The following is a 272,102-nucleotide window of genomic DNA, read 5'->3' on the forward strand; positions in this document are numbered from 1 at the left end:
GAATTAAAAATCTTAAAGAATTTAATATAGGTAGTAATAAAAATATATTAAAGTTAATTTAAATTAATTAATATTAAATAGTAAATTAAAATAGCTTTATTTAAATAAAATAGTTTTTAAAAATATTCTTTTTTAATTAAATTAAAGATTTAATTATAATTAAAACTATTATATTATTTATATATCTTTTATTCTTAATTATTTTATTCTTAATTTATTAAATTATTTATATAATAAAGGCTTTTTTTATATATTATTATATTATTTATTTTATTAAATATAAAAAGTTTAATAGAAATTGGCTTTATTTCTTTTTAAAGGATTATAATAAAATAAATTAAATTAATAGGGAATAAAATCGTTTATATTTAATTTATTATTATTTAATTAATAAAAAGTAATTAATTAAAAAAGTAAAAATAAATAATATATATATTAAATATAAAGATAATAATAAATTAAATATTATTTAATTTATAAATAAAGGTAGGTATTAATAATTATATTAATATAATATGAAAGGTTAACGATATAAATATTATAATTAAAGGGCTTTTATAATATATATTAAAAACGAGAAAGAATTCCTATTAAAAATACCGCCGGGGTTAAAAGGTTGTGATTAAATTAATAAATTATAAAAAATAATAAAAGATATAAACGTTAAAGCGTTTTAAATATTTAAAGAATTCCTATAAATACATCCTTAATTATAATAAGGATAAAAATATAAAAGGAAATATAAATTATTAAAAGGCTTTAAATAAATTTATAGTTTAATATATTTAAAATATAACCTTTAAAATAAACGATTTAAAACTTATAAAGAAATGAATTATATAATAATATATTTAAATAAATTATAAATTTTAAGGTTAATATTTAATAAAAAAAGAATAAGGATATAATAAATATAAATATATTTATGAAAAGGTTAATCGATTTAAATATTAAATAAATATTAAATTTAATAAAAATAAAAAGAAACTTTAATTAAAGTTTTTATTTATATATCTTTTTAAAAATTAAAAGTATTATAATTAATGGGATTAATAAAGAATATATTAATTATAAAATTAAATTAAATAATATTATTACTATTATAAAAAAGTTAAAGGGTAATATTATAATTGGCCGAGTTAATTAATAATATACAGGTAAAATTAAAAATAATTTATAAAATAATATAAATAAGATTTATATAATATATTTTATTTTTTTTATATTTTATTTTTTAATTTTAAAATATATACTTTATAAAGTTAATTTATTTAAATAGAATTAAACGGTTATTATAAAATATTTCTTTTTTAAATTTTTTATAAATATCGTTAATTATATATTAATTTTAAATATAAAATATAAAAATAATAAATTAAAACGTTTTTTATTATTAAAATTAAGAAGTTATAAATATAAATTATTAATAAAGAATAATAGATTAAAGGGGAATAAAATATTAATATTTAAATTCCCGGTATTTATATAATAAGCGTTAAATAAAAGGATTTTATATTAAGTTGAATTTAAATAATAAATAATAATAAGATTAAAGTTTATAAACCTTTAATTATATTTTTTTAATAAAAGAAATATAAATAAAGTAATAATAATAATTAAATTAATAATTATTATGATAAATATAATATAAAAATAAATATAAATATATAATAATTTATTATAATTTATTATTAAAAATTTTTAATTAAAGGGTTAATTAATATTATATAAAAGAAGAAAATAAAAAAGATAAATAAATTAATTAAAATAATTAATAAAAGCGAAAGTAAAAAGGTTAAATAATAATTAAAAAAATATTAATATATAAAAATAAAGTAAAAATAATATTAAAATAAATTAATAAAAATAATTATAAATTAAATTATAAATTAAATTAAATTAAAATTAATATAATAATTAATTTATAATAGAGATTAAAAATAAATATATTTTATTAAATAATATAATAAATAAATATTATTAATTAATAATAATTATTATCGACTATTAATAAAATAAAATATTAATAATATAATATTAATATAATAATAAGGAATTAAAATTAACATTAATATTAATAAATTATTAACTTTAATAATATTAAAATAATATATAATAATCGTTTAATAAGATTTTTATTATATTTTTCTTTAATGATTTTTATTAATTTTATTTAATAAAATAAATGAATTTATTTTTATTATAATTATAAAAATATAAAAATATATCGAATTTAAATAATTTAATTAAATATTTAAAAATATATAAATTATTTCTTTAATTTTAAAATATTATAATATTATATAAATAAATATATATAATTAATTATTTAAAGTTATAATATAAAGAATAAATAGAATTTAATTTTAAATAATTATAATATTATATATATAATAAATTAATATAATTAACCTTTATAAATAAGTTATAAATTATTATATATTTTAATTAAAAATAATAAAGTTTAAATATAATGGTAATTAATATATCTTTATCTTTATAATATAATATTATATTAAAATAAATCGATAATTTTATATTATAAAATTATAGGGATTTCTATATTATAAAGGCGATTTATAATTATTAACGCCGGGCTTTTTCTTTTATATATAAATAATATCGATTATAATAATATAAAACTTATATATTAATTTAAAATTAAATAATAAAGCGCCCTTTATAAAGTTATTATTATTTAATAAAAAACAAGAAATTAAATTATAATATTCTTTTAATTATTTTTTTTAAATTATATAAATACTTTAATTAATTTTAAAACTTCTTTTAAATAATAACGTTTATTCTTTTCTTTAATTTTTTTAAAACCTTTTTAATTATATTAATAAATATTTAATTATAATTAAAGTTAATAATCCTTTAATTAATATTTTAAATAACTTATATTTTATAAAGGGAATAGGAATTTATAAAGTTTAAAAGAATTATTTAAATTATTATTAAATATATAATATTACGTTATTTATTCTTAATATTAAAATATATATTATAAATTATTAAATATTATTTATATTAATTATTTTATTTAAATTATTTTTAATATATATTATATATAATTAATATAAATAATATAAAATAAATAAATAATAATATAAATTAATAATAATTTTATATTAAAATAAATAAATATTTTAAATAATAAAATTAAAAAAAAATTAAACTTTTAATAATAATAAATAATAAATATTAAACCCTTTTTTTTATTATAACTTTTAATTATAATTATTTATTATTCTTTATAATATAAAAATTAAAATAAATTCGAAGTTTATAATAATATTATATTTAATTATTAAAAAAGGCTTTTAGCTTATATAATTTAGTAAATAAGTAATTAGATGTAAGGGTATATATCGGGTTAAGGGTTTAAATTTTTTTAAAGGCGCCGTTTTTTTAACCTCTGCTATAATAAAAAGTAGGGTTTCTTATTATACCACGCCGGACCGGTAAGAGTTGGCGAACCGTTACGGTCCGTAGTTATAGTTAATACGTATCGATAAAACGTTTTAATATTTATATAATTAATTTATAAAAAATTAATTTATTTATATAATACTAGGCTTAAACTTAAAACTTAATATATAACATAATACACCTTAATAAAGAGCCCTATTTAATTTCTTATCGATATCTTTATCGATATATTAAGACTTTATTTAAAATAATTTAAATATAACCCCTCTAGCCTCTTATTATAAATAAATAATCTTCTCCTACCCTTATTTTACTACCCTATACCAAATCTATTAAATAATAACATTTTTTAAAAATATTTACTTATTTTCTCCCCTTAATTCTTAGAAATTTCCTCCGATTATTAAGCCGAAATTCCGATATACTTTTTAATTATTAAAAAAGCGCGATAATTAAGCTTTTAATTTTAACGTAGTTAAAATTTTAATACGTTATTATAAATACTTTTTCTTAAAAGCAATAAAATTTCGATATTCGTTATTAAAATAATTAATTTCCGTTTCGTACCTATTTTTAATATAAAATCGTAATTACTAATCATTATAAAATCCTTTTAATTAAATTAATTTTATTTATTTTTTTATTTACTTTTAAAACCGATACCGTTTAAATTATCGGCCGTGTGCGACCGAAATTTTAATATATCGCGTTTAATTAAACGCTCCTTCGAATCGATTTTATATTTCTATTACGACACCGAAATTTTAATATATATTATAATATATCCCCTTGAAAAAGTTAATTTTTTTACTTAAAATTTTACCTTTTCGAATCCTTTTATCCGATACGACGTTAAAATTCCGATACGTATCGTACCTCTATTACAACGCCGAAATTCTAATACGCGTTATAATATTTTCTTTTTAAAAAAGCCGATTTTCCCACTTAAAACCCTCCCTTCTCGAAATTTTTTTATCTATCTAAAGCCGCGCGTTAAACGTTAACCACCTATGTATAACTCCTTTATATTTATTTTATAATATCGGTATTAATTATAAGCTAACTACTTATAAACTACGTTAACTACTTATAAGCTATTAGCATATAATACGAACCGAAAAGAACTAAAATACACTACTAGTTTTAATTTTTTATTAAGCTTTAAATCGCACTTAAATCGACCGATTTTAAAAATAAAACTAATTTTTACATTACTTTTAACTATTTAATATATTTATTATACATTACCTTAAAATAAAATACTAAAATTATATCGATAATATTAAATATTATACCGATAACGTTAAAATGTATCGATTACGTCGATATATTTCTATATTAATTATATCGTATTAAAAGAATAAGAAATAAAATAAAATTAAAAAAAATAAAAGAAATTAAATTAATTTAATTTAAAATAAAACTCTTTAACCCTTTTCGGCTAAACTAATAAAGTTAATAAGGATATTAACCTTTTTTCTATCTATTAATATTTAATACACTTTAACGAAAAGCCCTACTTAATTCTTTATCGATATTTTTATTAATACGTTAAAACCCTATTTAGGATAGTTTAAATATAGCCCCTTCGGCCCCCTACTATAAATAAATAATCTTTTCCTACCCTTATTTTACCACCCTATATTAGGTCTATTATAACGCTTAAATTAAAATTCGGCAATTTAACCGATCGATTAAAGGCTTATTATAATTATTAAAATTTTATTTAATATTATTATTTATATATTTATAATAAATTTAATATAATTTTTTTAATATAGTTTTTAATTAATTAATAAAGTATTTACCTTTTTAAACCTACATTTATCCTATAAGACCTATTTATTATATCGACCTAATTAATTAAATTATATAGCGGCCCCGCCGTAAAATAAAGTCTATTAGTATCCGAGTAAAACCAAAAAATAAAAAAAATAAAAAAAAATAAAAAAAAATTATTAAAAAAGGAATTATTATATTTTTATTTATATTATATAAATTTAAAATTTATTAAAAATTATTTATATTAAATAATAAAGTTTTTAAAATTAATATATATAAATATCGATTTTATATAAATTTTAAAAAAAAACGTTTAAAAATAAATATAAATTTTTATAATATATACTTTTTAAAATTTATAATTTATTTCTTTATTTTATTATATATATATATATATATATATTATTATTTTTTATTTTAATCTTTTTTATATTATTATATATTTATAATATTATTTATATTTTAATATTTATTTATATATATTATAATAATTATTAATAATAATAATAATATTATATCGTATATATTTTTAAAAAACGTTTTTAATAATTTCGATAAAATCGATATTATTATATTAATAATTAAATTTAATTTTTTAAAAAACTTTATTTTTATAATTATTATATTATTTTTAATAAATTTAATTTTAAAATATTTAAAACTATATTTAATAATATATCTTTTAAATTATTATAATATATAACTTTTTATATATATAATTTATATATTATATATAAAATATATAGCGACGAAAATTAGTATTAAAATTATTAAATAATAAAAAATATATTTATATATATATAAAATAGAAATAAAGTTTTAAAAATTATAAAATTTTTAAATAAATTCGATAAAGGTCGATATAATAAAATTATAAATTAATTTAATTAATTAAAGGGAAAAAGTTATTATTAATAAATAAAAAATAAATTAAAATTAATAAATAATCTTTTAATAAATATATTATTATCGATTTATTATTAATTAATTATTATATAATTAATTAATTTATATATTTATTTAATTTAATTTATTATATAAAAAGTAATAAATTTTATATAAATTTTCTTTTTAATATAAATAATAAATTAACGTTTTTTATAAAATAAGATATATATATTATATTTAATTTATTTAATAATATATATAAAAAATAATTTCTAATAATAATAAAAGGTTATTAAAAAAAAGGAAATTAATTTAAAAATAAAAGATATAAATATAAAGATAATTTTAAAAAGCGTTTATTTAAAACGTAGATTATTATTGTAAATTTTATTTATATACCTTATAATTTTATAAATTAATTATAAAGTTATTTTAAAAGTAAATTAAATAAAATAAACTAAGTAAACTTTTAAGGATTAAAATCTTTTAAATTAATAACTAATTTAATTTTATTAAATATATTACTCCCTTTTATTTTATCTTTTATTTTAAAAGTAATAATTATAATTATAACTAACTTATTATTAATAATAGGGAGCCAATTAAGATTATTTCTTTTAATATTTAAATAACGTAATTACTTTTTAATTATTATATTATATTAAGATATTAATGTTTTAAAATAATATATATTATAAAAAGATTTATTAATCTTATAGAATTTTTTAAATATTTTTATTTTTATTATAAAAATCGTAAATTCTAAGTTAATAAAGCGGATTCTTTTTTAAAGATTAAATTATTAATTTAAAAGTATTAAGAACTTTAAAATAAAATAGATAAATTTATAAAAACTTTAACGATTAATATTTAATTTATAATTAAAATAATAACCCGTTATATATTTATTATATTAAGTTCGTTATTAATAATAATATCGATTTAATATATTTATTATAATAATAATAATTAATATTAATTTTAAAAGTTTTAAAATATAATAAAGCGAGAGTTCTATATATTTATAATTAAAGCGTATATATAGTTATAATAAATAATATAAGAGGTTAGATTTTTAAAAATCTTTATAATATAGAAATAATTTAATTAAAATAATATAACTTTTATTATAATTTTATTATATATATTTAATACTTTATTTCCTTTATTATTTTTATTTTATTAAATTAATAATTATAAATATATATTTTAATATTTCTATTCTTATTTTATTTAATTTTATTCTATAAACTTATAAAAATATTTAATATATCCTTATATTCTATTAATTCGAATATTATTTATAATTATAAAATAAATATCTTTCGATTCATTTTTTATTTAATCTCTTTATAATAAAGCCTAGGTAATAACGTTAATATATTATTAAGGTTAAAATATTCTTTTTAATCCTTATTATATTTTTTTTTAATAGTTTTTTTTTAATTTTATTCGCGATTTTATTAATTAATTTATTATTACTTTTTAATTAGATTTAATTATAAATAATAAGGTATTAAATATAAAAAATAAGTTTTATTAAATATAGAATATTTAAATCGTTAAATTTTATTATAATAATTTTATAAAGCTTTAATTCGAAATTATAAAAAGTAGGTTATTTTAATAAAAATATTAATTATAAGTTATTAAAATAATAAAGCTTCTTTATATTTTAAATACTTTTTATAAAATAATAATATACTTACGATTATATCGCTTTAAATTAATATAATTAAATATTTAATTAAATAAATAAATAAATTTTATATTAATTAATTATTTAATAATAAAAGTAAATTTATTAAAATTCTACTTTAATTTTTAAATATATAGGAAACGTAAATAATTTTATAATTTAAGGTTTAATTATAAATAAAATAATATTTTTTTATCTTTTATAATAAGTTAAAAATAATTTTTAAATTCTCGATTTATTATTTTTAATATTATATTATATTAAATAAAGATTTCTTTTTTAAAGGATTAAGAAGTATTTAAAGCTTTAAATATATTTAAATAAATAATATTACTTTTTAATATAAATCGATTAATAATACGTTAAATCGTAATAAATAATTTCTTAAAATAATAAAAAGATATCGTTTAAATTAATAATTATATTTCCCCCCCCCCCCTTTTAATTTTATATACCATTAAATATATTTTAATTATAATATTAATATATTTTTAATAAATACCTATATTTATTAATAATAATACGTTATTAAATAACGATATATATAATATCGATCGATTTAATAAAAATAGAAAATAATAATAAATTGTTAATTTTATACTTTTAAAGAAATTATAATATAAAATATATAAATTATTTATATATTATATAATATAAGAAAAAAGGTTAAAAAAAAATAAATTAGATTTTAATAATATAGTACGCTGGTCTGTACTTATTAACGCCGAATTAATAAAGTTAGCCTCGTTTTCATACTTATTTAAGTTTTATTAATTAACTTAATTTTAATTAATCTTTTCTTTTTTCCTTTTCGTCGTAAATTCTACCTATTTCTAGAATTTAAATATAACTTTACTTTATTAAATTTTAAATATATAACTATTTATAATCGCTTTATATATCGTTTAATAATATATAATTTTATTTTTAATTCCGAATCGAACGATACTTTTTACGCTTTAATACGATAAAAATAAACTTTAATCGCGTTTTTAAATATATACGAATAAATAAATAAACGTGCGTTATAATCCGTAATAAAAACGATCGTACTATCTTAATTAAAATAAAAAAGTATATATAATTTAATTTCGAAAATTAAACGAAATTAATTAATAAAAGTGTTTATTAAAATATTATTAAATTCGATCGTTAATCCTTTAATTATTATAGTTTTTTTTATAACGCCGGAAATAACCCGACCGTTATTTTTTAAAGTAATAACGATTCCGATTTAATTAAATTTACTTTAATTTAAACTTTTATTAATTTAGAAAAAGTTTAAATAAAAGTTTAAACTTTATAATATATTATTATAATTAACGAATTAAATAATAAAAATTTATAAACTCGATTTAATTCTTATTTTATAAAATATATTCGCGATAATTATTACTTTACTTTTCTTTTTTATTTTTAAATTAAATTCGGTTACGTTAAATAGTTTAATAAAAATAAACTTATTATATTTAATAAGTTTAAAAAAATATATTAAAATCCTGAAAAATTATGTTAAGAAATACGATTTATTATTACGGTCGTTAACGTCCGGATTGCGTAAATATTAAACTTTTATTAATAAATAAAATCGTTTAATTTTTAATAAAAGGTTATTATTATTTAAATTAAGTATTTCGTCGATTTCGTCGATAAAGATTTATATAAATTAATTACCGATAATTATTTAACCGATAATTAACAGAAAATTAGTTATTTAAATTTTAAAGTTTCTTTTTTAAACGAGTATATTAAAAAAATTAGGTAAAAACTGGGTAATTTTTAAACCTTTATTATAAAAAAAACTTAAATAATTAATAACTTTATTTTTAATATTATTAAAATTAATTTAAACGCTATTAATTTTTAAAAATAACTTTATAACGTTAACGTAGCTATTACTTTGCTTATTTAAAATTATTATACTAATACCCTTTTAATTATTATTAATATCGGAAATATTTATTATAAAAAAAGCTATAAAGTAAAAATTAACGATTTTTATAAAAATAAAAATAAAAATAAATTTTTTTTTAAAATTTAATATAATTAAGTTAAAAATATACGTTCTAAAAACGCCGATTATTTTATTGCTAAATCTTAAGTCTTTAATACTATTTATAATTATATTAAAAATTAATAGCTTTAAAACTTTTATCCTTTTTTTGCGATAACTATTTAAATTAAGTAAAAATACCTAATAAACTTTTAAACTATTTATAAAACCGCCATTTCGATTATACTTTTTAAGAAAAAGCGAAAAGAAAATACGATTAACTTAAAATAACTTCGTTAACCGAATTTTAAAAATTTATATTAAACTTTATTTATTTAACCAAAAAAAAGAAATTTTTTTAAACTTTATAAAAAAAAGCTTTTTATAATAAATTTATATCGCGAATTATATTATAAATATTAACGAAATATTTTAACGAAACTATTAATTTTAATATATATATTAAATATTATTAATAAATAATTTAAAACTATATTAATATTAATAAAAAAAAAAGCGTAATAATAAAATAAACTTTATTATTAAAACTAAAAACGATAAAAACGATAAAATTAATACGAATAATAATTTTAAAAAAGGCGGTAATTCTTTATTTAAACAGCCTTTTTTTATAAACATAACGTTAATTAAAACCTACCCCCCTTTTATTATTATAAAAAAATTTAAAAATTAATTTAAAAAGGCCGATATTTTAATTATTATTAAACTAGATATCGAAAAAATAAATATCCCTTTAATTAATATAATATAAAAAAAAAAAAACCTATAAATATTAATAAAATTTACCGCTATTACGGAAATTTATCGTTTAACTTTTTATTTAATAGTTAAAAATTTAATTAAGCCTTTATAAAAGTAAAATCAATAAAAAGTTAATCTTAAAAAATAAGGATTCTTTTTTAAAAAAAGTATTAATTAATATTAAAAATAATTTAATAATAATAGTATTTAACTTTCTATAACGATTAATTAAAAAGTTTTTATTAACTTTTAAATATATTATAAATAATAATAAATTATTATTATTTATAATTATAACGTTAATCGATATAAAAACGATTAAATATTTATTTATTAATATAAAATTTATAAATAAATTAATTAAACGCTTAAAAACTCGGCGAAAAACCGAATTTAAACCTTATAAAATTAAAAGCTTTAATAATAACGTTTCCTAAATAATTAATATTATATTAATCGTTAATATATATATATATTATTAGAATATAAATTTAATCCTTTTAATAATAATCGACATAAATTATAATATAATAATTAATAAAAAATAATTCGAAAAATATAATATAATTATTTATTTAAAAACTTAATATTTAAATTACTTAAATAATTAAAATCTTACCTAAAATATTAATATCTTTATAAACGATATTAATAAATTATTACGCTACTTAAGTTATTAAAAAAATATAAACGCTTAAAATAAAGTCTTTAAAGTTTAAATTAAAAAAGATAAATAAAAAAAAATAATTATCTTTTATAAACGAAAACTCGCTTAAATAAAGGGGAAAAAATAAATTTAGGCTTCGAAATAACCTTAATAATAATACCAACCCTTAAAAAAATTAAAATCCTCTTTTATATTATTTATCGATTAAACGAAAAATTAATTAAAATATAATATAATTTAAATAATAAACTAAAAAATTTTTCGTTAATAAATATTCGGAAGTAATTCTCGCCCCCGAAATTATACTTTAATTAAAAAAATAAATATAATTATTATCGCTTCGCTTAAAACGCTATAAAATAATATTAATAATAAATATTTAATATCGCCGTATTTAAAATAAAAAACTTTTATCGAAACGTTAAAAAAAACAACTTTTATTAAATTATTATAATAACTTTATACGAAATCGATAAATTTATATAAAAAAAAAAAACTTTTAAAGACAACTTATTACCGAAAAACGAGAAAACATTATACCGTAAAATAAAAAAAATAATCTTTAAAATATATAAAAATTATTATTATATTTTTAATAAAGCTTAATTTAATAAATTAATTAAATATCGCGGTTTAATAAATTATAAAATCGAATTAAAAAAAAATAAAAAGTTTAAAAACTTAAAATATAGCCCGCTTTATAAAATATCTTTAAAAAAGTTAACCGTAACTTAAAAATATATTATTAAAAATTTATAAAAAAAATTTATCGTATTAAACAACATCCTTTAAACCGTATCGATATTAATAACCTTTAAAAGTAATAACGGCCTTCGTTTTTATATAAATTTCCGAAAATTAAACGTTATTATAAAAAAAAACCGTTATCTTTTCCCCTTTATTAAAAAAACTTTCGACCGAATCTCTTAAATAAAAATTTATATAAAAATTAATATACAATAAACGTTTTATAAAATAAGCTATAAGAAAAAAATAAAAACTTTATAACGTTTAAAATTAAATATAAAATATATAAATATAAAATATTTCCGTTCGAATTTATTAATAAATTATTAACGTTCTAACGTTTTATTAATAACTTTTTAAAGAAATACTTCAACGATTTTTATTATACTTATATCGATAATATTCTTATTTATTTCGAAAATTCCTTAAAATATAAAATATACATTTAAAAAGTATTTAAAAAATTATTCGAAACTAATATTTAAACCGACTTTAAAAAGTATAAATTTAATATTATAAAAATTAAATATTTTAACTTTATTATTTAAATCGATAGTATAATCGTTAATCCCGGAAAGATTTCCGTCGTAAAAAATTAAACCCTATTAATAAACGTTAAAACGATTTAATTTTTTTTAAAATTTTATAATTTTTATAAAAAATTTATTAAAAATTATAATAATATCGTTAAATCGTTAATAATATTAACTCGTATTAATTAACTTTAAATTTAAAGAATTAAATAATAAACAATATTCGACGGGCTAAAAGAAATTTTTTTATAAATATTCGTTTTAACTTATTTCGATTATAAAAAAAAAATAAAAATAAAAATTAACGTTTTTAATTTCGTAATTATTAATATACTTTTTTAAAAATAAAGTAATAGCGAATAATATTTAATAAAATATTATTCGAAATCTTTTTAAAAATTAAAATTAAATTATCTAATATATAATAAAAAAATATTCGTAATTATATATAACTTATAATATTAATAAATAAAATTTATCGGCCTTTAATATAAAAAATTATTTATTATTATTATTAATTATTAAATATTTAAATATTTTAAAATAAAATAATACTTAAATTTATATTAAATATAATAAATTAAAATTTTAACGTAATACGATTTCGTTATTATTTATAAGTTTAAAAAAAATAATACGATCGTTAATATATTATTTCGAAAAACGAAAAAATTAAAAACTTTAAAATTAAAAAAAAAAAAATAAAGAGTATTAAATAATTTTTAAACCCTTAAATATTATATTAATATTTAACTTTAAAATCGAGATTATATTATTAAGTAACGACGTATCGCCTCCGAACTTATTAAGAATTATTTTTATAAATATAATATTAAAAACGAATAAACGAATTATTAATTTAAATATTTTTCGTAAAAAAGTATATTTAAATTATAAAAATTTTATTATAATTAACAAGCTTTTTTTATATAAAAGGAGGTTAATTATATTATTTATAAACGATTTTCGGATAAAAACAATTAAAAATATATATTATTAAATAATAACAGTGTACTCGAATATAAATAAAATTAAGAAATTAATATTATAAGGTTATTAATAATCGGGATTAACTAACGATTATAACGTATTCGTAACTAATTATATATATAAATTATTAAAAGTTTTTTAAATAAAAACGCTTAATAAACTTTAATTATTTCTAATCCCTAATTAATTTTAATAAAATATCGTAATAAATTTTAAAGTTATAATCCTTTTAAACAAAAATACTAAATATAATATAATAATAACTATAATCGACCGATTAATAAATAAAAATTAAACCGCCTTTTATAATAAAAACGTAAATATAAAAAAAGTAATATAATTATACTATTAAAGCTCCTTTAAAATTTATAATTTCCCCCGTATAATTATAAACGATAAAGGTATTTAATTTATTTTATCCTTTACCGACGAAATTTATAAAATATTAGGTATTAAATAAACGTTTACATTAATAGCTTACTACGATATTACGGGATAAATCGAAATTATAAATAAATATATAAATTAAAAATTTCGCTTTTTCTTAATTTATTATTAAAATAATTAAATAAACGTACTATTAATTTTAAATTATATTTAAATAATTTTCCTTTATAAATTATTAAAAAGAATAATATTTTTCGAAATAAAATAAAGTTTTAAATTATAAATTTATTTTAATTAAAAAAAAAAAAATCGATAATTTTAAAAGTTTACCCTTTAACGAAAAATTAAATCGGGAATAAATTTAATAAAATATCGATATAATTAAAAATTATATCGAAATTACGAAAATCGTATTAATTTCCTCTTAAAAGTAAATATATAAATAAGTAAACCGCTATTAAAAAGAATTTAATTTTAACGTAAATAATAAGGTTTTTATAAAACGAATTGCTAATTTAAAAACCGATTAGTCCGGAAATAAACTAATATTCCTATATATATAATAATTAATATAAATCCTTTTTTAAAAAAAATATATTTATAAATTTAAAATCCTTAATTTATAATTAAACGATATTTATTACGTCGACCGTTTATTAAAAAACCCGGATAACCCTTTTTTAAAATAAATCCCGAAACGGCTAATTAATAAAATAATAAATTCCGAAAAATTAAATTAATCCAAATATCGAATATTTTAAATTAAAACTTTACGAACTTATTATAAAAAGCTATAATATAAAATCGATTAAGTTAATTAAAAAAATAATAACGTATAATACTTTATTTTCGATTTTAAAAATTTAACGAAAAAATTAAAAAAATATTATCGATAAAATTTTAACGAAGCCGGGCTACTAATAAAATTAATTAAATAAAAACGCGCCGTTAATGAAAACCGTTTCGATAATAACTACTTAAATAACGAAATACCCGAGTTGAAAATAACGCGACGTTTAATTAAAAAAAAAAAATAAATAATATAAAAAATTATATAATAAATCGTTAAAAAAAGAAATATAACGTTAATTATTCGATAAAAACTATAATTAAAAAATTTTTTATAATAAAATATAAAAAAATTTAATTATAACGTTATAAAAATTAAAACTTTATAATTAAATAATTAAGTAAATACTTAAAACTATCCTTATTTTAGTTAAAAAATATTAAATTTAAATCCCTATTAAGCCGTTAAAGCGCCGCTTTTTTACGAAAAAAAAGTAATAATATAATACGCTAATCTATACTTATTAACGCTAAATTAATAAGATTAACTCCACTTTTATACCTATTTAAGTTTTATTAATTAATTTAGTTTTAATTAATCTTTTCTTTTTTCCTCCTCGTTATAAATTCCATTTATTTTTAGAATTTAAATATAACCTTACCTTATTAAATCCTAAACGCGTAACTATTTTAAATAAAAATAATACTTTAATTTAAAAAAATAATAATTAATTTATTAATTTTATATTATATATATATATAAATATATATATTAGATTTAAATTTTAATAACAATATATTAATTAGAAATTATTTTTAATTTTAAAAAGTATAAAATAATTACGTTTTTTAAATATAAATAAATAGGATTAATTTATTTCCTTTTCCCCTCCCCCCCGGGTATTTTAATGATATAATAATATTATAAAATAAAGTTTTCCCTTTTATAATTATATTTTATAAAGTTTATAATATTTAATTATTAAATATAATCTATTATAAATTAAAGTATTTATTAAAGTTCCTCGCTTTATATAAATATTAAATTTAAAAATAAGTTATTATTTAAACGTTATAATTATTATAATAATAATATTATTAATCGTTATATAATAATATAATATAAAATAATATATTAATATATTAATATATTTATTTATTTTATAAAAAGCCCTTTTATAATATAATTTCTTAATATAAAAATTATAATTTACTTTTTAATTAAATAATATATATAAATTTATTTTATATATATATATATTAATAATATATTTTTATTCTTATTATTTCTATAACGACGTTAAATATTAGAATAAATTATTAGCCTTTATTATATATATATAAACCATTAATTAAATTTATATTATTTATAAAACCTATTTAATTTTAATTTATAACTCTTTAAATTATATTTTTATTATTTTTAATATTTATATTCTAATTAAATTATAATAATAAAATATTATTACTTTATATATTTTATTTTATAAATATCGTTTATAATATTAAAATTTACCTTTTAATAATTTAAATTTAATATAACAGTCTTTAAATATATTAATCTTATTTAATCTATTATAATTATTAATTATTTAAATTAAAACATAAGCTTTAAGATTATAATTTATTAAATTTAAACGTTATTAATATTAATAATAAAGTTATAAATTTAATATAAACACTTTATTTTATATTTAATCGACTGCTTTAATAAACGAGATTTATATTATTTATTAAATATATATTTCTATTATAATAAAATATACCTTTATATATTAAAAATTAAGTTTATAAATAATAACGATTAATTAAATAATATTTTAATATATTAATAAAATTATTTAAAATTCGATTTATATAATTAAAAAGCTACTTTAATTAAAGTTATAAAAAGTATAAAATAATATAAATAATAAATAAATTAATATTTAACGTTATATAATATTATAAAGAATTTATGAAATTATTATATTATTATTTAAATAAAATAAATCGATTAAACGTTTATTAATATAAAAAAAAAATAATTAAAAATAACATTAAAAATAATTAATAATATTTAAATGTATATAAATTAATTATTTAAAAAGCGAATGATTTATAAATAATAAATAATAATATATAGCTTTATTTTAACGATTATATTATAAACCTTTTATAAAGGATCGATAAAATCGAGGCGATATTAAATTATTAAAGTAATTATAATTAATAGAATTATTACTTTAAAAAACGTAACCTATTAATATTATTAAAAATAAAATAGGTTATTATTTATTTAAAATAAATAAAAAGCTTTTAAAATTATAAAATAAAATAAATATAAAATAATAAAGTAAATAAAATAAATCCATCCGCTATTTAATAATATAAATACTTTTTTAATCGATAATTTATTATTAATTTATAAAGTATTTAAATTTAAATTAATAAATTAAACAAGATTTTAAACCTTTTAATTAAAGGTTTTTTATTAAGAAAATATTATATTTTAATTTAATTAATTATTAAAATAAGTTACTATTTATAAATCGATTAATTATAATAATAATTAATCGTTATTTTAATTATAAAAAGTATTTTATAAAGCGATAAGAAATATAACTATTTTATAAAGGTATTAAAATAAAAGGTTATTTATTAAGGAATTCATTTTTAAAAGAACTTTATTATAACGGTTTAATAATTAAATAATTATAACGTTATTTACTATATAAAATAAAGTATTTATATAATATAAATAATAATATAAAGGATAACTTTATTAAATAAATAAGTGTTAAATTATTTAATTTATTAATTTTATTTATATTATAATTAAAATAATTCTCTTTAATAATTAAATTACTAACCTTATTTTTATCCTTATTAATATTTATAGAGTTTATTATTATTCGTTTTATATATTATTAAAATAATAAATAATAATATATTATTAAAAAAATCCTTTTAATTATAAGGTTAATTATTAAATATAAATTATAGTAAAGTATTTGAATAATTATAATATTTATATTACTTTTATTATTATAAATTATAAATTAAACTATAATATTAATAATTTAAAGGTTAATTTAAATTTAATAAGTTTTATAATATTAAAATTTCTATTATTTCTCTTAAATTATATTTAATATATTAAAACCTCTTATTAAAAGCTCGCTTCGTTATCGATTTCCTTTTTTATTTTAATATAATATTTAATTTAAAAGAATTTAAAATCTTTATCCTTTACTTAATTAATCTTAACGTTTTAAAAATTAATAACTTTTATTAATATTTATTAAAGAAAGCGTATATTTACGATTATATTCCTTTATTTTATCGATTTATTCTTAATATAAATCTTTTTATAATTATATATAATAAAGTTATTTATTTCTTTATTAATATTATTTTTAAAGTTTTAAAAGTTGATTTTATAATATAAATTAAAATCCCGTCCTTTTTTATTAATATTTAATTCTAATTAAAAAATAATATAAAAAAAGTTAACGTTAAATAAAACGATATTAAAATTATATTATATAAACTTCTTAATAATATAATTATATTTAATTAATTTAATAAAATTATTTTAATTTTTTAATTAAAAGTTAAATAATTTAACTTAATCCTTATTAAAAATACTATCGTTATTATAACGGAATAATAAAGTTAACTTTAAAATATTAATTATATTAATTTAAAATATGATAGTTAAAATCCTATTTTATCCTTTAAAAATATTATTAATTTTAAAATTATATATATTATAAAAATAAAAGAAATATGAAAAATAATATATAATATCTTTTATAAAGATATCCGTTAATAAAATCCGAATAATATAATCGAATTCTTTTTATTAAATTTATATAAAGATTTTCTTAAAGACCTTATCGTATTATAATATAATTAAATCGTTATAATAATTAATAAAGTAATTAAATATTACTTTTATTCTAATTAATTATTTAAAGAATTAATTTATTTAAAAATTAAACGTAATTATATAATAAAAAAGATAAATAACGATAATAATATTTAAAAAAAGGATAATATAAAAAATAACAATAAAAAATAAAAGGATTTATTTTATTATAATAATAATCTTATTATTATATAGTTAACGTTTTTACATTATTTCCTTCGCCTATTAATTAAAAAATCGAATATAAATTAAAAAAAATAATTATAAATAATAAAAAAGGGGAAAATTATTAATAATTAATAAAATCCTTTAAAAAAGATTATATATATATATAGTTTATAAATAAAGGTTTATAATATTAATTATTATATAATAATTAATATTTTATTATTATAAATAGTTATAAATTAATTATTAAAATAAAGTTTTTATTATTTTATTATTATTTATTACATTTAAAGATATTAATATAAATTTATTATACCTTTAATATTAATAATTATAAATATAATATAATATTATTAAATATTTATAAAATATAAATATATATACGGATATCGGTTATAGTTACTAGCTCCTGGAAGGCGAGGAAGGCCTTTTACGAACTTTCTGGCGTATTCCCTGTAAGACCCTGAATGACCGACGTATTATCGAGGCAGATATGGATTATCGTGCCTGGGTCCGTTTAATAGGCTCGGAGTAGACCCTGCCATGCCCCGACAGCTTCTCCGTCAAAGACCTCCGCCAGCCCTAGTCGGCCCTTTCCCTGCGCTACTTTCCGCCCTTTCCTGTATAGGGCGAAACCCCAGCCCACTGACTCATCAGGTCCTTTCGACCCATCCGAGAAAACGATGAGGTGGGTGTCGGGAAGCGTTGACTGCCACGCTGCGAACTCCTTCGCCGCTGTCTTCTTGTCTTTCTGCGGCTCCTGCTTCAGCGCATATCTTTTCGGAAGGTACTGCGGTCTCGGGAAGCTGGGCAGGAGTCTGGCCGCTCTCTGGAGCCTGGTCCGCGCGGGCTGTAGAGAGCCGTAGCCGCGGCCCGGTGGATAGGGCCGCAGCGCCGTCCGCGCGGTCAGCATGTGGTCCTTGTCCGTCGACTGGAGCCGCTGTCCGAAGCGATAGTACGCTGTCTCTAGTGCAATTCGTGCCGTTGGGACACCCGCATCCCTGTATAGTGTGGCTGTAGGTGTTGTCTTCCATACAGGCAGCACAGCCCGGATCGCCTCTCGCAGGACCCTGTCTACTTCGTCCATGTGCGCCTCTTGTCGGGTCGACACCTCCAAGCTCAGCTGCCGGCTCGCTGTTCTCCGGGGCTTCGTGCGCCCCTCGTACCATGCCTCGGCCAGGATGGGGAGGACGCAGGTGAAGATGACCTTCCGGAGGGCTCTTGGCGGAGGACCTCACCGGGTATTTGCTAGGCTCCGAATGTGCTGTACGACGATCCGTGCCTGTGCCGCTCGTTTCTTCACGTGCTCCGTGAACCGGAGCTTCGAGTCAAACCAGACGCCGAGCCATTGTACGGGCTGCTCTGCGGCGCGCACAGTAATCCCATGATCCCGTACCGTGACGCTAGGCAGATTCTCCGGGTTCTTTGCGCGTGTGAAGTGGAGGAGCTCGCTCTTCTCCGGGTCGATCGCGACTTTTTTTCTTTGCCCCAGTCGAAGACGTCGTTTAGGTCGGTCTCCAGCTGTCGTGCGTTATCTTGGAAGGACTTGCTTGCTCGGTAAAAGCAGACATCGTCCGCGTATTCAAACCGGTGTCTTGTGTCCTCGAGCAGAATGTCTGCGATGTAGAGAAGAAAGAGAACGGGGGAGGCGGGCGATCCTTGCGGCAGGCCGCATTGAATCGTCTGTGGTGCTGTTGTGACGTCCTCGAGTCGGATCCGCGCTTGCCTTTCTTCCATGAAGGAGCCCACAAACTTCACCAGCTGGGTGGCCCAGCCCTGCTGCCTCATCCGGAGCATAAGCCGTTTCTTGAGGGTTGCGTCGAATGCGCCCTTCACGTCCACGGTAAGAATCGAGGCCGTGCCCCTGTTCTCTAGGGAATGCTCGATCTCATGTGTCAAGCAGGCGAGGAGGTCCGAGGCAGCTCGTGTTGGCAGGGCGCCCGCCTGTTGTGGGCTGACCACCTTTTATACGAGCGTTATGTTTGCTATCCTTCTCGCGACGAGCCTTTCGAGGCCTTTCCCGAGGCAGGAGAGAAGGGCGATCGGTCGCCAGGAGCGAGGGTTTGAGAGGTCTTTCTTGTTCGGCTTCCGCAGCATCACAACCTCGGCTGTGCGGAACGGACGTGGGTGGTGTCCTATCCTCAGGCAGGCCTGGAAGAGAGATCGTACCGGTTCTTCGATGGAATGCCAGCACGATTTCAGTAGCCGCACCGAGATGCCATCGGCCCCTGGCAACGTGCTCTTGACCGCGATCGTGGCGGCTGTGAGTTCTTCTCTGGAGATGTAGGTGTCCCAGGGGAGGACGCGCCGCGGTACTGTTGGGGTCTCTAGAGGGTCGTCCTCGAGGTCTTCGGCGTCCGTGAATCGCTCCAGGAGAGTCTTGCGCAGGGCGTGCGCCTTCTCTTCCGTGTCCTCAATCGTCCTACCGTCGATGACAAGAGGGGGCGCTTGCAGGACGGGTTGTAGCTTGTGCCATCGAACCACCTCGTGTAGGTCTTTGTCGGACTGGATCGAGCCGATTCGCTGTCGCCAGTATTCCCGCTTTTCCTTCCGGACTACCGCGAGGAAGCGTTTTCGTTCTTCTAGGTGCCTCCAGTCCCCTTGGTGGTGTCGTCTTGCTCGTCGGAACGCATCCCGGGCTTCCCGGCAGGCGTCAGTCCACCACGGCGCGTCGTGACCATCTTTCGCTGGCTATCTCCCGACCGTTTCCAGTACTCTTCGTAAGAGGCTCAGGATCTCCGTTGTCTGTTGGTCTAACTGGTCCGTCGTCGGTATCGGCGGGAGTGGCGTGAGGTTTTGCACACCCAGTTCGACCGTGCCGGCAAAGGCTGTGAGTTTATGTTCTGGTACCGAGTACCGAAACTGCGTTCCTGATGTTTGGTCATGCCAGGGGATCAAAATTCGGATTGTTTCGTGATCTGCTCCTGTTTGTAATCTCGGGTCCACTTCCGCCGCGGCGAAGGGGATGTTCGAGAAGGCTAAGTCGATGGTTCGTCCCGCTGCGTGTGTCGGGATCCCAATCTCCCCGATGTAGCTGAGTCCGTTATCAACAGCCCAGTCGTGGATCTCGATGCCCGCGTTTCGGGTTTGGGGCACGTCTGGGTCCCAGGCGCTGCACCATGCGTTGAAGTCCCCTGCGACTATGCCGTGGGGCGGTGGTCGCAGGCCTAAGAGGAGTCGTGTCGCCCGGCTTAGTGGTTCATGTGGGGGTTTGTATACGTTGATGAAGGTCCAGTGATCGATTTCAAGCCATAGGAGGTCTCTGGTCTTCCATGGTCGCTTTTATCTTGTTTTGAGTCTGCTGTCTTTCCTAACGTAGGTCATTACTCGGGGTTGGGAGGTGATGCCGTCCCAATTGTCCACCGGGACGTAAGCATTGTGGCCCGGGTGCGAGTTGAATCTGTTCCAGCCGTCGTTCGTGACGGATGGTTCCTGTACGAGGATCACGTCTATGTGGTCCTCCCAGCATTGTTGTAGTAAGGTCGTGTGTGCTGGCGGCGATTTGCCAACGTTGGCCTGCGCCACCTGCAAGACTTGCCGTCCTGGCCTGTTGCACGTCGAGGATCTCCGGTGGTTTGTTCTATTCATGGTCCATATCAGCTATGTGGTCGTCCACGCTATAGTTGATACGTGGGATGTTCCGTCGGCTGCGCTTTGGTCTGCTCTCGTGGGTGGGCTGAGGCAGTCTTTCTACGGCTTCCATGGGCACGTGAGTCGGGTCCTCTGTGGCCATTTCGGCGTTGTTCCTGACGGCAGTTGGCGTATCTGATCTCGGGCTGGTATCCTTTTGTGTGGTGCCGCTCTGGTTTGTTCCTTGGGGTTGGGCTGCCTTGACGAGCAGGCTTCCCGTCTGGCGGATCTTGGCCAGCTCACTTCGCGTTAGGTGTACTAGCTTGCCATGTCTCACGACCGGCTTTGCTGGACAGTTTTTGGGACTAGCTGGGGCCGGCCCATAGCAGTTCGCACATCGCGGGCGGTCTTGGCACGGTTGCGGGTGGCTATGACCCACTGGGAGCCGGGTGCTACAGTTCTCGCACCTATCCGTTCGCGTACAGACTCGGCTTGGGTGGTATCCTTGACAACCTGGGTTGTGTCGGCTAGGTGGCGTCCGCTTCTCTATCAGCCGGGCGGGCCCGCTCGCGCCGAAGAGCCGGAACGGACGGACTTTCGGCAAGAACGAGATGACGCACGACCTCTTGTTCATTCCCGGGGGCGATTCCTGACGCGCCCAGCGCACGCTTACTGGTTCGACACCGGTTTGCGCACAAACTACTCATAAAAATTAACTTAAAAGGAGCTATCATAACCCCATGCTTTCAAGGCTCGCAAAAAGGGTTCCAAGAATCGAGACTCTGTACCAACATATGGGGACCAGCTTACCGTGGTAACAAGTGACATGGGTGAACGACTACCCAATTTTCAATAGATGATTAGTGAATACTGGCCAGGTGAACATTCACTGTAAAAAGAACGAAGAGACGAAGAGATTTAGACCATCATCATAAGTTCAATATGTACATTGGCTATCTACTACTCCCGGCGAACAGCCCGCCCCCTACTGTAATGGATTCGAGAAATACCTCTCAAAACACCACCACCTCCTCGTCTCTTCGTTGCTTGTCGCTCAGGCGAGGCCTCCCGAAACCTCGGGAGCCCAACCCAAGGCTTGGCGATTCCGAATCGGCCAGGGAATTTAGACGACGGCAGTGCCGGTGTTCGTGCACTGCGCATGGTCGTTATCGCACTTGGCATTGCGCTCGGCGTCGAAGCCGGCCTGGGCCTTGCACACGGAGTAGGTCTTGGCGCAGTCATCATCACGGCGAGCGACACCAGTCATGGGCTTGGAAGCCTCCTCCTTGGTCGTACCGGTACAGGCGGTAAGCTCGGCGCCGGCGCTCTCGACATTGCACTTGTTGATGCATTGGGCGCGGTCGTTGTTGCACTTCTGGTTGCGCTCAGCATCGAAACCGGCCTGGGCCATGCACACGGAGAAAGTCTTGGTGCAGTCGTCGCCACGGCGGGCGATGGCGCTCTGGGGGGCCTTGGACGTCTCGAGGTCGGTGCCGGTGCAGGTCAGCAGCTCGTTGTCGTTGCTGGTGGTGGCCTGGCACTGGCCGATGCACTGGGCGCGATTGGCGTCGCAGGCGCCGTTGCGCTCGGCGTCGAAGCCGGACTGGGCCTTGCAGACCGAGAAGCTCTTGGTGCACGAGTCTGCGGCAGGGGCGGCCTGGGCGACGTAGGCCAGGATGGCAGTAGCGATAGCCAAGTTGAACTGCATCTTGTTGGTTGGTGTTGGACGGTTGTGGAGATTCAAAAGAATGGCTTGAGTCGATTGATTAAGAAGTTTGTATTTAATGCGTAGGCGTTAAAATTGAAGAAGTAGTAGTGAATGTTGGTGAGCCAAAAAAGAAAAAAAGAGAGAGCTCTATTCGGAGGAACGACGTCTCTTTCTTATAACCTGGACCTCTCTCCCTCTTCCTTGTCTCTTGGAAGCTCCACGTTGTGGGCTAAACCATTACAGCGTGGTTACAAATATTGAGGCATTGCGAGTCTTGAGCCTGACACTTTGCGATCGACACGTCACGGTCCCTGATAGCTGGTTGAGCGGTCAAAAGCAGGGGCGTCTTGCTCGTATTGAGAGAGTATGTAGGTAAATTGATGGGATTGTTTACATACCCCACAGAGTCAATACGGGCAGCTGTAGGGACTGCCGGGACAAGATCGGCGGTAGTCTAATGCCAACGGGCGGCTCTCGCTGGCAGGGCTGGGGAGATAGTCTCGGGGCAAGGCAGGCGGTGTGTTGTGTACGAGTCAACGAGGCACAAGGGGTGACGAGGGCTGAGGTTTGGTACTGGAGCCCTATGGAGCTAATTGAAGATTAAGATCGGCCGTCCGCCAAGCCCGTTGATGCCGGGGCCCGTATTACGTAAGTATAGAATTGTATACGAGCTGATGGTGGGTAGTTGGTGGAGATGATCGTGATCAATGAAGCTGTGCTGGCTCTAATAATAGCAACGGCCGAGTCCAAGTGCCCCGATTTAAGGCAGTAACTAGAGTGCCACGTTAATTGAGCCTTATAATACCTGCCGGCATCAGCTCGGCATATCCGTGGCATGATGATGGCAGATGGGGGTGGTCAGACTAGAAGCCTACAGGTGCGGACCCGTCGAAGCCGAGGGCATCGGCACCGCGACCACTAACAACTGCATCGTGATGCGCTAGAACTTACGATTAGACCTGGAAACAACAGCGTGTGCCTCCAATGACCGCCATACAACCCCAGTCTAATGAATACCCAAAAAGGAGTTATTGAACGATATCAAACAGGCCTTGCAATTTATTATCTTCAACTTCCACAGGTACCCCTGGCTCGTACACCGCCTCACCTACAAACGGCCCGGTAACGCCAACATCCATGTCCGGAGGAACTAGGAGAAAGGTAACATCAATACGCCGCTCGAGCTGGCTATCCAAAACAAGACGAACCGCTTCAGCCTCGCTATAAACGCCATCGACCGCATGTCGTAGCTCGGCAACCGCGGATACACGGCGCGCGAGCGGCTACATACCGCGCAGCTATTAGTCGCGACCGAGGCGCTTAAGTAGGGTGTCGATCCCGACTTCCTAACCAACTGGACCTGGCCGCAGGACCTAATAGAGAAGAATGGCAAGTCGCCGGGGCCCTTAAAGCTGTAGCAACCTCACCACTCATCTATTTAATTTGGCTGCTCGGTGCATGGTACGTGACGATACTTGCTAAGAATACGATTCATATTCTTTTCATTCGATTCTACAGTTATACGTATATAAGTTTTAGTAAATCGTTTCGGGATGAGGTTAGATGAATGTCAGAGCTCCGTAGTGTGAAACGAACAGTAAAAAAACTCACATTATTCCAAATTTGCTTTGATAGCGACTGTAGTCTTTGGATCAATTGATCGCTAACACGTTACGGTAAAACAGTTTCCCTTACTGTCCACAGCCTAATGTAAAGCATCAGCAGTCATTTCAATTAAAGTAAGCCAGCCGGTACCTCCCGTAATGAAGATGATGTCGACTTGCCACAGCCGGCGAGGTCTAGGGACATATTGTAACTTGTACAACAGCACCATACTCTGGCTGCTAGTAACATTGGAACTTATCATAGTATCTATATGCAGATTCGTTGTAGCTCCGTATACGAGGGCGGAAAGCCTTCCAAAACCGCTCCTAGTATCTTGCACGCCGAACATGGACGCGAGAACGCGGAAGGGGTTGCACCGTGTGCCGTCACTCCCAAAAGGCCAACCATCACCGACCAATCTTCAGCAGATATATCTGCACAAGCTGACAGAACCAGAGCAGGATATAACAACGTATAAAGGCTCAACTTAAACCATCCGATCGATTAAATAAGCATCCCCGGTCCCGCTTTGCATATATAACAGAAGTAAGACAAGGTCGAGACTATTAATTCATCCACATCTGCCATGATCCTTACGCTTTATGTAGGCGCCGGCGTGATTTGGATAACATATGTTGATGTGCTAGGTTGCCAGTAGCATTCGGGCAAGACCGCGGCCTAACACTAACATTAAATGATGATTTACCTAGTGGGCAAATATCGGGAATGGGAGCATTATACCGAGTCCCACTTCGAAAGACGTATCCAGGTTCTCGGATAGCGCTTAGGGTATTGCTGTTTTTGAAACTAAAACTATTACATGGGTTGAGGATTGTCTTGGAATGATACGGAGCTTCATCGTTAGACATGAGACCATAAGAGCCAATACCGAAAAGCATGGCCAGAGACCTATGAACCATGGTTGGGTGTTGAAACCATCCAAGGGATCGCGTGAGCCTAGCCCACACCCTCAATACGAAACGGAAGTATCAAAGCGATTGTCGACTGCATGAGATGCAGCTGTACGTTAATCGTTGTCAGCTGCACCTTCAGCGGTGAACACATTATCTTTTTTTTATTCATACCAGCCATCTTGTCGGTCAAAAGAGTTGCATAGAGCAGATTATCCTTGCAAATATTATTATGTTATGTGTGTATCAGTATCTGCTACCTAAGGAGGCAGATCACTAAACTCTTGAAAGGCCTTGGGGCCGTACCCGGGAATTGAACTTAAAAAGAAGGTATTATTCAACGGTGAACACCCGCCTTTGCTCGACGTGAGAAGGACTGGCAACAGCCACCATCGCTATCTGTAACGGCTGCACGGTCGATCGGGCGCGATGGAGCTCATACGAGGCGAATTGTGGAAGGTAGCCAACACTGTAGCATCGCGCCAAGAACCGAAGGGTGGTTATACTACGTGGCGGGAAGGGAATCGGTTAATGGGTGCTGGCGATGCAGGGATCACCCCATCCCCCCCCACAACGAAATGCTGAATATGAGGTGTCCGGTTCCGTCGGCCTAGCATGATTGGATAACAGTGGCTACGATATTGGACTAGCGTCTTGACAACCTGCGGGCAGAAGGGGCAAAGAGACTCGATCTACTAGGATAAAGATAACCGTTTCGATGCCTTGGTTAGAGGAAAAGAAACCACACTGCATTACTTCATTATTACATCAACCAGTAACACCTTCATACTACTTCTACAGTCCTCTAAGACAAATCAATCTGCAACCCACTACCAATCCCTCAAAATGAAGTTCTCTGCTGTCGCCATCTTCATCGCTGCCGCCTCGGCCTCCACCGTCTACGAGGTGTCCGACTTCAGCGCCACCTGCATCGAGCACAGCGTCCAGTGCTTGTAAGTTTTCACCAACCCTCGCCCGCCTTCTCCTTGCACTTTACGAGAATCGTTCCTTCCTGACACCTTTACGCGGTAATCAGCTACGAATTCGGCGTCCTCCAGCCTGGTACTATGCAGAGCTCGCCCCAGTCCTGCAAGGCCACGGTCACGAGCGGCGTCGACGGAAAGCTGGCCGAGGTCGGCCCCTGGGAGGGCAAGTGCGACCAGACGTCCAAGACCTTCTCGGTTGCCCAGACCGCCGACGGCGGACTCAAGCTGACCGTCTCGGCGCCCGTCTCCCCTGCCAGCAACACCACCGGCGTCTACACCATTCCCGCCTCCGACCTCGCCATAAAGGGCGCTCCCCCCTCCATCCGCCAGGTTTACACCGGCCCTAAGGCCTTCAAGCTGGAGTACGCTTAAATAGAACGTCGCAGATAGTAGCTGTAATAGAGAGGCCGGCATAGCATAATAAGTTAATTACTGCATGTTTTATATTTAGAATAATAAACGGTTTCTACCATCGAATAGAACTCCAGTTCGTTTCTAAAAGGCGATAATTTAATGGGGAACATGCGAGACTGTAATAGCTAAAGCGTTACAATGAGTTTTATCACTTAGACAAGCGCACGGTCGCCGCTGCGAGGGCGTCGATAGTCTGCGCTTACACTCGGAAAGCTTCAGCTTCTCAACCACAGATGCTAGAGAGCTGTTGCAAAGGTAATCTTTATTCGTAAGGTCCCAGCTGCGGTTTAAGTCCGTCGCCTGTACCGGTAGGTATCGCAGCTACTTCCGCGCTATTTAGGCCCGCATAAGGGCGTCGCCGTAGATGGCGAGGCGGCTACTTACGTGCGTCACGCACCGGTGCCCACTACCAAGGAAGTAGACCTCACCGTCATCCGAGGTCAAGGCCTCGGCGAGAAGAGGCTTGTACTTAAAGGTGAAACCCAAGATCCCCTATAATTCGGTTCTCACGGGCCTAGTCTTAGCAATAGTAAGGTCGGACCCCAAGCTACCGCCACCCTCTAGAGTCGCCACCCATTTTACACCATAATCGTGATTTTTTATATAACTATTATTAAATAAATAATTTACTAAAAAATAGAGTTTAAACGATAATAGATAGTTTTTATATAATAATTTTAATAATTATTAATTAAAAAAATAAAATAAAATATTTAACGTTATTAAATACATTTTAAAATTAATAGGTTTTTTAATAAGAATATTTTCCTTAATAATTAAATAATATACATTTAAAATAAATTATTTTATAAATAATATAAAATAAAATAAAAATAAAGAATATTTTATTAATTTTTTAAATAACATTTTATATAAACATTAAACTAGTTATATTTAAATTTAAATTTATATATATATTAACTGTTTTTTATTTAAAATTAATAAATTAATATTATATTTATATAAAAATAATACTTTTAAATAAATATTTTTATAATTTAAATTTTTATTTTTATTTTTAATAATAAAGAGTTTTATATAAGATTTTAATACGAAAATTTAAGCTATATTTATAAGGGTTTATAACGTAGTCTAAATATTAAATCTATTATTAAGTTAGTATTTTTTAAATAAAGCTTATACTTATCCTTCCTTAATTACAAGGAGTTAGCTATCGATATTATATACCTTTAAAAGTAGCTTAAACGCCCCTTAATTCCAGGTTTAATTTAATATTATAATAATTTTTAACTTTTATTTATTTTAAAATAAATATATAAAATATAAAATTATAATTTTAAAATTTTAATATAATGATTATTTAATAAACTTTATATATAAAGATTTTATTAAATATATTTATTTATTATTTTTAATTACTTTATAATAATAATATATATTCTATTATTTAATTATTATTTTTAAAATAGAAATAGAATTATATTTAAAATAAATAAACTTTATTAAATTAATAGTTAATAAATAAAATAAGTTTTTAAGAAAAATAATTTCGTTTAATAAATTTATTAAAAAGAATTATATATATTTATATTTATATTTTATACGTTAAAAAAAGAAAGCGATATTTTAAAGCTTTAATTTAATAGGCGTGGGATTCCATTTTATAATAATATAATAGCGAGGTAATAAATAATTAATAATTATTCCTATATATTAAGTATATAACCCTACTTTATAAAGCTTAAGTTAATTAAATAAGTATAGTCGTTTAATTTATATCTTATTTACCTTATTAATAAATTTAAATAATCCCTTTCTTATTACTTATTATCCTTTAATTAAATTATAAAAACGAGCCGGGAATATATATTTTAAATTATTAAACTTAAACTAGCTATTTATTAATAAATTATTACGTTTAAAGATAACGTTAATTCATTTTTAATTTATTTTATAAAGCTTTTATTAAAGTTTTATAAATAAATTTATTTATTAAAAATAATAGAATTAAGTTTCGAAAGGCTTAAAGCCTTTAACGGCGATATAATATATAATACTTTAAAAGTAATTATAAGAAGTCTATTTTTTAAAGCCGGTATAAATTAATAAAACTATAATTAATATAATAAGAATTTTATAAAAATAAAAAATATAAGATTTATCCCTTTTTATAATTAATTATATAATATTAATTAATAAAATAGCTTTTATTATAATATTATAAATAAGTTATAAAAAACCATTTTTAAATAAGTTAATTTAATAATTATAATAAACTTTTTATTATATATATATAAAACTTATTAAATTAAGTTATAAAATATATTTTAAAAATATTATTATTAATATATATAATTTTATATTAATATTAATAACCGTTATATTAATATAAATAATAATAAAGAGAATTTTAAAATATATAAATTATAAATAAATATTTTTAATTATTTATTTAAAAAATTTTTTTTTTTAATATATATTATATATAATTAATATAAATAATATAAAATAAATAAATAATAATATAAATTAATAATAATTCTATATTAAAATAAATAAATATTTTAAATAATAAAGTTAAAAAAATTAAACTTTTAATAATAATAAATAATAAATATTAAACCTTTTTTTTATTATAACTTTCGATTATAGTTATTTATTATTCCTTATAATATAAAATTTAAAATAAACTCGAGGTTTATAATAATATTATATTTAATTATCGAAAAAAAAATTATTATATTTATTTATACTATATAAATTTAAAATTTATTAGAAATTATTTATATTAAATAATAAAGTTTTTAAAATTAATATATATAAATATCGATTTTATATAAGTTTTTAAAGAAAACTTTTAAAAATAAATATAAATTTTCGCGATAAATATTCTTTAAAATTTATAATTTATTTCTCCTTTTTATTATATATATATATATATATATATTATTATTTATTATTTTAATTCTTTATATATTATTAAATATATATATAATTATTAAGTTTTAATATTTATTTATATATATTATAATAAATATTAATATTAATAATAATATTATATTATATATATTTATAAAAAATGCTTTTAATAATTTTAAAGAAATTATTTTATTAATTATATATTATAATATTTTAAAATCGAAATATTTCGTTAAATTTATTAATTTATTAAAATTAAAGTATTTTAATATTATTAAAGCCGTTAATAATATAATATTCCGAAAATTAAAATAAAAAATAATTTTATATTTATATTCTTTTTTTATCGTTTAATAAAAAATAAAGGCGAAAAAAGAAATTAAAAGAGATAATAATCGATTTTTTTACGATTTTAATAACGAATATCGTATTTTTATAAAGTTAAAAAAGGTTATATAAATATAGAGGAGGAAGCTATATTAATTTTTAATCGTTATTCGGAGATTCGTTATAACGAAATAGTTAAATAGATAATATTAAAACGTTAATAGGTAAAAAATAAAGGAATTAAAATTAATAAATAATTATTTAATAAATATATTATTATTAATTTATTATTAATTAATTATTATATAATTAATTAATTTATATATTTACTTCATTTAATTTATTATATAAAAGGTAATAAATTTTATATAAATTTTTTTTTAATATAAATAATAAATTAACGTCCTTTATAAAATAATTTAAATTATTATTAAAAATATACTTTTTTAAAAGTTTAACGATTTAAAAATCGTTTATTATATATATATTATAAAAGAATAGAATAAAAAATATAAATTATAATTATAAAAGAATTAATATATAATTAAAAATATATTATAAATATATAATTTTAAAGGGAATATTAAAATATAAAATATCGATTTATATATTTTACGATAGATAGATATATAAAGTTAAATTTCTTCCTATATATATATAGCAATAATCTTCTTATTAATCTATTCAATCCTTTTACCTCTTTATAACACCAGGTGGCCGCAGGACCCGCGGAACTACTTGCAGTAGCAGTTGGCGCTCGGGATCCAGCTCATCCCTGGGGGCTTTTTGTTCATTTTGATATGGTGTAGGTGCTCGTTCCCGGAATCTCTACTATGAAACCTAAACATATTGGCAGTCGTCATCGAAACCCCACGCGCTCTGATATCAAAGGGAAAGCGTGAGCTGGGACTCCGAAACCTTTGCAAACTCCGAGGCCTGCCTGAGAGCCATCCCTACGTCAGGGGCGAATACCTGGAGATCTGTGCGCAAGCCGATGCCGAACAAGAGAAGGTCAAAGGTGAGTTCTTTTCTTTTCGCTTGTCTCAACCATTTTCGACCACGCCCTGATTTCTTACCCTCAGGCCAATCATACTGGGTCATCCTCAAAGAGATCCTCTTCGTCGCCAGCAACCGCCGCCGGCTCTTCCTAGCCGTCACTCTCTTCGTCTTTCACAAGCTAACGGGCACCGATAGCCTCAACTACTTCGCGCCGCAGATCTTCTCCATGGTAGGCGTCCCCAAGGGCTCCGGGTCGCTATTGACGACGGGCGTCTACGGCATCGTCAAGGTCGTCACGACGCTCGCCTACGTGACCGTCATCGTGGACCGCATCGGGCGGCGGCTCCCGCTCATCGTCGGCGCCCTTATCCAGGGCACTGCTATGCTGTACCTCACCCTGTTCATCAAGTTTGCAAAGCCCGAGGAAGGGGGCGGCACCTCGGCGGGTGGGATTGTTGGTGTTGTATGGTATGCTTGCTCCAAGCCCTTGCCCCTATTTCTCTGTTTTGGGAGGTCGTTCTGTTAACGCACGGGCCGCCCCCTATCTCAGGATATACGCCTACGCTTTCGGCTGGTCATTTGGCCACTGTGTGGCACCCTACGTGGTGGCGGCGGAAATATTCCCGGCTCGCATACGATCTGTGTGCATGGCCATCTGCCTCTTCAGCAATTGGATCGTCAACTACGGCATCACCTCGGCCACGCCTCATATGATCAGAAGTGTAAGCATACACAGCTACCCATAACTACCCAGTCCCAAGATGGGAAACTGACATGTGATGATGCGCACTAGATGGGATGGGGTACGTTCCTATTCTTCGCCATCTCGACGTACATCGGCGTCGGCTTCGTCTACCTCTGCCTCCCGGAGCTCAAGGGCCGCAGCCTCGAGTCCATGGACGACTTGTTCGACCGGTCAATCTGGACCATGTGGAAGCACGCGTACCCGACCGAAGAGGAGAAGGTTCGGCACGGCGTCCAGGACATGTTGGATCAGGATGCGAAGCTGCAGGGGCTGGAAGACGAAGGGGCCAAGTCATCAGTTGCACACAAAGAGAATAGAGTGTAAAGGCGGACCAAGAGCACAAGTCAACGTTAAGAATTTCTTACTAGAACAGATTAGCTTGAATGGATCTGCTTGAGGAATAATGGCTAAATTTGTGGTTTGGTATTAAGGAAAAAAATGGGAATCATGTAAGGTCAGGACAAACGAAAGAAGCTTACACCGGAAACACTGTTTGAAGACCTCGATACGCAAGTAACGTCGTAAACAATTAGAAATACCCTCCTCAATCTGGAAAACCCATCGGAAAGGACGAATGAAAAATCCATGAAGTTGCCATGTCTTTGGCCTGCCTCCACACACGCAGCATCTAACCCCGAAGAATGTGAATCAACTTGTTGAGCGTATTGATGCGAGGCGGATTCGACTCCAGGTTGCAATTCTTGCGCTCCGAGAAGTGAATGCAGAAGAGGCCCAGATCCATCGCCGGCTCCATGTCCCGCTCTTCACTATCGCCGATGTAGGCCATATCCGAACCCAGGATGCCGTGGTGCTCCAGCGCCGCTTGGAACAGACCGTCAGTCTTGCTCACCCTGAGCTCATTTGAATTAGCCACAAAGTCGATCATACGAGTCAGTCCCAGTATCTCGAGCGTCCGTACTTGCATATCATGCGGGCCTTCCGTGATGACGGCGATCTTCTTCCCAAAACGCCGGAGAGTGTAAAGGAGCTCCAGCGCGCCACTCTTCAATGCCAGGTTCTTCATGAAGGTATTCCTGTGCAGTTTTAGAACGTGGATTAATCCCTCACGGTCGAGACTACGCTGAAAACGGGTAGAAGTCAAGGCGCGGAAACATTCCTCTCTGTATTCCGACGAGGTCCGTCCATCCGTAAAACCTTTGGATATGCTGTCTCGGATGATATCGCTATACGCGGATCTCAAATCCGGTATCGGCACATTGGTCTGTTCATGTATATATCGCAAAGCTAGATCAGTTGCTTTGGATGACGCTCGGCGAAACTCGTGCAAGGTATCGTCGAGGTTGAATGCAATCCATGGTTTCTCCAAGAGAGTATTGCGGATAACCCGAACGCAGTCGCCCCAATAAGACATGTAAAGGGGCCCGAGTTCTACTTCGATGATTTCCTTCTCCATTGTGGTGAGCAGGTCGTGATAGGGTTCGTCCAGAACGAGGCGGTAATCATCCTTGATGTCAGATAAGTCGTACGGGGAATCGTTTCTGCGGCAAAGGCCTGTATCTTTCACGCCCCCACGCAGGAATGGGTAGCCAAAGTTTGTGGGTCTCATCATAGGGCACTGAAATGGGGCATCCCAGTGGCGACAGACTTCCGAGATCACCTTGAGTGGGTTCTCCGTCAGCTTCTCATAGAGAAGAGGGAACCCGAGGCACGATTCCCACATGCGACTGAGTCTTTCGAAGCAATGAATCAGACCCTGACTTTCATTTCGGTCGTCTTTCTTCCAGAGGTCGAAGACGCGGATAGGGTCACGTATGCAGAAGATAGGTGACCCCAGCTCCCGCGGCGACAGTTTCATATAATCCTCTGAGATTGGGTTGCATTCATTGGTGTTGTCCCATGTGCCGTGGTGAAGACTGCAGGGTTCTATTGCCTCAACCACGAGCTCTTTTGTGTCCACACAAACGGTTTCGGGTAGATAACGACGAGGTCGGATTCCATTTACCAGGTCACCTGAAATGAACTCGACCTCGGAAATAGAGGAATCATTCGGCATCAGGCGACATGGGACAATACATCGCGTCGATTCGGCCATGATCTTCATTAGAAGCGTGGATCCGCTTCCAGGCACGCCAACGACATGGCGAGTCTTGAGTAAACCATCGTAGTCGTCGTCTTCCATGATGGGTCCATAACGGGCGCGTCTGAATGGGTCATTGTGGAGAACGTCACGGGCACGCCGCTTGCCAGACATTGTTGAACAAAATTGTCACAATGAGTTTTCCAGAATAGCTGGGAGAAACCACAGTGACCACAAATCAGAATGAGAAAAGACAGGGCTGCTCTTTCTACAGTTCAGGAACACACAATTGCTTTCCCGCCACGTTTAGGTTTCTGTATCAGCAGGATGCATAACGCACCTTGAGGCTTTTGGGTTACCCCATGTGTGTGGAAATCGTTTCACGAGACATCGTACTAAGGTCTCCAGCCAGCGCGTGCTTCCAGCCACCTGCAGACTCGCGGTCAGCAAACTCTACTGTCTGCGGAGTCAGATCATTCATAGCAACATGAAATACTCACTAGCACACTCCTATACACCGAAAAAAAGAGTCAAGACGAAAGACCGCTAGAGCTAACATGATCCTAAGCAATTTCTATTTATTAGGTATCTCTGCCTTACCGGGATGATTCAATATGCGTACCCTATATGTGGTTCAAGTAGGGTAGAGCTGAGGTTGAAAGCAGCACCTCGGACATTTAAAGTTTCGTTGCTCAAACGGCGTAATTGTAAGGTTGGCTGGATATGAAAAGCTCGGTGCCTGACACCAGTACCCGAATGCAGGGGAGGCCAAAACAGCAAAAGTCGAACGGTTCTGTGTAATCAAAGTCCCAGTAGCAGCCTTTAATGCAACACCAGTTAGTACCATGGTAATAAAGTTTGACACATGCCAAAGCCAACGATCACTCGGCAACGCCTCTGGCTTGGACCATTTTCCAACGCATCGCGGGTTTCCATTTTACGCATGTGCATTGCACATGTGCATTCACCTCGGTGCCGTCCACCACAGATGCAGCCTCGATAACCTAAGGCCCCTCGAAGAGCCGCGAAACCTCCTCGAGCTGCAACCCCTTAGTCTCAGAGAAAGTAAAGTAGACGACAGCGCCAAAGAAGATGTCCCAAGCGGCGTTGATTAAGTAAAACCCCCCAGCCGAGGTCCTCCATGGCGTAGCTCATGGCAAAGGAGCACAGGAGCCCGAACCCGCTGTCGAATAAGCGGAAGACGGCGATGCCTGCGGCCCGCAGCTTGTACTGCGAGATGTCGGGCGGGTAAAGACTCGTCATGGGCGCGATGGCGAAGGAGGAGAAGCCCTGGAACGGGAAATTGACGGCGATGGTGCTGTATATGCCGGCTGTGTTATCGCTCTGTCTGTAGGCTTTTGGTGGGGTAAAATTCATGTTAGTGACATGCGGGTGGGATTGAGAAAGCATCATGGTTATGCTAGCATACCTTTAATCAGTCCACCAAAGACCAGAAGGCAACCATCCCCGCCATAGAAATGAGCGCTTGCTGCCTCCTGCCGATGACATCCAACATAAAGCTGCCCACCACGGCCACCAAAAAGCACCAGCAGTTCAGTCCGACATTAATCTGCAGTTGTGTATTGGTGTCGGTGACGCCGGCTTGGTACAAGATGCGCGTGAGGTAGTAGGAGTTGATGAGCTACTGGGGAGATTTGGGGATGAATGGGAGAAGGCAGATGGCGAGAACACTGAAAAACAACTGTAAGAGCGAGGGAAGACGCCATGCCCTACGAGATATGAAAAGTGAATAAAAAGGTCTGTGGACTGCTGAGTCCGTGTGTAGGCGCTCACCAAGTGGACTGAATACCCTCACTCCCGTTGTTGGCTACAGCCGAAATCAAGCTATCGACGTAAAAGCAAAATAAGAGGAGTCCAAGAATCCTCCTCCGCGTCCGCGCAGGTAGCAGCTCCGCCAACAAGACGGGCGCCGACGCATTGCTGATGGCCGACCCGAACCCGACGACGACGCGCGCCACAACGAACATGGCGATGTGTTGAGCCGACGCCTGGAGCGCGACGCCGATGATGGTGATGATTGAGGCAATGAGGATGCCCTTCTTGCGGCCCGGGCCATCGGCGACCGGCCGCACGACCGGGGTGCCTAGCGATGGCGCCTTTCCAGGAGGCCGCGTTGTTCAGGCCCACCGGGGGATCGTCCAAGAAACCGCTCGGGGTCCCGAAACTGTACGACCCCCGACACGGGGGGTCGGCGATCTCAGATTCTCGGGGTGACCCAATGAGTTCGGCTAGGGGGGCCTGTGAGTGGACCAGGATGCGGATTGGAAGCTACCCCTCAAGGCCAGCGCACGTTCCAGGGGCAGACCACGCTCATGCGGGCGGACCCGTGCTGCTCTTGACAAATGTCCGTGCCGCTGCGGCATATATGTTATTACGAACTATATTCCAGGTCGTGGCCGAGTAACCGTATTTGGGTGTTTGGATACAAGTCCAACGTGTTGCTGCCGTCCGTGGGGCTGGTGTACGTGGGGGTAAATGCCGCTCGGGGTAAATATGGGTATCCCCACCCTTATCAGTAAAAAGGGGGTCTGGTTACGGGGACGCCAAGGCAAACCCTTGGCGTTTGTCGTATCTGTGCAGTATACTCCTGATTCGGATAAGATCGTGCAGCCGGTGTCACCTAAAACAGTTGACAGCTCACAGAACAGGATAACAGCAATGCTTGGGACGGCCGCTAGTCTTCAGTTGGTAGCTAAAAAGTTCGGACTTACGGGTTTAAGCACACTTGAGACGGGACTGAAAACACTTGACGAGTCAGGATTGGAGACGGGAGGAGCCGCGACAGTTGATGCGAGCTTAAGTCGACCCCTGCATGAGTTGTGGTTTATCAACGAGCTTAAATATATATGAGGCCTCGCAACCAACCGGCTCTGAAATGGACAATCAAGCATATCAACAACGACTTTCATTCCACCGCCATATAAACGATAACACAGACGCTAGGCATACACACCTTACATACGAGTTGCACAACTTTGGAGATCTGAAAAAGAAAGGAAGATGAGCACAAACGGATCATCCCCCCACGTCCTAATATTGGGCGCTGGCCTTGGTGGCCTTAGTCTCGCCCAAGCTCTGCGCAAGCGCGGAATGTCGTATGAGATATTCGAGCGGGACACACATGACACCGAGCGACGCCAAGGATGGACAGTTTCGGTGCACAGGTAAGAGGACAAAGTGGCGACCACCCGTGCTTCCCGATGACGCTGACGATGTCCCAAAACAAAACAGCATGATAGACGACATGAAGGAGTCGGTCTCCGACGACATGCCGCGCTTCACCACGGTGGACCACCTGGACACGGTAGCCATCCCGTGCGAGTTCGCGTACTACAAGCACGACAGCAACGAGAAGATGGGCCTGCGGGACGACGGAAGCCAGCGGTACATATGGGCGAACCGCGCGACGCTGCGCAAGTGGCTGTCCACCCATATCGACATCCAGTACGCCAAGCGGGCGGTCCGCATCGAAGAGGGCAACAAGAAGGTCACAGTCCACTTCCAGGACGGGTCCTCGGCGACGGGGGACATACTCGTCGGTGCCGAGGGCGTAGGCAGCATGAGTACGTGGATCCCTGATTACCCCTTTCCTCCTTATCCCTTTGGTGATAAGTACTGCGCAATATGCAAGGCCCCGTACTGACCCCCACAAGCCCGAAAACACATCCTAAAAGGCAAAGACCTCGTGCAATCCGAAACATCATACCTGGTCAGCGGCGACGTCCACCTCAACAAAGAAGAAATGGAAGAGCAAATGTCCCTCTCACACTCCGGCTTCATCGTCGAGTTCCCGGGCGCCGAGGACGGCAAGCCCTACCACCTCTTCATGTCCCTCGACACCATCACGCCCACCGACGGCGACGGCAGGCCCGGCCAGTCGGGCGCCGACTACTACTTCCACCTGACGTGCAACGACGAGAACGCCAACCGCGACGACTTCTGGACCTACTCGGCCACGGCCGAGCAGCTGCACGACTTCCTCCGCCGGCAGTGCCGGGACCTGCCGCCCCGGTTCCGCGGCGTCCTCGACAAGGCGACGGTGGAGCGGATGAAGTGCCCGCCGGTCCGGCTTAACACGCTCATCATGGAGTCCTTACCAGTGAGCCGGGTGACGCTGCTAGGCGACGCGGCACGTAAGTGACTGTCTGTACCCGAGTAAGTAACCTTCGACTAACATTTGACCCAGACTGCATGACCCCCTTCCGCGGCGAGGGCGGCTGCCACGCCATGAAGGATGGCCTCGACCTGGCCCGGGCCATCGCCAAGATCGACAACGGCGACGAGCAGAGCCTGCGGGCCGCCCTGGACGCCTACCAGAAGGAGATGCTCGAGCGCGGGTGCGGCGCGGCGGCGGCGTCGAGCAAGGAGTACTCGGGGGAGATCGACTTTGAGCAGCCCGAGAGCCGGTCGCTGGCCGGGCAGCCCATGGTGGCGCTGCCGCAGGAGAGGGTCGTTATATACTAGAGTGCGCGTTTGCCGGTGCATTTTGTTTGAGCTTCGAGTGGCACGGCACGTAGACTGTAGGCGAGTATTACTTAATTGACATCTATTAATCTGGCATGGACCCCACAGCTCCGCCACATCGCAGTTCCTATCGCATTGGTAAAAGGGTGTCCCAAGGTAAACGCTGGGGATGATTCCCGTGGCATCAACCCAGTTTGATCTCGGCCCACTCCTTGTTGCGGAAGGCAGCCTTGAACACCTTGCCAAGGCCACGTCTTTCCCACAGCCCTCTTTCGTGGTCCCTCTGCAGTAGCAAGACGTAGTACAGATCCCACTCCGACTCGTGGCGCTCTTTCGGGATGTAGTAATTCCAGGTCGGGCACTCTCTCAGTGTGAATGCTTTCGCATCCGAGATAGCAATGAAAGGGACCTCGTCCTCTTCCTCATCTAGGGAACGGATCGGGAAATCGTCCAAAACGGCAGACCCACACCAGTCCCCGTTGTCGTCCAGAATGTCGCATTCGCGCACGGTGGTAACGTCGGTCTTTTTCTCGATGTTGCTGTTGTCGTTCTCTGTATTAGCATCGAGATCCGCGGTAGGAGATGATAATGGTGCTGTAGCTTCGTCTCGGATGGTCACGGATAGCCATTTGCGCCATGTGAAGAATTGCAGGATAGGCATATACTGGCTGTCGGCCTCTGTCTCCCCGATTGAATCATTTCTGATAACTCCAAACGGGTTATCTGGCAGAATGGACTTAAACATGTTATCATCGGCTCTCGGAAAACCGGGAGGAATGAGTCGGCCGTATCGATCTCTATATGGCAGGCGTCTGTTGCTCAGGTCGGAGCCGTTCGCATCGCCGTCCCATGCGAGCTGAGCCGGCCCATATCTGGGTAAACCAGGATCACGAGCACCTTCATCGCTGTCGCTGGAAGACGCGGCGTTGGTCTGAACGGGTCCTTGTTTTTGGCCAAGTTCGGGATTTCGTGTCCTCGTCATTCTGTCAATTCCGATGCTAGGTGGTCGAGTAACGTATTCTTTATTCCCAACTCGAATCTTGTCATATGTCACCGAGTTGCGACGTTGTCCTTCCACGTGATCGTTGAATAAATCATTGATAGTGCCATACGAAGCATGCCGCGTCGGATCTTTTGCACTGCTACTAGTGTCAAAATCTGGGTCACTGGAAGTCCCTATATTGAGTCAGTATTCATCATACTTCATGATCGGTCGATTTCCTCTCTCAGAATCTCTTCAATGATAGAAGGCGGTTATCTTACAGATATTGTTGGGCTCAGTATTTATTGTAACGTGTCCTAGGTTTCCAGTCATTAATCTCGCTCATCGTACTGGTAGAAAGGATTTCGCGCAGGAATCTCACTTTTGCCAATGCCTCCTACTGGCCGATCATTCGGGTACAGATTGTCGGCGTGTTGTTTTTCCCGAGTGTGAAACCGGGTCGCCGCCTTCTTGGGATAGGTGTAACCGTGACTGCGTGCTTCTTGCTCGGCTGCTTGCATCTTTCCCTCAGGGCTTGGCAATTTTCGCACATCCTCTGCAGGTCGACTGACAACCTTCGCCTCGTTCGTACTCCGGGTGCTGTAGCCTTGCCACTTTTTGTTGTCCTGATAATCACCTCTGGGAATGGTTGACAACTCGGATTCGCTTGTACGCTGCATGGTCTCCCATAAAGGTCGAAGATGCCCCTTTTCATTGCGAACATACCACTGAATCCAAGTATGATGCTTGAGCCAATCGCGTATACTGGTCAAACACCCGTCGACACTGTCTAAGTGATACTCGACCTTTCCACCCTCCCAACCGGACCATGACCATGTGGGAAAAGTCCTGTCCTCCTTGGAAGAGTGACTCATCTGGCACGAACAGTTGCCATTCAAGTCTTGGGTACATCCCTTTGTGCCAGACGCGGCGACACGGTCCGGTCGTCTCAATGTAATCGGCTGGGTCGGAGACCAAAGCAAGGCGAGGTCAAAGTGCGAGATGGGCAGGTTAAATAGCAACGGCGCTCTCAGATATCGACCAAGGAGCCACGATATGCCCCGAAATGCCGCTAATATGTCGCTCGCCTTGGTTAGCCGGCGGCCAGTGTACATGGAAACATATTTCATGTAACACCAGATGGGCCGTTGTTGGATCTCTTGAAGCGGCTGAATCGATGAGTTCATTAGATCCAGTGATGCCCCACTGTTCTGTACTTTGCTGTAGGTGTCTTGAGATAGACTGTTGGCTCTGCACTGGAAGTATACTCGATTTTCCGCAAATATCAGACACCTGCGTGAAAGGATTCGTTCCTGGAAAGTCCATGCACGTGTGTTCCATGTTGAATCGTTGACCACTGCTTCTAGGGGCCTTGTGACCATGAGACAAATCTCGGGGGTGCATTGTATCCTGATCGGATCTGTGCCGGTCGTGGGGTGCCTCATTGGGTCCCCTCTATCCTGGTCGGGCTTTATGGTAGACCAGGCCGCTCTGAGGCCGGCAGAACAGTCCTCGCCTTCAGCTGCACAGATGGTGAAAAGAGCGTTGCCATAGATCAGATGCATGGCTTCGGAGTTCAGTTTCCAAGAATTGCCACTGTCCTGAACTATACAGAAAGCATCGATCCACAGATAGCGATATCCCAGGCATCTGACCAGTTCAATGCTATCATGGATTGTACTTGGAAGTCTTGGCCATACCTTTTCGAGGCCACCACGTTCGATATATTGCATGACCGTCGTTCGAGTCGAGACATAATCCGATTCTCCTCGTGTTTCCTGGCCCCAAACGTAGCTCAAAGCCACATAAGGACCAGGTTTTCCGTCTTTAACTGGAAGTTCTTTGAGCTGCATGTCAACCACATCGATGACCCCAAAGTACGTTTCGTCCACAAGCGACTTGAACTGTTCTGCGTTATGGTGTGTCTCCGTGCAACTGCCTTGATGTTCGCTGAGACATGTTCCTAACCAGGTTTTTATCAAGGCTTGGACCTCTGTATCTGTGTCAAATGTCTGGGTCGGATTGCTAATCTGGCCGGGTGGTTGCGGTCTTGAGTCTGTTTCTGGCCGTGCTGAGCTCTGTGGAGGTACAAATACGATGTAGACGTTCTGAGTTTTGCCGTTTGTTTCTGTCCAGCTAAGGCGTATGCGACGTGAGCTTTTCGCCAAGACAGCGCTCCTTGAGTCCTCCTGTCGTCTGTCAATTTCCCAGCACAGCGAGCATGCGGTCGAGCCGTTGACATTGCCCGAGCCGTACCGTTGCATAGCCAAGTACAGCAACTCGCAAAAGGCACATCGAGACATGGATGAGTGCAATTCTTCAAGCCTGGCGAGATTTCTCAAATTTCTCCCCGAATTGATACGTAATCTGGAGCCAGACTTGGGCAGATGAGTAGACGACCTCTCGCGAGATATCGCAAGTGGACGGTTCCCAAAAACGAAACGGTCAACACTCAATTCGAGCGACTCGCATCTTGTACATAGTGTTTGCCCCTGGTATCAAATTAGCTTAGGCGAGGAAAGGTGGAGAACCTGAGTGCATTACCTTGATTGCCGCTTGAGCCACGTCGCCTTCCATTATGGTTGGTGCCTTGGAGGATAGCAATCGTGGCGTCGCAACCGGGAACTAGTCGTATCATGGAATGCTTCCTCCGCAAGATAGATTGGTCCTAAAATGATTGGTAACGGGACTTTGGTGTAAAGGCCCGGACTACGTGCAAGTTTGGAAGATTAGGTGGGATGTTAGAAGCTGAGGGGTAAGCAGGCGTCGTCACGGAATCTCACTCCGCCAAGGAGATCTGCCCCCGCCCGGTCACATCATTATCGATGCATTCTAAGCCAGCAGCTCGCATACTTAGTGGGTCATCTTTATTGCATCTTGAAATGTGGCCGCACTGGATTGACAGGGTTCTCGTTTCCTGGCAGCTGTATTTTGAAGGTACATTAGAGATGCATATTGATGTTCTTGGTAAAATGGTCTATCCCTTACTCCTCCGTGACCGTTATTGTGACCTTGACCTGATCAACAATATCCGCAATATCCCGCCATCCGGCGTTCGGGTCGTGGTTTTTCCACGCGGCTTCGAATTCCCCATTGCATATGACACACAGCTGCAGCCCACCGCCGCCTTTGGACCCGGGCCTCGGGATCAGACCCACCACCGAAGGGTTCACCAGGTCGAGCCCGACGTCGCGTGCCGACTTCTCCCGCCCCGTCAAGTCCACCCGGACCAGCTTGTCGTCGTGCATGGTCACCAAAAACGCCGCCGAGCCGTCCGGCAGCACCGCGAACCCATCGCAAGCCGGCAAGCGCTCGGCCACGATCTCGACCTCGCCCACCAGGCGCGGTGCCGTCTTCTTTCCCTCTGGCATGGCGACGCGAAACCTCCCCAGCACGTTTCGGCTGCTGTTGGTGAACCAGACGAGGCCTTCGTCGGCTACGCAAAGGCGGTTAATACCGAAGAAATCCGCTTCCGTGGCGGGCTTGAAGGACGGGTGCGTCACGAGGACCTCGGCGCCGCCTGTGGCCAAGTCGATGCTCTCAACGCGACATCGGGCCGAGTCCGTCACGAGAAGTATCCGGTCGGAGATGGTGGCGATACTGAGATAGAAGCCGGTATTGTCAAGAGACGTCACCTTTTCCCACCTTGAGTGGCCGCCGCCGCCAGGGGTGCCGAGGGAGAACCTCCAGACTTGGTAATTGGAGACCCGGACCGCCTGCAGATCGACAAGACCGACCAGCACGATGAACTCTTCGTCGTTCCCGGGGATGCCACATATGTTGATAATGCCGTTGATGCCGGGGACCTCCTGAAACCTAGACAGCAGCCTGACCTCGTCCTCGCCATTTGCGCCGACGTCGACCTGGTACAGCTCCGGCTCGTCGGCCCGGGCCACCAGGAGGGAGCCGTCAGACAACACGACAAACCCCTCGTACAGGCCATTAGAAGGCAGCTGCGTCAGCAGACGGACGTTTGATTTCATGGTAAGGGAAAATATAAAATTCAAAGCGGGCGCGGCTGCTATGTCGTGCAACAGTTGGAAGGAGAGCAATTGGATGGATCGGTCATCGAGCAGGTCGTCACGAGAACCGAAAGTGGGGGAGCTTGGCGGCGGCCCGTCTTGACCCCTATCCAGCGAGGCGCTCAAGTGGGGGATGACGGATGGAGAAACTGTGTCCGATCGCCCGTCCCCAGGGCTTCCGAGATCACATCGCATCAAGGGCCCGGGGCTGTGGCGCCCGTCTGGATGCCAGGGTTGGATGGCAAGCAGCCATCGTGGACCAATCGCAGACGAAGCTCATTGACGTACCATGCCCTGTCTTCCAGCTTGTCTTATGATTGTAACCTGGACCGCCGAACTCCTTGCATGCTCAGCTGGAGCATGGCGAAAAAACCCCGCATGGCCAAGACATGGGCAGCAAACACGGGCCGTTCCCAGCCAATAGCAACACTTGGATATCCACCATAGCAAACTTGAACATGGTACCCCTGGCCCAGTAAGCTCGGGTAGCATACCTGAAAAGAACTAGCCAACATGTCGAAATTGAGAAGGTGTCATGGCTCCTACGGATATTCTACACCTACGAGGCAGTCAGACTAATGCGCCTTCTTCCAAGAAGGCTATGGCGTGATTTGAACTGCCCTAGGACGTCTAGCGACTCCATATGCAGCCTCTCCGGGCGATATTATGCATACCTGATAAGTTGTGTTATACCACGATGCAGCGGGCGGGCTGTCCACGTCAGCCAGGCGAACGGGGTGGCTTGAGCAAACCGCAGGTAGAGCAAATGCGGCCGACCGTCCCGTTTCAGTGCGAGTGTGGATGTTTCTTCTCCAACAGAGCCCTGCATTCCGTAAACAATGTCCGAAATGGGTCCCCCAGGCTGCGAGGTGAATGTCGTATTACTATCGTATTTCCCCTCTTGCCTCCCTAGCAAAGGGATTGGAATACCAGAGGATATTAAAGCAAACATCGCCGAATGTACCAACATAAGACAAGTCATCTCCTGATCTGAAACTCATCTTCATGGCGACTCGCCGGGGAATCGGAAGCCAACTGGCAGCGGTTGTCCGCTGTAGGACCGCCGTCTCCAGTATCGCCGCGAGGCCACTGTCGAAATTCATGGTCGATAGACGGCAGCTCTTGCAGCAGTCGCGGCCCCTGAGTTCCGAACGAGACCGGATCCTCTCGCAGCTCCATGGCCAGACGATCCGCATCCCGAATCTCCTGACGCGGGGCCCGGTAAAAGACTGGCCCTGCGAACTTAATCCCCACAGCTACGCCGTGAGCGGCAAAGTGACTGACATGCTTACTCGGTGAGGGCTGACACGTATATACTTACCTTCGTGCCTGGACGTGGTGCTGATTGCAGACCGCTTACTCCGGCAGATACTGCACGAACCCCATCCTTCGAGAGGCGCTCCAAAACGCGGACATTGACGGCCTTCTTGGCGGCTGGTACCCGCGCGCCAGCCTGGACCGGCTCGAGGCGCTGATTGTGTTCCAGAGCTGGATGTTCATCGTGGACGATATGCTGGACACCTTCTCCGACCACCGCAACTTTGTCAGTAGTACCAGCCGTCAGAAACACGAGAGACTCCTGATGCTAATATTCTACTTCTGTTTTCTGTTCAGAACTCCCCAGAGCTCGAGGAGCTCCACAGCCAGACCATCGGCTACGTGTACCGCAGCCTCGGGCTTCCAGAACCCGACGGATACGCGCGGGACACCTACACGGACCCAGCGGTCCTGGCCTATGCCGAGTTCGGGCGCGCCGTCGCCGAGAAATGCACCCTCTCACAAAGGCAGCGGGTAGCTACCGAGGCCAAGTTTACCTTTGACTGCTACCGCATGGTAAGCTCCTCCCCAGCAGCATAACAATGGGCTGTATATAGATTGGTTTCCCTTGCTATGATCATGCCAACTCCCTCACTTTTGAACCCTCCTAACCGACGCCGCCTCGCAGGAATGGGAGAACCGCCTAAGCGGCCGTATGCCCACCCTCCCCTACTACCGCCACTACCGCCAAGGCAGCAGCTGCATCCGCCAAGTCGTCACGAACCTCGAGTACGCCAACGCCCTCACCCTGCCCGACGCCGTCATGCGCTCGCCCGAGATGGACCGGCTCCAGCGCGCCGTCGTCGCGCGCCACTGGATCAACAACGACATCGTGAGCCTCGGCAAGGAGTTCCGCGCCGGCTTCCTCGATAACCTCGTCGTGCTGCTGGCCGGGGGCGGCGACGGCCGCGACGGCAGCGATGGCGGTGGTGGCATGGACGCCCAGCGCGGCATCGACCGCGCCGTCGCCGAGCTCGACGCCGCGACCGACGCCATGCTCGAGGCCGAGGCGCGCCTCCTGGCCAAGTACTCTGGCACCGCCTATGGCGCCCAGATCGAGACACTGACCTGGAACGCCAAAAACATGATCACCACTAACATGCGGTGGAGGTAAGGGGCTTTTCGCATCACACGATTCTCTCTCATTTCTTGACACTTGGCATTGACCCCTATCCCAGTTTTAATAATGCCAGGTACGGGTTTCTGGATCGAGAGCTCGACTCCGACGGAAATTATGTCATGATTCTGGGTCGCGAGGAAAGGGAAGCCCCGGAGTCAAATGGGCCAAGACGGTTTACAGCGGTGGAATAAGATGGAATTTGTGGGAAGCAGGAAACACCCTACACTAAAGCAATAAGCGCTGGGCAATACCAGCTCGACGTTTATCCAATCCTGATATAGAAAGCTCCGGCATCTGCATTTGCGTAGTCTTCTTGCTCGGTGGTTGGTTGACTAGATTTAAGTGAATACACCGAGATAATTTGATCCAAGGCGTCACTGGTCGTGGGGCAATTGATGATCATAGATTATATATTAGGATTTTCTTCGTTACTGCTCTCCCGGGGGTATCATACACCATAAATACAATCTAAGCTCTGAAGCCCAAGCCTGGGATCCGGCTACGCAACGCCAGACTGCTCAATACCACACTAATGCTGCTCAACGCCATTGCCAAACTAGCCCATACCGGATCCAGCTGCACATGGCCACCTCGTGTCTCGATTGCGTAGAAGCATCCGGCGGCAAACGGGATGGCCACCACATTGTACACCAGTGCCCAGGCGAAATTGAGCTTGATCCGTTGGAATACCTTTTTGCTCAGGTCTAGTAAGGTCACCACGCTGCGCAAATCGCTCTGAACCAACACAAAGTCGGCCGAGGAGATGGCAACATCAGATCCTGACCCAATGGCAATACCAATATCGGCAGTGCTCAATGCGGGTGCATCGTTGATGCCGTCACCAATCATGGCGACTGTAGCGCGACGTGTTGACTCTTCATTGGCTCCAGCCTTCAACGTGGACTGAAGATAGGTGACCTTCGCCGCCTTGTCCGCAGGTAGAACCTCGGCGATGACATTGTTCTCGGGAATGCCGATGCGCAGTGCTACTGCTCGTGCCGTCTTCACATTGTCGCCTGACAACATCCATACGTTGGTCCCACGGGTACGCAGGTCTTTGATCACGGCTGCAGCCTCATCTCGGATGCGATCTTCAATCGATAAAGCCGCCACAACCTTCCACGATGAGTTCGTCTCTGACTGCGTCGCGATGAAGGCAACCGACTTGGCTTCGGTCTGCCAGTCATGGATCTTGTTGGCGATATTGGTGGTTATCGGGGCCTTCAAGTCGTTCATGAGGGCTTCGTTGCCGACTGCCATGTTGAAAGAAGAGCACGTGGCCTTCAAGCCTCGACCCGGTATCTCCTCCACATCGGTGACTTCAGTGCGTTGATCTGTCTGGCGTGCGCAGTGCGAGACGATGGCTTTGGCAATGGGATGGCTGCTGTTCTCCTCGACGGCCCTAAGTACGGCAAAGAGTGTGCTTCGCGTGCCGTCCTCGACAGTTTCTCCCGGATAACACAAGGTGTCGACGACCTTGGGCTCTCCTCCTTCCGTCAAGGTGCCAGTCTTGTCAAACACGACACAATCGATGTTGCTCGCTTTCTCAAATGCTGCGCCGCCACCGTTGGCAAGTATGCCGTGCTTCGCCGCCAGGCCTCCACCCACAAAAAGAGCAGTAGGAGCCGCAAGGCCCAAGCCGCAGGGGCAGGCAACGACGAAGACCGAAATGGCGAACTGCAACGAAAAGGCAACCCAGCCACCTGACGACACACTCATCCAAGACTCTGGAACCACGCCACTGAGACCCAGTATCAACCAAATAAGCCATGTAAGGATGGCGATCAGTGTGATACCCGGTACGAAGTAGGATGTGAGGACGTCTGCAATCTCTTGTATCGGGGCTTTCTTCGTCTGTCCGTCTCGTACAATCTTGACGATCTTGTCGAGCATGGAAGAACCGGCTACACCAGTGATCTGAATGACAATAGGTGCGTCCTTGTTCACTGTGCCTGAGAACACTTGGTCGTCGACGCTCTTGTTGACCAGGCGGGACTCGCCCGTCAAACTGGATTCGTCGAACTTGGTCTTGCCCTCGACGACTTTGCCATCACACGGTGGAGATGCACCATGTGGAATGCGGACAAGATCGCCAAAGTCAAGCAAGTCGACTGCAACAACTTTGTCCGCGTTGCCAGTGCCACTGCGGTCGACCAGGATGGCTTCCGTTGGCCGAAGCTTGCCGAGCGCCTCGACCGCATCACCAGTCTTGGATTTGCTGTATGCCTCAATGATTCGGCCGACCAAGAGGAACAACGTTAAGAAAACCACCGAGTCGAAGTAGAAGTTCGCGTCGTCGACGCTCTTCGGCTTGGTCACAGCAGCAGCGATGAGCTGACAGCATGAGGAAACGTATGCAATAGTTGTGCCAAGGGACATGAGCATGTTCATGCTTCCGAAGTGGTAGAACCGCCGAAGTATGGGTACCTCGCTGCCAGGTCTCCAGAGGCTGTATACTTCTTTCAGGGCTTTCCGGTGGAAGACGTCAGCGGCGAAGAGGAATATGGGAGTAGCCATGATAAATAGGGCTATTTGTGCTCGATTGATTCCGGAGACCCAAGGCATCATGAGATACTTTCGAACTGGGTTCTGGGCCGGAACCAGACTCATGTAGACGATTCCAATGATGAAGGTAGGGACAGCCATGGACAGCGTAAGCCACACACGGTAGAGAAGCTGCTTTCGCTCATGTGCATGGATTTTTCTGGAAACCTCCTCCGCAGTAGGGGGGTGATATATGGAAGCCTTGAAGGCTGGATCCGCTGATTCCAGAGTGGCGAGAATTTTCCGTATCGTTACGGTTGGAGCAGATGGTATGTAAGTGATCTTGATTATTGGGAGAGACTCGGTAGGCTCGTCTTCGATGCCAAGGATGCCTTCTGTTCCAGTAAGGGCACTGACAGCTCGCAGTGGACACTGGCCGCAGTGGAAGCCTTCGAGACGGATTTGGACCGACCTTGCCCGTTCCTGCAGAGGGGTTTGGGACAGATCAACGACGCCCTCGAGTAGTTGGGCGTCGAATCCCATGCTCTCGATGGCCTCGACCACCTGATCTGCCTGATCTTTGCTGTGAAACTCGATATTTGCAATGCTGGTGGCAAGATTGACGGTGACTCGGGAGATCCAATCCTTCTTCTGGAGCTCCTGGGTAATTGAATTGGAACAACTGGCGCAAGACATGCCACCAATGGCCAGGGTGGCCTGGAAGGTTGGGGCGGTCATGGTAGTTGAAGAAGCTGATGTGGAAATAGAACGGTAACTGTTGTTGTTGGTGGAGCTGGAGGACCGAAGCAGCGGCTCCGTAGCTGGGTCGTTTTGGTCCATGTTGGCGGCTGGTGACTCAAGGCCTAATATAAATCCAAAATGTGCTGTACAGAGGACCTCCAAATGGTTGGCCTGCACGTGCCCTGGAGCAATCGGTTCCGGGGCAAGTGCGGGTGATGGGAAGGAGAGATGGCAATGGGGATGAGTGCAGGCAAGAGCGATACCTGATTGGCGGCACCTAGGGCGTGGTGATCATCCGGGGCACCAACGCAGACAGCCCCTTTCAGTCCTGTGGATGTGGGTGTAGCTGATGGTGTCACGATTGGTCATAAAAGGAGGAAGTGATGCGATGCGATATGTTACACTGGGAAGCGGACAAGGCTAAACAAATGTGATTGATCAAACGACGATGGGATATCCTTTCCTTTTCCAAAGAGGGTGTGGTGAAATTTAATCAGATGGGGGAGAGTTCTCGGGTCTAGAAGAAGAGGCAGCTGGTTTTGAAGTAGGAGCCGGGCAAATATGTTGATCATAGATTTCCTCTTTAAGCTTTGGGGACGAAGGACGAACGGGTACTGGACAATTTTCTTTCAGCCAGTGGATCATGACAGGGAAGCCGCGCTGCTAGCAGGCATGGTTTGATCTAGAGTGCCGCCCCACGCACAAAAGCCGCAGCTTCTAACTCCTTCCATCCCTACAGGCAGGTCAGGTACCCGAAAATGCACGTGTTTACGAGATCCCACTGTCGCATTTTCTTGACGCAGAAACGGCGCAAATGCAAGTGGATGGAACAATGAAGAAACATATGGAGATGGTGCATTGAGGCATGTTTCGCTTCTCGATGCACTCAAGTATGTATGATGTAGCTGGGCAGGTACGTGTAGTTGTGATAGGCACTCTGCAGTTGTCGTATCACGTACACGATATCAACTGTGTCTACATGTATCTATGTGGAAGTTGCCTTCAACGCAGATTGAAGCAATGCGAGGTGCCTCCATGGGAATTGGCAGGGACTAGGCTGGGCAGAAGGGTTGTCAGTGCCATGACTTTGGTAAACTAAAAATGGTCAAAGTCGCAGTTGAGCACGGGCATTGATCAGGAATCCACAGTCCCCAATGGCAAACTTACATGTCCATGTTGTAGTCAGATCACTACATATGTTAGCAAGTGCATAGGGGGTCTCTCTAGGCCCACTCAGGTATGGACTTGACTGTTGCCTGACGGGATCTTCGAGGGCAGAATGCATTGCTGACGGCATCATTGACAGATGCAATGGAAGTATGGAAAGGGTTAGGTGTCATTTGTTGGAATCGTTGGACGACGTTTACGCATAAAGAGCGCAACACAGGTCCCATGCTCTACGGATTTCCACTAGGTTAGCGGCTATGGCTAGGGGGTGTTGATAGGTGGGGCTCGCTGCTTGCGGCTGCTTGCGGCCACTAAAACACGCAAAAAACACTCAGCGGAGAATGGGGCCACGCCGGGGGCGGAGCAGGGGTTTGGTTCAACATGGCTGTTAGACAGACATCGCCTCAAAAATACTTGCGATTTGCCATCCATCAAATGTACTCGTGCTGAGGCTGGCCTGAGGAAAACACTTGGTAAAATGAAAGCAATATGCCATTTTCCTAGGAGAATAGCGTCCTAAAGCCGCAGCCGAAGCCTAAGGACGCCGCATCTCAGGATCAAAGGGATGACAAGTGATGCGTCGTAGAACGGGAAAGACGGAAGCTGGGCGACCGGTGCGCGTCGACTAGCACCGACCCAATGACGGGTAGTCGGTTACATAGACACCTCGACAGGTATCCGATTGCAGTGTCTCGCACGGTCGCGTGGCCGACAACCGAAGCTGTGTCTGTCCCGAAGGGTTTTGTCCCTTGCTGTCACGGGATCCCGGAATAGGACAAGAGAGCCACTTTGGTGCGGAGCCAATGGATTTATCCATATTACAAGCAACTGACACCACGGGGATCTGCAGAGACTGCATATGCAGACTGCCGCCTCGGGACCCAGATGCCGGATTTGGACCCTTGGGGAACACAAGAAAAAGGGAAAACGTGCTGGCTAGGTACCTTTTCTTGGAGGTGGGGTTACACCGTCCGACTGCCATGTAAGTGGTCTAGTGCCGAAGATGAGGCTGATCTAGTGACAGCGACTGGTATTAGGGGTTGCTAGCTCTGGATTGTCAAGATCTCCGTATCACGATCCATATTACCACAAGAGTTTGTGGTCGTTGTTCGGTATCACATCTCAATATCCCCCGTCTAACTCGCAAATAGCTCGCCCGAAGGCATGGATGCATTTCACTATGGGTACCACTGAGCTGGATACTTTGGGTAGGTCTGACTGTGGGGTGCCTGAGCTGCAAATTCTGGGCACTAATTCAACCTTGATTTGATCTGGGATAAATCCAGCGAAGAAATCCACGGCGATAACTGTCATATCCGCCGACCGTTTAGGTGAATTTAACAGGTCTAATGTGTGCCTGGCTATCATCGGCTACCGGATTACAACAACATTATCGAAGCTTTGGAATTCGAAGGCACATCGGATATCCCCGGCCGCCTTGAGACATGCCGCAAAGGTAAACACGCGAAGAGATCCATCACCTGAACACCATATCATCTTGGCCGACTTTCATGGCCTACACCTCGTGTTGTCGGCGGGGCCATGTCCGGCTCCTAGCCCCAGCGGTCTTTGTCGTCTTCTACATCAACAAACCTGTTGGGCCATGGCACAACGGCCAGATCCGGTGCACGTTGTGCCCTCAAGCGTTTTGGGTACTCTGGTTCGGTGCTAATCTACCTACGTGTACACTTTCTTGTCGAAGCTGGGTATACGCCAAGAAGGAGTGAGCAAGTTATTCACGCTCCGCTGGGTTAGGTGAGTGCCTTAGGGTGAGGTGCGTAGATAGGAGAGGCGTACAACGTCCACGCCTCTCAGAGAACGTCCTGGGCACAATGAAGTACAGTGTATTCTGGTGCGCGTGAGTCATTTTTGGTGAAGTCGATAGTCTGATGTTGCTTTTTCTAATCTGGTCACTGGAATGATATGTGTACCCTTGCTCGTGTGGCGTCAAGTTATCCTCCAGCTCAAGGTTGGGCAACCACCGTCCAGAAAAACATGAACAAAAGGACTGGATTCTCAAGCTCGGAAGACGTACGGTGAGAGACAAAGAGAAAATTCAACTGGAAGAGATATGACAGGTCAAAAAAAAAAGGAGGTCTATCAATAGTGGTGTCGGCGAAATGAACAAAAAAAGAAACATGATGAGAGTGGGATTCGAACCCACGCGGATTGCTCCACCAGGATGAAGATATTAAGGTGACCTTAACCTGACGCCATAACCAACTCGGCCATCTCACCAGTGGTGTTTGTTGACAGCAAGGTGGGTTACGACGCTATATGATGCAGGTGTCGTCACCGACCTTGGAAAGATAAGCAGGCAAGTGCCCGACGACGTCTAGGGTGCGGCACTTTGATGGCAGTACGTAAGGACTATCATTTCTATCCACAATTTGCTCGAAAAGAAAACCCAATTTCAAGTTTGGGAGCTGGGTTGCCCCTTTGTGTGGGTTTAGTTAGGTTGACTGGGAGGTGGGCAGGAAAGTTGTTGAAATAGGGGCTCGTGTAAGCCATGGTACTATCCACTTGTTTACTTGACAGGCTCATGATCTGTACTGTCACAATGGGAAATTGATGATAGGATACAGGTGTCTAGACGAATAGGCTTTCAAAGTTTGGGATAGTTCAGTCGGTAAGCAAGCAATAACCATACTCAGCCGAACCTACTAGAGAGATGTGAAGGGTCACTGATGGTAAAACAAAGACTCACTCAGATAATAGCAAACTGTGACTAGTTCATCTCATTGTTGTTCGCCACACCTATCCCATCATTCTTGCTCCGGCTCCTTGCGCCTCTCCAAAAGGGGCAAGGTATAGAGCTCACCCAGCCCAGTCACCTTTGAGAGCCCCTCATAGAACCTAAGCACATTAGGATACCCCCCCCGCATCTCCTCATCCATATAAACAAGACACAGAATAAACACAGTCCCACCAACGACCAGATCCGCCAAGCTAGGCCCCTCAGCCTCCTCGTTGACGAACCAGGCCCGACCACTCTTCTCCTTCAGGTGCCCCTCATACCGAGCTAGCCACCGCCGTACGTCGGCTGCGGCCCTCGCCTCCCTCTCCGCGCAGTAGGTCGCGTACCCGATGCGCCAGCCCGCGAGGTCCTTGGCCGCCGCCTCGAACTGCAGGTCGTTGAACTGGATCCACTGCTGGTTCAGGGCGCGCGTCGCGGCGTCGCAGCCCAGCAGCTGCTCGCGCCGGGGCCCGCTGTCGGCGACGTACTGCGCGATGGCGGTGCTCTCGGTCAGGAGGAGAGGGGCAGAGGATGCGCTCGACGCCGCGGCCTTGCCCTCGAATGCTGGGATCTGGCCCAGAGGGAACTTGGCGAGGTACTCGGGCGTCTTGCTCGACGCGCTCGTGACGAAGTCGGCGGGGACCTCTAGTTCCAGGCCATTGAGGGCAGCCGCGGCAAAGATCTGGCAGAGCACACGTGAGTATGAGCTGGTTCGAGCTGGAAAGGGGCAGAAAGGGTGGGGATGGTCCTGGGAGGATGTGTTGGATGACCACGCTGAAATTGAACCTCAGATGTGTCAGGAGGGGTAAGGAGACGAACTATGCCGGCCCTTCATCGGCGACTGACCTTTCTGGCCCTTGGGTGGAGGGTTTCCTTGGGCGTGTAGAGGGTCCCGAATGGTGCCATTGTTGCTTCGGCTAGTAGATGGATAGCTGGGGGTTGATGACGGTGAGATAACAAGTTTGGAATACGGCGTGGCGCTCTCCATGAAATCGTCTTCCTTCTTCCCGAATACATGATTTATACAAGATGCGCATTGAGCAACTCGGACTACCAAGCCGGGTCTCGGGGTAACTAGTAGACGAGCCGGCCACATTCGGAGTTGGAGATTGGTAAGCGTCCTTTGGTTTATGGCTGTATGGGGTAATCACGGCTGGGCAGGATCATCCACAAGTGGATCCTTCGGAGACATAATGGCCGTCCATACGTATGCAACTGAAGTGTGGAATGGTGCCTGTCTTCAGATTCTGCATGATCTCAAACAACTTATCATGCAAGTGACTTGCTCATCACAACGCCACACAACAGAAACACCCGTGGCATAGCAGGCTGGATAGAATCAAGCGTTGAACTGTGTGGTACTGATACCTGAGAATATCTCCCTAGGTCAACGGTTGAGAAACGTCCAATACACGCCAAGAGCAGAAGCAACGTTTACAAATGTAGCAGTGTAGTGTTACGCAAATTTGAATTGAGAAGGATTCAGTCCACCCTTTCAATACATAATTAATCGCCATGCACTTTGTGGCTGTGAGGTTACTTTTCGTATGTCCCCGTTTTCGCAGGTAATCGCTATGGCCTGAGAGCCGTTCATAGCTGGTCTTTCTTACCCGAGGTTGATTTCTCCGGCAATTTTCAAATGCATAATGGTGGACACGACCTAAATCATCAGATTGCAGATTCAATTTCACCCGACTGCTCAAACTGAAGTTCGACTTCTGTGCACTGCCGCCATCAAGCACGCCGCCATCTCCTCCCCTAGGCATTCCCCTGCAGAAACTTACGTAGATATCGCTGGCCTATTCTGCGAAACCCCCCAAAAGCCACCATGGCCACCACCTTCCATAACTTTGTGATGCTCCCGACTGAGCTTCGTCTCGCGATCTGGGAATGCTCACTCGAAGAAGAAAAGGCGGGGAGACATGTCTTAGTGAGGCTCGAGTTCAGCCAAGCAGATGAACAGACGATCATGCCTACCAGGCAGCTCACCTCGTCTCTGCTGCGAGTGAATCAAGAGGCCAGGGCGTTGTTCCTAAAGGCTTTCCCGGTCGCGGTGGACGTCTTCAAAATCGAGGTCGGCGAGCACAACGTCTGGTCCAGCTGTCTGATGGTCGAATCCACGCAGACTGGAGAGTGGTACCTAACCAGGCAATTCTACTACGACATGCCCTCGCTCCGAGAAAAGGAGCGACACGCCGGCCTGGTATACCTAAACCCCAAGACGGACATATTCGTCTTGGGCTTTGGACTGGCCACGGGCAGCGCACGCAACATGGCGCGGTACCGGAAGGTTCTCGAATGCCAGTCCAGCCCCTTACCGAGGCAGGTGGGCGGCAGTATCAAACGGGTCTTATGCTTGTCCCCGTTTGCACCATGCCACTACCGCCAGTTCGAGGCCTCATGGGACTCCATAAGCGCCGATACGTACACGGACGCCGAAACGTACCAGTACATTGGACCTAAACACATGGCCGAACGCATCTTGACTTTTGACGAAAGGCTTGAGTGGGAGCGCCTCCGATGGTCGGCGGCCCAACAAACGCCGCGGGAGTTCAAGAAGGGACTGGCGCAAACAAGGCTACCTCTTCGAGTGCCCTGGGTGGTGCATAACGGACGAAGATGCAGTGATAAGACAATCAGGATAGACTAGCGAGAACATCAGTCGGTCAAAATTGCTCTGTTTTGGCGCGGACAAAAATATACCATGCTGCCATTTTGGAAATTGAGACTTGTGGTATTTTTCTCTGGGCGTAAGCGATTTCCCATGTTTATCCGGTCGTGTTCTAGTGTTTATTCCATTGATACTTGGACAACACCGAGAGTCGTTAGGCACATGTGTTGTATCCTGGCAAGTGATGTCCGAGGTAGAAGGAGAAAAGGCTGGATCTTTCCAACTTACGTAACCAGTAGCTCAACTGCATGATGTAATAAACACTCCCTAAATCCTTGCTTTGACTACGAGGCCCTCTCCTCAGTATGTAACTGTGCCAAATGCATTTCTAATCATCACTGGTGGTTTCCAGCTTCTTCTTCGCCTTTGGTTGCTAGACTCCCTCCCATCAACCATTTTCACCTGATCCTTTCAACCATTCTGTCCGAACACATGCCTTGGTCTGCGCAATAGCCCTTTTGAACTCCCGGGGCGTCTCCGCGGCTGCCCATCGAATATCCTCCCAGTCCTCCCACCGGCAAGGGTCCTGTCGACACTGACACCCGCTGTGAATATCGATGTATCTGGCTGTGTGGAGATGGGCGACCAGGTGAGGCAGAAACCGCGATGCGCGCAACGCGAAGTATAGGCGATAGGATGACGGGCTGTAAAATGGACCCAACTCCAGGACGTGATAACCCTGTTGTGGTGGATGTTTTGGTACTCTTTTCGTATGGTACTGCTGCAGCATGCGGTATTCCGTAGACCTCTCTGCACTGCCTTGAATCGCATCCAGTCCTAATACGAAGATATCGGTTGCTGTGTTTAGCCAGACAACACCTGCATGTCGTTCTTCCAGCTTAAGTCCCGACGGCGGTGGGTTCGTTTGGACCGTCTTGAGAGTGTGGCCCTGCACTGTCTTGGCTGTGAAAATGCATCGCGGCCTCGTTTTGTAAACGTCAAAACCGCTGCGGAAATGCTTCAGGAACACCAGTCTGGCTTCGCAACTGACGCGCAACAGAGGCGAAGACAGTGGCTTCGTGGGAAATATCGTCCCGATGACGGTAATGCCCGAACCCTTCTTCACCACAACGTGTCGCCCAGCTTTATCATCCGCGAGATAGCATTCCCAAACTTTGCGGCGTAACTCGGGTGGAAGGCGCGAGAAGCCGTGGAACGTTGTAGGTGCGACCATGTTGGCTGATTGGGTGGTGGCTGGTTGAGCGTCAGTTGGTCGATCCAGTACAAGGAACAAAGAGTCTGGTAAGCAACCAGTGGTGCAAGGCTACATAGCCCGTATGTAGGTGAATTCAACTGACCTCGAGAGAATTGACGATTATACGCGTAGATGCCACGAGGATGACTTTGATCAATTGTTTTGGTGGCAGAAAGTTGAATAAACCGGCGTACGGACTGGATGTTTCTGCGGAATCAACTGAACAAGTAAAAGTGCAGCAAATCGAATAAACAAGTTGGGTGTGGAATAACAATGGTGCTCCCTGTGTACCTACCTTTGCTACTTTTTAAGCTATTACAATTACCTGCTGTGCAGTTTCTTGCTTTAAGTGCTGGGCTTTCAGGCCATGGCTGCCAACTCCTTCACTCCATGAGTAGTCTTCTGTCCATTCGAATAAAGTTGGCGATCGTCTCCCTCACCTTTCATAAGGATTAGGAGGTGAGGTATGATACTTCATTAACACAAGCTTCAGTCACACAAGACTACTTGGGTCACCAGCATGACGGAAATTGGCAAAGAGATGGCTATGATTGACTATGGTGATTTGGTAGATATGTGCTGCTTGGATATGAAGCCATAACCTACCTACCCCTAAGGTGACCCCCATATGTGCATGTATCAAGTCCAGGTCGCAAAGTGATGCCTTGGCAGCACACAAGTCTTGCCAGCGGCTCCCCAATCGCCGCAAGTTGGAGCGGCCGAATGAAATAATACCCTCCCAGATGATATAATACCGTGAGATCCCAAGATGTACTGTTGATAGCTACCGCATTGGAGCAGTAATAAAAGTTAAGCAGATGTGGTGTTCGATGTGTTCTGATGACCAGGTTCCGCGTTGATTGGTGATGTACTTGACGAGAAATACCAGGAAGGATCAAAAGACGTTACCGAACCGAGGTTGACAGAAACCATGCTGACTGAGGAAACAACAAACCCAGCGGCCTCCCCTACAAGAAGATTAGACCGAGGCATAGAAGCAGATCAGTGAAATTTAACTTACCAAGAGCGACCAGAACTAGATTTCTCACCACCGAAGGCGGCATTCCGTAGGACCCCATCACAAGTGATGCTGCAGGGCACCAGATGTACGGCCAGAGCGAAGAAACGGGAGACTTTTTAGAAAGAGCTTCTTCCACGGTCGCAGCAGAAGCTGCGGTCTCGTGCAAAGTGTCGAGAATCTCATGGGTCATGCTCTTGGCTTGGTGCAGTAGTTGAGCATGATCATCATGCTTTGAGGAAAGATCACTTGTTAGATCAGCAAGACGTTGCATTCCCTGTTCCACGAGTCAGTTGATATCTCTTAAACATGCGAAGTATTCTACTGACCTCTTCCAGAGTCATCTGCCTGTATTCCAGTTCGGCAGATTGCAAGCGTGACAATTCCTAACACCATGGTGAGCTCTCTGACAGTCTTGATAATTGGACGGCATGAGCAGACTCACAATCTGGTTTTGCAAACTAGAAGCTGACGCTACTGCGGCGGTCATCGCATCCATCACCGTGGCCATCTCAGACTCGGTTTTCCGAGAGACCAGGTCCATTGACTGCTCGTGGGCAGCTGCCGCTTCAGCGTTGGTGGTCAAGACGGTTTGCATCAAAACTTCCAGTACTCGCTGTAAGTTTGCTGCTGATCTCGTGCCGCCCTCTATTGCGTTGGCGGATTCCTATCTGGGTGTCAGTATTGGAGTAGTCAACGGACGCAGTAATGATCGACTTACCATCAAGGAAGTCGTCAAGTGGCCGGAAGCGAGGCCTTCTGCATTATGAACAGCCCTTCTCAGATACTCGATCTGTGTTGACAGACTTTCGACCTTTCCACCTGCGGCATGGAATTTCGTGTCGAGGTCACTGAGTCGCTGGTCAACCCTGAGGTCAACATCGTCTCCCATCCTGCTCATAATCTTGGTGAGTCGCTGGAAAGTATGGATACTGCGTACTAAGGAGCGTTAGTAAGAAAATGAAGACTTCTCATGGGACTGTACTCACTCTTCTCGTTATCGGCCCTGGCCGCCTCGCAGAATCGTAGTGCTTTGTGTCGGTAACTGATCCATGTGTTCCACGAAGAATCCGAAGCGCCCAGTCCCGACAGGCAGTCGTCGATCTGCCTGGAGGTAGCATGAAGCTTGATCGTGTGTTGCATCGCCAGTTGAGTCAGGGTAGACTCTCGAAACGGGTCACAAGCCGCCGGTATGTTGAATCGGCCTCTCTCTAGATCGCATATGGCCAAACTTGCGGCATAGGCGTCCACGAAATCTCGAACTTGGCGGCCGTTGTCTGTCAGCACTGTTGCTTCATCCTTGCCCTCGAGCACTTGGCAGTTGCTCACAAGCAGTCTTGCTGCTGTCTGGTGGCACAGGGGTTCAGATTCCAGCTCCTTGAGTTCCTGCAAAGCCACCTCGTATGTGGATCGTGCGCGGGTGCCTGTTTGGAGTATCTCAGATGCGCTCAAGCTGGGGTCAACAGCAAGTCTGCTCTGGACCTTAGGACTTGGAGACCTTGCCGCACTCCCCCATGAAAAGCCATACGTCTTGTCGACGCCCAAGAGTAAGATCAAGGTGGTCACCGCGATCCAGCTTGCCATTCTGACGTTCGGAGTTGCGCATCCAAGCACCAAGGTTTTCGTATGTGGGATCAGGTTAGAAAAAAAGAAGTATGGTTGAAGGTGGACAGATGAAAACAGTCAAGTGCAGGATCGCAGTGGCTTCACCAGTTCAGCTGGTTGATTGTTGGCGCAAGTCAATCAGAGTATGAACAGTCGGGATACAATAGCAGGCAGTGAGATCAATCCAAAAGCGACCACCAGAAACTCACGCTACGGTTACCTCCAGGAAGCTTTGCCACATTTGTTGGACTTACACCAGAGATTGTTCCTTCCTGAAATACTAGACTGGGCATTGGACGTGTAGTCCAGGACTTGTTTCAATTCACAGTTGCTGGTACGTACGCCATGAGCAGGATAGGACAGACTTAAAAGAAGTCGAATCTAATTGAATAGAATAATACGATATATCAGTGATCTCGAATCAGTCACAGTACTGAGTCACCGAAGGCTATTATGGAGGACGACGGTCTTGTGTGGCAGCACAAGGTCGCAGCAGTGGGATGGAAAGCGCGCATCCCCCAGCTTTTTGGTGGACCGGTTTGGCGCCATCGAGCCGCGCAGTCACATGACCCGCAACCAGCAATTTTCAGACGCCCCGAGCTCCTTCAGTGGACTGGAGCTTCAATAATCGATCCCAGCCAGGTTCGGGTCTTGGTGCGCAGCAAAAGCCAATTCAATACTTCACACCGACCAATTCGTCACCATGCTTGCGCCCAGTCGAGGCAGGGTCCTCGAGAAGGCCCTGAACTGCTCCAAACCCGCCGCCGCCCTCCCGTCCTTCCTGGTACCCGCCTTTCAATCAGCCACCGCATCGGCGCAACCGCAGACATCGTCATCACCAGCGACGACGACACCAGCATGCCGACGACCCTTCTCCTCTACCGCGGCCAAGCCCTCGAAGCTGGGCCGGACGCCCCTCTCGATACCCCCCGGCGTTGAGCTCTCGATCGGCGAGCCCTTTGTCAAGAAAGACCCGACGACGTACCTGCGCATCCCGAAGCGCAACGTGACCATCACGGGCCCGCTGGGGGCGCTCCAGCTCGAGATCCCGCCGTACCTGACCATCACGCAGGACGCCGAGACGCGCAAGGCGGTGCTGTCGATCGAGGACCGCGAGGTCAAGCAGCAGATGGAGATGTGGGGCACGACCTGGTCCTACCTGAACCGGCACATCATGGGCGTGTCCGAGGGCCACACCGCCATCCTGCGCCTGGTCGGTGTGGGCTACCGCGCCAGCGTCGAGGACCGGCCCGCCAAGGCCGCCTATCCGGGCCAGAAGTTCGTCTGCCTCAAGCTCGGCTTCACCCACCCCGTCGAGGAAGGGGTGCCCGAGGGCATGAAGGCCAGCACCCCGCAGCCGACGAGGATCCTGCTCGAGGGCATCAACCGCGAGGAGGTCATGAGCTTCGCCGCGCGGCTGCGCAAGTGGCGCCGACCGGAGCCCTACAAGGGCAAGGGTATCTTCGTCAACGACGAGACGATCAAGCTGAAGCAGAAGAAGATCAAATAGACGCAACGCACACCACATGCGGGGAACGTCAGGAGCGGTACCGGGCCCGGGTTCAAGGAGGAATTGGTTGGCATTTACATCGGGCGCCATGTATATCATCACTACATACATTTACTTCTGGACGATGCGGTATTGTCTTCGTCTGGCTGTACTCATGTGAATTGTATTCTATATTGTGTACATCACTTTTTCTATTTCTTGGAGAGGACCTCCTGCACGGCCTTGAGCACTTGAGCGTGCCCGCCGGCCGGCGCAGCCACAACACCCTTATTGTTGGCCAGTGTCCGGCCCACCTTGAAATCTAACCTGTTTCCGTTCACATCCGTAACTTGACCGCCGGCTTCGCGTACGATCAGGTCGCCCGCGGCGTGGTCCCAGATCTTCTCCTGGTAGGTAGCCTTGACCGGCAGGCGGAGGTAGATGTCGCCGGCGCCGCGGGCGATGGAGGCGTACTTGGCCTGCGAGTCCATGCGCACGCTGGGGGCAGTGATGCCGAGCTTGTTGGCGATGTCGGCCTGGTCGCCGTGGCTCGAGTGGCCGGCCTCGACGCTCTCGCAGAAGTTGGCCTTGGCGATGTCGGTAATGGGGCGCATCGAGATCTTGTGCTCGGCCGCCAGGGCCCCCGTCGTCAGGGGTCGGCTCGTGACGCCCTGGCCCAGCACGGCCGAGAAGAGGACACCGCGGCCGTCGTTGTCGTCGGCGTCGGTGCCGACATCGGCGCTCAGGGGCGCCTTGTCGTCGACGGGCAGGTTGGGACAGCCCAAGACGCCGACCACAACCTCACCATCAACCATGAGCGCCAGGCACACGGCGTACTGACCACCGCGTAGGAAGCCCTTGGTGCCGTCGATGGGGTCAATGGCCCAGATGCGGCCCTTGGCGCCGCCCTGGCTGGCGCCCTCGTCGAGGCGCTTCAGCATGTCCTCGTCCGACTGGACGGCGCCGCCCAGCGTCTCCTCGGCCTTAGCATCCTCGAGCTTGGCGGACTGCACGAGCTCCCAGACGGTCGAGCGCAGCTTCTCGTTGTTGCGCAGGTCCGCCGCCTCCTCCTCGGCCACGATCTCGTCGCTGGGGAAGTTGGCCTTGAGGGCCGCGATAATGAGCGCCTGGGCACCGAAGTCGCCAATGGTGACGGGGGAGGCGTCGTCCTTGGAAAGAGTGCCCTTGGCCTTCTCGTGGAAGACGCGCTTCGTCAAACGGGTGGCCCGCTGCACCGCCAGCTGCGCGACTTCGAGTTCCTTTTCGTAGGCCATGTTCTTCTTCTTTACGTCTGTGATCTGTGTCGGAGAGTGAGAGGTAGTTATTGTAGAGAAGGGAGATCGAGAGGTATAGGCTGATGACGACGGCGGGTGTTGTAGTATGGAGGTGGTGGGGGTCGAGGCGAGGTGGGAGAAGAGGAGATTTAGGCGGGGCACTGCGCGGATTAGAATCATGGACGCCAGCACGGGAAGCAGAATGTATAGCAGGGCCTTTTTGAAAGTGATAGGCCTCAATGGCAGGAATCGTGTCATGAGTCGTCTGGTCGCATTTGCTAAGTAAGCTGCTGTTTGAGGTGAGCTCCGCGATACAGTGATTGTTGACCAGGTCGTTGTTTTACCCGGTCAATACCTACGCCTATCGATGCTTCCTCCGATTGCATCACTGCAAGCAAGCTCAATAGCCCCGCCATCAATAGTTCCTGTCTGCAGCAGCATTAATAGTACCCCCAGTTATTTGAAGGACATTGAAGAGTTTCCCTCGCGTTGCTCAAATTACGGTGCATTTGACGCCAATTGCTACGGTTAAGAAGCAAATAATGTAGAACATCATGGTGAAAGCCTTTTTTTTCTTCTTCATTCCTATTTTGCTGGGAAACAGGCCGAACCATGCTGTGAGCGTACGACGTCGACTGAGCATCTAGGTACTCCGTCCGTACTTCGTATTGATTCTGGAAAACCCACTAACGAGACCCCGCCATTGCTCGATTGGGCCGATACTCCAGAAGGCCTGAGCTTCGACTCGGCCAGTGCATTGCGGCGGTCACTTTACCGCAAATCGCAAGGCTTTGTTGCAGGGTCACCGTCGCCCCTCCGACCAGCAGGGATCCTTCTATTTACAAGGGATCCAACCTTCTCGATAACGCAAAAGAGCTTTCTTCGTTTCTGACTATTTGGCGATCTCCCCAACCACATACGGATACAATTAATTAATTCAGCCTTGCGCTTGTTTCCATTCTCCACTGCAGCCCTTTGTCTCGATATATCAAACCGACTCGTGGCTTGCTGCTTCCATCCAACAGCAACAGGCCGTTTTCTTTTCCGGCAAGTCCAAACTAGAGTCGCACGCAACCGCAACAGGCAGGCATCGACCGCCAATCATCGAAGTACCATCCTTGGCGCATAGTGTTGGTGTCTCACCCACGAAAACCGAAATGAATGCTACCAAGCGGAAGTTCAACACCCTCCTTCAGGGCCTGGGTGGAAAAACATCCGCCACCAGCCTTCCGTCCGACAATTTCGACGACCTTGACGAATCTACCATGGTTAGACACAACGATCTGGCAACGGCCACTGCTTCCGTCCTGAACCGGACACCCACGGCTGGTTCGACAGCTAGCGCCGAGTCGACGCGAGCCCCGGTCTCGGCTTTGACGGCCGAGCTCCTATCCAAACGACGGCGCACAGGTGTGCCTGGATCGACACCAGTGAACGAACCGGGCGCGACGATAAGGACTCTCGTCTCCAACGTCACTATCCGAAAGTCGACATCCAGCCGGGTCCCGAACAACCTTCCCTCCGAACCTCCGCGATACTGTCCTAGCGATCGCGCTCAGCTCATTAAGCGGCTGGCGACTTTCTCGGAGCTGACGGAGTGGACGCCTAAGCCGGACAAGGTCAACGAGATCGAGTGGGCGAAGCGAGGTTGGATCTGCTCCGGCAAAGAAACGGTGCGCTGTTCGCTTTGCAACAAGGAGCTGGTGGTGAATACGAGCAGAAGGGGTTCTCAAGGGTCAGATGTCTCGGGGTCCGAGTTCGAGGAGGCGCTGGGCAATAAGTTTGCCGAACTTATCGTTGAAGCTCACCAGGAAGACTGTCTCTGGCGGAGGCGTGGCTGCGATGGTAAGGATTTCTATCATGTCACTGCTTGACCTTCCATGACCGATTACTAACTACTCGAAGATACCCTGCTGCGACTCAGCTTGACCAGCCCGCAAACAGCCCTGCCCGAGCTCCGGCAACGTTACGACGAGCTGTGTATGCGCCCAGCCTTCCTTCCGTACTTTTTCAACCTTCGACTTCCAGATGCGATGCAGTTGAAAATGGTCAAGTCACATTTGCCGACCACCTTCTTCACCGATCCGCCACCGCCCAAAACAAACCCCCCCGGCGTCGAGACCGAACGATGTAGCTTTGGCTCTTGCCTTAACCGGATGGCAGGGTCTCTCCAACCCACGTATTGGACAAGTCCCGAATTCTGCCTCATGTGCAACATGCATGCGCCGTTTGGGATTGTGGATGTTCAAGAGCAGAGAGGTCAACCCAGAGACAAGACAGGTCATTATCCCAGCACCGATGGACCATCTAGATCCAGTCCGCGAACACCGCTTCTTCTGCCCCTGGCGAAACGCGGCTAGCCAGAGGAACCCTGGAAGCAGCATTGCCGAGGCGGAAGACAAGATGGCATGGGAGATTCTACTACAGACTCTACGCAACTCGGCCTACCTACGCAACCAGGGTAGCCACAAGAAGTCCACGACTCCTCGCCATGGTAGGAGCAAGAGCTCCAACGCCCCCACCACACCCACGCCTCACGCCGCATCGTCCCCAGGAGAGAGGCCGGGAACCGCTGGCGGTTCCGAACTGACTGACGAACAGCTTATGATGCTGGGTAGCCCTGACACGATGGACGGCGAAGAGGACGAAGGCGCCGAGGACAAGAAGCGTTGGGCACGACTGCGGAGGGTCAAGAGCCTGTTCGAGACCAAGGCAGGGAAGCAGCTCCGTCGGCTGAGCCGGCCGGGAAGCGTGGTCAGTTCGCGGCCGGACACCGCGAAGAGTGCGACGCCGTCGCACCCGGACACGCCTACCACGGCCACCGCGGTCGGAGCAGAATGAATAAAGGAAGAAGTGAAGAGGGAAGCTTGACGTTTGTGATCCGGTTCTCGATTAATGATTGATTGGTTGGAGGGGGATGGGTAATGAGAATGTCACTGTGTATTATTCTAATATGTACTTGTAGCCTCGTATATAGCTAGCGTTGCTCGTTTTCGCGTAATTACATCCTTTTGCCATGACTTGCCGCGTTGAGAAACGAACTCCCAGAGTCCACGTTTGGTGTACCATGAAGAAAGAAGCAGACAGTTCTTCACTTTGATAAGAGCCTGAGGGCTATCACGGACCCAGAGCAAAATCTCTACTAATGCCATGGACCTTTGATGCTGGATAATGGTTTAGCCAGTGACACGTCAAGTGCGGATAAGCATAACTTGCCGGCATGACGGCATGTTCCGCGTCCAAGGTGAGATCATTTGGGTCCGTCCCTGTCCAATAGACGAGGGGGTAATCAAGGCACGAGACTGGCAACAGCAGAGCCCTACGGACCACTATATCGCGCAAGTTGGTGAAATATATTCATGGCAGCTGGAGCACAACAGCTTGGCATCGCGGCAGGTGCCTCCAAAAAGGGCAAGACCCGTTGTAAACTACGAGTCAGGTCAGGGAGCCAGCGCCGTACTGCCACCCCGGCTGCCCACCCTGTTTTGTCAGCAACTGCTCATCCCACCGGGACGATGGTGTTTGCGGTGTAGTAGTGGCCGTGATGGGCCCGACCGGCGTCGGAATTTGGCTTACGCGGATAGCGGGCCGTGGTGGGTTCTGCAATCGCCAAGATTCGAGATGGCGATGGCGATGCCAACGGTCCACCTATATCCTGGTAGAGACCCGAGGTTGTTCGGGACGACGGCCAATGAACGTGGCGGTTTTGCAATCGTGCCGAGATAAGGAGAGATGGATCTGGGGGTCGTACTCTTTGACCTTTCCAAAGTCGAAATTTTCTCTTCGAGAGTCGGGGATCGACACGACACCCCCTGGCACGGAAGGAAGCCCGTGCGATGAAAGCCGACGATGTATAAGAATGCTGTAGAAACACCCAAAGAGGCGCCTGCTCCAGCCAACCCAAGCCGATCTCCCTACGCCCAGCAGTGTTGGATCATTCGAGTACTCCTCTAGGTCAAAATGAAGTTCAGCACGCTCCTCGTCGCCGGCTCCAGCCTCCTTTCGGCCACCGTCGTCCAGGCCCATGGAGACGCCATCCTGCCCCGTTCCGAAGTCCAGCGCCGCGACCAGCTGGCCCGGCGATGTGCCGGCGCCGCCGGCGCCTTCAACGCCAAGCGCATGGCCAAGCGCAGCAGCAGCATGGTCAAGCGCCAGGCCACTACCGCCCCCGAGGCCGAGACGCACTACAAGAGCATACAGAACGAGACGTGTGTCATGACGCCCGAGGTCATCATGGGGCCTTACGTCTGGCCCATGTCCCAGTTGATCCGGACTGATGTAAGCTACTCAGAAGTTCCCCTTTCTTGCCCGTGCTTGGTGATTCTCTTGTGTGTTCTGACAATACCACGCAATAGATGTCCGAGGACCAGCCCGGTGTCCCCTTGACTCTGGATATCGGCGTCCTGGATATGGCTACCTGCGAGCCCCTCCAGAACGCCATGGTCAGGTACGTGAGCCCCTGCCCTTTTTCAATGACACCCCCCTCTTGCTTGAAGGATCGGACGCTGACAATGCCGTATTAGCCTCTGGCACTGTAACGCCACCGGAGACTACTCGTCCTTCGAGGAGCTGGACGAGAACCTCACCTTCACGGAGCTCAAGGAGAAGCTCGGCCTGACCAACGTGACCTACGGCGTCACCGACCTGCACACCGGCAACTCCACCTGGCTGCGCGGCATGTACCCCACCAACAAGGAGGGCATGATGGAGGTACGTTCTGCTGCTCTGCTCTGCTCCGTTATTGCTTGGATGAATGTCCCCATCCCCATCCCATACCCCCCATACTGACTGACGCTCGCCCCCGGAACAGATGAAGACCGTCTTCCCCGGCTTCTACGCCGGCCGCGCCATCCACATCCACAGCCAAGTCTTCACCCACTGGACCCTGGCCCCCAACGGCACGATGCGCTCGGGCGACCTGGTCAGCACGGGGCAGCTGTACTTTGGCGAGGAGCTGACACAGCAGGTCATGGCGCTCGAGCCGTACGCGCGTCACACGCAGATCCAGCGCACCGGCAACGACGTCGACAAGTTCATCGGCGGCAGCATGGCGGGCGGGTACAGCCCCTTTGTCGCCGTCGAGCCGTTGGACGGCGCCGATGTCACCAAGGGCATGGTCGGCTACATTACTCTGGGGGTCGATACCGCGAACCTGTCGCGGCCGCCCAACTATATCGAGCCGGCTGAGCCGGTTGAGAAGAAGTAGATGTCGGGGGTCCCCGGGTTTGGAGTTGCTTAGTCCGCTGCAATGATGGCTTTGGATCGTCGCGTTGCTGTTGCGAAATGAAGAGCTAGGATATACGAGATGGCGCTCAAAAGTAGAAAGTAGACACGAACAGATACGAACTGAAATGACCAAGCTGCAATCATGCGGAACGATTCAACTTCATCCATCAACTAGCTACTATCACGACATCTTTTATTCTTGATCTTTGAAACATCGTATCTAGCAACTTGTCTGGTAATAATATCGGGCGAGTCATTAGTACAACTCTGCGGAGTGTGTCGCTCTCATATCATCTTTAAACCCCCTCCACTGCTGATCCTCAGCACGCAACGCCGCCTGCGCCGAGCTCCACTCCTCGCGGACAACTAGGGCACGCTTCTCGCTCCGAGGCACGATCTTGGCCGGGAACGGCGCCGGCGCGACCGCCAGTCCACCAACGAGCGCCTCGGGGTCGGGGGTGATGTCCCCTTGACCGTCCGGGTCCGCCGCCTTGCTAATGGTGAAAGCCCACAGGATCCTGGCAATCGACAGAAACAGCGAGTTCTCGGCCAGGTCGACACCCTGGCACATCCGCCGCCCCGCGCCGAAGACGTAGTGGTCGCGCTCATCTGGGTCGGGCGACAGCATGGACTCCCTCATAGACTTGGTGTCGTGCAGGTAGCGGGAGGGGTCGAAGTCTCGCGGTCTCGGGTGCCGGGCGGGGTCCATATGGATACCCCTGATTATATAAGTACGGGATATACCGACGAGTGCTGCGTGTCCAGTTGACTCTTGAACGAGAAGAACTTACCAGACGTTGAGGAAGATCATCGCGCCCTTGGGGATATGATAGTCCATGTACTCGTCATCTTGAGTTGTGGCGTGGGGGATACCCATGACAGGCATGGGCATCCAGCGGCATGTCTCCTTGATACATGCATGAACGTACGGCAGCGATGCAGCATTATCTTTGGTGGGAAGTTTGTCGCCGCACACTCGGTCAAGCTCCTCCTGGGCCCTTTCCTGGAACCGAGGGAAAAGTACCATAGCTTGAACAAAGGCGCTCAGCTCGGCAGCTACCGTGTCACTTCCTGCAGTAAGAAGAATACCACAGATGAAAGCAGCCAGCTCATCCGACAAACCTTCTTTTTCTTGTGCTTGCAGAAGGTCGTGGGCAAAACAAGGCTGTCAGGTCTCGAGAGTTAGCCCAACCCTCAACGGGTTTCTCTGTCTACACTTACATGAGCAGTCTCGCCGACTATCCGAACTTTCGCACCACTCCAGTGCTCGAGAAATATCGCCAGCTGCTTGTTGTAAGAGGCTCGGGCGTATCGGCGCGTCGGGAACAGGATGTCGGGCAGATACTGCAGGACCGGGTAGATGTCGGCCAACGCCGTCATCGTCTGCCCCTCCAATGCAGACCACTCGGCGAAGCACTCGTGCAGCCGGACGAGGTTCGGGTCCGATGAGCGGGGCGTGCGGAAGCCGAAGACCATTTGGGAAGTAAAGGAGTAGGCGTAGCGGCTGATGTGCCCCCGGAACGCTTCTGGCGACTCCAGAAGGGAGTGGAGAAGTTGCCTGTTCTCGAGCTCCAAGTAGGGGTAATACCGTTTGGCGGCCTTGGTGTTCAAGTGGTTGGCAAAGACACGATGGCACATTTTCCAGGTATTGTTGTATTGCTATACATGCATGTTAGCTGGGCATGTGATAAGTCGCGGGGTTGACAAGACAGCTTTACCATGCCGGCAAAATGCAGCCCCCCAGTTGATATATCTGAGATGTAAGAGACTGGTCTGGACGAATAGATGTGGCCTCGCTTGTCCAGGAGGTCCTTGACTGTCTCAGGCGAGGTCAGGACGATGACCGGCTTGCTTCCCATGAACACTGTGAAAATCGGCCTGATTTACCAGTACATCGCTTGTCAGTTCGGCGTTGCCCCCGACCCCAGAGGGTCATACTTACCCATACGTTTGTGCCCATCTTTGAAATTGAAGCCATCGCTTTTGGGTCGGGATCTGGTGTAGATTGCCGATGAGAGGGAGTGCTGGGGGCCCTGGAGGGAGTCCCCTCGCCTTTTTGCTAGACCACCAGGACTTGAGCAAGGCGAAGAGAATAAAGGATGCGATGGCGATTGAGTACATGTGATAGTACATGGTGATGTCTTTCATAGGTTGCAATGCCCCAAGCTGAAGGGCATCTCACCTCGGCGATTGATAGGAAGAAGATCTGAACCGGATCTGGGTCGATTGATTCTTTTTACTCGCAGGTACACACTAGGCATACAATTTATACCAGGTATGAGGAAGGCACCTCGCGTCGTGCTTGCCTTCAGTTATCATATTTATCTGTCGATGAGGTAACACACAGGTAGGCGAATAAGAACTCGTCAACTTCCCCCGGAATGTGACCGGTCAGCTCGGGATTCTGGCCAATAGCACGGGTTCCAATCATGTCTCGTCCCGATCGCCTTGCTGAGGAAAGCGAACCTATCGCCGGTCAATGTCATTCTACGCACGTATTAACCCCGCTTCCGTTCATGTTCGTGCGTAATTATCCGAGGAAGGCCTGCGGAAAGACGTCTTGAAGGAACCACTTCGTGTATTCGATGAGCGCGGTCTTGGTCTATTGGAAGCAAGCCGTGCCCTGTAGGGTTACATCGCTCAACGCCATTGCACTTCACTCGCTCTTTTCCTACCCGAATTGGCAAGGATAGGGTTGTGAATAAGTGCCGCGCTCTCGGGTTGGTTTTCCATAACCAACAAGACTTTCCCGTGCTGGCTACATGTATGTAGTGGCTTGATCGAAACTGGTCAAGTATCGATTCCTCTTCGAATTGGCCCAGGTGGGTGTATTCATAGGTAGTCTGATGCCAGTCGCGATGGGTCAGAGCCGCGTTGTGTTCCGTTCATTGATGACGGGGAGACGGGCAGCGAGGGCGGCTCCGAATGCAAGCTCCTTCGATTGCCTCGGTGCAGCTATCAGACCCCATAATTCTCGCATCTCAAGCAGCCGTCAATCGTCAATCGGGTGGCAAGGCGTTATTAACTTGGGCACAAGAGTCGTCCTTGCAAACGCAACTTGGCAATGTTTTACTAAGGAGGCATTGGGTCAAATCGTAGGGAGAAGGCTGGCAGCGTTGGCCGGAGGGGGAGCCCGGGCCCACGCCTTTCAATCATGTAAGGCAACGATTCAATTGGACCATCCAGCCATCTATCTGCATGAGAATAGTTCAAGACGTGACAGTTCCCAATCAACCGGCTATGCCAGCTTCAAGTTTACCACAAGAGGTGCTTGATAGTTGCTATCTGTACGGATACATAGATCAGATATATGGAGTATCAATTGCAGACATTGAAATATCTAGCAAACCGAGCAACACCAAAGACGGCGTCGAAGCAGTCAAAGAAGCCAAGCGCTTGGCCTATTTGGGTGTTAGCGCGATATAAACGAAGCGCTAGCAGGGCCCCTAGGATTTTGATGCGTTCACCGTAGGTTCGTTCGCCAATGTTCGTTCAAGGGCCCAACCTGCCAGCTAAGGGATATTCCGACTTCAGGGGTTCAATTCCACGTTGCCTTGCATACGCCAGCAAACCAGAGGTCGACGAAAGGGGCGACAAGTTGGTTGAAAAGTGGTTGTTGGTTTCTCCTGTCTACTTTTTTTTTTTTTTTTTTTTTTTCGTGTTGCAAAGTCCTTACATACCTGTTAGTCAGTATCAGTGGACGTCCAACTGCGCGCCCCTCCCTGCCACCTGAAACAATTCGAAGTCAATCAACACCACCATCACCCTTGCTTGCGCCGCTCGTCCTGGGGGGCACTACTCTCGACCGGCCCGCATTTCCCCCTCTCTTGCGTTGCCTCGCTCCTGCGAGTCCCCCTTACCAACCGGGTCGAAGAAGACCAAAGCTGCACATGCCAGCTCAATTGATTTCGACCAGAAAGTCAAGGACGGGGGCATCTTCTCGACCATATCCATTCACCGCACCGATTCTTCCTCACTTGGGAAACCAGACCAGCAAGAAGTTCAGCCATCGTCAGCCAGGCATGCTTGTGGCTTCGTTTTTGCATTAGTAGCCCGGTTTTCCCTCATCTGAACTTTGTGTCACCTAGTCACAAGGTTCGACGTGACGGCCTGCCTCCTCCAAGCAAGCATCCCTAACAAGTGTCGGCTAGCTGTTCACTCTCGCCCGCCCCCCCTTAACCCCCCAACTAATTTACTGCATTATCACTACCCCGAAGAGTTGCATTCGAAATTGCCTTTCTGCAGGCAGTGATAGAAACACGCTGCGTCTCGGCCATACAAGTACTCACGGCACAGTCCAACCGCCACCATGGACCCAAACAACCGCCTCTACCTGAACATTGGGAGCAACGAGCAGCGTCTTGGCCCAACTGACAGCCGACAATATCCCACCACGCCTTCCACCTTCCCCCAGCCTGTCTTCCCCAACCAACAGGCAATGGCTGGCCAGCAGCAGCAGCAAGCTCCCAACCAGCAGTACGCTGGAGGCTACCAGCAGGCCGGCAACTACTTCATGCAGCAGAACCAATACCAACAGCAGCAGTATGCCCCTCAGCAGGGTGCCGACTACGGCCAGGGCCAGCAGCCCGGCTACCAGCAGCGCTCCAATACGCCGGGCAATGATCCCAATGTCGGTTTAGCCCACCAGTTCTCCCATCAGAACCTGGGCGGTTCTGCCCGAGGTGCCCAGTACGGCTCTCCCCGCGGACCCTCGCCCGCCCAGCGACCCCGAACCGCCGGCTCCTCGAACCAGTCTCAACCCAGCTACAGCTACCTGAATGCGCCGATGCCGAACCAGGGCCAGCGCAGCACCGAGTTCCAGCCCGCGCCCGAGCGTAACCCCGAGAAGTTCGGCACCAACGCCAACAACAACCAGAAGAAGTGCTCTCAACTGGCCGCCGATTTCTTCAAGGACAGCGTCAAGCGCGCCCGCGAGCGCAACCTCCGCCAGAGCGAGATGGAGCAGAAGCTGAGCGACCCCAACCAGACCGCGCCCAGAAGGGAGCAGATCTGGCAGAACGGCGGCAAGAAGGAAGGCCGGTACCTGCGATTCCTGCGCACCAAGGACAAGCCCGAGAACTACAGCACCATCAAGATCATCGGAAAGGGTGCTTTCGGCGAGGTCAAGCTGGTGCAGAAGAAGGCCGACGGCTTGGTGTATGCGATGAAGTCTCTGATCAAGACGGAAATGTTCAAGAAGGACCAGCTGGCGCACGTTCGTGCCGAGCGAGATATTCTGGCCGAGTCGGACAGTCCTTGGGTGGTCAAGCTCTTCACGACGTTCCAGGACGCCAACTTCTTGTACATGTTAATGGAGTTCTTGCCGGGTGGTGATTTGATGACTATGCTCATCAAGTACGAGATTTTCTCCGAGGACATTACGCGTTTCTACATTGCCGAGATAGTGCTCGCGATTGACGCCGTTCACAAGCTCGGCTTCATCCATCGGTACGTTACGAGACTAGCCACGAATGCTCTTGTGTATATTGGCTAACTTTCTCAACTCAGTGATATCAAGCCCGACAATATCCTGCTGGATCGAGGTGGTCACGTGAAGCTGACGGATTTCGGTCTGTCGACCGGCTTCCACAAGCTGCATGACAACAACTACTACCAACAGCTGCTGCAGGGCAAGTCGAACCGGCCGAGAGACAGAAACTCGGTGGCCATCGACCAGATCAACCTGACGGTCAGCAACCGTTCGCAAATCAACGACTGGAGACGGTCGCGACGACTGATGGCCTACTCTACCGTCGGTACTCCCGATTACATTGCTCCCGAGATTTTCACTGGCCACGGCTACTCGTTCGACTGCGACTGGTGGTCCCTCGGCACCATCATGTTCGAGTGTCTGGTCGGTTGGCCGCCGTTCTGTGCCGAAGACAGTCATGACACTTATAGGAAAATTGTCAACTGGAGACAGTCCCTCTACTTCCCGGATGACATTACTCTCGGTGCTGAGGCCGAGCATCTGATACGAAGGTTTGTCAATTTTCTTTCGTCTTTGCTTTGCAAGAGCAATTTGCTAACTTGACCCAGCATGGTCTGCAACACAGAGGCGCGTCTCGGTCGCCACGGAGCCCAGGACATCAAGGCACACCCCTTCTTCCGCGGAGTCGAATTCGAGAGCCTGCGCCGCATTCGTGCACCTTTCGAACCTCGCCTGACCTCGAGCATCGACACGACGTACTTCCCCACGGACGAAATCGACCAGACGGACAACGCCACGGTCCTCAAGGCCCAGGCCCTCGCGGCTGGCAAGCCGGTCGAAGAGACGCCCGAGATGAGCTTGCCGTTCATCGGCTACACATTCAAGCGTTTTGATAACAACTTCCGCTAAATGTGATGGATTGGATCGGTGGCGACACCAAAGAGCAAGGATTCTGCCTGTGCTTGGCATCATAGTGCCTACGTCAATATCCTGGATATGTGACATGTTTCGAATGAGAAACATGTTTGGATCATTTCCCGATTGCACTTTAGCGATTATATTCAAGATTTCGAAGAGCCAGCGGCCCAATTGCGCACAATCCACAATACAGAGCTTGCTTGTTAGATCCGAGGACTGCAGGGGATATGTGGCAAACCAAATGCATTCTTGGTGGAAACACACATGGCCATCATGAAGGGGGGTTACTTGAGCATTCGGCCACAGCATATGCAGTGACTGCTACTCAAGGTATGTACAAGTAGGGTACAGCATACAGTGCATGCGATCTCTTGACAGGCGGATAGGCGACTTGTCTAATGCATGTTTTAAGCCTAGTACTGCATCATGTCCCGAATATGAAATGGAACCGGGCTTCAATCTGGCAAGCGATAATGGATCAAAAGAAGGCATGATAAAAGGAACCAAATAAAAACACGATACCACAACTCTTGAACTCTCTTGCGCAGCCTGTGACTTGCTTTTTACCTATTGATGCATGCAAATGCAACTGCACGTACGTAGTAATCATGTAATGCCTAGATGCATATTCTACCTTATTATTTTACCTAGTAGGTGGATGAGCAAGCAAGCGGTTGGCAAATAAAGCTGGGCCCCACTCCGCCAGGACCTCTTATCTTATCCGACCCTGGCATCAACTTTAGCTGGTCTTGTCGGTATTTCATCAGCGCCTCTATCCCGTCCATTCAATCCAACGTTTGCATGTTTACCTAGTGCGACTTGAACCGCCGTCGTATCTCACTACAATTCCACTTCAAGACACCACACTCAGATCCGAAGACCCTTTCTCGGAAAACCCCATTACCATCGACAACAACATCACCCAAACACCAAGATGGATTACCAGAACCGCGCCGGTTCCAAGTTTGGCGGCGGTGGTGTCGCCTCGAGCAGCGCTACCACTGCTGATCGCCGCGAACGCCTGCGCAAGCTCGCGCTCGAGACCATCGACCTCGACAAAGACCCCTACTTCTTCAAGAACCACGTCGGCTCCTTCGAATGCCGCCTCTGTCTTACCGTACACCAGAACGACGGCTCCTACCTCGCCCACACCCAGGGCAAGAAGCACCAGACCAACCTCGCGCGGCGCGCCGCCAAGGAGCAGAAGGAAGGAAAGGGCCAGATCGACGAGCGGACGGGCCTGCCGGTGGGCGTGGTGGGCGCCGGGTTCGGGGCGCTGGGGCTGGGGGGCGCGAAGCGCAACGTGGTCAAGATCGGGCGGCCGGGGTACAAGATCACCAAGGTGCGGGACGCGGTGACGCGGCAGCAGGGGCTGCTGTTCCAGCTGCAGTACCCCGAGATCTCGGGCGGGGAGGTGCCCAAGGTCCGGTTCATGAGCGCGTTCGAGCAGCGCGTCGACGACCCGCCCGACAAGAACTTCCAGTACATGCTCGTGGCCGCGGAGCCGTACGAGACGTGCGGGTTCAAGCTGCAGGCGCGCGAGATCGACCGCACGGGGGAGCGGTACTGGACTTGGTGGGACAAGGACCTCAAGGAGTTTTGGGTGCAGGTCATGTTCCTCACGGAGCGCGAGGAGCGGTACGTCGGTGTGCCGGGTCTGCCGGGCAGGCGGTAGAGGAAGGGGGCAGGAAACGAGATGGCTTCACGCGAAACTGTTTCGTGTGCTTTAGATTGATTGACAAAAGTCGGAGGCGAGATGCGAGGCAGATGCTGCTATGGCATGTACGATACGCCAGGACTGGCTTGGCCGGACACACATAATGATACCACAAGATTTCACGTTCTCACCTTTTTGATAACTGATTTTACGATGGGTACCTACGCTTATGGCGATCATCCATCGCATCTGGTCCCCGCAGTGGCCGGCAAAGTGCGGTTCGGTTCAAGTCCAGGCTGACCTGGCTGTTCGGCCATGCTGATTGGGACCTGCAGGCCAACAAGCCTTGATACTTCAGCTTGACGCGGCTGCCGCTGGTTGATCACTGTGTCTTAAATGAGCTGTTCCGAGCCGCTGCACGCCATGGGTCAAGTTCGACGGGATGTAATTAGACAAGCATTCTTGTCTCAATAGTCTGACAAAAAGCAAGTAGAAAGAAGGGATGAGATCTGAGGATGGATGGACTCAGCCAAATATAGCGCGTCGCTTCTGCTCCCAGTATATTTATGGAATCTAATCAGATTCTGTTTACTTTCGTGCACGTTTGATTGTTGTGAAGTGATTACTGAAATACCTACTTTTTTACTCGTTATGCACCACCCTAAGAACACCGAAGACCTCCTGGGGGATCACTGCGTCTGCCACTACCCGGACGATAGTACTCAGACTTGGCTCATTGATGATGATGACGAGCCACAAGTACACGGAAACCATGATGCCATCTTCTCCTTTGATGATGATGAGGCCGCCGATCTCTACAACGCCACTACAACGAATAGTGTCGACAGCAGCATAGAAACAGCACATGATGCTATCGACATCCCGCTACACTACACAGCCCAAGGCGAAGCTATCCAGGCTCTGTACTGTGCCTGCTTCGTGGTCAACGAGTCGCTGGGAGAGGAAGACTTATCGTCTCCCTCCTCGATCAAAGGAGGCGCGGCCGATCCCCTATTTGCGGGCGCCGTGGTCCTGAACCATACCTCGGGAGACTACGACTATATCCACCTCCAGAGCGAGTTTGGTGGTTTGACGAAGGCCTCGGTCATGTTGACACCACAGCCACAACCGCAAGCACATGGACAGGCAGAGGGAGAGACGAGTTCGCCTTTTTCATTACATCCAGCTCCTCCCAGCGACGGGACGACGACGAAGGGTGGCAATGGTATCTTGAGGACTGCGCTTGAAAGGCAATCTGGGCTGGGTCGGTACAGTGGGGTGATGGTATTTATTCTGGCATTCCTGTCGTTGCTGGCGGTGCTGCGCTGGGTGCGGAAGACGCGAGACGTGCCAGATTGGAGGCTGGGACGAGGGGTTTCGCGGAGTCGTTACGTTTAGTGCCGTGGGAAGGGGTATTACTTGTCGCTGAGGATTCGGGTAGAGCAATGTGGGACTTGGAAACGGACTGTCATTGTCACTCGTATTACATAATTCCTGTGTATATTGACAGGTTGCTAGGGTCGTGAAAGTGTTTGGGGTGTTATTATTCACATTCAGGGTGAGATCATATAATGACCACTTGCCGTGCATTCAATTCCCGAAATCACTTAGCATCAAATTGGGCGCTGTCAATTTCAACATCAGAAATCGGATACAACCCTCTAGACGCTCGTTTAGCTTCTGGCATTCCATGGTTGGGATCTGTTAAGGTTTGACCGGTACGCACATTGAAAATTGCGCTTTCTTAAATATTTTCGAATTGTTCAACTACCTACTCTCCAGCAACAAATTGTGAGCCAGCTAGTGCTAGTACCCATCCTTACTTCACTTACCAACCACGCCACACCAACATGTCTGCTGTATATGTTAATCTGAGACGAATCATGGCCGAAGAAGGCCGGCGCCAGGGGTTTTATGGTTCTGAATCGGGCCAAGATTCAGACGAGTCTTGGGAGAAGATGTCGATGGATAGCTCCAGTCTGCCAGACAATGTCGAGGAAGAGCTACCGCTACCACCACTGGCCTCCCCCAGTGTTTCAAGCAGAGAATCGCTCACCGTGGAGGCATATCACGAGAAGGAAGCAGTGAATTGTACTTTGGAGCAAACCGATTCCGATCAACGACAACATCATTCATCAAAGGAAGTGAAGGAGCTCTGCAACAACGCCGCAGACGTCAAGGCGGGAGGCGGTGCCTTCTACGATAAGGATTACACGCCCTACTCTATCCGACTCTTGTTCACGCCCGATGGAAACACCTCTTCTTCTTCTTCCGACAACGAGGCCTCCAAACTCCTTCCCAGCAGCGGATGGTGGGCCGAGATGTTCATCAGGTGCGACGTGGTACCCCAGCTCATGAGGGAAGGCCTGCACTGGACGGACAAGAACATCATGCGGGAAGAGGGACATTTCGACTTCGGGCCCATTCCCTACCCCTGGGGACCCATCGCGCGGACGTACTACCTGCGAGACCTGGACCACGCGCCCCCGCGCTGGACCGCGAGCATGCAGGTCCACGCCCACCGTGTGGCGCCGCTGTCGCGGTTCCGGCCCGGCCGGCTGACGCCCGAACGTCACCTGACCGCCGCGCTGGCCCGGGCCCCGAACGGCGCCGCCATCTACTCGTGGTGCAGCTGGGCCCCGGACGAGGCGTACAACGCGCTCTACGACGACATGCCCTTGGAGGGCTGGTGGCCGTGGCCCAAGAAACGGCCGGAGGAGGAGGATGCTGCAACTACGAAGACATCAACTGAGAGTGGCAGCAGCAGCCGAGAGACTGGAAGTCGCGAGCGGCCCTCGGGGAACTTCTTCGAACCGGCTAATTCTGGTTATATCCGCGAAATTTACCTAGGAGTGCACACTGTCAACCCTGAGCTTGAAGGGCAGCGAGGCGGTCTGTAACTCTGCCTGAGATGACGGGGTGGAGGCTGCCTCCAACTCCTTCCCCAGCAGCACCAACGGCAACCAAGTGTTCAGAAACTGCTCTAGAAAGATCAGATTGATGACGCCGGGGACGGGCTATGTTGGTACATTGCTTGCTTTGCTTTCCAGAAAGGAAAGGATACTGACTGAAATTCAGACTTAGTTAGGAATGAATATTACAATTCACGGTTAAAAACTTATCCTCAAGATTTCTAATGCTTTTCCGGTTCCTCCACAGCTCGAAGATATCGTATTTATATTAATTGCATACAGCCATGTAGGTATGCGAGACAGAACACAACGGGGGCCAAAAGTCCATGCTCCGCAGCCTCGGAGGCCCAGGAGACCGGGATGGAAATTTCTCAAGGGGGGTACAAGTGTGACATACTCACCCACCTTTGACTCTGCAAAGCCCTGATCAGCTTAAAGACAAGGCAGGTGACCTTCAGACACATTCTGCTGCGGCGTAGTCGAGGCTGGCTCTCTGGCCCCGAACTCGAGACCGGAGGGTCCGGGTGGGGAAACTGTGTCGGGGAATTGTCTCGATTCGCTGGAAAGCGAGGGAGTCAGGCCACATGTGCTCCCAGGTACGATGCGGCATGTTACTATATTGGGCAATTTTTCCGGTGAGGGCCCAGGGGAGGCGGACTCGGGGCTGCTGCGAAAAGCAATTCTCAGTATGCACAACATTTGGCGCAGCCGCCCCGCCTCGCCGTATGACCACGCCGAAATCGAGGAAGGATCGACAATACTGGTTGTCAGCTTACCACCATTACCGTAAACTGATCTTGCGAGTGTGATGCTTGCCGTATCGTATACGATGGCCAATGTCACCCTAGGAAGGTGACGAGCACCATAAAAAAGCTTTTCTGCTCCCATGGCTTCTGACCATGGTGGTACGGTCAGTCCTGATCTCGCTTAACATAAGGCATCCCACCGAGTTGTGGATGCCTGCTGATATCAAGGCTTGGTGTAGCGATCCGATGCATTGTAAATCCTTCAGCACGGAAGCCTTGCGCCCAAGTTACCATCTTGAACTGGCGGCAGGCAACCGTGATAATTATGGACTGTTGTCACACATAGTCCTCTGTGTGAGCCGTAAGGCTGACAAGGATCGGCCGCAGCTGCTCACGCACTACTCCACACCGATAGCCCCATCTGAGTCAGACTACGATGATTAGGCGTCGTGACTTTATTAGTTGTGGCTTCTTTTTCTCTTCTCCCCTTTGCGGCTCAGTCGTCGACGGCGGGAGCTAAGTTTGTATATATTGCCAGTGTTCCAGATGTGAAGGATGGAAGTCGGCTGTTTGGGACGCGTTTTCTCACTAGACCATAATACTTTCCCTTAATACATATTGCATAATAAATCATCATAGTCACCGTGTGTGCACGTCCCCTTGCCATAATGTCCTCAACCGCCAAGGAGTCACGGCCCCCTTTGCCCTCCGTTTCGACAAACGTCGGGACATCTACCTCCGCACCGCCCCCAGCCCCAGCACATGCCGCAACCGTACCCACAAACACCAACAAACCGAAAGCCGTGCATGACTCCCTGACCCCCGCCGAGAGCCCCGAGCAGATACGCCACCAGCATCATGTCGGCCGCGCCGACACCAACATGACCTGGGGCTCCCCCGCGGGCCTGGGCATCCGCGCCTCCAACGACGAGAACCTGCTCATCTTCCGGAAAGCCGTCGGCATCAACTACCTGCCGCCCGTGCGGGGCCCGGCCTTTGACCGCTCGGCGACGGTGGTGAGCCCGCGCACGCTCGAGGAGGGGCGGCGGGCCGCCATCGGCATCTACCGCAGCGTCATCGTCGAGGCCTCCCATAAACACACGCTTTATACGGTGATGATGGTCCTGCTCTATCTTTGTTATTTTGCGCAGGTCGTCATCGGCGCGGCGCTCACCGCCCTGGGCTCAGTGGCGGCGCGTTACTCGACCACCATCACGGTGCTGGGGGCGCTCAACACGGCGCTGGCGGGGGTGCTGGCGCTGATCCGGTCGTCGGGCCAACCCCAAAAGCTCGGCAAGGACCAGGTCGGCTTCCGCAAGCTGCAGGACTGGATCGAGGAGACGGACGCGCTGCTGGCCGTGGGCATCATCGGGCGGAACCGGCGCGAGGTCGGCCTGCTGGTCGAGGTGGCGTTCCGCAAGTACAACGCCGCCAAGGAGAGCGAGGAGAACAACCGGGCCGATATGTACGTGCAGCAGCCCGAGGACGAGAATAGCGTGGGCGCGGGCCGGAATGGCGGCGGGGCGAACGGGGCGGCGAAGAATGGGGCGGAGAACGGCAGGGCGGGGCATTAATCGGGGAGGTTGATACTTTGTTGAGAGGGGGCGGCCTGGAAAGGAGCATGATGAAATATTAGACTTCTAGAGCATGTTTGAATTTAATCTAATCGATTCACTCCACAAGGTTCTCTATGTGAAATTCATGCTTTTCTACCATGCCTCTTGTACGTCTTTCAAAGTCCACAAACTCACAGCTTCTATTTTGGTTCCCAGCATTTGCGTCGCTGGTGAAACCTATGATTGAACGGTGACCCGTCTTCGGTCCGAGTTACCTTATCTCTACCTCGGGCCATTGGATAGGCGTGGAGCTCTCCAAAAAGGATGAATGTTTCAAGCCTGATTGGAGCGTTGCCAGCAGGCCAATGGTTTTTCAGTACGAAAAGGGGGATTCAACTTCGCCGGGTGTTTTCAGGGGAAGCTTGTTTACAGCAATACATAAACCAATTGCGACGTCTGACAAAGGCATCATATAGGCAGCTCGTTTTGAATGGGTGACAGGTCGGGTGTTTAGCATCGGACAAAAAAGTGTGAGCTCGCTAGATGTGACGGTATGGCAGAAGATAAGACATGGCCACTGATGGGCTCGAACGAAAGACCTCGAGAGCAGAGGCGGTAGTGGGTGCAGAACCCATGCTCATAACCTGTCGACCAAGAGTGCGAGCTCACTAGAAGTGAAAGACTTGTGGCTATTAAGGGTACATAGCGCACGGTCAGAATTCCAACATTTGGCTGTGGGCAGTAGGTACACGTACACCATTGGCATTTTCATGTAGGTATCCCTTGGAAGCTGGGATGCAGGAGGTCTGGTACCACATCCAGCTGTGGCTTGCATTAGCTTATGCCGGCCAAGGCAAACGGACTTACTGAGCTATCAACCTTTCCCATCCTTCTCTTCTCATAGCCGTGCGCTGTTTCAGATCGAGACGTCATCTGTCAAAGGCAAACAGCCAGCCTCTCGTCAGTCGTATTTGAGCTTTTAGGCTATATGTGACATGCATACCCGGACCGGAAAGTGAACACTCTGTACCACTCACTGTCGAGCAGAACGATTGCATTTTGATATGTCAAGTACCCAAACCCCTGCCCCAGCTGTTGCCCGTTCCTGATTGAGTCAATGCTACCTCCAGATCTAGATCATGCCACCACTACTTGAGCTTATTCCTAGCCGCATTGTTGAAGGAGGAAAGAACCACCGCCTCGCACACCAATTTTCAACAGTGTGGAATGCTTTTGTACTTGCAACATCAAAACTCCACATGTGGTCGGCAGAAAGCTGCTTCCCAAGTTGCGAGCGCAATAGGCAGCCACGTACCCATCAAACAAAGAACAGGTACTGTTCTTCTTGGATGAAACGACATGTCGTCGGACTCCAATAAGGAAGGAAGGAAGCGCACATGGCTGGCCCGGCGGGAACCTGCAGTGTGCAAGATTACAATGCATCAACAAAGCAAAGTAGACGGCTAGACTGACCAGGCATCTTTCCATATCATTGCACTCTTTCGTTTTGGGCCACGACTCGGCGGTTCCCATTGAGTATATTCATTTTCCTTTGCGCATCTATCCTTAGCTGCACGGGTCTATTCACCCCCGTATGTGTCTGTACGAAGTTTTGAGGCATCTTTTGGTATGTCGAGTGCTGGTGTTTCATGCGATTAGAGCCGGTGCTGATACTTACTTACCGTAGGAGGCAACTGTCCAAAGGAGCGCAGCCTGGTGCCAAGAGCAATTGGGCAGAAGCGCGGCCCCAACCTTGCGAATACGGCACTTTAGACCCGAGGAAATGATTGAAGTGTTGGTCCATCTTCTATCACATTCAGTATTGATGCTAATACTTTGCTTCAAGCAACGTCGGGATCGACTTCGGGTCTTCCCAGGCCAGGATGGCGCTCTCGTTCACGGACGACAACGGCCAGCCTGGCAACCCGGGGAGGGCGAAGTACATGACGGGGGCCATCTTCGAATGCCCTGCTCTTGCAGCGACGTATGATGGCCACCTGGTTGCGGGCAATCATTGTGACGAGCTGGACGAGACGTACGCGCTGAAGACCATCGCCATGCACAGCTGCGGCCTACTTTCGAAAACTTCGCTGCGAGAGCTCCCGGGCGGGGCTGAGGTCCTGGACGCATTCGAGAACAGGCGCCTCTTCACGTCCGAGATGGAGCTCGCGGAGTTGCTGCAACTCCTCGTCTTTCTCCGCGATCAGGTCCGCCAGCAGGTCAAAGTCATGGCAAACGGTGGTGGCACAGTGCGCATCAGGAACGTATTCGTTTCCGTCCCCAACTACATGCAAAACGGCGAGAAGAAGGAGGACTTGGACAAGCTGGAGGCCGACTATCTCGGGATTCTGTGCCCCATCTGGGCCGCGGCTCAGGTCGAGTCCATTCGGGTGTTCACCGAAGGGCAGGCGGTGGTGTCGTACCTATGTGCGGCGCCCGATGACCCGCTTGGCGCCTGGCGTAGGAAGGAGATGTGGCAGTGTTTCCGCGATTTGCGTGACGATGAATATGTGCGCCATTTCGTCGTGATCGACAGTGGAAGCAGCAGCGTGGTAAGAAGACCCAAGCCACCCCGCAGCCAGATATAGTTACTTCGGCTGATTGCCACGTCAGAACATCGAAGTGCTCAGGGCATACTTTGACGAGACGGGTGAACTCATACGCAGCGAGTCGCACTGTGAGCCGGGATGGCAGCAAGGGGTACGCGGGGGAATCGGCATCACCAACAACGCGATTCGGCCCTGGATCAGGGAACAGGTGGAGGACTTGGTTCCAGAAGGGGAGCTGGCCCATCTGACGAAGCAATGGGAAGAGGTAAAGGGGGAAATCGACTATACCGAGCCGGATGCATCCGTCACCCTCCGTGGGAAATGGTCGAACACTTCGCTCGTCGTCACACCGAGGAAAATCCACCAGGTTTACAAGAAGGCGTTCAAACCGGTTTCTGCTGCCGTCCGAAGCGTCGTCGAACGCATGCTCCAGGCGGACAAGGACTTTGGCATCATATTCAGCGGCGGCTCGTTCTGCAACCCCGGATACCGCAGGACCATGCAGGGTTACATCTCAGGTGTTCAAGCGAAAGCGTCGCAAGACGACAGGGTACGCGTAAGGTACGCGTTTCTCGCTGACCACGACCCGAAATGGTAACTATGGAACCACCCAACTTTCCCCTTTTCTGTATGCTACTTACCGCTGAGCGCTCGCAGGTCAGCCGCCGTAGCAAAAGGCCTTACCAGCATCGCGGCAGATACGCCGTCATTGGCCGAGGTATTTCAAGACTCCTGCATCGGTCTCCAGCTAGGACAGGCTCGCTCCAACACGTGGATTGGCCGACCCGAGGCGAACATCCTCTTCAGCAAGGTCAGTAACAAAGTCCTCTCGTTTCTCTCCTTTCTTTCACCTCTGGTGCTGACACGGAACAAGAAACATGGCCGTATTGTGGACTTCACCACCCATATTCTACCTCGCGAATCCACCACTCATCGATTCGAGCTAGTCTGCCACCCCGCATACGGCGGTGGCGCGAATGATGCAACGTTCGAGATGGGTCCCGAATCGGGCGTGCATCTTGGCCCACCGGGGGCGTACAGGATGGCCTTCCAGGTGCCCTGCGAAGACTTGCCACGATACGTTCCAATCCGCTGGCGGCTTCAGGGCAGTCACTTGGACTCGATCAGACATGGCGATGGGGACGACCCACCCATGGCCGGCCGGCAGCGGCTGGGGATGTTTTTAAGCTGTAGCGCCATTAACAGTAGGGGGCGTTGCATGCCCAATATATACCACAAAATGTGGCATCTGGGCGTGTCTATCCACCCCGCGACCAAGCAGCTCCGCGTCGACTTCTCTTTTAGGTTTCCGGCTAAGTGTGCGGCCTGCAAGAGACTCGTCTTATCAAAAGGCTGGCAATGCATGATCTGCCGGGACGTGCAGCTCTGCGAGCGTTGCTACGGCGGTCGTGATGCCGGGTGCGCCCGCCTGGGACATGTGCTCGTCATGTTTGAGCAGGATTGGTTTTTGACAGTATGATGGCATTCAATAGGTTCATCCGTAGCGACAATTGTTTAGGGGAGGTTGTCGGTCGTTCAGGGAGGTCTCCATCTGATTCAGGGGGGTTTCCTAGCGTAAGTAGATAGTCAAGTCACATTGAAAGTATGCAAACTATAACTTTGTGACTTTGCAAATTACGACAAAGCAACTCAAGAAGCCGAGAAAAAAGAACCCTTACTTCTTGATCCTAGCAGCCTCGCCGCCATATCGGCTCGTAGTCATCGTATAAAACGTATTCCCCGCGCAAAGAAGCAGCAACGAATCCACAAACCGCCAATGCTCCCCCGTCATACGCCCATCCGTCCTCAACCTCTCACACTCCTCCAACATCTCCCGCTCATTCAGCAGCTGCAGCACGAACGCCGCCGCCTTGGCGTCGTCGACGGAGTCCAGCCCGCAGCTGGTCTGCAGCACCCGCACCAGGTTGATGAAGACGACGGTGCGCCCGCTCGCGAACGCCGCCGCCTCCTTGTCGAAGGACCCCAGGTCGTTGACGATGGAGACGTGGTCGCCCGCCAGCCGCAGGAGGCGGGCCGTGACGGGGTCCTCGAGCGAGATAGGGGACGCGATGCTCAGCTTGCACGCCGCCGCCAGCCACCAGTCCGCCGCATCCATCCAGCGGTAGTCGAGGTACTCGCGCGGCGTGGCGAACCCCCGGGGCTCCGGCTGCGAGTGCATCACCCACTCGAGCATGCGCTCGAGGAAGTCGTGGCCCGCGTCCGTGCCCGTCCGGGCGTCGCAGGCGCGGCACAGGGCCACGATCTCGTCGATGCGCGCCTGCAGCGGCGTGGTGGCAGTACCCTCCGTGGTCTTCTGGCCGCGCATGCGCGCGACGAAGTCGTCCTGGACGTTTTTCAGGTCCTCCCCGGGCGCTTCCTCCCAGGAATCTACACGTCGGTCAGCAGGCGCCACGCATACCAAGTATCATCTTGGGGCAGGTTGGTTAAGTTGCCGGGAGGCAAACATGGAAAACGCACCATCGAACATGACGACGAACAGGATGCCCACGGCGATCAGCTTCATGCGCTCCTCGTCGGCCTTGGGGAAGAGGTTGATGGCAAAGGTGACGAAACGCTCCCCCAGCGGCGCCTTGAGCTCGCGCTCGGCGATGGTGGCCAGGTTGCCGCCGCGGGACAGCCTGGCGCTGGTGTAGCTCGTGTCCGCGGCGACGAGCTCGCACAGCTCGGCCGCGTAGTCGAGGGCGGCCTTCCAGTGCCGGTTGTGCTGGAGGCAGGTGAGGCCGGTGTGGTAGGGGAAGCCGGCGGCCTTGGGATCGAGGGGGAAGCAGTTGTCGGAAAAGGGGTCGTGGGCGGCAGACCCGTTGGCGTTGGCGTTGGCGGCGGCGGCGGCGGCGGCGGCGAGGGGGCTCTCAAACGACCAGTCCTGGGCCACTAGGAAGGACGGGAGTCGGGGTAGGTAGTTCCACGAAAAGACCACGGGGATCACGTGCTCCAGGTCCTCGGGAGCCGCGATCTTGGCCAACTGGAGGGTGGGGGTGGACATGGCGGAATTGGGTATACCGACTTTGGGAGGGCAAGGAACAGTGTGATATTATGGCCAGCGATTGACGAGAGGTGATAGGGTGCCGAACTTCGGACGAACGAGGGCAAACACCAGGTAAGGACGAAGACTGCCTAGATAACTGTAGAAATGTACCAGTAGCACTATGAGAAGACTACATGGCACGGTTTGGTTTTTCAGAGTTTTGTTTTGTACGAGTTCCATTTCCCCCTCTGAATTTCCCGACATGCGAGTAGGTGCGTAGCAAGGATGCCAAACCGTCCAAACAAATGAGAAACGTGTAGACAGAAAGCATTGGCGACTTAGCCATGGGGGTTTAGTCAAACCCCCGGCAGAAAGGAAGCAAAGATAAGGGCCCCAGGGGTTCGTGGCATGACTAGAGACCAATATAGTATGCAAGTAACATATGTATGTAGTAGTACTAGCCAGCATCTCGGCCCGCATATTACAGTTCCCGAGAACCGTGTTAGGTACGGGTCCCCCTGAGTCGCGTGCGGATTTGCCAAGTTCGGTATGGGCTTGGCGGCGCATGAGCACCTGGAAGCAGTGGGGACAACAGTCCGAACAAGGCAAATGTCGGATCGCCGTTTCGGCTATATCCACGTCGACTGCTTACTGTACGACAACCGTCTCCATCCACCGGTGGAAGCCGGCGACCGAGTTCTGGAAGCAATTTGAAATCCAGATACTACATAATATCTCCAGATGATCCAAGGGCAGGGGAGAGGCCGCACACAGCGTTTGAAACGTACTGCCCTGCATGGGGAAGTTGGAACATGGATACGTGAGAAGGCGAGCTAAAACATGTTACTTAACGGGGTCGTCTCAACAGCACATTCCCCATTCTTTAAGCTGTGTCTGGCTGCCAAGAAGATGAGATGAGATGGAATGGAACCTACCCACGGTACGGGCGCGACAAACTCGTCGACTCATGCCATCTGCAGGCTGGTATAAGCAGGGGAGTGACCCAAACCAAACTGATCAAGGGTGTCGCGGATCGTTGACAAGAGGGGAAGAACATCTTGCAGACCCGAGGCCTGCGGCACAGGAAACTTGGGCAGAGGGGATGACGGGGGGACGTGGAGACGCCCCGGACGGCATCAGCTATAACAGGCGTCCGCCTCTGCAACTTACATAACCCAAAAACCATGTTGGTTAACCCTCTTCTGAAACACTCCAGGTCAACGCAGACTACCAAGACACTACTATACGGAAATGACCAACGCCCAACCCATTACCGCCATCATCCTGGACATCGGGGATGTGCTCTGCAGCTGGAAACCTGCCTCGGCCCTCCCCGTCCAGCCCAAGCTCCTCAAGGAGTTCCGCACCTCGCCCATCTGGCGCGAGTACAACTGCGGCCTCCTAGGCCAAGACGAATGCTACGCCCGCCTAGCAGACCACTACGGCGTCCCCGCGGACGACATCACCACGGCCTTTGACCTGGCCCGGGCGTCCCAGGGCCAGAACGACGACGTGGTGGCCTTTGTGCGCGAGCTCCGGGCCGCGCACCCGGACCTGCGCGTGTACGCCATGTCCAACATCTCGCGGCCCGACTGGGCGATCCTGCAGGCCAAGCCGTTCGCCTGGGACATCTTCGACCGGGTCTTCACGTCCAGCGAGGCGGGCATGTGCAAGCCGGAGCTGCGCTTCTACCGCCACGTCCTCTCCGCGGCCGACCTCGCCGCCGGCCAGACCGTCTTCGTCGACGACAAGGCCGAGAACGTCCTGGCCGCCAAGTCGCTCGGCTTCCGCGAGGGCGTCGTCTTCGACGACGCCGGCGGCGTGCGGGAGAGGCTGCTCGCGCTGCTGGAGGACCCGGTGGCGCGGGGGCGGCGGTGGCTGCGGTTCCACGCCCGGCGCCTGCACTCGGAGACGAGCACGGGCGTCGTCGTGCCCGACAACTTTGGCCAGCTGCTGATTTACGAGCTCATGGAGGATCTGAGCTTGATTGAGCTCAAGCACTTTGATCGGACGTGGAATTACTTCATGGGTAAGCAGCCCCTGCATTTGCATCATTGCCATCGTCCCCCTCCTCCCATCAATGTCGAAAGCCCAGGGTGACTGACCGAACTTGCGACAGGTACCCCTTTTGGAACATCCCAAAACTACCCCGACGATGTCGACACGACATCCTACGCCCTCAAAGTCCTCTCCCCGAGTCTCGAAATTTCCAATTCGGTCATGGACGAGATGCTCTCTCCGCAAATGGTATCCGCCGACGGAATCGTGAAAGTCTACTTCGACGCGACGCGCGACCGGACAGATCCCACCGTCTGCGTCAACGTCGTGCGGCTCTTCTACACCTACGGCCGCGGCCAGGACCCGGGCCTGGCCGCCACCAAAAGCTGGATCCAGGACGTGCTCCTGCACCGCGCCTACGAGAACGGGACGCGGTACTACCACCAGCCCGACGTGTTCCTGTACTTCTTCGCGCGGCTGCTGCGGGAGAACCCGGACTCGGACTTGTGCCGCACTCAAAAGTCACTTCTCCAAGAACGCCTGCGGGAGCGCATCAACCTGACGGCGGACCCCCTCGCCCTGGGGATGCGGGTCCTGGCGTGCCACTACGTGGGCCTGCGCAACCCGACGGACCTGAAGCAGCTGCTGACCAAGCAGCAGGCGGACGGTTCGTTCGGGGTCGGTTGGCTCTGCCAGTACGGCAAGACGGGCGTCAAGCTGGGGCACCAGGGGCTGACGACGGCGCTGGCCGTGAAAGCGATCGAGGCCATGAACGGACCGATAACATCATCACAGGCGGCTGACCACGACAAGAGCATATCGTCGCCCCCGGTAGTACAGGCCCCCTTGGCGCGGAAGCACAGCGAGGATGCGTCCAGCAATGGGGGCGATAGCGGTATTGGGTACTAGGAGCTAATATTACATACCTAATGCTGGCCATGGCTAGATAGCCTGAATGCGATAATTACCAGTGTCGTCCGGACCAGTAGTTGATAGCAGTTTGGCAAGGGTCTGCCGGTGAAATTGTCCCGTTCATGTTCCACATCGGAACCAAGACGCCGGGTGTTTGGTTCCGGACACGATTTCTGCCTTAAGAACAAGGGCTCTCTGAATTGTGATGGAGATCGCTATGAAACGCATGACTTTTCCTCTGGTCGTAAATCAAGTTTATCCGAGTCAAGTCGCGTCCCCCGCGTGCCCACCTTTCGCGTGGCTGCGACTAAAGGCCTGACTCGCGCGGGCAATCGCATTTTTGAGTTGCCAATTGCGGTAATCGTTTATAGTATGTAGGTACAATAATACACCCACTTTTTCAGCGTTCCCGCCAATCAGAATAGGGCGTGCACCAGATGAAACGGCTCAACCCGCGCCGCACGGGCCGGTGAACCTTCCTTCGCTATAGCATGGTCCGATGCAGGCGCGCTGTGATGGGCCAAGACCGACACGATACCTGGAAGATGAAACTAAAATAAGGCCAGGTACTTTCGAGTGGCGGTAAGAACGTGTGGAGAGGCGGCTAGGTCCGGGGATGGACTAATATCACTTACAGGTAAAGCAATCTTGCTTGCACATACATTATGTAGGCACGTGACGCATATTATTCGTCTGCAAAAAGAGCGAGTTTGGGAGTTCTGGCACCAACAGGGAGCTTTAGTTCACTTTGTTTGGTCGATACCGATTACAAATGCATATTAGTTACCCAACCGGACAACCCATCTCCCATCATGTCCGTCGAAATCACCCAAGAAACGCCCGCCCACCCCCGAGACTGGAGCGGCGGCATCGACCGCTACCTCGAGCAGCACCAAATCGTCTGCCGAAAGGTGACGCCTTTGTCCGGCGGGCTGTCGGGCTGGGTCTGGCGCCTCGACGGCTACGACGACGACGACGGTAGCCATGGCCGGGGGGCCGGAGAGCCGGTGATTCTGAAGTGCGCCGACGGCATGGCCAAGCTGGCCCCCGTGCCCCTCGCGGCCGAGCGACTACAGCTCGAGACCAAGGCCCTGCGATCCCCCGCCGTGGCCGAGGCCAGCCGCCAGGTGCCGTCGGTCGGGGTCCCGCGCGTGCTGAAGGAGACGCGCCGGGGGTACCTGATGACCTGGGGCGGCGAGACGGACCTGCGGGTGGCGTATAAGGAGGGCAAGATAACCGTGAGCAGCAACCCCCCTCTTTTCCAAACCAAACCGACTGCACTTTTTCCCCCTGACCTCTGTCTATCTGCTATTAACTAACACTCCCCTCGCCCCAACAGGACCCCGCCGCCGTCGGCGCCCGCCTGGGATCCTGGCTAGCCCGCCTCCACCTCGCCGGCCGCCGCGCCGACCGCGACGACGGCTGGGCGCCCCACAACGACGGCGTCGCCACCTTCACCGCCCCCGGCGGCCTCGAGGAGCAGGCCGTCCGCGCCGCCATAGGGAAAGCGGGCCGCGGCGAAAACCCAAATTCGGCGCGCCGTCGACGTGCTGCGCCGGCCGCCGCCCGTCCCGACGCTGACGCCCTGGGGCTTTCGGCCCATGAACACGCTGGTGCGGGCCCGGGAGGAGCAGCAGCCCGTCCCCGAGGAGCTCACCATTGTGGACTGGGAGTTTAGCCACTTCGGGGACCCGGTCTACGACGTGCGGCTGTGGGCGGCGGAGGCCATGGTCCTCGAGGCCCAGTGTGGGAAGGGGGATGGAGGAGGAGAAGAATAAGACGACGACAGGGAGCGGGGTGGCGTGCTGCTTTCCTCTTTTCTGCGGGCCTACTGGATCGGCACGGGGGATGCCATTGTCGACGACACGTTTGTCTGCAAAGTGGCCGTGGCCATGGGTGCCTTTCTCTTGCTGTTCATGCCGGCGCCGTTTTGGGACTGCGTGGAGGCGGACAGAGAGCCTTGGGTGAAGGTGGCGCTGGACTACGTAAACGCTGGTGCGGAGGGGGATATGGCATGGTTGCGACAAAGTCGTCTGGGACCGCTATTGATGAAGCCTTGATTGACCGTCCATCCGAATTTGAACCCCCTTAGAGTGAACGTCTCGTAAGAGCTGTTCAGATAATCAAGTTCTAGACGTATTTGCACGATCCTCGTTGATCAGAAAGGCCCATCCAACCCCTCCTTGTCATCAAATAGGTACGACATATTCTTGCTTTGCTGTCACGACCGGAGCGGTTACTATTCTTGGAGGCAAAGAAATTAAACAGATGTCAAACATCCCCATCTCTGTAGTTGACATCCCAATTATGACGAAGAATCATGGGCCTTATTTGCTCAAATGCTTCTTGGCCGCTTCCGGGTATCGGTCGCCAGCCACGACCGTATGGTCCACAGCCTCCTGAAGTTCCGCCGCTTCCGCGTCCGTCAGCTCCACGCGCCGGCAGTTCTCCTCCACCCGAGACACCTTGGTCGCGCCCGGGATGGCGATAACACCGTGACGGACCACCCTGTTTGTCCTCCCAGGTCAGTTGCTCGCCAGCTTACTTGAATCAAGGAACGCAGCGGCTCTCGTTGGAAAAGGGGGAGCGAAAGGGAGGGAAAAAGAAAAGAAAAAGATGTTACGGACCAGGCAATAGCAATCTGTGCACTCGTGCACCCCTTCCTCCGCGCCACCTGTCCCGACGGCCTCGGCCAGCCGGACGTTGCGTTCAAAGGCGCCAGGTTGGAATCGCGGGAAGCGTCGACGATAGTCGTCGGCCGGCAGATCGTCCAGCGTCTTGAACCGGCCCGTTAACCAGCCCGCCCCCATCGGGCTGTAGCCCACGAGCGGCACGCCCAGCTCGCGACACGCGTCCGCCACACCTCCCCCATCGAGCACGTGGCGCGAGAACAGGCCGAGCTCCTCCTCTACGGCGGCGGGCGGGTGTACAGCGTGGGCGCGGCGGAGAGCGCCTGACGCCGGATGTCGTAGGCCCCCTTGAGGCTGAGCACGACGCGCGGGGCGTCTTCGGGGTACTTGGTGAAGTAGTACTTGAGGAGGTGGAGGGAGTGGGCGTGGGGTGGGCCGTAGAAAGTGCCCTGGGGACCGGGTTAGGTGGGTAGTCAATGTTGGCAGGAGACTGCAAGTGAAAGGGCTGCGAGTGAGGTCCCCTGGGCTAAGTGCTTACCGCGTTCCAGAAGTTGGCGCCGTTCTCCAGGGCGGCCTTCATGGGTTTGATGGCCTCCTCGTGTGTGATTTTGCCGGACAAGGTAAGATCTAGGAAACATCTTTTAGACTCAAGATACTCGGGGATGATGACTTGCTTCTTGATTTGTATCAAGGAGAATGCGCTCTCTCGTTCTTCACTTGCGTTTTGATCAGCTTTTATCTCATGAAGCATGGAGGAATTTGTCAGCCTCTTTCAGCTGTATCAAGCCCCTTAGGCTTTTAGGCGCTGCATCCCTTGCTTCGATCTCGAATGTTGGACCGAGACCGAACATGATTAGTGACCTCCCGCCGGCAGCAACGTCCAATGTCCAACCACGCGTGGGGGTGGCCTAGATAATCTCCGTGGACACGTCTTATAGTCCGGACTTAGGACTCAAACGAGGTGCAACATCGAGGGCCCAGAGTGCTACCATAACATCCACGCCGGTGGAACCCATTTCCCAGTCATAGCTGCATCTAGATCCCAGTGGGTGGCATGGATGATAATTAACACTCGTTGGCACGTTTCTACTCTAGTGTACGCCAAGATCTTGACTCACATTGGCATAATTCATACGCAGCTCCGATATTATAGTACGAAAAGGGGGTCAATATAGTAATCCACTTTTTCGAAGTTGAGTCGGCTAACATCTTAATCTCAGAACCAACGTCTGATTTGCCCAAAGAGGACAGGCGTGTAAACGGAGTGACCTGTTATCCGATCGTACAGGCCGCCGTCTCGCCGTTGTTCCAACAGTTACGCCACTCGAATATACTTAATACAGCCCACTCGGTCAGTATTCGTATACGTAGCAAGCCGGCGTCCCCTCCATGGTATCTCTGCGATTGGCTGTGCCTTGCATGATGGTGGCAGTGTGGCGTCGCTCAAGTCGACGGAGGGATTCAATTGTACCTATATACAGCCCTAATATAGCGACATGTCAGAAAAGAAACAGGCCAGCCTGGAATCCCAACAACCCATCCATCGTCCCCTAATTACACCCGAAATTGAGCCTCAAGCCCAGTTGCTGCGAGCATACCCAATCGCATTAACCCAAGTCACGCCCCCCGCAAACACCGAGTCCACCACGACGTCCCCGCTGACGTAGGCCGTGCTGAGCACGCCGTACGAGTAAGCCCCACTAGATTCGGTCACGAACAGCGAGCTGCCGGACTGCCCGCCCGAGCAGTCGAGGACCGTGTGCGCGGGGCCCGGCCCCGCCCGGTCGCAGCCCCCGACGCGCGTCGCCGTCACGCCCGTCTGGCGGTACGGCCGGTTCCCCCCGCTCAGGTCGCCCGGGTAGCCGAAATTGACAAACTTGGCCTGGCCCGCGTCCGACGGGACGGCGACGCGGGCGCCGAGGTAGCCGTGCGCGTCGCCGAGGCGGTCGCTGAGCACGAAGACGGCCCAGTCGTCCTCGGAGAAGCAGTCGCCGCCGTCGCCGTCGCCGTCGCGGTTCGACAGCAGGATGGTGGAGACGGAGGCGCTGGGGAAGACGTCGCCGGCGTTGTAGTCGGGCTGGAAGACGTAGGGCTGGTTGGCGACGTAGCAGTGGCGCGCGGCGGCGACGTGGCGCGGGCCCAGGAGGGAGCCCGTGCAGTAGCCGCCCGGGAAGCCGAGCTTGCCCATGGCGGCGTAGGGGTAGGACTGGTCGTTGTACTGGACCCGGTCGTCGACGCCGCCGTTGACCCACCTCTTGGAGGCTGGGGACCCGGGTTGCTGTCGATTCTGGGGAGGAGAGGGGGGCTGCTCGGTGGACCGTTGGTGCAGCAGGTCTTGTTGCGAGATGGTCGCGACTTCGGGGATCGTCGCGTTGGAGTTGGACCAGTACGATCGGAACTCCTCCAGGGGTGGGCCGATGGGATGGATGGCCGTCACTGCTGGGGCTTCCTCCTTGGTGGGCAGAGCCAGGGCGGCCAGAGGCAGACTGAGCTGCATGCACTTGAGCAAAGAAGACATACTAAAGGATAGATATTCAAGATTGAATTTGGGCTTGGACTAGTATTACTATTCAGGGGGGCTTGTGAATGCTTCTGCAAGGCAAAGTTAATCTATTTTCGCCTACTCCAGGGTAAGACAGTTTGCTACGCTTATATACTCGGTTCATTATCATTGCTGCCGCGCGATACTACGCGGGAGTCTTGGCTATCTCGCATCGCAAGAGCTTTTTGATAAAAGATGGCCTGCGTGATCTTTCTTACCTGATGATCATGCTGTGCAATCCAGGCCTTGGTGTCTTTGTTCCTCACATGAAGCACTTGGTTGCAGAATGACCATGGCATTATCATGATGCTCTCAGACATGGACTGAACCCCGGCGAGGGCAGCCGATAAGGGTCGCGGGGTCACAGCGCTTCCTATATAGGAAGTTGCGTGGAACCAAGTGGGAGGGCGGCGGGCGTGTCTCATTGGTCAGGGCACGGGCTTCTGCAAGACGCCACCCCTGGCAGGTATCGGCGAATCAGGGGCAAGGACATCTGACATGCGTACATGCATAATCTTTATTTCTCTTTCCCCAACCGCACTCGTTCTAAAATAGACAGCCACCAGGACCGAAGTAGGAGGAATGCCCTACCAATGTCATAAGAGACCTCAGCTTGCTATCTTGCTGGTAAGACTAGTGTACATCATCAGGCCTATGCAACCATACCCAGCAACGTTACCTCGTGGCATGAAATTGCATTAGTGGTCATCGCTGGGAAAGTCATCGGATGAAGCACTGTTGGCTTACGATCTCTCAGAGAGAAAGTACGCCATTTCTTTGGCATCCGGAACAGTTGTCGGAATCGATGGGGTGAGGACTTCTCCCCAGTGCACAAAACGCTGGCAACCCTGGATGCGAACTTCTTGTCTCAGCCGCAGTGGTGCATCATCACCCCGGTTGTGCGGAAGATGGATTCCTTCGTACCAGTTCCGCCTCCAATGACCGTGTCTTCGCCGCCTGAAGGGTTCCTAAGATGAAGAGGCCAGCCGTTTGATACGGCGTTTCCATCATACCCAGTAGTTATCTCAGCTAGCCCATCTTCAACCTCGTGTCTTTGTCCGTAACCGTTATGGACGGATATTTCAAGAATCTTACTCTCGAGAGACAGAAGCAAGTGAAGCATCACTTGCACCAAATGTATCATCCAAGTGGACGGACGCTTAGAGAACGAATGAGATTGTCCCATGAGCTAACCATAAGTACATTCGGTTATCTCCCTTGTCCACGCTGAGATATCTTCTTGAGGCTTGTTTGAGAACGCCATAGCCGGCTGACCATTGCCAAGATAAGCTCTCCGAGTCCGGTCTGCGGACTGCCAACATCACGCCTCACGTCTACACCAAGTTGCATGATCTTTCGTTTGGTGCTTGAAGGGGGACTGTAAAAGTATGGGCCTGGGTAAGTATGATCGTAAGCGACGAGGAAAGAAGCACACAAAATGTGCGACAGCTTGATGCCTCGGGGTACCATCTTTTTGGCGGGGGGATAGGAGCAGAGGTCTAGGTCCAGCTGAAATGGTGAACTTTATTTCAACAAGGGTCTGTATTGCCCGAACTAGCCTCAGAACCTCGGTCGAACGAGTATACAGGGAGCTGTCCCCATCTGACTTGGTTGAATCAGCATGTATTGCCCCATGTCTATTCCCAGTGCCTTGCTTGATCATCACTCCTCTTTCACGTTTTCCTCCCTCTCGCTCCGAGTAGGGGCCAGGATACTCAAACATCACCAGGCAATGACCAAGACCGCCCAAGCTACTTAGGTGACGTCGCGTGGACCCCCCCAGGATATCATACGTACGCATCTTCCTCTTCCAACCACACAGGGCGTAATCTGGGCTCAAGTTAATTATCTCCAGGAGAACACAGACCAGCGCCCCCCCCCTATCCCTCCAAAGAAAAGAATCCATGGATAGATAAAATACAGCGTTATCGATCAACCATACCCTGCCGTAGTTTAGTCATCGGAAGGAATATGGGGGAGGTTGTTTAATCTCCGCGGCAAGCGGCAAGGGTCAAATCACATGTTAAAACGGCTGTTCGCCAGATACCGCAGTATACACCGCAATGACGGAAAAGAACCAGGGACAAGGGTCGCCCGAGAGCGGAATGGACAAGGATGGATGGAAACCCTTGGCCGACTATTTCTGTACTGAAATTCCTGCTCAGCTCTTCTCTCTTCTTTTTTTTTTCCCTGATCGGAGTCGGTCCGATTGCTAGTCTGAATAATAGTATCCAACTTAGAAATAACGTCCTCCACACAGCGGGCCGGGGTTTATCGGCACTCATTCTACAACCCTTTCGTATTGACGATATCGTTTCCCCTCCAGCATGTGCAGTAACAACTTGGAAGGCACGAAGGAAGAGAGGGGTTGCCCCGTTTGATCAGAGGGGCTCTCTCGGCCGAAGGGGCCGTGAACCCCCTTCCCAACCAACATACGTGCTGCATACCCAATTGGTCAAGTTTCCGCCCGGCCAGTATTACTCCTGACCTCTAGACATGGTCTATGCTCTCTACAGGCAAACTTGATATGCCCTTTGTCGTTTATGGTACAGTGATGAAGGCCGCATGTCTGGCAAATAGCGAAGTAAAATGGTATCTAATTGAATGCAAAGAAACTTGGTGATGGTATCTATAACTGAAGGAAACAAAAAGAAGCGAAAATGCTGTGGTATCATGAAGATCAGAAATCGAAACCGCCGCCCCGTGGTGGAAAAATTCTCGAAGCTCTATGATGCAAAACGTCGCGAAACATTTCAAGTCGTGAAGTCATCCCAGAGGTGTGAATGCTAGTCAACCGCACATGCACGCCATGTTCCTCCCCCCTTCTTCCTCTTTCAGTTTTGCGAATCCTCCAGCTGGTCTAGGGCCATCGGCATGGGGTACCCCTCGATCCAGGCCCGGACGCTCTGCGCAAAGATTTCGGGGTACTGCAGATTCCAGGCGTGTATGCCGTTCTTGACGACAAATGTGCGCGTGTCCTCGCCCCCGCCGGGACCGCCGCTGCCCATCGACCGCAGTAGGCGGCCGATCTCATGCGCGCCCTCGATGTGGTCCTGCTTGCCGCCCGCGACGACGGCGACGCGCTTGTTCTGCCGGCCGGCCTCGACCACGTCCTCGCGGCTGTAGCGGTGCGTGTCGCCAACGCCCGTTGTCGACAGGCTGGACGTAGTGTTCTTGCGGATCTCTCTCAGCAGCTCCTCGTTCTGCAGGTTCGTGGCCCACCCGGTCGCCTTGAGCAACATGCCCGACGGGGTGTTGAGCAAAGCCGTGAGACCCAGGTACATGACTTTGGGGTAGCGCCGCGACAAGGCCTGCCACCCGTTAAAAAGGTACGAGACGCCCGAGACGTAGGCGCTCGAGACGACGTCCGGGTGCCGCCGGATGAGCTCGAGGGCAATGTAGCCACCAGTGGACATGCCGACGAGGTGCGCCTTGCCGTCGTTGGCGTGGTTCCGGATAATGTCGGCGATCAGGTCGGCGGCGAGGGCGAAGGAGAATGGCTTGACGTGGCGCGACCGCGAGTGTTGCGGCAAGTCGGGAAGTAGCAGGTGGTACTCGGACAGCTTGGGCCAGATGTGCACCCAGTCGAGGTGGGAACTGAAGAGGATGTGCAGCATCACCACCGTCACGGGCGCCAGCGGGTTGAGCGACACGAAGAACAAATCCTTGTCACCGCCGGCCTCGCTGGGGTTGTTGTTCATCGTCGTCGTCCAGCTGCCCCCGCCACTACCACCACCACCACCACCAACAATAGAACCCCCCGTCGTGCTACCCTCGCCTCCCGATGACGACTTGCTTATCAGGCTTGCCGCATCATCCTTAGACCTTAGTCCACGCGGGCTGCGGCTACTGCTGCTGCTACTGCTGCTGAAGCTGTTGGACGTCGGTTTTAGTGCCGGTGACCCCCAAGGCATCGTCGCTGTATCGGCGCACTGCCACCTATGGTCAAGTTGAATTGGGGCAGTCTCGCTGATGGTGTCTTCATAGATTACCGCCTAGTAGCGACCCGTCGTGGTTTCGGTTGGATGTGGCTGTTCCGGAAAAGTGGTGGCCACAGGTTGCCACTGCAGATAAGTACTTGATGTAAGGAAACAGCAACTCGTTCCGCTTGTCAAAATAAGAATACGGAACAAGGACGTCGATCCGGGGATCTAATGTAGTTTGGCTCCCAAACTGCCGGGAAGCCTAAACAAAAGCCGAGTATGTGACAGGTGGGATCTCGAGTGCAACAGCCGAAGGGGTGAAGCAACTAAGACAGTCGTCACTAGATAGTTCGAAACCGACAGAACACAAGTGCGGGAGTAGTCAGTATGTAAAGACGGAGATGTATCGGAAACCTAGGAGCAGGTGGACGGGGAGCCCTGGCCTATTTCTGACCCGACCACTTCATTCTAGAAACGAGAAGTGGGAGCCGGAGGAGTCGCGCACGCAAGGGAGAGGCGGGACCGAGGGACTCTCAGTCTTTAGTTCAAACCCGCCTACCTTCATGCGTGGCGGAGTCTTGTGGGCGGGAGCAACTGCTCCTCTCACTGCTCCTCTCACGGCAACTGGCGTGCGCGATGCCATCTCTCCAGGCCTCCCTCTCCCTCAACATGGAAGCCGAAAGATGCTCCATCTTAAGGTTACTTCGGCTCGTGCCACCGTAGCAGCGGCAATGGGTACACTGGGAGTCATGAGCAATGGCCTTGAAATGTTCGGCAGGTGTGGGACCGAGTAAAGCAAGGCACCCTGGATATCATGGTATAGGCTACCGATGATCAGCAAAGACGAGGGGAACATTCCCTATCAAATCAGCTAGTAGCAGCATGCATACGCATACCTACCTTAGGTACATGCCGGACTGGCCTGCTTGCCTACTCCTAACACTGGTGCCTCAGTCATTCCCTTGCGCGAGACAAGATGCCCACCTGATGGAGGCCCGAACTTCGGGATGGCCAGGTACACGTGCCAAAACACGTGGTTTTTCGGGAGCTTGCTGCTAGCCAGAATGGAAAAATAAGAGAAGAAATCTCCTGGCGCCAGAACAACGGTAGCTTCGTCTCATCTGTAGCATGACGAGCGCAACGGCGCCGGACTGTGCCTCCTAATCGGGCTAGCTCTGGGAAGCCCGAGGTGGTGGTTTTGACCCAATGATCAAAAAGAAGGGCGCTCGAGCTGAGGCTAGGGCCGGAGCTGATGGTCTTGGGAGCTGGAGCCCTGCTGCCTTCAGTGTGTCAGCTGCAGGGAAGCTCCCTGCCGCAAGCTTTGGGAATTATCCGTGCGTATCATGTCATGCCCAGAAATGGTCACGTATTTTGGTTGACAAGTTTTCGTACGAGCAAAGACTCGAGGGGAAGCGAAAGAGGAGATTGCCATTGCAAGCTAGACGCACTGGGCAGGCACCATCTAAGTAGATACTTGTATATGCGTAACACTTAAAGCTACATTCTTTTTGGCGTAGAAAGGGCTGACTTGCCTGTCCGCGTGCTTGGGTCAAATCCGAAACCGGCCGAAAAACGAACTCAAAAATACGTTGATGTGGTTACCTAAGATACATGTCGTTGGTACGTACTGGACACCGTCGGTTGTCGGTTCTCGGTTGTCGGATGCGCCCTGGGCTGTTGGCAGAAGGTGCGATGTGGGTTGGATTTGTTACCAACCTGCCTCCTGCTTCCCAGCTTCCAAGGGATGCATCAAAAATGCAAATGGTGTACGTGTACTGTCCACAATGTCCACTCTGCGTCCTTCGAATGGATTGATGCCACAGAAAAGTTCTCTTCGGCACCAAGGCTCTCAGACTCGCTCTCGTCGGCTCTCCCTCATTTTGCATGGTGGTTCTGTTTGCAAACTGTTATCAATCGATTGCTGGCCAGAAGATTGAACCCCATTTGTTTTGGTTGCTGCTAGGTAAGCCCAACCAAGAGTTGGGACCTCGCAGAAGCAGGGAAATTGCACCAAACCAGTTAGTTGATGGCGTGAAAACGGGCAACCCGAGAGCGTGTTTGCGGCGTGCGCATGCGTCAAACGCAGCACAGGGTCTTTGGCCTACCCATGCACTTATTTATTTACGTACTGCCTGCCTAGTACACTTGAGGCCTGGCCCTTCGAAATTGGGTTTCTTTTTTCCGAATGCCACATTGGCATCGCAAATGCAGCTAGGTATTGCATGCACCCCAGGATCCGCTTCAGCCAACTGCCGACCACACACACACACACACACACACACACACACACACACACAATCGCCAAGCAAGCACCATCAGTCGTATACCCAATGCGTATAGTATCTAGTTCTAATTCTTGCAAGAAGCTCACCAATATTGAAGAATGACAGGTTCAAGTCGAGTGACGCAAGTTGCCTCCGATCGGCAACACCCGCGTGGATGAACCAAGGAGCGAAATAAACCGTCAGGGGAAATGACATCATTTGCACAAAGCCAGACGCTACTCGCTAGCAGCTTGACAACGGGACACCCGGACCTGCAGAAAGGAGGGACAAATGTAACTTCAGCTCTTTAACATCGAACCAAAGAAAGCCCAAACTGAAAGATGGGCTGGGAAAAAAATCAAAACACTCGTGTTGGACACACGCACTCTTCAGCTTTCCAGCTCGATAAATATATTGGCTTTGTCCTGTCCAACGAGGAGAAGGACTCCGTGTCGCCGAGCCGATTGATCAACCGACCCCGACCCAGCCAACAGCACACGCGCCATGTCCATCATTTATGGGACATTCCAGTGACCGATTCGACTCAACAGCGGTCGACATATATCCCTTTCCGACCTCATCTCCCCAAACCATGATCCTGCCTTGCAACTTTAATTCGGTTCCAGGAAGAAGAAGAGGAGGGCGCAGATGCATAATACCACCACCGACCATGTCCGCAACCACGGCAACGCGATGTTGCACGCCCCCGCCGTCGTCGCGAGCCCCGAGACCGAGCCCAAGACCGAGATAAAGACCGAGACCAGGTCTGAGACCGAGACCGAGACTGAGACGGCCGTGTCGCTCGTCCTGTCCCGCCGGCGAGGCAAAGGCTACGTCGTCGAAACCCGCACCCGCCGCCTCAACGACCTGATGTTCCTGATCGGCTGGCTGGAGCTCTTCAACGCCCTCGACTTCCCCGCCAACGTCTTCAACCAGCGGCCCGTCCCGGCCTTCGCGATGGCGCTCATGATCACCGGCGGTCTGCTCATCTTGATGGCCTCGGGCGTCGCTCTTGTGGACCTGTGGAAGAGCTGGCACAACCTACAGCTCCTGTGGCGGGAGAGGGCCCTTTTGCGAGCCGAGCTGGAGCAAGCCGAGTCCCAAATGAGGGCCGACGAGGACGCGATGATGCGAGCCATGTACCTCCGAGCCTGGAAATGGGTCAACCGCGGCGAGTTGGGATGGGAGTTCATCGACCGGGCCCTGATGGACATGATCGGCGGGTTCGGCGGTCTGCTGGTCGGGATCGGCACCCTCCTGGCGCCCGGAGGTGGCAACGCTCGAGTCTTCTTGGCCAGCAACCTGCTCTCCGGCTACGTGGGCAATGGCTTCGTGGCCTTTTACGGGCTCATCAACGCGGGCTGGGCCGTGTATTTGTGGCGCCAGGGTAGCTCGCGCTGGTCGGCGGTCGAGGCCCAACTCCGGGACCCCCAGATCCTGAAACGGGCCCGTCGGTGCTTCTGGAACCACCAGGTCTACGCCGCCCTATATGGCGTGACGGTGGTCGTCGCCGCGGTCGGCTCTCTGATCAGCGCCACCATGTGGTATGGGTACGTCATTCTCATACCGTGTATCGCCTCTTCGGTCTTTGGCAACGTCCTCTGGCGGAGCCGGGTCGGGTACAACCGCGTCGTCTTCCCGAACAAGCCGATGCTGTGCCAGAACATCATGGACGAGATCGCGTGCGTGATCCACGTGCAGGAGCAGGTTCGCGAGGGGCACCACGCCGCACTGCTGGCCCAGTACTCGCGCTCGCAGCTGCTGGACTTTATGCGTGACCACGACATGCTCGAGGACCTGTGCCTGGAGCTGGCGCGGGACCCGACCTTGAGCAATACCCTCCTACGCAGCTCGCCGAAGCATGTTCGATGGGACCGGTCGGCTTTGATGTCGATCGAGTACAGCGTCCTGCTCCAGGCAGCGGAGGCGTGCCTGGCAAGGGTGGGGCTACGGCGGGCGATTGACCGCGAGAGGCTGCTGTACGAGCTACTGGGGTGTTACAACGCCATCGAGCGCGAGATGTTTAAGGGCCCCTCGCGCAGCGCCACGGAGAAGTCGCTGATGTCGCTGATGTCACGCTTCACACCCGGGCAGAGCACGCTATCGGTCGGCACATAATTTTAATGATCAATGAATAATAAACGAACGAGAACTGCGTCGAGGAACTAGAATGAATATTGGGGAGGACGAGGGTATAATGAGTATGAGTACTAGGGGGTTGGTTGGTGGAGATGGCGCTGTCGAGCAGCATTAGCAACTGGCTTGAGGCCAAAGAATATTTTTGTGTGAAAGATGGATGGACGGCAGGGACCGAAGGGGATCTAGACTACAACAAGGGCGCAGTGCGCGATCCTAAAGAATCCGGAGATTGTTATATATTTTAGGTGATTGATCACTTTTATCATTCGGCTCTTCTCATCTCTCTTTTGCGATTTGCTCCTGTGGTTCTGACTCTCCTTTAACCCCAAATCTCGGGCTCGCCAAAGGAGATCTTGGCGTTCTCCATGCGCAGGCCCAGGTTGACGCGGGGCATACCGGGCCAGAAGTTGGGGAAGTGCTCGTCGCCGACGGCGTTCTTGCCCGTCTGGCCGACGGCGTCGCCCGCGCCCTGGTCGAGGTCGAAGAAGCCGAGGCTGGAGCGGTCCGAGGCCTGCCCCGGGACGACGGCGCGCCACTGGTCGGTGCCGGCCAGCTCGCCGTGCGGGGTGTTCGGGTTGCCCGGCAGGGGCGGCTGGGCCAGGGTGGCGTTGATGCCGATCCAGCGGTACAGGTCGGTGCTGAAGGGGAGGCCGCCGAGCAGCGGGCTAAAAGTCGTCTGGAAAAAGGGCTTGGGGGCCGGGCCGGGCTCGCGGGCGTCGCCGGTCGTGTCGAAGGGGTACACTTTGACGGTGGTGCTGCCGTCGGCGTCTTCGGTCCAGTCGAATTTGGCGAGGTGTTTGGGGATGTTCCAGTCTGGGGGTGGGTTAGCACATGTTCAGTATTTGACTTGCGGCGATGCTGTGGGCCAACACTCACTCAGGCGTCCGTTCCGGGCCGTGTACTTCTGGCTGACGTAGATGCGGGTGATGGACGGGTTGAGGCGCTCCGACTCGCGGCCCTGCTCGTCGACGTGGAAGTACTTGAAGTAGCCGGGCACGATGAGCAGCTCGTCGTAGGGCCCGACGGGCGAGTCGGTGTAGCGGATGATCTGGACCATGCCCAGCAGGCCGACGTACTCGGCGGCGCCGACGTAGGACCGGTCGGCGCGCTCCAGGGGCCCGTAGGCCTTGGCCGGCAGCTCGCTCGGCGGCAGCACGCTGGCGATGCTGTAGACGGTGCCGTGCAGGGACCAGGGCGCCGGCACCTGCTCGATGGGCTTGGTCGAGTTGTTGGTCCAGTCGTCGCCGCCGGCGGTTTGGCCGAGCGTCTGGGCGGCCGTGGCGAGGACGGTGCCGAGGAGGGCGGTGGAGAGGCGCATGGTGGCGATGATAGTCTGTCGGCGGTGGTGTTGATGGATGCCCCTTGGGTAAGAGGAGAGGAGAGGTTCAAACGAGTGACTGGGGCGACTTGGAGTAGTAGTATCAAAGGGGAGAAATCAAGTCTTGTTCTGACAAACGATGACGCGCGCGATCACACACCGGAGCATCCTCCGTCCCAGCCCAAGCCGCAGGTGTTCGCTATATAAGAATCCCCAATTATACCATCTACGGGGGGTGGTGGAAACGTGGGATGGCGAGAGGCCAATCACGGCCCTATCGCAACGACATCCCCTTCTTTTGTCAACACCTTTGAGACCGCATTTACACCCCCGGACCTTGGTCTCTTGCCCCTCCAATCACGATTGCCCAGCCCCGGGATCCTTATGCAGTCACGTAGTCATAGGAAATTTCTGTGATTTAGTTTCTGCACGTTTGGAGGAATAGATCAACAGGCGTCCCCGCTCTTGGCGGGTGCGGGTCTTGAGACTTTTGCCCATTTTGGTCCAGGAACGGCATCGGGTTTTGCCTTTTTCTGACCAGGGGAGGTGGCCGGCATGCCGCACAGCATGCATTGATGCATGTCAGCTTTTCGGAATGTCACCCTCGAACGTCGGTGGAAGCCTGGTTTTCCTGCTGGGCGGGTGAGGGGAAATGGCGGGGCGACATGTGTGAATGATGCGATTTCGCGCTTCAATACAACATCGCGACCAGCTGATGGCAACCTTCAGCGTCATACTTCACATGTCTCAGTCGGTGGCCGCCTGCAACGAGTTGCTCCGGCCGGTGCACCCAACTTAACCGGGACATGGCCGGGTTGGTGGACAACACAGCACAGCACGCCCGCGACCGAGTCATTGCCACGGCCGCGTTTTCCTTTTTGTCGAAAAGCAGAAGTCAGCTTCGATTGCCCAGCCCTACCTAGCAAATAGATAGGGCTTGATTGGCAAGGACAACAAGATGAAATTACCTGGGCCATCTGCCCGAGAAAGTGCACAGGGCTAGCAGTCTTTCGGGGGGCAGGTCTCTTTTGAAGAAATGATGGTCCCCCATCTGCTCGGGATGCCTGTCGTTTCTTGACGAGATGCTATCCATCTTGGGACTGCCAAGATGTCCGGCAATCTGCAAATGACAGCCCTCTGAAATTGAGTCGCCGGGGTTGCGAGTGGGGATGGGACCCCGTCGAAATCCAGCGGGGATGGATTGGCGAGAGAGAGAGAGCCACTATGTACTCGTCGTTGTCAAGCCTGAAGAAAGAAAATCAGACCCTGGATTTGATGGTCAATGAGTTGCTGTTCTCGCTCGACCACGATAACGGCAAGGCCTCACCGGGGTTGGCGTTCCTTTCCAATCCGCGCTAGAAGCATCGCCAGCATCCCACTTACACGCAGCTGCATGAAAGACGCAAGATTCGCAGCGCTGCCTCAACCAATCTGCCCGCCAATCATCGTTTCCTGCCTGTTAAATGCAGCTGGCTGGAAATGAACCGAGATAGATGGGTGCAGACCCTGTCGCCTTATGGCCCGTCATTTTGTGGGAGGGATGCTAATGAGTAAGCGCGTGGATCCGGGCCACATAGCGCCGCATCGAGATGAGAATTGTTCGATTGCTAATAGTAAACAGGCCCGGTGCTCCTTGGCATGACATCCGCTTCTCTTGTTGTGGACGAGATGTCGGGATGCTCCGACCGAGTTGAGCTTTGACGACGGCTATGGAAACCGAAGACCACCACCACATACCTACTGGTGTGGTCATGACTGAACCGAATAAGAGCCGCCAGATTGCCGGCCCAGTCGTTTGCCCAGTTCGCAGGAGGTTCTCGACCTGAATCGACCGGCCGATGCTGTCTTCAACGTCCACCTTGGAATATGGGGCTTACGGATAAACTCTCACGGGTACTGTACTGTGCTTGCTACTTGACCGAATGATGCCTGCATAATGGTGCAAGTATGGGGAGGAAGACAGCCAACCTAATCGCCAGTTGGGCAACTTGTCTATCTCTTGACCTCAGTACGCATCATCATCCCCGATCTCCGGGATTGTCATGAGTCGCGAACCTCGTCGCTGTCGGTGGGCGTCTCTCGTGGCTATGAAATCGTGCCATACCTGCCAGAAGCCACGCCGTCGGCTCTGACCCGGAGGATGCAGACCGTTTCCGCCCAGCAGGCCTCGAGCTTTGGGTGCAGGTACCCAGCTACATAAGCCCAATTGAGCTGCTTTCCACCCGTCGCCAATAGGTGGCCGGGTGGTAAAACAGATGGTTCTGCACCGGGATGGACGTCTTTGATACACTTCATTGACCAATCCACCTCGGGTTCGAGCCGCGGTCGTGGCTGAAGTCTTTGATACACACACTTCGTTGACTTATCACCATCGTAAAATCCGCACCGTGGGGGCGCCCTCGGACTCAAACTCCGTACCGGACTTACCCTCACACCATCGCATGCGTCAATAATTTACAGGCGTTGCAGACCGTCGACAAGCTCACCACCTATCTCGGCATCTTCTTTTTTTGCCCCCACTGTGGTCTCGATGGAATGGGCCAGAACGGGTTGCAACGAACTGACGTGCTTTAAGTAAGGATGCGATGTCACTTACAGTCACTGTCATTCTGAGGAAATGCGGATTTGATTAGTGATCGATTACCTGCCTCGCAAATTCGCCACAGCAATCATCATACATACGTCTAAGAGACATTTTGGTCTGCCTACGGCTCTACGGAAACGACTACAGGCCATTATATATACAGCGTCAAACCAATCCAGCCCCCCACAGCTATTCATGACGACAACGCCGCCGCCTCGTGCAGCTCTTCATTCGTCCAGACTCGATCAGGCTCGTCGTGCTCGTCGTGCCCGTACTGGACGCACGGAGTCTCGATGGGGAAGCCCACCACGTCGTCGTTGTCTTCGTCGTAGTAGATCGGTTTCCCGCCTTCAAGAGGCGGCGGCAGCGGCGGCAAAGTACCATCGCCCGTCGCATTGTTACCGCTGCTGCTGCTCTCGTGCATCTTCCGCAGGGCGTGCCGCTTCACGCTCTCGTGGTTGGTCCCGATGACGAAGTAGCGCGGCCCCGTGTAGTCCGCGACCAAGTGCTCCATCTTGTCGCCGCGCAGGACGGCGCACGCGCCCGGCGCGTACCGCGTCTTGAGGCCCAGCTGGGGCAGGCAGAGGTGGCCCCCCGTGTAGCTCCCCAGCGTCAGCAGGCCGGCCAGCCCGCCGTGCATGTCCTTGGTGTCGCGGTGGCGCTGCGTGTAGGCGTTGACTCCCACGGCGAAGAGGCTGAGGAAGTCGTCCTCTTCGACGTCGGCGGTGGTCTCGAGGCGGTGGCGCGGCGGCAGCTGCCGGAAGATGCGGCGGCACAGGTCGTAGTAGGCCGGGTCCAGGGGCGCGACCAGGAGGCGGAGGACCTCGGTGGCCTTGCCCAGGACGGCCGGGCAGATGTGCGGTTCGAAGAGCTCCCAGGGCCAGTACTGCGCGTCGTCGTTGCGGCCGAAGCGGGAATCGAGCGTGCGGATGATCCTCTTGCCGTTCGGGTCGCCCTTGGCCGACCAACAGCCGAAATGGGCTACGGCCATCTTGGCCTGCGGCAGCCCCGTCACGGTCGCCTTGGAAGGGTCCAGCTCCGGGTGGATTCGTTGGATGTAGCGGTCCACGACGTGTCGCTTGGTTTCGGGCCGCGGCATGGGCACGAAGAACGAGAACAGGTCGATGCACTCGTTCATCTCCTTCAGCACCGAGGGGCCAAAAAGCAGCTGGGCCGCCCCTTCGATGCTGGCAAAGACCACTCTTCGCTTGCAGTCGGTGACGATCACAATGTCGGAGTCCACGAGTTCCCACACGCTTTCTGCTGCCACCTTGTCCTTGAGGTAATGGTAGAAGTAGTCGACATCATATGCGCCGTTGTTCGACTCTTTGGGCCAGTTAGCTCGGATGTACGAGAAAACCTGTCCCCGAGTTTGGTTGTTCTGGGGCAAGGGACTCTGCCGAACCCGATCCCTTTCGTCGCGGCTAAGGTGCAACCAGAAGCGCTCTTGGGATTCTGATCTAAGCTCCCCAAGCACAGCTGTGTTGCTGAGCTCATCTTCGTATCCCTCAGTACCCTGTGCTGGTCCGGTACTGGCACTTTTGTCGTTCTTCATGTCGAGAAACGTCGTGGCCATGAACTCCTGCTGCAGCGTGGTTGACATCTGCGGCTCGTCGAAAGCCGCCTTGGCTCTGCGTACAACGTCACAGTGTCTTTTGGTGGCACCGAATGGCTTGGCTTGGTCCAGGTCAATGTCGCGGCACTGCATTAGGTGAACGGTTTTGGACTGCAGTCGGAAGCCCACCACAACCTCTTCCTCATGGTCGTGGGCGATCTTGATGCTCCCGTGGTCGCCGACAGCCTTGGCCAGTTCAACCACGTCTGCATTTGGCACTCTGGCCAGCATCGTCTTGATGCTCTCGAGCAATGCATCCCCATCCAGCCGAGAGAACCCTCGGAGACGCTCAAACATGGGCTCCATGATGTCAACCTGGTAGCATAACATACGTTGGTTAGTGAAACATCAGTCAAGATCGGTAGAAAATATGGTTTTACATACCATGCGCTCGTCTTGGTGGTGAGCAATGTTACCGGCCCACGATGACAACACACCAAAGGGGTCGCCCGGTATCTTGGTGCATCTCTTGCCCAGCTTGACAAGTCCAACATTCGTCTTCTCCTCCTCCGTGAGTTCGTGCAGGCACCTGGTCAACGCTGTAGCCTTGTTCTGGTAGTTGCGCGCTCCCAGTAGCGATTCGATTGTGCGCTCGTCCGGCGTTCCGGGAGGCGCATCCGACTTCAAGCACGGCATGGTGGGGTGGTGTTTAGGTCTGCGATATCGAAGCGAATAAACGTGATGGACTCCAAAGAGGGTAATAGGCGCGAAGAGGTTTCATCAGACCACAAAACGAATGAAAAGCCTGGACTGGCAGAAGAGGTTTCGCCAAACCACAAAGCAGATGAAAAGTCTGGCTTGGCGTCAAGTTGGGTAGGCAGGCAGTTCAAGCGGTTTATGCGGCGGATGGACTGCTTGGGACCCTGACCAACAAACAAACAGACACTAGGCAAGCCTTTAGAGCAAACTGCAAACGACAGATACAACACCGTTCACTCACGCCTTGCTCACTTCACATACATGTTTGCCTACCTCTTATAGTCAGGGGGCTATCCAATCGCCAGCCAGCGTGTAGCCAGCTACCCTCGTATATTTTCACCCCCGGACCAGCGTTGCATCCTGATGTGAAGAAGATGTCAAGTATAAAGCTTATAGCAAAGATCTAAGACAAAACATTCCATTCACTCTTACCAGCATGGCGAGACTCGCACAAGGTGGGAGCATTGAAATGGCTCCAATAGCGGTGCAGTGTGCCTGGGGGGAGTGAGGCCTGCATCGCTAAACTTGTGGGGGCCCAGAGCCAGTTTACCGGTATCCTCATCCCCTGCAATTGCGCCGCAAGCTCCCCACCCCACCAAATTTGGGTCCGGGGTAAAAGACCACGGCGACTTGCTGCTGGGCCGCTTACCATTTGCTCGCTCGTTGGCTTGCTAGGTTAGTGAATAGGCTAATGAGAGGCAATTAGCAAACATCCACTGACGAGTGACAGGGATAGCTTATTCGGACCCAATGAACAACGAATCAAGGATTGAAAACGTTTCTTCTCTTTTGATTATTTTCATCTCCTAAGTTGATAGATGTCTCTAATATGGCAATTGAGCCATAGTGACCTCTCACAGAGGTAACAGGATATCACTCTCGCCGTCGAAATAAGAAAGCCTAACGCCAATTCCAATCTACGTGTACTCTATGAGTTCTTATGTCTTCTACCCGATCATGCTAACGAAGGTGGTGGCGGGTCGTCACTCCTGGCTGCGAGCGCCGACTGTTGCTGGTGGGCCTCGACCTCGGCCATGTACTTCTTGAGCTCCGACTCCATGCTGGCAACTGCGGCCTCCTCCTCCTCCTTGACCCTCGCCTCATCTATACGTTTCGCCTCCGCCCAAGCCTTGTAGGTGTCGTCCTGCCTCTCCAGGTTACCGTCCTGCAGGATGCCATAAACGGGCTCGGCGGGGCGCAGGAAGCCTTTGGAATCGGCCTCGATAATGGCCTGCACGATGATGCGACCCATCATCTCGTAGCCGGCGTCGTTGGGGTGCATCAGGTCCTTGCCAAGGTTCTCGGGGTGGATGCCGTCGGGGCTCATCATCTCCGCCAGGACGACAGCCCGCTTCTCCTTCTGCAGGATCTTGTACAACCGCCGAAGCTGCCGGTTGACCTCGACCACGCGCTCCGACGCGTTGAATCGTTCCGTCTCCGTCGTCGGCAGCAGCGTGCCCATGATGAGCGTGGCCCGTGGCGAGGCCTCGAAGACGTACTCGACGAACTGGTAATACCGCTTGTAGAAATTGGGGATGTCAAAGTTCTGGAAACAGTCGTTGGAGCCCAGGTTGGCTAGCACCAGATTGGGCTTCATGAAGGGCAGGGAGTGCTCGGCGCGGTGGTGCATCACTTCCGTCCTGGCCCCTGGCCATGCCTCAATGTCGTTGTCCGTCATGTTGCCCACGCGGTGGGGGCCGACGAAGTTGACGGGGTTGCCGATGGAGGTCAGGTAGTCCCGGACCGGCCGTCGGAATCCATTGTTGTCGAAGCCCTCGTCACCGCGGGTAGTCGAGGCGCCGATGGCCATGATCCTCAGCGGGAGTCCATTGGCCAGTGGTCGTTCATAGCCTGGCCGTTTGTAGCCTGCGCCGATATGTCCAGGCCCCTCTGACCCGTAGGAGAAAGTGCCGTTCGCGAGAGTGCCATTGTGCGATGTTAAATGCGAGAACCGGCCGCTACCATGGGTCCAGTTGGGGTCTTCGGTTTCTGTTAAGGATATCGCTAAAGAGGACCAAGAGTCGGATTAGCTACCAGCTCCAACTCATGGCAAAGCTGATGGGGAGGTATGGTATGTATGGCGAACGGCCAATGAGCCAACTCACCAATGAGAATCAGAAACACTAGCGATACGCCAAACAAGAGTCTCTTTCGAGCAACAATTGCCGACACGTACGATGTTTGCGACACGTTGTCAATGAACGCCTTCATGCTGATGAGAGTGATAACGAGAGACCTGATTAAGGGATATACGGAATAAGGAGAGTGACGGGTGACAACCTCAGGTACTACTGGCCCATCAAGCTTTGGTGACCCTTAAACAAAGCGTTGAGAAAGACACGACCAAGGGATCTTGAAGGAACAGGAAGGGAGAAGAAGAAGAGAATGAGAGTTTGTCTTTCCGACGCGAGGGACGAAGTTTGCCGGTGTAACGGCAAACGCAGAGAACGAAAATAGGAACGAAGACTCGGCAATGCGAGACCAAAGCCAAGCGAACGACGGGGAGGATTGTGTGTGTGTGTGAGGAGGCACACTCGGGACTGGGCATCATCTTGTTTTATTGGTGCTGGGCGCCGGTGCGCGCCACAAGCTTACACTCTGGGGGACGGGACGCACACAGCGTACGGCAGACGCAATGTCTGTCTTACCCTTGAGCATTGATACATTCAGTGTTGCTTGGCCGCAGTTGCGACAACCCAAAAAAGCGTATCATTGACTGACGACGACAGTGGGGACTTACCGATCGGCCTAGGCTCCGCGTATAATAATAGATAGCAATCAATGGAAAGGGCATCTTGGGCTGCCATTCGCCTGGCACTGGACTACACTACCCCGGACGAGTGGTTGGCCCCGGGGACCCTGGTGCGGGCAACCGTTATCGTCCTAATGCCAAGGCGAATGCCGCATGTCGGGCCTAACGACGAGACAGGGAAGGGCTTGCCGCTGAAACGGGCAGGGTGTTGAAGAATTCGAAGATGACGACGAAGCCGCGGCAGTGAAATGGTTGATAGGTCAAAAATGGCAACATCTGGTCATTGGGACTAAAATTACAATACGTGGTGAGGTGTGCGCGTTCTCATGTCCAGCAGTTATGACCGTCTCAGTCCGGGCATCGACGGGTTCTGAATCATCTAATTTCGTGGGCTCGATAGTAGGAAGTCGTGGCAGCCACTACGACAGATTCTGTATCTGATATGCGCTGGGACGGCAATCGCGTGCATCCCCCCGTCCCCCAAAGTTCCAGCCCCCAAGTCATGGTGCAAGCACGCCAAGGCCGCCTTAAGCTTTTGGCCAACCCTCTTATGACAAAGTCTCAGGACCCCTCCTGGCCTAGCCTGCTAGCCCCCGCCCAGATCGGATCTGATCTCCCTAACCTAAAACGAGCCTACTATATGTACGCATTTGCCTCGTCTGTTTTTCAGCTACCCAAGTACGGAGTACGTACGTATATAATGCAAGCATCTAGCCTAGCCGTTTTGCAGGTACGAACGCATATCGGTGGTTTGACGGGATATATGTTTTGGAAACGTATCTACCATCTTGCTTTTGCCGCATCGCCCATTGGCCAAGACAGCAAAACGGCGTTAGTTGGGCTTGTTTGCCATCTGTGACATGCGGGATCTCGGGTCCCCGGTAGCAGAAATGCTTGGTGGAAGGGGGAGTTCTTGGGGGAGGGGCAAAACTACTGCATCGGTGGGACTCGAATCGAGGGGGGCTGCAACATAAAGTTGGGGTGCTGAAGCTTTTAGGGTGCGCAGGCTTAGCTGATCAATTTAATCGTTCTGTAACTCCAGTCCCCCAAGGGCCCTGGGCAAGTCTCGAATGGTGGAGGAGCAGCAAAAACTCTGCGCCTGAGTCGCGCCTGGTCATTCACTCCTGTTCCCGAGTCAATCGGGGCTGCGCGGCAGAAACTGAAAGAGAGGGCCGCGTAAGTCCGACTCGCCTTCTCCATTTACCGTGGCTGGTCGTAATGTCCCGAGCGACGCCTGGCTGCCGATTCCACGATAACGACACGCGCATCATCCAATCGGGGTGCGGTCACCTGCACCCCCTAAACTCAGCAGCAACAAGAAGTGGTGGGATACTTTCGCTGCATTTGCGTATCACAGCAAGGTGACTTTTCATTTTCGGGTACCTTTTTGGTTGAAATATCGGACGAAGAGTGCCCGTAATATCCACTAAGGAAAGAGGCCAAGACTGCGGGACTCGGGAAGCTTGCCGACTAGGGCCCTTTGTTGAAAAAGGTACCCGACGGGAAGCCTAACCCGCTTCCTTTTATGTATCTGCCAAGCCAAACCTCCTTGTCCGCCAAACCTCTCGAGGTTTCACAAATGTCTGCCATGACTGATTGCCTACCCAGATCCTCCTACGTACACGGCGACGAGCAGACCGCCCGGGTAAGGCGCAGTCGACGTCTTGAAGCCATTGGCGGGGTTGTCCAGGTAGGCCAACAGGTCGGCGTACCTATCTTTGGCGGCCACGACGTTGTCGACTACCACAGTCGCACCGATGCGCATCTTCGGTTTCACGAGGCGTAGCGCCGGCAGCGCAAGAAACGCCCAGACTGCAAATCCCACCCCGCGTCAATTAGCCCAACTGACCATTCTTCGAGGGCAATGATGATAGCACCGGAGGAGGTCGACGAGTGTCGGAACTTACTGTCCAGCAAGAGGAAGTCGACCTGTTCAGGCAGATCCGTCTTCAAAGTCTCCCGGATGTCCCCCACGCGCAGATCGATCCAGTCGCCCAGGCCTTCGCCGGTCTGCGCCCAGTGCGCCCTGGCCTTGTCCGCCTTGGACGGTTCGTTCTCCGTCGCGATCACTCGGCCATCCTGGAAGCCTGCCGCAGCTGCTCCGGCTGCGGCCAGCGCGCTCTGTCTCGCCGCAAGCGCCAGGTAGATGGTGCTGACGCCGAACGAGGTGCCGGCTTCGACGATGTAGCGGGCACCGCTCCCGCGCAGCAGCAGGTAGACCAGGGCGGCCTTGTCGGGCTCGAGAGCGACGAAGCGGTCAAGTGCCGCCGACTCGGGCTGTCCGTCCGTGCTCACGAAGGCCGGTTCGTTGAGGGCCAGTGTGTGCAAGCGCCGCAGCAAGTCCAGGGTCGCGGGCTCGGCCTGGATGGACGACAGGGCCTCCTCGATCGCTTTCTCCGTGGAAGCCATTGCGCCTGTACTGGTATTCTTGGGCGATGAGAGCTGAGCAAGCTGTCGTTATTCTTCGTTGGTTAGCGGGTGAGTGATCCATCAAGCCTTGGAGCTAGCACTCTGGGTTTGACCAACTTTATACCCGAGAGGCCCTACTCCAGGACTTGAGGGCCGCTATGGGTCGGCCCTCCGGCAACCGGCGGACTACCGTACCGAATCCCGAAACCGGGCAGCCAATTCACGATGACTGGTACAGTATAATGGGCGATTATTCACGAGCGCGGCTTGTGACGTTGATTGATGCGTCACTCCGGGCGTACATTACCCCGCCGATGTTGGGTGTAACTTATGTAGCTGCAGTCAACGGCTTTGACTCACTCTCCCCACACAATATATCTCCGCGGAACTCCTGGCAACTGTGTTCCTATCACATGGGATATATGGGATATAGTCTGCGAGCAGTTTCATATCCCGACCTCAGCAGGTTGCTTCAAGATGAAGATCATTACACTTGTCGTTCATTGGCCACCTGAGACGGACCCCATCCAGCCCTTTTCGCAGTTACTCATTCAATCATCATAACTTGTCTTATCTGAGACTGTCAGCTTGAGATGACATAGGTTCTTGTGCTATCCCCCTTTTCAGGCTCGAGTTGAGATACTGCTGGGAGGTTTAAGTCCTACAACACAATGCCCACACCGAGTCCCGGAGTCGTGCTACTACGGGGCGGCTACTGTCGCAATCCAGGTCATGCAACCGGTTGCGCTTTTCTAGACGCCGTCGTGTCTCGGGGCCTATTAAATCATTAAGATTCCGAGGTGCATGCGGCTGAGCCTCCTGCTTTTGTCCAAGGCACAACAGAGCCCAGCAAAGCTGAACATTTGTGGCTTGTTCTAGAACGGGACGGCAGAGCTGTATATCTGCGGCGGCTTCTCGAGGCGGCAGAGTTGTGCATCGGTGGCGTGGTCTAGAGCGAGACAGCAAAGCTGAATATATGTACCGTGGTCGATGCTGAGATGTCATATCTCGCCCTCGTTGAAATACAATACGAATATTTTGAATTGGGAAGTGGCGATCAAGTATAAATAGCAGTAAGATTCCCGCTTTGCGTAGCCCATTCTCTCCAAACAAGCCCAGTCCTCAAGCACTCATCTCCATTGACCCCAATACCCCTCCTAGTAGCTTACTCAGAATCTGCAAACATGGCCGCCGAAGCTCCCCCATCCTACGACTCCGTCACCATGGCCGTCTTGGAAAAGGGCAAGGGCGGAGCCAGCGTAGTCGAAGGCGTGCGCAACCTCTCGGCCGAGGACCGGGCCATCATCAACGCCGCAGACCTCCCCCCTGCATACAGCGATGAGGAGAAGCAAAAGATCTACGACCAGATGGCCAAGATCCTCTCCGACGATGAGACCCTGATCACCGTGCTGAAGGAGTCGGCCACGAAGGCCGTCGAGGCCTGCAAGAAGAACGAGGACATGTTCAACAAGCTAATGATCATGTTGCTCAAAGTAGACCAAGAAAACAACATCCAGGGGGATGCTTTCGTGCCCAAGCTGAAAAACCTCCAGTCAAAGTATCGGGGCATCATCGAAGAAAGCCGCAAGCTAGCGATGAAGATTGCTGTCTATGGGACCAACTTTGACGAGGTTGTCATCGTCATGTGTGCCGACCAGACTCTGTCCACGGATGAGAGAAAGGAGGCCATCAAGGACGCCATCAAGGTAAGGTCTCTTTCTCTCTCGCCATTTATTTGTATGCCATCAATTCCCGCTGACTTTTATTGCTCCTTTTTCACAAAAGGAGGCCCAAGGTTTTGAGGCGGAGTCCAAGAAGATTGCCAATGACTTGCACGGTGCTCTGGATGAGTTCAACGCCTTAGCCGTGTCCTTCAGCCAGTGGGCATCGCAACAGAACCAACAGATTGACAATGACATTGCCAGGGTTCAGAAGGAACTCAATGAACTAGTCGATCGTTTGGAGCACCTGAAAAACCTCCTCATTGGTTTCGGCGTGGGCGCCGCCATCGGGGTTGGTTGCGCTATTGGCGGGTTTTGGGCAGGCCCCTTTGCTCCAATTTTGTGGGTGAGTCATAGACGACAGCGGAACCCACGCGAGACGAAACATTGTATCTAACCAAGCGAACAGGCTGCCGGCGGGCTGATCACATTGGGGTTTGGTGTTGGCCTAATAGCCACGGGCGTTCAGTTTGCCGGTTTGTTTCCTGGAAAGCGTGGGCGCCCCGATCGTGATATACTTACTGACCACCGGACATTGAGTAGCGTGCAAATCCGAGATTGACGCCAAGAATACCGAGCTCAATGCCCTCAAAACGAAGAAGTCGAACATTGAAGCGGCTCGGGCAAGCCTGGTGGCGGCGGCGGCTGTGGACGCTAAAGACTTCGCCGCCAACATCGCCGCTATTACCAACATCTGGAACGCTGCCCAAGCTGACGCGTTTGCGATCCAAGACTGGCTCCAGAAGGGCGCAAAGCAGGCTGTAAGTTGGCCCGCTGATGTGCCACGTCTTAGCATGGCACATGTATTGACCAATGTGCTATGCAGGCCACCCCCAAATACATGGCAATCCAGCTCACGCATGGCATCCGATTGTGTAAGTCGCCAAATTTGTGTCTATCGTTGACCTCTAGCGGAGGCTTGCTGACATTCGACATGACCAGACTCGAAGATGTCCCAGTACCTCACCATTTATGCATCAGGTCTTGATGCGGCAAGCATCCCGAAGCCTGGCTCTGCTTAAGTTAGGCTTGATGAAAGTAGCGCACTCGATGCCACCCCGAACTTCTGCACACGACGAAGACCGCAATGGTTCTTGGCGCTTTTGCTTTCTGCGGGTTGTTCAAAACCGCCGTTCCTTTCTTCGGGAGGCCAACTGCTCTCACAGCCTGGACCGTGTCGGGGGCTATGGCGAACTCCCGTTGGGGGTTATTTCGATAAGAATGTTTGTTTCAGGGTTCAACTTGAATTGCTTCATACTCAGTACAACATAAGTGGCAAAACTTAAGTCTGTATCCTGTGCTGTAGTGATATCCGCTTAACTGACGTGCTACGCGATTGCCGTGGGTATTGTGTCAGTGGCCTTCCAGGAGCTGGCGACGGTGTGTTCTGACTTGATGGGGGGTTTTCCAGCCTGTGCGGCGTCGTTTAGCAGCCCCCGCTGGACCCCATTTGCAATTGCGGCAGGGGTCGCCAACGCGGGGTGCTGGCTGCGTCCCCTGTTTCCAAGTAGCAACCTGGCTCGGCACATCCCCTGTGAACCCCGCATAAATGAACACTCGCGGTAATGGGGTTGCAGCTAGCGACACAGCGCAAACATCTTCTTCCCATGTCCGACTTTACCAGCACTGTCAACGACTGATTGCACAGACTCCGTTTTCTGCTTCATGATGTAAGATTCAAGAAGAGATCAATTAACACCGTGTAGACTTTGTAAAGCTTTGCTATTCTTTTCAACGACGTGCACCACCACCAGGCGAACCGAATCAAGCTTGCTTTTCCCTCCAAATGCGCCCCATCCGTTAACGAAAATGGGGTTCAGATAACCTCCTCCTCTAACCCTCTCTACTTTGCCAGGGGATCGGGCATCACTGACACCCAGATGCCGTTCCGGTTGGACAGGGCCAGGCGCGTGCGCGGCGCATAGGGACGGCTGTCTCGGCTCTCGATCTTGGAGAAGTGCTGGACGAACCGGACGAGGGTGTAGGTCGACTGCCGCTGCACGTACGCCTCTGGATACCACGCGAGGGTTGAGTCAGCATCATGTCAAGCAATAAGAATCTCTCCTCCTTCTCTACTACTACTGGGAGGGATCACTTACGTCCACTGCAGGTGCGCGGCCCGATGAGAAATGGCAGGAAGCCGGGCGTGTCGGTGGACAGGTCGTCCCAGCGCTCGGGGCGGAACTCGAGGGCGTCGTCGCCAAAGTTCTTGCTGTGCCGCCCGGCGCCCCAGGTCGACAGGACGAGCGGCTGGCCCTTTTTGATCAGCAGGCTGTCCTTGCCCTCGGGGCCGCCGCCGGTCGGCAGCCAGGTGTCCTTGTTGGCGATGCGGGCGTTGACGGGGATCGGGGGCAGGAGGCGCATGGCTGTCGGTTATCGTCACATTGATTAGCATTGGTCGAGTGGATGATCACGCAAGACGTGGCATGGCATGGGTGGGCGTGTCACTACTCACCTTCGTTGGTAACTTGCTGGAGGTAGGGGAAGCCGCCGATCTGCTGGTACGTCGGCACCTCGTAGCCCACCGTGTCGAGGACGGTCTGGCGGAGCTTGGCGTACACCCTGGCGTCCCGCGACAGGAACCAAAGCGTCGCGGTCATGATGCCGGCCAGCGAGTCATTGCTGAACGAAATGGAGATCATGGAGTCTCGGATCAGCAGCGGGTCGTCGGTCCACCGAACCAGGCCGTCGAGCAGCGACTGGCGCTCTTCTTTTTGCTCGCCGCCCGCGGCCGGGTCCACAGGCAGCGTGGTCTTAGCGATCTCGGCGATCTTGCGGTCGATGATGGCGCCCATGTAGCGGTGGTAGACGGCCACGTCCTTCTTCCAGGGCCCCATGGGCACGAGCCGCGACAGGGGGCCCAGGTTGCCGATCCAGGCCACGTTGCGTTGGACCCGCGCGGCCGACTCCATCCACTGCTTCTGGTAGGGCGTCTGCTTGTCGGGCGTCTGGCAGTCCGCGCACTCGCCCGTGGTGAACTCCTGCAGCAGATCCGTGGCCATGTCCACGAGGAGGGCCTGCACGTCGACGGCCGTCTCGCCGTCGGACGGGATCCGATCGAGGAGACGGCGGAAGTGCATGTCCTGCGAGGGCATGTGGAACAGGTCGGGCAGGCGCGAGAACTGCTGGCGCCACATGCCGCGCTTCTCGCGCCAGGCGGCCCCGTCGGCAGCGCTGATGGAGCGCGGCGAGATGTCCTCCATCATGCGCTCGCGGATGTTGCGGCCGGCGTCGAAGTCGGTCCAGCGGCTGAGCAGGATGTGGCGCAGGTTGGCCGCGTCGCGGGTGAAGGCGACTTTGACGCCGAAGAAGCTGGCCACGTACGTGTCGCCGTACTCGCCCCACAGCGTGTCCAGGTACTCGGACGGGTTCTCCTGGGCGACGGCCTGGACCGACGCCATGATCTTGCCGAGGCCCAGCACGTCCCACGGCCGCTCCGTCTTGCCCTCCTTGCACTGCCGGTTCTCTCGCACCTTCTTGGCCGAGGACCAGCGCTTGGCATAGTGCACCAGGTACGTGATGGACAGGTGGGAGAAGAGCAGGAGGAGGCAGACTTGGGAAAAGGTGTTCAGATACATGGTGGCTGAAGTATATGCTGCCGAAGCAGAGCTTAAGATTACCCGTGAGACGGTGTTTGTGTAACCCTCCTTGATTGGAAGTGAAGACAGAGAGACGAAAGACGGCTCGGATGTCGCTTCTATGCTTCATATGTCTATGTTTACGAACCACGTGTAGGCAGCCCATTCCTGCCCACCACAAGTTATCGTTGGCTGCAGGGTGTGGTATCTCTGTTTCACTCCCTGAGGCGTTGCTTGGCTTGGACCCCCAAACTGATGCGAGCGTTCGGGACTCGTCGGCACAACTCCGAGCCAGTGTGATAGCTCCAATGGGTTCGTGCTTTGGTATTCTGACCGGTCAAACAGCATGGTCCGGCTCGCACCACAGGTCTGATGTGAGACATTCGCGGAGATTTCCGCCCTCAGATCCAGCCCTTGTGCTACTTTCACCCCGCGTTGTGGATGGGCATCGCTCGGAAAACCATGCCGCCCAGTAGCTTCAAATTGAGACAATGTCTCGCTGCTTCGGATGGCTCTCCGTCCCTCAGACCCCAAGGTGGTCGTTCGGATCTCGCCAAGAGGGCAGACCAAATCCCGAGTCGCAAAGTCAGTTGTGATTACACACATGAACGATGCAGAAAAGGAAAGATGAAGACGGGGTTATGGTTAACCGTGCTGTACCGTGCGGCCCCCAGACCACACCAACTGGGGATTTTGCGAGTTCACCTTCAACGTCCAAATCTCTGTTTTAAGTTTGTTCATAAGAACGTCATAGGTTCGAGTCTGCACTACAATTCCATTCTGTGTAAGCATTAGCTCGACGTTAATACTTAGAGGATAACATGCGAGCAACTATGAATTCTGTACGCTTATCAAATCATCACCGCCTCCCAGCTGCATTTTATTCCTCTGTAAGTAGGCCAACGCACCCCTGTCCTATCAACCTAGGCCGGCGGCAGTTTGAAAGCCCCCGCCAGCTTCCGACCAAACACGCCGTGCGGATCATAGTGCTCCTGCACCTCCCGCATCCTCCTCACACTCTCCTCGCCGTAGCTGGCTAAGACATCCTGCCCCTCGTTGGCGTCGTTCATGAAAATATACGGCATATAGCTCCCCTGCGCCCGGGCGGCGGCCTCGACCTCGGCGTACAGGGCGTCCGCGGCCGCCGTGACGGCCGCGTCGTCCTCGGCCTTCCACCACAGCAGGTCGATGTGGAACCACGACTGCGTCACCGCCTCCAAGCCGAGCGCGTTGCCGACGTCGTCGCCGCCGGAGCCGCCCCGTCGGCCGGCCTCGACGAGGTGGGCCGAGATGGGCTGCCAGCTGAAGACGCAGGTCCCCGCCGTGGCGGCGCGGATGGTCTGCATGTGCGGGGAGTGGAGCATCAGGTCTTTGATGGCGGCTGTTAGCTCCTTGGTGGGCTTGACGGTCAGGGCGTGGAAGCGGATGCTGTGGCATCGTAACGGATTAGCATTGATATTCCAAAGGTAGGCAGTGCCTCTGACAAAGATCAGGTAATACTCACCGGGGTATAGGTGGCGTAGGAAACTCGCTCATGAGCTCGGTCAGCGTCTTGATCCCCGTCGTGTCCATGATGGGCTCGAAGCCGTCGAACACGGAGAACGCGGCCGGGTTTTCGACGGGCTGGAGGTAGACCAGCGTCAGGATGATGGTGTCGTTGGTGGCCGCGAGATTGATGTTGACGGACGCGAGCTCGTCTCTTTCGGGGGCGGTCTCATAGGCGATCATGGCGTCGAGGAAGTCGTCGACCCGGTCCCAACCGATGACTCTCGTCCCTCCCCAGACTTTCTGGATGGGGTACGTCCTGAGGGTGAAAGATGTTACGATTCCTATGGTTCATGATCTTGTCAGCTTAAGTTGGGGATTCTGAAAACATGTGTCTCAGTCATACCAAAGTTGTTGCTACCTCCCTTCAGAGCCCAGAATAGGTCCCGGTGGGAGTATTCATTTGCATTGACGGTCGACCCGTCGGCAAGAACGACCTGAGCAGGTCCATCAGTAAACAAAAAGGGAGACATTGGTGTGATAACAAACTTACTCCAAAGTTGACCACGTTATCGCAAGCCAGCCCATAGCTCTCTGATAGGTAAGAAAGACCGCCTGCGAAGTATATCTTCAGCCGCATACTCAAACATGGTAGTGTAGCCCCGGTAATGGACCAATAGGGGCTACTCACACCCGAGGATCAGCCCCCCAACGCCCACATCCAAAACACGGCCGCCTACAACGGTGACGCCATACTGGTCGAGATAGTCGTAGACATTCTGCCACCTCAATCCTGTGCCGATCACCACCTTGTTGTGTTCACTATTGTACTCGATATCCGTGAAGCGAGACATGTCAATCAGAACTTCGTTGTCAGCCATGGCCGCGCCAGCGATGGGCATGTGGCCGCCGGACCGGACGCCGAAACTGGCATCCTCCTCGGCGAGGATAGACATGGCGTCCTGTACCTCGTTCGCTGTACGAGGCATGAAAACACATGCGGGCTCTTTCCATGTGGTTTCCGACCTGGCGTTCCCTTGATGTTACCATTTGAGCTGCGAAGAGAAAGTCATCAGATATTAGGCCATGCTTATCGTACCACGAAATCCGGACCAAGTCCTTGTACATATCGTGCTGAGGAGTGAACGTCGCATTGTTGGTGAAGGTCTCGCCCAAACGCAGACAGGCACTGGTGGCGGGCACGAGCGACTGGTTGGCGGCCATGAAGCCGGTCATGGACTTGAGCATATCCATGTCTGGAGCTGGGAGCCGGAGCCGGGGAAGCCCACGAGAGTTGGACGAGGCGGGATCGAGTGCGGGTGAATATCAATATATAGGGAGGAGCAAATGTTGCTTGGTGCAGGACAGTGAAAAAAGGGACACCAACTCCAGCAAGAACCGTGATACACATGCGTTTAATATGGGAGGGAAAGGGATTGGAGTCGTCGCGGGATTGCCAAGCATGTCGTTGTATCGAGTAATGACCTGATCCACCACCCACCCACCTTGCCGGGATCCGTCTAATACGATTGGCTGGTCCGTCTAATTGCGGCCAATCACGCGCGGGCGACCCGGCCAACTGCATCCAGGGTTACATTTAGGCAAATAATGGTTCCTTGGCCCCTTCGTACCTTGCAGTTGGCAGTTGGTGACCGGGGGACACGTGCAAGGATACACGACACGGACACGTAATCTGATCCCCCAGATGCAACTTCACCGCCCACCGCTGCCGCCGGATGGATCCGGGCCAAGGTGGATACACGCATCCCGTCCTATCCGTAGCATATTCATGGTAGTTCCCGGACGCCGGGCCGACGCCATCCCCTTTCGGCAAATATTTAGAGACTATGCTACACAGCACGTGTGCGGAACTTTAACCCCAGGCTTAGCTGCCGTATGTATAATGCTACTAGAAATGTTCGGATCATCAAGGTTTACGCCGCCGGGGAACATGTTGCTCGCGGAAGTAACATTACAGTACAAAGTAAGGTATACGACGGCGTAAACTCTCGTTATCCGAATACCTTTCAGCTGAACTACCTTGGCGTAATGGCATGGGGTTAATAAAAATAGTCGCTATTGTAAACATTCGTGCTATCGCGGCAGCTCGTGCAGTTTCACCTATGCCTACCAGGCCTCGCCCCTCTCCAAAACTTTTGCGCTTCGCGTCAGCACAGCCTAACGAGCGTGATGCCGGAGGGCGTTTGCGAGTCTGGGTCTAGCCCTCTGCGTTCTCGCTTGAGTGTTTTGGTTGTTTCGCCGGTATATGGACAGTGTCACGCAGCCAGCGTTTTTCTTTTCTTTTTTCCTCCCTGAGCAACCGATGGAACCGTAAGCCTGCGTTCACCTCGTATACCCATGTTGTTTTGGTACTTGAATTTAACATCCCATCCTTGCAAGGGCATGGCACCCATTGCAAACATAGTGACAGGAAAGACACACCATAGGAAGGTAGAGACAACTATTCGGATGGCGAAGGAAAGGGAGGTGGCGGCCAGAATGGAGTGCCAGTCTGCACTTCTGCTAGATACGCGCAAACAACGTAAAATGGGCAGAGGTGAACCTGACGAGAAACTAAAACAATTAAAGATCGCCAAAGAACCGGTCGATCTCGGCTCCAATCCAGTCAGACCTCTTCTGGATCTCGGCAGCCGACCATACCCCCTTTTCCGTGACGTACGCATCCACAAAACGCGCCGGCACCCATTCGAAATAGACATTCTTCACCTTGATCTTCAGGGCGTTAGCATGTCCGCTATCCCCTGACGACGATGCCGCCGCCTCCACCACATCATCTACACCTTTGACGCCGATACCTCGCCATCCCCTCGTCAGCTCGGTCGCATCGTTCTCCTCCACCACGTGCTCGCCCGCGTCCCCGGGACCGGCCACCTTGTCGACCTCACTCAGAACCACCACCCGGGCCCCGGGCGACACGTGCTTGGCGCTGAGGACCGCCGGGAGCGAGCCCGTCTTGTTGGACACGTCGCCGGCCGCGCTGATCCGGTCGGCGCCCAGCAGCACCAGGTCCACGCCCTCGGACGCCAGCGCGGCCGAGGCGTCGGAATAGAGCGTGATATCCATGCGCTTTTCATCCTTGCCCTGTTCTGCCGCCTCGGAGGAGAGGAGCCAGGACGCCAAGGCCACGCCTTCGCACAGGGGCCGCGACTCGAGGATGCGGAGATCGATGACGGTGCCGTCCAGCGCGGCAGTGGCCCGAGCCAGGCAACTCGCGATGGTCGAGCTCGAAGACAACGTCAATACCTTCAGTCTCGCCTCCGAGCGACCCTCGGATAACACACGGTCTTTGACGAAGTCTACGAACGACGACGAGATTTTGACCACCGCCGACTCTTGATGAGCAAGCAGCCCGTCAATGGCGTCCAGAGTCCGCGACAAGCGTTCCTCCGGCGAACCTATTAAATCTCGACGTTAACAGTCATTCTTTTACTTCATCCTTTATGGGACTCTGGAATAACATGGAATAAACACTGGAACAGGAAGGAAGAATCGCCGAAAGTCGCTTACCGTCTCCCCGCAAGACCGCTTGTTCCATCCGGTCGAGCGCCGAGACCATAGCCCCGACGATGGCCGCGCCCATGCTCTCGCGCCCGTTCCTCCAGAGATGCCAGGCAGCCATCCGGACCTTGGCCCACCAGGCATCACCACCGTCCATAATAACCGAGCACCCCAGTTGGGCGACGACGTCGCGCAGGACCGAGACGGCCTTGGCGGCCAGCTGCCGGGCCCCGCTCTCGTGGTCCGTCTGGAGATCCCGCAGCCCCGCGGCGAGAGCCCCGCCGGCCTCGGCGCAGAGGTCGGTCTCGGGCCAGACGCGCCGCAGGCTGTCGCGCAGCCTCGGCACGCCGCCGAACGCGTCCGAGTCCGCCACCGAGAGCGGGTCGTGCCACTCCCAGCCCTCGTGCTCCCAGTCGATGACGATGCCGGCCTCGCCTTTCCCGCCCTCTGCGGTCGACTTGAGGCGGAAGGCGAAGGGGTGGATGATCCATTCGCGACCGATGGAGTCGTCGGCGAAGGAGTACGGCTTGCCCTTGTAGAGGAGCTCGAGGTCCGACGGGGGGTCCAGGGCGGTCTCTTCCTTGATCTCCCGCAGGGCCGTCGCCAGGGCGTCGTTGGCGTCCTGCTCCTCGAGGCTTCCAGAGATAGGGGCGAGCTTGTGCCGATACGTCCGCACGTCGCCGCTGCGCCTGAATAGCGCGACCTGGGCCCGGGCATCGTTGCCAGGGGCATGCTTGAACAGGAACGACACGGCGACCTCGCGCCTCATCAGGGGCGTTGGGCCCGCGTCCGCGCCCGCATCTGCGGTCGTATGTGGCGACCCACTCGCCATAGAAGAACTGTTAAGTGGCGTAGCTTGCTCGCGAAAGCTGCATGCAAATGCTGCACAGCTGCAGGTTCCGAAATGAGGCCGATCAAGCAGTCGGCAGGAAAACGCGCGACATGAAGCCGATGATGCACCGTACTTGATTGCGCATCGGAAGGGAAGAAATTGCCACGCTGCAGGCTGCTGTAATGGAACGGCTGGATGCGGCGTTGAGGGAGGGGTTTGGCCGAGTCGGAGTTATGCAGGTTCCTTACGTCACTCGCTAAGATCGCCTGTGTGCATGTTGCACTGTACCAAATCCGAGTCTTACAGACTCAAAAGCCAATGCGAACAGGTGTATATTAGTATACCGGATAGAATTGAGTACTAGAACACCATTTTGTATGTATACGGTACCAATGAAACATCTCGCATTGCTTCCCTGGCGTAGTCGGGAGTAAGAGTTGAATATGTATTCAAAAGCACCCGGCAAAGGACCCTTCGGTTCATCCCAGCGGTCCCTTGCTCAGTATGCACCTACAGGCTAGGCAGAGTTTGGGGAAATACCCACTGAAGAAGCTCTGAGCCAACCCCTGCATCCAAAAAGACCCGAACCGATGGGGCCCGCAACTCACTAAAGTTTAGGGGACCAACCACCCCTTCCGTTCTGGGCACATCTCATCTCAAGCGTGGACATAACAAACCACCAAAACATATAGCATTCACGAGAACATATTGGTAGATCCGAAACCGGTGGTATCTTCATAAATGTGTATGCGAAATTAGCAATTAACCAAAACCCATCCCAAAACCCGCCCCATGCATTAAGCAATCCCATCCATCCCATCCCATCATACCCGTCCGTCTCTATCATCTGATCATAAATGCCAGGACATGATAAAAGAATAAATCTAACTCCACGCGATCCCAAATTCAGATAATGCTCGGTATTAGCGTGGTCTTCTAGCAGACGCCCGAGGGGATAGTGGTGCTGCCCGTGCGCCTGGACGAGGCGTACTTGGCGCCCTGGCCGAGGCCGCGCTTGGCGAACGCCGTCCAGATGGGGCAGGCGTTGGCTCCGCCCGTAAGTGCCTGATCGGCGTCGAGAATGGCGTCGCGGGCCTGCACGAAGTTGGGGTTGCAGGGTTGCCTGAGGAATATGTTAGTCAACGGCTTGGTAGAAGGCCATAAGAGAAAAGGGTGGTACTTACAGAGCCATGGCATCGATAACCAGCTTCATCGCCAGGTACTTGCCGTCGGTGGGGACACCGCTCTTGAACTCGGGCTTGGGGCCGTCGTTCTTGCCGTAGATGTCGATTAGGTTCCACATGACCTCGTAGAGCATCGTGGCCCAGGTCTCGCCAATGTCGTGGACCTCGTTCTGCGTGTTGAGGGTGGTGTAGGTGTTGGGGTTGACAGTGAGGCTGGTCGAGTACAGGACGGAGCGAATGCCGGCAGGGTCGTTGTAAACCCAGACACCCATGGGGTAGTCAGTCTTGCGGGTGTCGCTGGGCTTCAGGCGGATGGCCGTGGCCATGAAGTCACCCCAACCCTCACCCATACCACCGGCCTCGAGGGAGTTGAGGCAGTTGGAGTTGGCAGGTCCACCGGTGAGACGGTTGGAAAGTCCGTGGGTGTACTCGTGGATGACGACACCAGCCTCGAAGGCACCGTCACGCTGGGGAGTGGACCGGGTCCAGAGGAACATGCGCATGCGACCGGGCTGGCCATCGGGAGGGGTGGCGAAGTTGGCATTGTTGGTGCCGGAGCCGTCCTGGGCGTTCAGGATGGTGAAGTCGTCGCCCTTGCCGCCCTTGCCGTTGTTGCTGACCTGGAAGTTTCCGGCGGCCTCGGTGAAGCCGAGCGTGTAGAGCAGGTCGTGGTAGGTGTTGGCCGTGTAGAACAGCTGCGTGACGGCGGCGTCCCGGTAGGTCGAAGGCGGCGACATCTTGGCGTCGTACGGGTAAGAGAAGTTGCCGCTGCTGCTCGTGGGGCGGTAGTTGTTCAGGTACGACGACCCGCCGTTGGGGTTGGTCTGGGCGATGGCGTTGTTGCCGCGCGTGGTGTCGTAGGTCGTCTTGCCATCGCCAATCCAGGTAAAGGGGTTGGAGGTGGTGTCCCAGGGGTTCGTGACTGCTTGGCGATCACTCTCAGTGGGGTCGTTCTTTCCCCAGGGGTAGACCAGGTAGGTGGCATCAGTAGCCTCGGCGACGTAGTCGACGACACCGTGGACCTCCTCGTTAGTGGCTGCATCGACGTAGCTGAGCAGCCAGTTGTCCATGATGTCGGTCTCGACTCTCCAGGTCAAAGCCAGGGTGCCATCGGCCTTGACGAAGTACATCAGCTTAGCCTCGGGGTCCTTCTCCGCACCCGAAGTTCCCTTGAGGGTGTAAGTCTCCTTGGCATCCGGAGCCGCCTCCGCAGATGCCTGGCCAGAGATACCGAGATCGAGGATCTTGGTGGCTCCGCTCAGAGCAACGGTGGGGTCGCTGAATGCGCGCTTCGTCATGGGGCTCTCGGCAGGAACCTCGCCAGTGAAGAAGTTGTTCGAGTAGGAAAACACGGTTCCATCCTTGGCAATCTGAGTAGGCTGTTAGAAGGTTCATTCTCGAGAGGGGATACGTCAGACAACTCACGTTGACGTTGACGTCAGCATTGTCAATGTCGAGACCATGGGCGGTCTGCTTGAAGTTCACATGGGCAATGCCATTCGCGCCGACGTAGTGGTCGTTGACGAGACGGAACTCAGCGCCAGGGGCAATGGTCTTGACCAACTCAGTAGCAGTGTCGACGTAGGTGTCACGTCGAGCAATCCTGAGAGCGTCCTCGGTAGCCTTGGAGCTGATGTACTCCGCGGTCGACTTCAAGCGGAAGGCATTGAGGTCGACGGATCGGCGGCGGAGGTTGGACTGGTAGCTGTTGTGGCCAGCAACGGGGTGAGCGTTGATGTGCATAGTGGTGCCAAGGAGGCCGAGAAGGACAGAGGAGCGCATCTTGACAGAGCTGGAACGAGAGGAGAAGACGAGAGCTGGATACTGGGCTGAGGAGCTGCCTGGTTCTCTTCTTCATCTTGTCGCGATGCGATCTGGTCTTATATAGCTGATCTCTCATGATGACTTGTGATAGCGGCCGGAGGTAAGCTAGCGGGATGAGCTTCCTAATCCGAAAGGAGGCTCACCAAGACCAGTAGGCAGCCGAATATGGGCGGATAGCCTTGCAGGGGTTCACTGCTGCACCTTCCTGGGCCGAGTAGGACCACCGTAATTCGTGATATGCAGGGCAGCTATTGGCAGGCGCGGGCGAGAACCAGAACCAGTGTGGATGGTGGCCAGGTCTGGCGGGCAACCATGTCTCCATTCGGGTGAGATTGCGGCGTGGGAAGCCAAGACAAAAGGGAAGGTGGTCTCCACGCGTGCCATGGAGGGCGCTGGACCATAGGCTTCACATCCGAACTGATGAGACCCTGCAGGGGAGGCTGAGCGATTCATCCCATGTCAGGGCGCCGAACCACAGGATAACCTTACTAAACCTTGAGCCATCCGGCCGTGTCCGGATCTACCTCGAGGCCCGCCGCGGCAGACATAGTTCAGGATTCCATCACACGTCCTTGAACCCGGCGAGATATCGGTGTAGTAAGTAAAAGCCGAACGGGCAGGGTTGGCATGACCGTCAGGTCATTCCTCCCATTTCGCTGCGGACATGAAAGCATTCGGGCGGGGGGTCTGTCTGTCTGGTAATAGGGTCGAGAGAACTCCGTGACCGGTCCCTTGGCCCTCTGTAAGACTGACTAGAAGTCGAGTGCTACGTCGGCGATTGTGCAACCATAGCCCCGTGGCGGGTGTAACGGTCCCCAGAAGTGCGAGACAAGGAAGGTCAGCTAAGCTAGCACGCAAGCCCGCCCGAATGCCTGTCATGGTCAGTTGGGCGCCTGCCAATCCGGGACATGCACATGGGAGGACTGTCCGCATTTTGCGAAGGACATATCGGCATGAGACGATGGGAATCCGTGCGTATGCCTCTTGATAGCGGATTGCTGGGTGCGGCGAAGCGTGCCTGCGGCCGTGAGCCCAATGGCACTTTCTCGTCGTGGTCTAGCCGTTTGGCTCCTGCAGCAAACGGGTCCTCTTGGCACGATGCCAAGGGCTGCTCTCATCTCCGCAACAGCCACACCCGGCATCGCATATCTGTTAAGCATTGCGGCAGTAAGGCGTGATTACATATCCACCAATGGCGCCATGCGACGTTGTCTGGCGGCCGCAAGAGACGATGAAGATAAGAGAGAAAAGCATGGCGCCCTCGGATTTGACAGGGCGTTGTGATGGGGGTGATGGTGTTAGGTGTGGGGGATGGTGGTAGAGCCAGTAGTAGAGCGACTGGAACCCACCAAAAAAGGACTGACTGACTGATGCTAGCGGCGCGTCTGTCTGGTTTAGCGAAGGCACTCTTTGCATGAGACCCTCAACGTCTTCCACTCTTCCACCCACCTTCCCCTTCCGGCCCAGGGACCCGACCCGATGACACAATGTTATCGGCGAAACAGAGATGGCCATCTTTTTCTTTTTTCACGTGCCACTTTTGATGCAGATGAGATCGCGGCCAGCCATTCGCGAGTTATCCAGAGGAGTCCGAGATCAGGCGCTGCTCCAGTAGCGACGGCTGATTTCTCCGGCAGATCCATTGTCTTAGCACACGATCCGGGCCGCACAGGCCAACCTGCTGCCTTTTCTTTTCTGCCTTGCTAGTTGCGCCCAGTTTAAGCGCCGCGCGCGCGCAGCTTTAAAGAGAGTGAGAGTATTGCCGACGGAGCCCCGATGCACTCACTGCGCCTTCGCTTCATGCTTGACAGAAGGAATTAAATGCATTGAAGGTCCGATTTCGCGACGTGCCGATGGTCTCTCTGTATCTCTCGTCTAGTCTACTTCCTACCTATTCAAGAAGGTCTTCGACAAGTAGGTAAAGGTGCGAGTATGGCCGTAAGCTTAGCAGCTTCAATCCTGCATGTAATTGGGTTGCATTTCCCGTGAGTCTAGATTGAATCTGCAACGCTGGAACCAATCGGGACATTCTGCTCTACAGCTGACAATGCACTACTACTATATCTACTGCCGTAATAGAACACCTCGCCAACAGTCGCCTTGATAACCCCAGGTGACACCAGCAGAAGCAAGACGATAGAGAATCAGCCTTGAGATGCTGCAGATTGATACGCGATTGCTGCCCATCCACACCACCAGAGACGCCTGCATCGCCAAGGAACTTCCCCATTAGGAGAACCACCTGGGCTGAGTGTTTCCACTCTATCAGGGGTCGAGGTAGCTCGCTATTTTGGGCGACTACACCAACGCTCTCGAACCGAGTATGTGTGACATAAGAGAATCGATAATGGAACGGAAGTTTTCGAAATCCTCGAATGATATCTTCTAACTCGCATGCGACAAGGGTAGCGGACCGATGGACCATGTCGCATCTGCATCCGAGTGGTCAAAGCAAAGGCAGCAACCTCGCTTTTCAAATAAGCATCACTCAAGTTGGGACAATGCGACCTACCCGCGCATGCTGCGAGGCTATTTATAGATCCCTGCAGCCTGCTTGACGGATAGGGAAGTTCCTCATGTAAAGATTTCTCACGCCATAACGGCAGACAATTAGACGAATTCCTGTAGATGACGAGAAAGCTGCTCCTTTTCAAGGGAAACTAGGGGATGACGTAACACGAATTCCACACGGACTACCTTTGCGCACCTTCAGTGGCTTAATAGCCGTCGTCACTTATCATGTCACAAATTGTGCTGGAATCAACGTTCATAGCACCGGAATAAACGGGTTCTTTGCCAGAAAAGAACCCGTTTCCCCTTTGCCAGGACATTCCGCTGACTGCGAAGCTCTCCGGCCAGCGCCTTGGGCTCACTTTCTTCGACGGTCTGAACCTCAACGCAAATGACGTACAAAGCCCCAAGGAATGGTATATTAGGTGGATCAGTGTCTCCCACTGGGTACCTGCCACTGGTCACCGCTTCAAGGTCTTTCCGATGGCCCGAATGCATGTGAAACCAAATATCGTGGACTCGGTGTCTTTTCGATTTGTGCGAGGGTCGACGCCCTGGCACAATAGGCCGATCGGCGAAGGTGCCGGTGGGCAAAGGTCCTCGTCTCAAGCGGGCGATGAGAACCGTCAGCCGAAGGGCTGTTGAACCCAAAGTCAGATCTCGAGGGCCACATGACGGGAGAATGGAGTGGAAAACGGGATTGATTGGATGAGGTGTGTCTTGAGAGGTAGAAAATGGTTGGAAGCCTATCTCCGGAGGATATGTAATAGAGAAAAAGGGGTCGTCGGCGGTCTTAAACATGATGTGTTGCGCAGTCGGTCGGTGACAGCGTCGTTGGCCTTTTCTTTTGCACTTAAGTAACCATGCTCGACCCCGGGTGCCCCTTTTCACATAGAAGCTTTCGTGTCAAAGCCGAAGCTAGTTCGCAGTGTCTATGTCGGCCAATCACATCGGGTCGGTATTTGAGACATGCGTCCGCCACGAGCCGGTGACAGGTGGGCGGCTTAGTCAAGGGGTGAGGATCATCCAGCGTCGCCTATCCCGTTGGGCCGCTGAGGTGGAAAATTGAAACTCGACAGCTGAGTTGGGCTGGTGCCGATGCAGAGGGCTGATATCAAGACTATTGAATTCGTGCATCTATATATCCTCACCTTGCATCTGAGTACCAGGACTCTTCATTGACTAAGCAGATAAACTCAAATCCTTGAATATTCATTCACTTGCGAGCTACACTCTGACTGAGTACCAGTCAATCTACACCACATCACGAACGTGCAAATGGTCGATGACAGGGCCAGCTTAGGCGGCCCAGCTTGGCCGACTTCAACCATCATCAGCCTTACCATCCTCCTTGTCACCATTGTCATAACCCCGATAGGCTGGGTCCTGCAAAGACACTGGGGTCTACAACGTATGAAAGCAGAACCCTCGTTTTCCTATCCATAAGTGGCTGATCGTTCGTCAGCAATTCGGAGCTCCCAGTCTGACCATGCGGCTGAGCTTGAAGGCGGCCATGGAATACCGATTCGCCCCGGGGCTAAAGCTACATAAGAAACCACCCAGCACTTCCAACCTGCTAGATACGTTGCCAGCCAAGATCCGAGGCCGTATCATGTACATATAGCAGGAGGATGATTAATTTTAATGTCTTACACTGTATATAGATTCTAAGTTATCGGATATGTACTGTACGGGACGCCTAGCACTGGCAAAAGACCATTTATTTCAGTCAAACTTCTACTGTCACCCCCTTTCCGGGTTTACCCAGCAGCGTCTCATGTATTCATATTTATCCTATCGACCTACCCTACTGCAATCTCGACTCCTAATCCACAATCCTCCACTGCGGCCCATACCGTTGCACATAGTCACGGTAGTAGTCCGCATCCTCGAGAAGCCCATCTGCCTCGTCCTGCCTGGGCTCTTTCCGGTCCTCGGGCCAGCATTCATAAGTTTCGCCGTCGTAGGGATAGATGCCGTAAACCGCCTTCATTTCGAGCTCGACATCGCAGCCAGGGTACGCCTTCCGAAGCCGGCGATCGTTATCCGGCTTTCCGTCGTCGCCGGGGCCATCGTTGGTGCCCAGGGATATGTTGTTGATCTGGATACCGCGGAGCGCGAGGTGCCGGAGCTTGCCGAAACGCTTGCTTTGCCGGAGAAGCTGCGGCAAGACCGATTGGCAGAACAAGACGTCGCCCGAATCCGGGTCGACGGGCGTATCTCACGATCCCTTCCGTTCGGGACCGGGGTCGCGGTCCATTATGGTCGAGTCGTCGACAAATAGGCGATGCTCCAGAATGAGCTCTCTCAAGGTCTCGGAAGTCGCCCCCAAGAGCTGGGTCCACTCACCATAGACCATCTCTTCGTACTGCGAAGGAGGCTCGGCACAGCTACCGTAGTCCATGTCGCTGTGGCCAGTGTAAGGTTTGACCAGGTGGAGGTGCGTCAGCGAGGAAAAGCGGCGTGCTACGTCGTCCGAGAGCCATAGGGGGCTGTGGAATGCCCAGGGCCTGGAGCTGTCCTCGTCATCCCCATCGCCATGCTCCTCGTCTCCTCCAGTCAAGAGGCCACGCGAATTGTTTTCATCGTCGAACTTGTGAGCCAGAAGGCCCAAGTTCAAGTGGGTGATGGTTTCCGCGTTGGTGGTGAGAATCTCTTTCAGCAGCGCAACTGGAAAGTATCCCCGCAGCTTGAGATTGGTTAAAGCAGGCATGCAAATCTTGGGAGCTGAGTCCGGGCAGGGCTTAACTTCCGGTAGGGGGAGACCCACGAGCTCCAGCGACTGGAGGTTGGTAAGGCTTGACAGCACCCTGATTAACCCCTCATCCACACCAATCGACATGCAGAGAGACTTTACGTGCAGCGCCAACTCCGTCCATCTAGGAGCAGTCGTGATGGAGCTCACGCGAGCAAACTTCTCCTCTTTGGCGAACTGGAGGTTTCTGCGGTTGGCATTTTCGGCAGCCCTCCCGACTATCTCGGCATCGTCTCCCTCGAGATAGACTTGGTGGTGAAGGTCAACTTCGTCAGGGTTGTAACCATCGAACTCTCTTTGCGAATACTTCCGCTTCACAGGCTCGTTGACGATACGCAAGAAGGGATAGTCGTTATAACCGGTATCGCTTAGGTTGTTGTCGCCATCATAGTCGTCGCCTGTGTCCTCTGTGCCCAACTCCCACTCGAGGCGGCGGCCCTCGTGGGTTCCGCGGAAGTGGCACTCGACTTCGCCCCATACAATGGGAGTGAGCAGGCCATTGAGTGTCTTGCATGTCCGAGCCAGCGCCGCTTGGTCTGGTCGAAGCAGCAGCGACGCCACGGCGTGTAAAAGCTCCAGGGGCAGTGCGGCCAGTCTGTCCGTCATGGTGGTCGTGGAAAGTGGCAGCTGAGTGAAGTCAAAAGAAAGGAATGATGAGACAGAGCAAATCAAGGTCCCGAAACAGTGGTTCAACCGATCGAATTGTTGGTATCGGACGCAACATTTGGGTATGTTTTGAGTTCGTCCAACCTGCTCCTGTGCCTTTTATCTCTGCCACGTGGCTGCAGAGGGTGCGTTCCAGGGGTAGCTCTGAAGTGCCAGGCAGCCATCCCTGCTGCTGCCTGCTAAAATCCCCACATTACCGTGGAAGTAAAGTGGATCTCCTCGATGGAGCCGGGGCCTCACGAGTCACGACGATACCGAAGGCAAGATGCAACAAAGGGCCCTAGGAGGGTGGGAACGCTTAATCGAAACAGAAGTAAGCTTGGCATCAGGAAACTGGTTTGTTTGTTTCGGACTAGGCTCTAGATGTAGATGACAGTCCGCCCTTGTTGATAGGATTCGGGTGCGTCCATGCCACGGCTGCGTCTTACATAGAACCACTCCGATTCGGACGAATCTCATCGCCCCTGCCAGCCCGCTGGATCCTGTGGCCGACATGCTCAGCAGCTGATCGACCAGCTTATGAGCCCAGCGGCCGCCCGCCGTGGGCCGCTTAGCAAACCCTCGATAGTGACATGATCTGGCCCGGGTCAGCCTTTCCCTGCTTGCCGTACCGGACAGAGGCCTCGAGGAGCTGTCGTGTGGTTGGCGGCAACGACTTAGCCATATTCTCGCCGCGGTCCATGAGATCTTTTAATAAGATCGTTGTCCAGCGCTATGGCCAATCACGCGCCCGTATTGTAGAATCTTTCAGCCCCCGTCGGCTTATTTAGCTGATTAGGCAAGAGATACCACGTCTGCTCCGGGGCGTGAACCACCTTGGAAGACGCATAGAATTTAGTGAAGTGGGATCCAATCTGGCTCGTTTAAACTGTCTTTTTCAGTCTTGATAATTTTCTGCACTGATATGATAGGCACTGAGGAGCTCCTCTTTCTACCCCTGCATGTGTCTTGTAATACCATACCTGTTCCACATTCCTCGTCGCCTTCAAGCTTCTTCCCTCCGGCCTCTGATGTCTCCGATTCCTTCAGTTCTGCGACCATATCCACTGCCACATTCAGGCAAACACATTGCCATCTTCTTCCACCAGTTGCTGGGTGACACGGCCGGTGGGACCGGCTGGATGCCAATCGTAGCTAAGACCCTGTAGCTGTGAGATTGTCGAGTGCACCCAGTTGCACCTTTTGATGCCCTTGAGCTTATTCAGACACCAATCAAGGTAAAGCATCAAGTGCTTCCGTTGGTCCTCTCTTCGCATCGCTGCGTTCTTTAATTCCTCTGCAAGGGAATCACGAGCCTGTTGGCCTCGTTCCGTCTCTTCATCGAAAAGCCGGCTGGCTGCTGTTTCCAGAATACCTGCTGCCTGGTTGGTTGGTGCGCGGATAACTATCAGAACGATTTCGATAACATTGACTAGTGGCAGGCCTGGCTCCACCGGCTTGCCAGATTTGATTCTTTGTAGTTGTTTGTATATGTTTCTAAGACACCCAAGCGTTAGACCTGCTGCGATTATCATGACAGCGATGTGGTTCAGATCCGTCAGTTCAGCCATATACCTTGGGTGCATGTGAAACGCATAGAAGGCAGAGAGAGTATGAATACATCCAGAGATACAATAGTCTTCAGGAACTTCTAGCGCTGAACCAAGCAACCCTTGGACTGGTAGGCCGGTCAGAAGTATGTCCTCAAGAAAGTCATTCGTAGTATCTTGTATGAGGGTAACCAATGTGTCATTGAGTTTGTTGACCAGTTTCTGCGGTGCTAATATGCTGAATTCATCCGTTATGTCTGCCATCACTAAGCAAAGTTACTTCCGCGTACATGATTTGGACCTGTGGATAATGGTATTTGGAGTACTCACATTCCAAAAGGTACCCGAGCTCTCTTAAGTCGGACGAAAAGCAGGCTGTCCACATAAGAGAGTTTCTCTGTCGAGGTTTATTCCACAGGCTGCGGCAGTTGTGACATGGTATACCACCAGTACACTAGGATAACATTAGCAGTATAATAGTACAAAACAAAAAGTGTTGGGTTAACTACCTTCTCTCTATATTCTCGACATCGCAAGCATGTCTTCTTAGAATATGGACATCTCGTTCTTTTGGGATTGGGTAGAGGAAACTCTCGTGTGAGTTGCTCGACGATTAGGAGATCCCCACAGCTTGGTGCTGGAGAGCTACAGGCTTCCCACCTCCTCTTTCTGGTTTCCATCTGACTATCGCTGAGGCTTGGTTCCCTGACCTCTTCCATAGACTTCGGGCCTATGTGTCTAAAGGATGGCCCACAAGGAATGTTAGCCAGAACAATGGCAGGGTTGGGTCGGATCGGAATCAAGTTGATCTGCCGTTCAGATTGCTGTGTCGTTCTGGCAACTGATGGCCCGATCGGTGCCGGCATAGCAAACTCACGGTGTGTGATGAAGAGTTCTGGATTCGTAGAAGAGGGCCACCAGAGATCAGGAGCTGGATCACGTGGTGCCAGTAGACCAAGGTTATGATTTAAATGCTCAGATGAAGATGACTGAGGGGTGGCTGAACATGTGTTGATATTTTGCAACATCCCTGAAAAGGGTGCATTCTCGAGCAGGTTGATGTCAGTGTTTTGTGCGAGGCCAAGGAGATCGTCGATTTTCTGGTCCAGAACTTGTATGTCTCCGTCGACTTGATACTGCTGGCTTGGAGATACATCGTATCTTGTAGCATTGGTCAGCGTATCGGACACATCATCATTCGATGTGCCTAAACAATGATTCAAACAATGGCTGCCTTCTTTCCGTTAGCCATGTGGCACTCGGAAAGCAACAAGGTCATATTCATGTTCTTACTATTTTCGAATGCAATGTTCTCACGAATATCTAGGAGGTCGGATCCAGGCCCAATGAGCGATCCCTCTCCGTTGATATAGATGGCTGGTCGTGTTAATTGGACCGGATCCTGGGGATAAGAGATGCTGTCAGAGAGTTGTTGGTTTGCTGACTCAAGATTCGGCATGTTGATGCTCTCCATCCAGTCATCACTCAGGTGGTCCTCTTGAATGGCGTCAGCTGTTGGTAGACGGGAGCAGGTATATGGCCCCTCGGCCTGGTAAGGTTGGCCGTCAGACTGTTGTGTGTCCTCTTGCAAAATGGGGGAAATCATGGAGGGCGATTGGGACTGAAGCTGTGGTTCAAGTATGTAGGGGATTTCCAAGGCGACGGGTGGGGTAGCTCCCAAATCTTGTCTCTCCGCGACTGCTTGGTCAGCATCGCCCGACTCGTTAGACGGTCGGCAAGGGCGCCAATCTGACATGCTGTTGGGTGTGACTTGGGACAGTTCTATGATAGAAATGGGCTGTGAAGGTGTTGGTTAAGGAGAAGAGAAGAGAAAAGACCTTGTGGGAGAAACGGGCTGCTTAATATGCCAGCCTGGTTACACCAGCCAGCCGCCCCCAGTGCTCGGATCAGGATTTTCTGATCTGACTGGCGAGAAACGAGCAACGACTTGACCAATCAGCAATCGACCGGAATGATCAAAACAGCAATGATCTTCGGCGCTTTACCGTTTCCAGATTTCCGGTCGGAAACTCGCGTCCTTATTGGACAAGACCAGCATGAGTAAGTATCAGGTATCGCAAAGAATCGTGTTTACAGGTTCATATGGGGAGAAGCTCTTCCCTGTGGCCTTCGAGAGTATCTTACCGATCAACAACACTTTTACTCACCCCTTTCTCGAAATTCCACCAAGCTTGACGTCGACTTGCATTGCAACTGAGCAATGACCCCAAGCCTACCTAGTCATATAGTCAATACTGCCAGTATGTCAGCAGGGCAGGCGTCTCCTGAGTGGACCATCTCTGCTATTATTGGCCTAGCCCAGCTGATCGCTTTCGTCATCTTCTCCTTGATCGGGCTCATGATCAACATACGTTAGTACAAACTATTTCCGTTGCCTATGTTATTCAAACTCATACCTCATGGGTAGATGTCTCACGAGTTCCTCGCTACCCTGTCCACGATGCGGGAGAACATCAACAGGACCAACACGATGCCTGAGTAATATGGTACGTCTTGAGGTACCTTACTTAGTACAGGATGGACCTTTGTTGACCAGGTACATAGCGCTGGCGACAACTAACTGGAGCACCGTCATAAGGAGCGATTGCCCGTCTGTGGGGTCGGCTCGTTGGAGCAACGTTGATGGGGAGCGTGGAATATGATCAGGATGGTCTGCGTACATGTGTAGTTTGTCTATATAGGTTATGGAGTACTAGTTTATACACTGCTCGATACCGTATGAGTTGTTTCCCGTCATCCCGTACCGTCCACGTCAGCTCTGGATCCTCGAAAGCTGGAGCAACGTAATCGTCATGTGAGATGCCTTTTACAAATACGGACACGCAATCACTGACACAGGCACTACTCCGCGCCATGGGTTATTTGTGTAATAACCGTTTATGCCTACGAGACGTTTCTTATTCAGCGAGCATAACCACACTTACAGCTGGATGCTCGAGATCATGTACCTGCCCTGCTACTACTAAACTCAGAAGGATTTATCCGTCTACCTCAGTCTCACCTTCCCGATATCCAATCCCCATGCCGACGGACAATGGTCGGCCAAATCTGCCCAGGCCAAAGATTCAGGTCATGTGACCAAAAAGGAACAAACCAGGGAGGCGCAAACATATATGCAAACAGAACTTCCGGCAAAACATTGGTCTAAGAGATTGGACACAGTACTTAAAACCCAACAATTTCAAATACACCCAGCGAAGTAGCTGATTTACTTAATGGAAGAAGAAACCTCCTGTGGGTGTACGCACCCACAGGCACTTCGCTTTTGCCGGTTTCCACGTTCGAGCCCCGTACGGGCACTTCTTTTTTTACTACTTTCCCCCCTTTCCTCTCTTCAACCGCAACACTCGTCACCCGCTGAGCAATGCGCATCAAATCACACTGTTTGCTTTGATGCCAGAACATGTTTATCCACTGTAATTCAGCGTCGCGAAGAGGGCACCCACTTTCAGCCACCACTGCTCACCCCATCGACCTCACTTGAAGCAACGATGATTGCACTTCTCATTACGCATGCATTCCTAGCATAATCTTATTCATTTGATTATTCAATGATTATCCGACAAGATGGTACGTACTAACTCAGGCGCCAAGACATGGTCTAGTCCCGCCCTTTCCCTCAACGTTTACCCGACCCAAGCTTCCACACTATCACCCCCGCCCCCGGGATCTCCCCCTTCTCCCCAATGACCACGTCCCCTCCCTGCATCTCCGGCGCCGCCGCGGCTTCCACCCCGTAGTTAAAGGCCCAGAGCAGATTCCCCCGACGCAGCAAACGAACAAACTTACCCAAATCATTGGCCTTGTCAGCCACCCGACCCGTAAGGTCGCGAATGCCTGCCCCAGCCGCCAAGTCACCCAGGTATGCCACGAGGAGGTCGGCAGGCGGGTTAAAAGCGAGGTAGTGCACCAGCCCATCGCTCGACGCACAAGCCGCCGGTTTCCCCTCGGGGCGGTGGCGCGACGTGTACGTTATCGTGGCGTTGCTATTTCTCTTGCTTTCGCCGCCAGATCCCACCCGGGTGCACTCGATCCACTCCTCGCGCGCCGTGATGTTGTACCGCTTCCCGTCGTACGCCACGCCGCTTCGCGCAAAGGCGGGCGGCGTCTCGACGCGGGTGACGCGCATGGGCAGGCGGCGGCTCAGCGTGCTGTTGTTGCCCGGGTTCAGGCCGGCCACGTTGGCGAAATTGACGTCTTTGGAGCCAGTGTGCGGACCGAAGACGACAGGACCGGTGTAGGAGGCCAGAGCAGTGTCGAAGGCTTCGGTGATGATGGGCATGCTGGGCACCACGACCATCTTGTATCCGTCAAGCGACTGGTAAGGGTCAATGATGTCGACGGAGAGGCCGAGGCGGCGGAGGGACGAGTAGAAGGTGTACACCAGGTCCGTGTACTTCAGCGCCACATCCTTGTAGGAGGCGGACTTGGGGTCCCAGGACCCGCTGTAGGGCTCGATGGCCCAAACCCAGTTGGAGGTGTAGTCGAACACGAGTGCGACGTCCGCCTGGGGTTCTGCAGTGACGTTACTTACCACGGCGCGGAGGAGGGGGGAGGTCCTCGTTGGCCAAGATCTGCTGCTCCACAAAACCCTGGTCCTCGGCATTGTCGGAAGTGAAGAGGGCCGAAAGCGTCTGCTCTTGCGCGAAGGGAGCCTGGCGCCAGCGGAAGTAGTTGACCAGGTCGCCCGACGCCGCGAACAGCTCGTGCGTCCAGAGCCGGACCATACCCTCGAGGGGTGAGACGCGGTATGGGTTCCAGTTCAGCACGCCGGGCTCCATCTCCATGACGCCGAAGGGGCCCGCATTCTTGCCGTACGCGGCGCCCGAGATGCCCCGGTACAGAGCGTCGTGCATGGCCTGATAATCGGGCAGACCCTGCCGCAAGCTGTCGGCCATCTCATCCTCGGAGAGCCAGTCGAAGGCGAACACCCCGGCCAGGGCGTACTGGTCGAACGTGGCAAAATCAATTCCCACCTTGCGCGCGAACTTGTGGTGGTCGAACTCGGTGAACAGCATCATGAAGTTATGTGTGACCGCCTTGTTGGGCGAGTACTTCCGCAGGATGCCCGTCTGTTCCTGGGCGAACTCGATGACCATGTCGGAGCTGAAGGTGTACCAGTCCAGCGTGTGGGCCTCATTGGTGGTGTAGACCTCGAGGAACGGCGGCTGGACCGTCTCAAAGCTGACATACTGGGACGACCAGAAGACGCGGCCCTGCAGGGCGTTCATGTTCTCGATGGTGCCGTACTTCTTCTCGAGCCAGACGCGGAACCGCTTGATGGCGTTGTGGTCGTAGCTCACCGTGGTGGCGTGACAGCCGAACTCGTTGTCCAGCTGCCATGCGACCACGTTGGGGTTGTCACCGTAACGCTCAGCCAGCTTGGTGGTGATGCCCTGGCTGAGGCGGCGGTAGTCGAAGGACGAGAAGCTGTAGTGGCGACGCGACCCAAAGTGCAGGGTGGTGTTCGTGACGTCCACGAAGTCGATATCGTACTTCTCCGTCACCCAGTTGGGCGGCGTGGCCGTGGGCGTACCCACAATGGCTTTCAGGCCATATTTACCGCAAAGCTCCAGCGTCTTGTCGAGCAACGTGAAGTTGTATTGACCCTCGGAAGGTTCGAGGATGGACCAGTCAAACTCGTTGACGCGCACATACGAGATGTTGGCGTCACGCATACGGGCCATGTCTGGTTCCCACATGGACTCGGGCCATTGCGACGGGTAGTAGTCCACGGCGAGATGAAGTCCGCTGGGCCACCGGTCCAGGGAGGGTCCGATATGGGTGGTGTTGGCCTGGCGGGAGTGACTTGTTGCAGCACTAAGGACACTCTGGGCCAAGAGCGCCCCCGTATGGAGAGCGTGCAGCATCCTCATGATGGGCGAGTTAGTGGCGGATACTCCTGTGCTCTTAGATGTCACACCCTGACATTGACTACGATGGAAACATCTTGAAACCTAGCGAGGACACCCACCTAGCTTTTATCACTTTTCTTGGACCGAGGGTCCGTATGCAGCCCCTCACGGCTTGTTATGCTTCCATCGGTAAGCGTGGCCTTGGCTGGCAATATTGCAGGTCCTCGGGACCACAGATCGTGACATCGGTCAGTCATCGACCGAGTCAGAGCGGAGTATGCGAAAGGAAAGAAATGCGATGCTCCATACCGGGCAGGACCGGCAGTATTCTGTGATCAAGAACGGTGGAGAGGCAGGTTTTGTGGACTTGGACATGCACTGATGAGGGAAGAACCTATTTTCTCCAAGCCCACCTTGGCCTTTTGCGGGGAAGATTGGGGTCAAGCTGGGGGTGGCAGGGCGCGGCAGGGAGTTGCTAACCCGTAGCGCCCTCCACGGCCGGAGGTTAGCCCGACCAGTGAGCAGGTCGGTGGGCAGATTCTGGGTAATCATCACTCGGTCATTACCCCATCAATTGCAATTTCAATCTGCTGGATTTTCTCACACTTCTACCCCCTGAAGTTTTTTTTCGGGCATCCACGCACTTTCCAGAAGCTGCCTCAGCTCCAATTGGCATCGAGGCTATAGACGACTGCACTGGCGGCTCAACACATCCGTTCTACAATCAATTGATGGAATGGGACGGGATTGGGCTTAAGCTACCTAGTGCTACAACACCGGCTGTAGGCGCTGATCGTCCAACGCCCCCTGCAAACAATACCTAGCCCATATCGATTTTCCAAGAAGGACGTGTCACAATCAGATATCTGACCATGGGCAATGTTATCATGGCTGCCTAGTAAGCAGTGCGACGTAGGCGGCGACATGCTCCAGGCCCAATCTGTTCAGATTTACATATTCTGGCCTCGTTAGGATGGGTAAGATGATCAGCTGAAACACCATTGGGTTGAGAGCCTTTGGCATTGGCTCGTTGTCGACTCACCTGGGGTGAGTGGAAGAGGGGTTTCTTCACTCTCAGTGGCCGCTTTCCCCAGCAAAGATTGGTGATCCCTGCCTTGCTGCAACGCAAAATTGGGCGGTTCAGCTACCAAAATGCATTTACGGAGGGTACAGCGCCAAGAAAGTTGGGGGCTTCAGCACCTTTTCACAAAAAGCGCATGGCTTGCCTCGCTTGCATCGAAGACAGGAACCAACGCCTTTTTTTTCTGCATTCGCCAAACCGCCGCCGCCGTTGAGCTGATCGGATGAATGGCGCTACCTCGAGATATGTCCCTGAAAAGCCACCCCCGCGCCGAATCAAACTCTCCTGAGGCGCACAGCTGAAGACGCCCACTTGTCAATTTTCCCTGAGCTGAGGAGACGGTCAGCGACGCGAGATGGGTAGAGACCCGCCCACCAAGGTTTCCCGTCGCCAGCAGCAACGTCTGCCGGTGAACCAACGCCGACACAAAGTCGCGCCGGAAAATAGGAAGCGCGTGTCCACTGCGTATGTCTTTATCCTCGTTTTCTCACTCGCCGTCAGCCCATTAGAATTACTGCTGCTTCCTATACCAATCAAGCAATAATAGCGACTGGGAGCCTCTAGTCAACTGACATCTTTCCGAACAGCTGCAACAGCTGCAACGTCAGGCGCATCAAATGCACGGGCGAGAGCCCTTGTCAGCCGTGTCGCAACAGTTCTAGGGAATGTCAATACCCGGAGGCAGTCGAAAAAGTATCAGTCTCGCGTCCGGAATGGGAGGAGCTGATGGCCAAGTGCGCCAGGCTGGAAAGGTGCCTCGAGCAAGCCGTCCCGGATGCGACGCAGCGCAGGAGGCTCCTCGAGAGTCAGCTCAGTGTCAGCGCCGGCAGTAGCCCATGGGATTCAGAAGTAGCGCAACCAATTTACGGCAGCAATGAGACCTCTCCCAGTGAAGAGTCAGCTTCCTCAGAAAGGGGCGGCTCGAAGTCATCCCCTCGAGGCGAGCTTCGTATCTTGAGTGACGAAGACAACCCGACTCGATACCTAGGTCCCACTTCCGGAGCCGCATTCCTCGGCCACGTCAAGGAGTTCATGGCCAATGTCTTTTCCCTGGGTTGGCCATCAAACGACTGCCCCTCTGACACGATTTCGTTGCTCGACTCAATCGGCCGCTTTCAAATACGCGACCGACGGTCATTCAGACCACGGCATGGGGAGCGACCAGCGGGCCTACCGCGTAAAGACGAGCTGAATGCTATGTTAACGAAGTCGAGCCACTTCTTACAAGATGCACAGAACGACTCCTATTGCGGTGGCGTGCTCTACTGGGATAACCTCGACCCCTTGAAGCTAGATCTCGACTCGCTCGACGCGCAACCCGCTGATGCACGCGAATGTCGCCAGTTGGCTCTTATCCATGCCGCCATTGCCACGGCATGTATACTGGACACTTCACCACCCACGAATAATAATGCAAACACAGGCGATGCGTTCTTCGAAAGGGCCAAATCTCTAACGAGGAACCCCCTTGATGCGGCCAGCTGTTCCATGCTCGATCTCCCCGTCTTGACCAACATGGCAGTATATCTCATAGAGGTCGACAGAACAGATGCCGCTTACTTTCACATCAGCCTCGGGATGCATATCGCGATCACGCATGGTGCACACCAGGGATGCATACAGGACGAACAGGAGAAACGCTCCTTCTGGGCCTTGTACCTACTAGATCGATGGCTCTGTGTCTTGCTAGGCCGGCCGCCGACGTTGATGGATGAGTCGATCCACTTAGCGCTCCCCGACGATTCTCGGTAAGTTAATCATCCGGTTACCACCAGTGGGAAGCTGCTGGATGAAGACTGATTCCTTTTTAGTGGTCTAGCCGAATCGTTGGGTTTGATCGCCCACGTAAAGCTGGCCAAGATAGCGGGCCATATCATACGAAAGGCTTGCCAGAGCTCCCCTGGCGACCGTGATGATATACTAACAGACCCGAGCTATGTTGATAGCACATTGAGAATGTTGCAAAAGTGGTCGGCGACATTGCCGGCCGCACTACGACTGTCTAACCATCATCTCGGCACCGACAGAGCCGCGTGCGAACTCCGGATGAAGCATAACCAGCTTGTGCTTCTCACCACAAGACCCACCCTCCTAGACATCCTGGGGAAATCCCTCGCGGCGCGCATCGAGCATCGCAAATGGAACTGGCACAACTCGCCACAGTACTCGCACGCGTGGCACTGCCTCGACGCCGCCCGGGAGAACCTGCGGCTGGCCAAGTGGATCCTCGGCATGAAATCGTCGTCTCGCACACGCGGCTTACTCGCACCGCTCTTGTATAACGTATTCGACGCCGCCGTCATCGTGCTCCTCCACGAGCTGCTTGCTGATCCCTCCGACACCAACCCCGATGACAACATCACGTTCGCCATCGACTGGTTCGATAAGCAAGCCAAAAGCAGCTGCAGTAGTCTTCCCAACGATTGCGCACGCGTCCTTCGCGACATGAAGACGCTGGTACAGCGCATGCTCCATCACGGCCTTGGGGCCGGCGTTGTGCCTAGCGGTGTCGCTGCGAGTGCTCACACTATTAATCCCGTTTCGAAACGGAACATGTCAATCTCGCAGGCGCCCTCGCCCGCTATTTACGACGTCGGCTTCATTCTCAATCCCGAGATCCCGCCCGAGACTCCGGCTCCAGCGCCAGCGCATCCATCTGTCAACACATCGTCCCACGCGCTATTCACCGAGCTCTCGTCCTGGATCAGTCACGATGAGCACCATGCCTACGACAACTACTCTACGTATTAGTGCATCATCCTGTACCTGCTGGGTTGCACCATGACGTGGGCAGAAATCTGACACTTTTACATGGGGCGCATAGAGAATGCACTGGATACAGCTCATGATCCGATTTAAACTAGTATATCGATTCCAAGTGGACATTATGTACGATCGCACCGTCCTGCGATTAATACGATTCGCGAAATGCATCATGGCCTCGAACTATCGTTCGTCACCATCGCCGACCCCGAATCCTTCGACGCGTGATGCGGTACCCACAGCTGAGCCTCCTCATCGTCATTCTGCAGCGCCGGGTGGTACCGAAGCCCAGGATCCGCGCCCACGGGGAACATCTCGAGCGACGAGCCCGGGCCCGCCGTCTGCTGTGCAAGGTTATTGTTGTGGCGGCGCTGCTTGAGCATCTGGCGCTCCGCATTGCGCTGCTCGACGGTACTGATGGTCCGGCCGTTTCCCTCGTCGCCGCTGCTCCGTTTGCCGTGCGACGAGATCAGGGCGGGGAAGTACCGCGTGAAGAAGGGCCGCAGGGCGGGGACCGAGGCGCAGACGATGCCCGCGTTCACCTCTAGGAAACACAGGATCATGTCCGGCACGGCGTCCCAGTCGTAGTCGTCGCTCGCCTCCAGCGTGGGGATGTAGCTCACGCGGTAGATGGCCACTACGCAGACGCTGTGTTTTCCGAGTTGGGGAACGGTTAGCTTTCAGACTACCTTTCTTATGCGATGGTATGGGATTAGAAAGGCCGCGGACGACTCACAATACGCCCGTCGCGAACGTCAGGACCAGCAAGATCTTCTGCCGCGTCGGTATCTGCAGCGGAATCACAATGGGGATGGGCAGCAGCAGGATGACGACGTCCATGACGATGTTGAGGCAGCTCACGGCGATGTAGCCCGGGTACGAGCCGTCGCAGCCGCCGTCGACGTCGCTGAGCGTCTCGTCGACGATGCCGCGGATGGGCCGGCAGCCGAGCGACTCGACGAAGATGGCCGTCAGGGAGTAGGCCACGACGGCGAGGACGCTGCCGTAGGCGGCGGCGCGGACCCAGTTCTGCGGGGCCAGGCGCGTGTAGAAGACGAGCATGGACATTTTGGCGAAGCTCACGCTCAGGATGAAGGTGAGGTAGGCGAGGAGGCCGTACTGGGATAAGGGTGTTATGTTAGTGAAGTCTTATGAGGCGTAACCGTGGTGTTGGAAGTACTGACAAGGCGCTCGCCGATGTGATATGTGCTCTGGAGGATATCCCACACGTGATATGTGAGGCCATGGTCAATGTCTGCCGGTTCGATTGCTTAGTTAAGTAGACATCTGTATATCAATTCTATATGTACCCACCCTTCTTGACGAATATGGTCATCAAGATGGACATGGCCATAGCCACGGTCACGAGCCCTGTTTCTCTACGTCAGCAGGCTTTGTCTACACACGGATGGTGCAGCCTTCTCAAAGTGAGAGAGCCACTCACAGTCGTCTGGACTCAACCCCGTCTTGACGACACGGACCCGCGTATACAGGCGCAGGAACACGGCCACGCCCGCGACGATGACGGTGCTGATGCCGGCGGCCATGAGTTCGTCCTGCCGCGTCGGCGGGTTGACCGGTGTCCGCACTTGGCCCGGAGGCACGTCGGCGTAGTACTCCGGCTGGGTGTCCATAATCGATTGTTGACTGATTAATCACATCAAGATAACCAGATATCTTGTAAACTGGCGCTCGTGTGGAGTAGTGGAGATTGGATCCTTTCTAAGTACCCTCTTTGGTTCCTTGGGAGTTCGGCAGATGTGCGTCGCCAAGAGGGAAGGTACCGATCAGCCTTATGTGTATGGGGACTGTAGATATGGTCGTCTGGGTGGGCAGGTGGGTAAATCAGGATCGGTCCCTTCCCGATGCGAGCAAGGGATCTTCTGCTTTGCGACAAGGAGATCTTCTGCTTTGCGACAAGGCAAGCTGGTGAATCGAAATGAGGAAACAATCTTTCTTGGCTGCCAACGACGAGAAGCAGGCAGGCTCGCTCAATTATTAGCTCGATATCGAATGCGCATTGGCATACCCAACCCGCCGGTAAAAAGAATTGGGCAAGGCAAAGAAAGGAAGGGGATGGAGGGAGGAAACGAGATTCGATTTGCTGACTGAGGCCAATGCCACCCCAGATGATGTGACACAATCGGGCTCTCCTGTCTCGTGGGATGGTACACCGCATAATCAATCCATCAATTCCGGGCAAGACCAACCAGGCCAGGCGGACGTATCACCTCGGCCTCTTTTTTATTCTCTGTTCGCATCTCGTTCATTTGTTTTAGGTATCCCCCCCCCCCCCGCATGTCTCGTTCGTTTCCTAGTTCTCGGTTTTCTTCGTTGCCAATTCATTTCCCATCTGGGGATTTTTGCTCACCAGCAATGGCTTGGAACGCTACAATCTGACATGCGTCGGGGACAATCGATCTCTTTCCAACCGGCCGGTACGAGCTGGGGTAAAAAAAACCCAACAGGTCAGCCAGCAGCAGCAAAACGCGGGTCGGGTCTTCCAATCAGCCAGACCAGCAATCAATCACTGCCGATCTTACCTGCGGCCGAGTGGCCTTTTTGCTTTTCCACCTCTCCCCCCTCCCCCCTTCTCGTCAATTACTTACCAATGAGCCAACTTCTACTGCATTGGCGACACGGAAATGTGCTGATCACCGCGCTGATGCGCTGTTCGTCTGTCCCGGCCGTACTACCAATCGTATAGGTAAGAGGTGCGCCACGAATGGAACCTTTCACTGGCAGCTTAGCCAGCGATCGCACTTTTCACATTTGGACATTCTCCCCATTCGACGTGAAGATAAGCCTTTGGCGCAGCCCTTTTTCGTTGGGCTACCACGCCGGTAGATGGAGCAAAGGTGGAGAGAGAAGGGAAGGAGACCAGGCCCATGTCATCAAATGTCTGGGGTTACTCATCAGGTAGGTAGCATAGCATCATAACGCCTCTTTGCATGTACAGCCGGGCAGGGCAACCTTTCGGATCCCGGCCACGGATTTATGGTGATACTTACCTAGCAACGGCCACTTTACTCGACTCTGGCTGCGAGCCTACCGCCGTATGTCTCACATACCGCGTTATTTTGGCAGGTCGCCTGCAGTGTTTCTGCTTCGGCAACATGCCCGCCCGCCCGCCAAAGCTGTCATCATGTCAATGGCGGATGTGGGCCGTCTTCAGCTTACAGACACCAAGGCGGAGAAATTTATTCGTCGCCGTCGTTTTCGCCCGCCGGGCCGATGGTGGCTTGATTACTAGCAATGTCTCTTTCGGGCGAGAATTGCAGGTTTATGCACTCTTACCTACTTCAACATATTGTATCAAATCAGCAGCTCGCGCTGTATCGGCCGAAAAACAAATACAAGGCCTTCTTCTTGATTTATAGCGATGCAAGTATCGCCCAATCCTATCGCCAACATCATTGGCGCCATTTTTATTACATCTAGCCATGACTTGATTATGTGCTCGGCTGAAAGTATTACGGCTCCTACGAGAGCCGCATGCCCTGATAAAGCCCGCAGTTCTGTGACAGTCCCACGGGCTCGAGTTGAGCTCGGCCTAGACTCCAACGGGTCGGGGGGGGGGGGGCCGGCATCACGTTGGTATTTCCGCGCTTGGCGCGACGAGCCGTGGGAAGTCACGGCGGCGGTGCTGCCGCTGTTTCGACACCATGGGACCCAGGAATCACGTCTTGAGCGGATTTGGTCCGTCTCTAAGCATGGCTTTCCTATCACAAGCTCTCCCTTAATCCGTAGGGATGTGAATGAGCTAAAACCATAAGGACAAGCGGGCTGCCTGTCGCATGATGATTACAGCGACATTCTAAAATCTCTTGCCTAGCATTTACGAAAGCTAATATGTTCAACCGTATTTGATTTCCATATCATACCAGTGAGGTATCTCGACACCCTTTCGCTAAGAAGCTTCACCGCAAATGCGATGCTTGACATTCCATCTTCGGATGCAAGAATATAAGTATTCATGCTAACCCCCGTCGGTGTTCCTCATCCAATTGAATTTCCTCTCAGGTCATTGATCTCTCGCCGTAGTTTCGCATTAAGCGAGCCGAGACTCCGGATTTAAGCCGGATCAAAGACCGGGCATTGGTATTGGCATACCCGACTGGCTGGTAAAACTCGATGTCGACTTATACGGCTTTTCGACTTCAGGCTACTGCCCTCTTGCGGCTGCGAAAGGATAACCACCTGAAATAACCCCCAATGTTGTTAATGCGAGATGGTCAACTTCGTCTGTTCCTGCATGAATGATATCATGATCTTCAGGGGGCCTCAACCCTCGGCTCGGCCACTACGCGTTCAGGACACTGTAGAGTGCTTATTTCAACGTCCAGTATCGCCGTCTCCTTACTGAGATATCAAACTCGCTAGACACTCATCAAAATCTCGGATCACGCCAAGTCCCTGTCAAACCTTGCCACAATGATGAAAAGATGTTCGCTCAGCGGTCTTCTCGCCATCTTGACATCATCAACCACTTCGCCCCTGAGTGCTGCTGCTACACTCTCTTCCCGCTTCGACGATGACTCTTCGACCCTGGCCCCCAACGGATCCCTCTCGGACACAGTCACCGGCAAAGCCTCCTACACGGGCGGCAATCTGAGCGGCGGCAAGTGCATGCTGTCGACCTACAAGCTCCCGGCCGGCATATTCGGCACGGCGCTGTCGGCCGAGGTCTGGGACACCTCGTACCACTGCGGCGAGTGCGTCAACGTGACCAACTCCAAGGGCAAGTCGGTGACAGCCATGGTGAGTTTTGCCTTGGCCCCTCCAACAATTCTTCTCTTCTTCGAAGCCCCCCGCCCCCAGCATTGTTGGTCGGTTTCCTCGGTAGTATCTAAGACGAGAACACCAACCCCCTCCAGGTCGTCGACATCTGCACCCCCTGCGAACCCACCCGCCTAAACCTCTTCCAAGATGCCTTCGCCGCACTCACCGACAACGACCTCTCCCGGGGCCTCATCGACGTGACTTACACATACGTCCCCTGCGGTATCAGTAACACGCCGCTGCGGCTGCGCAACAAGGAGGGCACGTCGGCCTGGTGGTTCAGCATGCAGGTTATCGGGGCCGATGTGCCCGTCAAATCGCTCGAGGTCAGCACCAACGATGGTAAGGAGTGGCAGCCCACGACGCGGCAGGAGTACAACTTCTTTGAGAACCCGCGCGGGTTCGGGGCGGATACCGTCAGTATTCGGGTCACGGGCGAGACGGGCAGGAGTGTTGTCGTGCACGGGGTCGGTATGGATCCCAACTTGGAGGTGGCTGCGTCGGGCAATGTTTGAAGCCGGAAGCACACAGACGATATTATGGAAGATCGCTTGTCTCGAGTAGTTCATTCACTGGTCAATTGGCTGAATATGAAGATCCCTGCTTCTTCAAGGTGTATCTGCCTATACTGGCAATAGTAGTTCAATTCAAATGGCTAAGTAAAGGAAGGTGGTATGTGGCTTAAAAATATCCTACGCAAAAGTCCGACCCAGTTATGTGTGTGATTGATTTCCCATGTTTTCCTGCAAACGTGTATTCATAATCTCGTATCCCAGAGACTCCTTCGCCCCTGCTTGCTTGACAGCCCTCTAGTGGTAGCTCTTGCGCACGACACCAACAGTAGTCCAGGCCTTCTGGACCGTCTTGGCGGCGTCGTCGCCGAAGAGCTCGGCGGCCTTGTCGACGGTCAGGTCGGCGAACTGCTGGAAGGTGCAGCGGGCGGGGACCTGGTGCGAGTTCATCGTCTCCCACCAGATGCGCCCGGCCTTCTCCCAGCTGTAGCCGCCGAACTCGACGGCGGCCAGGTAGAAGGCGCGGTTCGGGATGCCCGAGTAGAGGTGGACGCCGCCGTTGTCCTGCGAGGTGCGCTGGTACTTGGAGAAGTTGTCGGGCTGGGGGTCCTTGCCGAAGCGCGGGTCGTTGTAGGCGGTGCCCGGCGCCTTCATGCTGCGCAGGGCGGTGCCCTTGACGTCGGGCAGCAGGCAGCCCTCGCCGATGAGCCAGTCGGCCTTGTCGGCCGTCTCGTCCTCGACACGCTGCTTGACCATGATGCCGAAGACGTCCGAGACGTGCTCGTTGAGGGCGCCGGCCTGGTCCTGGTAGTCGAGGGGCGACGTGTGCTCCGTCACGGCGTGCGTCAGCTCGTGGCCGATGACGTCGACGCAGCCGGTGAAGTTGTGCAGGAAGTCGTGGCCATCGCCGAAGACCATCTGCATGATGGACGGGTCCCAGAAGGCGTTCTCGTACTGCTGGCCGAAGTGCACCGAGCTGACGACGTGCATGTTGTTGTTGTCGATGCTCTTCCAGTTGAAGATCTTGGCGTAGAAGTCGAGCACGTTGCCCACGTTGTCGTACGCCTCGTTGACGGCCTTGTCGCTCACCGCCTTCTGGCCCTCGACGCGAATCTGCTTGCCGGGCAGGGCGTTCTCGTCCTCGGTGCCCTGCGCGTCGTAGACGGCGCGGTACACGGCCGAGGCGGCGGGCTTCTTGGCCTTGTGCTTGCTGCTGGCGCTCAGCGTCTGCTGCTGGGCATCGTCACCTTCGACTTGGACACCCTGGGTCTGCAAGACCTTGGCATGGACGCCGTGGAGGTGCTCGAGGTCGCGCTTGGCGCACTCGCGGGTCTGCTCGTCGACGTCGGCGGACTCGGAGATGGCCTTGAGCATGACGTCGGGGACGATGCTCTGCTTAGACGGCTGCTCCGCCGACTCGCCGCGGAAGCCGCGAGGCATGGTCAGCGCGGCGAAGCGCTCCTTCCGCTTGGTGCAGTAGTGGCCGTTGAAGTTGAGGGCGTTGCGGGCAGACACGCGCAGGCGCTCCTCGTTCTTGTCGCTCTCGGCAATGCCGCTGAGCAGATAAGGAGGGACGACGCAGCAGATGTGGTTGGAAGCCATGTTGGATGTTGTCTGGGGAAATGGGTTGATGGTAAGGTTGTTGAAGTCGTTTGGGATATCTACGAAGATGGTATTGTAGATATGAGAGTGGATAGAAGGTTGAGTGAATGAGTCCACCATCTCCCAGCGGCAGTGGGCATCCCTTTATATAGAGGCGGCATAGCTCCGGGCTGAGACAAACAGAGATACGGCAGCCCACCGAGCTGGGTGGCTAGCTGAAAGGGCAGATGACATATGTCTGGAATACCTACCCATTCCAAGTATGTCGATGTGGTGGATGGCATTGACAGTCATGCACTGTACCGCTAGCAGGCTGTTGGATGTTTCGGACTCAGCTCGAACCAAAGACACACGGCTGGCCAAAACCGCCTTCCGTCCTTGGTTTGGGCGGTTGCAGACCCTCGCGGATCGATATATGGCTTCGTCATATGATCCAAGCATCGTATTGGCTGGCCTGGCCTATGCGCACAGGGAAGAGGGGGGCGCGGATATGCATCGTATCTTGGGACATGTTCTCTCACCGAAACCTGGCTATGTACATACCTTACTGAGTTGGCTGCCTGGGAAAACAAAGAAAGGCGCGCGTTCTGATGCGGTCAAGTTCCCCAGCCGTACGATGCATAGCTAGTCTGATGGAAATAAGAGGGCGAACACAGGACGCCCACGCGCATCCACCGTTTGATATGCCGTGCAACCTGGCTTGCTCCGGCCGTGTGCTGAAGCCTCATTGGGCGGGTTACACGTCCCTCCTCACGTGGGGCAGGCGGGCTGGTGTCCGTCAGTCAGCTAGCAGCGAGCTGCATTGCAAACGTTAGTCCCAATCCAGCATCACCACAAGACAAGCGTGGACGGTGGATCATGGCAGGCCCTGTTTCATTTGACTAGTCATCCTCCTTGGTGAATCAATCTATGTAAAGCGACAACAGAAAGGCGATCAGCATGAAGATGATGATGCAATCAAGGTGACAAGTATGTTTGCCCGTTTCAAATGACGTCGAGCCCAAAGCTAGGGTTGGCACATGTGCTATAAACCCCGTTCCTTCCCCCAAAGCTTAGGGGCCTGGTGCCTGGGGGCCCAGAGCTCCCCGCCCTAGCTTCCAGTGCCAAAGCGTGCCCAAGTCAACGGCCACGGCCGGTACGGATGCCAATTCCTAGGCGGCCGTAGGTTAGGTACATGGTGGAGCATCCACCACCAACACATCAACACCTTCTTCTCCACAAGTATTGCTGTCGAGCTTCGAGGGCTCCAAATGCTGTTTACATCCTATTGCAAAGTATGGATGGCATCCTGTGAACCCCTGACCAAAAGTCGCCCTCCCAAAGTCTTACTTGGGGGTCAGGTGCGATGGACACCTATCAGTCCCGCTACCCCCCCCCCCCACATCTCGAGGATGACAACATTAAGGCAACGCATCAAACGCATGCTAGGCAATGTATCAATGTAGGTACTCCGTACGTGGCATGGCATTTCATTGCTTGCTTCTCGTTTGCCAAAAAGCATGCAGGTGATTAGTCAACATCAGATATTGGTATCGCAGCGCCATCGGGCTATGCTGGAATGCGCTTGCGCGTCAATGCAGACTTTCCTTTCCCCCAGGTGCCCGCCCTCCCAAAAGGCACGAGTATTTCTTTCGCTGCCGGTTCCAATGATGCTTCTATCAAATGTTTGGGGGCCTAGATCTGGGGTGGCTTGTTGGTGGCTGTCGGCAGTCGACCACTGATGGCGTCGGCAGATTGTCATATTTGATGTAGGGCATTGCGGGGATGCTCGATTGAATCTCACCTGTCAACTTTTGGCTCGCTGCAGCCACTTGGGCCAAGGCTGCTTATCTGCGTAACGAGGCACCACTAATCCCTTGAGATACCCAGCCGTGGCAGAATAGCTGACATTCTTCTGGACTTGTTCTTCGAATCTCTGAAACATTGCCAACTGCAGTTACCATCACTCGTTGCCATACGATGCGGCGTTTGCTCTGTCGACGCCCCGCGAAAGTCTAGAAGCTTGCCGACGCTGCAGCCTGGTGGTTCTCATATGATTCCGCGATCCAAGATGCAAAAGAGCATTTTCTCTTATCCAGAACTTGCATTGACAGCAGCTCGGGAACCTCCAGCCTATAGTGCTTGGCCCTCTGGGCGAGTGGCTTCCGAGGCTTCATGGTGCGTCCCATTTGGCTGGTTGAGATGCGAGCAAACGACTGCCTGCACCCTCGAGGCGCCGAAACTCTGCGAGGAAGAAGAAACGCTCTCGTCCGTAATACGTATGATACGCGCGGAATTCGCATGGTCATCAAGTCTGATTGAAGCAAACATCTTCTAATACTCTCACACTAGGGCACCTTGGGCTGGCTCTACTGTTTGGGTGTCGAGATTCAGAAAGTCACACCAGCATCACCATACCATTGATTTTTGCTATTAACTGGACCCTTACGCCAAGTAGCATTCGTGAATGTGAGTGTGCTAGGGTTTCCATCGGAAAACAACTCCATTGTGCCTCCTTTTGACTTTTCCTCTACCAGGGAATTCACAGCCACCGCTCCCCTTGCGGTGGGCCGGCCTTATCAGCAAAACCGCCAAAATGGAACATGAGAGAGCTGCAGATGCCACGGCACATATCACTATGAGCACGAATATAACGGTAATGGCCACTTCAATATGTGCCTGGGTAAATTGATTCACCACTCATCCTCATGTGCGTTGATGCACCATAGGAACCGCACACTGGGCTGTGGTAATGCTGCCCCCAGATCCGTGTATGCGCTTGCTGGTGTAAGAGGGCTGCCAACTGACGATGAAAAACGATCAAGCAGCATCTGGACCATAGAACGACAAAAGTATGATAGCAATGTCGGATAAGATGAGAAGCACGGCGATTCTTTTGGGGGACTTTCGTTAGTTTCTCCGGTCGCTCTTTGAATGGTTACCACCTCGCTTTTCATATGGCGTGTGAGCCAAATACCACACCAACCTGTGCTTTTTCCTACCTATCACCAACCCCGTTCCCCCGCCAGAAAGCCGCAACTCCAGTATACGTCATCTCGGTGACGACTCCATCGACAGCCTCTCATTTACGAGACATTGGACGGTTCTTACAAATCGCCTAACATGGTTACTACACGATCCCAAACACGTGCCACCGTTGTCCCGCAGCCTAGAAGCGGCCGACAAAAGAAGGTTACTACACGATCCCAAACACGTGCCGCCGTCATCCCGCAGCCTAGAAGCGGCCGACAACAGAAGGCAGCCGCCACGACCGCAACCAAAAGCGCCATAAGTAGAAGAAGCAGGTTCTCCTGGTTCTCCCTACCCCCGGAGATCCGCACCATGATCCTCGACGAAGTCGCGCGCGCCCAGTTCCCCGGCTGGGCCTCGTCGGCCGCGCCGGTCTGTAAGGAATGGCACGCCCTCATCGCGCCTCGGAACTTCCACCGGCTGAACCTGTGGGCGTCGGACCTGCCAAAGCTCGAGCGCATGGTATCCTCCGCCCGCCACCAGCGCTGGGTGCGGCACATCTCCCTGAGCATGCAGCTGCCGGCGTATAACTGCAGTAGCTGCCGCTGGAACGACCGCTTTCGCGCGAGACCGAAGCACATGGCCATCATGGGGCGGGCGCTGCTGGGCCTGCTCACCGTGCTCAGCGCGTGGGAGCCGGCGGAGCATGGTGGTATTGAGCTGGAGCTCAACGCACGCTCGCCCAGCGACACGGGGCACTGGGTGAAAGACCACTGCGCCGGGCTCGAGTACGAACCGGATGGCGAGCGGGTCGAGGCGCAGCGCGGCGACATCAAGCGGTATCACGATCCGAAACACGCCTGGCTGTCCGGCAAGCAGACCGGCCGGCTTTTCCACCGAGCCATAGGGCGACCCTACACCGACATCGACATATACCCCCCGGGCGACCTCCCCGCGGTCCCGGCGATTACGGGACTGGTCATCCGCCGCGGATTTCGACGCCAGATCACCCCCGCGGCGCTGCGTCTCCTGTTCGCCAAGCTCCCCCGGCTGGAGAAGCTCGTGTACGAGCCGTGGCGGGTCCACTATGAACCCTCATTGATCGCTGCGCACAGGGGAGCCCTGGCCTCGCTGCTCCGGGACCACCTGCCCCCGGGCATCAAGACCGTCGCCGTCTACGAGGAGTTCAGCGAGCAGCTGGCCGCGGCCCTGCACCAAACGGTCTCCATCTTGGGCCACCTCCACAAGTACAAGGCGTTGCAGGACCCCTACGCCATCGGCGGCGGGGTGCTGGACCGGGCCCTCGTCCGGCGCAGCCAGTCCCTCGAGGAGCTCGCCGTCTCGTACCTCGTCGACGCCGCCGCCTTCTTCCACGATTGCAGTCGGCAGGCGTACCGGTGGCCCCGCCTGCGGTCCCTGACGCTCACGGCGCCGCGCCTGTCCGCGCCCGACAACGCGCGCGAGGCTTCGGACCTGCTGCAGATGGCCGGCCTGGTCGCGGCCAGGCAGATGCCGCGGCTGGAGCGCTTGGTCCTGTGGAATGCGCGGCACGAGCAGACTGCGTGGGCGTTCACGTACGAGAAACAGGCGGGGAAGCGGCAGGCCACCATTCAGTTGCGTGGAACCTGGATTCTCCCGTTGGAGCGCCGAGTGGTGGGGGCTTGGGAGAAGGTGGTGGCTTCTTTGGGCTCCTCTGCCTGTTGCCAGCTGGTTGTGAAGGAGAGCGAACTTTTACAGGGTGTCACGATTCAGTCCCGCGGGGATGCGATATATCATTTGCGCCTCCCCGACGGGGTCATTGACCCCGTGTCGCTGTGGCAGTCGCGCATCGATGGGATGGCGCGGAATCTGACTTGAAAGGGGGTGTGGCGGCGTGTCCTGCTGGTGCGAAGAGAGGTGTTTGTTGTTGCAACCGATATCGTCTCCATCGAATTCTACTCCTAATAGCTAACGAAAAAAAAAAAGGAAAGGATTTTGACAATGACTGTATTCATTAGATTTTATTCATGAGCTCGCCCGTCATGGCCCAACATGGGTTAGGGGCTGCCTATGCCCTGCAAAGTCTTGCTTGAATTTGACTGGCCTGTCATTGCCATGTCTCCGAGTAGCGGACCCTATGCGTCAGCTTTTCCCACTTTGCCCTACTTATATCCAGCTATTGAAATGAGCGAGTTACTGCCATAGACTCCTGTGCTGTCATACTCACAATCTAACGCCGAAGGAAATTCATGTACTTAAAACTGGAAGCCACTTACACTGTGCCTTCTTTGGTCCCGTCCTCTTTAAACGGAGATTGGTGCCGTCGAACCAGCATCAGAAGCACCATTTCAGAAAGAGACGCAAAGGGGGCATTTCAAGAGCACGATTGGTTTTCGGTAGATTGATTAATATTAAAAATTAAACCTGATTATCCATAGAAACCGAGGTAACAGCAACGACCTTGGAAGGTCCTGGGCATCAACAAACCCCCATAATGATAAACCCCAATGAAAGCCAAGGTGCTTGCTGGCCGACTTTTCCGTATCAGCACCCCGTTCATTATCCAGAAACTCCTTCCACTTGATTGTTTACTCCTGATCAATGCCGCACTGCTTGTGGCACTTCTCGTTGCTGCCTCCGCCGCCGACGAGGCACATGGCATTGCACGCCTGGAATCGCAAACGCGTTGGTCAGTTACAGAACCTCGACGGGAAAGGACTACTTATTAAGTAGGAATGGCGGAAAGAGAGAAAGTCAGGGTGGAAGAGGGGGTTTACTTACCACCTTGGTCAGGTCATCGAGCTGGCGTTTGCGGTGGAAGTTGCGCGCGTGGGGGACGTCCGATGTGGCGGCCGCGACGGCGGGGGCGGTGGCGTTGGCGGTAGCGGTTTGGATGGGGGCGGCAGAGGCCGCGACGGCGGCGAGGGCCAGAGCGAAGAGGGTGGTGAACTGCATTGTGATGGTGTGTGTTGGTTGGTTTTATGAACCGGTTGAATGGATGATTGTTGTGGTGGTGGTAAAGTCTGAGTGTTGTGGAATGAAGTGTGTGATGGTTAGATGACTTGTATGGTAATGGCAAGAGTAATTTCGAGCAGACTGAAGGGGGGAGAATGGGTTGTTCTTATAGATGGCCCTGGATCTCTTCTAACGGCGATCGGAGAAAGAGAAGCCGTGATAGTTTTGCGCTTCCTGGTGTACGCCTGGTTTGTATAATGGTCATGTGTATTCGCGGTTGAGTAAACTCCGCAAAGGTCTGGTAAAGAAATTAAAGTTTGCGTATAGTTCTGGTATAGAGAGGCCCAACGGAGATACAGACCAAGATTGGGTACACCAATTGGCTGGAACCAGCAGGTCCACAGTCTCGGTAGCATGTTGATGCACCGCCATACATTTGAACTTTAAGAACTCTTTTACCTTCGTTCTGGGTATGGAATGGTTTCCAAGCTGCATCTCTGCGTGGTCAAGGCTGTGAATCTCGATAATTAAGGGGTGAATGGTTTTTCCGAACTTGTTTACATGTCCTGACGAAACTACCTTCCCCCTGAAGGCCAGCACTGCCGCTTGATTTTGATATGTAATCGGAGCTCAAGATCCAATTGGAAAGATACAGCACACGTGTATCTGTGTATGTCAGTTGCTGTCAAGTTCTACAGGTAGTCTCCATTAGATGGGCCTTTTTCGCAGACTTATCGTTACAATCTGGACAAAAGCCTATCAGGTTATCTTCGACTGTCACCAGAGCTACTACCAAGAAAACAAAGAATTTCCCAGAAGAATCCAGAAGAGACCACTCCTGTTGAGCTCAAGGTCATAAACATAAACACATTAGACTGAGCACACAATTATCAGCCGCAATATCGAAGTAAAATGGACTTGGAAACAGGTGCCATCGTAGATGCTGTAGAATAGTATCAAGCTTCGTGTTCATTACATTCTGCGGATGGGCAAGTTGTCTGAAGTTTAGGATGAGCGACGATTCAGGGGATGTTGATAGACTGGATGCTGAAGAATCCATATTCCATGGTATAGGACACCGGGAAGGCCGGGGCTGACAGGTGTCACGTCGTCAGTAGATTCCTCTGCAACGTGACATAGAATAGCAATCCTTGCGCCGATTCCTCTCCTCTGTTCATATCTCAAGCAAACCCGCAAGATCGGGCTGCGTGCCGTTTTGGCACTTTAGGGCAGTGGGTGTTCGGGCTTGGCTCGGTGTTCCTGGGACCAGATCTTATCTCACAGGGGGTGGGACAGATCAGTAAGCGTGATCCATGCTATTATTGCCTCTGACTAGAACAATTGCAGCTTCCCTTAGGTAAGCGCACTGCCCAATTCGTTCAACGTGGTAAGCACACATCATCAACTAGGCAATGGGCAATAATCTGGCGGGATGCAGCTTTCCAGAACGGGGGAACCAAAAATGCAGGTTGGGGCGGCACAAAAGGGGCGGATAGTTCGCTGACGAGATGTCTCCGGATTCTGAGCCTACACGCCCTAAATGCAGGAACATGATGCGAGTCTCTGGCTTGTCTGTATTCTCTATCGCCTACGTAATACAATACAATACAAAAAAAGATGAATGGCAAGAGTTTCCGTCCAACGTCAGTTTAGACAGCTCCGTAACAGCAGTCTGAGACCCCCATCATTCGGGCAAACCGTACACCCCGCCCCGTTCTCATGTAAGCCTTTCTCGGGCATTTGCTTCTTAGTCTGCCGGATTCGTCGGCTCTCTACTAAGACCATTGCCCTTTCAGGATGATGAGCGGTGTTCTTTCCCCAGACGTTCCTTGCATGGACTAGCCGGCGCCAAGTATTGGATACCCTTGACTAAGCATCCGCCGATCTGGCGGCTCGGCGGGAGCAACCCCTTTCCGCCATTCTCTGCCTGGCAGTGCAGGTAGCACAGCAATAGATTACCGCAGTATGTATTAGCAAACCCATCACCAAGGACGCTTGAGGCTACACTCAGCTGACGGAAACAAAGGGAGGAGAAGGGCGGTATTTGGAACTTCGTGGCCCTTATGGACGTGATTCTGCCATATGCTGCGATGATGATGCGAGTAAGCATAAGGAACTATCACCAAATCATTCTGACTTGGCCCCCGCAAGATTGATGTTGTTGCAGTTCGGATGCTTCTGGATAATGTCAGCACAGCATGGCCAGCATGGCAGGTTGGACAGGACGAGCAAGACGGGCAGGACGGGCAAATAACGACATCTGGGAATAGGGGTATAAAGAAGACGAGGTCGTCGTCTCGACGTTGGGGAGAAATGAAGACAGACACCACAGACATCACAAGCACCAGACCCCCTATCACTCGCTAGAAGCAACAAGTCCCCCTATCTAGGAATATAACCCCTTTCCATCCCAAGACACTCAAGATGTACGCCTCCAAGCTCCTCCTCTTCGTGGCCGCGGCCGTCAGCGCCTCACCCCTGAGCTCGGTCGTCCCGCGCTGGAGCAACAGCACCACAGCAAACACCAGCCGCCACTTGGTCGCCCGGGAGGCCCCCCAGTTCTACTCGGGCCCCTACACCAGCTTCCCCGGCAAGGAGACCTGGAAGGACTTCGACACGCTCTGGAACGCCAACGTGCCCTCGATGCGGGCCAAGGGCGACCAGCAGTCCGACATCGACCGCATCAAGACGGCGCTGCAGTCGGTGGGCGGCCAGTACGGCATCGAGCCGCGGGTGCTGCTCAGCATCATGATGCAGGAGAGCCACGGCGACGTGGGCGCGCTGACGACCATCAGCCAGCCCGACGGCCTGTCGACGGGCGGGCTGTTCCAGTGCTGGGACTGCCCGGGCTTCTACCAGCAGTACGGCCTCTCGCAGGCGCAGATCACCAGCATGGTCGAGGGCGGCGCCAAGCACTTCAAGTCGGACCTCGACCAGTTCGGCGGCTGCATGGACCCCAAGTGCGTCTACCCGGCCCTGCGCTCCTACAACTCGGGCGCCAACGCCGTCAACCAGCAGAACCTCAGCGATGCGCCCAACGCCACCCCGGCCTACGTCAGCGACATTGTCCAGCGCCTCGGCGGCTGGGTCGACTAAAGCCCCTCTTATCATATGCTCTTCATTTCTTGGACGAGGGGGTTAGACGTTTGAATGGTGGTGTTTTTGTATATAGCTTGATGCAGAGAAATATGGGTTCAGTGAGAGGCAATGTCAAAAGACGATATAGAGGACAGGGTATCAGGAGAAGAGGGGACTGCGCAGGGTTTACTTTGATGTTGCATCACACAGTCATTACATAACCAAAATCTTCCGGACAGATTTCAAACTAGCTCCACAAGCAATTTTGCAAGAAGTCGTGACATCTGCTAACACAACTAAAAGTCCATTCCGTAGCTGGACGCTGTGGCTCAGGGGTTGGAGCAACATATGACCACTTCGGGCCATTCAAACCTCATTTTTTGGCGAATAAGCAAATACATACATATACCATGCGTAATTTCCGAGTTGTTGATACAAAGATGAAAAGCTCACATGTCCTCTGGGGCAAACGTACACCATGGACGTGATCCTTTCTAAGCACGTTTTCTTCACCTGTTGGATGACCCCCGAAACAAAGCAGGCTGCCCCCATATCTCCATGTCGTTTATCCCTATGGGAGGACATAACCATGGCATAACCATGGCAAACATGGGCGTATCTCTTAGTGATTCGTCTCAGGTAGGGCTATATGTCCCAGTCACACGTTGCACGACTTTGTCCAAGTTCATTGTTGTCGTCTGGGGTCCAGACCATGCATTATGTCGCCTTTCATCCCCTGACCCCTATTCTGAGAAGCGTTACATTGTTTCCCTGGACAATGTGTTTGTCTCCAGGGATGTATATCACGCGTGTGAGATAAAACAAAAATGCATCGTGTATGGCAAATACATTCCCAAGACTGTACTGTCCCAGAGGCCTTACGCGAACATAAAGGTGTCCCAAGAACAACATATGTTATGGTTACTGACACCGGAATACATTCATTTACGGACATTTGTAAAGAAAACAGGCTCTGGAAGCTCGGTACTTTCTTGGATACCATACTCGCTACCCTCACTCGACCTTGTTGTAAGCCCCTTGCCCTGGAGCAGCTTACCCCTATCTCTCTGTGACCTCCCTGTGACATAGACATTCACATTCGATATCACCTCTAAAGTATCACAACATGGAACAGCATGCTACCCAATCGCATTTCCCCACCGTCACCCAAGTGCTCATGTTCTGCCGGAACCAGGACGCGCCCCGAAACTACACGCAGGTGATGCTCTGCTTCCCCGCCGACGACGCCGAGGCTGCCCTGGACCACCTGGAGGCCTCGGTCAAGTTCCTCCAGACCAACTACGCCTTCTTGAATGCCCGTCTGGGCCCGGGCCCGGACCCCCACCGGCTCTACCTGTCGCGGTCGCCAGAGTACGAGCTGCCCTGAACTCTTCCTCCTCCCCGCGGACCAGCCGGCCCCGGCGAACCCGCGCGGCCCCAACATGTTCCCCGGCGGCCGCCCGCACGGCGACATCGAGAAGACCAGCAAGGTCTTCGTCTTCGCCGAAGCCAAGGTGAAGGAGCTCCAAGCCCTCATCCGGTCCTCTTCCACCTCGGAAAAGCAGCAGCCGCTGTCGTCCTACAGCTGCATCTCCGCCCTAACCTTCGCCCACGTCGTCAAGGCCCGCCTCCGCGGCGAGGGCTACCGCTACCTCCCCAAGGCAGCCCACGCCCCCGACGCCATCCTGCGCCACGAGGTCGACTTCCGCCAGCGGGCCTTCGCTAGGCATACGGGGGGCTACTTCGGCAACGCGACCGTGTCGGTCTGGACGCGGGTGCCACAGGGATTGGCGCTGGAAGCCGCCGGCGCCACCGGGACGGAGATCGGGGACGACGGGGAGGAGGAGTATCTGGTGGAGGACTTCCCTGATGACGACGAGGACAATTTGAAGGCCAAGAGGCTGGCGGAGATGGCCTACGCGGTCAAGCGGTCGATCGACGAGGTGGACGAGGACTACGTGCTGTCGCGCCTCGTCGCGGCGGACACGGTGCCGGACCCGCGGCGGCTCGGGCTCGATTACGACCCGCGGCAGCCGCAGGTGCTGGGGTTCAACAACTGGCGGCACACGGGCGGCAAAGAGACTTGGGCGTTTCCATCTGGAAAACAACAGCAGCAGATGCCCGAGGCGTTCCGGCTGGCACGGGGCTACAGCATGCGCAATGCCTTGATCTTGCCGCAGCGGCAGGGCACCAGCGACCAGGATGTCTTGGTGTCGCTGTCGGTGGTGGCGATGGAGGAGCTTCTGCAGGACGCGGGCTGGATGAGATGGGTCGGCGAGGTTCGGGACTAGGGTGTTAGAGAGGGTTTTGTCTGGCCGGCTGGTCACTTCGTAGCATAGCACTTGGGATTGCATCTAGGTTGGGACTTGAGGCGCCATAGATCAGAATAATTTTGGATTAGCTGAGATACTGAAATACGGGCAACGTCATGACCCAGGCTTGAAGAATGCAGGTGAGTTACTAAGCGATCCAAACTCGTACGTGAGGAACGTCTCCCAGGTGAGTACCTATCCGTGCCATTTGCAAACTAAAGAGTGAAGAGTCAGGAATACAAGACGAACCTTACGCCATGGATAGGCATGCAGACGTTGGGGCGGTCATGGCACCCCGCTGCCTCGGGCAACACGAATAAAAACAGCGAAAAGTCAACAGCCCGAAAAACTGCATTTCAGAATGCGATGATGGAATGGGCATGTTCTGTCCTAGGTGGGCTATTCTCCATTGGCCATCACTATACCCATTTCAAGCAGCTGCACCCATCCGATGCAGTGTACAAGTCATACATGCATACCACGTTGGGCATGTGTGTAACACGACAGGTCCTTGCAGCCCCCCTCGAAACCCAATTACACATGCAAGATGATCCGCGATTGGCCAACGGACCAAGTCCGGGTGGGTGGCGCTGTCAGGGGGTGCTTGTTTGGCCTTGGTACAGAGGGAGGCCCTATAGCGGAGACGGTATTCCCAAAGATAACGTCCCGTGTGTTACCACGAGGTGTGATAGTATCTCCATCACGTAACGGGCTGCATTAGATAGGTCGCACAGCAGGTATCCTATACAAATCCAGACCGAGATGCAGCGCCAACAGGACATGTCGGTGAAATGAAAGATTCGCAGGCCGATAAAAGATCACGTACACTAGTTCTTGTAAGTGTCAGGTAACTGTGTGCCATAAGGACACTCATTAGGATGGAAACCAGGCAATCCATCCAGTAAGCATGTCGAGCGATTCGCCTTCACATCTCATGCCACTCGGATTCGTATCCGTTCCGTAGGTCCAATGGGACACAAATTCTAGTTCGTACCTTTCTCGCCCCTCGTGCCAGCACACGATCGCGGTCGGCCCTTTTGCTAGCCCTTGGGCAAGCAATCCAAGCCGAACCCAACATCCCAACCCGCCTCATGACGAAACCTGACGACGCCATGATCGAGACTCTACGTTGCGATCTGGCATGGTCTATACGGGTTCGTCATATATTGCCTTCCTGCTGCCGCTGCCCGGGTGCCAAGTCTTTCGTACCCTCACGTTATAATAGGCGTGTGCGCCGGATCTCCCGTCTCGCGCTCTCGCCGTTTCTCCCCTTTCCCATCGTCCTACCTGTCTTACAGCAGGTGTGACGGACAACAGCAGGCGTTTTCTCGTTACACCAGCACAAGCTTTTCACTCCTATGCATGTGTCTGTGCCCTGTCGCACGCCGATGCAACACGAAAATTCCATGTTGGGCCGCCCCAGGTGTGAGTTGTGGACTTGCAGCAATCACACAAAATTGGCCGTCGAAGGAACGAATCAAAGATCCTGGACGCCGCGCCGCTGTCCTCAATGGAATAAACACGTCGCCGGCTGGGTGTGACAAGCCTCCGGATCGAATAGAGGGTTGTATCCCCGGTCACACTATCGTCGGATAGCTGCAGAGCCCAGTTCCTAGATCTGAAAAGCAGTGGAAAGCAGGCGAGCGCCAATTCATGACCAAAGCGACGATGTGGCTCCCGATCCGGTCAATCGTTGGAATGGTGTGGTCATCCCCATTGCTGTTCGACTCGGGCTGCGTCAGAAATGCATCCTTGCAGAGCACTGCTTGCAACGCCCAATAGAGAAAGCTCGGGTAAGGGCATAGCGCTAAGAAAGCCTGACAGACGCTCTCTCGCAATCTCAACGTCAAAATGATGTTATAGAGGCCTCGGGGTGAGGCTTGCGGGAGGACTGGTGGTTAGCGACGACAGTGGTGGGCGGGAAATGCTCGAGATTCACGCTTGATGTCTGGTGGGTTGGAGTGGCGTAATGCTATACTCCTATGGTCGAGCATAAAAAGGTTTCAAGCTCAGCCTAGGGCATAGCAAATGGGATCTCTTGGCCGGCATCTTTCTCAGCCTATTGTCGGCAGCACATACCTACAAGTTTGTTCCCTTTGTGGGAACTCCGGAGCATAAATGTGCTTGATCATTCGATTATACCCGAAACACAAAGAGCAGCAAGTCAAAATGCCATCTCCAGCACAACACGGCGACACTCTTAGCCTGTAAGTGACAGCCATTGTTTCCGGTATCCGAGAGATGTCGGCGAAACTCACCTCAGATCCAACAGTTCGGGGTCAGCGGTTAGCCAGACGGAAACCTCCAGTACCACTGGTCGTCGAGGCTCCCCAGTTCCGCGACCCCCGTCTCTCCTGGAAAATCCAGCCAGAGATCGCCAGGCCAATATCACGACTCATCCTCGAGATATTTCACAGGATATCTTAGGATTTGGGGCACAGTTCCCGAAGTGACGGGTGATGCTGTCAGCGGGAGCAAGGGGGGCCATGAGAGTGAATATGTCGTTATGGCAAAAGAATTCGTGTATTGCTATTTGGTTATCTGCAGAACAGGCAGTGCAGGAAACATGAAGCAACATCTTGGCACCCTACCCTCGTTCCTAGCTTGGAAAACATAGCGGCTATATGAAGCGCTCCAGTATCTGTACCAATTTAGCAGTCTCGCCAAGCAAAACAAAATGTCAGCAATCTTGCATCACCTCCTACAGTCGTCCGAATTCATTCAGGGCCTCCATCCATCTACCTCAACCATTCCCTTGATTAGGTCCATCACTTCGGGACTCAATTCCGATGCCCACTCGGGCGCTTTCGACTGGGAACTTTCTGCTTCTGGGTTGACTGCAACTTCAAATGGGTTTGAATCCAAGAAGAAAGGCTGATCTGTATCATCGACCCCACCCAGTCCATCATGCGAGCTTGACAGGACTGGTTCCTCATCCGGCAAGGGCGGTTGGTTGTCCATTGCCAATTCTTGGGCAAAGTCCTGTGGCTGGTCTTCTTCCTTCTCTTCGATCTCTTCCTCCATCGCATCCGAGTCGTCGAGCTCGTACTGAAGCTCGAACGGGTGAGGCGCGCTGCGGCCAGCGAGTACTGGTTTCGGGCTCTCCGTAGACTTTGCGATCGACTTGGTGATCCGAGAGGGCGCCTTCATATTATGTCCCTGTGTCTTTCTGTGCAGGTCTGAAAGCTTGTTCTTGTTGTGAATAGTCTGTTCGGGGGCAGACACAGCAAGTTGCACATCATCGTCATCGTCCGTTAGCCCTGACAGATCAACAAGCTCTACGACCTGGTCATCGTGGTCGCCTTTCTTCATTTTCTTCTCCTGTTTTGGGCCATCTTCAGGGTGGTGCTGACTCTTCGCTTTCTTGCCACTGGTAGCTGAAGCTGTTGGTTGGTCCTTGGTAGCCTTCCTCTTGGGTGGTGGTCTTGGCTTCTCCAATCCTTCTTTACAGCACTTGTGAGTGCAGGTCCTGCCGTTCTTGGTGAGACCTCCGCCGCGACAGTAATGATTGCACATCCATCTTCCATTCTTCATCTTGGTCGGCACAGGCTTCGTGGGCGACTGGTCATTCAAAGCATCCTCGAGTTCAGGGAAACCATCATCGTCGCTGTCCAAGACGTCGTACTGTGGCGAGTACAACGATGTCTTTGGGGCTCCATTAAGGACCTCCAGCAAATCTTCGTCGGCAATGTTATTGACAGCATCTTCGCTAATGTAGTCAATCTGCGCCTCGGCAACCGGGTTAGCGAGTGCCTGGGTATCGAGTCTGGCGAAGGCAGATGCTGGTATGTTCACATGTTCTTCCTCAACGACTTGGGTTCCAACAATTTCCTCGCAGCTGAAGTGGCAAGTCACCACCTCATCTGGCCTACTCAGCGAAACGGGGAACTTGATCTCGAGACCATCGCTGCCGTTGATGTTCTTGATGTTGCTTCGGGAGAAGTATGCGACCTTGCCATCCAAAGTCTCTGCCAAGAATGTCACCACAGGTACTTTCCCCGACCATGTTGGCGGATGTTTCTGGTTCTTGTGACCAAGGATAGCGCGTACCACTACGGTGATTGAGTTCCCAAGCTTCTTGTAGGTTCCTGGTGCACTCAGCACGTCTACCCTCAAGGTCAGCTGCGGAAAGCCCTCTAGAATCTTGCACATATTCTTCCCATATGGAGGGTTCCGACTCATGATGCGCTCGATCTGTTCGAAACTCAACTTCGCGAGCTCTAGGACGGTATGGACATTATGGGTTTGGAACTTCCGCATCGCTACCGGGCCAATGCCAGAGACTTGCTGGACCTGAACTGGGTGGTTCTCCCAGGAATTTGCTGCAATGGCCCGGACGAGCTCCAGGCCGGTGCGGACACCAACGGCGTCGCCCTCAAACACTCTGCAGTCGACCAGGCACCGTACCAGTCGATTGAGTCGATCGAAAATGATGAGCTTCTCCGACAGCATTTGCTTCTTGAGAAAGCCCGTCTCTTTGTCGTTTGGTAGTTCGACACGGCCAAGATGCATCTGTATCGAGATCGAGACGTACTGCCATGACTCGGTCACATTTCCTTGAATGGGATATTCGACATCTTTGTTCAACTTTCGGTACGCAGCACGCTCAATTGGCTTGAACCGGAAGTCTCCAAACTCGGTTGCTTTCGCTAAGCCACCAATCTGACATCAATGTTAGCTTGGATGGTGAGGGGCCTAGACACAGCGAGACTTACCAACTGCTCCATGGTGGGAGCTTTCGGGATTGCAAGGAGAAGTTTCATGGTCTCAAATTTGACCATGTACCTTGACATGGCGTTGCCGTACTCTGTACACTTGAAGTGATCCCCCTGTGTGATGAGTCTATGTTGCTGCAAAGTCCTAATGTCTCTTTCACACCATTGCTGAAGACTCTCGTCGGCGTTGGCACCGGTATCGCTGCCCTTCAAGGTATACTTGTCTGGGTTCTGTCGCATCCTGACATTCAGGAAAGTCCCATCTATCCATTTCTTTGCTGTGTCCAGGTTCTGGATTGTGCCAAGCCCAACCTCGGAGTTCAAGTGTTCGACAAGATTGAGGTGGAGCTTGCTCTCCAGCTTCTCCATCCCCGACACCATTTTCTCATACCGCTCAACCTTCTCTCGCCTCGTCAAGATGATTGCCGTAGCACTCCGGTCAAACTGCGGACGACCTGCCCGGCCAAGCATTTGAAGAACATCGAGATCTGACAGTTCCTGGGGCATGCCATCGCTGTAAGCGACAGTTCCCTTGAGCACCACGGTGTGGCAGGGCAAGTTCACGCCAACTGCCAAGGTCGACGTGCAGCAGATGACGTGCAACTGTCCGCTGACAAAGTTCTGTTCAATGGCAGCACGCTCGTCCGCGTAAAGGCCAGCATGATGGAAAGCAACGCCGTATCGAACAATCTCCTGCAGTTCTTTGCTGATAACCGGAATGCGGCTTTTGGGACCCGGCCACGGTTTGTCGTCAGCACTGCAAGTAGTCCACCACTCCGCCAACTTGCTGGCTGTAGTCTCACAGGCTTTCCTCGTGAAGCAAAACACCATGATGGGTTTCTTCTCAGTGTGTTTCCCCAAGAGCATGGTCAGCTTCCCATCCAACATCTTGTCAAAGATGAAGTCATTGCCAGGGCTGTCATAGCCGTAAACGTACTTCTTAAGCTTGACAGGCCGAAGTTCTTCACCAAACTTCTCGTATGTGGCTGGCTCGCTTTGGTTGGAGTGGTTCTTCCCCAGCCAAGTTGCAATGTCTTCGATGTTTGGTACCGTGGCACTGAGACCAACAAACCGGACATTGGCACCGCTCGTCTTCATCCGGGAAACCACTGCCTCGAGAGTCGCTCCTCTGGCGTCATTGAGAATATGAATCTCGTCAATGAGAACGAGCCTGACCATGCTGAGAAGCTTGTGGTGATCGGACCACTTTCTGGTAATAGAGTCCCATTTCTCTGGTGTTGTTACAATGATGGATGCCTTGCCAACGCGTCTAGTCTGAGCATGGGAAGTATCACCAGTCAATTCGGCACATTCAAGGCTCAAGTGGCTGAACTTCTTCTCCCAGTCCTTGGCACGCTCCGAACAGAGTGATTTGGTAGGAGCCTGGTAGACGATCTTGGAATTTTCACCCCCAAAGGTCAAAACGAGCTTGCAGATGGCCATCTCGAGGACCGCCGTCTTCCCACTGCCAGTGGGGGCAGAAATGACTATGTTGTCGTCGGAGCCGTATGCAAGCGGGAAAGACTTGGACTGGACGGCATTGAACAACTGGTATGGAAAGATACCACGGCACTTATCGGGGAGCACTTTTCGAGGGTCAAGGAGGTATGTGTCTCCTATCTTAGGGGTGATCTGCACAGGAGCATGGCCCAGGTCCAATGAGATGTGTGCTGGGCGAGACACTGGCCGTGATCTTGATGATGTCGTTGGCTCCTGTCGTCTGATGCTCAAGCGGGTAGAGGGGCTTGACTTCCCAACTTCAGAGGACGAGGAGCTGTATTCATGCTGCTCCAACAGTGATGGTGGGGGTTGTGGAGGGACTTGAGATTGTCAGCGAGACCAAGGCTAAGAATGATTTGTAGGACATACCTGTATAGAAAGGTGGCGTTGCAAGCTGTGTACCAGGCTGCAAAGAGGCGACACGGTGCGACCCATCTCGCTCAAAGATTGGCTGTGTGCTGGGACTGGGCTGAGTCTGGAGTGGGTTGCTGAGGAACCGAGGTCTGTAATCGTCGCCGCGCTGAACAAAGGGTCTAAAGTGGTGACTCGCATCGCCAAGGACGCGTCGTTGGCTCGAAGAGGAGACATGGGCATTTGGAAGCGAGATGCGTGGGGTTTCGGCGGATGGCCTGCCGAAGTACTGTTCTGGAGCAGCTGGAGGCCGCCCCAGAACCTGGAGGTCTGGTGGCACAAAGACATCAGCGAGACAGTTTGGCTTAAACAGGGGAGTTGAAGCACACATACCGAATTCGTCGAGCTGAGGAAAGTCACTCAGCAAATCATCTCCAGCGAAAGGATTGGTGAAATAGCTGGGGACAGTATTGTTGCGATCTCCTGTCCAAATACCACCATACGTGAGCTGGGGGGTTCTCTGGCCGGGCGCGCTGAACATGGCACCAGTGTGATCTATGATGTTCTGGATGTGACGGTCGTCGTTGCGAGCGCTGGGGAAGCCATACGAGCGGCCGGCCCTAGAATCGCCACCACCACCATTGGAATTTGGCGACATGGTGAATGGCGGGGAATGATCCCGGGGTAGTGAAAGCAGGAGACCACTGTATCGCTCAGTCTAGGACTTGTGAGAAGAGGCAGTATTGAGTTGCAGGATATGATATGCGTCTCGTTATTCGTGCCTCAAGCCTTCTTCTCGTGGGGGATGTTTTCTGGGACAGGTCAATTGGATTGAAACTCGGCCAGCGCACAATCTGTTCCCTTGCGCATATTGAACTTGAACTCAGAGGGAAGGCACTGCTGAGCTGCCCTGCATGGCGTGCCTGCCTTCCCATACCAGCTTTGAAAACTTCACTTGGGCTCGCTCCTTCCCTTGCACTTCGAAATGTGAACGTGAAATGTGGGTCCGGCAATAGGGGAGCTTCTCATCTTCCAAAGTCCGCAACTCGCCAAAATCCCACACAGTGAATGAAAATCCAGTGAACGGCCTCGAGTCGAAAGCGAGGTAATCGAGAAAACTTCTTGAATCGATATACCGACCTAGGGAACCTATAGGAACATTTGATGATTGCTGTCGCAAGTTGTGTCTACAAGTCTTTCCGTACTCCTGTTCCCTTTCTAACCAGTTTCCCTTCCCCCCTCCCTTCCTTTCCCACGCCAGATTGCGTCGCCATCAAGGCTCCTGTTTGGGATTTACCCGCTATGGTGCCTCCCTGTTTTTCCGTGTCAACCCAACCCTCTTTTGTAAAACCTGAGTTCCTCTGAACCAATTCCCAAGGCACACTGTCCAGCCGTGTGCTGATGATGACATCCATGCCATCTGCACCCGCCCAACTGTGCATATCTTCTTCCCTGCACGGGTATCGTGGCATCAAAAAGTCATGTAGGTCAGATGTATGTGTCGCGTCGTATAGTAGCCGATTTCGTTGGGGCTCGGCACTTAGTATATAGGTTGCCCCAATGTCCATTGTCATCGTGTTGAGTTCATGCAAGTAAACGTTCCCGTCTCGCGTGTGGTGTTAATCTAGGTCTTGTAACCCAGAATCACGGCGTTCCGTCTATTCGTCTCGGTGCTTGCCCCGCGATGATCCGGTCCTAGAGTGATGGCGCAAAGGAGAAGACGGCCGCGATGTAGACAGGCCCATGGACTTGACCGACTCCAAGGGGTTGGGCACCGCCAGCCTGTCGTCGTTCCGCGGCGTGTTCATGGGGTCGATTGTCGTCTTCTCGTAGTTGACAATGTTGATTGGCGGCGGGCGGCCGCGCTTTCGGTCTGGGCCGCTATACAAGAAGGTCGAGACGAGAACCAAGACCGTGCCGATGAGGAACTAATGATTTTCCGTTAGTTACTTTCGCGCCAAGATATGACAAACGTACTGTGATAGAGTGACCTACTGTGAGCGATACCCCAACGTTGAAGAAGTATACACTGAAGAGGAAGCTGATGACGATGCTGATGCTCGTTGCAAAGTTCTTGGCAATGTTGTCCGCGTAGTTGATGCACAGGGAGGCCAGCACGCCGCCGAATGCCTGCAGCAGGATCAAGGCCCACACCACCCAGTTGTAGCCGTCGAAGAAGCCATGCTTGGCAATCTCCTCGCCGTCCTTGAAGAAGATGCCGACAAACAGCGCAGGGAAGAGCGAGTAGAACGACAGCTGGATGTTGCGCGTCCAGACCGAGGCGGCCGATGCGGGGTCCTTGAGCACCTTCTCGAAGTAGACGCCCGTCAGGCCCGAGACCAGAGCGGCCACAATCACGGCCGAGAGCCCAATCGAGTAGTTCATGACCGGCGCCAGGTTCTGGTCCTCCTCAATGCCTTCGTAGGTGGCAGATCGCTTCATCAGCGTACCCCCGACGTCCGAGAGGTCATCCACGGTCCGCTTGGTGAGTTCTCTGGCAACCTCGCCCATCCCGTTGGCCACCTGCCCCAGCTCGTGCACGGATCGGGGGAAGAAGTGGTCGGTCATGTCGTGGATCATGAACGAGTTCTCCTTGGAGCCGGACGACGGGATCGAGACAATCGAGACGCCCATGGTCAGTATCACCAACGCAACCCAGCGTTTGGGCGACAGCGATCGTCCGAGCATTGTCACGGTAAAAATGGCGGTCGTGAGGATCTTGAGCTGGTATAGGATCTGGAAGTGCACCGGATCCAAGTTGCCTACAGCCACGTACTGCAGCGTGTTCTGTAGGGTGTAGAGGCAGGCCGGGATGGCCAGCTTCCATCCGTCTCCCGAGAAGACGGCATTGTAGATCTGTTCAAAGATGACGGTGGCGGGGGTCGAGGGCGCCAGACTCCGCGATACCTCGTATATAGCAAAGGTCAACGATATGGCCAGCTTGATGATCTCGGTGAGGAAGATGGCCGTGGACGTGAAGTAACGGTGGTCGCCGCTTGGGGGCATCATTCGCGAATAATGCATAAGAAGGATAAGGGCCGAGTTCTGGAAGGTCAACTGCATAACAGGGTGCCATGTTAGCAAGAGTTCGTGTGCTGCATGCAGCAAGACGGCGGCGGCGCGCCGAGTCGAAGAAAGAGAATGCGCATACCGTGATGAGCGAGACCTGCTTCACAGGCATTCCCAATAGCGTAGGGCCTCCCATAGTGGGATGTGAGGCTTCAAGCAGAGCCATCGTGGGCGCGTAGAGTGGCCAGTGTTGGCCAAAATGCTATGACGTCGCAGTCTTACTGTCCCCTCCAGATTTTGGTGGTGCCGGTCGCGTGAGGGCGGAGAGAAGCTTTGACGGGTTTTGACAAGCAGGCGGATGCTGGCAAACCGTGTATACAAGTGTGTTATGCTGGTGAAGCTGTCGACGAAGTAGTTGGTAGTTGCCGTCAAATCGCAACTTGCAAAAAGAGTATATGGGCTAGAAATGTAGTGAAAGAATCGGCAGCGCAGCGCGTGCCGGGAGCCTGATTATTCGCGATGAAATTTGATGTCGTGGTTCGAGTGGGATTGGGTAGGATTGATTGAGTTGGGGGGCGGCCTCGCTTGGGTTACCCCTGGATTTCTTGGGGGCCCTGATTTAATTGGGCTAGGGTGTAGGAGCTGGACTCGATTCGATGCATGCGATGCTGGGCGTACGCTCAATGATGCAGAAGGCAGGCCTAAAGATAGTTCAATGTTCCAGGCACTTCGCTCGCTCTCGGGCCAGAACTCGGGTACACGGCAAAGAGGATTGCGTCTGCGGTTTGCTGCGGAAGAGGCCAATTGACAGCAGCAATCAGGAACATTGATAGATCACACTTGGAGACAAAGAGAAAGTTGAAAAAACCCCGACGTTGTGGGCGGGTGCCTCTGTGCCTACTTTTGTTTCAAGCTGCGGAAAACAAGCCAAAGCAAGCTCCCAGCTCTGTCCCAGCTTGGCTAAAGGGTGGGTGCAGTTGTTTTAGGCAAGGATGCTGACGAGACCCTCAACCCTCAAGCTTTCGCCAGGTGGTGATCTCAAAGGCGTTCCTAGCAGTCCATCGAATCGAGTTGGCCCTAAACCCCAGCTTTTCCAAGGAACGCCCTCCGAGCCTCCTAGCACGGAAAATGGTCCACGTCGACGTCGCTCTTGGCTTTGCTGGGTTATTGCCAGTCACCAGAGATGACGGCACCCATCCACAGCTGAAGCTCTGAACTTGGCGCAAGTTTGTTATTGCCTAGGTAGAGGTATACATAATCCAGCAGTGTCTGGCGATGCTGATCTTTGTTTCTGTTCAATAGCACCCGAATCCCCGTCCCCGACTATTTCCAGAGGTTGCAGCGCCATTGGCTTGTTGTGCCAGGCAAGTATTTGTATCCACCAGGAACGGTATCATCATCCATGATGCATCATCAAAGCGCCTCCTTTCATCAGATTCCGCATGCATCGATATGAAACAATTATCTCTGATAATCTCAAGGGTATCCAATTCCTTAACTCTGTTTCTGTTGCGATACAAGTCAGTAGGCCACAACCCTTGTTTTTCGGTACTGGTCCGTCAATTTGCTGTGCTTGGTCCCAGACCCTGATGATCTTTTTCCAATGCTACCTCGTCACGCCAAGGCACACAACAGGCGCACGCACGCACACCACAGCTCAAGCCCAATTGCTTAACGACACGAAGCCCTGCCTAGAAATGTTTCTACCCAGTCAGCTGGTTGCCGGTGACGTTGCAGCTGCAGTTGAAGGCCAGTCGATCATCATATATCGCATCTCAATTCCCTGATCATCGAGGCGAAATCAGAAGCGCCTGGTCCAGTATGGTCCAGCCTCCCCATACCCAGATGAGAAAGTGGCTTCCAAGCCATCTGCCATGTGGCAGACTTAGCGCATGTCCAGACCCCCGCCGCCTTCCAGAACTCCGACCACCGACCCTGCCCAAATTTCACTGATGAATCCGTATCCAAATCCATTGAAGCTGCCAAGGCTTCCAAGGACACAATGTCTACCTCTCGTAGCACACAATGCGATACAACCTGTGAACGCTGCTGCGAATGTGCTTGTGGTTCTGCAGACCTGTGGGCCCAATCGATCGGTCCTGGAGGGCGGGGTGATCCGATCCGGGTGAACCACCGATGCTGAACCACCACTGGGACCAATGCCAAAGGCGGTGAAAAGACAGAAGAAAGAAGGAACAAGCCCATCCATCTGGCTAACGCCAAAGCTAACAATTCTTATACCCAAGCATTCAGCACTCAGTCATGTAATTGCCAGCAACAAAGATCCCAGAACCAAAAGGATTATCATATCCGATGCCATCATCACGCGTGACCTGGATGAAGCAGGAGTGCTTTGGCTGTTATATCCCTATTGTGTACTCAATGTAACCTACGTGACGCGGTCTGGACTGCTGTCACCTGCTATTGGGCAACTTGGCACCTCGGAAGCGCAACCGGTTTTCCCTCCCTGAGGGTCTCTCTCTCTCTCTTTCTCGTCCAGCCAGACGAAATTCGACTGGCAGAAGTTCCGGTCCCAGCTTCCCTTAGAGGCTCCACGAGGGGCTAGAATTTTCCCAGCCCGGGATCCTGCCATGATCCACACGGCCACGTAAGAACTGACGATCTCCCGATGGCTACTTGGAACGAACTGGAGACCACGAAACCAAGTCTCCATGAGCCAAGTTTGTTTGCAACTTTGTCTGTCCGCGCGCAAAAGCCTCATAGTCGTGCCACGCAGTAAACACTTCTCGTTACGTCCGTTCTGCGGCTCTCATCCTTTCTTCGCGACGAGCAGCTGGCAGTAAGTAGCCTTATCGGATAGAGATGAGATGGACCTATTGATGGCTCATAGGAGTGCTATAGACTCTACATCGAAAAGAAGCCATCAATTCACTGGAATTCACATCAAAAGAAACAAAACACACGCAGAACAGGTCAAGTAAACTTTCGTGATCTATCATTACTGGTGCATACCTCTATCAAATAATGAATGAGCCAGCAAGCAAGCAAGTTTCGCTCTCTTTCGCGCCCGCTGTAGAAAACACGCTTTCTGTCTTTCTTCCTTTCTGCTGCTCAGGTCTACTGCCGCCTGAGCAGCAGCAAGTTGCTAAAGTCTGACGACAATGAAGATGATGATGACTGTGGGTGAGGCATTCTATACCCAAACTCCGCCGCCTGCCCCCAGTCTGGTCATGATTTCCGTCGTAGCGCCCCAAGTATGTAGGTATGGTATTACAAATAAAAAGACACCCCTGATTATGAGACATGGTCCCCTCCTGTATCCCCCATCGCCGCGCTATCCAAATGAAAGAGAGAGCGTGTGTCTATAAAGGGGGAGACAGAGGGAAGAGAGAGAGAAAGGAAGTCTAATGCCGTAAGGGGTGTAAAGAACATGATAGAAAATGACAATGCCGATCGACAAGGTAGGTAGGTATTGCTTTGCGTAAATATGTAGGTAGTTGTATCCAGGCTGTTTAATGCGTATTGTGTTGTGATGAGAGATGCGAAGCGCGCGATCCGTTCCGTTCATTAACCCCATTCCTGTATATCCCATGTCGTTCCCGATGGCCGCTCCGTGCAATGATGATGGTGATGATAACGATATGTGACCCTTTTCTCTTTACACATCCCGAGAACGGTCGGATGTTTCAAGTACAGCGCCATGTGGAGCAGAGTCGACGACCAATCTAGTCGTCATCCCCCCAAGAAGGCCCAACCGCACTAATCCGCACCGCCGAGTTCTTCCCCTTAATATGCCCCAACAGCATATTCTTCGGCTTCTGCCCGTACGTCTGCACCGGACTATCCGGCCGCGCCACCGCCAACTTCTGCGCCGCCCGGCTGCTCGTGCTCGTCATGGTGGGGTGCTGCATCACGTCCGAGAACCCATCGAAATGGTCGTCGTCATCCACCCCGAGGAAGTCGAGGTCATCGTCCACGTCGTCGTCGAGGTCGTCGGCGTCAAGGGGGCAGAAATGGTCCAGGTCGTACTCCTGCTCCGGCACCCCGTCGAGCTCCACCCGCAGCGGCGACACCATGGGCACCAGCGCGTTCGAGTCCGCCCGCGGGCGGTTGCTGGGTTTGCGCTGGTGGTCCTTGTTGTACTTGCTGACGCCGTGGCCGATGCCCACGCCGAAGCTCTCCCGGCTGCCGGGGCCCTGGGTGCTGGTGCTGTGCCCGTACCCATTCCCGTGACCATGACCATGGCCGTGTCCATGGCCGCTGCTCGAGTACCGCGACGACCGCGCCCGGCTGCGTCCACCCCGCTCGCTCTCCATGTCGAAGTCGAGGAACTCGCTCAGGTCGGGGCTGGGCTCCGCGGAATCGATAGCATCCAGTCCACCAAGAGGGCGGTCCAGGAACATCAGCACGCGCTCGCGGCGGTCCTGTTGTCCCGGCGCCAGGGGACCGGTCGGGACGCCTGTCGACCCGTAGCTGAGGCGGTGGCGGTCATCCGAGTCGTGCGCCCGATGCACCGACGCCGGCAGCCTCGAGCTCGACGCCGCACGCATGGCGCTCTGGCTCGCAGGCCCCGTCCGTTGGCGGCCCGAGAGGGGGCTCTCGCTCCGGTGGTTGCCCCGCTCGGCCGTCAGGTCCTTCATGTTCCGGGCGAGCGACGAGCTGCGGCCGGGGAAGATAACGGGGGACGGGTTGTTGCCGTTGCCTCGCGCATGGTGGTTCGTCCGGGGCATCGACTCCGCCGAAGACTTGCGTCCGTGGCTGCTGATAGTGCCCGTCTTCTCGAACTGCCGGCTGCTCCGGCTCCCGCCGCTGCTGCTGGCCGAAGCATCCTCGAGACTGGCCACACTGCCCTTCTCCCCCTCGAACTCAGCCAGGATGTTCTCCCGCATAATCGCCCGCTTCTTGCGCAGCGCCGCCAGCAGCATCTCCTCCTGCCGGGTGACGGCCATGAAGCGCGCGTTGTGCGCCTCGCTGGCGTCGGCCACCGAGACGCTGCTGCGGTCGATGGACTTGGGCGGCGACTGGATGTAGAAGTCGACGCTGGTCGGCGACAGCGGCGGCGTCGGCTGGTCCGAGTTGCGCTGCCGCGAGAACCGGGGGTCGTACTCGGACAGGGCCTCGCCCGAGGGGGAAGGCTCAGACATGCCGTTTTGCGACGCGGCGTCCGCCGTCGAGGCCACCGGCAGGATGGCGATGACCTTGGCCTCGTGCACGCCGTAGGCGTCCTGGGGCTGCTGGCGGGCCTTCTTGGCGCGGAGCGTGAGCGATTCCATCGTGCCGCTCGACCGCGCCGAGGACTTTCCGTTGGAGCCGCCGCGATCCGATGAAGGTTGCTGCTGCTGTGCCGAGCCAGACTTGTTGGAGATACCGGTCGTCGTGCTGGAGGACGAGGCGGACCGTAGGGTCGTATGCGACACCGCCGCCGTGGGGACTCTGGGCAGGTGCCCAGTAGAGGAATTGGTAGGGACGGTCAGGAAGTCGCTCAGTTGGCTGAAAGTATTGGCTTTGTTGTTGGACTCGGCGGCAGCGCCATTATGATTATTATGGTGGTCCTGCAAGAGAGGAGCGGACATGGGCTGAGACGAGCGCTTGTTGCGGTAGTCGGACGCGGGGCTGCCGCCGTGAGACGTCTGCCCGTGCGACGACATGGAAGACACGGGTGCCGAGTCGCTAAATGTCTCGTCGTCGGACTCGGAGTCGGACAGCGACAGGACGCTGCGCTGCTGCAGGTCCGTGTCCAGCGGGCTCTTCTGCTGAGACACTTTGGAACCGCGCGTGTTCCGGCTCGATATGCTCGCTGCATCCTCATGATGACCGTGGGTATTTTGAATATGTTGATTTTGGAGGGGTGGTGATATGCCAGTGGTGGTCCTCCGACTACTGGTGGAATCTTTGCGATTCCGCTGGGGCTGCTGCTGTTGTTGATGTTGTTGAGGATTATGATGGTGTTGTTGTTGTTGCTGCTGCTGTGGCTGTGGCTGATAAGCCGCTTGCCGCGTCACCGGATTCGACAACGGCGTAATAAAAGAGCTCATGTGCGTAGACGCCGTCGTCAGCGGCGGCGACGGCTCCGACGAGAACCGGTGGTCGTTGGAGGGCGGCATGGGGAACTCGAGCAGGGGCGACGAGGTTTCCGCCTCGGTCTCGTCCTCCTCCACGTGCTCGTCCTGGCCGAAGAGCTGGCGCTCGTAGTGGTCGTACAGCTGGTTCACCTCCGACGTCTTGCTACCCAGGCTCGGCAGCGTCTCGTTGCTCTGCCCGTGGTGGGAGGAGCCGCCGGGCGGCAGCTTGGCCAGCTTGCGCGACGCCCGCTTGCTGCCGAGGCCGTGGTGGAAGGACGGCATGGCGAATGGGGACGAGTCGTCGTGCTTGTCCTTGACAGGTGAGGTTTGCGAGACGAAGGACGGCGATCGCGTTACATAGTTGTTGCCCAGCACGGGCTCGACAGCTAGATTGGGACTCACGTCCTTCCTGCTGTGGTTCTTGGGCCGGAGCAGGGACAGGTCCAGTTTGGCGGGTTTCTGCTTGCGGTCCTTGACCGCGAGCATGCCATCCGCATCCAAGAGATCGGTGATTTTGGTCGGCAAACCCTTGGCCATAGCTGAACTCGACGTCTGCTGCGAGATCGACAGGGGCACCTGGTGCGGGTCGTAATGTGTGAAGATGGTGGAAGCGTTGGACTGCCGCCGCTGCGCGGTCGAAGCGCCCGTCGTCGTCCCATCGCCGCGGTAGTCATGGCCTATGGTGGCCGCCGACTTCTTCTGCCGCAGCTGGCCGTTACTCGTGTAGTCGTTGTTGTGCCGCAACTGCCTGGGAATGATGTCTGATTCCAGGTCCCAGGGACAAGGCGCATGGTGCCCATAGTTGGGGCCAGCGCTCCCACTGTCGTCGTAGTCGTGGTCCTCGTGGCTGCGGATCCCTAATCCAGTCTTGACGGTGGCATAGCCATCGCTGCTTTCTGATATGGAAATGCTGATGCCGGATTTGGCGTCCCACGGCTGCGGCGGGCTGCGAACGGAACTGGAATTGGTCGGCGAGTCCACGTTGATCCCGCCCGTCCCCAAGATCCTCTCGGCTTTCGTCAGGGCAGGCCCCGCTCGCGTCGAGGGCGGCGACGGCTTGGCCTTGCGTCCCGGCACTGGGAATGTGAATTTGGACCGGTTACCCATGGTCGCGGCCTCTCGATAAATTTCAGCGCAACTACCCGCTGCGGATCAGCTGCCTCTGATGGGTTCCCCCAGGATACGGGATACCCGAACGGCAGCTCCGGCGGGGTCTAAGCCAACCTCTCTCCTCTGCTCAGCCCTGTGTGTCCCAAGCATCAATGAAACTTAGTAATCCGGAGGCGGTGTGTCGTTCGAAGATTGCCCGTATGAATACGAGAGTGCGAGACCCTCTGGCGGCGACGACGACAATCAAAGAGGGATGTGATTCCACGGGAGGGGCCGCCAGGCGTAATATGTTGAACCGAACCGTAGAATACCAGTTGTCCCTGCTCAGAAGCACCCGAGTTCACCTGCTACCATTCTCCACCTCTGCTTTGACTATTGTTGCCTCGAATCTCTCTTTTGATTGCGTCGGGGAGCGTGGACCATACTCCCTGTGGATATCTGCCGTCGACGAAGAGAGAGCTTTGCGCTACTTGTCGTGTTGCTGTGCAAGGGGGTACGGATAGGCGGCGACGTCGGCAAGCAACGCGGGGAAGCTATTGATCTTTGTTCTGGATGATGATGTACAGAGGAGAATCCACAGGCAGGTCGGAAAGCCCGTGGGGGTTAGCTACTAGCGAGATGGATCAACAAGGGCCGTCCGTGATGGGCAAGCCCTGGCAGGGTAAAGGAGTAAGTGAGTGAGAGAGAGTGAGAGAGGGCAGAGGAGGGCTGTGTCTCTGTCGATTTGATAAGTTGATCTCGCTCTTCGCTCACGGGACTCGCTCTTCCACGTGCCGGGCGATGAGGGTAAGGCAGGTAGCAAGTATGCAGATGGGGGTGAGAGGAGGAAAAAGGGTTTTGATATTCCAGAACCAAAGTTCGGAAGGGTGACAGGGGACTCGGGTCGCCGAACGAACAGGCAAAATACATGAATGTACCCAAGATGCTAGCATTAAACTGGAGATCGACCGCTTCTTTTCGCTGCAGTCTTGCGCTGGCTCTCTGGCTGTGGCTCTCCGGCTCGCTCACGCTGCGCTACCTCGCTGCTGGTATCTCCTAGGCAGGCAATAGCAGATACGCTACATTTAACAGTTCGACTGTAGGTTAAAGTCTCTTTTCCCTTTTTTTTTTCCCACCATAATCTTGACTTGCAGCTGGGCTTGCTGGGCTGGGCTGGGTTGATGGGTGGTGGCCCGCGAAAGGTCCACTGCGCTTGGCGAGGGGATTTGCAGAATATCGACAGGGGTTTGGGGCGGGTTCCCAAGGAGGACCCCTGTATGTCTACCATCCGTTGTGGGTGACACCCCTTTGGGATGCTGACTGGTCTCCAGTTGATGGGTGTGTGTACGTACTTACTACTCCGTACCTCCAAACCATGGAATACAGTACGGATTCATGTTTGGTGCGCCTGCGCCATTGCGCCAGCCAGACCAGAGAGACTCGAGGAATAGGCATGCAGCCGTGTCAGCAACGAGGCCCGAGGAAGAGCCAAACAGCGACGAAGAAAAAGCAAAACGGGTCTTCTTCTTTCTTCCTTACGTGCGAAGGTTGGACTTGGAGGGAGCTGGCCCTCGGCTGTGTGTGTTTAGTTTGGTCGCCCAGTGGCATTTAGCATCTGGAATAGTATCTTGATCGATCTTTGGTGGCTTTGGACCCTGGGCGCCCCTAAAAGAGGGAGGGATCGGCAATGTAGAACGCCCAATTTCTCCATGGCCAAAAAGTAATCACGAGGCACGACGGCTGAGATTGCACTGAGCAATGGCGGCAACCGGGCTAGGAACCAGCAGACAGAGAGACACAGAGGATTGGGGATAGGTTTGCGAGGATTTGCATTTGCATAGCGGTAGTGGTACAAGTCCATGGCATGGTCGCATCGACTATGAGGTCTGGCATATTGTGACAATCAAACCAAATTTTACCTGGTCGACCGGCAACTTGCGCACGCGGTTTGTTGCGCTGCGCTGCGCTACATGTGGCCTAGGCTTATACACTTAGTGCACCATGCCAGCACATCCCCCAGCTCCCCCGTCCTTGCTCCCAGTTGCATACGAGCCCACGGCCTTCCGCAACGCATCAGAAGGGCGATGGATTGACAATGGCCGATGGCCGATGGCCGATGGCCGATGGACGATGGACGATGAGCAGCAAAAACCTGGCAGCAGCCCGGTGCGCAGGCAACTTAGAACTTGCATTTAGTGACTACGGCTTCGATTGCCCCCCTGATGCTAGGCCCAGAAGGGAGCAAGCGCTGCAGACCCAGCAGACCGCCCCAGCCGCTAGAGCGGAGGTCGGCCAGAACATTGGGAACACACAAGTCGAGACGCTGTTTTTTTCCCTCGCGACCAGGCACAGGCAACAGGGACGGACCTTGGGCAGAGGCTCAATGGGACTGGACTAGTGACGTCTTTTTGTGCCATCGCCTGTCGCCTATGCCGCGACAAATTAGACGCCCTTCTCACCACAACCCAGAACACAACCTTCCGTGCTAGCTGGCCGGCTGGCGTTCTTTTTGGTCTTCCGGGCGATCCACGTACAGGTACTAATTTTACCGTACTGCCCTTTATTGAACTGGGCGGAGGGATGAAGTAACTAAGTAGTTGTCGGCATCGATCAGCCGATGCTGCTGCAGGTACTCCCGAGCTGCCTGTAGGTATTGCACATGGTGGCATGGCATGTCACAACTAAGAAGTAATCACGAAAGTAAAAGTGTACATGCATCAAATGGATGCCGTCAGGAGATGAAGCCAGACACGGAAAGCATTTGATAGCCATCAAATGGTGGTTCACTTTTAGATTGACGACCCTACTCTTTTTTTCTGTCGCTCCGCTGTCTCGGAGGGTCTCAGCAGCGGCAGCCAACAGCCTGCAATTGCGGGAACCTGCAGCAACGACACATGGCTCGATGCGAAAATGAGGAGGTTGCACAAGACGATGGGAATGTCTCAAGTTTCGGCCTACACATGGCGTTCTGGGCAAGACGGCCGGCTCGATGAAATAACCAACTCACTCCCATTTCTGTAAGCAGTAAACGTAAGTTCTCCTTAGTTACTCAGTGCACACACAGACAGGCGACCAACCATCGAGATGGGAGTACGGGTACTGGCATCAGGCATGTAAACAACAGGGGCGACAACCACCAACAGAAAAAAAAAGCAGCTGATCGACGAACGAGCGAGTGAACGAACGCAAACGGAACGCCATGGTAGCGCCGCGGAGACAAAACACAGACATCATCGGCGTCCCCTAGACTCGTCAAACAAGAGGTCGAGGCTGTGCGAGTGCCGACGTAGTATGGCTCCAAGTCCCGACTTACCGACAGACAAACCAAGAAAGAAGGAAAGAACGATTCAAGAATTACGGCAGATAGCACTACAGTAAGCAAGTACATCATCCGGTACTTGATGATATCAGAAGTGATAGACGGAGAATCTACACATCATAGGTATTACCAGGTTATGGCGAACTAGGTAGTCCACGGCGCGTACTTGTACAGTAGCTTATCTTCATTGTGACTCTTAATCCAAGATCGTGGGTTTTTATTTTCTTTCCTTCTTTCTAGCGGCACTCGAAGCAAGTTTTCCTTGTACTGCTTACTTACCGGTGAGCCGCACGGGAGTCCAACAAGCAGCAAAAGAAGAAGGAACAAAAACAAATCGCCAGAACCCCTGTCCGCATCTCCGCTTTGTTGGGCTATCGAGTGGGGCCTCGCTAGGGCGCGAGGGCGATGACGCTTCCACAGACCGAAGGCTAAGAGCCGCGAATAGTCGATAATGCTGGTAATAGTTCCGGTCCCGAATTGCAAGACCTGGGGCTCCAATACAATACAATGCACTTTATTCTACTAGCACCTGCTGCAAAAGGAATCAATAGGACACATGGAAATGCTTATTAGCTTATAGGGCTTCGTATAGTAGTAGGTCGAAACCCCGAGATTGGCCCAGAAAGGGGAAACGATTCCTGATGGCTGCCATGCCATGCCATTCCAAGACACATCAGACAACTTTAGGCAAAGGCAGGCCGTAGAGTGGCCCGGCACGGCACGCTTAATGCCCGCCTAGCTGCTGTGCCCCCTTGGGCATTAGGGTCGCCCATCCCATTCAGCTTTCGCCGCGACGGGCATGACAAAAACGAAATTGACCAGATAATGCGCCAGCTGCAACCTGCAACCCGCCCTTACATGACCAGACTCCCATAAGGATGTCAAGTACGTGCGCGCATGCCTGCCTACCTGACCTATAATTCCGGAATACCAGTCCGCTGTCGGCATTCGACCAAAAAAAGCCCACTCCGTCTGCAACATCGTATCCCATCCCTTGGAAATAAATGGTTCCCCTCCTCTCCCCGGCCAGCACGTTACTGTACTTAGCCCGACCTGAAATCGCCTAAAGGTGCCAAAAGGCCCGGAAGAAATCAATCGACAATCGACTGGCCTTTCTCTCCGGACGCGCGCAATCAAGGCGAAACGACCTACTTAGGAGCAGATGCTACGCCAGATCCAATTTCCCCGACAATCTGCCATGTGAAGTAACCTCCCTTTCTGCTCTCCCCCTTGCCACGAGGCACAGAAACAGCGACGATTGACAGCCGATGGTAAGTAGTACCGTGCATCGTGTGAGAGCTTGTCGCGTGGCACAGGAACGACAGGCAGCCCAAGGCCGTGCGTGCAAAGCGCAAAGCGCAAAGCAGGGAGATGGTGGAAAGGATCGGCAACCCCCTGTCTTGCTGCGTGCTCCTGATAACTATTTCCCATATGCATATGCAGCTCGCTCTACACCCCCCAGCTTCCCATTCCCGTTCGTTCGCCGCCTCTCAAACTTGACCAGATTTGGCCGCCTACCCCAGCCCCAAGCAATCAATATAACTGTCGGCTATAGCTATAGCCAAGCTTCCGTCAGGGGTCTTTTCCAGATCATTTCAGGTCGCCTGTGTGATTGGATCAAACGAACGAACATCTGTGTCAACATCTCCTAGCAGCTGACACCACATGATCGGGAAAGAAGCCATATCACAAATACCGTGCTCACATCTGAACATCAACAGACTCCCGACTCCCGAGCGGTAAAGGAACCGGATACCAGGGGCTACTGCAGAGACGCAAGATGAGATGACTGATCACTGATGAGTGATCAGACCAGACTAGTACTGCATGCACCCTCTCTTTCCCAACGGTCCATGCGGCCATGCGGCCGGCCATGCGATGCCACGCCCCCTTTCTCCCGTGGGCTCAGGCCTCTCCGTTCGTTCGTTCGTTCGTTCGTTCGTTCGTTCGTTCGTTCATCGACGAACCTGTCTTCAGTGGTGTGCCGTATCTTACATCGCGCATACTTGCATGTGCTTAATAAGACTGTCTCTTAAGAATGATGTGCTACATCTCCGACAAGAGCACGTCACGCCACATGCATGCTCTTCTGTCTGACACTTTCCCTCACACCAACAACAAAATAAGCCGCATGGACATCCGGTGGTGATCGGCCAGTAGCCAGAGCCAGTAAGTGGTAATGTAGCAGCAGCCGCCACACGCCGTCGCATGACTACATACAACCGAAACCTGGCCGCCGGAGGACCGTCGTCGTCTTGCCTTACTCAGCCCTACCCATGCAGAGAACGGCCACATGCAGGTGCACCCTAGACCAAAAGACGAGGATGGTTGATGACGACGAGACTCTCGACTCGTCTACATCATACAAAATAATCGTAGTAAAGGGCAACGTTGAGGTAGAGGCAATCCTACTCTGGCTTGTCCTGAAACATGGACAAAAAAGGTTTCTCTAATCTATCACCATATGATATGGCAATTTGTTGAGCTTCAGTAAAATCCTCCGGTACATTCACCCGTCGGAGAAACAGGCAAGTGTTGCGAGCGGCACATTGCATGTTGCGTCTGGATCAGCGCTGGCTTGACTTGTGAACTCGCTCGTCGTACCAGTCACGATGTGATGGGCGCCGTCATCGAAGAAGCAACTCGGCAGTTCTGTACAAAAGCAGCGCTGCTGGGTGTGTTAACGTTCATTCCCAAGTAACGGTTGAAGGCCCGGTTCGCCTTTCCACTTCATATACGACGCTCATAGTAGGCTGTCGCTCACTCTATCTCAAACACCCGTCAAGACTAGGGTAGCAACCAGCATATTGTACATACAAATTACTAGGTAGAAAGTGCTCATCGGGACCGAAGACGAAGAACATGGTTGGTCGGCTGGGAGGCTGAGAATTTGCTTCTGGCGCCCACCGGGAACGAAAAAGCCAGCGAGGGATTTGAAAGAAGACCCTAGCTCGGATCTGACGTTGCCGATCCAGATCCCGGCTAGCGAACCACTGATGAAACCTGGGGGAGAAAATTGTCGAAATGGGTCTGCTGCTGCTGCCAAAATCACATATGCTAATACGAGCAGTGGCAGAATATTCCTGAGCCGTCTCTCTAATCTTGCTGTGGTATATCATATGCAAGTATACGTGCGCATGTGATGACAGCAACATCCGCCGAAGAGCCGGCCTCGAAAGACCAGAGAGCTGTGCGTCTTGTCATCTCTTACGAGGTCTGTCAGATTGGCGTGTTATCACGTATGTGACAAAAGGAAAAGAGATAAAAAAGCCTTAACCTTACCTGGGATAAACATCAGATCACCGAAACCATTGCTACGGTAGCAGCAGCAGCAGAGAGTCCTGCCCAAGCCAGGGAAACGAAACAGAGACAGAACCCTCTCACATGTCACCAATTTCCACGCCATGGATGCAACCCTGAGCTGACCACGAGTGGCAGCAGTCCAGTCCAGGATGAAGGGTGTAGTGAATAAAGCCGCATCAGCTCCATAGGATGGAGGAGTGGCTCTGCTGACTCTGCTCTCACCGACAGTCGATACCCAAGAAACAGTATGTTCAGGTTCGATGCGACACCTATTACCAGCTGCTTCCCGTTCGACATGGTGAACTTCAGGCAAGTGGCCAGGGCCTCTTCTGAAAGCCAATGGCGGGAAGGACCCCGCCGAGCCGCGTGCACGCTCCACTGCTTATTGTACTTACTGTGTTTGTGTGCGTGAGTGTGAGTTGTCGTTTCCTTTATTTTGGTTTTTTGTTTTTTTGGTTCCTTGCATTGGTTCTGCTTGACTGACACGCCGGACGAGCGTCAAATGGCATCATCCGAACTCTTATCTTTGCGCTCTCATGACTCTGACGCAGTCATGAACCCGCCCGTGTGTCGGCCAAGCACAAAGCAACAACAACAAACAAGCAAAAGACAACAGGCCGAGTCCTGGCTACCTACCTAAACTGCCTCCTCATCACCGCTGTGCTGCGCTTCCCTCCACATCTTCTGTCGTAGGCATGAGCTTGCTTCTCTCATGCAAACAGCGCCAAGCTCCATCCTCCTCCTCACGTGCCCCCCATCGGCCCCGGGACTAGTTCTCTTGGTACCCCGCGATGTCACTCGATGAAGCAAGCAAAGCCATCCTCGCCCGCGACCGCCGCCCTCCGCGCGGCCCGGCAACCGGCTCCCCCAAGGCCAATCCAGTGCGATGTACCACCGCCCCGACTCCCTCCCCTTCCAGACCATTGACGTGTTGATGTTTGAGAAGAATACCTAGCACACCGCGAATAGAACGAACACAAGCGCGTGCATCCCGACTTTGGCGATGTCCATCCATCCCGGCTACAGTAGGTTTAGAGCCATTTGGATAGGTAGGACAAAGATAGACAGACAAGGGCATCCACATTCCCCATCTGTGTGTTCGACTAACAGCGGCGACCTGCAAGGCGGTGGGCTAGCCAATGTCGCCTTGCAGTAGCCATGTTCATGCGCAAGAGGCAGCTAGACGAGAAGAGAAAAGAAGGAATCCAGTCCTTCTGCTTTCTACACGTCAGCCGCAAAATATTCCCGCAAACCCTTACGCCTGGCGACGCACGACGGACCCGACAGTGCGTTCCCCCCTCTCTCCTTCACTGCCCAGTGAGAGACGACGCTATGTAACCTGTGGATGAGAAAAGGCTATTGGTAGGTCTGCCAATCAACCACAGACGGCCGGTCTTTGGATAGGGTCTGCTGCCGCCCGTACATAGTACTACGCGGCAACGAACACCCTACTGGAACACCCATCCATGCAGATTGGGTTCCTGCCTGCAATGGCACCGTTCCAATGCGCCGCGGCAATTACGAGTTTGGTTTGGTCTGGTTTGGGTCTGGGTAAAAAAGAACACGCAAAAGTCTCCGACTCGACCAAAAAGCCCATTTCATTGCCAAGCAGCCCCATTGTCAATTATGCCATCCATCCAACCCCAACCCGCCCAAAGGCTGCTTACGGTTGATGGTGCCTTTCTGGAAGGACGACGCGTCGGTGGTAAAACAACATGTCATGCGGCTATTTCGTGCAGGTGCCAAGGATCTCCCATGCCTAAACGACGTTTCAGGGGATTGCGGCAGTTGGACGTGGTGTGGTTGGTGGTGGTTGGGCGAATGAACCTACTTGCTGCTACGTGTCGCAACCCGCCACCACTATTGTAGTACTACATACAGCACTGTGTTTGTTTCCTGGAAGTTAGAGTTCGATATTTCTAATGTCGTCGCCGCTTTCGTGAAAGCACGATCCCGGGTGAGTCAAAAGTATATGGCGATGCTTTACATGGGTTAGGGCTTATTAATCTCTCTCAACCCGGTTTCTTGTTGAGCCGGCCGGCTTGTTCCTGCTCTAAGCCCGGCATCGGCAGATGCCAGCGCACCGTCATTCTGGGCCGACGAGGCATCCCATTTGGAAGAAAGGTGATTGATTGGGAAACTGTACTTGCGATAGTTTCCATACGAGATAGGAAAAAGCTTCATTTGGACAGGCACTTGAGTACTACCTACTGAATACGACGTCCAGGACGGTAAAGGGTTGCGCGAGTAGCATCACGAGTTTAGATTAGAGACAGAGACATGGAGAGAGACGCACAAAGCAGTTTCCATCCCAGCCACCCCAGCCATACGTCAGGTCCTTGCTTAATCTGCATATGCTGCGATGATACCTGTGGCCGACTGGATGCGAATCCGTGTTAAAGGTTAGGCTCGGGTGTTACGCGATTGATTCACCACCGCCGCCGCCGCCGTGATAGCTCAAATGCACCTACTTACATTACGTGCAGCAATTAAACAAACTCATGAGACTTCCTGGGCTATATAATCTTCTATACGATATATGACTTACGAGCTTGGGCCTTACGGTAGGCAGCCGCATGCACCTTTGGGAAGCTTGGGACGAGGTACTTAACTTTGTCCTACCTTGGGTAGTGTGTGATTGTATCGTGTGTAAAAAGGGGACAATAGCGTATCATCTATCACGCGTTCTTGTATCACGAGTTCTGCTCAGACATAATCATCATCATGGCTAGGGGCTCTCGACTCCAGCACTTAGAGTATCCGCAACTCCGTCACAGGGCGAACCATCTGTAATACGAATATCAACAGTGGACTCTTGATGCTAACTACACATCTCCAAGTAACATTTCTTTTCTCTCATTCTACAATAACAAAACTGTCAATCCCCTCACTAGTCCCGTAAACCCCCTCTCTCCCACCCCCATCCTCATCATCCCCCCTAATCCAACAACACCTCCACATCAAACCCCCGATCCGTCCTCAACTGATACTCCGGCAACGTAGCCGGCCCGCAACTCCCCGTCCCGAGCCCGTGATGGAACCAATCCAGCCTCACCACCGTATCCTCCCGCTTCCGCCTGCGCAGCTCGAACGGGTGCGTACACTCGTCCACGTCCTTGGTGGCGTAATGGCTCGCACAAAAGCTCGCCCCGTCATGGTCCCCGAACCGCGCCCGCAGCAGCCGCCCCTCGTCCTCGGCCCCGCCCCACCGGTCCCGGAACTCGACCCAGCGCACGTCGGTCCGGTTCCCGCCCTCCTGCGGGAACTCGTAGTCGGTCCAGAGCGCGTCCGTCGCGAGCCCCCAGGTGTTCATGTGCTGCGAGAGCTTCTTGTCCACGTACGACTCCCCGGGCCCCCGGCCAAACCACTCGACGATGCGCACCCCCTTCATGGCGAAGCTCAGGCCGAACCGCGCAAACGTTGAGGGCAGCAGCGGGCCCGACGGCTTCGCGGCCTGCACCCGCACGCTGCACCACTCCCGCGTCACCGTGTACGTCGTGACCGTGTCGACGCCCCAGGCCAGCACCGGCGGCGCCACCCGGCCCTCGACCACGATCTTGCACGCCCCGTCCGCCTCCTCGGTCGTCGTGATGCGGCGGAAGTGGTGCTTCGTCTGGTGCACGCGGCGGTCGACCCACTCCTTCCCAAACGGCCCGCCCCGGTCGTTGTCCGTCAGGGCGCGGTAGAAGTCCAGCACCATGGGCTCCGTGATCAGGTTCGTGTGCGGGCTGCTGCCGCCAGCGCGCGTCAGCGAGCAGAGCGAGCCCGTCTCGGTACTGATGCCGAACGTCGTGCCGTTCGCGAGCGTCGCCTGGATCATGCCGTCGACCGCCTGGATGCGCGGGCCGCCAGGTGTCTTGGAGGAAGGGGTCTTCAGGAGAGCCAGAGGTCTGGGTGGGGTCAGCAGCACCTCGCCGAACGCGACAATCTGCCCGCGATATGCCCATTTGGTGGCCTCTCGTCTTGTGAACTGCAGCCGCAGCCAGGTCTCGGACGCGAACGTCGTCTGGGGAAAGCCCCCAATCACCAGCTTGGCCTTGGTGTGAGGCTTGATGCCCTTGGGGATGTACACCTCGCGGCCGATGATCTGGGAGCGGTCCGAGATGATCTCCCAGTCGCAGCGCAAGTGGTCGAGGGAGACGGAGTCGTAGCGGTTGATAATCTCCACCACCATGCCGTCGTTCCCGACCACTTGCACAGGCTCGATGGCTTTGCTGTATTCGATGAGTCCGGGGGTCACGGTGTGGTTGGCGAAACACAGCCCGTCCATGACGAAGTTGTAGTCGTTGGGCTCGTCGCCGAAATCGCCCCCGTAGGCCATGTAGGCTTCACCTTCTGCATTCTTTGTAAGTAGCCCATGGTTGGCCCACTCCCAGACGAAACCTCCCATCAATCTCGGATACTTGTAGAAGGCGTCGATGTACTCTTTAATCGCCCCAGGGCCGTTCCCCATCGCGTGAGCGTACTCGCACATGACGAACGGCTTCTTCCATCCTTCTTCCTCTCCAAACTTGATCATGTCGTCCACCGAAGTATACATCCGACTGTAGATATCGGCGGTCTTGGCGTCGTAGTCCCCTTCATAATGCACAAGGCGCGTCGAGTCCAGCTTTTTGATCTCGTCGTACATGGCCTGGTGGTTCCTGCCGTAGAACGACTCGTTGCCCAGGGACCACATGATAATACAGGGGTGGTTTCGATCCCGCATCACCATCTGTCTGGCCCTGTCGACATAGGCCTCCTCCCAGTCCGGGTTGTTGGAGGTGAAACTCGCCGGATCTTCACCCACTTCGCCAAAACCGTGGCACTCCAGATCAGCCTCGTCAAGCACCCAGAACCCCAGTTCGTCGGCTAGTTCATATAGCCTAGGATCGTTAATATAGTGCGATGTCCGGATCGCATTGATGTTGTGGAATTTCATGAGATACAGATCCCGTCGAAGGAACTCGTATGGGACAGCCCGCCCGGACACGGGATGGTGTTCATGGCGGTTCACGCCTCGGAGTTTGACCGGGTTTCCATTGACGCAGAACACGCCGTCAATCAGTTCTGCCCTGCGGAAACCGACCTTGTGGGACACATGAACATCTTTTGTAGACAGCACCAGCGTGTACAGGTAGGGTGTCTCGGCTGTCCATTTGTGCGGGTTCTTGATGCTGCGCTTGAAAGAAGATGACGAGGGCTCGGATGTCACTTGTGTATCTTTCAGAACCACCGACCCATCTGCGTCGAGCAGTTTGAGAGAAACTGAGGTATCCTTGGTATCACCACTCAACTTGTAATCGACAGTAAGACTGGCATCTTGGAAGTCATCATCCAACAGAGTCTGGATATGAAAATCCTCAAATCGTGTAGACGGGAACGAATGGAGCCAGACGTCTCTGAATATGCCGCTTAGCCACCATTGGTCTGCAGGCGGACGTTAGTCAAATATTGCATACATGCCCATAGTGCAAGTTGCAATAGTCGTCACGGGCAAATATGGGTACAGCCAAGTCGTGGGTGGCTGCCAGACTTTGTGAAAGTATGCATGAACTTGACAATACGAGAGTGTGATAACTTACCCTGATCTTCGATATAGCTCCCGTCACACCGCTGGTACACCTCTACGGCGAGATAGTTCTCATCCGAGTCCAGGTCCAAAGCTTGCGTGACATCGAACTCACTCGGGTTCCTCGAACCCTGAGAGTAGCCGATTTCCGTCCCATTCAACCAGACGGTGAAGGCGGAGTCGACGCCTTCGAACCTCAGACGCCATTGGTCGCCGCCCTTCTTCAGGCGCTCCGGGACCTGGAACTTGGTAACATAGCGGCCGCACTCGTTGTCATCGTACGGGACATGCGGAGGGTCCACGGGAAAGGGGTAGTTCACGTTGGTGTACTGGGGGCCCTTGCCGAAACCCTGGCATTGCCACATGCCAGGGACCTTGACGAGGTCCCATTTCGAGTTGTCAAAGGAAGGGTCCCAGAAGTCGGTCGGACCGTTGAAAGGGCCCTGGGTGAGGTGGAAGCCCCATGTGCCCGACAGCAGAAAACTCCTCGCCCGGGTGACATCGGAGGACAGAGCATCCCTCTCAGAGTCGTAGGTGAAGAAATGGCTTCTTGGCGGAAGGGTATTGCGGTGGATCACCTGCAAATTACTCCAGTCGGGCACATGGTCTGGCCGCACTTTGGACTTGTTGTTGTCGATGCTGAACGGTGGACCAGACCTTGAGTCGCATTGTCCCTCGGGGTTTAAAGGGGAAGCGCATGTCTGATTGGAGTTTGGAGGGCTTCCTGTTGGGCTGTGGGTATATTCTAGACTCAGGTGGAGGCTGTCCACGGCGTCGATGAGAAGACGGTCGACCGAGATAGGTGGCTGCCTCGGTGTCTGGGCGTTTCCGGTTGCCATGCCTGGGGCTAACAGGCCGGTTCAAGAGTGCAAATGGCTTAGTCTGGATGGAGATGGGGATGGATGACGGGTCATTAAACGAGCAGGGAGCTGGCTAGCATGGAACGAAACAGTTTGAAATGACAGAACGGCCTTGTATTTGGCGCACGACCTTGTGACGAGGGCGGCTCTCGATGTGCAACTCTATTTGATCAATGAAGCGCTGCGAGCAGGCAGATATGTAAAGTGTAACTAGCGTCTGCGTACGCTGTGCTTTCAGATTACGCTGCACATCAAAACGGAGAGTGGCAGCTCAATTCAGGGCTTTAGACTGATGCTGCAGTCGTATGCGCAATACCTACTAAGTAGAGTAGGATTGGGGGAATGGGTGAGAAAGGGTGGTTGGTGGTAACGGGACAAATAATAACGACAGGGTGGTTTGGCCGGAGCTCACCGTTTAACATTCGATAGTTCTAGAGCGGTAAGAACGTAGCTTCGGGGGAAGAGTGCGGGGGAGACTTTGGAGAGGGTGAAACCAGGCACGAGGGAAGACAGGAAGGTGGGGCAAAAACGGGTAGCCATGGAAAGCTTGCCCGTTCGATTGGTTGACGACCCAGGAATTTCCCGCCCGCCATTTGAGATCCATAACCCATGATCAGAAGACCCGAGGATTTGATTCAGTTGATCTATCTGGTGAACCCGAAAAATCATGCGGCCACCGGATGATAGCTTGTGTCCAGTCTGTCCGGCGCCGTCGACTTGTCAGTGACAGCCGTAGCTTGACTTTAGGCGCCTGGCTAGTACAGTAAACCGGATACCACCCGAAGGCAATGCACGCCATGGCCCGCGTCCTACCTTAGGTACTTTTCCACGACTTGGCTCTTGTTAAAGCAATGGATGCTCAAGAGGCCTGGTAACTACTCGAATCACCCAACGGGCCAAAATGGACGCTAGATCTCGGGAATGACTTGGGTGACGGGGGTCCGCTACATGCATACATGGGTATGCCAAGTCCAAGAACAGAAACAACATCGAAACTTGCAGACCACTTGACATCTTGCCTCGGCCCGGCATCCTCTCTAAGTTACATCTCCGGCGTATCACCTGTATTCTCCCTACGTAATCTGACCGTCTGCTTGGGACGGACACGGCTGTCAACACAAAAGACTGGAGTGGTCGACCTTCCCCTTCTACACGAATGGACGCATGCATGGGCTTTCTTCGTTTGGGATACCTTCTCCATGGGGCAACTGCTGGACGGAGCAGGGGCTAGACTCGGCGGCTTCTTCCATCTGACGAACTCCCAGGTACCCATCCACGCTTTACCGCATGCGCCCAAGAATACCACCCTCACCGCGTGAAGTCAGCCCAGCCCCGGGACAAGAGAGAGAGCAGAGCATCGACCCATTCAGCTTTTCTAACGACCCCTACCCCAGGCGACATCCCCACCTCCGCATCTAACCCCCGTCGCTTGCCCAGGTCCCTTCTCCAGCTCGCTTCTGATTGCACAATGGGCAACGATGTATGTGGGGGAGGCTTCGCTCGCGCAGGAATCTCTTGGTCTATGGGCGGGGAAAACTTGGCCAGCTCTCATAGCCGCACCATGGCCTCGTGGGCGCCCCGGCTTCATGCGGACCGAGGTGTAGGCTATATAGAGACCCGGGTCCCGATTTCTTGCATGCGTCTGGTTCTCCCCTCAAGTGATCGACAAGCCTCCCTCTCTCGCGTCTTACTTGTCAGCCTCAAGTAGGTTCGTTCTTCAACATGGCCAGCTACTCAGAAAAGCCCGAGGCCTCGTCCGTCATGGACGAGAAGCCCCATGGCGAGGTCCGCGAAGTCGCCGCGGCGTCGGTGGCCTTGACCGCGGCCGTAGCCGAGCAGAAACCTAATCTTCTGTCGCCCAACATGATCCGCCTGTACTTGATCATGTCGATCGGGTACCTCGTATCGACCATGAACGGGTTCGACAGCTCCTTGATGGGCGCCATCAACGCCATGAAGCCCTACCAGGAGACCTTTGGGCTCAACGGCAAAGGCTCCTCCACCGGCATCATCTTCATCATCTACCAGGTGGGCCAGATTGCCAGTTTCCCATGTAAGTTCTCAGCAAGACACAGGTATACCGAAGAGGCAAACGGCTGACCGACCTAGTCTGCGGCTTGCTCGCTGATGGCATCGGACGCCGGTGGTGCATCTTCATCGGATGCTTCATTGTTCTCGTTGGCACCGCGGTTCAGGCCACCGCCCACGAACAGGGGCACTTCATCGCGGGACGATTCGTTCTTGGGTTTGGTGCCGCGATTGCGTCCGCCGCGGGCCCGGCTTACATTGTCGAGCTTGCTCATCCCGCCTACCGTGGAACCATGGCTGGACTGTGAGTAGCCAACCTGTACCGGATGGGGTACGTAGAACAAACTTGCAGGCTAACCAAGAATGCCTACAGGTACAACATCTTTTGGTGGTTTGGAAGCATCCTGGCTGGTTGGACCACCTATGGTACCGAATTGCACATGAAGGACAGCTGGGCCTGGCGGACCCCGACAGTGGTCCAGGCTGGTATCCCTGTCGTCGTCATGTGCTTCATCATGTTCTTCCCCGAGTCCCCTCGATGGCTGATTCACAAGGACCGTGCCGAAGAAGCGCTGGCCATCCTGGCCAAGTACCACGGCGACGGCGATGCCAACTCCCCCTTGTCCAATTGCAATACCGCGAGATTGTGGACGAGCGTGCTCTCGCTGCTAATGACAACCCTTGGTGGGACTTCCGCGAGCTCTACAACACCAAGGCCGCCAGATACCGTCTGTACATGGTCATCGGCATGTCCTTCTTCGGTCAATGGTCTGGCAACAACGTTGTCAGCTACTTCATGGTAAGTGTCGACCCCCTTTGTTCATCTCCGTTCTTTGAACAACGGCTGACACTATCTTTCTCATCTTACAGCCCGTCATGGTGGAAGCTGCCGGTATCACAGACACCAGCAAGCAGCTCTTGATCAATGCCATCAACCCCATATTCTCCATGTTGGCGGCCGCTTACGGTGCCACCCTTCTCGACAAGCTCGGACGCCGCACCATGATGCTCTGGGGCCTCGGCGGCGCGCTGATCTGCTACGCCCTGCTGACCGCCTTCACGGCCGAGTCGGAGCACAGCCCCAACCTCGCGTACGGCACCATCGTGTCCATCTACCTGTTCGGCATCTGCTTCTCGTGGGGCTTCACCCCCTTGCAAACCCTCTACGCCGTCGAGGTGCTCGACAACCGCATGCGCGCCAAGGGGTCCGGCCTCAACTTCCTGTTCCTCAACGTGGCCATGGTGGTCAACACGTACGGCATCAGCGTCGGCATGGAGAAGATCGGCTGGAAGCTGTACCTGGTGTACATTGGCTGGATCTGCGTCGAGCTGGTCGTCATCTACTTCTTCTTCGTCGAGACGGCCGGCAAGACGCTCGAGGAGATGACGGAGATTTTCGAGGCGCCCAACCCGCGCAAGGCGAGTACGAGGAAGGTCAAGATGGAGGTCGACCGGGCCGGGCGGGTGGTGGGCGTCGATGATGAGCATGTGCCGGTCTGAGGGATGTCGATCCCAGGCGGTTCGCGCCTGTCGGACGACCAAGGATGTTGCTCTGCTATGTAGTAGTTGTTGCACGTGGCAGGTGGTCTCCTAAGGCCACCTCGGCTCGGAAATAAAATCACCTATCATATTACTGCGGCCCGAGACTCTTAGGGGGGCAAACCGTGATTATGCTTGATCTGCGTAGAACCTGCCAGAAGGTAATCGACAGTGTTTAAAAACTGGAATCAGAGCTCGGCCGTCTTCTGTCATTCGCCTTGGTCAAGGGGAGCTGAAGGGACGGAAAGCTATGTCGGATAGAGCGTAGAACGTGACTTGACTCGCCCTTGTCCGTGCGAAAGCCGTCGTGACAGTTGCCCAAATCTTGATGGCGGCAACGCAAACACAGCCGCACAGTAAATGTGTCAGGATACCAGCTACGGCATCCGAACTCCCGGAGAGCAACGGGCCTTCCCCCGCGTCCCTGCGAAAGTTGGACTGTTGCCCAGTTCTCAAATGTCAGTATCTACACGTTTAGCCTTGAGAGTTTGTTATCTGATGGACACCGTTTCAGGCCTCAGATGAAGTATTTACAGGCTCTATTTGGGTAGGAAATACATCTCATTCCATCCGAGATATGGAGATCGAGGGAATAACGGAAAAGGCTGATGCCGTAGCAAGGCAACGGTGAAGATATGTTTCAGCGCCACAGGTATTGCAGACGCACGAGATACCTGTACCAAGGCTGAAAATGAAAAGAATTTCAACGGTAGCCTGTACTGCAAGCAGCTGCTTCGTCCGATGTCTGTTTCAACTGTCATCGTGCGAAAGGGGGCACTGACGCCATGGACACCCCGGAACATTGTTTTGCAAACGTCTGTGCCAAAACAAGAGCTGTCGCCGCCGTCGAGCCTCTCTTCTTCCCCGCGCCTCCCTTTTCAGATCTACGACTGTGCCGGTCTGATGGTACTGCTAGTAGATAACTTTACTCCGAATACGCTGTCTGTGGTAGACTAGTAGCAAGGCATTGCTAGTCGCGTGAATGTGATTTTCTCTCGGTCGATTTGCATTCGACGTCAGTTGTGACTTGGGTGGTCTCCTGTTATCACCTTAATAGAGGCGACGAGTATTCTTACTTACGCTCACCCATGCCTGAGACGAGATGGGGGTTGCCATGATCCGGCTCCATCGCGTATAGAAGCCATACCGCGTGTCGATCTCAGTTGATACAATCTTCGACGACCACGGGTTCGCTCGGTATACGAGAGAGTCGTGGTATACACATCTTGTCGACCCGGGCCAGCAGCCGCGGTTCACACGCTTAATCATCCTCAAACACCAAGCCGGTGAGCCTGTGGTGTTAGTAGTTTATATCAGGTAGGCAATAAGCCTACCCCTATCAGTAACTAAAGCACCTGCAGGCGCGGAAGAGCTGATGGATCACTAGATCCCAGCGGTGTATCCGTTTGTCAAATCCTTACCTTGGAATCGACGAGGCTCCCTCACGACCGCCACGGCCTGAGGGAGCGCCATATCCCTATTCGACGACGCGAGTCGCCACGCGGAAAGATTCCTTGACACGATGCAGATGTCATTACTCCCACGTCTCCGCCCGACCTTGCCTTCGCCCATTCCCCCATTGACATCGACATCGACATCAACATCATCATCATCATCATCATCAACATCCTCTTCATCCACAACATCATCAATACCGCAACAGCCGTTGTCTGTCCAAACACCCCCGCTCGCACAACTGCCACCGCCGCCACCTCCCCTCATACCTCCACCGCCACCCCCAGGCTCCGGCGGGCCCAGTGTGGTGACAGTGACGTCCAGCGCGACGCCGAGCATACCTCCGAGTCTGACGACGACGACAACGACGACAGCGACAGGGACGGGGACGACGTCGCCCGAGACCATCGGCTTCCCGGCGCCGGGCTTGATCTCGACCGTGACCACCACCACCACGACCGCCACGACGACCAGCGCCGAGGAGAGCAGCGCGAGCCCGAAAAGCGGCAGCGGCGGCGACTCGGGCATCTCGCCCGCGGCCGTCGTCGGCATCTCCATCGCCCTGCACGTCGTCGTCACCGTCATCCTAGTCCTAGTCGTCCGAGCCTACCGGAACAAGTACAAGAGGCTCAAGGCCCAACAGCAGCAACAGGCCGGAGGGGAAGCAGTACGTGGAGGAGGCCCTAGCGGCGGCGGCGGCGGTCGGCCTCCTCCTCCCCCTCCTCCTGTCGCCGCGAAACGCGCCTCGCCGCGAGAGGTGTTGAAGAAGAGGCTGTCCCACTCCCTCCACAGCAGCGCCCGGCTGACCCAGGCCACCGACTGGATCAAGCTGCAGGACAACGTGGCGGCGACGGCCTCTTCGGACGCCTCGTCGTCGTCTCCTCGGCGGAACGTGCGGGACGTGCGACTCGGCGGCGCCTTGGACCGCAGCCTCCCGCCCCCGCCCCTCGCGACGCTGCCGCCTCATCCCAGCACCCCTACCACCACCACCGCCGCGACCACCCAGAACCGTCATAATAACATGGCTGCCATGACAAACGACAACAGCGGCCGAGCGCCCGGCGGGCTCAACATCAGCGACGCCGCCGGGGCCGGGATGCGGCTGCCGAGCTACCGCACCAGCCGAAGCTCGGCGGCCTACAACCAGTTTCTAGGAGGGGCAGGACCAGGAAGCAGAGGCAGAGGAGGCACTGGCGACGACAGAAGCCGCGAGGAGCCCGTGCTCTCCGTCTGGAACGACGCGCGCTGGAACGAGGTGCTGTACCGGACGCTGCAGGAGCCTCCGCGGTCGCAGGCCGCGTCCGTCTCGCAGGTCTCGGTTTCGTACTACGGTGACGACGAGGACGACCACGGCAACACCCTCCCGCCACAGCCTTCCACGGCGGGGTCGCTGCGGCAGATGCACTCGCGGCGGCGGTTACTGGGGGCCAATGATAACATTAATCACAGCGACGATGAAGAAGAAGTGATACAGATTGGGCACAGGCCGGAGGACGTCGACGATGCAGGGAGGAGTCTCGACAGTCCGACAATGATGGTGCGAGACGCGGTGCCGCCCCCTCTGCGACCATCGATGCGCGCTGCGATGAGGCCGCCGCCACCACCGCCGGCGGCTTTCCAGTCACGCTGGTCGGTGAGTAGCTAAACTACTATTACCTACTTAGCCAGCCGCCAGGTTGATTAATTGACTGATGGGTTAATTGGTATGTACGAGGCAACGAGGCGGTTATAGGGGGGCTCCGAAAGCAAAGTGAGGACGAGTGTTGCTGAGGTTATGGTGGATGATACCCCCTTTTTTCTTTCCTCCCGTTCCCCGCATTCCTTAAAACTGGGTGCATTGCGAATCCAGGGTAGTAATTGGAATGGGCTGTTGCTATACCTTGCAATCTACAACTTCATGCGGCTAGCCTCCCACCAAGTAGCGATTCCAAGGCGGGCACTTCTGGGGCCGCTTTCTGTGCATCCCAATGGATATTAATTAAGAAACTGGGACCGCCTCAAGAAAAGTTGCAGGATTGGAAATGACGATTGGCGACCGATGTGAAGTATAATGTGTCATGCATATTTGACATTGACACATGCAGCTCCAGCTTTGTCCAGTTTGCGGCTGTAGCTGAGAAAAACACTCAAATAGCAGCAGCCACAACAATACGCCGGCATCAATTGACTTTTGCATCGCATGCATTAACATCATGAGCTGCATTATCGAGCATTCCAAAAGGACTAGTGCAATGGAATTTGCTCACACACTAGATGTGTGTACTTTTCACCTGCACTGGTCGAGCTGCAGCTGTAGCACAAATGCTGTCGGAGGTTTCTAATCGATTACAGGGGACTATCCAGAGACGCTCCCATCTCACTTGCACTGAAAGCAGCCTCTCTATCAATCCATTCAATGCTGTATGAAAGCAACATCACCTTCAACCCCACCAAGGTTGTCGTGTCAAAAGGAGACGATCCCATCCAATGCCTGCCCGGAATGCGCCAGCCTTTGCGACCCGGGTGTGGAGTGGCTTGCTCTTTCGCTCTTTCCCACTCTTATCCACGTGTAACTGACTAACAAGCTGTCAAAACAATGCTGGTTAGAGAAGGCGCCCATCAAGGCGCAGTTGCTCAGCATGAGGCCATGGCCGGCCAGCGCAGCGCCGCCAGAAACCATAATTGACACAAGCCAGCGAGGGAGAAAGAGAGAGAGCAATCTAACATTGAGGCAATTACCTTCAATGTTGTCGATACTGGTTGACCTATTTCACTAGCCCATCGGTGCGCCCGCCCAGAAGAAGCCCGCCCAATTTTATGTGATCAACCAGAGATCGATCGAATACGAACAAAAGCTTTCCTCCAACTTTCCAAGGAATGCAGCAGAGTCGCAGTGGAACTGAGCACCCGTTCTATTTTCAGCTTTTGCGGACGATCTCTCTCTCGTGACGATCCTCTGGTTACTTCATCTTGCAGCCCGCTTGCTTTCTGGTCGTCTAATCCTCCAGCCCCAGAGTTGCACCGCAGCAAACCAGGTCGCACGCAGCCAGAGATAAGATTACGTACGACGGCGGAATTGAGCAAGCAAGGACCTACATCATACCTAACCACCAAACCGAAATTGGAATTCCCGAATTCCTCACCCGCGCGATTGTTGCGCACGGCAACACACATATACCCTCTCCCTCTCTCTTTCTCTTTTACCTATCGCTACTCTTGTAGTTGCTGTCGTCGCCGCCGCTGGTGTTTGCCGCATGACATAACCCCGACAAGATGCGCCTGCGACATGTCGTCCTGGCGGGAATGTCGATGGCGACCAGCAGCCGTGGTGTCGCTGCCGAGATGACGAGCTGTGTGAGGAGCTGCTACGCCGCCACCGCCTTCTTCCTTGGCTGCAGCGCGACCGACGCCGCCTGCGCCTGCCGACAGCAGCCCAACCTCATCTACTTTGCCGAGCCCTGCCTGGCCCAGGAGTGTCGCGACGACGATCTACTGTGTGAGTGTGCAACCTGCTTTCTCTTTCTCTCTTCTTTCTCCCATTCTCTTTTTCTTGGCGCATTATTGAGGTCGCAACCGCCAAGCACATAAAAACCATGACTAACAAACAAACTCAGTGTCTCTCACATCCATAACGGACCTGTGCGGAAGTGGCCCCGGCGCTGAAAAAGAGCTGCCGCCCGCCGCGACGCAGAGCCCGACCGGCGGCAGCGGCGGCTTCTCCTACAAAGTCGTCGCGCCGAATCCCACCACCATCCCGGGGACCACGGTCGTCACGAGCGGCGGGGCCGTGACCCGGACCATTGCCCCCGTCACCATCAAGGCGCAGCAAGCCCCCGTCACGGTCACGCCGTCGGGCGCCGGCAGCGGAAGCGGGGTCAGTGTCGGCAGCGGTGGTGGCGGCGGAGGGGGTGGCAGTAATTCTAGCGAGGACCAGGCGAGCAAGAGTGGTGTCGCGCGGCGGCACGGCGAGGTGGGGATGGCGGTAATAATGCTGATGTGTGTCGGATTTGGCGCCGCGCTGGTGGTATGTTAGTTAGTTGACTGGAGATATTTAATGATACCCTTTTTCTACTTCACACACCTGTGTGGGAGATAACAAGCCGTCATATTTGCTTCATATCCAACTTCCGCAATTGCCGTGACGGTGACTGCGACTTTATAAACTACCTTGCCGCGGACAGTCTTGGCGAAATCTTTGCCTGCTTTCTTCAAATGACGTTTAGCAAGCAAGACTTTGACAGCCTTTGTTCTTAAGCTTGGAGAGCCTGTCATCGGGCACCACTTGATGCGGAGGACCGCTGTCGCTGTCATCGTCGTCGTCGTCGTCGTCGTCGTCGTCGTCGTCGTCGTCGTCGTCGTCGTCGTAGTTGGCGTCTATGTTCATATATACTACTCGAACGTTGCCGGGGAGTGGAATCCAGAAATAAGGGTAAGGACACAGCCCGGAAATCAGGATATGCGCATTAGCAGGATAGGCAAGCGAAGCTGCCAAGCCGGAGAAGTCCCAATGCCTCGCGAGAACCGATTGAGACGAGGAACCTGCGTATAGTAAACGGTGCTACTGCACAGTTGAGTGGCTCGTCATCGCGACCCTTCATATCTGGCAGTCCAATCTCATTGTCGACAATATCCCATCGGTTCTTTAGGGTGTCCATGGTTTGATCGATTAATCTTGTCGATGCCGGCGGCGGCGGAGGCTTTATATTGGCTGCTTATACTGCACACTGTTAGTCTTGGTCCTGCACTGTATGGGAGGACTTACCTTTTGGTGATCGAGTCGCCAGATCACCGTATCGGATTCCTTCATCCATAATTTGGTTATGCCAGAACTGCTGGGTTATCCTCGAGTTGGACAGTCTAGTCAACTCTGTCCACGCGCTGGCCGGAACAGTCTCTAACCAATATCAGGGCCAATTCGCGCTTTGTTGTAATGGTTTCCTCGTCGCTCATCTTATCGGTTTGGGATGGATAAGTTGCCTTACCTGGAGATCAGCTTAGTAGGTGTGTTGGAAATTGTTAGGAGGAGCTGATGTGACTGGGGTTGGAATCGTTCTTTTGCAGAGAGAGGTTAGTCACGTAGCGATGGGAACAATTTCAAGCAGGACTGGTGATGGATATGATGAGAACTTACCTCGCTCCTACGATCTGAGCAGATGTAATGGTGAAATTCTAGGTTATAGATCACTCCAGTTATTACGTGACAAGTCTTTAACTTGCCGGCAACACCTCTCTCATCACCATGCTCTCTGCAATGGAATATGTGTCCCAATCTACACAGAGCCACCCAAACGGCGCTTGTTCGAAATTAGAAATAGCTGGGAAAAGAGAAAGAGAGGAAAATCGCAAGCGTTACATATGTCTGGCAATGCCACCTTACGGCGCAAGGTAGGTCGCCAGACCAGCAGGGAGAACCGCACCTGCTGCGATCTGTGATGGAAGCCCCTCAAGAAGAAGCTCAAGAAGTGCACCCGATCTTGTCTGCCTGGCATTGCATGTTTCGCGGAGAGTATCTGCCCCCGTCACTGTCTAAGTTACCTACCGGTTACTGGCAAGGCCATATCTGGCAGTTCGGCACCTTACTTACTGAACCGCGACGTCAACATCCATCTCAGCTCCAATCGGCATTCCAGCCTTGGCGATTCCCCTCAGACGCAGTAGTATGCTGGCCAGTCGCATATATGGCGAGTCCTTTCGGGCGCATAGTCCATGATACCGGCTCCGCAGGATATGCTGTCGCGTACATGGAGTCGTGGGAACATGGTATCCCATCTACAGCTAGGGCGCCGACCTGTTTACTCGCGCCGAGCAAAAGCAAGTGAAAACGAGATTCAGCGTGACGAAAATGAAATTTATCCTGACGAAAATATCGCAACTAAATCCCGGTTGAATCTCGTTTTCGTTTAATACTGAACGTCCGCCGACCCCGTTTCACCCAATAAGCTCAAAACCGCGATAACATATGTGTAAGTAGGTACTCATTGTAATTATTCTGCCTAAATGAAGTAGCATAATCCATTTTCCCCGATTCAGTTTCCCCGATGAAAGAAGACCCAGTTGGTCCGCCCAATTGATCCAGGCAGTATCTGCTGATTCCAGATGGCATAGCTGGCGATTCCAGATGTCATGACTAGGTATGTAGGTAATTACTCCAGATGGCGTAACTTCTTATCCCAGATGCCACAACTGTTCCATCCACTCCAATAGCCAAGTTCAGGTACGTATTCATGATGACTCCACCTAATCGGCTCTGTTGCCACCACCAAGATTGGCCGCGTTGCTCTTCATGATCTCCATCATCTCGAGGGCGCAGATCGTGTCGATCTCCTGGCAGTCGCGCGAGCGGTTGGGGGGATGGTAGCCGCCGGTCTCCTCGTCGTAGTTGAGGCGGTTGCTCAGGTGGCGCATGGGGCGGTCGGAGCAGACGTTCTTGCACAGCCACTCGACGGGGAAGGGCTCGGACATGTCGCGCGAGACCAGGTGGTACCACTCGGGCTTGGTGATGTTGCCGGAGGGGGGGCCGATCATGCGGGCCTGTTATGGTTATTACCAGAGTTAGTCAAGGAAATCAATTGTTGGGGTAATGGTATGGCAGTGGAATAATGGGGAGCAACTTTGGTTATGCCGCTGGTGATGCCATGTAGGTAAAAGGTGAAAGAAAGGGAATAGTTATGCAAGTAATGAACGAAAGGGGATAATGGTAACTCACGTAACCCTGGATGGCATGGGAACCGTTGGCCGAGAAGAACAAGACGACATTCTTGCTGGTGTCGTAGGCGTCGGCCAAGATGTTACCCTTCTCAACGGACGAAGTGGCCCAGAGATTGTCGTCCCAGCAGGTGAAGATGTTGCGCGTGTCGACGGACTTGATCATGAAGAAGCGGGTGTCTGTACAAGGAGATCACGTTAGTCAGAGTCAGAGTTCGTCGGCGATGTGGCAGCCCCGTTAAAAAGGGGCCGACGAAAAATGTTCAAGTGGGAGGGGAGAGGAAACTTACCGCCGTCGTTGCCGAGGTCGATGTCCCGGATGGGATAGCCGACGGCGCGCTGCTGGCCCTGGTTACGGCTGCCGCGAGGAGGGTTGCCGGCATTTTCAATAGCGCGACGGCCACGGACGGCGGGAGGGCTGCGGTCGCGGATGGGGCTGCGGCTGCGGTAGGCGCGCTCGCGGGCGCGGCCGCGGATCTGGATCGGGGCGGCGGGAGCGGCGCGGGCAGCGCGGGGGGTGGCAGGGGCGTTCTGCTGCTCGGCGCGGTGGGCGCCGGGGGCAGGGCGAAAGGCCAGGGCCTGGTGATGGAAGTTGCCCGGACCTTGTTGGGGCAGAGCCTGTGACATATGTATGTGGTTAGTGATCGAAGCTCGGGACGACATTCGTTTTCGATCCGTCCGCGCGAGAAGGTATCCCGGCCGCGGGGTTTCTTATTTGTATAGAGCGATGTATCGGGATGAGAAGCGACTCCGACCGGACGGGCGCCTGTGGAGACCGGTGCGAGTAGTGGACGTTTCTCGTCCCGTCCGCGCGAGAGTGTATTTCGGCCGCGGGGTTTCTTATTCGCATAGAATAACGGGCTGGGACGAGAAGTAATTTCGAACGAACGGGCGCCCGCGTAGATCGGTGCGAGTAGAGGGGATAAATACGTTTTCGATATAGCGGCTCGTTAAGTATGGTACCGGCGAGTAGGCCGCCGCCGAAGGATTTTTGGTATATATGAAATAATAAAATGGGAATAGGAAATACGTTTTCGACACGGCCGCGTGAGAATGTGTCGCGGCTGCGGAAATTTTTGGGTATATAGAGTAATATATAGAAACGAGAAGTGAGGGCGACCGAGTGTACGCCAGTTTCAACCGAGCGCAAGCGTCTGCGTGTGTGTATGTGTATTTAGAGATGAAAATTTACCTGGTTGTTGCCAGCCATCTCGCGGCCCATCTGGGCCTCATGGTGCTCGCGGTCGAGGCGGTCGTAGGTGCCTCGCATGATGGCGCGACGCTGGGTCTCGTACTCGAAATGGACGTCGCGCCATTTCTCCAGCTTCTCGCGGCGGTGCTCGACCTGGTGCCAGCCGGTGAGGTGCAGCCAGTCCTCTAGGTCCTGGTCGAAGGGCTGCTGCTGCTGCTGGGGATCGTTATAGCCGGCCATTGTTGCTGCTGTTCAGTTGCGATCGTGTCAATGTATCAAGTAAAGTCGGTGATGCGAAGAAGCCCAGCAAAAGAAAATGCTTGGCAACAGCTGGTAGATAATTCGGCGTAGTGAACCAAGTGATGGAAGTGAGCTGAGTGGTTAGAAGCTTGGGGGGACTTCAAGCACTTGTGGTGAAAGATGAAGGATGGTAAGCCTACTCGTTCTTTCCTCGAGATAAATGAGAAAGTCTGGCGCTGTGATGGATGCAGTGAACAAGTGATGAAGTGAGCTGAGTGGTGAGGAAGTTTGGGGACCTCGAGAACTTGTGATGAAATAAGAGGAAGGGTAACCTGTTCGTTCTTTCCTAGAGGGAGGAGAGAAAATATGGCCTCTGATGAAAACAGTGAACAAATAAATGATGGGAGGGAGCTGAGTGGTGAGAAGCTTGGAGGCTTCAAGTGATGGTGGTGAAAGAGGTAGAAGGTCAGCTACTTGTGCTTCCTTTGAGAGAAAAAGATGTGTGTGAGAGAGAGTAGTTGGCCTGCGAGAAGGTGGTTTAATTCGGCGAAAACACCAAAGCACTTAGCTGCTATGAAGCCCTCTGATGAATGGAAGGTGGACAAGTTGGCAGAAGTTATTGTGCCGTCACGAATCAGTGACGTGTTGTGTATCTGTGAGCTCTTCGACGGTAAATTAAGGTGGTGGAAGGTGAATAAGTTGGCAGAACTGATTGCGACGTCACGAGAAGGTGACGGGAAGTGCAGCCGTGAACTTGTCCACCACCCATTCAATGGTTTGTTTGATCGCTCGAGCAGGCAGGTACGTATTTGACAATTTGTCGCCCTTCCTCGAGCGAACCATCGATGGCAATTGTTTCCCAATGACAGCTTGTTGGGAATCGATTATCTCGTCCCCTGAATCGTCGATTTTGTTCTTGCGATTGCCTTGACTTGCCTTGATAACAATCGGCGAGCCCAGCCTCTGACGAAGCAGTTCACTTGGATCCGATTGTATAGATCTGCCGTGCTCAGTTACAGATACAGTGAGCCACAGACACGGTACTCATAGACGGCCTTGGACCAGAAAGCCAGTAATGCCAGAGCCAGGCCAGAAGAAACAAGATCCCAGTTTGGAGGGAGTCAGCACTCGAGAGTAGTTGACCTGGACCACACAGCGAGGCAGGTTCGATGTTGTGTGAGAGCAGAAATATCGTCCTAGCATCGATCCTGCCACATCACTACCAAGAGGATGCCAACAGTACGATGAAGTACGATGAGCATCCGTCTCTCAGGTAGAATTCATTGACCACAACAGAGCAAGTATGGGAAACACCGGAATAGCAGCAATGTAAGAGTTCACTGGATGAGGCGAAGCCGGTATCATGGGAAGGTCTTTCGTCGAACAAGAACCCACTAACGGTCATCTGTAGGTTTCCATACAGGCAGTTATTTGCGCAGTGAGTTGGGTTATGTTCTTTTTATTTCCTCTGGCGCCTTGGGATTTGTGAATGCATTGGCGGCTTAGTTGATCAGGATTGGCCAGGCTGCTGTTGTTCAGTTCGGGCCTCCTACCACGGCCTGATACTCACGTTCTCGGAGTGTCATGTACAAGAAGTGCGCTGCCAAATGGCCGTCGTACAATGTTGCGATTGCAATGTGAACATCATGGTAAAGCACGTGGTGTGTGATAAGCAAGGTCAGTGGTAGTGATAGCAGTGGCTTCATGTTGGCAAGGTTGAGTGATCCAGTTCGTAAGAGGTTGCCGACGGTGAAAATGCAGCGAAATGCGATAAGTAATGTGAATTGCAGAATTCAGTGAATCATCGAATCAAAGAGGAATCGCAGAGAAGATGTTATCCTTCCTCCGCGACTGTAGATGTTTGGTTTGGCTGAATCCCCGGACACAGGACAGTTGTGATGGACGGTGTTCGCAAAGGTGCATTTTTGGACGGCAGGAGCAAGAGGGCCTCGATAGAGACACATTCGATGGCTCTTTGCCAGTTCTCTCCAATGTGATCGTGTTGTTTCCTGATAAGCATTAGAAGACTTTCAGAACGAGTAAGGGAGCATCAAGTCCCTGCATGCCATGAAGTGAGTGATACGTTCGGTGTGTAGGTACCTTTTTGTTTTTTGAGAGCTGGGTGAGCTGCTTGGTGTTGACAAGACGATTGGCCATGGCCGGGATCTGGATGAACATTGCCACAGGGGTCAATGTGGCAAGTAAGATCCGGGGAAGACGCTGAGATATGATCCCGACCCGGGGCCCGGGCATGGAGTTGTAGGCATTGCAACTCTGTGGCACTGTGGATGTGATATGACGGCGATTTGGTAAAGTGCCGGAGGTGTTGCCGTTGTTACATGTTCAAGGGCAGGTTGCGATGTTGGGGGAGAAAGGAAAAGGATGAAGGGCAGCCTTTTTCAGCTGCATGGAGAAGGAGCAGAGGTGCTGCAGGCGCGGCAGTTGGTTTGGTCGGCAGAGCTGGTTTGCAATTGAATGCAAGAAAGGAGATGCGCCAATGCGATCTGGGGCAGAAAGAATCTGATATTCAAATAGCAACATTGAATGTTGACCAAGCCATGCTGTGTTGTGCGGAAGGTGAGCCTCCAGGCAGTCGCTGTAGTACTTAAAGCTCCTAGGGACGGGGTCAGTGGGCGGTAGTGGGCGGGGAAGCATAGGTGCACCTGTAGCTGTAGTAGACCCTAGCTGAGCAAATCGGCGCCGGAAACCTTCAAAGGTATGATCTTGTAGTTCCAAATGATCATTGTAGAATGTCAGGCACCTGCCTGCATGGCATGAACACCTTCACATTGCAAGATATGAGTCGAGAACAAGATGCGAAAGGGAAATAGTCGTGGCGAGCTTTGGCAACACGCGACCGGCAGTGTAAGAAGGAATCATGTTGCCGGCATTTGAAAGGGAGTGCGTTAGAAAAGAAGTAAGTAATAATTGGGTATATCAAGTGTAACTGGCTAAAGTTGAAAACAGACGCAAGGAAAGCAAATAGGAGCGAAAATCATGCACGGCTAAGATGCAATGATCGAGACAGCCAACCACTCCGACCCAAGACGCCGCGCACATCACCCCTTGTCATCTTTTTCTTCTTTTTCTGCTTATTTGGTATCTTCATTCATCGTCGCGTCATTCATCCGGTTCGTTACACGACATTCCGTATCGACGGCTCGTACTCCCGCGTCACCGTCGTCGTCGCCACGATGCCGTTGCCGCCGCCACTGCTGCTTTTGTTCTGCGACCGGGACCGCTTCGCGCCCGACGACAGTGGGCTTTGGGGCGTCACCACGGCGGCCCCCGGCCTCTGCATCTCGAAGGTGTCGTGGTCGCAGGACACGTTGACGCTGTACCCGGGCGTGGCATCGCCACCGCCAATGGCGCGCTCGAGGTCCTTGTCGTCGCGGCCGTACTTATATTGGTGCAGCTCCTCGAGGCTGTCCGACGCCGTCGAGGACTTGGGCAGGCCTCCTCCGCCGTTCTTGCGCGTCCCCATGCTGCCACCCAGGCCGCCGACAGATAGGGCGCGGCTCCGCGACGTGCCGTACGCGCCGCCGCTGTAGTCTTGGTAGCCGCGCCGGCCGCTCGAGCCGAACTGGCGCGGCAGGGCGGCGGCGATCAGGGGCCGAAGCGTCGGCAGGCTCGAGGTCAGGACGCCGATGCAGAGTTCGATGAAGGACCAGAGGGCCGCGTCCGTGTTGTCCCAGTTGGGGTCTTTGGTGAGGGAGGCCATCTTCAGCGTCCGGATGCGGAGGCAGGAGATGACGCAGGTGCTGTGGGAAGGGGTGGTGGTCAGTAAGGGCGCATGGTTTCAGCAGGGGTTAAGAGAGACTTACAAGAGACCCAGGCCAAAGACGACGACGAGCAGCATCTTCTGCTTGGTCGGCAGCTGCAGCGACTTGATGACGGGCAGCGGGATGATGAAGATGGCGAAGTCGGTGATGATGTTGACGCCGGCCATGACGTACCAGACCGCCAGCTGGTCCACGCAGGTGCCGGGCAGGGACGGCTCCCAGAACTTGGCCACCGGGAAGCACACCAGTGGCAGCAGCACCGAGAGCGTCACCGTCCAGGCCAGGATGAAGATGAGCAGACCGCCCGCCATCCACTGTGTCAGTTTCTGCGTGAAGATGCGCCGGTACTGGAGCAGGATCGAGACCTTGATCAGGCACAAGCCGACGTTGTAGAGGATGATGGAGACGTAGAAGGACTAGAACGCCGGTTGGGTTTGGTCAGTTTCGGGGTTCCCCTGTTTCTCATCCTGGGGCAAGGACATGTTGACGTGAAATATTCTTACCTTCATGTAGGGAATGAAGTCCTCAAGGGGTTGAACCCATGTGTGTGTGCCGAGACCAAACTTGCCCTCTGTGCATGGGGAGATATCTGTTAGTGTCATGGATCATCGTCAAGATGAGTTTGAGTAGACCTACCAAGGCCAATGGCGACGGCGGAACCGATGGTGAGTATTAGGGCTACGATGATGATGGCGTCGTCGGTACCGAAACTCCGCAGGATGCTGGCGCGGGTGTAGATGCGCAGGGCCACGACGATGGAGGAGAGGGCGCTGAAGACGCTGAGGATGGCGATGATCTCCTTGCCCCGCCCCTGGCCGTCGAGCGAGTGGTCGATGAATTCTTCCGCCATGGTGACGCGGTTGCTGGCCTCCATCTTGTCTTGGTGTTCTTTTCCTTCCTCTTTATTTCTTCTTCGTTCCGTGTATGCTTGCTTTCCGGGCCGCCGGTCAACGGACAGACATATGTATAGTGAAATGAACGGGAGCGATGGCCTCGGTAAGGCATCAGGGATGGACGGATGGGCAAATTGCAATCGACCCTTTTGACTTCCTCGCTTCGCTCAAGCTTTCACCTATCGAATGCCGAGAGAGGAGAGAGGTGTGCTGAATACTTATCTACTTTATGCCCAGGTTGCATCCTGCTGCTTGCTGTGCCTGACCCCCCACATTATAGGGTCCGCAAGCGTCGCTCTCCATCTCGCTCGTGTACCTACAATGGCCGCCCGAAGGGAAACACTCATGAAGCACCGAATAGCCTTGATGAGGTAGGTACATGGCGCATAGGTAGAGCGATGCGTAGGTGCAGGGGGGGTCTGACGATCCATTTCCATCGAACAAGCATGCCGCATCTGCAGGCCGTCAGGGGAACCGCCCATATTGAGCCTGCCTGGCTGGGGGCTTGGCTGGCAGGCTGCGTCGGCGATCAATCCGCGATTGAGCAAATCGAGCAGCCTGATCCCTGCCGACCTTCGGCAGGTTTGGGGCCCCCTGGCCGGTAGCCAGCCGGAAGCGGCGCACTAAAACGGTAGCCAGTTCGAGGTCTGCCGGGAAGCCTCATACGTTTTTTTCCTTTACTGCTGCCCTCTCTCGATACAGGCCTAAGGTTAGCAGCTTTAGTTTGCGTCCCAAAGCATAGCAGCAAACAGCAGGTTTCCCTGCTTCAACTACTGCTTCACCACCCCTCTCTTAATCCTTCTTACCAGGACCGGACTACCCAGCTGTTAGACATAGATTTATGCGTTTCTTTTTTCCCCTTGTCCCTCCCTGCCTACATAGCAGCCTGGTGGCTCGTGGCTACCCCGCAGTCGAACGAGGGCTTGGTGATCGATTGCATCTGCATGTGTCTGGTTCGCGAAACGTTTGATCATAAGGGCAAACCGGTGGTCAGAGCATCACTTAATTCCAATGTCAGTTACCTACATAGGTAATATTCATGATTGCTTTTTGCGATTGCGAATAGCAACTACACCTCACCTCATGCCTTTGCTCGCACCACCTCGGCATAGTTTTCTGCTGGGCACCGTCCTTTCGCAATCTTCGCAAAACCACACTATGATCCCGTTGCATACTGCACTACAACACCCATTCCCTGCATTAGCGAAGTCTAATAAAGTGGTTACCAGTTGCCTCAATGGGAAGTGACGGTGTTGACGTTTGGCCTGCTGGACATTTCAGCCTGCATGTTGAAATGCGCGCGAGTAGGCCAGTGCGCGACTGCCGCCATTGGCTAGACCGGTCGATCATTGCAAAAGAGCAAATGGAGATCGACTTGGCCCTTCCACTCCCACTCTCATCCCGGCACCCCGACATCCGGCATTGTGCGTGCTGAGGTCGATGTAGAGGAATATACACCCACCTAAATACATTGTACGATTGTTTCGACGACTAACAACATTCGCGACACCTCCCGCGAAGAATTCCCAACTTGGGCTGATGAAATGACGGGAAGGAACAAAGACGAATCCACTCGAGCAATGCGTTTATGAAGGTGGAGAGAAAAAGAGAGGGACCCGGCGGGTTTCAAGCCACAGCCGGCTTCTTCAAAACCCTGGGTTGCGCCGACGGATGAGATATCCTGAGTATGTAGTGAGTCTCGGCCTCAGGTCTGCGCAGGTCTGTGGTATGTATGTCAACGCTTTGAACTCAAGTGAGACCTGCCACCAGTCGGCCCATCCAGCCCATCCAGCCCAGCCCGCCGGCCGGGGACAACGTCTGCGCGAGTCAGGCGACATCGAACTGACTGCCCACCATTACTCTTGTAAGTAGGTAGGGTATTTTCATTTCTTTTTCTTTCTGATATCAGCCCTGAAACCTTGTCGTCCAGGCCCTGTCACGGGTAATGTTGTAATGGCAGAGAGAGCAATCAAAAACCGGCACTAGTCACTACCTATTGCTGCAGTACTACTATGACATACAAGTACAACGTTGGGAGTGGCTGTACACCTTCCCGTAACGGCCGGGGTAGCACGGGCGAATAGGCAGGGGTCTGAGCGCAGAAGCCGGGACTTTGTTTGTTCTCTCACTCCCTTCCTCCCACCACCTGCATGCCGCAAGCTTCACACTCGTCGGGGAAACAAGACGAAACAGATCTCGGGGTTGCATCGCCGTGCATCTCCCTCTTGGGCCCCGCTTGCCACTTGCCACTTTGCCTCCTCACTCGCCGGCTTGCTCGAAAAGAACCTCGGGTGATCTCGATACATCGTGGCATCCTTTCCCCTTCCCCCGACAGAAACAGCAAGCGGACAAACAGTCTGCATGCGGGTAATGCAGACGCATGAGATTGATGAGGCGAGCGGTGATTATGAGATATGCTTTGACCAGAAATGGTCTGACGACAAGGTTGCCCTACTGTTATTCGTTCAGCCCCTGCGGATACTGCCATGCGCTACTGCTGGACTACTGAGATGCTAATATATTAGCACTTGGTGTGCAATTCAAATTCAGGGTCCCATGCCAGAACCCCTACCACCTACGACGGGACTATTGGTGGCTCGAGTCCGCATCCGGAGAACGATTCGCCAATCGCCAAGCTTCCCACACTCCGGACCCGGAAAGGCGCAGGTTGGACCTGTCAACTGTTCCAGTTCGTCTGGTCTAGCAACGCCGGTCTGTCACCAGCGCCGCTGACGCCGTTGGCCGTTGCACAACGTGTCTGTCCAGTCTGCTTTTGTTTGAGATGAGGGGAAGAGAAGGAAATGGCCCAACGCCATGTGCTTGCTGCTGCTTGCTGCTTCTCACTGAAACTATAGTTGACGTTACATATATGCACGATTATCAGCCACACGGCTCTCCCGTGGTTCCCCGCGGTTTAAGTCCCCGAAACTAGCATCTGGCTCCGAGGCTCCGAGGCAGGGGGCGCGTGCGCGCACAGATACCCCTACAACGCCTGTAACAGCGATGTAACCCCTCCCCGCCAGATCTGAGGAAGGGATTAATTCCGATCAGGAAACATGACTCGGTCTTTGTTACACTGCTTCTTTTTCTTCTTCCTTTGCTTGCTTCTTTCTTCCGCCAGCAACAGCCTACAAGCCGGCGTTGCTACTAGGTTGCTACTAAAAGACGGATGGATGCGACGGAGAGTTCTATCAGGGCCGCCGGGCGAATATGTCAGAGAAGAACATTCTGCAGATCTCACCAGGTAATTCAATAGTTGGTAGGTATTATAGCTCGAGGTTGGATTTAGCGGCCCCCCCTCTCTCATGTCGGCACCCTCTCACACTCACTCTCCCATTCCCACTTACAATGCAGGCAGCAGGCCTGGCTTAGCTCCATGTAGCCTTGCCAGGCTCTCTTTAGCCTTCTTCTCTTACGTCCTCTTCTTGTTCCTCGGCAGCGGCCCTCCGAATTAGACCGAGGCCGGCTGCAACTCGGCCACCGTTGATGGAACATCAGCCAACGCACACTAGAGGCCGTTAGTATTCGTCGCAAGTCTCAGGCTCTCAGACTTCCAAACACGCGACTTTTGCTACCCACTGCTGCTGCTAGTCGCAGAACGGATGAAAATGCCGAGGCAGAAGATGCCAAGCAGGAGGGCTGTCGAGAATTACTTGATTTTGGACGTCCATTCAAGTGAACACGACAATTTTACCACGACGTAAAGAAAGCGCAACACCATCAATAGAGGGACTGAAGTAGGGTATATCCCAGGAGGCCAGCAGAGAGGGGACCCATTCTACTGAACACATGGCATGGCCAGGGCTTCCCTTCGTCCTGGCATCCACCACCTAGCTTTCCCAGGCGCGGAATTAAGTCTAAAGTTTAAAAGTAGTTACGAACTGGACGGAAAACTTTGCGACTAAAGGCACTCGGCAGAGAGGCAGCAAGCAGCTGAGCGGCTCTCGCGATACAATGTGTGTACGTGCACCGCCCCATCGAGACTATTGATTGGGTCGGGTGGGCTGCCCTGCACTTCTGCATCAATGATGGGAGAGGCTGACTTCTGCAAGAAGGCATGGCGAGGTCGATCATTATGTCGTCAGGCTGTCAGGCGTCCCAGCACCAGGGATCTTCTCTTATCAGTTGTCAGGTGATGGATTGACATTTGCTGGATTATCAGATTCTGTGCGCGAGACGTAGCCGACACTGCCGAATATAGATCGACGGGACCCGGGTCATCCTTGACTCGAGAAAGATCGCCAATGGCAATCCCGCATGCCACTATTTTATCCATAAGTATGTATCTTCCCTCGTGTCCCTTCAGGTCCCGGCCCAATCTTGATCGGCGGACGCATGACATGCAAATTCACGTATGCAGTGATGCGACGTTGCGCCGCCCCGGGCCGCTTTGACATACTGATTGATGCACACAGTACCATATTAATCTGGCCGGCCTGTACGAGCCCGGGAGAAATTATCGCAGTAAAGGGCGCCGACACTTTGCCACGTAGCACGCGCACACTTCTTCCGAGAGTCAAAACCGCCGCTGGATGCCAAGTATATTTGGAGCTGCTTCTTGTATCTTGCAACTCGGTGGTTGGTTCCTTTTGTTGTTGTGCTAGTTTGTCTGTGAAACTACCTAGATAACCGGTCATACATGAGCAGAATCAACGGAAGCCCTTGGCATGTAATGCTCTCCGCATAATGCTGTTCGAGAATAAGATTGCCCATCGGCGCAGGACCGTCTCTCTCTTTCTCGCTCTCCCTCTGTCTCAAATACCTACATGTTATGTAGCTACACGCATGTCACCTAGTTTGGAGATTGGGGAGGAGCTGAAATTAGAGTTGCGATTGGCAAATGCTTATTTTTCAGCTCCGTGTACAGGATCGGCCAGCCCCTTGGGATGCATGAGAGGGTGAGAAACGTGGGAAGTTTATTCAAACATGATACAACCCAAAACCAGCCGTGCCTTTGTGAAACTGGCTGGCCTCTTGACGAGATCGCCAATCGCCAAGTCCCTGGGCGAGTGCAACACGCGCTTGCGGCTACCCTTCGTATTGATGCGCATTGCTGGAGTAACGGCGAGAGGGAGTAGATAAGCTATCCAAGACTTGTGCCCATCTTAACCCATCCGCTTGATCATCACGAACAAGAGATATCTACTCGCCGCCCAGATGGCTGGGCCCCAGAGCCGCTGGACAGAAGCCGACATCCCAATCCAAACTCTCTATTATAAGTTCTCTGGGCTCGCGAAGCTAACCGGATATACTTCCTACTCACAACAGTCAACTGGGCTGCGTCATATGGACTCGTGGTTTCACGACCCGACTAAGCGAAATCTCGGCGCCGTCTCCAAGAGCCAGCTTGGGGGGAGGCAAAGTGTAAGCGGGAAAACAGGAAGGGACACACGAGGACCCAAAGATCCTTCGTCCTTCGTGCATGTCGCCAAGTGATCATCATACTAAACCATCACCCACCACAGCGCGCCCATGACCGCTCGGCCATGTATGCAATATACGCACATGGCCCTTTCCCAAGCTTGGCCCCCACGCGAGCAGCTGCAGCTCTATTTTTATCTCCTGCTTGCTGCTTGGGTGTTGCGGTAAGCAGCAGTCGGTGAGTGAGATACGGGGGTATCGCCACTTTGTCGGCTCTGGTCACCCTGATCTCGGCGCATTCAGGGTGGCAATAGCCAACCGCTCGCCGGCCCTCTGCAGACCAACCGCCGCGTCAACCTTTACAATGGTCTGATCACGCACTGGTACTGTACATAGGTCCATCCGATCACAAGAAAAACGCTTGCCCCTGCTGCGATGGAGCCCCTATGCCTGCCGGAGCGTGCGAGCAGACATGTTGAGGGAGGGGGGAGCCGGCGTTCATGTGCTTGCGTGGGCGAGTTTGCTATGTCGCACGCGACAGGAAGGTGTCGGGATAGGGGGGAATGGTAGTTGGTGCGGCAAGCTGCTGTATATATAGTCCCATGCTTCTTCATTGAAAAAAAAAACAAAAAAACAAAAACACCTTATCAACTTTCTTACACTGATTGACTATATAAGAGCATTCTCGAGCCGCTTTCACTCTCTACATCAGCTAGTCGTCTTCTCAAGCTCTTATGGCGATGTTGCCGTTGGTAGTGTTGAATCCTTCAAACACGTGCCGACATACCCATCGCCATGTCTGACCACAGCACGGGGACCAGACAATGAAGATGATGAATAGATCGAGCAAGAAACTGTAGAGAAAGTCGCACAAGAAGACGAAGCGGCTCGCAAAGTATGTGTGGAAGAGCGAGAAGGCCTGGATTTTCCAAGGTCATCACCATGGGAGCGGGAATCTATCGTGCACATCTGCCATTCACTCAATGTCGCGGGGCCTTTTTGGACGTATAACATGTCCATACGTCTCCATTAACGCTGCATATGCCCGGATAGGTTCAATTTCCCTGGCGTGTGTTCTGCGTTCAATCACCTCCAGTCGTTACTCCATCCCGTTTTCGTGGCACCTCCCCTTTTCGCTACGGCACATGTACTCTTCCCACTGCAACCGCCCTTATGGATCGGGCAAATCCAGGAAACCCGACCGTGAGCTGCCGCGCTGCTCATGGGGGGAAGGAGGCGGTGGTGTAACTGGTGATGAGAGGCACCGCAGTCCTGGCGAGTCTCATGTCTTCGTGGGTGTTTGACTGGGGTGGCCTAGCTATCAGACCGGAGCGCAGCTGTCTTAAAGGAGGGACTCATGGAAAACAGAAATATTCCGCAGAACAGTTAGGTAAATGTCCCATCCATTAACCTTGATCTTCAGTATGAATCCAAACCAATGAAGGAAAGTGTGGCCTATCGATCTTTTAGTCCGTCGAAATATGAGGCTAGAAGTGCCAGAACAGTTATCATAGGAACTTGCTCAAGTATAGAGGCATAGGTCTGTGTGGCAAACAGGCGTAGTCCGGCATGTCCTTCATATACAACTTCGTCCCCGCAGTAACTTTTCTGGCACCTCTGGCATCATACCTCGAGGGACTCGGGTTAATCGAGAGGTATTCTTAGGTACTTGTTCTTCATGGCTTGCATCCATTTACACACATACACACACACACACAGTGAAGGTTAGACTCAAAGGGGCTTTCACCTCTCCATATTCCACCAAAGACGTCCGTTCTCCACGAACCAGCCTGTCCCAAAGCCACCTGCGTTATAACCTGGTATATACTGCATGCCGCCTTGCGACGGAGCCGAAGGATCTTCCTCGGCTCAGTAATGGGAGTCCATGGGGGCATGAAATCTGTTTGTTAGCCACGCGACGTGTTCCGCTGCGCTGTGACTAGGTTCAATAGCAGATCGCCATCCCAGCGAGCCCTTCGGGTGCTGGGACGAACATCAATGTGGTGAGATGGATCAAGGCTACACGCTACTCGCAGCGAGGTCGAAGACCCAGAGGCTGTGAGGCTATGCTAGTAGGAGAGAAAAGTACCAAATGCCCAGGTGGGAGATGACAGCGGACACAATCACTTTAAAGAAAACCTTGACAATCAGTTTGCATCTTTAGGTGGTAGAGGAGAAAGGCAGGTCATGATTAGCTGGGTGTGCGTGTGTGACAGAGAGCAGTGAATATATCAAGGTCTAAAGCAATAAAACACCAAGACCATGATCACAAATTCCCCAGGAGTGAACATATAAACCTAGTACGCGACACCATATCTAAGTTGCTTCCACTTGATTGTGGGAGTTGCGGGTTGCGATTTAGTTTACAGTGGTGGTGATGCGGTATTGCGACGTGTAGACTGGACACTGAGCATTCACTCCTCGGGCGAGGACACGCACGGATGAGTATCCATTTCAAGAGCTAACTATGCATATTGCTACTCTTATGCCGGGGGCAAGAAGGAAGCGAAGAGAGCCCCCTGGATGGTAGCGTACATGACCATGTACACGACGACGCCACCACCAAACTTAGCAGTCGACTTCTGGCCGAGTTGGCCCGCCAGCCACCAGTACCAGACGGGATATGCCGATGCTATTCTGGTGATGATCTGGATATGGTAGGTCGTGATGGCCAACGTGGTGAGGATCACTTGCGACAGAGCCATGGCACCTACAAACAGCGACAAATTCTGGGGTGCCTGGTGAGTAACAGCAGCAGCTGACCTCGCCTCGGGCATCATGTCACGCCGAGGCCGAAGAGCCGCCAGACCGGACCGCATCATCAGGAAGAGCATGGGGGCTGCCAGGAAGAAGAGCGGGATGTTACCTGGTGTCCAATACCGGAACAGACCAACGTTCCTGGACAGAGATATGTGAGCACGAAGCGCAAGGCACGAAGCAATCCGATCGGACTCGGACTTACCAGTATTTCTCCTGGACAAAGGTGTAGATGCTAGGCAGAGTTTTCTGGCACCAGGGTCTTAGTGTCACCGTCACGGAAGGCTCGGTACAGAATGTTTGATAAGCAATGGTCTGTGGGACCAAATAGCCCATCGCCACGGATAGACCGCCAACCCCGAGCGCAGCCAATCGCCGGATGTTGACCAGGCTCATGGATGTTATAACCAAGCGGTGCAACTCAGCCAGAGCGAATACAGCAAAGGACACGCCGCTCAGCAAACCGTTACTGCGGAACAGGGTGGCGAGGCCAAACACGATGCCCGAACTCACGATGGCCGCATCCTTCCGGATGGACCGGGAGTGTCCGAGGCATCCCTTTGCCAAGAGCAAGTAGCCCACAAAACAGAGCAAGGCAAAGGTGCTTTCCTGGTAGGGAGCGGACAGAAAAATGCCGGCCGGGGACACAATGTGCAACAGGGCCGCCACGAATGAGGTCTTGGGGTCTTTGCAGATTTTCAGCCCGAGCCGGTGCAGCACGAGAACCGACAGCAAGTGCGATGCGTGAGCAATGCAGGTGCCGACCAGGGATTCCCATTGGCCAGCTGATTCAAATCCCAGATAGGCGAGTGCTGAGGAGGGGAAGGAGTAAGCAACATATCATCAATCTTTGGTTCCGACATTGTCCTATGAAAGGCGCGACAGCCGAGGAGAAAAGGGCAAAGAATGGGGGAGGGGGTAATAATCAAAAATTGACTTACCTCGGATGACGGTCGATATGAGGAAGGGCATGCCGGAGCCAAAGGCCCATTCCTGCTCGAAAAGGTAGCCGCGACGGGCATTTTGGACGAAATAGATGGCGTCCCAGCGAGTCAACTTGGTGCCCAGGTCGAGGGCGGACTCGTTGAAGTCTAGGGCGCGCGGGGACATGAGGGTGGTGGAGGTGTCGTAGGGCGGGCCGCCGAGGCTACTGCCGGCCACCACCAGCAGCAGGACGGCCTTCCATATCACAAAGGCGCGGACCAGGGCCTGGCTCTGCTGGCCCTCGCCGTGGCCGAATGAGATGAGCATGGCGCCAGGAAGGGCCTGGAATCGACTCAGGATGGCCTGCTTGCCCGCTGGTTTGTCGATCGCGCAATTGCCGATGCCGCTTTATCAGATGGGAATGGGCAAGATAAGATGGATCTATTGATTGACCCGAAAACGAATCGAGGCTCGTCGGGTCGTCGAGTCGCGGTGTAGTATCCTGTCCCTTTTCCTAATTTTCTTGTGGGCATCAAATGCATTCCGAAGCTTGAACGGCCGTCCGCAGCCTTGTGCTGTAGGCTCGACCAGAAGACACCTGAGCTACATGCAGCTAGCCTGGAAATAGTCCAAGTCGGGGCGGGGGTATCACGCTGCATGTAGCGGGCGCCCGCTAAGAAAAAAAAACCAGAACAGCTCTGCTCCTCCCGCTAAGATCCGCAGAAACGTGGAAAAGCCCCCACTTCGGTGCTTGAGCAGCGCAAGCTTGACACGCTTGACACATGGGCCTGGGCCCACGCAAACGCTACATTACCGACCTCTCGCAGTGCGTTCATTGGCATCTGGAATCTGGACGATTCCTCGAATCGGCCATGAGCGCGGGTGGCTGTGCTCGAGGGCAGATTGATGGAACCAAAGGGGGCTATTTCTGGACAGGCTGGTTCATGGCAGGGCGGATATTGGTGGAGGCTCTGGAGCATCATCATCCATTTAGAAAAGATTCCAGAGCGAGGGAGGGCATAACAGCGATAGATTCGATGTCATCACCTTGTGACGATGACATTTATGTATTACAGTAAATAGGACTTGGGATGAACCACATATGTAAGACCTAGTCGTCGGATCCATTCCAGGACAGCGGTTACAGCAACTGCACTATGACTTGGCCGACTGTGAGCTGCACAAGTTGCACCTCGGCACGTCGGCAGTGTAGGTGCATGCAGACATTGTACAACATATGTGTCGCGCACATGCGTAGTGCTTATGGTATGTAATAGCGCCTCTGATGGTATGTAGTAGCGGTGCGGGAAGCAAGGGGTGCTTTTGTGTTTTTGCAGGGAAGGCAGAGGTCTGGCAGCAGAGGGTGGACGGGTTTCGGACTTTCCAGTCTTTGTGCCCCTGGAAGTGGGGGAACGGCTGAGCTGGAGGAAGTTGGCTCGTTGGATGCGGTTAGCAGCAACACCAAAAAGGCGAGGCCCTGGACCATGATGGTGGATGAGGAACGAGGGTCATGCGATTTTTCTAGAAGACTATTGTTGCCCGCCATTTTGGTCTTCCGGGTCAGGTCAGGCAGTCAGGTCGACTTGGAGTTCCATTCGCGGGAGCCGGCAAGACCTGAGCTGACAGATTGATCAGCGTTTGGCCGACCAGGACGGCTTTTACGAAACACCCGAGAGAACTGTCCGACTACCCGACTGCGCTCTGGCAGCTGATGCGATGATGCAAGAAACCAGAGGCGATTCAGCCAGATGGAAAGCCGTCCGCCCCGAAACAAGTTTTGTAGTAAAAGTAGAAACATCTTCGTTGATGACAAGATGACATCAATCAATCATCTTTTCTTCCAGCTTCCCAGGCCCTAAGGTTCGACTCGGGGCGGAAAGTTGTACTGGCATCGCATTGGTTTGCCCTCGATTCCTTCCCGTGGTATCAAAAGAAAACCGTATCCCGCGACTCAGACTCGAGCGAAACGGCTCCGCGACGAACGTGCCAAATCATATTCGCAAGCTCAAGTTCAGCTGAGTTGGAGCCTGCTGCCAAGGCTGGATTGGATGCACGTACGTACAATTCATGACGTTTTCCCCTCCAGCAAGTAAGGACATTGAGGGCCTGCAGGCTACAGCCAGCTATCAATCCAGTCCAACAATACGACTACGAAGCCGCGGATTCGAAGCTATGGCCGTGACTACAGACGAACTACCGCTGACTTGCAGGTCTAATACGCAGTTGATCGTACTTACCTAGCCATTCCAGACGCGCAGCGGCATTTTAACCCACCGACCGGAACGACGACGAGAGCCAGCCACACACATTCAAATTGCAGCCAAAGAAGCGAAATAGCCATGGTGTGGCGACGGAGTGCTGGTGTTTAATGAGCCAACCCAACGACGTGCTCAGCAATCTCGGCTCTTCGTACATGGCATTTTTGCATGTTGATCCGTGTTTCTCTCTGACGATACCTTAACGGCCAGCGCAACTACTTACTACGACTAACACTGATTCTGGCCCCTCCTCCCAACTTATTCGGGTTACTCTGACTGCCCAGCAAGGGACCCGGAAACCATCCGTTTCCCTAAAAGTCTGCACGGGTGGGAACGAAAGCGATTCGCTGCTTTATCATTGATCGCGCTGTACTCGCTGTGCTCCTCTGCACTCCTCACTGCACTCACTTGTCTGCAGTCTGCACTTTACACCCTGCACACGCTGCCCTCGCTGCACAGTCCTGCAGCAAGTCGCTGTCATCACCCCCCACCAAGGTTAGTTGGTTGTGTACTTAGGTTAGTTTTGACCACCGGCCCTGTTGATTTTTGACTATTATGAGCCCACGAACCAACCACATATCAAGCCACTCTTCCTCACCGTCGCAACGCATCGCACCGCATCGGTGCATGTTATCATTATCCCAATCTGGGATCTGCGACGGCTGCTGCCACTTGCTGCGGGCGAGAGTCATTCGCACCGTGGGCCAGAAACATCCTCGGAACCTTATATCGCCAAATACGACTTACGACTCCCGCTTGGGTGGCCCTCGATCAGTATAAGGTTGAGTTGAGGGGAAACATCTGAGCTCCGGCCAATAGGGCGCCACAGAATACCACCAAATCCCACGCCTGCTGGCCCTCACCGGCAGTCTGGACTCTGGCCATTATCATCCCATTTGCCCATCCGGCTTATATCATCAAACAAGCCGCAAACGTGGACGGACGCTTGACAAGCGATAGCCTCCCTTTCTCCTCCAAATTCATTAGACACAGCAAGGGCGGCGGCTGTTCGACTCCCTCTAGGCTGTTGGCTTGTCGACCGGTTTTCCACAGTAAAAGAAAGGTATGTATGCAATCGACTACTTTTGCGCACTCGTCTCACCGCTCTCTTTCTCCCATTTGATTTGAAAAACCTCGTCCCTAGAGTCTATTGTGCACATGTGTGTATATATATGTGTGTGTGCATACCTGCTTACTTACCTACGTGGATGATCTGCGTGCAAGTGCTTCGCTTTAAGTAGGGGCTCGCTCAGTACGGAGTAGGCGACCATTCAACCAACCAACCCGCTTACATGATACACAGCCCATAGCTCAAGCATTCAAAACCCCCCAAATCTCCATCTCGCTTATCACCACCGCCTGCAAGCCTCCCACCCACCGGCCGGCTGCAGTACCGACTGACCAGAAAAACCAAACCCTGGTTTTCTTTTTGCTGCCCCCAATTGACCTGTACGACGTTCGTCGCGTTCAGCTGCGCTCAATCTTGCTTTTGGCCATCTTACTTCCAACTTCTTTTTTGCTCTCATCCTCCATCATCGACCCGGTTTATTGTTTACGCATCATCCTGCTATTAAACACCACATATCACGGCGACTCATGCCATCGAGCTTTTGCATGAGCATTGAAGGACCAGCACCCCAGCACTGCCAGAACAGCGGGCCTCAAATCTCCACCCATTCCGCCCTACGACTTGGTGATCTAGCCCCTAATTTCAGCTGGTTCCTGGATTGACCCCATCATCGGCACGGGCTGACATCAGCTTCCACCAAAGAGAACTCAGCCTCAAATGTCACATAGCCATCCCCGTCCGTTCGACTACGACCACGGCTACGGCTACGACTACGCTCCTTTTTGACAGGCGTGTTTTGGACCCTGGACCTTTTGTTTTTCGCTGCTGCTCTATTACATACATACCAGTCTGCAGGCCGTCGTGAAACTGGCTTTCCGACTTACATTCGTTCCTTCACACTAGTGTCTGCCGCCCTTTCTTGCATGTGAGCCGGCATCGCCATCTTTGAAGTTAAAGACCCTCCTCGCCCTAGTCAGGGTTTGATTCGATTACGAGGGGTGCGCTGGACTAATCGGTCCTCGAGTCTGGAGTCGCCGTCTTACATTACTCCATGAAAGCCATCCGGCTCCACCATCACTCGACACATACCGTTCTCACTTACAGGTACCATTGCGCCTTCCACTGCTAGGTAGCAACCCCAAGAGCCGGATCGACCTCGTGCCTGTCTGCCAGGAAGTCGCAATACATACTGCCGGGCGAGCAACTGCCAGCACGCCATTTGCGCATGCTTCTTAGGCAGTCAATATGTTCCTCCACTCGGGGGCGAGTCTCCACGGACATGAATACTCGAACAAACCGTCACAACCCGCCGGGCAAGCCGGCGCGCGACGCAATCACCTGCTCCGATCAACTTTTACTTCACCTGTAAACCGACCAGCTACTATATCGTACAACAACAACTCAGACTCGGCATTCCCACCCCCTCTCAGACCTATCTCGGTGGCCCCTACCGCGGCAGGAGCCCCCGCATCTTCGATTCTTCGTGTTAAGGGACGGCCAATTGCCCGAAGGACACCCAGCACTCCGGAGCCGGTTGTCAGGTTCCAGGAGCCCGCAGCAGATCGACCGCCTGCGGTGAACCGAGCATCTACTATCTCGTATGAGACAGATTCTCCATTCCCACCGCCGCTCCCTCCTCGGCCTATATCTTCAGCTCCCAGCAATACGACAACAACTACCTCACCGCCTTCTCTTACCCCCAACAGCAAGGGAAAGCCGCTGGTTTCCAGAAGGATTTCGAGCACACCCGAAAGCGCAGTCCGATTTCATGAGCCAGTAGCAGCGGAGCATGAGCTTCGCGTCATCGGCAGGGACGAAACAATGAGCGGAGACGAAGGGTCCGTCTATATCTCGGATAGCGAAACGAGCCGTGCCGGGTCTTCGACTCGCCGCGCCCAGAAAATATCATCAAGGAGAAGCACCACCTACCTCCTGGCACAGCCGGCTCCCAAACTAAACCACCGGTTATTACACATTCGCCCCCAGCTACTTCTCCAGACACAACAGGTATCCGCAGATAGGCGACCGAAACCCACCATCGATGTGTATCCTTCCTCGGCCATAGCGCATTCGGCGCTGGTGAAGCCCCTCTTCAAGCGGTTTCCCAGGCTGGCCAGGATCAAGAGGGAACTGAGCGTGGGTGATATCATGCTGGTCCAAAGCGAGGACTTGAGCATCCCGGCCAGAGAACCCGTAGACGAAGACGACGAGGACAGCATCAACAAGCGAGACCTGGTGGCGATTTTGAGCCCGGTTGGTAGGGACATGGCCGAGATCGTGCTTTCTGACGGCACCGTTTGGACAGCCAAGCCGCGCATCCAGGGCAGCAACGTCTCGTACGACTTCACGACCGAGGATGAATTCGGTAGGGTCACGACTGCGCGATGGGCCCGCCGCAAAGCCACCGGCAAAAGTGGTGCGGCTACAGCTCCGACATCACCGACCTCGTCGTTTTCCAGCTTCCCCGAGCACCGATTCACCTTCAGCATGATCGACCCCTCGTGCCGGCGGCACCCTATCATGGCCACGCTGAAGCCCAACCAGCTGGAGGTCCAGGACACGTATACGACGGTTTCTCAATCGGCGGGACGGTATCCCCCGACTTCGTCAGTTCTAGGCTCGCCTACTTTGGGTCCGGAGGATGACGTGCCGCGTCCGGAACGGACAGTACGACCCGTAGAAGACTGGCAGAAGACCCTGATCCAGGTGTCGGCGCTCTGGGTCGTTCTTCACCAGGGCTGGGTCGCCCAGTTCCGGCCCATGAACATCCAGTGCCTGGCTGCCTCTGCGGCTTCCGGCACGAACAGCTCGTCCAAGGCTTCGCAACCGACGCGTAGTTTTTCGTTCGGCAACAACAGCAACAGCCAGGGCCAGAGCAAGAGCAACCCGCTGCACCGCATAACTCGTAGAGTGGGCACCACTGGCGGCGGCGGCGGCCAATGCTGTGAAGGAGAATCGAAAACTGATGTTTTGGGCGCGTTGCCTAGGAGAGCCACGTCCACCGGGGCGGCGTACATGCAGAAGCGTAACGCGCAGAACCGACTGTCGATGGAATCGCCGTCTAGCGAGGACAGCGAGCTGCTGCGGCGCGGGCCGAGCCCCTTCAGTGGCGGTCCGGGACCGGGAGGAGATTGGAACCGATCTCGTGAGCAACAGCAACAGCAACAGCAACAGCAACAGACGACGCCTTCGCCGAGCAGCAGCAGGCCGAAGCGCCCGACGTTGAAGCACGACTTTACGACGTACCCGTCGCCGGGCAGCAGTAGCGCGGCGGGCTCTGGGCCGAGCACCCCTACTTTGGCGCCCGAGCCGCTTCCGGGGGCTCACCATAGGCGCGTGGTGTCGGAATACTATCACAGTTCGCCGTGGCGGGTGTCGTCGCCGCTCGGGCTGGACGATGAGATGGGGGAAGAGAGTGGGGACCCATTCGATGCGCACGCCAGCAGTACCAGCTTCAAGCAGCCGCTGGTTGTGAGCAGCAATAACAATTCAGGGGGCGTGGAAGGGGGTGACAGTCGTGGTGCCGAGCTGCGGCGGCCCAAGAGACGGAGCATGCTCAATTGGTTCACGAGGCTGCGAGGCCAGTAGGACCGGGTCTTTCACAGACGTTCCAAGAACAAGACAGATACGAGTTGAAGATGAGAATTATTATTCTCTTTCAGTATGAAAAAAACATCACTGCTTGCTTATACAGTACCAGGGGAGGAGGGATGGATGGGTGGATGAGTGGGGTTGGATAGGCGACTTATCAGCTGTAGCTTACATGCATCACTCAGTTGGCGGGCAGATGGCGAGGGGTTGTGATTCATGCATATTGCAATCGTTGGTGGCTGTAGCAAATTCGAACTTCGAATACACAAATGCTGTTAACTGCAAAAACTATTCTTGACTCCTTTTCGGGTGTTGGGTGGGTGGCCACATGTTCTGATCTACTGTACACCTTAGAGAATAGGTATGCATGATGAATGTCGATCCATTGGCCGATGACTCTTCCGGTGAGCGGCCAGCACGCAACCATGTCACAGGTAGGGAAGCTGCAGGCGAGATATGCCAGCGCCGTGTAAACCTCGGGTACCGGAGGTGGGAAATTTGACCAATCACAGAAGCGGCGAGAAATTCTCCGGGGGGCGGGAAGGTTTCTGCGAGCGAATGCTTGTTCGCGTACTGTATGTACAGTACCATGGGCAGGCAAGGATGACTGGACTGGCATTCATCATCCATCCGGCAGACAGATACAGTAGACAGGTCCAACCAGGTTGGCGGAGTTCTGGGGCCAAGGCCGGTGTTCTCCCGTGCGGGGCATTATCGTGGGGTTCTGGCGGGCGAGGGACCCGAATTCACCGCTAGCTGCCCACAAGTGTGGGAAAGTACCGGCTTCTGGTTTGCTACTGCTATGTATATCTGGAGCTGGCCATGGATGGCTGATTAGCTCTAATCTGGGGCAAGGCCTAGGGCCGCCGCCGGTTCGAGGCCGGGGTAAGCAAGTACATAGCTATGTACGTCAATTTGCTAATACGTAACTGCACCCTTCTTTCATGGAAGCTTCAGTGGACGGCGTCTGGATCGAGGTGCTTGGCATTGTCGTATATATTATCATCTTCTTCTTTGACTCACTGCTTTTCTTCACCGGTAGATTATCAAGCAATTTCTGGGGATTGGCATATGTGGTTTTTTCCTATCTGTCTTCGAGTTTGACCGCCTCGGCCAGGTATAAGAATCCCGACTTTCGGCCTCCGTTTGGGTTTGGGACTGAAGCAAGATAGCGGTGCCCTTTTCGACCGTTGCTTCATCATCTTTCCCGGTCGCGGTCAGGCTTGCGCCTGATTTTTGGGTTTTCGACTATATACTTACCGAACTTATTTGGCTCTTGTATTGTCACATCTTCTTTCCAACATGGCGACCTACACCACCACCGCCGCCGCGGGCGGCTCCTCGACGGCCGTCCTGGAGATGCACGACATCCCAGCGCCGCACTCCAAGCTCGAGGAGGCCCAGCAGCCGCTCCCGGACTCCGCCGAGTCCTCCTCCCGCAGGATGAGGACCAGGAGCCGGGCTCGCCGCCGCCGACGGCGACTGAGGTGGTCCAGCGCTGGAACTACCCCAAGACCAACGTGCCCAAGATCGGGGCATGCTTCTGGTCGTTCATCGTGATGGGGGCGAATGATGCGGCTTATGGTGTGAGTCCGCCCGTTATACTCAGCTCACTCACTGGCTGTTCTGGCTTCTCCGGCCGGGCAGGGTACGTCGATCGTTTGACTGACATGATTCTTGGGTTTGTGTAGGCTTTGATTCACTATGTAAGTAAAGTTATGGTATCTCTGTATATACGGACCAGGCCTGGAGACTCACGCAAGTCGGGTACCAGATTGAACAATACTACCGCCTCTCGTACACAATCGTCTCGCTCATCTTCCTCTCGCCGTTCGTCGGCTACACGGCCTCGGCGCTGCTGAACAACGTCCTGCACCGGTCCGTCGGGCAGCGGGGCGTGGGCGGGATCGCGTCGGGGTGCCACATGTTGGCGTATATCATCGTAGGCCTTTTCTCTTTTCTTTTCTCCTCTCTTTCACATGAGTCTCTCAAACCAAATCACGGGGCTATTATCATGCTGACGAAACATGTCAAGATCGCCATTCACCCCCGTACCCGGTCATGGTCATCGCCTTCATGATCGCCGGGTTCGGTAACGGCCTCGCGGACGCGGCTTGGAACGCCTGGGTCGGCAACCTCGATCGCGCCAACGAGATGCTCGGGTTCTTGCACGGCTTTTACGGGCTCGGGGCTGTGCTCTCGCCGCTTATTGCGACGAATATGGTGGCTAACGCTAAGCTGCCGTGGTACACGTTTTACTACATCATGGTAAGTATTCTCCCCGTTTTGTTCCCGCTCTTGATACTCGCCGGGGTTTGCTGATGAGGTATGTCTGCCGGTGATAGATCGGCCTGGCGGGCCTCGAAATCTTCACCTCCGTCGCCGGCTTCTGGACCTCGACGGCGGCAGCGTACCACGCCTCGATCGCGCGGCAGCACGGCGAGGAGGGTGAGGAAGGCGAGGGCCCCCGGGGCAGCCTGCGCGAGGCGCTGATCACGCGACCGTCGGCGCGCGTCACCTGGCTGTGCGCCCTGTTCCTGCTGGGCTACGTCGGCGTCGAGGTGGCGCTCGGGGGCTGGATCGTGGTCTTCATGATCCAGGTGCGGCAGGGGGCCGAGTTCGCGAGCGGGATGACGGCCATGGGGTTCTGGCTGGGCATCACGGTCGGGCGGGTGGTGTTGGGGTTCGTGACGCCGCGGTTGGGGGAGAAGTTGGCGATTAGTGTGAGTACTCCTTTCCGTTCCTCTTTTTCTTCTGAGGATGATCTTTCTTCCCCCCTCTCCCTATCATCTGCCACAAATCTGACACATACGGCCCAGATCTACCTCCCCATCGTCATGGCCCTCGAGCTCCTCTTCTGGCTCGTGCCGCAGTTCATCGTGTCGGCCGTGGCCGTGGGCCTGCAGGGCTTCTTCCTGGGCCCCCTGTTCCCGGCCGCCATCGTGGCCATGTCCAAGCTGCTGCCGCGCCACCTGCACGTGGGCGCCATCGGGTTCGCGGCCGCGTTCGGGGGCAGCGGCGCGGCCATCCTGCCGTTCGCCGTGGGGGCCATTGCGCAGGCCAAGGGGGTCCAGGTGCTGCAGCCCATCATCTTGGCGCTGCTGGGGGTGATTTTGCTGCTGTGGTTCGGGCTGCCGAATCGGTTTGGGGGCAAGAAGAGGGAGTAAAAGGGGTTGGGTACGAGGGGTCGATGGGGTGGTCGGGTAGGAGATATGTATGGGACTCCGCGCGGGTGGCACTTGAGATGGAGGACTGGATTCGCGGTTCTGTAAAGAGGAACAGGGGGGTTTCCAATAGACGGTGCATTTGAGTCATGTAAATTGACCTGCTTGGGTAATCGGTAGGGCTCTGGATCACTTAGAAATAGTGTAACACAGTTCAACTTGACTTATTTCTTCCTTCCCCTTTCTTTCTTTCTTTCTTTTGCCTCCTGCTGTGCTGTTGCCGAGATCGAGATATCTAGATTTCGAGATGTACCCCATACCTTGTAACCTCCGTCGTTGGGCTATTTACTGCTCTGGAAATGGAAAATATAGTATGCCCCTTTCGCTATCGCATGTACCTCGGTCTAAGAAACACAGGGCTTTGTGATACGATCTCTCAGGGCCATAGAAGACGGGTTTATTCAATAGCGTGGGCTTTTCCCAAGTGGCAGGGTGCTACGGTGCAAGGCCACTGGCCAAGTTACAGTGATCATAGGAATCTTGGCCTTTGGTGGCAAGTGGCTGGACAATTGACCGTGGGCATCACGGTAGAATTCCCGTGCTTGACTCGGACCGATCCGAACGACGACGATCAACGGGACCTGAGCGTTGGGTCGTGGCTTGATGGTACCAAATAAGCTATCCTTGGGTTTCATTGAAAGACAGCCTGGCGTGCACCTATCTGATCACGCGAGCTGATGTGTTAGATAAGGAAGTCGATGGAATCATAGATGGAACATAGTCCAGGCGATCACACGCTGAGTCGTGGACGGACATGAGGCAACCTCTCCGATTACGTAGTTGCGGGACGACTGTGTTGCTGCCTTATCTAGCTCGTGGTATTGCGATAGCAGTATACTTAGCAGCCAGGTATCATTCAATTGGATGAAAGGGATAGGCGCGACAGGTTCTCAATTACATGACCTGATGTTGCGCATTTGCGGATATCCGAGTCGCCATTTACTTCAGTGACGGAAATTGTAGACATACAGCTTAGACTGTATGTTGGGGATCATCTCAATCGGCTCCCATGTCAACCAAGCTACAAATCACATCAGCTTCAGTCGGCGAGTTTCACAATTAAGCATGTAAGTGATGGCATTGGCGGATTCGCATGCCCCAAATGACAGGGAGCTTACCGGAAGGGCATCCCAATGGGCCAGGAGCAAGCCGGCAAGTGGGACGTGCAGGTTGCGACAAGGCTGCCATTGGCGTTGCGCAGCCTGTGTGTGCAGAGAGAGGCCTGTGACCCCATCAAGCCCATGCCCGGCCATCAAATGATCCTGGTGGTGCGGTGCAGCTACCGAGCTATGGACTCGGCGACTGCACGCACATTCAGGGTTCACTCTTTCCAGGGTGCTGGTAGTGAGTGGGCTGGGGGCGGCGGCCGGGGATGCAGCTGAACATTAGCATCTTTACCCAGAAAAAGGAAAAGCCACCAATGTGTCTCCTAGGCAAGACATGCGTACGCGGTATCTAGCTACATACGAATTGCATAGGCATTTCAGTAAGATGATACCTTTTGCTACATACGGTCTTTGTTAGATGTTGCAATCGTGTTGGCTGCAGTCTCATGTGAGTTGCTGGCATCCATCCAACATATGTAGCATGCGGGGTGTTGTGAACACGCAAGAAGGAGAGAGGGATTAATTAACCCACGGGAGATATTATTAGGCACATCTGCAGTGATGAATCCCATCCCATACCACACCACCTTGCATCTCACATGGCCAGCCCCAAGTCAAGATCAATATGTAGTGTTAGCCACCTAGCTCGCACACTTCGAAACTCGCCTCGCAAGCCCAATGGAAGCCTTGTGCTTGAGTCAAGCCCATTGCTCTGCCGGTTTCAAGTACTTAAAGACCTGCTGTTATTCCTCAAGTTGTGGCACGATTCTGATTCCTCTCCTACTAGAGGTTACCTACTCCGTACCTTTCTTTCCTTTTCGCCGTCCCTATTGACCTTCTCTCATCTTTTTCCTTTACAGTAGAGAAAGTAACAAATAATTACCCCTGTTACCTATTACATACTATTGCCGTATCCATCCAAGGCTACAAGGCATGCGTATGCGTATATGCCTGCAAGCCCGTTTCCAACGTTCAATGTGGTGATTGAAGGAGGGTCGAATAGGTCAGAGCTTCATCAGCTACTGCTAGGGGCACAACTGCGGGTAGGTGCAGTAGCTCCATCCGATAGCTCCAGCCCCTCTCCATCATCGATACGCACGCGACCCACCCAAGGTCCAGAAGGCCCCAGTCAACACACTGGGCCCTTGAATCGCATTGTTAGCAAGCAGCAAGCAGCACCAAGCAAAGCAAGCAGCAGAGCAGGGCCACATCCAACGAACCACCCGCCAACCGCCAACCGAGCCGCTGCTGCACTTGTACTGCACTGCACTGCCCAGCCTTGTTACATCCCATCAATCGGAACCTGAGCAGCAAAAGATAGAACAAGTTAGTTGACAAGTGCTCATGCCGCAGCAGCACGAGACCAGACCCAACCCGACCAGACCAACCCTCTCCCATCAATTGAATTTCCTACGAGTGTCGACGCTCTGAAGTCTCTCGCCCATCTCTCAATTCCTCTCGGCTCGGCCAGCAGCTTAACGACGTCACTGGATTAGCTGCCTGACACTGACCACACCCACTCGAACCCTCCCCCCAATGGTTGCAGCTATCTGAACTCTTTCACTTCCGACAGGGAAAACGAGGCCCCTCGAGCAAACAGCAGCTTCGTTCCACACAAACACCACTCCATCCCGCTGCATCTACGCGATGGAGGACCATCTCGACTTGTCCAACGCTGGAGCTCTGTCGGGGGCCGCCCAGTTTCTGAGCGCCTTCGGCTCCTCGGGCGAGCCCATCTCTCGTGCCACATCGCCGGGCCTCCCCTCCACCCCCGACGCCGACTCCCACGATACCTCCAAGCGCCACCGACCCCGAACCTTCTCCTACTTCCAGCTGCTGCCCTACCCCGTCGAGGAGGAGGCACAGCGCGACGCCGCCCTGCAAGGCATCCTCAAGCAGCTGTACATCTCCATCAAGGCAGAAGACTTCTCCCCGGGCGCCCTGCATTGGACCCGCCAGCTGTCAGGATGGCTCAGCCTCAAGTTCGACATGCCCAGGGACCTCCGAGCCAAGCTGGCGAGGCTCTACTTCCATCTCTCTCTGGCCCCGGGCCTCGATGGCGCCGCTGCCGATCGCTTCTCCAAGATGGTCTCGACCCTGGCTAGGCGGAAACACCTCTTGAAGCCCGGCGAGGACCTGACGCTGGACTGGAAGCCGTTGTGGAAAGAGATCCGGGCCCTGGTGCTTCCTGGCGAAGCCCCTGCCCACCATTCCGCCCGCAGACGAGGCTTGAAGCACCTGTGGAAGCTCTGTCTCCAATCCTACACCTACTTCGACCCGAGCGAGAGACGGGCAATGCTGGAGGAGATCCTGCCCTTCTTCAGCACCTCGGACCTCCAAGATGCCTACATCGTTGTCGGCACCCTCAACATCCTCATGCCCACGACCCCCGCCCCTCCTACCGCACCTCAGTCGCAGCCGTCCGATTTCGTGCCGACCTTCTTCCATCTGTGGTCCTTGATGACCAGGTCCAAGGTCTTCGATATCACATTCCTCGACATGTTCTCGCGCATGGCCCGAGACTACCTGACATATCGACATGTCCCCTTTAACGAATACGGCATCTTCACTCGAGAGCAGTCCGATCTTATCTTTACGGCCATCCTCCGCCTCACCGAGATCCCTGTTGGCCAGGCCAACTCCCCGTATACGTCCCTGGACTACTCCTCGGGCATGGGCATTTTCCTGGAAAAGGATAAGAAGAAGCACCCCATCTCCTATACAATTGCTCGCTGGGTCGTATCGTCCCTCTCTCCCCAGTGTCTAGAGAAGGACGGCTCCATTCTCCACAGTCTCGAGGGGCTGCTGGAGTCTATCGACACCTTCTTCCATCCGTCGAATCAAGGCTCGTGGACCACCATGTTGGCACAGATGACTTTTTATTTGACGGAAATGTTCGTGTCGCGATGGAACAAGGAACAGATAAGCGAGCAAGATACTCCATCCGACCGCAGGCTCAACGCAGCGCTCAAGCACAGGTTTGTCAAGAGCCTCCGCGAAGTCACCTTCATGGGACTCTTCGGCAAGAGCACCAAGGTCACCAACATGTACTTCGGCGCGCTTCAGAACCTGACCTACCTCGAGCCGGATCTGATGCTTCCCGGCGCTCTCCAGAGGTTCTACCCGAGTTTGCAAGGACTTGTCGAGGTTCACCGCACAACCTCGAGTCTCTGTGGGCTACAGATGATTGCCAACATTATGTCGCGGCAAAAGGGCTTCCGATGCCATATCACGGCACTGCTTGCCCTGGCGTTACCCGGCATCGATGCCAACGATCTCAACAAGACCCAGTACACTTTGAACTTCATCCAGAGTGTCGCGTACAGCATTCCATTCGTCGATCTCACCAAGAAGAATTCCGATGTGCACGACACGACTTTGGCGATGCAGTGGGTCCAGGGCGAGATGGAGCGTATGGAGAGGGAAGGCCAGGAGGTCCAGATCGACTACAAGAACGAGCTCAGTGACGAGGACGAGGCAAATATCGTTCGTTCGTCCACGGCGGGTTTCGGTGAGTTCATACTGGCCCTCCTCGGCAAAGTCTTCACGCTGCTCGAGAACCTGCCGGACTCTTCGCAATTGCGGTCTGGCTCTCCAGAAGACAATATCATCAACACGTTGCCGGCTGCTTTGACACCGTTGTTTGCGTCCCTCTCTCCCGAACTGTTTGACATGGCCCTGGAGAAGCTGTCGACCTTCGTGTCCACTCACGTTGTACATCAAGCACGTGATGCCATGGCGTGGATTTGTAATGCTCTTTGCAAAGTGAACCCGGAGAAAACCCTCAAGATCTTCCTTCCCATGCTGATCGTCAATATTCGAAATGAAATTGATTACAACGGAGCCGCGTCGGATCGGAGTAGTGGCACTGAAGTCTTGCCCCGTGACCGTGCCCTTGTCTGGCATGTTAGTATCCTGAGCATGTGTGTTGTCCACGTGGGTGCCGAAGTGCTCAAGTACAAGACCGAGCTTTTCGACATTGCCAAATACATGCAGGAAAAGTGCCGAGGACTTCCTACCATCCACATCAGCAACTACATACACCATCTGTTGCTGAACCTCACGGCCACGTACCCTATCGACAACGCCCTGTTTGAGCCCGAAGTCATCAAGCGAGGGTTGGACGTGCAGGATTGGGGCCAGTCCACATCGCCAGCTGATCTCACCATCCGATGGCATCGCCCCCTGCCGGCAGAACTGGAGTTTGCCGTGGAGCTGTTCCAGTCGCAAGCGCTGGGCGCTATGGAGAGACTTGAGGTATTCATGGGCAATGACGCGCCGGTCAGCAGGAAAGGAAAGAACAAGGAGTGGTCTGATGAAGTTTCACGTCAGCTTACCCAACTCAGGCTTGTGATTTCCGGAATTGCCATCCTGTTCGACCCTAAGTGGGCGTTCGGCGACGCGAACGGTGTAAATGGTCGACATGCCGACACCGATGGAGATGAGATGATGGGAGACCGGGAAGATGAAGAGGAGAATCCCCTGGCAGAAGCTGGCGAGGATGACGAAACCCGGCCGCAGTTCAAGTACCAGAGTGGATACTTGCTGACCCCTGAAAACCCTCTTTACAATCGTATCCATGAGATGCGCGATCAGATCGGCCGCTTGCTGTCGAGGACTCATGCCTTCCTCAACAGCCAGCAAGAGGACGATGTGCCTTGTTTCACAGCCCTGTACTCTACCTACCGCACCTGGATCACGGATGTGGGTTTCGAAAGATCTGCGCACCCTCTCGAGCGGTTGCAAAGACTCTACAAGGCCGACATTGGCCCCTTCAAAATCAGCGGACTGCGCAAGGCCTACCCTCGGCCCCTCCTTATCAAGCGTGCCGACGCGTACCAGCTGCAACGCGTGAAGCACAATGCCTCGGTTCGGAGGAAGAGCGAGATCGACCGACAGCTCCTGCTCGACCTGGCCGAGTCCTGCACGTCGCAGTACGCGGATGTGCGGCGGGTTGCCCAAGGCGCCCAGGACGCGTCGCTGAAGGTGCTCATTGGTGGCCGGCCCCTGGTGATCCCCGTGATCCTGGAGCGATTCCGCCAGGCCATGGACGCCATGGACCACGACCGCATCAAGGGTGCCATGTACACGCTGCTGTTCACGAGCCTGCTCAAGACTCTGATCCGCGACTGGCGGTACGCGCCTGACCTGCTGCGTCTCTACATCCGGACCGCGGGCGTCGACAAGACGTCGATCCAGAACCTGGGCGCGACCGCGTTGTATCCCATGATAGAGTTTGGGAAGAGGTTTGAGCTGATGGTGCTGCTGGATGACGATATTGTTTCGCAGATCAAGCCGGCCGATGACTGCTCCTCTGTGATTGCATCACGACACGACTTTGTCGTTGAGCGGCGCAGAAAGGTCGAAGAGAAGAAGATTGCCCTTGGGCTCGAGCTCATCGAGATATCCAAGGAATCGCACTGGAAGACGGCCAGCCGATGCGTCATCTTCACGACCAACCTCTGTGTTCGGTTCGATTCCATTGCGCCTCCTCAGTTCATCGAGTTGGTGACACGAGGCACCAATGACCCACACCCAGGCCTCCGAAGTAGTTATTTGACGGCCTTCTCGAATGTCTTTGCTGCCATTGACCAGCGCGCCGTCTACAACCACTCCTACAGAGATTACTTGGAGGAGAAGGAGAAGGATGTGAACAAGGTCGTCGTGCCGGTGGAGAAAGGTGACGCTCAGTTCACCCGAAACTTCCTCGACAGCTTTGCCGATCCAGATCGCGCCGAGTACTTTGTGGATTCCGACTATGCCGGTTGGCTTGCCTGGGGCAAGAAGTTCAATGCTTTCCGCACCAAGCCCAAGCGCTTCGACGAATACGATGACGTGGAGATTGCTGCCAGACAGCAGATTGGCAAGCTGCTCACAAAGGATTGGCTGAAGCAGTTCTTCGACTACCTGAAGCAGGAGCCGCGCGATTCGTCGTCGGATCGGTTCCGTAGCCCCGTCGTCATCTTGTTGATGCATGTGTTCGACTTGATGAACTACGGACAAACAGAGTTGACGTTTGAGGACGTCAAGGCATTGACGACCGAGGTCTACGGCGATGGTACTGATAAGCATCAACACCGCGCCACGTCAGAGATCTTGGGTGCCATGCTTGCCGGCTCAGCGGATGATCCCGTGGAGATGAAGGATCAATCGTGGGGTTTTGCCCAGCCCTTGCTTCTCCAGATATTCGCGGACAGCCTGACTCCAGAGAACCTGTCGTACTGGATGACATGCCTGCACTTTGTCATCGACACCAAGGACCCGCGGCGTGCGCCCGAACTCGTCAAGACCCTCAGCGCCTTCCGGCTGGACATGTCGTCCAACGCTGCCTTTAAGGAAGCCTCCAAAGTCGGACTGCTCGAATTCCTCATCAACGACTGTGGCTGGCACTTCCGCCACGAGAAGCCTGTCCTCGCTGACTTCCTGGCTCACATTGACCACCCCTACAAGTCGGTGCGCGAGGCAATTGGTCGTGTGATCGCTACGATATACCGAACCCGATACCACGAATCGTTCGAAAACGTCTCTGCCCTTCTGGATCAGAACAAGGCCGTATCGCCGTCGGGCATCGGCATCCGGCCATACCAGCCAGACGAGGAGTTCAGCGCCACCATCAAGGATGTGTTCTCTCGCCTGGAACAATGGAGGCACGAGCGCACGCCTGGCCAACAGACACCATCTTCCTACACATCTGGCTCCAAGACGGTGCTCACCTGGCTGGACAACACTCTGTCGACGCAGGAATGCACACAACTGACATCGTTCTTCCCGGACCCCTTCATAGACCAGCTTCTGCATATGATGGACGTCAAGGAAGACCCTGAGCTCATGAGACTCGCATATTACGTGTACCGCCATCTCCCGAACATCCCGTTCCGGACTGGGGAAGACGGGCCATTCATTGCGGCTCTGATCCGGCTCGGAAAGGGCGCCACCTCGTGGCACCAGCGGCTTCGTGCGCTTGTTAATATGCAAGTCATCTACTTCCGCCGGCTGTTCCTCATGGATGCATCTCAGCGTGAGTTGCTCTTCGATGCGGTGGGCGATATGCTGGCCGATCCGCAGCTCGAGGTCCGGACCGTGGCAGGTGCCACACTGGCTGGCATGATTCGATGCTCGCCGGCGGCCATCCGCAACCCCGTCATCGACACGCTCAAGACCCGTTTCGAGCGCTCTCTCAACCAGAACCCGATGCCGAAGAAGAAGGCGCCCGGGACGGACACGCCGGTCAACGCGACGCAGCAGATTGTGCGGAGACACGCAGCGGTGCTGGGACTCGGCTCGCTGATCGAGGCGTTCCCCTACGCGACGCCGCCGCCGAGCTGGATGCCCGAGGTGCTGGCGCTGCTGGCGCGGCGCGCGGCCAGCGATCCGGGCGTGGTGGGCAAGGCCACCAAGAGCATCCTGTCCGAGTTCAAGAAGACAAGACAGGACAGCTGGGGGGTAGATCAAAAGGTAAGCAACGATCCCTACAAAATAAAACCAGTCCTGGTCCAGCTCCCGTCACACTTGAAGAAACATAACCTGACCTTGTTTGCGCGCCTGCAGTATTTTACCTCGGAACAGCTGGAGGATCTGGAGGGTGTCCTCTGGAAGAGCTACTTCGCTTAAGTATTGGTAACGAGGCTATGCTATGGGGGGTGTTGTAGATAGCATAGAATAATAGAAAACAAGCGTTGCGATTTCCTAACTCTCGTACGATGTTCCACGGATTATTCCATGGAATGTCTGCCAGCCACTGGCTTATGGGATCGTGACTGCGTTGATTCCAACGTAGTAACCGAGTCTGTCATTGATGCGGGCATCACCTCTGCCACTTCTGAGCCGGAGCACTGTACGGTACGCTCTCCCGCCACCATTCTCTTCTTCTTACCACCTTTCTCGGCATCCTCCGCCTTCTCTTCATCTTACTCAAGACCGGAGGCATAGCTCACGTCTGTACCAGACTCATACAATCATTTACCAACACACTCTAGACCACGCTATTAGTAGTGTGAAAATACGCATTACGTATCACGATGCCCCCCAGCTTTCAATGGTTGAGTTGGCGACGTCTCCCAGGCCTCTCTCTCTCTCTCCCTCTCTCTCTCTCTCTCTCTCTCCGATTTTCTCTACTTGAAGTGGCCTAAAGCCTCTCTGCTTTATTCTATATTGCTCTCGAGGAAGACTCTCATGTCAATGGGGCGCTTATGTCATCTCTGGTGCCCCGAGTACCATTATCAATCAGGCTGTTCCATAGTTGCGCGGGTGCCATAAGCGCTTATTTTTAGGACCACCCCCACCCCAAGACGGCGTAATCCAACCTCATATTCGGACTTTTCGCGTCGCTACGAAAGTGCGGCAGAGGCGCACCCTTCGCACGGCGGCGTGTCGCACAAACGGACAATACCATGGGAATCTGACGTTAGGCCGACTTGCGGGTGGCTTTGGAATGCATGGGAAATGTACATAAAAGCTGATTGCTCCTGCTGATTCTATCTTGATAAAGTGACTGGTACTTCTCGTCTGATTATACAAGAATCTGCTACAGAAGCACACTCTGCTGCAAACGAATACTCGGTACAGAAAGTGGCATATTCCTATTTTCTTGTCAACTGACTGTATGTGTACACAAAGTATGAACGCCATGGCATCCAAGACCCCGGCCCTCACCGTCTACCGCGGCTGGAAGGAAACGGGCAAGCACGTCTGGTCGCCCTTTGTCGTCAAGCTCGAGGCCCGCCTCCGGTTCGGGAACGTAGCCTACCGCACCGCCGTCGGCTCACCCAAGACGGCGCCCCGCGGCAAGATCCCCTACGTCGAGTTCTCCACGGGCGGGGATGAGTCGCTGGGCGACTCGGGCCTCATTATCAAGGCGCTGACGGAGCAGGGGCTGCTGTCGGATCTGAATGCGCGGCTGGACGGGGAGGGGCGGGCGAGGGATCTGGCGGTGCGGGCTATGATGGAGGATCGGTTGTGCTTTTACCACGTGAGTGACATAGCTTTCTTACATGTGCGATTGGTTGGCGGCTGGGGCCTGACCTGACGTGATCTCTACATAGGGCTGGGAACGCTGGACCCAGAACTACTACACGATGCGCGACCACATCTTCGGCGCCATGCCGTACCCGCTGCGCGTCGTCATCGGGCTGCTGGCCCACCGCGGCATGGTGGCGACGCTGCACGGGCAGGGGACGGGGCGGTACACGGCTGAGGAGATTGCGGCGTTCCGGCTTGAGATCTGGGAGGCGGTCGATGCCCTGCTGACGGCATCGAGGGACAAGGCCCGGACCCGGGCCCGGGACGGCAGCAGCAGACCGGAACAAGTGCATGGGGTAGTATGGGAGGGGGAGGAGGAGGGGCAAGGAGAAGGAGCCGTTCTGGGTCTTGGGCGGGGAGGAGCCTACCGAGGCGGATGCGACTGTGTTTGGGTTCGTGGTCAGCGCGTTGATTTGTACGGCGTAAGTCTTGTTTTCCATTCATGCGGTTGACCCCCTCCCCCCCCCCCTTTTCTTCCCACCTACCGGGAAAGCAAACGATATCCAGGAACCAAATGCTGACGGATCAATGCGATAAATAGGGGGCCCGATTCGCAGGCCGTGGTCAAGGGGTTCCCGGTCATTCTGGAGTATGCCGAGAGGATACAGGATCGGTATTTCCCCGACTACGAGAAGTGGACTTTGTGAGACAGCTTCCCCGTTAGCGTTTGTGGCCAATGCAAAAAGAAGATCGGACATTTCGATAAGAAAATGCTGCAGAGCGCTCAGGCCGCACTGTGATTGGGAGAATCATGGACGCTATTCTACATTCGTGGTCTGGTGGTATAAAAATATGTACAAAATTAATCAAGACTCTTTCTTCGCCATCTTCTCTCAGTTGAAACGTTTCGCTGCCTTTTGCTAGTGGGGTATTAACAGGTTAAAAAAATAGGTATCTCGGCTCGTCGAACTTTTTCTTCCTCCTCCTCCATCACATCATCCGTCTCGCGTCATTTAGCGCCCTCTCAAGGCATCTCGTGAGACTCGGCGCGCTGGTCGCTGATGAGATGGCGCTGCTCGTGGTGCAGCTCGGCGGGCGGCGAGTAGACCGTGTTCTCCTTCATCTGCGGCTCCATCGCGCCGCCGCCCTGCTGGTACTGTCCCGGGGATGGCGCGTAGTATCCCCCGGGCGTGGTGCCCGAGTATCCGCTGACCGAGCCGTCGGGCGCGCCATACCCCATTTCCGCCGCCGTCTTCTGGTGTCCGTCGTACGGGGGCGCGTACCCGCCGCCGGCGCTGCTGCCGAGCGGCAGCTCCTGGGCGGCGGCCGCCCGGCTCTTCCGGCGCCGCCACATCAGGAATCCGATGATACCGGCGATCAGGGCGATGCCGGCGACGCAGCCAACCACGATGCCCGCGATCGCGCCCGATCCCAGCCCCTCGTTGTCTTCTGATGACGACCCGTCCGCGTTCTGGCCGTCCGCGACGGGACTGGTAGGTGTCGCCGTGGCGGGCGACGAGGACGTGGAGGAGGAGGACGGGGCGGGCGTCGAGGTGACGCACTGGGACGTCGAGACGGTCTTGGCGAAGTAGGTGTCGCTCGGCAGCGTGTTGACGCCGGCGTCGGTGCAGCCGACGCCCCCGACGCCGCCGGCCTTGCCCTTGTAGTAGCCGTTGAAGCCGGGCTGGCAGCACCAGGCGCCGTCGTCGACGGTGCCCGTGTTGCCGCCCCAGAGGGTCCACTGCTGGTTGGGGCACTGTCGTCGGATCTCGTTAGCTTATTCCTCTTTTCCTTACGGTATACCCCCAACCACGGTCGGTATATATAAAGTATGTAGCAAATGGACTCACCCCTAGGAAACTCGCGGGCCTGGGCGAGGCAGTCCTCGCCCTCCTTGCAGCACCAGCTGCCGCCCTGCAGCCCGACGCCGGCGCAGACGTAGCCGCTGGGGCAGCACCGCTGCTGCGTGCCCTTGCCGCAGTCGATGGGCGCGCTCGACGGGCAGTGCGTGCTCGAGACGCGCAGCGACCAGCCGCCGTCGAAGGGGCACACGTCTTGCGCCGCGGCGGCCAGGTGCACGGCCGCCCAGAGGAGGGCGAGAGTTCGCCACGGCGCTGATGCCGTTGTGGCTCTTGTTGTTGTGGTTGCTCTGGCCATCGTTGGTTTCGTGGCCGGTGTCTGTTGGGTCGTTGATCGGTTCTCCTCCGCCTTGTTCCTCGCTGGTATCCGTTTCAATGCAGTGTTATAGTCCGTTCACCGCAGGCGTGGGTATATCGGCAAATATCTGGACGGTTTGGATTGGTCTAGTTGCGGCGCAGGGCAAGACGCGACATGTATTGACCGTACATATCAGACAGGTAAAAGCACGAAATAGAAAGTGGAAGAGAGCGAATAGCCCGTCGACGCCGCATACAAGAGATTATGAAGGATTCTGCCCCAGGCCCATGGCTGCTAATACACATTCAGCTTGGGATCCCCCATCCGACCTGCCCTTCACATCATGCAGGCCCCCCAGGTGCCCTGGCAGCGTGCTGTGCCTCACTGCCTCTCTACAGTACAGTACAACATACTGGCCGGCTCTCTTTTGCTGCTTTCAACGCTTGGATGGGGGGGACGCAGAGAACAGAACAGAGTACCGGGGGCCAGGTTGCTGCTTGCGGTATGCAGATGGGTCCAATGAATGGGTCCCTCACCCATTCTCCAGGGGGCTTGGACCGGCCTGCTGCTTGTTCCCTCGTTGCCCCCCTGCAAAGGACGCGGGACTCCAGCAGCACCATCCCAAATGAATACCCGGACAGCGCTTATCACGACACGCTACAGTCAGCCCTAGCAGGGGTTTTCAATATTATTAGGATCCCAAAACCCCATCGACCTCTTGGCCCCTCTCAACCCCCCGCCGCTGCCGGCAACGGGCCACTTAGCTTGGGGCCCAAGCCCTGCCTTGTGGGGACGCGACGGGCTCGGCAGCGAACGTGTCGTGTGCTCTTGGGTCGCTGCAAATTGCCTATGACTACTACCGCTCATCATCTGTCCGTTACACACTGTGTAAGACGGCCGAGATGGGCCCTGTTTGCTACGATTCTCTAATGAGGAAGAAAGTTATGTTGGTTCTCAATGGCGGCTGTAGCTAGGTGGCACATACGAACCAGACTCCGTCCATCTTTCGCCGGTCGGCACGTCATACGCAACACGTTCCAGGCCGTCGATGCGGCGAGCCTGCGACCGATGTCTATTGGTTGGTGCACACGCACATACACGATGCAGATGCGATTGGATTCGGTCCCGGGAGCCTGGGCTGTGGTGGTGTGTGGTGCGATGTCTGGTCCCCCTGGCGGGCCAAGACTCTGCTAATTAGCAGGAGCAGAATACAAATATCAATTTCCTGCATGCTGGGTCGACCGCGCCTGTTTCAGCTGGGGCTTGCTTATGATCGCCTTTTCTGCAGGTGTCGGCTCTTGTTTTCGTTGCTGATTCTCTATTGTTGTTTCCAGATCCGCATGCTAAGACTGCGAAACTGTCACCAATGCTGTGATCGATTATAGCAGGCTACCAAGGTCGTTCTTCACCGTGCGCGACCATATATGCTAAATACCGACAGAACAGAGTGGTGAGAGCAGTGCATGCGAAGCACTTGAGAAAATCTTAGGGATTGATACTCTCTGCCCCCTCCTCTATATCACCATCGCCAACATCGTCGCACGTAATGAGCGTCTCATCCCTCTCACTCGCCGGCGGGACTGTTAGGTATTAGCCCATGATCCAGTGGCTCCGCAGACTGGTTTCGCCAACGCAACGCCTCGTCCTGTAACCGAGCAGTAATGGCCTGAAGTGCCTGTGGCGTTAGCTCTAAAGTCTTCGTTTCACCCAGCCTACATATGCAGGAATGAGCGAACTGGTCGATCTCATAGTTCTTGTCCGTGTATGGTGAAGAAGGTTGCTCGAAGTCCGAGAACAGTTGCTGCCAGATTGCGTACCATTTACTCGCCTGGGTGCCATGTTTGCCGGTCTCGGCACGTAGTTGGTCGACAGGTATCCCGCTAGTCGGCCGGCAGGCCCCCGAGGTAGCGTGCGAATATAGGGAAGCCTCGGACGGGAAAGATTGAAAGCAGGCATTGCAGCTATATAGTCCCCGAGGCCTGTGGGCATGATGTAAATGCTGCCCGAGCAAGCTCATAACCCGCAACGTCTTCGCGGCGTAATCTGGATGCTGATACGGGTTTATCTTGGAAAGTTGGCATGTGTTGATGTTGTAGTCATCAAATGTCGGTCTGCATCTTCCTCTTCAGTCGCTGGCGAAGCCATCCGTGATCTTGTTGCATATCAAGTTCCGACATGCTTGTATTCGACTGATAGATTAGATCCGGGTGTTGACCCGGACTTTGATTTAGAATCAAGATCCCGAATAGATCCCGGTTTTCATCCGGATCCCGAGATGGGTTGCGCGCCTTATAGATGTTATGCAAGCGCCTGGGGAGATTCGATAAACCCCAAAGAGGTGAACGGGCATGATACGGTAGCATCGCCTCTCTTTTTCGAATCATGTATACGCAAATCCGCAAGGAAGCACACATAGGATAAAACGACAGCACGAACAACATACCCCAGGAGATATTGTTGGGTGGCGCCATATCGTATCCGTGGCCTTGAGAATAGTTGGTGCCCGATGAGAGATGCCTCTTCCAATCCGAGTGATCAAAGTTGGGCGGCGCTTCTAGTTGCGCGCCCCTTGCTACATCACAGGATGGTGACGGCCAATTGTGCTGAAACAGAATGTATACCTTGTGAGCATGGAAATCTCGGGATCGACTATATGGGTAATATTTCGACTTACCTCCTCGCAGTCAGACAAGAACTCCTTCCGTGCAGCCCACTCTGCCAACACTTCGGACTTGTGCCCATCAGAAGCCGCAGTGAGAGTTGGCCATAGAGCCACGCCAGCTATGAGCAAAGCTGCACATGCCACCGCTCCTTGAAAGCTTCGGAGCTTCATTTCATTCCAGCGGTCTCTGATCCTACCGACTGGGATAGACAGATACTGGTCGAGCAGCCTGCTGATGGGAGAAAGGAAGGCATGGTTGCTCCCATGCGCTCGGGTCTGCGGGGATGATGGGTTGCAATCTACTTGAGATGGGGTCGTTGCTGTGATAGCATTGGAAGCATTGTGAATAACTTGGCCCGGAGCCGCTGCCGAATCAGCATTTCGTGGATGAGGAAAGGACGGGACCGGCTGTGCTTGTACCTCCAGGCCACCTTCGGACGACTCAAGGTCTCTAATCGCTTCGGTAGCCATGGCGCAAGCGCATATGAACGAAGTGACAGAGAATGATCTAGGAGAAGTCGTCGCCGTCGTCGTCGGACGAAGCAACTACAACCAGACTGGAGAAGAAGGTGGAGGTTATTCTTGACGCATTGGCACAGTCTGCCTCATGAGGCAGTGTCGATGTCTGCAGGGCTAATGCGATGTAGTATCGGGGCATACTTTGCATTGATTGGCCGTGGTGATGCGAAGCAACCCAACATGCAAAAGAGAGCTTTAACACTGCCTTCTTCCCAGCTTCATTGGCCCTAACGGGATGTGCCACATGTTCCAGCCGTCGATGCTGTAGCCGGCAGTCTGGTCGAGGTGGTGAAAACAACAGGCGTGGAGGAGATAACCGTAGCTGGGGTGTCTATTTCTAGAAATTATCTATTTGCTTGTCGTCTGTTCCGGGCCGATCCATATACATGTCTATAATCCCATTTCTAATTGCCATTCTCCGTGCCCTATGCTTCTTGCGAGGCGAACGTATTGCTGCTGCATCAGCCATCAGCGGACCTTGACGTACTTAGTATGCGTCCCGCTCGCCACGACGGGCCCGGCCACGCCGTCGACCACCTTGGAAATGACGACCGACGTAAACCCAATCGAGCCGCCGACCTTGTCGGCCGTGGCCTGGATCTCGATCTCCTCCCCCTCCTTGGCGCCCGAGAGGTAGCGGACGTGGATGTCGACCGAGACGCCCGTCTTGTCGCGCAGGTCGTGGGTGGCGATGGCCATGCCGCCGGCCCAGTCCACAATGGTGGCCGAGACGCTGCCGTGGATGGAGCCCGACGAGTTCATGTGGTTCCGGGTGAGCACGATGCGGGCCACGACCCGGCCCGGCACGGCCGACACGATGCGGGCGTCGGTCAGGGTCAGGGCGTAAATGGGGGACCGTTGCAGCTGGCGGGCGACCAGCGACTCGATGTGGGTCTTGATCTCGTCGCCTTGGCTGGATCCCATCTTTTTTTGGTTTTGTTGGGGCGGCTGATTAGTGAGTTGAATTGATGTAAGTACCGTAAAGGCGGCAATAAACTGTGCTTCAAGTAGTAAGTTTGAACTTGAAGTATTTGCGAAGCCGGAAAGTAAATGAGTGAATTGCTTGAATCTGACAAATACTGCCTGCGCTGGTTGCTTTGCTGTGAAAATGCTGTAAAGAAGTTTTGGCCGGGACCGGATGCCCCCGGTGCTTTTTGCAGAACGCTACGCGAAGTGGCGAGCCGCCTATTCCCCGCGGGGCAGGCACCTAATCCCAACGCTAGGGAAACCGTCTACTGACTAACACTTAACAAGTCGAGGTGAGGAAGGCACTTCTGCCGATTCAACATATACCGGAAAGAAGAAGCAGGAAACCCAATCAACATCACCAGATGATTGAAATCACAAGTCTGGCGGGCGAAAAGGTTCCTAAATAACACAACCTGCAAAGCACACTGCAATGTTATAGAAGCGTGTCAATTAGCCTTTTGTAAGATGACAATTACTTGACGAGGCATGCACGCCTGTACAATTGCATCTACTGTCCCATCATGGTCTACTACTCCGCGGGATGTACCAACGCCATACTGGCATCTTAAACGAGAAAAGCAGCGATGCCGACTACGAATGAAAGCACAGAGACGGCGCAGGGTGTAAGCCCCTTGATACCGGCCCCGGTTGTTGGTGGCGTCGGAACGGGCACGCTCGAGGTCGTGGCGTTGGTCGCCGCCGCGGAAGAAGAAGAAGCGGTGGTGGCCACGGCGGCCATGGTCTGCAGCAGCACGGGCGTCGTTGTGTAGCCCATCAGGTCCCCGCCGAACGAGATGCTGGAGAAGGGCAGCTTGGACACCGCGGAGGCGCCGGCAAAGGCGAGCCGCTCGGACGCGGGCTTGGATGGCGTCAGGGAAGAAGCGCGGTCGAAATCTCCTCCCAGGGGGCTCAGTACACTGAGAGGAGAGAAAGAGGGATTTTGGTCAGTATGGTTACAGTCTCATCGTTCGCTGTGGAGTATGCACCAACCTGTCAATCACGTGCGCGACCCCATTGTACAAGATGGTATTGGGAAACGTGATGCGGGCATTGTTAACCCAGGCCGAGCCGTCGGGCAAGACGGTGAAGGTCAGGTCCGCGCCCTGGAGCGACCTGACCGTCACATTGCCCAGCGACGGCGAGAAGACGGCGTTGTTGGGGATGAGGTGATACCGAAGAACCTCGCGGAGCGTCTGCTGGTCGGCCGACGCGACCACGGAGCCGATGGCCTCGAAGGCGGCGTCCTCGGGCACGAGGATGGTGAAGTCGGAGATGTTGAGGTTTTGGACAGGATCGTCGGCGCCGGTCAGGCCGAAGCCGAAGCCGAGCTGGGCCGCCTCCAGGGCACCGCTCATGGCGAGGTAGCCGGCGCGGTAGAGGAAGAGTTCGAGCGGGGCGCCGAAGGAGAGGACGGTGTCGATTTTGTGGATGGTGATGCCGTCGCCCAGTTTGATGTCCTGTATGAACTGGATTAGGTCCCCTGGAGGCTAGCCATATCATAAGATGAAGAAGGGGAGAGAAGATGAACGGACCGCTTGTGTGACGGTAGAGATGGTCTGCTCCCCGGACAGGATGCAAACATCGTCGCCGTTCCGGACGAGCCCGTTGTAGGCCCCACCGGTGAAGTTGGAAAACGGCTGCACCGCCGTGATGTACGAGTCGTCAAGCAGGGTCTGCGCGAACGTGGGGATATTCGTGATGTCCCTGGCCGCGTAGGCGCCGCGGAACACGTGGTTCGCCAAGAGCGCACCGATAGCGACGGTGTCGTTGCGCAACTCGACGGCCTGGCCCTCGGGGGTGTCGCGTGGCACGGCGGCAAAGGCCGCGTTGGTCGGGGCCACGATGGTGATGTTGGAGGCGGCGCCGAGGGTCGCGGCGAGCCAATCTACGAGGCCGACGAGTTCGAGGAGGGTGCTGAGGTCAGGCTGCGTGGCTAGAAGGGCGGCCAGGTCGCCTTGGGCTAGGCAGGTGCCTGCTGCCATCAGCATGCAAGACCAGACGGATGATGAGCGCATGTTGAAGATTTGCAAAGCGACTTCTGAGTAAGGATACGGGTTTCTCAGGGGTAGGAATGAAGCGTGTGGAAGAGTGTTGTTGATGCGTGGCAGCCGAATCCTTTCCTACTGACGGACTCTCGCCCCCTTTTATAGACATTTGAGTCGGGACATCACCATGCAAGCTAGATAGGCGCCATCGTCGTTTCGGCCCAAGAAGCTCACGATCAAGAAAACCTCATATTCCAATGTACGCATCATTGATTTCCAATGCCCATGGTGTGATACTCAACACAGCCCCTTGCCAAGGAGCCAGACACCAATCACCACGAATATAGCCGGGCGCGGGCTGCCAAAACTGGCAGGCTCCACCCTCGTATACGAAGTATACATGGTGTATACGCTTGGGGAGACCAATGAAACGGCGACATCACCACTCGGAGCCGAGATGGACAGAAATTCGGAATTCTCCTACAATAACCGGGCACGGATTCTTGTTAAGTTGGCGAGGAATGCAAAGACCTTTCACACCCGCACGCTCTTGCCGCGCTGCTGTATTGAAAGTGGCATGGTATCCGACGCAACACGGATAGCCGACAGATATTTACCGGTTTATCTAATCTGACTAGGTATTGAGGAGAAAAAGAAAATCTATGGAGAGACAGAAAACAAAACAAGTAGGTATCAGACACTCCGTAAAACAGCCACGAGGCGGTCGATTAAGCCGCCTGCCTCCGGCTCGGACATTCTCTCCGGCGAGGCGAATACGCCTAGGTCCAGGGACTCGGCGTTGATGGCAGCCTCGACATCAATGGCATCCTGTCGTGAGAGTCAGTACACGAACAATTACTGTCGTGGTTTTTGCAACTTACCATGTAGGTCTGCCTCACGGCGTTCTTGGTCATATAGAGACTAGAAGGCGTAGCCAGCCACTCTTCTTCCGTACTATTTATTGGCGGTGTTGATGTCACTTCTTCTTCTTCCCCATCTCTGTCATCTATCGGCGGTGATGACATCGTCTCCGTACTGTCGTCTTCTGCTCTATTGTTGTCGTCGTCGTCCTTGGGTAGGCTAAGGAAGTTCACAAACGAATCCAGTCTCAAGCCCCCGGTCCACTGCTCAATCTCCCACAGCCCGACCGAGGCGTTCTCGGAACGCGAGACCTCGGCCAGGTCCGCCTGGATCCGAGCAGCCATCGAGGCCGTCGGTTCGCCGGGTGTGAAGCGGACGCGGAGCGGCACGATGCTCAGGGTCGGACAAGGGGCGGTCTCGAGGTTGTTGCTGAAGGAGGCGCGGTTGGCTAGATAGATCCCGAATACAACGTCGTGGTCAGAGGCGCCATTGCTGTTCGCAGTGTCGGTCTTGTTTGCTTCAGTTGGTGCGGCGGTCTCGGCTAGGACTTGGGCGTAGGCGGCCAAGAAGAGAGCTTGGGGGCTGACTCCGTCCCGGGACGCGGCCTTCTTTAACCTGAAAACTTCCGCGAGCGCGGCGGGCCGGAAGACTGACGTTCGATTAGAAGGAGAAGAAGCGGGTGCGGCACCATTAGTGGTGGTACTGCTGCTGCGGTTGGGCTGTGCCTTCACCACTCCTTTAAGATATTTGGACCAGAACGGCTTTCGTTCGGTCCTGACGCTGTCGACGTAGTGACTCTTGACGAAATCGTGCCATGGCTTTGAATCCAGCTTGTTCGTCGGCGGAACTTCATTGCTGTCTGCACACAGGTTCTCGAGCCTGCGCATGATCAAGGGCAGACTGATGCCGTCGTAAAGGGCGTGGTGAAGCTTCAGCGTAAGCTCAAGACCTGTGGTGCCGTCCCGCTTCGCGACGGAAAGCTGCGCAAAGGGGCTGCTCTGGTACGTAACCGGATATCTTGACGGAGTGATGGCCTCCTCGCCAGCCGGGGTCGTCGGCCGTGCCACGAATTGCAAGAAGGGTATCTCGGAGGATCCGGTCGCGGCGAAGTGCGTTCGCAGGATGGGCAACTCCTTGACCAGCCGCGCCCAAGCCTGTTGGATATTGCTGGTGTTGGTGGTAGTGGGCAGGCGCAGCTTGAAACTCCAGAAGAACAAGCCGCCGTCGGTATTCTGCCATTGGCTGAGGAAGTGGACTTGCACGGGGAGAGCAGGAAGGACCGTCTCCACATTGTCTTTGCCCAGGCCTGTCAGCGCCATGGCCGCATCCACGTCGATGCCGTTCAGGACGTTTTCTTGGTCTATGGTGGTGGCGGCGGTTGACGAGGAGACATTTCCATTGGTAGCGTTAGCAGTGCTACTTTTCGTCGTCGCCGGATCATCTCTCGGATGCGCAGCAGCGGCAATCTTGGCAGCCATCTCGGCGACGGAAGTCTTCTTGAGCAGATCGCGGGCATTGGCGCCCCGCATCCCCCTTTTCCGGAGGACCGAGCTCACTTTGATGAGGCTGATGGAGTCGAGGCCCAGGTGGTAGATGGAGTGCTCGGGGCGAATCGTCGAGGGGTCGAGGCCCGAGGCCTCGGCCAGGACTTGGATTAGTGTCTCCTGGGCTTCGAGCACGTTGCGGGTGGTGTTGATGGCATTGGAAAAAGAAGAAAAAGGCTGGGATACTGTTGCTTCGCCGTCGGCTCCTTCGTCGATGATCTGGAATGGCGGCAATCCGCAGACCGAGATCTGGTGCGTGGTTGGGTCGGTCGCCACCACCTCCTTGTCAAGATTGTTGGTATCCACGAAGTACGCGAGGACTTCATCGAGCTGCCGAAGCAGTTGCTCCCCGTCCTCTGAAGACGGGACATAATCCGTGCTGCAAGCCGTACGCCACATCAGACCAGAATCCGTAAGCTCCATCTCGACGCAAATCGGGTACTCCACCTCCGAAGCCGAGTGGACAGACTTCCAGATGGCACTCTTATCATCATCTTCTTCTTGGACCGTCTGCTCCGCAGTGTCGCGGCTCTGCTGCATAGTAAACAGCGTATTGAAGAGCGGCCCCTTGCCGACGAGCCTCTGTGCCGACCGCAGGGGGAAGTGCTGGAACTGGTGGATGCGCGACAAGCTCCCCCAAGCGTACCGCAGGTACTCCCCGACAGTCCCGTGCAGCACCGCCCGCACCGGGACGGTGTTCATGGTCGGGAACATGAGCTCCTGGGCGTCGGCCGTGTCGCGGCCCGACATGACGACGCCGAAGGTGACGTCGAGCGACTGGGCGAGGGTCGAGAGCACGACGGCCCAGCAGGCCTGGCCGAGCGTTTGCATCGTGATCCGGTGGTGGCGGCAGAAGGACTTCAACCTGGCCGTCTCGAGTGTCGAGAGCGTTTCCGCCCTGTGGACAGTGGGCGGTTCCCCATCGGCAGATGATATCTTCTTCTGCTTTTCGGGCACCAGCGTGGAATTCGCCTCGTGCAGGAAGCCGGCCCAGAAATTGCGCGCCTCGCGTGTGGTGCTGTTAAGGATGTCGCCCAGGACGGGTCGGTAGGGCGGCCGTTCGCGATGGATACCGCCGCCCTTTCGGTAAGCGGCTTGCACATCTTGGTGGAACATGTCGAGGGACGCTCCGTCATACAAAGCGTGGGCGATGGACAGGACAACGAACTGCCGGCCGGATGGAGACAAGCTCGCTGGCGTAAACTGAAGCAGCCCCGACCGCCCCTTGGCCTGGGACGCCCGAGAACGGGCCGTCTCGAAGACGCGCTGGAAGTCATCCTCGGTCTCTAAAGTCACCGCTTCGTGGAACGGGTCAAAGCGCTTGGCGACGACCTGACAGTATGCCGTAGGGATGGCCGGGTCCGTGATCTCGACGAAGGCGGTCCGGAGGATGGGAGAGCGGGACACGACGAGCCTCAGGGCCGACTCGAGGGCCTGCATGTCGGTCCCGGGGAGGAGCTCCAGCACGTCGTGGTTGAAGTACCGGTGGAAGTCGGACACGACCATCTCGGCCACCATGGCGTCCTGCAGCGGCGTCGTCGGGAGAACCGACTCGACGTCGTCTGATGGAGAGTCCAGCAGCGCATGTTCCGTCAGATACGTCTGCAATTGGGAGATGCGAGCGCCTAGCGCTACCTGATGAGCAGGAGGGTTGGTGCCATTACTAGATTCCTGCGTAGCAGTAGTCGAATTGGTGGTGGAACTGCGGTGTCTCTCGATGATGTCCCGCAGACTCGCCTGCCTCATGAGCTCGTTGGTGGTCAAAGGCAGGCCGACGCGCTTTCGAAGTCGAGAGACCAGCTTTATGGCATCGATGCTGTCCAGGCCTAGCTGGAGCAGGTTGGCGTCCTCCCCGACCTCCTCGGGCGGCAGATTGGCAAGTGCTGCTATCTCGTCGCGGAGGGCGCAGGCGTCATCCGACCATATGAAATCAGATGGTGTCTGTTGAGGCGATGCAACTTGAGGAGAAGGCGATGAGGCCTGGCGTGACTCATCATCAATCAGGTCGGAACTAGTCCCCAGATTTGCTGGGAATCGGTCATTGGACGACAGTGAGTTGACCGCCTCCTCGAACTGATCAAGGAGCCTTCGCAAGGCCGTACTGTCTACGACATGCCCTTGGGCGACCAATGTAATCTTAAGCTTCTGATCCGCCGTGGCAATAGCCTCAAAGGCCAGGGCGTAATCCGCCTTCGTCGACGACTCGACCTGTGTCCAAAGCCCAGCCTCTTCTCCTTCTTCTTGGCCCACTTCCGGTACCGAACCGCCGGCGCTTTCTCGATCAAACGTAAATAAGGTGTCGAAGAGCGGCTGCCCCTGGGCGCACCACTTCTGCACCTGGCGCAGCGGGGTGTGCACAAACGGCAGCACCGAGGTGTTGAACAGATGCGTCTCCAGAACCAGCGACGGCCAGTCCGACAGCGCGGAATCGTTGTCTTGCTTCCCTACTCGGAAGGGCAGCGTGTTGAAGAGCGGGCCGATGGTGTTTTCGACCCCCTCCAGCATGAGCGAGCGGCCCGACAGCACGACGCCCACGGTCGGCCACTGTTGCTGCCGCCGCGATGGGGGGTACTGCTGCTTCAGGACGTACAACCAGGCCGCCTGCACTATGGTCTGCTGCGTGACGCCGAGCTCGAGGCGCCTCTCTTCGAGCCCGCGGAGGTCTAGGCATCGCGACTGGGTTGCGTCATCGTCGTTTTCGGAGCCTGGGCTGATGAGGCAAGGGAAAGCCTGAAATCCGGACTCGGAGGAATCCTGGAAAATACCCTGCCAGAATGAACGAGTGTCACTGTAATCGCATAAGGGCCCGTGAGGTAAAACATCGATAAAGCTAGGCCCTTGCGCTGTTGCTGCTGTGTTTTCCGTGGCATTGTCATAGGCTGCCTGGACGCGTTCGAGGATGAGATCGAAGCTGCGGGCGTCGTAAATCCCGTGGAAGATGCGGACGACGAGGGTGCACGCCGCATTGTCTTGTAAGATACAATCCACCTCTAAGGGGTATCTGACACCAGTCGCGTCATTATTGTTGGCATTAGTCGAGATCCATTGCCGGAACCGGTCTTCTTGGATGCGGGACGCCCAGCCCTGGTCCCGGCTTTCGTCGCCCTTAGTGCCCACGATCTCGGTCCAACGCAGGGGGGCGGCATCCTTGCGAAGAGCGACCTGGACGTAGCTGTAGCCGTCGGTGGGGGTCTGCAGGAAACAGGTCCGTAAGATGGCGTGGTCGGCCACCACCGCTTCCCAAGCCCCCTTCAGCCGCGGGATGGAAATGGCTTGTCCATCGACGGCGAACTGGAAGGAGTTGAAATACGCTCCTGAACTCGAGCGGCTCAGCATGCCCTCCTGGAGCGGGGTGCAGGGGGCGATGTACTCGATATCGCCGCCGGCCACATTGAGCATATCCATGACGGCCCCAAAGTTCTTGTGGTTGCAGGCCGCTATGGCCTGCTTGACGCGCACGACTTGCGAGCTTACTACGGGCGTGGTGATAGCAGATCCGCTCTTGAGTCTTTTAATAAGTGTCCCCAGGTGTGGGTTCTGGAGAATCATCGACGGGGTCGCGCCCGGGTACGAGGCCGCGTGTAGTTCCCTGGCCAAACTGATGACAGAAATGGAGTCGAAGCCCAGGTCGTAGATTGTGTTCGAGGAGCGGATCTGGTCGGCCGCGACCCCTGTCAGACGGGCCAGGACTTGCGCGAGCTGCGGCTCGGTGGACTGGACAAGAGAATCGGCAGTTTCTCCTCCGGCGGCGGCCGAGGACGACAACTGCCGCAGCTGGTCCAGCGAGATGTCGTTGAACAGCTGCTTCAGCACCCCGATCTGCGCCTTGTTGTTGGCCGACAGCGGGATCGTCGGCACGCAGAGGAAATACGTCGGCACCATGTATCCGGGCAATTTAGCCCGGCAGGCGTCTCGGGCCTCGGCGCAGACCTTGGTGCTCTCCGAGTCCGTCCTGACCGTAAGCTTTTCGGAAGTCTCATGCTTCTGGGCTGTGTTGCTGACAACAAAGGAGACCAGGACGTCCCGGTCCTGCTGCCCGTGCCGCGTCACCAGCGTAGCCACGTCCGACACGCCCGACACCCCCGCGCGGATGGTATGGTTGATCTCGCCAATCTCGAGCCGCTGCCCGCGCAGCTTGACCTGGTCGTCGGCGCGGCCGAGGAAATCAAAACAGCCGTCATGCAGCACCCGCACCAGGTCGCCCGTGCGGTAGACCCGCTCCCCTCCCCACGACGACGACGACGACAGGACGGGGAAGCGCTCCGCCGTCAGCTCCGGCCGGTTGAGGTAGCCCTTGCCCACCAGCCTGCCCGAGACGCAGAGCTCGCCGACGGCGCCCCGGAGGACGGGGACCTCGGTGCCCGGCCGGAAGACGAAGCTGCCGACATTCAAAAACTGCCGGCCGATATTGGAGGAGCGCCCGGTCCGCGGGACGCGGGGGTACATGGTCACGCCGATGGTGGCCTCGGTCGGCCCGTAGGCATTATAGATAACGCCCCGCTCGCCCCAGACGTCGAGGGTGTCCTGCCGCAGCTGCTCGCCGCCCGTGATGAAGACGCCCCTACACAAACTGGGCGCCTCGTCCGGGTGCACCAGGCGCGCCAGGCTGGGCGTCAGGTCGATGTGCGTGATGGCGAGCTCGGCGATGGCGCGCGGCAGGTCGCTCAGCACCGCGTCCCGCGGCGCGGCGACCAGGGCGACGCCGACGGACCAGGTCCAGTACTGCTCCAGGATCGACACGTCGAAGTGCAGCGAGGCGAACTGCAGCCAGCGCGAGTCCGCGTCCCAGTGGCCCGCGAACAGCGCCTGGAAGGCGAGCATGGCCTGCACCGTGCTCTCGTGGCTGATGAGGCAGCCCTTGGGCGTGCCCGTGGTGCCGCTCGTGTACAGGCAGTAGCACGTGTCCTCGGGCGTGGCCGGTCGGCTCAGCTGAGGAGGCAAAGAGGGGTACTCGGCCAACTGGTCTAGCGCAATCGCAATGCTGGGCACGCCGGACGAAGACGAAAGTTGCGCGGCGAGATCACCGCCGCTTTCCGGCAGGCCCCCACGATGAAGTAGCGCCACGGCGCCCGAGTCGCTCAATATGAAACCCAGACGCGAAGCCGGCGCGCTGGCGTCGAGGGCGACAAAGGCCGCCCCGGCTTTGAGGATGCCCAGGATGGATAGGTAGGCCTCGGGGCACTTGTCGAAGCAGACGGCGACGATGTCGCCGGGTTTCACCCCGCCTCGCTGCACGAGCATGTGCGCCACTTGGTTGCCGGCTGCGTCGAGCTCGCGGTACGTCCATCTCTGCTGGCTTCCCTCGTCCCCGAGTTCCTCGACGTACTCGAGGGCAGTTTTCTCTGGCAACGATTCGGCGCTCTTTGTGACGAATTCGTGGAGAAGGCGGACCCCTCCCGACGGCAGTTCGGGGTGCTGGGCAGGGAGGATGGAAAAGACCTCGGGCGCGGTAGCTGCTAGTTCGTCCGCTGAACCGTCGGGGTGCTCGAGGAGGTGGCTCAATACGGCGTCGAACTGATCGAGAAGAAGCTTGGCTTGGGGCGCAGGTAGGATGTCCGTCCGGTAGACCAGGTTTAAGCTTAATGACGAGGACGAACCAGCCGCGGTATCCGTCTCTTCTTCCTCAATTTCAAGGGAGATAGGGTAGTCGACAGCAGCCGTCTCGTCTCGGACACGCCAGGGGCCGCTGGCGTTGTCAAGCCCCTGTTCCTTCGCCTGGTAGACGAGGATGGTATCGAAAAGGGGAGATCCGGCATGCCCGAGCCATTTTTGCACCTGGGGAAGCGGCACGTTGAGGCAGCGTCGGAGGTTGGCGTTGAACGCCATCATGGACCCCAACATCTCCCGGTTAGGGTCTACGACGGAGTTCGCAATGACGGGCAAGGTCGTGATGCGTGGAAGGAGCGCCTCTTCCCCTTCTCCTTTATTATCTGTAATAGCAGACCGGCTATCGAGGACGACCCCGAACGTCACCGAGGACTCGCCCAGGTAGGCGGAGAGCGTCCGGGCCCATGCCGCCTGGAGAGCGGCTTGGAAGGTGACCTCAGCCTTGGCGGCTTGCTGCTTCAGCGTCGGGAGGGGTATCCGAGATCTCCGACAGCTGCGTTCCGTGGTACCGTTTTCCACGCGGAGAGGGGTCATGATGGGAAAGGGGTTGACGACGGCTCCATCCGCCTGACCTCTCCAGAACTTTTCGGCTTCCGGCTTCTCGTGGGCCATGTCGGCGAAGACAGCCTTGACCGCAGTCTCGAGGGAAGGGGTCATGATGTTTGTCTGTTGTTGGTTCTGGCTTACCGCTAGCATCATGTTGGTAAGGTCTCTTAGCAAGACTCGCAGCGACGAGGCATCGTAGAGGGCGTGGTGCATCACCAGATGCATCTGCTTGCTTCTCCCGCCCTCTGCCTCTTCTTCCTTGTGGACCAATGCCAATCTCCAAGGAGGAACCAGCAGATCCCGCATGATCTCCTCCCGACACCTCTCGCGCCAAGATGTGGTGTCAAAGTCGGCGGCGTGTACCTCAATCGGCGGGACATTGCCCTCTTTAGGACGGACAACCATGGCAAAGGACGCGTCGGGGTCGCTGATGGGCAGGAACCCGGTCCGCAGGATATCGTGCCGCTCGGCCATAGCCCCCCACGCACGCTCGAGAGCCTCCATGTCCACCGATAGATCCAGGTCCCACGACACGGAGTTGATGTATGTGCCACCTTGGGAATGGATCGACTGCGAAACCATGCCTTGTTGGACTGGGGTGCAAGGAAGTAGCATGTGGCCCCTACCATCATGTCCTTTTAGGGATGATGAAACCTGATCTCGGACGCGTCGTTGAAAACCTGTCAAGTCGTACGTCTGTGCAGGGGGAGATTGCTGGTTCTTGTCACCGCCTCCGTTACTGTCGATCTTGAGGCAGCGCTGGACGATCCCGGCGCAGGTGGGATTCTCAAACACGTCGACCGGCGAGATCTCGAGGCCCTCTTGGCGCAAAAGATAGACGAGCTGCACCATGCCGATGCTGTCGATTCCCAGCCGGTGTAGGGACGTCTTGGTGGTCACGGCCACGCCCTCGATCTTGGCCAGCTTGGCCACCACGTTCCGAACGGTCAACTCAACTTCGGTCAGAGGTTCTTCCTCGTCATTCAAAGAGGTCGCCGCCATATCGGTTGTTGCCGCGTCATCAACTGCTCGCTTTTCTGACTGCGCGGCTGCTCGAATGCCCTCGACTACGGAGCGAAGCGGAGAAGGCATAGGGGCGAGCAGGTCCAGTCCTGAAGACGGGCTCTCCATGAAGGACTGGAGAGCTCGAAGGACAATCTCGCGCAAAAGGCAAGCCACGGAATCCGAGACGTGGTTCCTACCCCACAGGTTAGCAATCTTCATAATCCTTCTGTGCGTATGTGATGCGAGGAATGTCCTACGCTTGATGATGAATAACAACCCGCAGTGTATCGTTGTCCGTAGCTGTGATGAATTCGCAAATCAGGGGTACCTGCGAGATTTGGTCAGCTCGTCAACAAAACAGTCTGGACATCCGAAGGGGCATCTTACATCCATATCACCACGCTCCTCTTCAAGAGACCAGACCGTCTCGTCCAGCGCTCTTGTGGGGGGTTGGAGCAGCAGCATCGTGTCAAACAGCTGTCCCCGGTCCCCCCTTCTATCCGTCGCAAGTGCTGCCTGCACCCTCCGCAGCGGCGTGAACTGGAACGGCATCACCCCGACATTGGCGTCCCGGCACCGCCTGATGAGCTCCATCGTCGACCCCCCGGAAACGCCCTGCGACATATCGATCCGCAGCGGTACCGTGTTGAAGCACGGCGCCACGAGCCGGTCCACGCCCTCGAGCGCGACCGAGCGGCCGCTGACCACGTTCCCGAAGCAGACATCCGAACAGCCCAGCACGGTCGCCAGGGTGGCGGCCCAGGCGGCTTGGCAGAGGGACGAGAGGGGGGCGCCGTAGATTTCGTGGGCACGCGTCTCCATGGCATTCAGGGACACTGTTGCGCTGCCCGAACCTACTGAATCCGGAAGTTGCATGCCGGCCGCCAACTGCGACGGCAGTTTCTGGGGCACGAAGGAGTTGAATTGGCTTTTCCAGAACTCGTCGGTGCCGGGAGGTAGGGAGAGCGCCTCTTGCAGGAAGTCCCCGAACGGGATCGGCGGTTCCGGCAGCACCTGGCCTTGCGCCAGAGCCTCAATTTCGGACAGCAGCTGTTTCATAGCCATGCCGTCGTAAAGCGCGTGGTGGCACACGAAGGAAAGGTACGTCTCCCCATCACCATCGGCCACCGCCGCAGAGGTATCATGGATCAAAGCCAGGCCCAACGGCGGTTTGAACGAGTTCACAGGCTGGCCAAAGGCGTCGCGCATGTGTTCTCTGGCCGCTTGCGCCACATCAGCCGTTTCCAAGCGACTCCAAGGCAGACTAGCGGAACCCGTCGGCCTGGGGCTCAAAACCACTTGGAGAAAGGGGTAGTCGGTACTGTCCGTGGTCAAGAAGCAAGTCCGTAGGATGCCGTGGCGCGCGCACATCTCGTCCCAGTACCGCCGGATCTCGTCGGGGGCCCGCCGCAGCCGGAAGAGTAGCTGGTTTCGGTATGCGGTGCCGTCGCTCGAGGACGCCGAGGAGGCGAGCATGGCCTCTTGGAGCGGGGTGCAGGGGAGGATGCTCTCAGCTGCCAAGCCACGGAGCCGGGTTTCGACATGTGCACACAAATCTCCAGGTAGCAGGGAAGGAGCCTCTGTGCCTTTCTTCTCGGGGGTCACTGATGATGACGTTTGTTCCCGCTGAGATAAGAAGTTGGATAGCCGCGCCACGCTTGTGTGTTTGAGCACCTCCGATATCGTTACTCTGGACTGGAGCCTCTTATTGAGTCTGCGCGTGAAAGCCATGGCGGTCAGAGAATCGAGGCCGAGCACCAGGAACGAGGTCCAGCGGCTGACCTGGCCAAGGCCAATTCCGAGCGTTTCGGCCAGAGCCGATGCTATGGTGCGCTCCATATCTGTCCACTCCGCTACCGCCGTGTCCTCCTGGTCGTCGCCACCGCTACTGCCGAGAACGTATTTCTGAAGAGCATCATCGCTGAGCGACTGGATAGAGTCACGCAGAGCACCGGTATTGATCTTCCCCGACGAAGTGAGCGGCGTCCTGGCGATCGGGACGAGAAAGGTCGGCAACATGTAGCTCGGCAGCGAAGCCTGCAGGGCCTGCGAGATGGAGAGATTCGTGGTACGCAAGACATCATCACCGTCCATGTCGAGGACCGCGAATCCCTGGGATCCCTCCTCCTGGTGGAGCGGGACATAGAAACTGGTCAGATGTTGGGACTTGTCGTTTTCCCGCTGGAACACGATACTCGCGCACGCCCTGGCCAGCCCCGAACCCAGGATCTGGGCGTGGACGTCCTGCAGCTCGATGCGCTGGCCGCGGAGCTTGATCTGCGTGTCGACGCGGCCCAGGATGATGAGGGAGCCGTCGGGCAGCATGCGGCCGAGGTCGCCGGACCGGTAGAGGCGGCCGTAGTCCGGGTGCTCGACGAACCTGGACGCCGTCAGGTCCGGCATGTTGAGGTAGCCCGCCGCCACCTGGTCGCCGCCGAAACAGAACTCGCCGACGTACCCGATCGGGACGGGGGCCATGGCGTTGGAGTTCGCGTCATCGTCGAGGCCCAGCACGAAGGTCGGGGTGTTCTCGAAGGACCAGCCGAGGTACTGCGACGAGTCGCCGGCGGACATCTGGCGGACGGTGCAGATGTTCGTCGTCTCCGAGGGGCCGTATCCTTGGTAAAGCTTCGGAGCCCACTTGGCCGCCACCTCATCCGTCATCGGCTCCCCCGACGTCACCAGGAACGAAACCCGCGGCACCTTGTCCGGATCCACCAGCGACGCCACCGTGACCGTCATGCTCAGGTGCGTGACCCCGAGCCGCCGGATGCTCAGCTCGAGGTCCTCGAAGAGCGTGTCGTTGGTGCCGGCGCACAGGCACATGCCGTTGGCCCAGGAAAAGAAGATCTCGAAGACGGACACGTCGAAGGCCTGCGAACAGACCTGCAGCATCCGGCTGGACGTCTTGTCGTCGTGTGGGGGGTAGAGGCGCGACAGGACGTCGATGTTGCTCTGGAGGTTGCCGTGCGTCACTGCGACGCCCTTGGGTACACCTGTCGTGCCGCTGGTGTAGATGACGTAGGCGAGTTGCGAGGGCGGGATGGCGAGGGTCAGGTTCGAGGTGTTGTATTGCTTGAGGGTTTCTACGTCAAATGCAGCCAACGGACAACATTCACGCAACTTCTGGTCATTCCACAAGGAAGATAACAGCTCTTTGTCCACAATGCAATGTTGAGGCTGCGCCTGTTGAAAGATCAGCTGGATCCGGCGAATAGGGGTAGATGGCAAAATCGGCAAGTAGGCACATCCGGCCTTCAGGATACCGAGGATGCCACAGTAGAGCCAAGGCGACTTCTCCATGATGATGGCCACTATGCCCCCCGCTTCCACCTTCTGTGCGCGGAGGTGGCGGGCCACCTGGTTGGCCGTTTCGTTGAGTTCCTGGTATGTCATGAGACTTGTCGTGATGTTTGAGGCACTGATGGCTTCTGCAAAGCACAAGGCGTCGTGACCATGGTTGGCGGCAGCAGTGCGTTCGACCATTGCTACAATGTTGGACGATGTTGAAGGTGCTGTTTTGGTACGGCTCGGCGTATACGTCGACAGCATCTCGCGGGGAAACGACGGCGCGATGGACGAGATGGGCTCTTCGATGTGTCCGACAACGTAATTAACCAAATGGCCCAGGTTCTGTGCAAAGGACTCGACCTGAGACGAAGAAAAACAGTCGGTATGCCACGTCCACCTGTAAGCGAATTTGTCCTTCCTCGGCTCAATCTCGACCAGGAGCTTGACTTCGGAGTAATCTTGGTGGCCCACCTCCCTCACCGATCCGTCGTCACGAGCGCGGTTGGACAGCGTATCCTGGTACACAAATAAAACATCGAACAGCCGGCAGCCCTGCGGAAGACCGGCCGTCTTGCGGATGCCCGCCAGCGACAGAGGGGCCAGCTGCAGGATCTGCCGGTTGGTGTTATGCAAATTCCGGACCAGATCCCGGATGGTCCGGCACTGTCCGAGTTTGGTACGGACGGGCAGCGTCTGAATGCAGGGGCCCATGACCTTTTCGATGCCGGCGACGGGCAGGGTCCGGCCGGAGAAGACAGACCCGATGGTCACGTCGTCGGAGCCGGTGAGGGCGGACCAGAACCACACCAAGCACGACTGGAAGATGGCCTGCGAACTGGACCCAGTTTCGAGGCATACCTGCCGCACTTTTGCGGGAGCCACGCTCGCAATCTCCCCGCACACGGAGGAAATTTCAGGTTTATCAATGGCGGTGGTTCGGAAGTTGGGGAGCGAGTTGTTGGCGGCCCCTCGCAAGTGCTCGGCCCAGAATTCGTGGACGGCGATTAAGCTGCCGTTCTGATCATCGTCAAGTAGTGACCTTAGTTGTTGCGCAATGTCGTGGAACTGCGGCCGTTGTGCAGGATGCTTCCCCTGCGCCAAGGCGGTGAGGTCGTCGAGAAGGAGGTCGAACGACCAGCCATCGTAAAGAGCGTGATGGACAAAAAGCCGGGCCTTTGTCGCCTCCTTATGACTTAATGAAGAATTACTGGTAGTGCTGATGATTTCGACACGGAAAGGCCGTTCCAGAAATTGTTCCGTGTCACCCAGTGATGGTAACGGGGTGAAGTCTTGGACGATCTGAACCTGGCTCTCCTTCAGGCCATTCCAGACAATTTGGATCAGTTCGTCCCCCGAATGCATAAAGCCGGTACGTAATATATCGTTGCACGCGGCAACATGCAAAATCCAGGATTTGACCGTGTCAGAGCTGTGTCCAGGGGGGAGGGCGATATCCATGGTGTTGATGTACAGCCGCGGGTCCCGGAGCGTCTCCGCCACCATGGACTTTTGCAGCTCGGTGCAACGAAAGTAGCCCTCCACGTCTTTGAGGTTTCCATTGACCAGAACTGACAAATCGGCGTCCGGCTGGTGCAACGGCCTGTTGTTTGTGTCTTTTGGATGGTTGTTGCTGGGATGCTCGGTGGTGGTGTCGTTTGGTCCCCCGGCCGATGACACCAGGTTGTACAAGTCAAGGGCTGTCCGGGCCCTCATCACATCCAGAGTATTGACCGCATGTCCGTTGTCTCGCAGGCGTGCTGCGAGTGCAATCGACACTAAAGAGTCCAAGCCGGCCGCCATGAGGTTGGTGGATAGCGAAACGGGCGCCTGGAGGACTTGACTCACGGTCTCACATAGCCGCTTTTGGACATCATTTTGGTGTTTGTCTGGCTGACCGACCGAGTTGTTGTCCGGAGTAGTATGTTTACCTTGCGCGTAGTCCTGCCTCAGCCGCTGGCGGTCGATTTTCCCCGAGGGGAGTTGGGGAAACGAGTCCATGGTGACAATCTCGGCCGGCACCATAAAAGCCGGAAGCCAGGTCTTGCACACCGCCTTGACCCGCTCTTCGATATTCGAGGAATCATCGCCATATTCCGCATCCCCCGCCACAAAGGCAACCAGGAGATTATCCAAAACACAAACGTATGAGCTGTGGCAGCCAGCGGTCCGGAGGATGGCGTGCTCGATCTCGCCGAGCTCCATACGCTGCCCGTTCAGCTTGACCTGTCCTTCCGACACGCGGCCGAGGCACTCTATACTGCCGTCGGGTCGCATGAGCGCCTTGTCTCCGGTCTTGTACACGCGGCCGTACTTGGTCTCGATAAAAGCTTGGGCCGTCTGCTCGGGCCTGTTGATGTACTCGCTTGCGAGCTGGTGCCCTCCGACGGCAAGCTCCCCCACCTCGCCTATGGGGAGCACATCGAATATTTGCGAGTCGGTCTCGTCCGCAATTCTTATCACGAAACTCGAGACGGTATCCAGGGGGAACCCAATGCATCTTGTCGAGTAGTCTCTCCTGAAAGCAGGCTGCAACGTACTGTGGGAACATCATCAGTACCAGCCGGAAGCACGAAAAAAGGGGGGCACCATGGAGAGAAGTAAATACCAATGAATCGCAGCCTCGGTAGGCCCATACATACCCCATAAGATGCCGGGCGTCTCCTCATCGCCGCCAAATTCGTCGATGACGGGCTGCGTCAGCATCTCGCCGATGGTGAGGAGCAGCCGCAGGTTCGGCGCGTTGCGCCTAGCCTTCAACAAGCTGCCCGCCACCGACGGCGTGAGCTCGCACGCATCGACCTTTAGCTTCCGGATGACACCCGGGAGGTCGGTCAGGAGCCGGGCCCGGTCGCAGGCGACGAGCGTCGCGCCCCGGAAAAGGGGGAAGAAGATCTCGAACACCGACACGTCAAAGGTCGGCGCCGCGAACTGCAAGAAGCGGGAAAAGGCCGGGATGTGCCGGTCGTGGGCCAGCAGGCTCTGCGTGGCCGCGAGGTGGGAGACGCCCACCCCCTTGGGCGTGCCCGTGGATCCGGACGTGTACATGACGTAGGCTAAGTCGCGCTCATCCGGCGCTCGTATCTGGCTTGCGGTAGCAGCCGCTGCCACTCCGTTGGTCTTCGGGGATGACGGCGCATCGAGGTCCAGCTCGTCGACGCATAGGACTTGGCAGGCCACGCCGTCCCGCGGCTGAATACTGGGCGCGAGCGCGCGGGTGGTCAGCACGATGCTCGCCTTCACGTCGCCCAGGATGAACCCCACGCGCTCGGAAGGGGCGTCGAGGTTCAGGGGGCAGAACGCCCCGCCGCACTTCAGGATGGCGAGGATGGCGAGGTAGAGCTCCGGGCTCTGCGGGATCATGACGGGCACCACGAGCGGCGGGCACCCGGAGCTCCGGCTCTGTTCTTGGTCTGATCCATGCTGCAGATCGTGGGCTATCCGGGCCGCCAAGCGGTCCGATAGCTGATGCAGCTCGCCGTACGATAGCGTGCTTTGCCGGCCATCCTTGTCCGAGTAGTCGAGGGCCGGCTCCCCGCCACTGATTCCCTGGTGGGGTAGGAGCTCATGGAGAAATCTGGGGCCGGCTAGCTGCCGGGGATTCGGGTTGTTGAAGGAGAGGCCTTCAGCCCCGCGTAGAAGCATCACAACTGCTGCGCTATCATGAGAGGAAGAAGCCTGGTTGGTGTTAGAGAGTGGTAGCAAAGACAGCCAATGAGAGATCCGTCTCCGTTTACACAAATGGCTTGTCGTGTTAGTTGGACCGGATCCTGGGAATAAAAGGTGTTGTCAGAGAGTTGTTGGTTTGCTGACATGGTCCAGCTGATGAGTCCTTTCTGAGTCCTCTTGACTGCTGATCCCGGGTCGCCAACGGGGTGTCACGGTTGACTTACTTACAAAACCGGGGTCAGAGGAGAGCTCCTGTCCGCGTCTGGGAGGAAGGGCCCCGGCAAACTGGCCGAATCAGGTAAGTGACGGGTCTACACGTGGTCTTGATTGCCCTGCTGCTTGTCTGCATCGGCGCTTGTAAGCAAGATTCGGCGAGGTGCATATGACAGGCGAACTATGTCGAGGTCAGCAGCAACGGCCGGTCGCTGATTGGCCCGTCTTTTGCTGCGAACCACTCCGTTTGCGTTTCTGGGCTTGCTTGCTGCAAGCTTGCTGGTTTCACGATGCGAAAGCTCAGTGATTGGCATGAAGGGTCCGAATGGGGAATTTGGAGGGGGAGTATCCCGTTAGTAGCGGTACTTGGAAGGTTCACGAGAAAGTCAGTTAGTTTTGTGACCAGATCAATGTACGAGTAAACCCCTCTTCAAACTACCTATGAATAGACAGTTGGCAGTGGTAGGTTTTGAAAATGTTATCGTGCAGCTTAACGCCGCATTGCGCTGCCAACCCATCGATATAAAACCCCGATACTGCTCGGTTCTCTTTCTGGTCTCGTAAGTCGTAGCCCCCCATACTTAGACAGACCAGCATGTGTTTCAGCAAGGCCTGTGTCGTCCCCCTCATCCTATTAAACCCCGACCCCTCTCTCACTAACCGCGTTACGTTACCCGGCGGGGAGCTGCTAGCTTTTGCTAACTTTACCTTGGGCTGGTCAACAAGCCTCAACTAGGTATGCAACTCTGCAATACGACACCAGGCGGCCCAAGCCTCAAGTGTATTGACTCATAGTGATTGCATAATAGCTTTGCTTTCGCGACGGAGGATTGTGCATTGCATCATCGATCTTCCGGTGCAGACTTCCTACCCCCCAAGAAGTGAAGGACGATCGATGTTGGTGCTGTGGCTGCCCAAGTGGGGACCCCAGAGGACCAGCCTAGCGCGCAACCGATGACGCCTACGATGACTTACCATCCCGCGTTCGTCCTGGGAAAGGTGAGCTCTCCAAGGAAAATCAGAGCTCTGGAGATACCAAGCCCAACTCAGGATCGCTTTTATTGTCTAATAATAACTGACCGAACCCTCTGCAGGTTGCTGGATAACAGCATGTATAAGTGTCTATGTGCATAACCTAGTCACATCAGCCAGGGAGGGGGAAAAGCTGGTAAAGAAAAAAGTCGGCGTACCCACCCGTACCGAATGTTACCCATCCATACATATGTGTGACTGATCGTATGCAAGGTAGGTCGCATGCGATGGATGTATGTAAGTCACAGTCTCTGTCTCTTTCGCGTACTGCAATCCTACCTCTACACAAGCGGCGCTTGTCAACATAAGCCGATTCCTTATCCAGAGGACAGGCGGCTCTTTACATTCTGTCAGGTAAATTTCTAGCCGACTGTGAACAGCGAAACACCAAGTATCTGCTTGGCCCGGGATGCAATGCGACTCGCAAGTCTTGCCCTGTTGCAATGGTAGCCCGGAGTTCTGGTTGACTACACAAGTACTGTATGTAGTAGTAGGTTAGGTAGTAGAAATGAAAATGTGTGGTGTGACAAACCCCCACCAGATTCCACGGGTTGTGTCGGTGTCGAATTTTACCAGCCAGATCGAGACTTCAAATTGCCGTACCCGCGGGCCCCTTTCCTTCATCAGCCATCACCTGTTGCTCTGCTTATCAGATCCGATCGCGGCCGGAATCCTCCTACCCCAAGCACGAAATACTGCTTTCTTCACAGTGCTTTGGTAACGAAAAGGAGCCGGTCCTAGTTTTACTGGATGAGGTGGGAAGCTATGAGACTTAAAGAGAGAAAGGTGTGGATTTCCCGACCTTGTACCGCCAGCGATGCCCACCAAAAGAGCGACCAAATTATGGCATAAGCAAATGAGCTCTCTGGCTAGCCTCCTAGCTGCCCAGGGCCCCGGTTCGCCAAGACGGACTGCGCTCCCTCGTCGGATCAGAATAATCTTATCAGATGATCTGATAAAAATTTTCATCTTCATCCGGCCAATCACCACCGGCGAGGTGGAACGATCTCCCACTCAAACATCATACGGTCGGCTCCAGCAGCTCCCCTGGCTACTGCCCTGGCTCTCCTGTGCTTCGTCACCTCAGCTCCATTCTCCAGCCTCCTGCATAAGTTTGCCCTGAACCTGGAACGGTGTCGCATCGATGCGAGCTGTTGGTACCGGTAGCTGGCAACGACTTGGCTTTTCCTGGCAGCCCTCATGGAAAAAGTTTCATCACCATGTCCAACTCGTCCCGACTCCCGCCCGGCGTCCCCACCTCATTATGCCGCAAGGGAGGGCAACTGATGCAGATCCATCTTATCTGATCCGAAGATAACGCCGATGTCGCTAAATCAGCCCGTGTTTTTGGCCCTTCTGCCTTGGCCACCCCGCCCCGATGCTGCCCATGAACCTGAACCTACTGGCGCCTTTTCCTCTTTCAGCCTGTCCGTTCCTTACTAGCCGATGGCCCTCGACCCTCTCTACCAATAGGTCTTGGTCTCCATCTCGGGACTTGTTGTCGTCGAGAAAAAGTCGGGTCACCATTTGGTTGGTTGACTTGGTCCGGGCACCTGTTTACTGACAGAGTCCATCCCACTCATTCATGGCAAAGAGGCACACACAGATGGACTCCGAGCACGCTGAATTAGGTAGGTAGGTAGGGAACGTGAATGCAAGAAGCCCCTCATCATCGGCATAACCAAAGATTTCGCAGCTTAGCAAATCCTCGTTAGAAGACTATTCTGTGTCGCATGTGATTGAATCCCTTTAAGAGCTGCTGCCAGCAAGCATCATCTTCACTGGCAAGCGCCTGACGCTAACAAAATAGACTCCATCGGCATGCGTCGTCGCGTACCCTTTCGGTAGTGGTACATTCGGAGTACCTGCTGCCCACTCCGCTCCCAATACACCCGCCCAGGTATACCCTTTTTCCCTCTGGCGACTGGAGCTGCCAACCCGGGCAGTGTACTTGGGTATAGGGACACTTGCAGGGTCGGTCCATGTCTGGCCAGGTGGTTGACGATGCGGACGGGCATAGGGTTGGCAAATCTCATTCGCGACCATCACACTTAGACCGACCAGGCCGGTGTCATATCGAGTGGAACAGACAGAAAAGAGGGAAATCAACACATCCTCCCATCCCGCCGGAAAGCGCCTGGCTTTTTTATGTATTTAGGAAACCGGCTCCCCGTCTTTGTCCTGATCGACCCTCGAACCCTGGATCGGCTCCAATTCTTTTATTTTGATCTCAAGCCTGCCTCAGCACCGGCTTTACTATATTAACACACGTACAAGAGCCGCCTTTCCTTCTCCCTCTCTCGACGCATCATCTTTACCTAACCAAACCTGACTATCTTGTCGAGTCTACCGCTCTTGAGCTTCCACATACATTGCCACCCTCAGAGAGCACTCTGAATACGTACATACATACACACAACACATCCCATCCCTCCCTCCCTCCCTACCTCCCCGCTGATTCCCAGTATGCCGCCCATCAGCTTGGTTGGCAGCCACATCGACGGCCCACCATTCGAGAACCAGCTGCCGGCCATGTCGACGCACCTGCAAGCCACCTCGGCCGACGAGGTGCACGACCTGATCTGCGTGGGCTTCGGCCCGGCCAGTCTGGCGGTGGCGGTGGCGCTCCACGACTCCATCGCGAGCGGGAGCCGGTCGGCGTCCTCGCCGCCCAAGGTGCTGTTCCTGGAGAAGCAGCAGCGCTTCGCGTGGCACGCCGGCATGCTGCTGCCGGGCGCCAAGATGCAGATCTCCTTCATCAAGGACATGGCGACGCTGCGGGACCCGCGGTCGCACTTCACCTTCCTCAACTTCGTGCACGAGAAGAAGCGGCTGATCGACTTCATCAACCTCAACACCTTCCTGCCGGCGCGGGTCGAGTACGAGGAGTACCTGCGCTGGTGCGCCGAGCACTTCCGCCACGTGGTGCAGTACGGCCGCGAGGTGCAGTCCGTGACCCCCGTCCGCAGCAGCTCCGGCGGGCCCGTGTCGGTGTTCGAGGTCACGTCGCGGAACGCGCAGACAGGCGTCGCCACGACGTACCGGGCCAAGAACGTCATCATGGCCATCGGCGGCCAGCCCAGCATCCCGCGGGGCCTGCCGGCGAACCACCCGCGCATCGTCCACTCCTCGCAGTACGCCCACATGGTGCCCAAGATCCTCACCCAGAGCGCCGCGCCCTACCGCGTGGCCGTCATCGGCGGCGGCCAGAGCGGCGCCGAGATTTTCAACAACATTCAGAAATTATACCCCAACTCGCGCACCCACCTCATCATGCGGTCCGAGTTCCTCAAGCCCAGCGACGATTCCCCCTTGTGAGTACCCTCCATATCAAAGCCCTCGAGGGTTTCTTTTACTGACTACTTGCCAGTGTAAATTCCATTTTCAACCCTGCCTTCATTGACGACCTATACCCCCGATCCGCCGACGGCCGCTCCGCCCTCCTCAAGGACGCCCGGAGCACCAACTACGGCGTGGTCCGCCTCGAGCTCATCGAGGCTCTCTACGAACACATGTACGAACAGCGACGCGAGCTGGGCCCCGACGAGCGGCGCTGGCCGCACCGCATCCACGGCTCGACCGAGGTGACCGGTCTCGCCAACGGCGACAGCAACAGCCAAAAGGACGGCTCCCTGCGTCTCCGCACCCGCTCGCTGCGCGACGCCGGCGAGGAGACCATCATGGATGTTGATCTGGTCATCGCCGCCACCGGCTACCAGCGCACGTCGCACCTGACCATGATGGAGAAGGTGGCGCCGCTGCTGCCGGGCCAGCCGCAGGGCGGCAAGCTCACCGCCGCCGACGTCCAGGTCCGCCGCGACTACGGCGTCGAGTTCGCGCCGGGCAAGGTGGCCCCGGGCTCCGGCATCTGGCTTCAGGGATGCAACGAGAAAACTCACGGGGTACGTCTACCTCACCCATCACGCCGAAAAACATACTGACCATGCATCTTTCTGTTAGTTGAGTGATACCCTGCTCTCGGTCCTGGCCACCCGGTCAGGCGAGATTGTCGAGTCCATTTTCGGAGAGGGCCAGGAGAAAATAATCAAGTCCAAGTTATAGACGAAGAAATCCTCACGGGAAATACCAGTGTGAGAGATGCACAGCGATACCAAGATACACTGACACATACATATATTCATCAATAATATCCTCTGGCTAAGAGCCGGAGCTATCTACATCTACATATCCATCCAATTGCACCGACGCAAGTCAATCGCCTGGTCTGCTGACCTACTGGCCTGTCATACCTCTCGACATGTGAAGAAGAGTCTTTTTTTCTTTTTCTCATTCTTCTTCCTTAACTGCTTCCAACAATGTTGCTGTCCTAACTGCGAAGCGACAGATGACGGCATGGAAGCCAATATTCATTTGGGCTGGGATGCTATTCCAGCTCAAGACAATTGGCAATGGGTTCGCTGTCGAAACGCCCTTCAAACCGTTCGCCCTAAGCGTTGGCGGCCCGCCCAGCTTCAACGGGCCGCAGCGCGCTAAGAAAAAGGTCCCCTAAACACGACAGCTCGGCCCCGCCCTTTGGGGGGAGTTTGGGGGGAGCTCCTAGCTATAAGGCAAGCTGTCAACAGCTCTTGTCAAGCTGCTTGCTTCAGCTTACATACGTACATGTCATGGTATATATATCGTACCACTCCTCGCTCATACCTACACATACCACTTGCAATTGGAAAAACATAAGAGTATATAGATATTCAAAAGCTTACCCTGTCCCAATCGCATTTCTACTTGGTTACTCGTGCAATTCCGA

At 52.1% G+C, this 272,102-nt stretch overlaps 75 protein-coding genes across 75 annotated transcripts in view; 34 read left to right on the plus strand and 41 right to left on the minus strand.

Moving 5' to 3' along the window:
* Positions 1 to 23,446: 23,446 nt before the first annotated feature.
* On the minus strand, positions 23,447 to 24,031 carry PG985_003341 (uncharacterized protein; the record flags this gene model as incomplete). The annotated part of the gene is made up of 1 exon (XM_066823110.1): positions 23,447 to 24,031. The coding sequence occupies one exon, from the start codon at positions 24,029 to 24,031 to the stop codon at positions 23,447 to 23,449; it is 585 nt and encodes a 194-aa protein (XP_066690542.1).
* Positions 24,032 to 27,393: 3,362 nt separating this feature from the next.
* Positions 27,394 to 27,905, plus strand: PG985_003342 (uncharacterized protein; the record flags this gene model as incomplete). The annotated part of the gene is made up of 2 exons (XM_066823111.1): positions 27,394 to 27,500; positions 27,584 to 27,905. 2 exons carry the CDS (start codon positions 27,394 to 27,396, stop codon positions 27,903 to 27,905), a joined length of 429 nt encoding a protein of 142 aa, XP_066690543.1.
* A 3,996-nt stretch (positions 27,906 to 31,901) lies between these two features.
* PG985_003343 (uncharacterized protein) lies at positions 31,902 to 33,222 on the plus strand (the record flags this gene model as incomplete). The annotated part of the gene is made up of 5 exons (XM_066823112.1): positions 31,902 to 31,959; positions 32,011 to 32,172; positions 32,237 to 32,621; positions 32,704 to 32,875; positions 32,947 to 33,222. Coding segments are annotated over 5 exons (1,053 nt in total), but the record flags the coding sequence as incomplete, so codon positions are not given.
* A 304-nt stretch (positions 33,223 to 33,526) lies between these two features.
* Positions 33,527 to 35,110, minus strand: PG985_003344 (glyceraldehyde 3-phosphate phosphatase; the record flags this gene model as incomplete). Its single annotated transcript, XM_066823113.1, has 1 exon — positions 33,527 to 35,110. The coding sequence occupies one exon, from the start codon at positions 35,108 to 35,110 to the stop codon at positions 33,527 to 33,529; it is 1,584 nt and encodes a 527-aa protein (XP_066690545.1).
* An 830-nt stretch (positions 35,111 to 35,940) lies between these two features.
* On the minus strand, positions 35,941 to 36,924 carry PG985_003345 (hexose transporter-like protein; the record flags this gene model as incomplete). Its single annotated transcript, XM_066823114.1, has 4 exons — positions 35,941 to 35,991; positions 36,059 to 36,280; positions 36,381 to 36,578; positions 36,769 to 36,924. 4 exons carry the CDS (start codon positions 36,922 to 36,924, stop codon positions 35,941 to 35,943), a joined length of 627 nt encoding a protein of 208 aa, XP_066690546.1.
* Positions 36,925 to 37,957: 1,033 nt separating this feature from the next.
* On the plus strand, positions 37,958 to 39,421 carry PG985_003346 (monooxygenase; the record flags this gene model as incomplete). The annotated part of the gene is made up of 4 exons (XM_066823115.1): positions 37,958 to 38,121; positions 38,189 to 38,520; positions 38,611 to 39,090; positions 39,144 to 39,421. 4 exons carry the CDS (start codon positions 37,958 to 37,960, stop codon positions 39,419 to 39,421), a joined length of 1,254 nt encoding a protein of 417 aa, XP_066690547.1.
* A 184-nt stretch (positions 39,422 to 39,605) lies between these two features.
* PG985_003347 (uncharacterized protein) lies at positions 39,606 to 42,980 on the minus strand (the record flags this gene model as incomplete). The annotated part of the gene is made up of 3 exons (XM_066823116.1): positions 39,606 to 40,597; positions 40,786 to 42,895; positions 42,948 to 42,980. 3 exons carry the CDS (start codon positions 42,978 to 42,980, stop codon positions 39,606 to 39,608), a joined length of 3,135 nt encoding a protein of 1,044 aa, XP_066690548.1.
* A 407-nt stretch (positions 42,981 to 43,387) lies between these two features.
* On the minus strand, positions 43,388 to 44,386 carry PG985_003348 (uncharacterized protein; the record flags this gene model as incomplete). The annotated part of the gene is made up of 1 exon (XM_066823117.1): positions 43,388 to 44,386. One exon carries the CDS (start codon positions 44,384 to 44,386, stop codon positions 43,388 to 43,390), a length of 999 nt encoding a protein of 332 aa, XP_066690549.1.
* A 1,044-nt stretch (positions 44,387 to 45,430) lies between these two features.
* PG985_003349 (Pristinol synthase) lies at positions 45,431 to 47,053 on the plus strand (the record flags this gene model as incomplete). Its single annotated transcript, XM_066823118.1, has 5 exons — positions 45,431 to 45,720; positions 45,794 to 45,968; positions 46,040 to 46,258; positions 46,371 to 46,852; positions 46,921 to 47,053. The coding sequence occupies 5 exons, from the start codon at positions 45,431 to 45,433 to the stop codon at positions 47,051 to 47,053; spliced, it is 1,299 nt and encodes a 432-aa protein (XP_066690550.1).
* A 277-nt stretch (positions 47,054 to 47,330) lies between these two features.
* PG985_003350 (uncharacterized protein) lies at positions 47,331 to 50,186 on the minus strand (the record flags this gene model as incomplete). Its single annotated transcript, XM_066823119.1, has 1 exon — positions 47,331 to 50,186. One exon carries the CDS (start codon positions 50,184 to 50,186, stop codon positions 47,331 to 47,333), a length of 2,856 nt encoding a protein of 951 aa, XP_066690551.1.
* Positions 50,187 to 54,019: 3,833 nt separating this feature from the next.
* On the minus strand, positions 54,020 to 54,897 carry PG985_003351 (uncharacterized protein; the record flags this gene model as incomplete). Its single annotated transcript, XM_066823120.1, has 2 exons — positions 54,020 to 54,673; positions 54,838 to 54,897. The coding sequence occupies 2 exons, from the start codon at positions 54,895 to 54,897 to the stop codon at positions 54,020 to 54,022; spliced, it is 714 nt and encodes a 237-aa protein (XP_066690552.1).
* A 922-nt stretch (positions 54,898 to 55,819) lies between these two features.
* On the plus strand, positions 55,820 to 56,641 carry PG985_003352 (uncharacterized protein; the record flags this gene model as incomplete). The annotated part of the gene is made up of 1 exon (XM_066823121.1): positions 55,820 to 56,641. One exon carries the CDS (start codon positions 55,820 to 55,822, stop codon positions 56,639 to 56,641), a length of 822 nt encoding a protein of 273 aa, XP_066690553.1.
* Positions 56,642 to 57,050: 409 nt separating this feature from the next.
* Positions 57,051 to 57,836, minus strand: PG985_003353 (uncharacterized protein; the record flags this gene model as incomplete). The annotated part of the gene is made up of 1 exon (XM_066823122.1): positions 57,051 to 57,836. The coding sequence occupies one exon, from the start codon at positions 57,834 to 57,836 to the stop codon at positions 57,051 to 57,053; it is 786 nt and encodes a 261-aa protein (XP_066690554.1).
* An 831-nt stretch (positions 57,837 to 58,667) lies between these two features.
* Positions 58,668 to 60,459, minus strand: PG985_003354 (uncharacterized protein; the record flags this gene model as incomplete). The annotated part of the gene is made up of 6 exons (XM_066823123.1): positions 58,668 to 58,825; positions 58,879 to 59,152; positions 59,205 to 59,261; positions 59,321 to 59,542; positions 59,597 to 59,814; positions 59,865 to 60,459. The coding sequence occupies 6 exons, from the start codon at positions 60,457 to 60,459 to the stop codon at positions 58,668 to 58,670; spliced, it is 1,524 nt and encodes a 507-aa protein (XP_066690555.1).
* A 724-nt stretch (positions 60,460 to 61,183) lies between these two features.
* PG985_003355 (mitochondrial 54S ribosomal protein uL6m) lies at positions 61,184 to 61,990 on the plus strand (the record flags this gene model as incomplete). The annotated part of the gene is made up of 1 exon (XM_066823124.1): positions 61,184 to 61,990. One exon carries the CDS (start codon positions 61,184 to 61,186, stop codon positions 61,988 to 61,990), a length of 807 nt encoding a protein of 268 aa, XP_066690556.1.
* Positions 61,991 to 62,181: 191 nt separating this feature from the next.
* On the minus strand, positions 62,182 to 63,423 carry PG985_003356 (uncharacterized protein; the record flags this gene model as incomplete). Its single annotated transcript, XM_066823125.1, has 1 exon — positions 62,182 to 63,423. One exon carries the CDS (start codon positions 63,421 to 63,423, stop codon positions 62,182 to 62,184), a length of 1,242 nt encoding a protein of 413 aa, XP_066690557.1.
* Positions 63,424 to 64,400: 977 nt separating this feature from the next.
* PG985_003357 (mRNA export factor rsm1) lies at positions 64,401 to 66,084 on the plus strand (the record flags this gene model as incomplete). The annotated part of the gene is made up of 3 exons (XM_066823126.1): positions 64,401 to 65,088; positions 65,149 to 65,502; positions 65,555 to 66,084. 3 exons carry the CDS (start codon positions 64,401 to 64,403, stop codon positions 66,082 to 66,084), a joined length of 1,572 nt encoding a protein of 523 aa, XP_066690558.1.
* Positions 66,085 to 67,203: 1,119 nt separating this feature from the next.
* Positions 67,204 to 68,449, plus strand: PG985_003358 (aromatic compound dioxygenase; the record flags this gene model as incomplete). The annotated part of the gene is made up of 4 exons (XM_066823127.1): positions 67,204 to 67,521; positions 67,599 to 67,690; positions 67,767 to 67,953; positions 68,054 to 68,449. 4 exons carry the CDS (start codon positions 67,204 to 67,206, stop codon positions 68,447 to 68,449), a joined length of 993 nt encoding a protein of 330 aa, XP_066690559.1.
* Positions 68,450 to 68,725: 276 nt separating this feature from the next.
* Positions 68,726 to 70,602, minus strand: PG985_003359 (Cytochrome P450 monooxygenase yanC; the record flags this gene model as incomplete). The annotated part of the gene is made up of 5 exons (XM_066823128.1): positions 68,726 to 69,188; positions 69,261 to 69,634; positions 69,691 to 70,128; positions 70,188 to 70,347; positions 70,412 to 70,602. 5 exons carry the CDS (start codon positions 70,600 to 70,602, stop codon positions 68,726 to 68,728), a joined length of 1,626 nt encoding a protein of 541 aa, XP_066690560.1.
* Positions 70,603 to 72,778: 2,176 nt separating this feature from the next.
* PG985_003360 (Cobalt uptake protein c.t1.c1) lies at positions 72,779 to 74,809 on the plus strand (the record flags this gene model as incomplete). The annotated part of the gene is made up of 3 exons (XM_066823129.1): positions 72,779 to 73,917; positions 73,978 to 74,451; positions 74,509 to 74,809. 3 exons carry the CDS (start codon positions 72,779 to 72,781, stop codon positions 74,807 to 74,809), a joined length of 1,914 nt encoding a protein of 637 aa, XP_066690561.1.
* A 943-nt stretch (positions 74,810 to 75,752) lies between these two features.
* On the plus strand, positions 75,753 to 76,493 carry PG985_003361 (uncharacterized protein; the record flags this gene model as incomplete). The annotated part of the gene is made up of 1 exon (XM_066823130.1): positions 75,753 to 76,493. The coding sequence occupies one exon, from the start codon at positions 75,753 to 75,755 to the stop codon at positions 76,491 to 76,493; it is 741 nt and encodes a 246-aa protein (XP_066690562.1).
* Positions 76,494 to 77,126: 633 nt separating this feature from the next.
* PG985_003362 (uncharacterized protein) lies at positions 77,127 to 77,873 on the plus strand (the record flags this gene model as incomplete). The annotated part of the gene is made up of 1 exon (XM_066823131.1): positions 77,127 to 77,873. The coding sequence occupies one exon, from the start codon at positions 77,127 to 77,129 to the stop codon at positions 77,871 to 77,873; it is 747 nt and encodes a 248-aa protein (XP_066690563.1).
* A 485-nt stretch (positions 77,874 to 78,358) lies between these two features.
* On the plus strand, positions 78,359 to 79,375 carry PG985_003363 (uncharacterized protein; the record flags this gene model as incomplete). Its single annotated transcript, XM_066823132.1, has 1 exon — positions 78,359 to 79,375. The coding sequence occupies one exon, from the start codon at positions 78,359 to 78,361 to the stop codon at positions 79,373 to 79,375; it is 1,017 nt and encodes a 338-aa protein (XP_066690564.1).
* A 1,426-nt stretch (positions 79,376 to 80,801) lies between these two features.
* On the plus strand, positions 80,802 to 81,707 carry PG985_003364 (uncharacterized protein; the record flags this gene model as incomplete). The annotated part of the gene is made up of 1 exon (XM_066823133.1): positions 80,802 to 81,707. The coding sequence occupies one exon, from the start codon at positions 80,802 to 80,804 to the stop codon at positions 81,705 to 81,707; it is 906 nt and encodes a 301-aa protein (XP_066690565.1).
* Positions 81,708 to 83,572: 1,865 nt separating this feature from the next.
* Positions 83,573 to 85,718, plus strand: PG985_003365 (uncharacterized protein; the record flags this gene model as incomplete). Its single annotated transcript, XM_066823134.1, has 3 exons — positions 83,573 to 84,241; positions 84,303 to 84,799; positions 84,896 to 85,718. 3 exons carry the CDS (start codon positions 83,573 to 83,575, stop codon positions 85,716 to 85,718), a joined length of 1,989 nt encoding a protein of 662 aa, XP_066690566.1.
* Positions 85,719 to 85,913: 195 nt separating this feature from the next.
* PG985_003366 (uncharacterized protein) lies at positions 85,914 to 87,242 on the minus strand (the record flags this gene model as incomplete). Its single annotated transcript, XM_066823135.1, has 2 exons — positions 85,914 to 86,626; positions 86,717 to 87,242. 2 exons carry the CDS (start codon positions 87,240 to 87,242, stop codon positions 85,914 to 85,916), a joined length of 1,239 nt encoding a protein of 412 aa, XP_066690567.1.
* A 1,233-nt stretch (positions 87,243 to 88,475) lies between these two features.
* On the plus strand, positions 88,476 to 90,131 carry PG985_003367 (HAD-like domain-containing protein; the record flags this gene model as incomplete). The annotated part of the gene is made up of 2 exons (XM_066823136.1): positions 88,476 to 89,253; positions 89,344 to 90,131. 2 exons carry the CDS (start codon positions 88,476 to 88,478, stop codon positions 90,129 to 90,131), a joined length of 1,566 nt encoding a protein of 521 aa, XP_066690568.1.
* An 815-nt stretch (positions 90,132 to 90,946) lies between these two features.
* PG985_003368 (uncharacterized protein) lies at positions 90,947 to 91,912 on the plus strand (the record flags this gene model as incomplete). The annotated part of the gene is given in 3 exon segments (XM_066823137.1): positions 90,947 to 91,372; positions 91,474 to 91,620; positions 91,637 to 91,912. 3 exon segments carry the CDS (start codon positions 90,947 to 90,949, stop codon positions 91,910 to 91,912), a joined length of 849 nt encoding a protein of 282 aa, XP_066690569.1.
* Positions 91,913 to 92,461: 549 nt separating this feature from the next.
* Positions 92,462 to 93,515, minus strand: PG985_003369 (Aldo/keto reductase; the record flags this gene model as incomplete). Its single annotated transcript, XM_066823138.1, has 4 exons — positions 92,462 to 92,642; positions 92,694 to 93,042; positions 93,093 to 93,213; positions 93,303 to 93,515. 4 exons carry the CDS (start codon positions 93,513 to 93,515, stop codon positions 92,462 to 92,464), a joined length of 864 nt encoding a protein of 287 aa, XP_066690570.1.
* An 822-nt stretch (positions 93,516 to 94,337) lies between these two features.
* PG985_003370 (uncharacterized protein) lies at positions 94,338 to 95,282 on the minus strand (the record flags this gene model as incomplete). The annotated part of the gene is made up of 1 exon (XM_066823139.1): positions 94,338 to 95,282. One exon carries the CDS (start codon positions 95,280 to 95,282, stop codon positions 94,338 to 94,340), a length of 945 nt encoding a protein of 314 aa, XP_066690571.1.
* A 2,858-nt stretch (positions 95,283 to 98,140) lies between these two features.
* On the minus strand, positions 98,141 to 99,007 carry PG985_003371 (Alpha/Beta hydrolase protein; the record flags this gene model as incomplete). Its single annotated transcript, XM_066823140.1, has 1 exon — positions 98,141 to 99,007. The coding sequence occupies one exon, from the start codon at positions 99,005 to 99,007 to the stop codon at positions 98,141 to 98,143; it is 867 nt and encodes a 288-aa protein (XP_066690572.1).
* A 3,179-nt stretch (positions 99,008 to 102,186) lies between these two features.
* PG985_003372 (uncharacterized protein) lies at positions 102,187 to 103,611 on the plus strand (the record flags this gene model as incomplete). The annotated part of the gene is made up of 1 exon (XM_066823141.1): positions 102,187 to 103,611. One exon carries the CDS (start codon positions 102,187 to 102,189, stop codon positions 103,609 to 103,611), a length of 1,425 nt encoding a protein of 474 aa, XP_066690573.1.
* A 340-nt stretch (positions 103,612 to 103,951) lies between these two features.
* Positions 103,952 to 104,950, minus strand: PG985_003373 (uncharacterized protein; the record flags this gene model as incomplete). The annotated part of the gene is made up of 2 exons (XM_066823142.1): positions 103,952 to 104,445; positions 104,509 to 104,950. 2 exons carry the CDS (start codon positions 104,948 to 104,950, stop codon positions 103,952 to 103,954), a joined length of 936 nt encoding a protein of 311 aa, XP_066690574.1.
* A 2,777-nt stretch (positions 104,951 to 107,727) lies between these two features.
* Positions 107,728 to 109,785, minus strand: PG985_003374 (uncharacterized protein; the record flags this gene model as incomplete). Its single annotated transcript, XM_066823143.1, has 2 exons — positions 107,728 to 109,464; positions 109,534 to 109,785. The coding sequence occupies 2 exons, from the start codon at positions 109,783 to 109,785 to the stop codon at positions 107,728 to 107,730; spliced, it is 1,989 nt and encodes a 662-aa protein (XP_066690575.1).
* A 1,018-nt stretch (positions 109,786 to 110,803) lies between these two features.
* On the minus strand, positions 110,804 to 112,059 carry PG985_003375 (carbohydrate esterase family 3 protein; the record flags this gene model as incomplete). The annotated part of the gene is made up of 2 exons (XM_066823144.1): positions 110,804 to 111,837; positions 111,954 to 112,059. The coding sequence occupies 2 exons, from the start codon at positions 112,057 to 112,059 to the stop codon at positions 110,804 to 110,806; spliced, it is 1,140 nt and encodes a 379-aa protein (XP_066690576.1).
* A 2,147-nt stretch (positions 112,060 to 114,206) lies between these two features.
* PG985_003376 (uncharacterized protein) lies at positions 114,207 to 115,009 on the minus strand (the record flags this gene model as incomplete). The annotated part of the gene is made up of 2 exons (XM_066823145.1): positions 114,207 to 114,412; positions 114,508 to 115,009. Coding segments are annotated over 2 exons (708 nt in total), but the record flags the coding sequence as incomplete, so codon positions are not given.
* Positions 115,010 to 116,193: 1,184 nt separating this feature from the next.
* PG985_003377 (uncharacterized protein) lies at positions 116,194 to 117,752 on the plus strand (the record flags this gene model as incomplete). The annotated part of the gene is made up of 6 exons (XM_066823146.1): positions 116,194 to 116,715; positions 116,795 to 117,022; positions 117,140 to 117,206; positions 117,274 to 117,491; positions 117,557 to 117,605; positions 117,673 to 117,752. The coding sequence occupies 6 exons, from the start codon at positions 116,194 to 116,196 to the stop codon at positions 117,750 to 117,752; spliced, it is 1,164 nt and encodes a 387-aa protein (XP_066690578.1).
* An 821-nt stretch (positions 117,753 to 118,573) lies between these two features.
* Positions 118,574 to 120,308, minus strand: PG985_003378 (cytochrome P450 monooxygenase; the record flags this gene model as incomplete). Its single annotated transcript, XM_066823147.1, has 3 exons — positions 118,574 to 118,740; positions 118,830 to 119,096; positions 119,186 to 120,308. The coding sequence occupies 3 exons, from the start codon at positions 120,306 to 120,308 to the stop codon at positions 118,574 to 118,576; spliced, it is 1,557 nt and encodes a 518-aa protein (XP_066690579.1).
* A 923-nt stretch (positions 120,309 to 121,231) lies between these two features.
* Positions 121,232 to 123,047, minus strand: PG985_003379 (FAD-binding oxidoreductase; the record flags this gene model as incomplete). The annotated part of the gene is made up of 6 exons (XM_066823148.1): positions 121,232 to 121,736; positions 121,813 to 122,137; positions 122,200 to 122,290; positions 122,347 to 122,408; positions 122,485 to 122,819; positions 122,893 to 123,047. The coding sequence occupies 6 exons, from the start codon at positions 123,045 to 123,047 to the stop codon at positions 121,232 to 121,234; spliced, it is 1,473 nt and encodes a 490-aa protein (XP_066690580.1).
* Positions 123,048 to 124,376: 1,329 nt separating this feature from the next.
* On the minus strand, positions 124,377 to 126,144 carry PG985_003380 (uncharacterized protein; the record flags this gene model as incomplete). The annotated part of the gene is made up of 2 exons (XM_066823149.1): positions 124,377 to 125,209; positions 125,322 to 126,144. The coding sequence occupies 2 exons, from the start codon at positions 126,142 to 126,144 to the stop codon at positions 124,377 to 124,379; spliced, it is 1,656 nt and encodes a 551-aa protein (XP_066690581.1).
* A 936-nt stretch (positions 126,145 to 127,080) lies between these two features.
* Positions 127,081 to 129,110, minus strand: PG985_003381 (fungalysin metallopeptidase; the record flags this gene model as incomplete). The annotated part of the gene is made up of 3 exons (XM_066823150.1): positions 127,081 to 127,267; positions 127,329 to 128,707; positions 128,754 to 129,110. 3 exons carry the CDS (start codon positions 129,108 to 129,110, stop codon positions 127,081 to 127,083), a joined length of 1,923 nt encoding a protein of 640 aa, XP_066690582.1.
* Positions 129,111 to 133,488: 4,378 nt separating this feature from the next.
* On the minus strand, positions 133,489 to 135,024 carry PG985_003382 (uncharacterized protein; the record flags this gene model as incomplete). The annotated part of the gene is made up of 2 exons (XM_066823151.1): positions 133,489 to 133,810; positions 133,889 to 135,024. The coding sequence occupies 2 exons, from the start codon at positions 135,022 to 135,024 to the stop codon at positions 133,489 to 133,491; spliced, it is 1,458 nt and encodes a 485-aa protein (XP_066690583.1).
* Positions 135,025 to 136,139: 1,115 nt separating this feature from the next.
* PG985_003383 (uncharacterized protein) lies at positions 136,140 to 138,369 on the minus strand (the record flags this gene model as incomplete). The annotated part of the gene is made up of 4 exons (XM_066823152.1): positions 136,140 to 136,879; positions 136,944 to 137,067; positions 137,324 to 137,820; positions 137,907 to 138,369. 4 exons carry the CDS (start codon positions 138,367 to 138,369, stop codon positions 136,140 to 136,142), a joined length of 1,824 nt encoding a protein of 607 aa, XP_066690584.1.
* A 1,884-nt stretch (positions 138,370 to 140,253) lies between these two features.
* Positions 140,254 to 142,510, minus strand: PG985_003384 (uncharacterized protein; the record flags this gene model as incomplete). Its single annotated transcript, XM_066823153.1, is given in 2 exon segments — positions 140,254 to 141,149; positions 141,169 to 142,510. 2 exon segments carry the CDS (start codon positions 142,508 to 142,510, stop codon positions 140,254 to 140,256), a joined length of 2,238 nt encoding a protein of 745 aa, XP_066690585.1.
* A 1,415-nt stretch (positions 142,511 to 143,925) lies between these two features.
* PG985_003385 (uncharacterized protein) lies at positions 143,926 to 146,321 on the plus strand (the record flags this gene model as incomplete). Its single annotated transcript, XM_066823154.1, has 3 exons — positions 143,926 to 144,035; positions 144,158 to 145,318; positions 145,382 to 146,321. The coding sequence occupies 3 exons, from the start codon at positions 143,926 to 143,928 to the stop codon at positions 146,319 to 146,321; spliced, it is 2,211 nt and encodes a 736-aa protein (XP_066690586.1).
* A 221-nt stretch (positions 146,322 to 146,542) lies between these two features.
* PG985_003386 (uncharacterized protein) lies at positions 146,543 to 147,967 on the minus strand (the record flags this gene model as incomplete). The annotated part of the gene is made up of 5 exons (XM_066823155.1): positions 146,543 to 146,981; positions 147,070 to 147,452; positions 147,518 to 147,588; positions 147,648 to 147,704; positions 147,778 to 147,967. Coding segments are annotated over 5 exons (1,140 nt in total), but the record flags the coding sequence as incomplete, so codon positions are not given.
* A 2,800-nt stretch (positions 147,968 to 150,767) lies between these two features.
* Positions 150,768 to 151,630, plus strand: PG985_003387 (uncharacterized protein; the record flags this gene model as incomplete). The annotated part of the gene is made up of 2 exons (XM_066823156.1): positions 150,768 to 151,094; positions 151,211 to 151,630. 2 exons carry the CDS (start codon positions 150,768 to 150,770, stop codon positions 151,628 to 151,630), a joined length of 747 nt encoding a protein of 248 aa, XP_066690588.1.
* A 294-nt stretch (positions 151,631 to 151,924) lies between these two features.
* Positions 151,925 to 153,229, minus strand: PG985_003388 (uncharacterized protein; the record flags this gene model as incomplete). The annotated part of the gene is made up of 1 exon (XM_066823157.1): positions 151,925 to 153,229. One exon carries the CDS (start codon positions 153,227 to 153,229, stop codon positions 151,925 to 151,927), a length of 1,305 nt encoding a protein of 434 aa, XP_066690589.1.
* A 3,102-nt stretch (positions 153,230 to 156,331) lies between these two features.
* Positions 156,332 to 158,035, plus strand: PG985_003389 (uncharacterized protein; the record flags this gene model as incomplete). The annotated part of the gene is made up of 1 exon (XM_066823158.1): positions 156,332 to 158,035. The coding sequence occupies one exon, from the start codon at positions 156,332 to 156,334 to the stop codon at positions 158,033 to 158,035; it is 1,704 nt and encodes a 567-aa protein (XP_066690590.1).
* A 710-nt stretch (positions 158,036 to 158,745) lies between these two features.
* PG985_003390 (uncharacterized protein) lies at positions 158,746 to 159,112 on the minus strand (the record flags this gene model as incomplete). The annotated part of the gene is made up of 2 exons (XM_066823159.1): positions 158,746 to 158,826; positions 158,939 to 159,112. The coding sequence occupies 2 exons, from the start codon at positions 159,110 to 159,112 to the stop codon at positions 158,746 to 158,748; spliced, it is 255 nt and encodes an 84-aa protein (XP_066690591.1).
* A 2,424-nt stretch (positions 159,113 to 161,536) lies between these two features.
* On the plus strand, positions 161,537 to 162,208 carry PG985_003391 (uncharacterized protein; the record flags this gene model as incomplete). Its single annotated transcript, XM_066823160.1, has 1 exon — positions 161,537 to 162,208. The coding sequence occupies one exon, from the start codon at positions 161,537 to 161,539 to the stop codon at positions 162,206 to 162,208; it is 672 nt and encodes a 223-aa protein (XP_066690592.1).
* Positions 162,209 to 163,316: 1,108 nt separating this feature from the next.
* Positions 163,317 to 163,577, plus strand: PG985_003392 (uncharacterized protein; the record flags this gene model as incomplete). Its single annotated transcript, XM_066823161.1, has 1 exon — positions 163,317 to 163,577. One exon carries the CDS (start codon positions 163,317 to 163,319, stop codon positions 163,575 to 163,577), a length of 261 nt encoding a protein of 86 aa, XP_066690593.1.
* A 55-nt stretch (positions 163,578 to 163,632) lies between these two features.
* Positions 163,633 to 164,481, plus strand: PG985_003393 (uncharacterized protein; the record flags this gene model as incomplete). Its single annotated transcript, XM_066823162.1, has 1 exon — positions 163,633 to 164,481. One exon carries the CDS (start codon positions 163,633 to 163,635, stop codon positions 164,479 to 164,481), a length of 849 nt encoding a protein of 282 aa, XP_066690594.1.
* A 2,742-nt stretch (positions 164,482 to 167,223) lies between these two features.
* PG985_003394 (uncharacterized protein) lies at positions 167,224 to 171,726 on the minus strand (the record flags this gene model as incomplete). The annotated part of the gene is made up of 3 exons (XM_066823163.1): positions 167,224 to 169,164; positions 169,218 to 170,899; positions 171,087 to 171,726. 3 exons carry the CDS (start codon positions 171,724 to 171,726, stop codon positions 167,224 to 167,226), a joined length of 4,263 nt encoding a protein of 1,420 aa, XP_066690595.1.
* Positions 171,727 to 172,726: 1,000 nt separating this feature from the next.
* Positions 172,727 to 174,303, minus strand: PG985_003395 (uncharacterized protein; the record flags this gene model as incomplete). Its single annotated transcript, XM_066823164.1, has 3 exons — positions 172,727 to 172,996; positions 173,064 to 174,125; positions 174,220 to 174,303. 3 exons carry the CDS (start codon positions 174,301 to 174,303, stop codon positions 172,727 to 172,729), a joined length of 1,416 nt encoding a protein of 471 aa, XP_066690596.1.
* A 3,460-nt stretch (positions 174,304 to 177,763) lies between these two features.
* Positions 177,764 to 181,207, minus strand: PG985_003396 (uncharacterized protein; the record flags this gene model as incomplete). The annotated part of the gene is made up of 1 exon (XM_066823165.1): positions 177,764 to 181,207. One exon carries the CDS (start codon positions 181,205 to 181,207, stop codon positions 177,764 to 177,766), a length of 3,444 nt encoding a protein of 1,147 aa, XP_066690597.1.
* A 9,542-nt stretch (positions 181,208 to 190,749) lies between these two features.
* PG985_003397 (Beta-galactosidase) lies at positions 190,750 to 194,201 on the minus strand (the record flags this gene model as incomplete). Its single annotated transcript, XM_066823166.1, has 2 exons — positions 190,750 to 193,220; positions 193,376 to 194,201. 2 exons carry the CDS (start codon positions 194,199 to 194,201, stop codon positions 190,750 to 190,752), a joined length of 3,297 nt encoding a protein of 1,098 aa, XP_066690598.1.
* A 1,743-nt stretch (positions 194,202 to 195,944) lies between these two features.
* PG985_003398 (uncharacterized protein) lies at positions 195,945 to 197,750 on the plus strand (the record flags this gene model as incomplete). Its single annotated transcript, XM_066823167.1, has 5 exons — positions 195,945 to 196,275; positions 196,332 to 196,554; positions 196,624 to 196,872; positions 196,974 to 197,049; positions 197,121 to 197,750. 5 exons carry the CDS (start codon positions 195,945 to 195,947, stop codon positions 197,748 to 197,750), a joined length of 1,509 nt encoding a protein of 502 aa, XP_066690599.1.
* Positions 197,751 to 199,311: 1,561 nt separating this feature from the next.
* On the plus strand, positions 199,312 to 200,889 carry PG985_003399 (uncharacterized protein; the record flags this gene model as incomplete). Its single annotated transcript, XM_066823168.1, has 1 exon — positions 199,312 to 200,889. The coding sequence occupies one exon, from the start codon at positions 199,312 to 199,314 to the stop codon at positions 200,887 to 200,889; it is 1,578 nt and encodes a 525-aa protein (XP_066690600.1).
* Positions 200,890 to 202,496: 1,607 nt separating this feature from the next.
* PG985_003400 (uncharacterized protein) lies at positions 202,497 to 203,256 on the plus strand (the record flags this gene model as incomplete). The annotated part of the gene is made up of 2 exons (XM_066823169.1): positions 202,497 to 202,719; positions 202,838 to 203,256. 2 exons carry the CDS (start codon positions 202,497 to 202,499, stop codon positions 203,254 to 203,256), a joined length of 642 nt encoding a protein of 213 aa, XP_066690601.1.
* A 186-nt stretch (positions 203,257 to 203,442) lies between these two features.
* PG985_003401 (uncharacterized protein) lies at positions 203,443 to 203,878 on the minus strand (the record flags this gene model as incomplete). Its single annotated transcript, XM_066823170.1, has 2 exons — positions 203,443 to 203,708; positions 203,791 to 203,878. 2 exons carry the CDS (start codon positions 203,876 to 203,878, stop codon positions 203,443 to 203,445), a joined length of 354 nt encoding a protein of 117 aa, XP_066690602.1.
* A 1,582-nt stretch (positions 203,879 to 205,460) lies between these two features.
* PG985_003402 (uncharacterized protein) lies at positions 205,461 to 207,360 on the minus strand (the record flags this gene model as incomplete). The annotated part of the gene is made up of 4 exons (XM_066823171.1): positions 205,461 to 205,754; positions 205,930 to 206,108; positions 206,219 to 206,546; positions 207,121 to 207,360. 4 exons carry the CDS (start codon positions 207,358 to 207,360, stop codon positions 205,461 to 205,463), a joined length of 1,041 nt encoding a protein of 346 aa, XP_066690603.1.
* A 3,136-nt stretch (positions 207,361 to 210,496) lies between these two features.
* On the minus strand, positions 210,497 to 212,016 carry PG985_003403 (uncharacterized protein; the record flags this gene model as incomplete). Its single annotated transcript, XM_066823172.1, has 4 exons — positions 210,497 to 211,121; positions 211,185 to 211,558; positions 211,646 to 211,731; positions 211,779 to 212,016. The coding sequence occupies 4 exons, from the start codon at positions 212,014 to 212,016 to the stop codon at positions 210,497 to 210,499; spliced, it is 1,323 nt and encodes a 440-aa protein (XP_066690604.1).
* Positions 212,017 to 219,879: 7,863 nt separating this feature from the next.
* PG985_003404 (GPI mannosyltransferase 2) lies at positions 219,880 to 221,404 on the minus strand (the record flags this gene model as incomplete). Its single annotated transcript, XM_066823173.1, has 3 exons — positions 219,880 to 220,294; positions 220,359 to 220,965; positions 221,095 to 221,404. The coding sequence occupies 3 exons, from the start codon at positions 221,402 to 221,404 to the stop codon at positions 219,880 to 219,882; spliced, it is 1,332 nt and encodes a 443-aa protein (XP_066690605.1).
* Positions 221,405 to 225,649: 4,245 nt separating this feature from the next.
* On the plus strand, positions 225,650 to 227,992 carry PG985_003405 (uncharacterized protein; the record flags this gene model as incomplete). Its single annotated transcript, XM_066823174.1, has 1 exon — positions 225,650 to 227,992. One exon carries the CDS (start codon positions 225,650 to 225,652, stop codon positions 227,990 to 227,992), a length of 2,343 nt encoding a protein of 780 aa, XP_066690606.1.
* A 1,305-nt stretch (positions 227,993 to 229,297) lies between these two features.
* Positions 229,298 to 229,555, plus strand: PG985_003406 (uncharacterized protein; the record flags this gene model as incomplete). The annotated part of the gene is made up of 1 exon (XM_066823175.1): positions 229,298 to 229,555. The coding sequence occupies one exon, from the start codon at positions 229,298 to 229,300 to the stop codon at positions 229,553 to 229,555; it is 258 nt and encodes an 85-aa protein (XP_066690607.1).
* A 501-nt stretch (positions 229,556 to 230,056) lies between these two features.
* PG985_003407 (uncharacterized protein) lies at positions 230,057 to 231,162 on the plus strand (the record flags this gene model as incomplete). The annotated part of the gene is made up of 2 exons (XM_066823176.1): positions 230,057 to 230,263; positions 230,341 to 231,162. 2 exons carry the CDS (start codon positions 230,057 to 230,059, stop codon positions 231,160 to 231,162), a joined length of 1,029 nt encoding a protein of 342 aa, XP_066690608.1.
* A 2,810-nt stretch (positions 231,163 to 233,972) lies between these two features.
* PG985_003408 (uncharacterized protein) lies at positions 233,973 to 239,936 on the plus strand (the record flags this gene model as incomplete). The annotated part of the gene is made up of 1 exon (XM_066823177.1): positions 233,973 to 239,936. The coding sequence occupies one exon, from the start codon at positions 233,973 to 233,975 to the stop codon at positions 239,934 to 239,936; it is 5,964 nt and encodes a 1,987-aa protein (XP_066690609.1).
* Positions 239,937 to 240,951: 1,015 nt separating this feature from the next.
* PG985_003409 (uncharacterized protein) lies at positions 240,952 to 241,990 on the plus strand (the record flags this gene model as incomplete). Its single annotated transcript, XM_066823178.1, has 3 exons — positions 240,952 to 241,293; positions 241,367 to 241,765; positions 241,901 to 241,990. The coding sequence occupies 3 exons, from the start codon at positions 240,952 to 240,954 to the stop codon at positions 241,988 to 241,990; spliced, it is 831 nt and encodes a 276-aa protein (XP_066690610.1).
* A 317-nt stretch (positions 241,991 to 242,307) lies between these two features.
* PG985_003410 (uncharacterized protein) lies at positions 242,308 to 243,440 on the minus strand (the record flags this gene model as incomplete). The annotated part of the gene is made up of 2 exons (XM_066823179.1): positions 242,308 to 243,027; positions 243,087 to 243,440. The coding sequence occupies 2 exons, from the start codon at positions 243,438 to 243,440 to the stop codon at positions 242,308 to 242,310; spliced, it is 1,074 nt and encodes a 357-aa protein (XP_066690611.1).
* A 3,649-nt stretch (positions 243,441 to 247,089) lies between these two features.
* PG985_003411 (uncharacterized protein) lies at positions 247,090 to 247,545 on the minus strand (the record flags this gene model as incomplete). The annotated part of the gene is made up of 1 exon (XM_066823180.1): positions 247,090 to 247,545. The coding sequence occupies one exon, from the start codon at positions 247,543 to 247,545 to the stop codon at positions 247,090 to 247,092; it is 456 nt and encodes a 151-aa protein (XP_066690612.1).
* Positions 247,546 to 248,155: 610 nt separating this feature from the next.
* PG985_003412 (uncharacterized protein) lies at positions 248,156 to 249,605 on the minus strand (the record flags this gene model as incomplete). Its single annotated transcript, XM_066823181.1, has 3 exons — positions 248,156 to 248,507; positions 248,581 to 249,047; positions 249,123 to 249,605. 3 exons carry the CDS (start codon positions 249,603 to 249,605, stop codon positions 248,156 to 248,158), a joined length of 1,302 nt encoding a protein of 433 aa, XP_066690613.1.
* A 663-nt stretch (positions 249,606 to 250,268) lies between these two features.
* Positions 250,269 to 266,622, minus strand: PG985_003413 (Non-ribosomal peptide synthetase; the record flags this gene model as incomplete). Its single annotated transcript, XM_066823182.1, has 6 exons — positions 250,269 to 250,403; positions 250,457 to 259,331; positions 259,396 to 259,466; positions 259,526 to 264,965; positions 265,035 to 266,104; positions 266,413 to 266,622. 6 exons carry the CDS (start codon positions 266,620 to 266,622, stop codon positions 250,269 to 250,271), a joined length of 15,801 nt encoding a protein of 5,266 aa, XP_066690614.1.
* A 3,184-nt stretch (positions 266,623 to 269,806) lies between these two features.
* On the plus strand, positions 269,807 to 271,402 carry PG985_003414 (L-ornithine N5-oxygenase SidA; the record flags this gene model as incomplete). The annotated part of the gene is made up of 3 exons (XM_066823183.1): positions 269,807 to 270,654; positions 270,711 to 271,242; positions 271,301 to 271,402. 3 exons carry the CDS (start codon positions 269,807 to 269,809, stop codon positions 271,400 to 271,402), a joined length of 1,482 nt encoding a protein of 493 aa, XP_066690615.1.
* Positions 271,403 to 271,960: 558 nt separating this feature from the next.
* PG985_003415 (mitochondrial 37S ribosomal protein mS42) overlaps positions 271,961 to 272,102 on the plus strand; it is a gene marked incomplete at both ends in the record, with an annotated part of 1,021 nt that continues 879 nt past the window's right edge. The window contains 2 exons of the mRNA XM_066823184.1: positions 271,961 to 271,968; positions 272,054 to 272,102. The exon at positions 272,054 to 272,102 is cut by the window's right edge and continues 879 nt beyond it. Coding sequence (XP_066690616.1) covers positions 271,961 to 271,968; positions 272,054 to 272,102 — 57 coding nt within the window. The remainder of the gene's footprint in view (positions 271,969 to 272,053) is intronic.

Source organism: Apiospora marii (assembly GCF_038362585.1).
Source record: "Apiospora marii strain CBS 49790 chromosome Unknown utg000002l_segment0_segment0, whole genome shotgun sequence".
Taxonomy (NCBI): domain Eukaryota; kingdom Fungi; phylum Ascomycota; class Sordariomycetes; order Amphisphaeriales; family Apiosporaceae; genus Apiospora; species Apiospora marii.